We start from the raw sequence: 275,308 nt of genomic DNA on the forward strand, positions 1-275,308 counted from the left end.
GAATGGCTTAAACCCGGGAGGCGGAACTTGCAGTGAGCTGAGATCCGGCCACTGCACTCCAGCCTGGGGGACAGAGCAAGACTCCGTCTCAAAAAAAAAAAATAAAATAAAATAAAATTCCATTTCTCAGTTACATTAGCCATATTTCAGGTGCTCAATTGCCACATGTGGCCAAGGGCTACCATATCGGTCAGTACGGAGATAACGCTTTAGTCCTTCTTCTCCCCGCTTTGTTACACTTTTATGAGAGGGTCTGGCCCTTCAGGAAAGGACCACATGTGTGTTCATTGCCTGGTTTGTTACAACATATAAGTAGAGTATGTTACAACATACAAGTAGAGTATGAGGAGACAAGGTGGCTTAGGGACCATACCCTGTTTCCTTCTGAGGGGGGTAGGGAACAGCAAGAGGGTGGTTCACTCAGGGTACCTTGAAAACTGTGTGGTATGAAGAATCCGCAATGTAGGATAACCCAGAACAACCATAAAAGTACAATGGGGACCTAGGACCATGCAACTTTAAAAAGTAAAAGAATTTTCAAAAGTAAAAAGAAACAAGTGAATCACCATAGAAATCATAAAGAAAATAATCTACAGATGAAGGCTTTTTGTTAAAACAAATACAGATCCTTGAAAAGAAGGCAAGATCTCATTAGATTCTCTAAAATCAGGAATACAAAGATGCCGAATATCTCTGAGTCTGATCAACACTGTATGTGAACTACTGCATCGAGGCAAGAAAAACACATATAAAAGACATAAAGATTAGAAAGAAGGAAATTAAACTGTCATTTTTCACAGATGATATGATGACTTACATGGAAAATGCCAAAATAGGCCGGGTGCAGTGGCTCACACTAGTAATCCCAGCACTTTAGGAGGTCAAGGTGGGTGGATCACTTGAGGTCAGTAGTTTGAGACCAGTCTGGCCAACATGGTGAAACCCCGTCACGACTAAAAATAAAAAAATTAGCTGGGCATGCTAGCACATACCTGTAATCCCAACTACTTGGGAGGCTGAGGCAGCAGAATTGCTTGAATCTGGGAGGGAGGCAGAGGTCGCAGTGAGCCGAGATTGCACCATTGCACAACAGCCTGGGCGAAGAAGCAAGACTCCACCTCAAAAAAAAAAAAAAAAAAAACAAGCCAAAATAATCTACAAATTATTAGAATTGATTAGAAAATATTTAGCAACATGGCTAGGTATAAAATCAACATGCAAAACTCAATTGCATTTCTCTAACCAACAATGAAAAGTTAAATTATATAATTTTTGAAATGAAACTGATGCACCTAGTAATAAGCAACAAAATATGTGCACAACCTGGTCGGGCTCAGTGGCTCACGCCTGTAATCCCAGCACTTTGGGAGGTCGAGGCGGGCAGATCACGAGGTCAGGAGTTTGAGACCAGCCTGACCAATATGGTGAAACCCTATCTCTACTAAAAATACAAAAATTAGCCGAGTGTGGTGGTGTACACCTGTAATCCTAGCTACTTAGGATGCCAAGGCAGGAGAATCGTTTGAACCTGGGAGGCAGAGGTTGCAGTGAGCCGAGATTGTACCACTGTACTCCAGCCTGGGTGACAGAGACTCCATCTCAAAAAAATAAAAAGACTGAGAGAGATGAGAGATGTGCACAACCCAAAATTATAAAATTGTATTTGGAAACATATATTAAAGTTAGCCTGTGGCTCATGGCTGTAATCCCAGCACTCTGGGAGGCCGAGGCTGATGGATCACTTGAGGTCAGGAGTTCGAGACCAACCTGGCCAACACGGCAAAACTCCATCTCTACTAAAAGTACAAAAATTAGCCAGGTGTGCTGGCACCCACCTGTAATCACCCGAGAGGCTGAGGCAGGAGAATCACTTGAACCCAGGAGACAGAGGTTGCAGTGAGCAGGGATTGTGTCACTGCACTCCAGGCTGGGCAAAGAAATGAGATTCTGTCAGAAAAAAAAAAAAAAAAAAGGTTAAATGAATGAGAGATATAACACATTCATGAATAGGAAAATTTAAAGTCATAAAGAAGTTAGTTGCCCTTATTAATAATATGTATTTGAGATAACTCCAATCAATATCCTATCAGGATATTCTAGGAACTTGACAATAAATTAGTAATTTTGTAGAAAAAAGCAAAAGGCAAAAAATTAGCCAAGAAACTTCTGAAAAAAAGAAGACAGTTGACATGGTGAAACCCCGTCTCTACTAAAAATACAAAAATTAGCCGGGCATGGTGGCAGGCGCTTGTAGTCCCACCTATTCGGGAGGCTGAGACAGGAGAATCACTTGAACCCAGGAGGCGGAGCTTGCAGTGAGCCAAGATCGCACCAGTGCACTCCAGCCTGGGCAACACAGCAAGACTCCATCTCAAAAAAAAAAAAAAAAAAAAAAAGACAGCTGAGGGTGTGGGAGTGTGTGTGTGTGTGTGCTTACTTTAAAGTTTATTAAGTAAAGCAATGTGGTATTAATGTAGGGATAGAAAGAGTCTAGATCAGGCCGGGCGCGGTGGCTCAAGCCTGTAATCCCAGTACTTTGGGAGGCCGAGGCGGGCGGATCACGAGGTCAGGAGATCGAGACCATCCTGGCTAACACGGTGAAACCCCGTCTCTACTAAAAAAATACAAAAAGCTAGCCGGGCGAGGTGGCGGGCGCCTGTAGTCCCAGCTACTCGGGAGGCTGAGGCAGGAGAATGGCGTGAACCCGGGAGGCGGAGCTTGCAGTGAGCTGAGATCCGGCCACTGCACTCCAGCCCGGGCGACAGAGCGAGACTCCGTCTCAAAAAAAAAAAAAAAAAAAAAAAAAAGAAAGAGTCTAGATCTAAAAACAAACTAACACATATACCTACAAAAGCTTCATTTTTCAAAATATTATTATTGTTTTAGAAACAGGTTCTCACTCTGTGACCCAGGCCGCAATGTAGTGGTGTGATCATAGCTGTAACCTGTAACTCCTGGGCTCAAGCAATCCTCCTGCCTCAGCCTCCTGAATAGCTAGGATGCAGGCACGCATCACCACACCTGGATAATTTTTTTATCTTTATTTTTGTAGATACAGGGTCTTGCCATGTTGCCTACGCTGGTCTTGAACTCCTGGCCTAAAGTGATCCCTGTACCTTGGCCTCCCCAAGAGCTGGAATTACAGGTGCAAGCCACCACACCAAGCCAAAAACTCAATATATGACAAAATTTGTATTATTGATCAGTGAGGGAAAGATACACCATTAAAAAAATGGTGCTGGAACAATTAGGTATTCAAATGCAAAAGCAAGCAAGAAAGGAAAGAATAAAAGAAGGAAAAAAGGGGGGGAAGGAGGGAGAGAGAGAGGAACAAATTGAGTGCTTCCATTTCTGGTGCTACCATGGACTAAATATCACGGAAACTTCTCCTGATATAGTGCAACTAAAAATACTGGATATAATATTTAACAACCACACACACTCTTTCACCATACGGATCCCCAGTCCACCCCTTCAACTTTCTGGGTCACTCTGTGACCCCACCAGCTACAGGTTTTTCCCAGCAAGATTGAACCCAAACTGGGGCCTTGAACATTTCCAGGCATTGTTAAAGGTATCTAGGTTGCCCAAAATACTGAAAGAAACTGGCCCCAGCCCTGTGCCAAATTTCTTAAACCCCCATTTGAACTCCATACCCTGACCTCTCTTTGTGGACTTACCTAGGTAAGACATCACGTTTTTCTCTCTGTCCATCTTGAAAATATGCTGCAGCACACTATATGTGAGTTCTTCAAATAAATGCTTTGAAGCGATACCCCAGGCATTTAGTGCTTCCTTCTTTGGAATCCCAACCAGCCCCATCTCAAGATGGTTTGGGGTCTCCCTTGTGGGAACTCTCTTGCTTGGGGTCAACTTGGGGTGACTCCAGCTGCAGGTTGGGAGAACAAAACATACACACCCACACCCACACAACTATTTTTTTTTTTTTTTTTTGAGATGGAGTCTCGCTCTGTCGCCCAGGCTGGAGTGCAGTGGCCGGATCTCAGCTCACTGCAAGCTCCGCCTCCTGGGTTCACGCCATTCTCCTGCCTCAGCCTCCGGAGTAGCTGGGACTACAGGCGCCCGCCACCTCGCCCAGCTAGATTTTTGTATTTTTTAGTAGAGACGGGGTTTCACCGTGCTAGCCAGGATGGTCTCGATCTTCTGACCTCGTGATCCGCCCGTCTCGGCCTCCTAAAGTGCTGGGATTACAGGCTTGAGCCACCGCGCCCGGCCTCACACAACTATTTATATTGCCTGACTGGACTGGTAGGAAAGTAAGAAAATTCTTCAGAGTATAGAGATGATAGGAAAATATGAATCCCAAAACACAGGTGATCACTGGAGCCAGTGTTTGCTAAGTAGTCAACCTGTGGTGGTCTGGAACCTGGGTTTAAAAGTCCATAAGAAGTAATAGAATGCCAGGCATGATGGCTCACACCTGTAATCCTAACACTTTGGGGAGCCAAGTGATCCTTAAGGAGGATCACTTAAGCCCAGAGTTTGAGACCATCCAGTGAAACACTATCTCAAAGAAAAAAAAAAAGGTTGGAGGTGGGTGGGGGATAGGGACAGAAAATGAAATCATGGATGGTTGGGATGGAGAACTATACTCCGCCACACACATAGACCAGGAAAAAGAGTAACATCCTCCAGAGAGTGAAAAACAACAAAAAGGAGTCCCTTCCAGAGGGAAACAGTAAGGGTAAAAGCCTATCTTAGTGGTGAGGAAAAGAAATTTTCTCTGATTATTCAAATAATAAGCGTGTACTCATACAAGTTTAGGACCAGGATAGGTATATATACATATAGAAAAAAATATATATAGAGAGAAAAAAATATATAAAAAATATAGAAAATATATAGAAAAAATATATATAGAAAAAATATATATAGAAAATATATATAGAGAGAAAATATATATATATATATTTTAAAAGTCCCAAAACAAAAATTTAATTTGAAGTGGTACCAAGTTGGTTAGTACTCCTGGGAACCTGGCCAAACGAAATGTAATGAGGGAATGCCTCATTCCTAATTCCAGTCTTAAATAATTTCTACAGCTATAGTTCCAAGGAGGATGAGTTTACAGTCACTAAAAACACAGGAAACAAGCCACCATAAACTGTTCAAGCCTGCAAAGATTATAGATACTGGAATTTTCAGTTACAGTATATAAAATGAATAAGCTAAGTATGTTTTTAAAACACATAGGAGGATATAAAATATAAGAAAGGAACAGGAGAGTATAAAAATTGACCAGGTAGATTGGAAAATAACTAATTATAAAATCTAGTAATAAAAAATAATGGGCTGGGCGTAGTGGCTCACACACCTGTAATCCCAGCACTTTGGGACGGCAAGGCAGGTGGATCACCTGAGGTCAGGAGCTTAAGACTAGCCTGGCCAACAGGGTGAAACTCTGTCTCTACTAAAAATACAAAAATTAGCCGGGCATGGTGGCGGGTACCTGTAATCCCAGCTACTCAGGAGGCTGAGGCAGGAGAATCACTTGAACCCAGGAGGCAGAGGTTGCAGTGAGCTGATATTGCACCACTGCACTCCAGCCTAGGTGACAAGCGTCTCTACTTAAAAAAATACAAAAATCTAGCCGGGCGAGGTGGCGGGCACCTGTAGTCCCAGCTACTCCGGAGGCTGAGGCAGGAGAATGGCGTAAACCCGGGAGGCGGAGCTTGCAATGAGCTGAGATCCGGCCACTGCACCCCAGCCAGAGCTACAGAGCGAGACTCCGTCTCAAAAAAAAAAAAAAAGAGTGAGACTCCATCTCAAAAAAAAATTAATTAATTAAAAAAATACTGATTGGTAACATAAGGTTACTGGATGGAATAAACAAGAGATTGGCCATGGTTGAAGAAAAAAAATAGTAAGTTGGAAAATCGATCTTTTTTTTTTAACTAGAAGTATTTATTGCAGAAATTTGGCCAAGGTTCGAATTGGGGGCCCAAATAGAGCTTTTGAAAAATGAACTTAAGGCCGGGCGCGGTGGCTCAAGCCTGTAATCCCAGCACTTTGGGAGGCCGAGACGGGCGGATCACGAGGTCAGAAGATCGAGACCATCCTGGCTAACACGGTGAAACCCCGTCTCTACTAAAAAATACAAAAAAACTAGCCGGGTGAGGTGGCGGGCGCCTGTAGTCCCAGCTACTTGGGAGGCTGAGGCAGGAGAATGGCGTAAACCCAGGAGGCGGAGCTTGCAGTGAGCTGAGATCACCCCACTGCACTTCAGCCTGGGCAACAGAGCGAGACTCCATCTCAAAAAAAAAAATGAACCTAAATGTAACTTTAACGTATATAGAGAAGGAAAATATGAAAGAAAAATTAAGAGACATAAAAGATAAAGTGGGAAGATCTAGCTTTAATCTAAATTGCAATTCTATAAAGAGAGAAGAAAAAGGTCTGGGCACAGTGGCTCACTCCTGTAATCCCAGCACTTTGTGAGGCCAAGGCAGGAGGATTGTTTGAAGCCATGAGTTTGAGGCTGCAGCAAGCTAGGATTGTGCCACTACACTCCAGCCTGGGTGACAGAGGAAGACTCTGTCTCAAAAAAAAAAAAAGAGAGAGAGAGAGAGAAAATGGGGGGTGCGAAGGAAGGAAGGGGGGAGGGAAAAAAGGAAGGAAGGAAAGAAGGAAGGAAGGTAGGCAGGCAGGCAGGCAGCCAGGCGGGCAAGGAAGGAAGCTAATAAAGAAGAGATTGTATTTAAAAGAGTAATACAGGTTAGATACATATCCTCAGATTCAGGAAATCTGAGGAATTTCCACCAGAATAAATAAAAAGAAACTCACATGTAATAAATTCGTGAGTTTATTACGATGAAACTAGAAAAGCAATGACAAAGATAAAATCTTAAAAGGAGCAAAAGAGAAAAGGCAAAGTCCCTGCAAAATAACTGTTAGATTAACGCTAATTTATCAATAACAATGAAAGCCAGAAGATGTAGAAATACTATATTTGTACATGGGTGGTGGCTCACACCTGTAATCCCAGCATTTTGGGAGGCTGAGGCCAGTGGATCACCTGAAGTCAGGAGTTTGAGACCAACCTGGCCAACATGGTGAAACCCTGTCTCTACTAAAAATACAAAAATTAGCTGGGCGTGGTGTCAGGCGCCTGTAATCCCAGCTACTCCGGAGGCTGAGGCAGGAGAATCGCTAGCATCCAGGAGACAGAGGTTGCAGTGAGCCGAAATTGCGGCATTGCACTCTAGCCTGGGCAACAAGAGCAAGACTCCATCTTAAAAAAAAAAAAAAAAAGCCGGGTGCAGCGGCTCACTCCTGTCATCCCATCACTTTGGGAGGCCGAGGCGGGCAGATCACCTCAGTTCGAGACTAGCCTGACCAACATGGAGAAACCCCATCTCTACTAAAAATACAAAAATTAGCTGGGCGTGGTGTCAGGCGCCTGTAATCCGAGCTACTCCGGAGGCTGAGGCAGGAGAATCGCTAGCATCCAGGAGACAGAGGTTGCAGTGAGCCGAAATTGCGGCATTGCACTCTAGCCTGGGCAACAAGAGCAAGACTCCATCTTAAAAAAAAAAAAAAAAGCCGGGTGCAGCGGCTCACTCCTGTCATCCCATCACTTTGGGAGGCCGAGGCGGGCAGATCACCTCAGTTCGAGACTAGCCTGACCAACATGGAGAAACCCCATCTCTACTAAAAATACAAAATTTGCCGATCGTGGCGGCGCATGCCTGTAATCCCAGCTACTCGGGAGGCAGGAGAATCACTTGAACTCGGGAGGCGGAGGTTTCGGTGAACCGAGATCGCGCCATTGCACTCCAGCCTGGGCAACAAGAGCGAAACTCCCATCTCAAAAAAGAAAAAAAAAAAAAACTTGGCCAAGCGCGGTGGCTCACGTCTGTAATCCCAGCACTTTGGGAGGCCGAGGTGGGCGGATCACGAGGTCAGGAAATGGAAACCATCCTGGCTAACACGGTGAAACCCCGTCCCTACTAAAAAAAAAATACCAAAAATTAGCCAGGCGTGGTGACCGGCGCCTGTAATCTTAGCTACTAGGGAGGCTGAGGCAGGAGAATGGCGTGAACCCGGGAGGCAGAGGTTGCAGTGAGCCTAGTCCGCGCCACTGCATTCCAGCCTGGGCGAGAGAGAGACTCTGTCTCAAAAAAAAAAAAAAAAAGTACTCATTAACAGCAAAACTAGGCAATTTTTTTTTTTTTTTTGAGACGGAGTCTCGCTCTGTCGCCCAAGTTGGAGTGCAGTGGCCGGATCTCAGCTCACTGCAAGCTCTGCCTCCCGGGTTTACACCATTCTCCTGCCTCAGCCTCCCAAGTAGCTGGGACTACAGGCGCCCACCACCTCGCCCGGCTAGTTTTTTGTATGTTTTAGTAGAGACGGGGTTTCACCAGGTTAGCCAGGATGGTCTGGATCTCCTGACCTTGTGATCCGCCCTTCTCGGCCTCCCAAAGTGCTGGGATTACAGGCTTGAGCCACTGCGCCCGGCCAAAACCAGGCAATTTCAACATAAATAAGGAAAAATACAGGCCAATCTCCTTTATTTTTTTTATTTTTTATTTTTATTTTATTTATTTGGGCCAATCTCCTTTATGAACATAGTAAAAAGTTATTAAAAAAAAAAAAAAAAGGCCGGGCGTGGTGGCTCAAGCCTGTAATCCCAGCACTTTGGGAGGCTGAGACGGGCGGATCACAAGGTCAAGAGATCGAGACCATCCTGGCTAACATGGTGAAACCCCGTCTCTACTAAAAAAAAAATACAAAAAACTAGCCGGGTGAGGTGGCAGGCGCCTGTAGTCCCAGCTACTTGGGAGGCTGAGGCAGGAGAATGGGGTAAACCCGGAAGGCGGAGCTTGCAGTGAGCTGAGATCCGGCCACTGCACTCCAGCCTGGGCGACAGAGCAAGACTCTGTCTCAACCAAAAAAAAAAAAAAAAAAAAGAGAGCATGCTGTTTAGCAATGCGTAAAAAAGGTAACACTATTACAAAGCTGGGTTTATTCCAGAAATGTAAGGTTGTTTCAATACTGGAAAATCTATTATGGTTTTCTAGAAAAAGAAATATGTTAGAATAGTTACAAAGGAAGAAATAAAACTGTGATTATTCCTGGATGATGTGATTTTCCATGTAGAAAAACCAAGAGAATCTATGGATAACTTATTAGAATTAGATAACTTCATAAAGTTGTTTGATGTAAGATCAATATGAGGCAGGAGAGGTAGTCAAGGAAGTGACCAAGTAGTCAAGGCAGCAACAGTGGTGACTGTACAATCAACACAATAAACCTCAGCATATGCATTGTAACTGAGCTCATTCAAGCAAAGCTATCCTCAGTAGGGCATTTCCCCTGTAGACAGCATGTGCAGTTTGATTTTACCTGTCCTCAAACTGACCCGCTGCTCATTTTATTAGTAAAAAGCACACCCCTGGATATTGAAGATGCTAATGAGACATGTGACATATGAACAAGCATATACAGCTACTGAGCATCCACACCCAGAGGACCACCCAGAATATGAATAATCATGTCAGACTTCCATAAAGGGAGTCTCGCCAGTGCCAGTCTTTGCTGTCTCATCCTTACAAGCAGCCTGTCCTGAATTCTCTCCCTCTCTCGGTATACTGACTGTTCTGCACCTGCCTTTCAAAATATTATTTTTCTTTTGCAATAAATACTCTATGCTGCACTTCTTTTGCCATGTGTCCCTTGTTTAAATTCTTTTAAACTAAGAACTGAGGTTTCACACAGCTATCAACAGATATACACATTTTAAAATATCATTTATAATAGCATAAAAATGAGAGTGCCTGAATATAAATGCAGTAAAACTTCTGTGCAAGATCTTTGTGGATAAAATTATTTAAAGTTTTGTACAGGTATTAAGAAGATTTAAATAGATATGAGTCAACCTTGTCCACGGTTAGGAAGACTCAATCTCATAAAAATGTCAATCCTCCCAAGTAGATCTATAGATTCAATGCAATCCCCAACAGGGTCTGTGTGTGTGTGTGTGTGTGTGTGTGTGTGTGAAATTCAAAGAGCTGATTCTAAAATTTATATACATGAACAAGGATCCCAGAAAAGGAGCAATGGGCTCATACTCCCTAAATTAACTGGATCACCCAGAGCAGGCTCAGTATAATACTAGCTGGCAGACAACACCCTGTGAGTTTGGGGTGCTGTGCTATAGGATGTGGTATATGGCTAAATCCAGAGGTCACTGTGTGGGGCTGTCTTCCCCATAGGCAAGCAGCACAGGTCTGGGAATCAAGAGGTACAAATGAAAGTTTCCCTTCTTACTGGTACCCCTAACGTTCGCTGGAAGGAGTTTTACTTCAAGTCACCACAACCCACCATGACACTCGGTAGGTTGGGACATCCTAGTGCCTGAAGGATGAATATTTCCACCAGTGAACTGGCAGTAAAGTGGAAGATTAAACTGTGCCAATTATTCTTTTTTTTTTCCTTTTTGAGACAGGGTCTTGCTCTGTCACCCAGGTTGGAGTGCAGTGGCGCCATTATGGCTTACTGCAGCCTCGACCTCCCGGTCTCAATGCAATCCTCCCACCTTACTCTCCTGAGTAACTGGGACCACAGGAACACATCACTCTGCTCAGCTAATTTTTGTGTTTTTTCATAGAGATGGGGTTTCACCAAATTGTTCAGGCTGGTCATGAACTCCTGAGCTCAAGCAATCTGCCCACCTCGGCCTCCAAAAGCATTGGGATTACAGGTGTGAGCCATCGTAGCTGGCCCCTGACTATTCTTGGCTCTCAAGTCATCACTAAGCCAACAGGCAGAGGAAGTGGTCATTATACAGGACAGTGATTGGTCCTAGAAGCCAGCAAACAAAGGGCATAATCAGAGTAAGTGCTGGAAGTTAGAGGAAGGGTGGCAAGTTAGGGCATAGGTCACAGAGGGTCAGTCCATCTTGACTAGGCTTGTCAGTCGAACTGAGGCATTACAGAGGCTCTGGGCAACATAAGGATCCTGACAGGCTTTAATGGGAAGAGTTATCACACAGGAACTGCTGAAATATTTTCCAGAAATACCATCCTGCTCCTCTGCCAAGCTCAAGTAAAGGACTGGGATTACACCTTACTTGAGATCCTGTTGGGAGGGAGGAGCAAAAAAGAAGTCATACCAAGCAAACTTTGGCCTGCTGGGACACACTGAGAAGTTGGGCCCTGCCCCATTCCTCTAGGCCAAATCAGTTCTTTCCCCCACCCACCTTCATGAAGAAGCTGACAAGCCAGAAGAGGAAGCGGTACGGCCGAGAGAAATGCCTCATAAGCCCCATGTATACAACACCAGGCTCCACGGCATTCACAGTCATTCCTAAGAAGGTAAGACACAAGGAGAGTGCAAAGTGAAGAGAGAGGAGGATGACCGATAAAAGGGGTTAAGTGGGGCCGGGCGTGGTGGCTCAAGCCTGTAATCCCAGCACTTTGGGAGGCCGAGGTGGGTGGATCACGAGGTCAGGAGATCGAGACCATCCTGGCTAACACGGTGAAACCCCATCTCTACTAAACACACACACACACAATTAGCTGGGCATGGTGGTAGGCGTCTGTAGTCCCAGCTACTCAGGAGGCTGAGGCAGGAGAATGGCATAAACCTGGAAGGCGGAGCTTGCAGTGAGCTGAGATCCGGCCACTGCACTCCAGCCTGGGCGACAGAGTGAGACTCCGTCTCAAAAAAAATAATAAAAATAAAAAATAAAAAAAAGGGGTTAAGTGTAGTTCAGCAGCGTGCAAATGAGGGAAGGGTCCTTCCAAGTCTGTTGGGTAGTGTTGACCAGTGACTTGAGGGTGGTGCAGGGGACACTGGTGCTCCATAGCTTACCTTAATGGTATTCAAGCCAGTAAGGAAGAATAGGTTGGGTGAACTGTAGGAGGAACACAATGGACGATGCTGGTATTGAAAACACCAGCAGGAAAGAAATACTGTGGGAGATGAAAGAATGGGAAAAGGTTGAAATGATGTGAATATAGGATTGAGAGAAATAGAGGTTACACAGATGATAGTTGGAGTGGAATAAAATGCTGCTTTGGGGGCACATTGGGAGTACCTTATGGCCAGGACATGTTGGGAGGAGATGCGAAAGGTTGGGAGGTGGTGCTGGGAGTGGAGTAAGGGGTGTCAGAGGCAGTTACCTGTTCCTGGAAGTCTCTGGGCAAGCTTTCCAGTGAATGAAGTCAATAGCAGTTTGCTGCAGTCATAGTTTTGGTTAAAGGTCGAAGGGCCTCCAGCCTGTCAGGTGCCCCTCATCAATGTACCCATGTGCATGCTGAACGGAAGACACATTCACCACTGGGGCTGACTCTGCCAGTTGTAGGGCCCCTGGGTAGAGATGAGAGGGACCATACTCCTTCAATCCAAGTTCTAGAGTAAACTCCCATGCTCACTCCCCAACCTGCTTCTCCAGAAGATAGGAGAGCAGGGCTCTCTAAGAAGGGGCAGTAGGGCCCCCATCCAGAAATCTGGGCTAGGCATAGGAGAGCTTAATGTTAGCTGGGACCTCATTTTCATTATTAGCTGCCTTCCTAATGATATTTTTCTTCTTTCATATTAGTGTTTAGAGTTTTGCCTTGCTTTTCTTGTACTTGCTAGTTGGAGCTAACTTAACTGATCCTCATTTATATGTTTTATTTCACTGATGGCTAAGAAGGGGAAGGAGAAGCTGGAAACACTGTGAAAGTTGCTTTCATGTATTTATACATTAATTCCTTCATTTATCCATCCCACAAATGTTCATTAGGCACCTGGAATATGGCAGACACCAAGCTAGGTGCTAAGGACATAAGGGTACTAGGTTTGAGGGAAAAGAAATATGTGTGCAGAGATACTTGAGAAAATATTTTTAAAGAAACAAAGCTAGGGAAGGCCATCACTGGAAAACTATTGACAAGTTTAATATTAAAAAACAAAAACAAAAACAAAATTACAGTCTTAAAGTTAAATCTTAAAAAAATGTTTAAAATAGTACATAAGTGTTTTAGTCTGTTCTCACACCACCATTAAGATGCTACCTGACGGTGGCTCAAGCCTGTAATCCCAGCACTTTGGGAGGCCGAGACGGGCAGATCACGAGGTCAGGAGATCGAGACCATCCTGGCTAACACGGTGAAACCCCGTCTCTACTAAAAATACAAAAAAACTAGCCGGGCGAGGTGGCGGGCGCCTGTAGTCCCAGCTACTCGGGAGGCTGAGGCAGGAGAATGGCGTGAACCCGGGAGGCGGAGCTTGCAGTGAGCTGAGATCTGGCCACTGCACTCCAGCCTGGGCGACAGAGCAAAACTCCGTCTCCAAAAAAAAAAAAAAAAAAAAAGATGCTACCTGAGACTGGGTAATTTATAAACGAAAAAGGTTTAATTGACTCACAACTCTGCATGGCTGGGGAGATCTCAGGAAACTTATAATCATGGTGCAAGACAAAGGGGAAGCAAGGCATGTCTTACTTACATGGTCGCAGGTGAGACAGAGAGCAGGCAGGGGAAAACTGCCATTTTTAAAACCATCAGATCTTGTGAGATCTCTCTCAATATCACAAGAACAGCATGGGGGAAACTGCCCCCATGATCCAATCACTTCCCACCAGGTCCCTACCTCCACATGTGGGATTACAGTTCAAGATGAGATTTGGGTGGGGACACAGAGCCAAACCATATCAGTAAGTATACAGAAAAATCTGGATTGGCCGGGTGTGGTGGCTCATGCCTGTAATCCCAGCACTTTGAGAGGCCAAGGCGGGTGGATCACCTGAGGTCAGCCTGCCCAACATGGTGAAACCCCGTCTCTAGCAAAAATACAAAAAATTAGCTGGGCGTGGTGTTGGGCGCCTATAATCCCAGCTCATCGGGAGAGTGAGGCAGGAGAATTGCTTGAACCCTGGAGGTGGAGGTTTCAGTGCGCCGAAATCGTGCCACTGCACTCCAGCCTGGGAAACAAGAGCAAAACTCCCTCTCAAAAAAAAAAGGCTGGATTATATAAAGTATAAAAAATAGTTGTCACATATCAGTTTACAGTATTGCTTTTAAAATGCTAAAACTATTTCGAGGCTTACATTGAAATTAAGAATCACTCAGCAGGAGGCCAGGCTGCTGCATGGGCTGCTTCCAACACCTGCGCCTTGTCTCCCCAGGAAAAAAAAATTGATACAAAATAAAATTTAAAAATTACAAATTACAAATGAAAAACTGAGCAGGTGGTATTGAGCCAAAATTTGCTGGAAAGAAAATTATTCTTAAAGAAGACAATGGACTTTAAATTTGCAGACAGTGACATAGAGACCAAAAGCACTCTGCTCAGTTGAAGAGACTGATCCTCACAGAGCAACATCAGTGCAGTCACAGAGATGTGTTCAAGGGGGCTAATGGAGCCCCATAAATGGGGGTGACTGAGGGAGGTGAAGGTTGTGGAAAGATCCACAGCAGAGGTGATATTTGTGCTGCATCTTGGCAGGTGAACTGAAGTTAGCTGGGCCAACATGATAAGAAAGGATATTCCAGATAGAAGGAACCATATGTGCAAAAACACAGCGAGAGGGTGAAAAAAAAACAGACCATGGTCCAAGAGCTGCAGATTGCCTGGCTGGAGACTAGGAGGTGGGTTAAGGAAGGGCAAAAGGCAAGGCTCTCAGCCAGTGGAGGGTTTTTTTTTTTTTTTTTTGAGACAGAGTTTCACTCTTGTTGCCCAAGCTGGAGTGCAATGGCGCAGTCTCAGCTCACTGAAACCTCCACCTCCTGGGTTCAAGCAATTCTCCTGCCTCAGCCTCCCGAGTAGCTGGGATTACAGGCATGCACCACCATGCTCGGCTAATTTTGTATTTTTACTAGAGATGGGGTTTCTCCATGTTGGTCAGGCTGGTCTCGAACTCCTGACCTCAGGTGATTAGCCCACCTCAGCCTCTCAAAGTGCTGGGATTACAGGCATGAGCCACCACGCCTGGCCTAGCACAGGGCCTTCTAAGTGTAGAGAAGGGGCTTAGAGTTCATCCTACAAAGGAGAGGGGTACCTTCAAAGGATTTTAAGCAAGAAAGTGTCATGATGAAAAGTGATTACTAGATGTGGCAGTGGGGATAATAGATTAGAGAAGAGGAGACAGGAAAGAAGTTTAAGAAACTGTCACTAAGCAAGATGCAGATAGTGTCATGACATGTTACAATTTGTGGAAAGGGACAAAAACAATCATACTTGCAGGTGCATAGAGTTTTGCCTTTGTTCACTTTCCAGTTGGGATTAATTTAGTTGACCACTAAAGGATACGTGAGACCCTGAGTTGCCTCTCAGTGGGGGAACAGGTGGTTGATGTACAAGAAGAGAAAAATAGTTAAAAAAACAACAACAACAACAACAAAAAACCTCTCTATATCCTTTTGTACACTTTCAATTTTGTACTTTGGATATGTATTACCTGACCCCCTGCCCCCAAAAAAATGCTTTTCTTTTAAAGAGGCTATCACATTGCAAGGGGATGAGTAATTTTTTAAAAACAAACAAACAAAAATAATAAAGGGGCTATTATACAATCTAAGAGAAAACATCCAGGAGAATGTGCCTGCCACCCACTCCCCGAACCTTTCCCTGGAGGAGCCAAACTTTCTCAATCAGAAAGGGCCTCTTCAAAGGACTTAGGCCCAAGGCAGTAATGTATCAACTGTATCACCTGTATGGCCTACACCTCTGGCTGACCCTGAGAAAATAAACTGGGTCTTCTTGCTTTCTCTGTTTCTGGTGCCTAGTATCCCCCTCAAGAAGCCTTTGTTGCAAAAACTGACTCTACTGGTCTGGCTGGAACTAGGGGATGGGAGAAGGAGATCTGGGATCTCATATCCCCTTGCTGATTATATTTTGGGCTGAATGATTCTTCTACCAGCCTTCTAATACTGGCTTGTGCCAGCTGGGCCTCCCTGATGTGTGACACAAAAAGTGTGTTGGGTCACCACTCAGCAAGCAGTTGGGTGCCAAGAGGCAAGAAGTGGTCCTGGGAGACAGTCACTAGAATGCCAGGGGTACAGGGAAGAGGGGCAGCACAGAAGGTGCCCATCCTTCCTTACCTTGGAGTAGATTTGTGAGCAGAAAGGGCCCAACATAGTTAGTGACAAAGGTGAGATCCAGGCCCTCCGGGGTAAGTGTCTTGGGGAATCCTGGGAGGAAATGAAAACACTGGCATTGAGTGATAAAGGGAACACCTTGAGGGAGACAAGGTCTGGGAGGGACATATTACCTTCAGCAGAAATGCCACAGGGGCACATACATGCAAAGATGGGGGCAATGAAGTTTAAGGCTATAACTCAATGTTGGCTTTTTAGGGGAGGGTATGGATTAGAGTGCTCTGGTGAGATTGCGTACGTTAGGCTTTGAGCATACCTGTTTTAGGGTTCCTGAGCTAGAAAGGAGGCTGCAGAAACGTGTTTGGAGAAGCAAGCCAAGGCACATACCACTGACTCCAGCATTGTTTACCAGCAGATGTATCTCAGGATTCTCCTGTAGAAGCCACCGGGCAAAGCTCCGAATAGAGGTCGTGGAGCTAAGGTCCACCTCGCCAAGCAGGAGGCCGTTGCTGTTTGAGGCTGCTTGGATCTCAGCTAGGGCTTGCTGTCCACGTTCCCTGCTCTGACAGGTAAGGATCACTTGGGCCCCACACCGAGCTAGGTCCTGGGATACAACCTTCCTGATGCCTGTGGGAGGACAGCTTTGGCTGGGTGGTGACTACAGTGAATAAGGGACACTCTAGGGGAGGAACAAGGGTGTTGATAGTAGGTGCTTCTCCCTGCCTTCCCTGTGAGAGTTGTTGTAGGCTGAGGACCACAGTGAGGATTCAGGGTGGCAGGAGCACTCACCACTGTGGGCCCCAGTCACTATGGCTGTTTTCCCAGTCAGATCTGTGGAGCAGCGCTGGAGGTCCCAGGGATGAGACTTCTGCCAGACCTGCACACATAGTTGAAGCAGGAGGACCAGAATAAGGAAGACAGAGCCAGCACCCCAGACTAGCAACTCAGCCCACAGCAACATAGCAGAAACTTCCTGGGCATGCTGGGGAAATGCTGTAGGAGGAAGTGGGTGCAGGATAAATCTGGGCAGAGTGGAGACCAGCAATGAGGCAGGTGTGGAGCCTGAGATAAAATTTAAGGAGGCACTGACTCTTGAGTTTGTTCAATATACTGTTTGAATTTGAGAGTTCCTCCTTAACTCCAAAAGCGAAATTTGGATTTTCAGTCTAAGATGAAGTGACCAAGCTCCAGGGACCGGGGAAGCAAGAAATCAAGTTCTTCATATCTCGAATCACTCTTTGCTTATGCAGGGCCATCTCCTTCCTCCCCTACTGAAAGGAGACTCGAAGTTCTCTCTACAGAGCCAGACCCACTGGCAGCCCTTATGTGTACTCCTTTGGAGGACGGGGGTTTCTTTACAATGCCTCTGCTATGGGTCAGTTTTGGCCCTAAAGCAGGGTCTCCTAAGGGTGGCGAGAGGATTATTTCCTGAACCCTGGTTCTATCTTCTTCTAGGCCTGCAGGATAACTGCTCCCCTTGGAGTTCAGTGAGAGGGTGGACACCCTTGGAAGAAACTGACAAGAGACATCAGACTAAGGCAACTCAGGTGTTTATTTCTGGCAAGCAGAGGGAGGGGCCTGTTACCACTACCAGAGGCTAAGGGATCAGAGTGAGGCAGCGGGCTTAGAGGAGTGTGACCACACTTTGGGGGTTGAGTTCTTCATTAGCTGTGCTACGGTCACCTGGGGCTTTGGAGCACCTGTCTGGATGGGGTGTTGCTCAACGGGAGGAAAGGTGCTACCTTCTTTGTCCTCTTGTTCAGGCACACCAGAGCTGAACAACACCTGGGTGCTCCGGTTCCACATGCTCACACCAGGGGCCAGCTTCAGGGCTTCTGGCAGCAACAGCGGCTTCCACATCACCTGGGCAGTGGCTTCAAGGACCCGGGGTGTGGTTCGAGGCCACCTGCCAGGATCCTGGCCCTCCCTGTCTGCCAGCTCCAGACCCTGTAGAGGCACACGGGTCCGGCCAGCCCACAGCTGGCCCAGCAGCTCGGCCTCCCCTTCCCAACCGCTGGGCCACCTGGCACTGGGCCACAGCTTGGGGCTAAGGCTGCGGGCCACATCAGGGAGCACGGAGTGTGTGGTGAGGAAGCGGATCCTGGAGTCGGGGAGTGGCAGCTTTGACCTGAAGGATGGCGACGATAGGCCTAAATTTAAAGTGGGGAACTGGAGTGCGGGGCCCGAGTCCAAGGCACTTTGAACGCCTGGCCGGAGAGGGAAGAACGCTGCCGGGGAGACACAGGTGCTGGGGCCGAGGGCTTGGAGTTCGGCCCGGGCCTTGGTCTTCTCGCCCCGCTGGCGTCCGCAGTAGGCTTCCAAGGGGCGTGTTTGAAAGTCTGGGACCAGGACCTCAGCCACAGGGCACACCCAGTGGCACGGGAGCCGCGCAGGGTCCAGGCGCTTCACGGCTGCCTTGCGGCGCATCCTGTGGTCCTGGTCGCTCAGCCGCACAGCTGAGGATCCGTCCCGCTGCTGCTGGGAGGACGCGGAGGGGCGGGTGGCGCCGCTCACAGAGGGGCAGGACTCCGACATGCCCGAGGCGATGCCGGGCACCCCCTCCGACCTGAGTTCCAGCCGATCCCCAGCCGCGTCCAGTTGGGGCATGCAACAGTAGAGGTCCTCCAATGACAAATGGAAGCCCAGGGGCTGTCCGCTCTCGGTTAAGGCCTGGGAGCTGGCCACCAGGTACGGCTCCAGAGAAGGGTCGGCATCCTCCGCAGGCGCCTCCTCCACCGACAGCTGGAAGCTCGCGCTCAAGGACCCGGCCGAGGAGAGGCCTCTACACTGGCCGTCCGCTTCCTCTACAGGACCTCCTGGCCCTGCCTCCTGAAACAGCTCTGACGTAGGAGGAGGGGCCAAGGTGACTTTCAGCTCCGGAGAAGGCTCCCAAGATTCCATCTGCTCCTGGGAGCCTCGACCCATCCACGACCTTCCTAAAGGGATCTGGTCCACGCCCCCAGGGTCCTGGGGAAATGCACTCGGACAGTGAGATGTCGGAAAGGGGAGAGCAGGAGTAGGGGCAGAGGAGACCGGAGAGGTTCCTGAGGAGTGTACTTCGCCTTGGAAGTTCTCCAGGCCCTCCGAGGTGGGCGCGTGCAGCACGGGCACTGAACCCTGAGCCCAGGAGTCTGTCGTGCATGCCGAAGGTTCCTCGTCCTCACCCCACGTGGGGTCCTCAGCCACTGCAGATTCTCCCTCGTCCCGGGCCAGGAAGCGCCACTCCGTGATCTGCAGCATGGCCTCCCGGGCCTGGCTGATGGTGAATGGAATGCACTGCGGAGGCGAGGCGAGAGAGGGTCTCAGGTTGGCAGGGAGGGGCGGGAGAGGGAGGAAATGAGTCTGAAGGACCCGAATCCCGGCCCACCTGCTGAGTCACGTAGACTTTGAAAGCAGAGTCCATGACTCGAGCCAGCAAGTCGGCCAAGATGTCCCCTACCACGTCCTCGCCCTCCTCGAGGGCGGTAAGCGCCATCCACTCGGCCTCACTGAGCCGCCCAGGCACAATATCCACCTGCGGCACTGGCACAGTGGGCGGCCGCACTTTTTCCGCCTTGGACCGGGTCACCCCGCGGTCTCGGACCTGCCTCTCCTGCTTCTGTGAGAACAAAACAGGGCAGTCAGAGCAGGAAACCAAGAAGTGGAACGTAAGAGTAGCTGTAGGTTAGAAGGAAGCTTTCTCCAGTTGTCTAGTGGGAAGGAAAAGGGCCAATTGAGGAAGAGCCCATATGTGACTGATGCTTAGTAGATGTTTGACTTAATAATTTTCATTAACAGCCCACTAACCACAATTGACAGATAAAGAAACTGAAGTGGGGAGGCTGAGGCAGGAGAATCGCTTGAACCCGGGAGATGGAGGTTGCAGCGAGCAGATTGCGCCACTGCACTCCAACCTGGCGACAGTGAGACTGCGTCTCAAAAAAAAAAAAGAAAAGAAAAGAAAAGAAAAAAAGAAAGAAACTGAAGTCTGACAGAAGTTAACCATCCTTGCTTAGGAGCACACAGTTAGGAGCACACAGTGAGCAAACTCAGGCAATGTGAAGGTTTAACTTCATGGCCCTTATACCAGTGCAAAGTGTTCAAAATTCTTCAGTGTTCAAAGTACTTGAGAAAGACAATTCAGTAAACAGTCCTGGAATTATTGGTGCTATTTAGAGTCTTCTCTACATTTTGTTTTCCAGAAAAGGATTTTTTTTTTTTTTTAATTCAAGTAACTGCAAATAGGAAACCAGAGGGGGAGCCCCAGGCTGGGACAAATAATGGCTACCCCTCCCTGACAGATCAGGGGAAGGAGGTGGCCCCTACACCCTTTATGGTGAATTCGGGGCCCCTTGCTCTCTCTGCGGCAGCATCCTAGGGGCAGGACCCCGACTGGAGTAGTCGGTCACCCAGCCTGCCATGCCCCAGCCCCTCTTCCCCACGAAGGGTAACTTGGGGGAGGGGATCATGTGCAGAGCAGGAGGCAATGTGGATGAACATTTAGCGCTGGTAGCAGCAGCAATGAGGGATGTCAAATAATGGAACATTGAACCAAAAACAAAACAACTATCTGGAGGTAGTTTGTGAACAAAGGAAAAATGGAACCAGAACCGTGGGGGGTGGCAGGAGCAAGAGGGTTGGGAGTGGGAAGGGTGAGTTCCTTGTTATTGGTGCCCCATCTGAGGAGGGGGAAATGGCCAAGTGGTAGAAGCAAAGTAGGGTTGGGAGAGCAGCCACAGCCCACCTCAGGTGGCTGCCACAGGGCTCATGGGCCTCACCTGGACAATAGGTGACTGCATCTCCATCACTGCAATACGTACTCAGATCCCAGGCAGAGGGTAAGGGGGCTGGGGCCACTGCAAAGAGGGAGTAGGGGATTCACACCCCTCCTGCTTTCCTGTAGCCAGTGGGGGTTGTCCAATCTAGTGCAGGGACTAGGGAAGGTGGGGAAGGATGAAAGGTGTGAGCCTCACATGGTGACAAAGACAGCTTGGCTGGGGGAATCCTAGGGGCCAGCACCCCCCTCCATTGGCCACACCTGCTGCTGCCAGGACAGTGGAGTGGGGTGTGCCAGAATGGGGGCTTGGGCCCCTTTTAAGGCCAGGGGAGCCCTCCCAGGCCCCTCTATGGGAAGTCAGAGGGAACAGTGGAGGAGCAGAGAGGTGGCCCCCAAACCAAAAGCCCAGAGAGCAATGTCCCCACCACCAAGGGAGTGGGGACGCAGCAGGTGCAGGGTGCGGCTAAGTGGGACATTAGCCTTGTCCAGGAGGGCACATATGTATGAGTGGGTGGGCGGGGGTTGGGGGTGGGAACAGGCCAGGGGAAAAGTCCTCCCCACTCAGCCCATAGGGACCCTGCAGCGGCTAGTGTGTTGTGTAGTGTGGTGGTGAGGGCCAGGTGGAAGATGGGGGGTGGTGGCAGGAGGTGGTGGTGATAGTGGGTGTGGGGAGGGGTTAGAGGGTGTGGCGGGGTGGGAGTGGATCAAAGCTGTCCAGTCCCAGAAGGAAGCTGCTCCTTTGGGGAGGACTCCTGCGAGATGCCCTTCTCTTCCTCCTTCTCCAGTTTTTTGAGTCTACCCCTTGGTTTCCTTCCTGGAGTTGTGGTGGTTTTCAGGTCTTAGCATCACCCTTGATTTTGCTTCCCTTTGGTCGGCCCGAGGTCTCTTAGGTGTTGGCATTTCGCTGGGCTCCTTCTGACTCCCTACCAGTGATGTCCCAGGACTCACCGGAGACTGCTGGCGCGGCCTGCCACGGCCCGCTTCTCAGTGCCGTCCTTTTTCTGCTTGGAGGCCAAGGACTGGCTGGACTTTGAGGTCGACTTGCTCATCTTCCCTTCTCTAAGGAGCAGGTGGAAGAGTGATGGCTGGGATGGGCGAACTCGGCCTCGGGCCTGCGTTCGGTTTTGGCGGGAGCGGTGGTGCTGGGCGCTGAGGCCCGGCCAGGCTGGCCAGGTTCCACTGCGGCCACGGCTGGTCGCGAGCCGCGCCAGCACCAGAAAGAGCCCAGGCTCGGAGTCCCCCTTAGAACAGCGCAGCCCCGCCTCAGGGGAGCTAAAAAGTTCTCTACATTTTTTTTTTTTTTTTTTTTGAGACGGAGTCTCACTCTGTCGCTGGGGCTGGAGTGCAGTGGCCAGATCTCAGCTCACTGCAAGCTCCGCCTCCCAGGTTCACGCCATTCTCCTGCCTCAGCCTCCCGAGTAGCTGGGACTACAGGCGCCCGCCACCTCGCCCGGCTAGTTTTTTTTTTTTGTATTTTTTAATAGAGACGGGGGTTTCACAGTGTTAGCCAGGATGGTCTCGATCTCCTGACCTCGTGATCCGCCCGTCTCGGCCTCCCAAAGTGCTGGGATTACAGGCTTGAGCCACCGCGCCCGGCCACATTTTTTTTTTTTAATCAACTATTCTTATCTCCATTTTATGGTAATTTACCTAGTATCACACAAGTAGGAGGTAGTGAAGTCAGAATGCATTCACATGCAAGTCTGACTCCAGAGCGTCTCAACCAAAGGCATTTGCAACAAATATGAAAAAAGATAAATATCCCAAGTAAATTAAAAGCTCATATTTAACAAATGGCCGGCGCGGTGGTTCATGCCTGTAATCCCAGCACTTTGGGAGGCTGAGGCGGGTGGATCATTTGAGGTCAGGAGTTCGAGACCAGCCTAGCCAACATGGTGAAACCCCGTCTCTACTAATAATACAAAAATTAGCCAGGTATGGTGGGCGCCTGTAATCCCAGCTACTAGGGAGGCTGAGGCATGAGAATTACTTGAACCCAGGAGGCAGAGTTTGCAGTGAGCTGAGATCATCCTGTCGAACTCCAGCCTGGGTGACAGAGTGAGACTCTGTCTCAAATAAATAAATAAATAAATAAATACTAATAAAATAAAAAATAGAAGAAGAAAAATGGCCAGGCACAGTGGTGCACAGCCATAGTACCAGCTGCTTGGGAGGCTGAGGCAGGGAGATTGCTTCAGCCCAGGAGTTCAAGTCCAGCTTGGGCTACATTGCAATAAAAATTTAAACTATAAGAAGAAAAACCATTTGAGATCCCAAAGATAAGCAAAGGACATGACATTTCACAAAAGAGGGACTGTAGATGACTAATAAATATAGTATTGAGATTCTGATTTCTAGTTCATCAAATTAGAAATTATTTTAAAAACAAGAATACTCAACATTGGTAAAGGTTTAGTGTGACACCATGCTGCAACAGTATGCATGAAGACATCAAAAAATGTTTTCACTTCTTCAACTCTGCAATTTCAGTTCTATAAATACAACCAAAAGGCATTTTCTGAAATGAATATAAAAATATATTCTCCAGGCCGGGCGCGGTGGCTCAAGCCTGTAATCCCAGCACTTTGGGAGGCCGAGACGGGCGGATCACGAGGTCAGGAGATCGAGACCATCCTGGCTAACACGGTGAAACCCCGTCTCTACTAAAAAATACAAAAAACTAGCCGGGCGAGGTGGCGGGCGCCTGTAGTCCCAGCTACTCGGGAGGCTGAGGCAGGAGAATAGCATAAACCCGGGAGGCGGAGCTTGCAGTGAGCTGAGATCCGGCCACTGCACTCCAGCCTGGGAGACAGCGAGACTCCATCTCAAAATATATATATATATATATATTTTTTTTGGTTCTTAAACAATATATATATATTCTCCAACAAATTCCCTGTGATATTTTTATAACAGCAGAATATTGAAAATATGTCTTTAAAAAGAGAATAATTGACCATGCTATATATACTGAAATATTATGCAATGATTAAAGGCAATCTTTTCTGTTTGTTTTTGTTTTTGAGACGGAGTCTCGCTCTGTCACCCAGGCTGGAGTGCAGTGGCAAGATCTCAGCTCATTGTAACCTCCACCTCCCAGGTTCAAGCAATTCTCCTGCCTCAGCCTCCTGAGTAGCTGGGATTACAGGCGCCTGCCACAAGGCTCAGCTAATATTTTTTCTATTTTTAGTAGAGATGGGGTTTCACCATGTTGGCCAGGCTTGTCTTGAACTGGCCTCAAGTGATCTGCTCACCTCGCAGGCATGAGCCACCGACCCAGCCATTAAAGGTAATCTTTAGAAAGAATTTGCAATGGCATAAAGCAAATGTTTATGATGTAATATTAAATGAAAGAAGCAGGATACAAAATTACATATCAATTATGATCTCATATATGTAAACCACTATGTGTTCAACAAAAGGAAAACATCAAAATGATAACAGAGAGTACGTTTCCTTCCTATGCTCTTTTCTATTTTGTAAGGTCTCTACAATGAGTTTGTTTCCTTTTGTAATCACTTAAAAAAAAAAAAAACACTAGTCCCCAAAACTCACTTTAGGGACATAAAATGTTTACAAACAATCTCTTGGGAGCTCCCTCAATTCCCCACAACAGTCTCCCTGAACCTGGTTCCTTCCAAAATGCACCTCCAAATGTGATCTTCCCAAACCTTTGCCTATTGCCCTGCTAAAACCTTGTCTCATATCTGTTTCCTAAAATTCATTATCTCCTCAAACCTTTGCCTATTGCCCTGCTAAAACCTTGTCTCATATCTGTTTCCTAAAATTCATTATCTCCCCAAATCTGCTGTTTCCTAAGTCTTGCACTGAACTCAAAATCCCTTGTCTTATTACCCCATCCACCAGTGAGAAGAGCCCTGTGGCAAGCACCAGGAGTGGCCCATAGCCCAGGCCAAGCTTGACTAGAGCAGGGCTGACTGGACTGGGTAAAGAGAGTTGGTTCCTTAGACCTCCCCTCCCAGCTTTGCATCTGACACCCGTGATGGTGACCAGAGGGGACAGAGATATTTCTGCACAAAGGCTCTTCAAATCCATTTTCTTTTTTCTTTTTCTTTTTTGGGAGATAGTCTCTGTCACCCAGGCTAGAGTGCAGCGGCACGATCTCGACTCACTGCAACCTCCGCCTCCCGGGTTCAAGCGATTCTCCTGCCTCAGCCTCCCGAGTAGCTGGGACTACAGGCACCGCGCCACCACACCCAGCTAATCTTTTGTATTTTAGTAGAGACGGGGTCTCGCCATGTTGGCCTGGCTGGTTTTGAACTCCTAACCTTAGGTAATCCGCCCGCCTCAGCCTCCCAAAGTGCTGGGATTACAGGCCTGAGCCACTGCAACCGGCCCCGTTTTCTTTACTTTAAAATTGATTGGTTCTTAAACGATTTGACTTTCAAATGCAGGCTCTGAATTATTTAATATATTTCTTCCTATTGAAATTCTCGAGATAGATTTTTTCTGTTATCTTCTCTCTCTAAATGCTTATCCATTTAAATACGCACCACCATGTAAGAGACTTACTACATTCATTAGCTGTTTCAAAATCCACTTCCCATTCTCAGGCTCTAAACCACCCACCGACCCTTTCCCTCATGGCTTGAGTGTGACAAAGCGTTTGAGTGGGCACCTTGCAGGTGTAGGTTTTCTGCCCGAGTACTGACGTGGCTTCCTTGGTCATCTAGAACTCCCGCGCGGTGGGCGGGAGCAAGTAGGGGCAGTGGGCGGCCCAGAGCCAGCCCACTGTTCCCGACACTGTCCTTAACGGCCGACCCTGGCTCTGGCACATCCCCAGCTGAACTGAAGCTCACCGAGCCTTCGTGCGCCATCGCCAACGCGGTCGCAGCAACTCTGCTGTTTCTGCTGCGTCCGGGCCGCGCAGCGGCCTAACAGTCGCCTCAGCAACCACGCGCTCGGGGTCGCTCGCCCCGCCCACAGTTGCCCCGGCAACCGCGCCGCCCGCGGCACGTTCCGGCCGCACACCCCGCCCAACGGCCGTGCGTACGTGCGTCGTCTCTATGGTGGCGGCGGTTTGGAGGGACCCTGCGAACCAGGAGTCAGGCGAGCCGATCTGGGGGCTGCGGGTGTTACTTCTGACCTAGGCCGGGGGCTTCAGGGATCCGAGCCGAGGTAGAAAGCCTTGGGGTCTTCATCACACTTATTTGGCTCGCAGGCTTGGGGCCATCGGGTGGTCCTGTGTCATCACCATTCCTCCTCTGCGATTCCCCCGTCTCCCCAAAACAGCCCTGGGACTCCCCTGTCTTGCTCCTCGAGACCCTCCCCACGCCGTGTGACCCTCCCCCATCACCGTCGTCAGGGCACCCCATCCTGTGACCCACTATCAGGCATCTTCCGAAATGCTCGATGATAGCCTCCCTCGGACATCTCCGCTGCGTCTGTTTGTAGCGCGCCTGGTGATTCGGAGGCACCTCCCTACGGGATGTACCGCCGGGAGCGCTCCATTCCCCTTCGAGGCTCGGCCGCCCCCCTGTGCAACAACCTCAGTGTGCTGCAACTGTCGGCTCGCAAACTCACGTATTTTGGTGTGGTTCATGGACCAAGCGCCCAGCTTCTCAGCGTTGCTCCTGAGGGTGTGCCCTTGGCCCAGCGCCAGCTCCACGCTAAGGAGGGTGCTGGGGTGAGGCCCCCACTTATGACTCAGGTGAGGCATGGAGTTAGGAGTGATGTTGCTGAACCCAGTCCTACCCCCAGCCTTTTCTCTCCAAACCTTCAGGAGCAGGCATGTCCTAACCTCAGAATCTCCACCTTTCTGCCGGGCGCGGTGGCTCACGCCTGTAATCCCAACACTTTGGGAGGCTGAGACGGGCACTTGAGGCCAGGAGTTGGAGACCAGCCTGGCCAACATGGTGAAACCTCTTCTCTACTAAGAATACAAAAATATTAACCGGGTGTAGTGGTGTGCACCTGTAATCCCAGCTACTTGGGAGGCTGGGGCAGGAGAATCGCTTGAACCCAGGAGACTGAGGTTGCAGTGAGCCGAGATGGTGCCACTGCACTCCAGCCTGGGCGACAGAGCAAGACTCCATTCCCCCCGCCCCGCCCCCCGCCAAAAAAAAAGACTCATCTTCCCTGCTTTGATTTTCTCCCTACACTGATGCACCTCCCTCCAGGTCCACTGGTGTGTCCTCCCCTTTCGAGTGCTGCTGGTACTCACCTCACATCGAGGAATACAGGTAAGAAGAGGACTCTCCTGCTTGCCCCACCAGAGCCTTCTCAGCTCCCCTCCAGGCTTCCAGACTCTTTCCCACTTGCCTCTGAACACTTCCAAACTTTTCACATGCTTGGCCCACTCACTCTTTTTCTATTTCTTATCTTCAATCTTTCCATCTTTTCCAGTTCCCAAGTGTCACCTCCAGTATCTGCCCCTTTACTAGTTGTGTGTTCTTACACTATACTCACTCTCACTGTTGTCCTCTGAAGAAATTAGGATAAAAATAGTACCTACATCCCAGATTTGTTTTGAGGATTAAATGGGCTAAGACTAACATGGATATGTGAAGTACTCAGCAGAGGTCAGTTGGGTTATGCCCCCTGGTTCTTGCCCTCGTCTTCCAGATGTACGAGTCCAATGGCAACACCATGGTCTACTGGCATGCACTGGACTTTGGAGATGCCTCCCCAGGTACCTGCAGGACCAAGTGGGGTAGGGGCAGAGAGTGTTTGCTAGGGCTGCAGGAAGGGATATTTCTGATCATTCTTCCCTTTCATATTCAGTACAGGCTGTGTTTGCCCGGGGAGTTGCTGCCAGTGGCCACTTCATCTCTGTGGGTGAGGGAGCCAAGGGCAGGGCATGGAGGGGTGCTGGAGCATGTGGGCTGTGGCCAGGAGGATAATGAGGGCCTGAGGAAACTGTGGAAAGTTAGAGGGAAGGGTGGAAGTGGAGTGGAATCAGAGACTCCAGTAAACCTTGGAAGGGTTCAGAGGATCAGGGTGGGATAGGATGAGGCTAGTGAATGAAGGGTCATGGCTGTTGGAGCAGTGAGAAGGGGTTTTGTTACTAAGGTTTCTGGGATGGAGTAAGTGTTGAGTATGGTGGCTGGAGACCCAGGTGGGTCAGGAAGTCATCACTGGGGTACTGATTCTGGCTATAGGAACATGGTCAGGCCGGGTGCTGGTGTTTGACATCCCGGTCAAGGGTCCCAACATTGTACTGAGCGAGGAGCTGGCTGGGCACCAGACACCAATCACAGACATTGCCACCGAGCCTGCCCAGGGACAGGTGAGTGGACTTCCCCTACCCAGCTGGGAGCCTTCCCCACCGTGGGAGGGAGGGGACCTGGCTTTGAGTCTTGGCTCTGCCACTAAACAGGTGGATTGGCAAATCTGCATTTTCCTAGTCTTCAGCAACCAGGTTCAGTGATAAAGCCAGAGATACTTTACATTTATGTAGTATTTTATAGTTAACGAAGGCTTTATAATACTGATATGAAATGAGGAGTTGGAACAAATGGTTTCTAAGATACTTTCCAGCTCTGAAATGTGCAGCTTCCTTCTCCAGGGCAAGTCCTACCTATTCAGGCCCAGCTCCAGTGCCATCCATCCTCTCCAGGAAGCCTTCCCCATATTCTAGCTCCCACTGATCTCTCGTAGCTGAAACCTGAATTGGCTCTGCCCTCAAAAAACAACTCTTGTCTCCCCAATTAATTTGCAAACTTCTTAAGAACAGGGTGTTTTCTTATTCATATTCTCCACTGTACCTGGCATAGGGCTAGGCCCATGGGCTGTGTTGGCTGCCTGGTGTTGCGGGGTGCAGGGGCCCAGGGTCTAGTAATGACTGTGACTGGTTCACTACAAGACCTCCAGAAGGTCATGACACTGTGGCCTCAGTTTTATCATCCATCCAGTGAGGCAATTATGCACCCCCTCCTAACGTGTTACTAGAGGATGGGACTCCATGAAGAAATTCAAGGAAAGCAGTTCATGCTTCCTAAGGGAACCCTGGTGGTAGGGGTGGTTTCTGATGGGTCTAGCTAGTGAGACCCATCTTGCCCTTTGCCTGGAGAGGCAAAGATGCACACACTGCCTCCCTTCCCCTCCTGCCCTGTATACAGGACCATAGCAGGGGAGAAAGGGAAGGGCTGATCCTGCTTTTCCCTTCAGGATTGTGTGGCTGACATGGTGACGGCAGATGACTCAGGCTTGCTGTGTGTCTGGCGGTCAGGGCCAGAATTCACATTATTGACCCGCATTCCAGGATTTGGGTAGGTGAGGCAGAAGGGGTAGAGGGCTTCATGAGGTAGCTTCAGGTACGATTTGATCTGGGCAAAACAAAGTTGGGTGTCACCCTTGCAGAGTCCCGTGCCCCTCTGTGAAGTTGTGGCAGGGGATCATAGCAGCAGGCTATGGGAACGGACAAGTGCATCTGTATGAGGCCACCACAGGAAATCTGCATGTCCAGATCAATGCCCATGCCCGGGCCATCTGCGCCCTGGACCTGGCTCCTGAGGTGGGCAAGGTCAGTCTCCTCCTCTGTCCCTACATACCCTTTTTCCCGGCAGTGGAATGTTGAGAGAACACCATAGGCTTGTCTTTGCAACTTAGTGTAGCCCCCTCCCTGGGGCACCTCGACTGGGGATTCCATCTTATACCTGTCCCCTGTCAGGGCATTCTGACTCCCCCCCGTTCCTCTTCCACAGCTACTCTCTGCAGGTGAGGACACCTTTGTGCATATCTGGAAGCTGAGCAGAAGCCCAGAGAGTGGCTACATTGAGGTATGTGTCATGGGATGGGTGGAATGGGGGAGGGGGGCAAGCATGGGGCAGCAGGCCCTGACCATCCCTCTGCTCTCCCAGATGGAACACTGTCATGGTGAGTGTGTTTCTGACACCCAGCTGTGTGGTGCTCGATTTTGTGATTCCTCGGGCAGCTCCTTTGCCGTGACTGGCTATGACCTTGCGGAGATCCGGATATTCAGCAGTGTGTGAGAAGAGCAGCCTTCCTTTGTCCCTGTGGTATTCATAAAGTACCCACTCCACCCAGCGTTAGTCTGATTACTCAGTATCACAGTCATATTTCACAGCTGGTAAACTATGCTCCAGGGATGAAGTGAGGCAGGTCTAGACCAGGCAGAGAGAGGCACCCTGTCCTCAGGAGCCAGGTGAAAGCTGCTGTTAAATAGCTTTAATGGTTGATGTGGGAGTCACAAGGGAGGTATGTTTCCTCCAAGGGTTCTTCAGTGCCATCCTCAAAGCTGGTTAGTGCAGGGAGGTAGGGCAGAGTTGGTTCCAGTTTTCTTCCAGGAAGGGTTTAGGGAGGTCCCAGCCAGCCCCAGGAATGAGTCCCTCAGTACCATGGCAACCACAATTTAAGAGGGGCTTCTGCCCACCCCTGCAGCCTACCCCAGGTCCAGCAGAGGAACAGGAGGCCAGACTGGCCAGCTTGCAATAGACAGCGCCGTATCCAGAGCCCGACTGTGCATGGGTCATTTTCTCTTCTGGGCAGATCCTATGCCAGCACCTTTCTCTCTCACACTGGTGACTGGAGCCAAGTGCGAGGCTGGCCTTTACTGCAGAGGCCTCTGGTCCGTGGGGATCGCTGAGGTGGGAGGGGGGCAACCGAGCGAGCCCTCGGGGAGTGGTCTGGGGGGACAGCATCCAGGGAAAAGGTTCGGGGTCTCCCCCAGGGCAGGGGGTGGGTCCAGGCTGGGGCTGGGGCCACTGAGGCAGGCGAGCAAGGGTTAGGCAGGGCAGGCTGGTCTGTAAACATTGCCAGCCAGGGTGGGGGTGTCTCCAGCCTTGCGCCCTCCCGCTGGGTCAGGATGTCTGTCACCGCTGCGATGTCATCCAGCGGCTCAATAGCTGTGGCACCAGGAAGGGATTGGGGGAGGGGTGGGATAGTCAGAGCTCAGGCCCTAAGCCTACCCAGCCCTATCACCTGTCACTGTAATAGGAAGAAAGCAAAGCCCGGATCTCAGCCGAGATTGCATTATCCTGCAGGAGCAGCCCCTCACCTCGGCCCCCTGGGGCTACAGGCTCTGATAAAACTGAGATGAGGGGCACAAGGTAGATGGGGATGGGAAGGGGACGGGTGGGGAGCAGAGGTGGGTGAAGAAACCAAGAAAGAGGAGAAAACGAAAGCGGTGCCAGGCAAGTGAGGGGTCAGAGGAAGAGACAGGAATCCACATGCAGAAAGGGAAACAGAAAACAAGAAATTAGGAAAGAAATCGATGAAATGGTCCTGGCTCATTGGGGTTTTGTTTTGAACTTTGGTGGAGATGGTTCTAAGAAGAGTTGGAGAAGAGAAAAGAACACACAGGATTGGGTGAGAATTGGGTCCCCAGGGATCTGGTGTAGCCCAGAGTGTGCTTTCTCTGTTTCCATTATCTGGTTTCTCTTTAAGTCCCCAACCCTACTTCCCATTAGCTTCCTGGAGTGCACATTCCTCTCACTTACCCATCTCATGGTACAAGGACCCCTGCTTTGCCAGTGCTTGGGGTGGTTTCCGGGAAGCAGGAGTTTCAATTTTCATGATTTCGTCACAACACTGCTTCCACTGGCCTGGAGGAAGAGCACTGATTAGAAGAGAAGGCCAGGCTGCCCTTTCTCCTGCTACATTCCCTTCCACACAATCTTGAAACAGAGACCTTTAGTAAAAATGACAAAACTCCAGTCCTTCCCAGAGGTTCAACCCAGCCCCCTTCTCTCTTACTCATGTCAAAGAAAAGCTGCCACAGAGCCTCCATCCAGCTCTGCAGGGCTTCCCGACTTTCTGTCTGAAGGGTGTGTGTCACCTCATCATCCCCATACTGGTTACTGATGCTTAGCGTGAAGGGCCGTCCTAGAGCCTGGTCCAGCTCCCCTGCCCGGACTCGAGTCTCCTGCAGGAGAAAGAAGAGGTCTACCTTGGTCACAGAAGTTGGCAGTGACAATCAGGCAGCCTTGATCACCCCTGCCTTAGAAGGATGAGCTTGCAGGGCTTTTGCTGAGCCCTCTCATTTGTCTCCTACTGACCAGAGTAGGAAGAAATGGCAAAAAAGGGCTGGAGATGAGACAGCCAGTCCTGAGTCAGGGGAGGAAGAGCAACTTGAGACAGGGAAAGATGGATTGAGCAAGGCAGGGAAGACACAGAGGCAGGGAAGGATGCTCCAGCCAGAGGTCCCTCAGAACTGCCAAAAAGTAGGCAGGAAAGCCAATAAAAGGGATAAGGAGCAAAGAAGGGCAATTGGACCTGGAGAGAAATGGGAAGTGGTAAAATAGATACAAATTGGAATCTGAGGGAGAAGAGGGAGAGAGGATGAAAAGCCCTGAACTGGCAGGCGGGAAAACCCTCTCTGAGACTTGGCAGGGACTGAGGATGGCAAATGAATGGGACAATCCTCTCCCAGTGATGCTGTGGTGGGGGAGAATACGGGCCCCAGAAGCTGGATGTGGCACTGTCAGGAGCAGGAGGCCTGCTTCTATCTCTTTGAGGTACGTGCCCACCCTACTGGGGCCTGAAGGAGAGGCTTCTGGGCCTGTGCCTTTGGTGGCCTTACCACAAGGGACCCATCACCTTGTTGATGGCAATAGTAAGCAGCGGCTCTTCCCCAGTGTCTGCATCCTCAGGTCGCCGGTAACAGAAGAGGTTTGTGCCTTTCAGAACTCCATGCACTTGTGCCCAGTTCTGCATCTCCCCAGCTTGCTGCACAAATGACTCAACATTTTCTGGGGAAGTCACACCCCCCAGTATCCCTCTTCTCAGCCCCTCTTTTGTCCACCCTGCTGTCCATTCCTCCCCTCATCTGGTCATATCCCATTTCTTCCACCCAAATCTTGATTTTTCATTAGCTCTTCTATTCCTGGTTATCCAGCTCTCCTCTACCTTCTCCCTGCTCCCTTCCACTCCTTAGGGCCCTCTCACCTCACCTGCACCCTGAGGGTACCACTTGCAGTAGGCTGAGTCATGCAGAGAGGCTGAGCTGCCAGACGGCAACACACGCTACCATAAAGGGGTAGCCAGGCAGGGTTCTCCTCTGGAGGAGGAGGAAGTGCAGGGTGAGGTAGGGGAATGAGAAGGGGACCATCCCACAGCCCCTCTTCTCACCATCACATGTGTGTGTCCCCCATGCACATACATACTTACCATGACTGGCAAGGGTGAGGTCATGTGTGCGGAATCCATCTTGCACTGCTGCCAGGGTGAGTGTGGTGTGAGCCAAGAGGTGGTAACGAGGACCACTAAGGGAGATAGGAGAGAGCATCAGCCGAGGGAGGGGCGTGTTGGCCAGCAGGAACTCTAAGAGCTGAGCAGATCTGCCCCATTGTTCAGGCTGACCCACTGAAAACTCGCTTGTCTCCCCAGAGGGTTAGGAATGAACATTTACTGAGCTCCAGCTAAGTGTCAGGACCTAATATGTTTTATCCCACTGTATTCCTATGACAGCCCTGTGAGGTTGGTGGCATTCTTCAACTAGATGAGGCAACTTGAGGCTTAGAGAGGTTAAGAAACTTGCCCATAATTTGTAGCTGGAAAGTGGGGGAGTTTGAATTTGAACCCATATCTGTGTCCAAAATCAGTATTCTGTTGACTACCCAAAGGTTCTCAAACTGTTTCTCAGAGTTTCAGTGGTCCCATGAGGTGTCTCCGGGTGCATGTAGGTACCACCACAGGTCCAGGATACTCTGCTCCAACCAAGAAGCTCTGCTCTATCCACATAAAATGTATTTGCTAGGCTGAGTGCTGTGGCTCATACCTGTAATCCTACCATTTTGGGAGGCCGAGGCAGGAGGATCACTTGAGCCCAGGAGTTCGAGACCCCGTCTCTAAAAATAAAATGTATTTGCTGCTACTAAAAAGTTAAGACCCCAAGGCCTAAGTCTCCCTGCCTTCCTACTGGTCTTCTGGACTGGCTTCAGCCCAGTTCTGGGGCATGGGTTGGAATGCCTCCCAGCTATGTGGCCACTGCTCATTCATGTCTGTCCGCACATCCTGGCAGCAATGCAAAATGGGTTCTGCACACTCAACACAGTTCAAAGGTCACCTGTGGGCCGAATATAGGCAGCTGAGGGTGGTGGCAGTGTGCAAGGCCTTACCCAACAGCTGGGGTGGGAAGCAAGATGGGACTGCTCCCTGAACCCCCAGCACTGTCCAGCGATGCCCGGACACGCCTCCCTGAGGAGCGGCCCAGGGAGCTGCTGAGTTTGGTGGCAAGCCTCTTGGGGGCGCCAGTCAGGGCCCCCTCTTCTTCCACACACGCCCCATACAGCTCTAACCGAAGTTCAAAGTCTGGCCCCGCCTCAGCGCTGGTGGGAGGAAGGAGGGTGATCACAGGAAAGTCCAGGGAGGCAGAGGGTGGGGGATGTGGGTGGGGCAAGTGCAGGACAGCTCCACAGGGAAGGTCAGGTGCCCCCCACCCCCAGCTTCCTCCCCTGGAACTTGCTCATCCAGAACTGGAGCAGAGTGGAGGAAGGGAGCCACAGTTTGAGGTACTCACAAGAGCACATTGCTCTGAAAGGAGATGTCTGTAAGGGTCCTGTCCACCAGGATCATCTCTGTGTCCTGGATGTGTTCCCCCAGCTGCAGTAGCAGGAACACAGCCCAGCGGTGCAAGTCTGGGAACAAAGTGGGCAAAACTCAAAAAACACGTCCCACAAGAGCCTCCTACTTCAGGGTCATTCCCCTGAATCTGTCCCAGGGTGTGTGGAACTCACCACCTTTGTTCTTGAAATATTCTGTGTCCTTCCACATGAGTGGAATCCGGAGGTCTAAGGGGCAGAGGGGTAGGAACAGATGTTGAGATGGGGCAGGAGGCCGTGTGCCTGGGCAAGGGGTGCCAGCAGCTGGGGTAGCTGTGCTTCTTACCGGAGATGCAGACCCGGCCGCGGCAGGGGGAGCGCTCAGCGGGCGGGCCACTGTCAGAAGGCCTGTGGATAAATCACAATGTCCTGGCCTGGCCTCTAGCCACTATTCCCCCTTGCTCTGGTCCCAAGGACTCTAGGATCCCCCTGGTCCCAGGGCCTCAGCCACCAGGTCCCCAGCCAGGCTGACAGGCAGGGCTGAGGGACTATAAGGGAAAGTTGTCCATTGAACCCAGCAGTTTGCCAGGCTTGGGGACACCAGGGACACTCAAGCCACATTAACTCACACATAAGGCACAAGCTCAGGGCTCCTCTCTCCAAGCACCTTCCCTGACCACCTCTCCAGACCCCTGCCAAAAACAGGTGTGGCCTTGAGGGGACAGGTGCCCACAGAGAGACTTCATTTCCAGGGCTCTCCGTTAAACCCCTGCCTTAGAGGCATTTCCAGGCTTTTCTTTTTCTTTCTTTTTTCTTTTTTTTTAACAATAGGAAGGCTGCTTATTCCCCACTATCCCATCACTTCTTTGATATAGGAGGGTACTGGGTCAGAAAATAATTTGGCCATTTGTTCAAAGGAAAATCACCAATAGGGAAGAGTTACGTTCCATTCACTACAGACCCTTTTCCTTCCCTTACCATTCCCCAACTTTGATTTCTCCTTTTTCCTCCTGGCCCTATATGCTGTACCCTACTAGTGCCCCAAGTTCTGCAGCCCCCTCCTCACCCCACTGCAGGGCCCAACACCCCACCTTCCCTCCCTCCCTGTGCATCAGGACTCACCACATGTGTCCCTTTCCTGAAGTGACTGCCAGTTCATCTGTACTTATCAATAATGCCACTAAAGTAATTACTGACTTAGTAGAGCCTTAAGCTAAATGATGTGGCACTAATGGCAATGTGTTTAGCTGCTAGACACTTGGGGTGTACCTCAAATCACCTGTGTGGGCTGTGTGAGGACTTAGGCAGGACAGAGTCTGTCCATGCTGCTTCTCAGGAGAGGCTGTCGCCCCGCCAGCTTGCCCTTCCTCTAGCTTCATGGGATAGCCATAGAGTAGATTTTCTGCCTCTCTGGTAGCTTCATGGGTGAGCTCCTGGCAACCTCCCCTTGTGTCAGCCTTCATGGGTGGAATGAGCACCATGCCTGTGAGGGGCTGGGACTAATTCCCCAAGCAGCCTCAGTGGAGTAAGTAGGCCACTTTCCTAAAAACCAATTCTCCAAATGACCACTTTATCCAAATTGGCATATTCTTAGAATAATTTGCCAAATATTTTCCCCAATATTTTGGTTTTATCATGGCATCACTTAAGTCATTACAGACTTGTCAGATCAACAGTCTAATGTCAGTGTTGCTTACATTTTACATCCAGAAGCTGCGCTCTTTTAGAATGCACAATCTAATTTGTTTGAATGGGTAGGCTTTCCTTAAGTGGTTTCTTATTTCCTTTCCCACTCCCTGCCTCTGATGGTGAACCCCAGATAACAAACTATTGTCGGTATGTGGTAAATTGGCCATTTTGTGAACTAGCATTGAGGAAATTAATTTTCCAAAAGCCAGGTAGCCAGTCTTACTGGATCACAGACAGGGCTTAGCAAATTAGTGCTTTTGCATTACTTGCTACCCTTCAGATCAGCTGCCTTTCACCAGACACACTGACTTTCCTAAGTCCTGCCCTGCCTACTCACAAATGCACCTCTGAGCAACACATAATGGTGGTAAAACACCAAGGTCTCTCCCAGGTCCCTGATAAGACTTCATGGGGAAGTCATCTTTAAGGTGGTCCACATGCCACACATGCACACACTGCACCATCACCACCCAGAAGGCCTCCTGCCTCCATCAAGGCCTCGCCTCCCCCTTGCTCACCGCCGGCCTGTCTTCCCCAGCACCTGCGCCTCCTTGCGCCGCTGCAGCTCGCCCATGTAGCTGAGGATGCGGCTGTTGCACACTAGCAGGCTCTTGGTGGCCTCCAGAGCCTGCTCTCGCTGGGAGCAGGCTGCCAGCAGCTTACAGGCCCCTTCCCTCATCCGGATCTCATGGTCTAGCTTCCTCTGCAACTCCGTGTCCTAGCCAGGGTTGGGGGAAGGGTGAGAAGGAAATGTCAGTCAGAGGACAGGCTAAAGCACTCCCCAGTCCCCAAGTGGGCTGTGGCCAGTAAAACTGACAAGAAACTAATGTTTTAGGCAGTTCAAGAGCAGGCATTGGGTGTCAATCTCAGCTGCCCACGAATATCCAGAGAAGCTTTGTAGCCAGGTGCAGTGGTGTGTGAGGGAGGCTGAGGCGGGAGGATCCCTTGAGCCTAGGAGATCAAAGGCCAGCCTGAGCAACACAGTGAGACTCCACCCCTAAAAAATATATATAACAAATAAGAAAAATAGAGATGCCCTCATGCATTTGATGGTTGGAAGTATAAATTCCTTCAGCCTCTTTTGAGTGTAATTTGGAAAAAAAATCTATGAAAACTATGAATTCATATATCCTTTAATCCAGCTATCCAATATCTAGGAGTTTATCTTACACATATAGTTTCACATATAACTAGGTAAAGCCATACATACAAAAATATTCATTGCAGCATTGTTTTAAACATCAAAATTAAAACCCCCTCAGTAGGACATTGGTTAAATAAGTAACAGCACATCTGTACCCTGTAGTATTGCAGACATTAAAGAGGTATGCATTTGTATGCAGATATGAAACAATCTCCAAAATAAATTATGTGAGGAAAGAATGGTAGTATTACACATACATGTATGATATATATGTGTATGCATACATATATATACATATATATAGATATGCATATTTATGCATAAAATATTAGTGATTGTAGGCCTGGGAGGCAGGAATGGAAAACATTTATGATACTTTTTTTTTTTTGAGATTGGGTCTCTGTCACCCAGGCTGGAGTGCAGTGGCACGATCTCAACTCACTGCAACTTCCACCTTCCAGGTTCAAGTGATTCTTGTGCCTCAGCCTCCTGAATAGCTGAGATTACAGGCATGCACCACCATGCCCAACTAAGTTTTGTATTTTGTTTTGTTTTGTTTTGAGACTGAGTCTCACTCTGTTGCCCAGGCTGGCGTGCAGTGGCATGATCTCGGCTCACTGAAACCTCCGCCTCCCAGGTTCAAGCAATTCTCCTGCCTCAGCCTCCAGAGTAGCTGGGATTACAGGTGTGAGCCACCACACCCAGCTAATTTTTATATTTTTAGTAGAGACGGGGTTTCACCATGTTGGCCAGTCTGGTCTCGAAATCCTGACCTCAGGTGATCTACCCGCCTCAGCCTCCCAAAGTGCTGGGATTATAGGCATGAGACACCACACCTGGCCAAACTTTTGTATTCTTAGTAAAGATGGGGTTTCGCCATGTTGGCCAGCCTAGTCTCGAACTCCTAGCCTCAAGTGATCCTTCCGCCTCGACCTCCCAGAGTGCTGGGATTACAGGCTTGAGTCACCGTGCCCAGCCTAATGATACTTTATATATACGCTTTGTACTACTGGAAATTGTATTTCCTTTAAAAAATATTAGATCTTTGGAGTTTAAAAAAAAAATGACCAGGCCCTACCTAAGATTTGCAGAATAAGAATCTCTAGGAGTGGGGCATATGTACTTTTGGAAAACTCCCCAAGTGATTCTGAGGTACAGCCAGGTTGAGAACCACCAACTCATGGGAATGGATAGAAGGAAAGGCAAATGTGAGTTATCCCTCAGACTCAAGTGATCCTGGGGACATCTAGTTGGCAAGGGATCAGTGGACAAGGAGCATACCACCTACAGTGTTCACTGATGCTGCAAAGAACCCTATACACCCCAAATTAGGAGACCCAACACCTACTGGCCCTCTGAGCTTGGGAGATAAGGTCAGAGGCAAGGAATGGGGATGGGAAGGTAGGTGGTCCAGGAGTGAGAGACTGTGGATAAGAGCCAGCTGAGAGGCACTGGGAGAGACACCAGGATTCTCAGGAACATTCATTTAGAAAGGAGCCCTGGAGGTCCTGCTTCTTAAAAAGCAATGGGCAATTTGCTCAACCTCCCTAAGCCTCAGTTTCCCCATCTGTAAAGCAGGAATGGAAATAGTCCCTAGATCCTAGGGCTGTGAGAATTCTGTGAGGCAGGAACTTAAAGCACTTAGCACAGTGCCCAGAATGCGGCATACATTAATGGCAGGGATGCTTATTTTCATGATGCTATACTTTGACGGTAGCAGCATTTACTCAGTCAACACTGGAGCATTCCTGTGCTCTGCAAGGCTGTACATTTAAAATCCAGCTGGGAGATGAGAGATGACAGCTTTAATGGCTGCTCCATAAGTGCCATCTCATGGCACAATCATGCTCACAAGAAACAGACTCTGTTTGCTTCTGGCTGAGGTGATCAAGGAAAGCTTCAGAGAGGAGTTGGAAGACTAACTCCATCACAGTGTACAGATTGGCTCAGGAGACAAGTCGAGTCGCCCATTTGAAACAGGGGAACTAATGTGACCACCCCAAACCTGTCTTTTTCCTCATACCAGCTCTCCTCCATACCCTGTGCCCTTGTATCTATCCCTAGTGGCTCCAGCCTTCAAGTCTCTCAGACCTGAACACCCTAAATTCCCTCATCTAAAACCCTTGTCCTGCCTGCCTACAGATGCTTCCTTGGCTATTTTCTGGGCCACTGTGCTAGGCCGGACTTTCATCACCTTCCCCCTGTTTTCCTTCTGTAATAAGCCAACCCTTTCCCAAAGCCCCTCCACCAAGAAGCCCTTTCAGACTACATAGGTTCTCCCGGTCTAGTTTTGTCTGCACCAGGGTTCTACGCTGCCTGCCAATCCCCACCCTAGTCTGCACCCAGCTTCAGCCACAAACATCCCAAATGGGTGAGCCCGGCAGGAAGGGGACACAGAGGTGTCCTCAACCCCCATTTTGGCTAGTCTCATCCCAGTCCCAGCACTCACGGATCCTTCCCCAGCCCTGTCCATTGCGAGAGGCGCGCACAGGCGCGCGAGGTCCAGAGAGCTGCACTGGCCTGGGGAGCTGGCGGGGCCCGAGGGCCGCGGGAAATCGGAGGAGCCAGGGCGCCGGCGTAGCTGCACCGCCTCCAGCCGCAGCGCTCAGGGCGCCGGTGACATCAGCTCCCAATTGCCGCGAGAGCAACTGAGGGGTACCAGGGCGTTGGAGGTCCCTCCGGGCACCTGGTTGGGCTTGGCTCAAGGCGGTGCTTCCACCGAGACTCCGTCGCGGCAGGAAGGGCCCTCCGGGAGTGCGCCCCACCGCCCTGGAAAAGCTCCTGGCCTTCACGACGTGCTCCAGCTCCGGGAGGCCCCTCCAGCGTAGCGTTTGCCCTCCAAGTTGACCCCTTGCCTGAGAGTATGGAGGGCGGATAGTGTATACATTGGGAGAGCTGGGGCCCTAGGGAGGTCGCTGGGCCTAGTATGAATGAGCGGGACCACAAGCCCAGACACCTCCTCTATTTCCTTACTGCTCTCCAGCCCCAAATCCACTCTCCCAAGGCCCAAGGCCAGGAGTGCCCTAGGAAACTGGCTCCCACCTTTTCACGCAGAGGAACTGGGAATCCTGGCTCAGGATCTGGACCCTTGTGCTTCTAGGGTTTCCCCACCCCAGGGATAGTTCTTTGTTGCCCCCTCCCCACCCAAACACACCCTCTCCCCAAGTGGGCATCATTTCCCCCAGGCTCTCCTGGGAAAGAGCCCAGAGCTGGGTGTCAGCTGGACCTGGGTCAGATCCCAAGGGGCTAGAGAATGAGTCATGTGCCCCACACACATTAGGCCCCCTGTTGATATCCCTTCCACCCCTCCCACTCTCTTCTGTCTCTGACTTCCTGCTCTGCTTCTCACCACCCTCTGTTTCCTTCAGAATTTCCACCAGGGCTAAGTACAAATCCTGGCTTAGGGACTTGACAAGCCCAGAGAATTTGACCCCTGGAGCCTGAGTTTGTAAAATGGGGAGTATTCCACCTCCTTCGTAGCATTGTTTGAGAATTATATGGGAAAGTCTCATCTCTACCCGGGCCTAGCATATATTTTAAAACAAGCTCCCTTTACTTGCAGCTTGAGTCACTTCCTCCAGAAAGTCTTCTGGGATTTACTCTTCCATGACTATCTCTCTTAACATTCCCTGAAATATCAATGGGTCTCTCTTTTGAGGACCTGCTGAACTTGGTTGAGAAAGAACACAGCACCCTCAGCCACTCTCCTAAAGGAGAGTGACCAAAGTGAAACTAAGCCTCTCCTCTGCCCCAGAACTTGAACAGGCCTCCCACAGAGAAAAATTACATTTTTTGGAGGAGGGCAGGATGCAGAATTTAAACATTTACATACCTAGACCAGCTCTGTCCAATAAAACCTTCTGCGCTGATGGAAATGTTCAGTAGCCATCTAGCACTTGAAATATGGCTACACCTGTAACTGACATGGACACTGCAGAGGACTATGAATGGCAAATAGGTTTTATCTCATGCACTGATGGAGGATAATTAGGTAGAGTCCCAACGAGTTCACTGGACACTTTTCAACAAATTAGGAAAAGTTGACCCTCTCCAGGCAAACAAATTAGATAAAGGTGCTCCCTCCTGATGCAGTTGAAACCAGACCAGGACTCTCACCTCTGGCTGGCATCTGTGTGAAGGACACAACCTGCACAGTTTATGCCAAGATGGTCCTGAGAAAGATTCTGAGGCCAGGTCTGGGCTCATTGATAAAGAGTGCCAAAATTGACCAGTAACATCTACTATGATCCAGGGAGTGGGGGGCAGGGCTTGAGCAGGGCAGCACATACAATATCCTGCCATTCCTTATCTAGACTCTTTGCAGTCCTGCCTCTGACCTCTCAGCAGCAGCCCCTGCCTGGTCCAGGCAGTCACTTCCACAGCTTCCTCCATCATCCCCACCTCCGTAAACAGCCACACCACCCAGTTGCTTAGCCACATACCTGGGAATCATCCTGGAGTTCTCTTTCTTTGCCTTACCCCTCCCATCCAATCCATCAGCAAATCCTGTCAGACCTACCACTACCATTTTAAATCTACTCCCTTTCTCCACCATGAGCATTTTAATTCACACCACCAGGTTTACTACCCTATTACTGAAACAGCCTCCCACCTGGTGGACATTTGTGACCTCTTTTGCCAACCCTCCACGCCCAACCCTACCATCAACTTCCCACCAGCCTATTCTCCATAGCAGCCGTCATTTAAAAACATGACTCATGAGTCATTCCCTTGCTTAAAACCCTTCCATGGCCCAACATCACACTTAAGGTGAAATCCAGGTGCCTTATCATGGTCTTCAAGGCCCTGCATGATCTGGCCCCTGCCCATCAGCTCCACCCCAACTACTATATTCCAGCCACACTGGCTCTCTTTCCCACAAATATATTACCCCCGTCCTCATCTCAGGGCCTTTGCCCTTCCTCCAATCTTCACATATCTCCAAATCCTCCTGGGCTTAGCTCAAAGATCTCCCAACAGAGGCCTCCCCTGACCTCACATCTAACATTGCCTACCTCATCTGATTTTCATTACATCCCCATTTTCATCATAATTTCTTTACGTGATATTATTTATGTGTTTGTATATATATTTCTGTTCTCCCACTACAATGGAACTTTCTTGTCTTGTTCACTGAGGTATCCTATGGTCTAGAAAGGAGCTTGGCACATAGTACATATTCTATACATGTGTTTAAGAATACACAGGGCAAGGCGCAGTGGCTCACACCTGTAATCTCAACATTCTGGGAGGTCGAGGTAGGGAGATCACTTGAGCCAGGACTAGCCTGGGCAATATAGTGAGACCTCATCTCTATAAATAAATTGAAAAAAACAAATACATGAATAAACAGCACCTTGCCATCTCAAGGGCCAGCAGAATCCTTACTCATAGGCCAGAGTCCTTCTCTTCTCTAGTAAAGCTACATCCTTTCTGCAAACCTCGCTCACGTTGAACTCCTCTCCTTCCCATACCTAAAACGAACCCTTGTCCCCAGAACAGACATCTACACTCACCCACAGAGCTTCCTGAAATAAGTGTAAAAACCCTGCTGCAAACATAAGACTACGATGGGCAGAACTGAGCCTGGGTCCACACACTGCACCCAACACAAGGCATAGGGAACCACCTGTCCCTCTCCCCACTTTAAGCAGGCCTGGCTCTCCCCAACATGCTCTAGCAGGAATGTGCAGGGCAGACATTGGGGCTGGGATGCAAGTGAAGAAAGTGTATACTCCAAGGGTCAGGGGATTACCTCCAGGCTGAGTGCCATCTGCCGAATGTAGAGCATATTCAGGTCCTCCAGGATGTGCAATCTGTCCTGCATCTCTGTGCCCCCCGGTGCCCTTTCCTTTGTTAGCCCCTCCAGAGGGGGGACAGACAGGTACCACACTGTCCCACAGTTCCTCCTCCCACTGTTCCCTCAGTCTTTAAAGAGGTGGCCAGCTTTTGGGCAGAGGTCAGAGACTGCCCTTATCCCTCTGCACTCCTGTTAAACCTCTCTGACTGCTGTGACAAATTTTCCTCGCCCACTGCTGCTCCGGGGCCCTGCTGTGAGTCAGGCAGGGAAAAAAAGGAAAGTGAAGTGAGGATGAGTGGGGTCCCAGGAGGAAAGGCCAGCTGCAGAGGGGGCTCTAGGCACAGAGTGTCCAGTCTCGCTTTGGTGGCAGCTGTTCTCCCAGCTGTGGAAGAAAAAGGCCCTTTCATTCCGACTCTGGCTGCTCCCCAGCCCCCGCCCACATCCCTGGCCTGGTGGACAGAGAATCTATGTGTGGAGAGGGCAGTGAGGGGCAGGCACAACTGGAAGGGGGCAGGGAAACGACGCCTCATGCAGGTTCTAGAGCCATGGGACTTGCAGGAAGTTGGAGCTTTCCGAGAGGGGTTCGGGCTTAGTTTGAGAAAGTTAGGAAAAAGAGCCACAGAGGTGAGGACCTCAGGGCAGAGTGAGCCCAGGGAGCCCAGGACAAAGGGGTGAGTTGGTAAAGCAGCCCAGCCCCAGGGCCACCCCTTCCAACTCAGGGCCCCCATCCAGCCCCGTCCACCCTGGACTCACAATTACCTCGCTTTTCCAGAGAAGGGAGGAGAGGGAGGGAGGAAAGCAGGGGTGTGCCTGTTTGCTGCTGTCCCCGCTCCCTTCTGCAGGCCCCTTCCCTTCCAGACAGGAAACCAGCCCCGAATCCCAGCCAGCTGCAGCCTAGCGCCCCCGCCTCCACGCCAGGCCCACGGAGTCACACTCCACTCGGCGGCCGCCGGGCTCTGCGGCTCCGCCCCAGCTCCTCCGAGCTGTCCCCGAAAGCCAGGCTAATCCCAGGGGCGGCCCCAGCTCCCAGGCCCCTCCTCCTGGTCCCAGGCCTCGCCCCTTACTGCCCCACGCTGGCCCCACGCGGGTTCCTCGGTCCCAGTCGCTTGGGGGCAAGGGGACCCGACAAAGGCCCCCTCTCCGCAGGCCCAACAGCTTCTGAATCAGAGAAGGCACGGGACACCGGGACAAGGGTGTGAAAGAGCCTTTGTTCTGGGCAGGCTGGAGGGAAAGGGCAGAAGCCAGGCCTGGAATCCCAGCCGGGAGGGCGAGGGGGCGGGAGGAAGGCCCACCTCACTTAACCCTTTCCAGACCCGGAAGGAAAGGCTTGGAACTGGGCTCTCCTTGGGCGAGTGTGAGTCTGACCTTGGGGACGGAAGAGTCTTCGGGGTAGCTATTCGCCCTGTTAGTCCCCGCTCAACCACACACCTTCAGCCCCGCCCTAGCCTCTAGGGCTTTACAGGTGGGGCTCCAACCGGTTAACGCGTGGACGGTGGACAGGGGGAAACGCTCAGCCTAGGGGCTGGACTCCTCTTAGGCACCAGGAAAGGAGGCGGAAATTTTGCGTGTGGGAAGTAACCCCAAAGAGTTAAAAGCCCTGCAGGGGCATAGAGTAGCCTTTGAATTGGGCTTCGGAGAAGCAAGCCACCCCGGCCTAAAGTCGGGATTGACGACAGGCTGGCCCAGATGGCTGCGACAGGTTGTGGGATGGGGCTGGCGGCAGGAGAACAAGCGGGAGCCCAGGCCAAGAGTCCGAGCGTTTGGGGCCCGACTAGTTGCCCACTGCCCTTGCCCCGGGGATGCCTAGGACATTTTGGGGTCCAGGCACATTTTGGGAGTCGAGCTGGGGCCCTACAAATGGAGACCAGCCTTTTTCCAGGCTCAGGCAAATCATCCTAACCAGGCCGGGGAATGGGCAGCACGGATCCAATGAAAATGCAGACCGTCCACACCTTACTTTTTAGGTCAACAACTCCGTCGGGTTTGTACCCAGACCGTGCGTCACCGTCCCTCGGCGTCCACGCGGGCGAGGGAAGGAGGCCGAGGTGGCTGGGGCTGGCCCCGGGAGCCGCGGAAGGGGAAGGCAGGGACGCGGGTCTCTCACCTCGGGCGGGTCGCTGAAGAGGCTGAGTCGGAAGCGGCCGCGTTTGAACTCCATCTCCAGGGCGGAGCCCCTGGCCACGGTGACCCGGCTCCGGTGGTTTCGGGAGAACATGTTGGCTGCCCTGCGACTTTGCCTGCGCAGTGCGCTCCCCGCGCCGCCCGGCTTAGCCTCCTCTCCGCGGCTTCTGTCTCTCGACGCTCGCCCGCCAGTCCGGCCGGGAATCTCCCGCTGCGGGGCTCCAAACCCCGCCCTCGGAGACGACACCTGGGCCGGGCAGGGCGCGGCAACCTCCTCTTCCACCCCCGCCAAAGGCCCAGCCCGTCCGGCCAGTCCCTGGGCGCCAAGCCGACCTGGCCCGACGGCCCTGGAGCCAGGGGCGCCCTGCACCTCGCGAGCACTGCGGAGGCGCCTTCTCCCTGCCCGCGCGGGTCGCGAGCGCTTACCTGGACTTGGGGCGGGCTGAGAAGCCCTGCCCCGCCAGCCGCCCCCGCCTGGCAAGCCTGGCTTCACCGGCGCTGAAAACCCCGTGGCCCAGGGATCGCCGCACAGCACGTTCCGGCTCTACTCGGGCCCTGGGACCTTGCCCAGTTTCAATCCCGGCAGCCTCTGAAGAGACCATTTCAACATCCCACAGTCACGAATATTCCTTCTTCGTCCCCCTCCCCACTTAGGTTCCTCTGCGAGGCTATCCGCCCAAGCCTAGTGGCCACAACTAATGAGGCGGTGCTTAAACACGTCGTGAAACCCCAGCTCTGTCACTGACTCACCTTGCAGTCATTGACTTGGTCCAGTCATTGGCCTTTCTGAGCTTCAGCTTTCTCATCTGTTCAGTGGGAATACTGTAATTATCACCACTCCTCAACTTGCTATGAGGATTACCTATAAGAATGAGGGTAACATGCCCAGCATAGTGCCTGGCACAAGGCAAGTGCCCCATATTTGCAGCCATAAAGAGCAGCCGGGCGCGGTGCAATCCCAGCACTTTGGGAGGCTTAGGAGGGTGGATCACCGGAGGTCGGGAGTTCGAGACCAGCCTGACCAACATGGAGAAACCCCGTCTCTACTAAAAATACAAAATGTAGCCGGCCGTGGTGGCGCATGCCTGTAATCCCAGCTACTTGAGAGGCTGAGGCAGAAGAATCGCTTCAATCCGGGAAGCAGAGGTTGTGGTGAGCTGAGACTGCGCCACTGCACTCCAGCCTGGGAAACAAGAGTGAAACTACCTCTCAAAAAAAAAAAAAATGACTGGGCGCAGTGGCTCAAGTCTGTAATCCTAGCACTTTGGGAGGCCAAGGGGGACTGATCACTTGAGCTCAGGAGCTGGAGACCAGCCTGGGCAACATGGTGAAACCCTGTCTCAACAAAACACACACACCACACACACACACACACAAATTAGCCTGGCCTGGTGGTGGTGCACACCTGTAGTCCCAGCTACTCGGGAGGCTAAGGTGGGAAGATGGCTTGAGACCAAAAGTTCAAGTCCAGTCTGGGCAACATAGTGGGACCCCATCTCTTAAAAAGCATTACAAATATATATTACTTTTTATTTTTATTTATTTATTTTTTTTGAGACAGAGTCTCGCTCTGTCACCCAGGCTGGAGTGCAATGGCATGATCTCGGCTCACTGCAACCTCTGCCTCCTGGGTTCAATCGATTCTCCTGCCTCAGCCTCCTGAGTAGTTGGGATTACAGGTGTCTGCCACCATGTCCGGCTAATTTTTGTATTTTCAGTAGAGATGGGGTTACACCATGTTGGTAAGGCTGGTCTCCAACTCTTGACCTCAGGTGATACACCTGCCTCGGTCTCCCAAAGTGCTGGGATTTCAGGCATGGCCTATGCCTGGCCAATATTATCTATCTATAGATATAGATATAGATATAGATATAGATATAGATATATCAGCTGCTTTGCTGGATGGCTGGACTTACCCAGCTGGACTTATCACTCACTGCTTCCATAAAAACAGGGTTCCCTTCTTGCCCACTCGGGGGAAAGCCCAGTGGAAGAGAAGAAAATGGTAAAGGATTAGCTTGCTGACCACACATAAAGGGATCTCCTGAAGGTTTCAGAACACAGACAGAACCTGAGAAAGGGTGAGGCTCCTACATAGCAGGCTGGCTGGACCCAGAGACATACCAGGCTTGAGCTGTTAGAGAGTCCAGATTAGAAATTTCTGCTACGGCAAATCATTCAAGATTCTTTTGGAAAAGCTGACTGAAAATTACTAAAGCAAGTGGGGAAATGTATTGGCTCCTGGAACTGAGCCAATACAAACAAATGAGCCAGGGGTCAAGCTTTAGATGTGGCTTGACCCACTCATTGAGTGTCAGGAAGATCCAGTCTCTTCCCAACACTTGGATCTACTTTCCTCCATGTTGGCTTCACTCTCTACAGTGTAACGAAATTGCTGCCCAAAATTCTGGGTCTACATCTTTTCAGGCTTAAATTCATCTGAAAAGAGCATCTGTTTCCTGAGGCTTCTACACATGTCTGGGATTCACTGTGAGACATTTAGGATCATTCATCCATCCCAAACCAATCACTGGAGTCAGAGGGTGGCCAGATATGAACCAATTGCTGTGGCTAAGGAAGTTCTAGGTGCTAGCTGGCCAGGCCTGGGGTCACTTGCCCATTCCTGGAGACTAACCAGAACCCAGTGAACTGGGAGGGAGAAGGTGGGGTAGGGTTGTTTCCCAAAGAATGTTCCAACCACTACCACCAGAAGGTGAGAGAATGGACAATGAACAGGAAAAACAACCAACATCCTCTACACACAAAATTTTATATGGAGAAAAGAGTTCTTCTGGTGAGTAGGAAAGGCAGATGAAAAGATTTATAAAGTCCATGGCATCTGAGATTAACCATAAAAGATGTGTGAGGGGAAAGAAAGGGAAAGATAGTGTTCCTTAATTTCTTCAAATACTCATCATCACTCAACTGAACTGTAAGCCTTCTAGGGAGGGGCAGTCTGTCTTGTCCCCAGTGCCTGGCACATAGCAAGTGATCAATAAACATCAGTTGAAGTAAATAAACAAAGGAGAAGCATGCAGATTTGAGAGTCCTTGACTGAGATGTGCCATCCTGTTGGACTAAGACAGTTCATTTCAAATGTTTGCTTTTAAGCAACAGAATCTTTTTTTTTTTTTCCTGAAATCTTACCTGAAATGTGTGAAATCAAATCAGAGCTGCTATGATGGGAATAGGTGCTGGAGCCTCATGTCTTGTCTACCCACAGGTGCTCAGCCACTCCTGCTCCCCCAGTGAACACAAGCTCTATGGAAAGGTTTGAAAACCCCTGGCCTGGCCAGGTGCAGTGGCTCCTGTCTGTAATCCCAGCACTTTGGGAGGCCGAGGCGGGCGGATCGCAAGGTCAGAAGATCGAGACCATCCTGGCTAACACGGTGAAACCCCGTCTCTACTAAAAATACAAAAAATGAGCCGGGCGTGGTGGTGGGCACCTGTAGTCCCAGCTACTCAAGAGGCTCAGGCAGGAGAGTGGCATGAACCCGGGAGGCGGAGCTTGCAGTGAGCCGAGATTGTGCCACTGCATTCCAGCCTGGGTGACAGAGTGAGACTCCGTCTCAAGAGAAAAAAAAAAGAAAACAAAAAGAAAACCCCTGGCCTGAGACCCAGGAAGGAGGCAGAGGAATGGAGGATCTTCAAAAAGGAGGTTGAGCTCAAATCCTGCCTGAGACTTTGTACTCAATGTGGCTGAAGATTTTGGGGAAGGAGGGACATGATCAGGTTTATCTTATATTATATATATATCACTCTGTTGCCTAGCTGGAGCAAAGTGGTGCCATGATAATGCACTGCAGCCTCGAACTCCTGGGTTCAAGCAATCCTCCTGTCTCAGCCTCCTGAGTAGCTAGGACTAAAGGCATGCACCACCATGCGAAGCTAATTTTTAAAATTTTTTTGTAGAGACAGTATTGTACAGGCTAGTCTTGAACTCCTGGCCTCAAGTGATTCTCCTGCCTCAGCCTCCCAAAATTCTGGGATTACAGGCGTGACCACTGTTCCTAAGCTCACACCAGCGGCTTGTGTTGCTGACTTTCTGGAATTGGGCATGCCAGTTGCTAAACATTGCCTAATTAAAAATTAATTACCGGCTGGGCGCAGTGGCTCACGCCTGTAATCCAGCACTTTGGGAGGCCAAGGCAGGCAGATCACAAAGTCGGAGTTGACACCAGCCTGACGAACATAGTGAAACTCCATCTCTACTAAAAATACAAAAATTAGCTGGGCGCTACTTAGGAGGCTGAGGCAGGAGAATTGCTTGTACCTGGGAGGCGGAGGTTGCAGTAGGCTGAGATTGGGCCACTGCACTCAGCCTGGGCAACAGAGCAAGGCTCCATCTCAAAAAAAAAAAAAAAAATTAAATTAAATTACATAAACATATAGCTAAATAAATTTATTAAAGCAAAAGTGATAAATATTCAAAGCTCATCACTTCCTGAGTATTTTACTGCATTTCACTATGAGGTCTTGAGTAGTTAAAGCCCAGAATTAACTTTAGAGATTGTATTTGGCAACCTTTTCCATAAATCAGTTGGAGGAGTTGTGGACTGGAGTCAGGGAAGCCAACTAACACTGCACTCAACTGAGGGAGGAGAGATTAAGGGTCAAAATTTCCTTTTTTTTTTTTTTTTTTTTTTTTGAGATGGAGTCTTGCTCTGTCGCCCAGGCTGGAGTGTAGTGGCGCGATCTCGGCTCACTGCAAGCTCCGTCTCCTGGGTTCACGCCATTCTCCTGCCTCAGCCTCCCAAGTAGCTGGGACTACAGGTGCCCGCCACCACGCCTGGCTCATTTTTTGTATTTTTAGTAGAGACGGGGTTTCACCGTGTTAGCCAGGATGGTCCGATCTTCTGACCTTGTGATCTGCCCGCTCGGCCTCCCAAAGTGCTGGGATTACAGGCGTGAGCCACCGCGCCCGGCTGGATTTATTATTTATTGTATTTATGTAGGTATGTATGTATGATTTTTATTTTTATTTTTGAGACGGAGTCTAGCTCTGTCGCCCAGGCTAGAGTGCAGTGGCGCAATCTCGGCTCACTGCAACCTCTGCCTCCAGGTTCACACGATTCTCCTGCCTCAGCCTCTTGAGTAGCTGGGATACAGGTGCCCGCCACCACGCCTGGCTCATTTTTTGTATTTTTAGTAGAGACGGGGTTTCACCGTGTTAGCCAGGATGGTCCGATCTTCTGACCTTGTGATCTGCCCGCCTCGGCCTCCCAAAGTGCTGGGATTACAGGCGTGAGCCACCGCGCCCGGCTGGATTTATTTATTTATGTATTTATGTAGGTATGTATGTATGATTTTTATTTTTATTTTTGAGACGGAGTCTAGCTCTGTCGCCCAGGCTAGAGTGCAGTGGCGCAATCTCGGCTCACTGCAACCTCTGCCTCCCAGGTTCACACGATTCTCCTGCCTCAGCCTCTTGAGTAGCTGGGATTACAGGCACATACCACCACGCCCGGCTAATTTTTCTATTTTTAGTAGAGACGGGGTTTCACCATGTTGGTCAGTCTGGTCTTGAACTCCTGACCTTGTAATCCACCCACCTCGGCCTCCCAAAGTGCTAGGATTACAGGCCTGAGCCACCGCACTCGGCCGGATTTATTTTTTAAGTTAAATTTTCATTTGAAAAATATTTGAAAGTACATGTACGTTTTTTTTTTTTTTTTGAGGCGGAGTCTCGCTCTGTCGCCCGAACTAGAGTGCAGTGGCCAGATCTCAGCTCACTGCAAGCTCCGCCTCCTGGGTTTACGCCATTCTCCTGCCTCAGCCTCCCGAGTAGCTGGGACTACAGGCGCCCGCCACCTCGCCCAGCTAGTTTTTTTTGTATTTTTAGTAGAGATGGGGTTTCACCGTGTTAGCCAGGATGGTCTTGATCTCCTGACCTCGTGATCCGCCCATCTCGGCCTCCCAAAGTGCTGGGATTACAGGCTTGAGCCACCGCGCCCGGCCACATGTACGTTTTTTAAACACTATAAATGCCACTGTTTTTTAAATAATGTAAATGATGAAAACAATGAATAAGAGTATGCCTTCCCCACCCTCAATTATTCCACTTCCAGAAGAAAACAGTGAGACAGTTTGGTGCATTCAAGTGCTGAAGCTCACACCAGCGGCTTGTGTTGCTGACTTTTCTGGAATTGGGCATGCCAGTTGCTAAACATTGCCTTAATTAAAAATTAAATTACCGGCTGGGCGCAGTGGCTCACGCCTGTAATCCCAGCACTTTGGGAGGCCAAGGCAGGCAGATCACAAAGTCAGGAGTTTGACACCAGCCTGACGAACATAGTGAAACTCCATCTCTACTAAAAATACAAAAATTAGCTGGGCGCTACTTAGGAGGCTGAGGCAGGAGAATTGCTTGTACCTGGGAGGCGGAGGTTGCAGTAGGCTGAGATTGGGCCACTGCACTCCAGCCTGGGCAACAGAGCAAGGCTCCATCTCAAAAAAAAAAAAAAAAAAAATTAAATTAAATTACATAAACATATAGCTAAATAAATTTTATTAAAGCAAAAGTGATAAATATTCAAAGCTCATCACTTCCTGAGTATTTTACTGCATTTCACTATGAGGTCTTGAGTAGTTTCCATCTGTAGTATCTGTATGGAGGGAATGCTATATATGCCAATGCACATCTCTTTCCAACTCTGTATTCAGTGATGTCTCATTTGAAATTGGCCATGGTGGGAGTACTTACACAACAGAAATAGGTGAACATAACAAATCCAGCTTGTTGTTTGTTTGTTTGTTTTCCCCTGGGGAGCTTTTGTTAAACATTTATCAACATGCCACTGGTTTGGTGCACAGTCTTTCCAACTTTATCCTTTTGTTTATGTCTGTATCTGTATCTCCCCAGCTACGAAACAGGTATGTGGGAAAGGGGCTGTGGGTCACCTAGTGTTCAAATCATCTTATATTTCTGCACAATTCCCCACTATGGACAGTATTGACAGAATGAGCTCTAGCCCCTTTATGGTAGTTGGAGAACATTTATTCTTCTTCCCACTTTTTCACAGCCTAAAGGTAGGCACTTGGCCTAACCCAACTAACTGGAATGTTTCCAGCTGGACTTTGAATATTGAGGGAGTGCAGACAAGACCTAGCCAGAGTTCATGATATACACTCAGTGCACCTGCAGCACTGAGAAGGGCGTAGCAGTGCCAGTAGAAGATTCTCACAGCAAGTTCAAGTGGCCTGACTTCAGTGTGGCCTCGGCATAACCTTAGCCATAGGTTCGTGCTGCCTGGCCTCCTTTGAGTCTTGCTTCTTATCCAGGGAAAGTATGAGACGAGCCCCAAAACCTTTTATCCAGGGAAATAAAAACATTTTATCCAGGGAAATTTGAGTCTCACTTCTTATCCAGGGAAAGTACAAGATTAGCCACCTGGCATGGTGGCTCATGCCTGTAATCCCAGGACTTTAGGAGGCTGAGTGAGGAGGATCACTTGAGCCCAGGAATTTGAGACCAGCCTGGGCAACATAGTGAGACCCTGTCTCTACAAAAAATAAAAAAGATTGGGCACGGTGGCTCACGCCTGTAATCCCAGCACTTTGGTAGGCTGAGGCAGGTGGATCACTTGAGGCCAGGAGTTCAAGACCAGCCTTGCCAACATGGTGAAACCCCATCCCTACTAACAACACAAAACAATTAGCCAGGCGTGGTGGGGGGCACTTGTAATCCCAGCTACTTGGGAGGCTGAGACAGGAGAATTGCTTGAACCCAGGAGGCGGAGGTTGCAGTGAGCTGAGATCGCACCATTACACTCCAGCCTGGGCGACAGAATGAGACTGTGTTTCAAAAAAAATGAAAAAAAGGCTGGGAGTGGGACTCATGCCTGTAATCCCAGCACTTTGAGAGGCCAAGGCGGGCAGATCGTGAGATCAAGATTACCTGGCCAACATGGTGAAACTCCATCTCTACTAAAAATATGACAATTAGCTGGGCGTGGTGGTGCACACCTATAGTCCCAGCTACTCGGGAGGCTGATGCAGGACAATCTCTTGAACCCGGGAGGCACAGGTTGCAGTGAACTGAGATCGCGCCACTGCACTCCAGTGTGGTGACAGAGCGAGACTCCGTCTAAAAAAAAAAAAATTAAATTAAATTAAAACAACAAAACAAAACAACAATGACAAAAAACTACAAATAAAAAAGTGGCCAGACATGATGGCACTAGCCAGTCATCCCAGCTACTTGGGAGGCTGACAAAGGAGGATCACTTGAGCTTGGGAGATTGAGGCTGCAATAAGCCAATAAGCCATGATTGTGCTACTGCACTCCAGCCTGGATGACAGAGCAAGACCTTTCCTTAAAAAAGAAGAAAAAAGGCCGGGTGCGGTGGCTCAAGCCTGTAATCCCAGCACTTTGGGAGGCCAAGACGGGCGGATCACGAGGTCAGGAGATCGAGACCATCCTGGCTAGCACGGTGAAACCCCGTCTCTACTAAAAAATACAAAAAACTAGCTGGGCAAGGTGGCAGGCGCCTGTAGTCCCAGCTACTCAGGAGGCTGAGGCAGGAGAATGGCGTGAACCCAGGAGGCGGAGCTTGCAGTTAGCTGAGATCTGGCCACTGCACTCCAACCTGGGTGACAGACATGTCAAAATGATAAGAAACCAGCTTAAAGGAATACTCACTGGCCAAACCTGTGAGAAATTTGAGCATCAAGCCAGGCGTGGAGGCTCCTGCCTGTAACCCCAGCGCATACGGAGGCCAAGGCAGGAGGACTGCTTTTGCCTAGGAGTTAGAGACCAGCCTGGGCAACATAACCTGAACCCTACAAAAAATTTAAGAAATTAGTTGGGCAGGATGGCACACCCCTGTAATCCCAGCTACTCAGGAGACTGAGGTGGGAGGATCAGTTGAGGCCAGCAATTCGAGGTTGCAGGGAGCTATGATTTGGCCACTACAATAGAGCTAGACTCTGTCTGCCTCTAAAAATTGAGCATCATAATGAGTAATGACAGCAATGGATTACAACTCACTGCTTAAAATTGGAACCCATACTGAAACAAATAAATATGTATGTAAATAAATATAAGAGAAAGCCCTTATAGTAGAATGCTAACTAATACATGTAACTGCAATAATGGAAATAGATCACCATTTGGCAATTATTATAGTAGAGTTGATTCATACAGTAGTCTTCAATGGATACAAAGCCTGGTGGGTGGAGGTTTGATGCGGAATGGGATATTAGGGTAGTTGCAGAGTATTTCCCAGAAAATACTTATTAGTTGGAAAGGCAAAAATGGTGATGTTACAGTGGAGGAAATTGGCAGACAGCATCTTGACCAGGTAATCAAGGCTAATATCATCAGTGGTGGGAAAAGCTGACATCATGGGCCTCCCAATATGACACACTGAGAAGAACACAGTATAATGTTTTTGTGGGCCGGGCACGGTGGCTCACGCCTGTAATCCCAACACTTTGGGAGGCTGAGGCAGGAGAATTGCTTGAGCCCAGAAGTTCAAGACCAGCCTGGGCAACACAGCAAGACCCTGTCTCAAAAAAAAAAAAAGAAATCAATTTTTTGTGTGTGTGGTGTTCTTGCCAAGAATTTATAAGTCTAGGCCAGCCATGGCGGCTCATAGTGTAATCCCAACACTTTGGGAGGCTGAAGTGGGCAGATCACTTGAAGCCAAGAGTTCAAGACCAGCCTGACCAACATGGCAAAACTCCATTTCTACCAAAAAATACAAAAATTAGCTGGGCATGGTGGTGCACACCTGTAGTCCCAGCTACTCAGGAGGCTGAGGCACGAGAATTGCTTGAACCCAGGCAGCAGAGATTGTAGTGAGCCGAGATCATACCACTGCACTCCAGCCTGGGTGACAGAGCAAGACTCTGTCTCAATCAACCAATCGATGGAAAAATCTAGACCTGAGGAAACACCAGACAGACCCAAGTTGATGGCCATCCTATAGAATTAAAGACTTCTACCCTTTAAATTTCTCAAGGTCATGAAAGACAGGATAAGAGTGAGGAAATGTTCAGATTAAAACAGATTAAAGTAATACATGATCCTAAATTTGGATCCTGGATAAAAAGAAAAAGGAGGACCAGGCACAGTGGCTCATACCTATAATCCCAGCACTTTGGGAGGCTGAGGCGGGTAGATCACCTGAGGTTGGGAGTTTGAGACCAACCTGACCAACAGGGAGAAACCCTATCTCTATTAAAAATACAAAATTAGCATATGCCTGTAATCCCAGCTACTCAGGAGGCTGAGGCAGGAGGATCACTTGAACTCATGAGGCGGAGGTTGCAGTGAGCCGAGATTGCACCATTTCACTCCAGCCTGGGCAACAAGAGCGAAACTCCATCTCAAAAAAAAAAAAAAAAAAAAAAAAAGAGGCCAGGTGTGGTGGCTCATCCCTGTAATCTCAGCACTTTGGGAGGCTGAAGCGGGTGGATCACGAGGTGAGGAGTTCAAGATCAGCCTAGCCAACACGGTGAAATTCCATCTGTACTAAAAATACAAAAATTAGCTAGGGATGGTAGCAGGCGCCTGTAATTCCAGTTACTTAGGAGGCCAAGACAGAGAACTGCTTGAACCCAGGAGGTGGAGGTTGCAGTGAGCCGAGACTGTGCCACTGCACTCCAGCCTGGGCGACAGAGTGAGACTCCGTCTCAAAAAAAAAAAAAAAAAAAAAAAAAAAAGGGAGGTATTTCACAGTTTTACAGTTGCTGAAATTTGAATGGTGTCTGGATTAATGTTGTATCAAGTTAATTTCCTGATTGGGACAGTTGCACAAAGCTTATAGAAAACTGTGCTTGTTTGAGGGAAATACACACTGCATGATTTAGGAGTGAAATGACATCATGTCTGCGACTTGCTCTCATATTAATCAGAAAAAGAATAATGATGTAAACTAAAAATAAAATTCTGAGTCCCCCAACCATGTTGGGCCACTCCATGTTAACCTGAAAAACTAGTATGGGCCATGATGGGAAAGGGGGGCGCTGGACATGCCTTGTTAGACCCTCCTCCCTTTTGGAAATACTGTTATAACAGACTCTTTAAGTCTGATAAGAAACATTTACAATGTATTCTCTCTGAAGTCGGCCACCTGGATGCTTCACTTGCATGATAAAATCTTGGTCTCCACAACCCCTTATGTCAACCCAGACATTCCTTTCTATTGATCCCAAGTCTCTAGACAATAATTTAACTCTTTTTTTTCTTTTGAGATGGAGTTTCGCTCTTGCTGCCCAGGCTGGAGTCCAATGACTTGATGTCAGCTCACTGCAACCTCTGCCTCCTGGGTTCAAGCGATTCTCTTGCCTCAGCCTCCCCAGTAGCTGGGATTACAGGCATGTGCCACCATGTCCAGTTAATTTTTGTATTTTTAGTAGAGACGGGGTTTCACCACATTGGCCAGGCTGTTCTTAAACTCCTGGCCTCAGGCGATCCACCCGCCTTGGCCTCCCAAAGTGCTGGGATTAGAGGTGTGAGCCACTGCAGTCAGCCAATAATTTAACTCTTTCAACCAATTGCCAATCAGAAAACTTCTGCATCTATACAATACCTGAAAGCCCCCACCTTCCAGTTGTCCTGCCTTTCCAGACCAAACCAACGTACATCTTACATGTATTGATTGATGTCTTATGTCTCCCTAAAATGTATAAAATCAAATTGTAGTCAGATCACTTTGGGCACATGTTCTCAGGATCTCTTGAGGGGTGTGTCAAGGGCCATTGGTCACTCATATTTGGCTCTGAATAAATCTCTTCAAATATTTTAGAGTTTGACTTTTCATTGACAATGATAATGGGCATAAACACAGATAAATGTTAACAATTTCAGAATCTGCCCCACCCCCCAACCATGTTGGGCATTCCATGTTAACCTGAAACACGTGGAATGTTTAAGGAGATAAGAAAGTTTTGAGGCCGGGCGCAGTGGCTCAAGCCTGTAATCCCAGCACTTTGGGAGGCCGAGACGGGCGGATCACGAGGTCAGGAGATCGAGACCATCCTGGCTAACACGGTGAAACCCCGTCTCTACTAAAAAAATACAAAAAATTAGCCGGGCGAGGTGGCGGGCGCCTGTAGTCCCAGCTACTCAGGAGGCTGAGGTGGGAGAATGGCGTGAACCCGGGAGGCGGAGCTTGCAGTGAGCTGAGATCCGGCCACTGCACTCCAGCCTGGGCGACAGAGCAAGACTCCGTCTCAAAAAAAAAAAAAAAGAAAGTTTTGGCCTGGCACTGTGGCTCACACCTGTAATCCCAGCACTTTGGGAGGCTGAGGCAGGAGGATCGCTTGAGCTCAGGAGTCTGAGACCAGCCTGGACAATATGGCCAAACCTTGTCCCTACAAAAAAAAAAAAAAATAGAAGAATTAGCTGAGCATGGTGGTGTGTACCTGTAGTCCCAACTACTTGGGAGGCTGAGGTGGGAGGATCACTCAAGCCTGGGAGTTTGAGGCTGCAGTAAGCCATGTTTGCACCACTGCATTCCAGCCTGGGAGACAGAGCTAGACCCTGTCTCAAAAACAAAACAAAATAAAATAAAACAAAAACATTATTAGAGAAAGTTATTTGTATTCATCTTGCAATTTTTCTGAAGTTATTTCAAAATAATTGTTTAAAATAAGACTAAGAGTCTTTTAGAAGAAGAGTGCCTCTCAGCCTACAAACATGCTCAAATCTCTCTCACTCTAAACAAAGCAAAACTAAAAACAAACAAAATAATGAAGCCAGTTGTCACTTACTGTTGCCACTTCCTCCCTACTGGGCATCATGATGCACAGGAAACACCACTGGGCCAGGTGTCAGGAAGCCTCTGTTTGAGTCTGAGTTTGGCTCTGCCACTCCCTAACTTTGTGACTTTGGCAAAAACATTTCTTTTTCTAAGCCTCGGTTTCCTCATTTATAAGATGAAAACAATGGTATCTCCCTTATGGAGATGCTGTGGGGGCCAAGGGAGAGAAGGAATATAAAGGCAGATTATAAACTCGAATGTATTCTACAAATACGAATTGCAAGTGATCTCTCACTGTAACTCCTGGTGATAAGAGTATTGCCTTCACACCGTGATAAAAGCCATTCTCTTCTTGGAGCTCAGCCTGCCCTCTGAAGGACTGTACCCAGCTGATCACAGCCTTAGTCCCTTGATACTTTCTGCCTCTCCTGACCTTCTCAACCCTGTCTGGCCCCTCTGCTCGGCTGTGCAGGACAGGTGCTCACTTGTTTCTGTTCCTAGTTCTTTTCCTCTTATCTGTTTACTCTTTCTGGGTGTCTCATATGCTTCCATCACTTGGGGACCTCCAGTATTACGCTGATGACATCCCCACTCATACTTTCATCCTTGGCTTCTTTCAGCTATTCCACCTCCACCCAGGCATTCCCACAGGCACTTCAAATTCACCTTGTGCAAAGCTAAATAATTCCCTTCTTAACTTGCTTCTCTTCCTATGTTCTCTTCCTTACTGAAAATACCATCTTCCCACTAAATACTTGGGCTAGAAACCTATAAATCACTTATTATTATTTGCTTACTGAAGCATCTACTATGTGCCTGTGCCTGCTGACACCCTAGGTATCGTGCGTTCTTGATTTCCTCTATTCCTTGAAAGAGCCCTCATGGGGTGGATCCTACTGTATTCCATCTTTTTTTTTTTTTTTTTTTTTTTGAGACGGAGTCTAGCTCTGTCGCCCAGGCTGGAGTGCAGTAGCGCGATCTCAGCTCACTGCAAGCTCCGCCTCCCGGGTTTACGCCATTCTCCTGCCTCAGCCTCCCGAGTAGCTGGGACTACAGGCGCCCGCCATCTCGCCCGGCTAGTTTTTTGTATTTTTTAGTAGAGACGGGGTTTCACCGTGTAGACCAGGATGGTCTCGATCTCCTGACCTCGTGATCCACCCGTCTCGGCCTCCCAAAGTGCTGGGATTACAGGCTTGAGCCACCGCGCCCGGCCTATTCCATCTTATAGAGTTGGATTCTGAGGTTCAGAGAGCTTAAATAATTTTTTTTTTTTTTTGAGACGGAGTCTGGCTCTGTCGCCCAGGCTGGAGTGTAGTGGCCGGATCTCAGCTCACTGCAAGCTCCGCCTCCCGGGTTTACGCCATTCTCCTGCCTCAGCCTCCCGAGTAGCTGGGACTACAGGCGCCCGTCACCTCGCTCGGCTAGTTTTTTGTATTTTTTTAGTAGAGACGGGGTTTCACTGTGTTAGCCAGGATGGTCTCGATCTCCTGACCTTGTGATCCGCCCGCCTCGGCCTCCCAAAGTGCTGGGATTACAGGCTTGAGCCACCGCGCCCGGCCCTGAGCTTAAATAATTTTAAGCTCAAGGTTGCATAGCTAATAAATGGTGAAACTGGGATTTGATAATAGGCTTGTCTGACTCCAAAATCCCTTTTCATAATCACATACTACATGACTTCATCCTGGATTCCCCCAATATAATTGCTCATTGATTCTTGGTAATTTTATCACTGAAATGTAAGAGACAAGAGGAATGAGTTCTTTCTTTTTTCACTGCTGTTACCTTGCTCAGACACTCATATATATTTAGATATATGTATATAGGTGTTTTTTTCCAATTATAAACGTGATATATATTGGCTGTAAGAAAATACATTACAGATCTAGATAGTGAAAGTTCCTCAACCCCAACTTCTACAGTTAACCGATATTAACAGGTATACATTCCTCATTTTTTTCTATGTATTTGCTAGTATATTATGCTTTTAAAAATCAGATCACATAATCCTGAAATTTCCTTTTCTTTTCTCTTCTCTTTTTTTCCTTCTTTTTTTGAGACAGAGTCTCGCTTTGTCCACCAGGCTGGAGTGCAGTGGCACGATATCGGCTCACTGCAACCTCCATCTCCCGGGTTCAAGCGATTCTCCTGCCTCAGCCTCCAGAGTAGCTGGGACTACAGGCGCGTGCCACCAAGCCAGCTAATTTTTGTGTGTGTGTTTTTAGTAGAGATGTGGTTTCACCATATTAGCCAGAATGGGGAATTCACTTTTCTTATTTCATGTATCAACACATACAAACCTACCTGCTTTTATATCTTTTTAAAAATGAGATAAAATATACACGTTTTATACAAAATTCAAAAGGCGCAAAAGGGTACAATAAAAAAGAGGTAGCCATCCACCCTTGTTCTCCATCTGCTCATCAGCAAATGACTCTTACCAATTTCCTAGGTAGCCTTCTGGCGCGCATCATTTCTTTTCCAAGCTACTTGACATCCCACTGTATGGATATACCAAGTTCATTAGGACACTCAGATTGTTAAAATTCTGTTGTCAATCTCATTAATTACTTATCACTCAACTTTTCTTAGCAGTATGGTGTTCCACATTGTACAGCTGCACCGTAATTCATTTATTTATTCCTCTACTTATGAAAATTGAAGTCTAAATACCTAAGAGCGTTTGCTTTGCTCTGCTCTTAGGGCACTCGTGCTGTTTAAGCATTTCGGCCATTTTGTCATCAGTATAGTTTATGTATTCCTCCACCCAACTGTGAGTTCCTCAAGGACAGGGGCGGTGTTCATATTCATCTTTGCATCCACTTAGACTAGCTTCCCGCACTTGGTCTGGCGTATACATTCACCAAACTCGAGTTCAATAATTGACTCACCTGCGTTGAGCTCTGAAATCTAGTGTGGGGAGGCGGAGCCAGGGGAAAGCCCTGCCCATCTGGGCGGTCCCGACCTCAGAGGGACCGGAACGTTAGTTGGAAGGATTCTTGTTTTTCAGGGACGATTTTGGACGCGAAGCGTGCCCCGCACAAGGATGGTTGCTACGAACGGGAAGTAACTGGTTATTTTGCTGGCTCCAGTTTTTCCGCGGGGCGGAAAAGGCATGTCTGCGTGTGTCCCAACCATTTCTAGTCCCCTTTCCTTGCAGGACTTCATGAGTAAGCTGTGGCGGCGTGGGAGCACCTCTGGGGCTATGGAGGCCCCTGAGCCGGGTAAGCGCGGATAGATCAAGCAATTTAGGCCGTGTTAGAAAAGAATTCCCGTTCTTTCTCCTCGGAGAGTCCAGGGTACTTCGGCCACAGGTGGGAAGGAGAAAGGCGGTGCTGTTGTTATGGTAACAGAGAGTACTGCGGAAAGGGTGGGATCCGTAGGGGCTTAGGTTATTCAGGGCTTCCCCTGCCACCCTCCGGCCGAACACTGTCGACAGGCGTTCCTTCCGCAGGAGAAGCCCTGGAGTTGAGCCTGGCGGGTGCCCATGGCCATGGAGTGCACAAGAAAAAACACAAGAAGCACAAGAAGAAACACAAGAAGAAACATCATCAGGAAGAAGACGCCGGGCCCACGCAGCCGTCCCCTGCCAAGCCCCAGCTCAAACTCAAAATCAAGCTTGGGGGACAAGTCCTGGGGACCAAGAGGTGAGGCCAAGAGGGTCAAAGTTTTATAAGGGGAACTTTAGGAGCAGAGAAAGTAGTTAGAAGCCGACTGGGCTTTCTAGAAGACCGAATGGACACTGTGACTTCAGGGTCCAGGTTTAGGCAGCAAGAGTCTAAGAGGGTGGGCAAAGTTGGGTGGAGCTACTGCGTAGGAGGAGGAGACGCTTGCTCATTTTAAAGAGTAGTGTTGCTTCTCTGCAGTGTTCCTACCTTCACTGTGATCCCAGAGGGGCCTCGCTCACCCTCTCCCCTTATGGTTGTGGATAATGAAGAGGAACCCATGGAAGGAGTCCCCCTTGAGCAGTACCGTGCCTGGCTGGGTGAGAAGGATCTGGAGGTGGGGAAACTGGGTTTCTTACTATACCCGCCTAAGGAAAGAAGGTTGGTTCTGAAATGGGTTAGGATTTTCCATATCCCAGTATTAACTCAGCCAAATTGGGGTGCACCATCTAAACAATTCTATTTTTCTTTCCCCAACTTCCTTCCCAGATGAAGACAGTAATCTCTCTCCCTCTCCACTTCGGGACCTATCAGGAGGGTTAGGGGGTCAAGAGGAAGAGGAGGAACAGAGGTGGCTGGATGCCCTGGAGAAGGGGGAGCTGGATGATAATGGAGACCTGAAGAAGGAGATCAATGAGCGGCTGCTTACTGCTCGACAGGTATGTTGGCTCATTGTTTATTCACTCACCAAAGTATACAGTATTGAGAACTCTCCACGACCCAAGCACTTTGCGTGGCAGTGGGGATATCGATAGTGGAGAAAAGACAGACAAAGTTTCTGTTCTCCTGGAGCTAGTATTCTAGTGTGTGTGTTGGGGGGCTGGGAAGTAAATAAGTAAATAAATAATTTCAAAAAGCTATATGGTTTATGACAGAAAGAATAGGGTGATGAAATAGAAATGGCGTAAACAAACAAGTAGAAAATGACAGAAGAGAGACATTAGGGTAGTTAGAGAAGGCTTCTCTGAAGCGATAACATTTGCAATACCAGAGGAGCTTTTCCAGCAGAGACCAGCAGGCGCACAGACGTTGAGACTGGAACATGTCTAGCAGAGTAAAGGAGAAGAAAAACTGGACAAGCCACTGAAGAGCTGTACGCAGAGAAGTGACATACTTGGTTTACATTTCATTAGATTACTCTGGCATCCTTGTAGAGAATGAATCTCCGTGGAGACGAGATAGAAGTATGGAGACCAACTAGGAAGCTGTTGAAGTAATCAGCCGAGAGGCAGTGGTTGCTTTAACCAAGACCAAAGTGGTGGAGATGGAGAAAATCATATGAAATATGGCTATATTTTGGAAGTAGATACTTTTGGGGAGGGGAATGGAGAGAAAATATATCAAGGCTAAGCCTGGGATTTTGGCTTCAGCAGTTATCCAACTGATACTCTTTACTGAGATAAGATTAGAAACAACAGATCTCTGGGAAAGCTGGTACAGTTTTGGTGCACAGGTCAGGCAGGCAACATTATTGATGCTTCTCCCCTTGAGAGTTAAGGACCTAAAGCTGAATGTCAGGAGATCTGGGATGAGGCAGTATTTATGGAGAGGAACCTATGGAAGGTGTCCTGGAGAGGGTGCTTATTAATTAATATCCCGTCTCCCAAGGCCTGCGCTGCTCAAGATCCTGCCTTCCATGTCCCTTCTTTCCCCTCCCCCGATCTGGCCGACCTCGCCTCTCCATCCTCCTTCATTTTCAGACAGCACCCCGTCTCTGTCTCTCCCTAGCGAGCTCTGCTCCAGAAGGCGCGGAGTCAGCCTTCCCCGATGCTGCCGCTGCCTGTGGCTGAGGGCTGTCCAGCTCCTGCCCTCACAGAGGAGATGCTGCTGAAGCGCGAGGAGCGGGCGCGTAAGCGGCGGCTCCAGGCGGCGCGGCGGGCAGAAGAGCACAAGAACCAGACTATCGAGCGCCTCACCAAGACTGCGGCGACCAGCGGGCGGGGAGGCCGGGGAGCCGCACGGGGCGAGCGGCGGGGAGGGCGGGCTGCGGCTCCGGCTCCCATGGTTCGCTACTGCAGCGGAGCACAGGGTTCCACCCTTTCCTTCCCACCTGGCGTCCCCGCCCCCACGGCGGTGTCTCAGCGGCCATCCCCCTCAGGCCCGCCTCCGCGCTGCTCTGTCCCCGGCTGTCCCCATCCGCGCCGCTACGCTTGCTCTCGCACCGGCCAGGCACTCTGCAGTCTTCAGTGCTACCGCATCAACCTGCAGATGCGGCTGGGGGGGCCCGAGGGCCCTGGATCCCCCCTTTTGGCTACGTAAGGCCCTTACCTAACCTGGACTCTGCGCCCTGTCCCATGCCCGCTCTTGAGTGTCTTCCCCACCCTATTAAATTTCATCTGGTGCTTTGGCTTGTACAGAACTGGGGGAGTGGGATGTTGTGGGCAGACCAGTCTCCGGTATACACATATTTTGCCCCTGTCGGAGCTTGCGTCGATGCCTGGGGCTTGGAAAGCACCGCAAGAAACTGGGCTGGTTTGCGCCCAGAGTCGGACCGACTTTTGGGACCCAGCCTCTTACAGGCGGGATTACCTGGCGGTCTCCGGCATTTGGCGTCATTCCGAAGACATGGCGCAAGCCAATCAGCGGTAATCTTGGTCTTCGGGGCGGCTGTTGGTTGGTTGATATGCCAGAGCCTGTTCTGCTGTCTGTATTGGCTATTGTCGCTGTCAGTCAGGGTTGTGGGTCGAACCTTCCCCTACTCTTTGTCTGTACAAGCTCTTGTTGTCTGGGAGAGCGGCGAAGGCGCTGCTGTGGATTGGTCACAGGGAGAAACCTCTTATCTGTTCCTATTGGCCTGTCCGTTAAGGGACGATGCTGATTGGTAGGGCAGAGCAATCTGAGTCCTAGTTGGTGGAGTTCTCCCCGGATGGAAGCTTAGGCCGCGTAGTGATGGTGGCGGCAGCGAAGATGGGCCGGGCAGGGACCATGGCGGTGGCAGCAGAGGTGGCAGGGGCGGGGCGGCTGGCGGTAGAGGAGGCTGTGGTCCTCAGGGGGCTGTAGGTGGAGGCATGGCTCGGGCCAGCAGCGGGAACGGCAGCGAGGAGGCCTGGGGGGCACTTCGGGCATCGCAACAGCAGGTATCCCAACAGCTCCAAAGCCTATCACGACAGCCATTTGTCTTTCCCCTTTCCTTGTCCCTTCCTTTTGGGGGTGGGGGAGGAACTCACGGAGCCAAAGGTACTGTGAAGTTCCTAAATATGTCCCACTCTTTGTCTAAACTTTGTAACGTAGATGCAGCAGACTTTTCCTGTAGCCTCATAGACCCCATCCCATGTTTGCAGTGGAAGCTTGCGGTGGCTCTCCAGTGACCAGAGGCATAGTGAGGCAGGCCCCAGGGAGGCTCCCTCTGTCTTGCAACAGTTATTTGTGATCTTTTTCTATGTGCCTGTTGTCACAACAGAGTCCGGCAGCGTCTTCTCTTGAGGGAGCAATTTGGAGAAGAGCTGGAACCCAGACTCGCGCCCTGGATGCCATCCTTTATCATCCACAGCTTCCCATCTGGTTGGGAGCACTGCTCTGGGTCTCACACTGCCCCTCCTCTGTCCTAGGGAGCCTGAGGCCCAGGGGTGGAAAGATCCATTTGGGGGTGGGGGTAGTGAACTGCGCAGGATAATGAAAGCAACTTGCTTTGGAAATGACCTTCCCCTGCCCGTTGTCTGAGACTGAGATTATCTCAGACTGTCTTCTGGCTTCTGCCAAAACACTCCCTTAACAGAAAGCACCGGGGGGATGGGGTTAGGGGGGTTGGTGAGGGTGAGGCTTGAGTGTGAAGGAAGTCTCATATATGCAGACCTGAAATCTCCCTCTTTGTATGTCCAAACTTTTGTCTTGTTCTCTAGACTGATTCTTGCTATTCCAAATCCTCTTCCACGTTGACAGCCCTTCAGATATTTCAACACTCCTCTCAGCATCCTCCACTTCCCCCATCTCTCCAAGCTGAACTTGGTTCACAGGGTGGGATTGTGTATGTGCATGCAGGAGGTGGGGGTGGACAGTGCCCTGCGCTGGAATCTCCCTTAGTTCTAAGTGCCTCCTTGCCCCCAGCTTCGAGAGCTGTGCCCGGGAGTGAACAACCAGCCCTACCTCTGTGAGAGTGGTCACTGCTGTGGGGAGACTGGCTGCTGCACCTACTACTATGAGCTCTGGTGTAAGTCTCCAAGAAGGCTGTTTCCAAGTCCCTGTGCCCACCCTCCCTTGGACCTCAGAATTTCGGCCTTCAGGGCCCCTTCTCTGCATGAAAGATGCCTGAGTTGCTCCCTCCTTGCCTCTTGCAGGGTTCTGGCTGCTCTGGACTGTCCTCATCCTCTTTAGCTGCTGTTGCGCCTTCCGCCACCGACGAGCTAAACTCCGGCTGCAACAACAGCAGCGGCAGCGTGAAATCAACTTGTTGGCCTACCATGGGGCATGCCATGGGGCTGGTCCTTTCCCTACTGGTTCACTGCTTGACCTTCGTGAGTGACTTGATGCTCTAGGTCAACTACCAGTGGCCCTCCCCAAACCAGGACCCCAAATCATCTGACATTCCCTTTTCTACACATTTCAAAGTATTTTTCCCTAATATAAAAACTAGCATCCTATACCTGGTTGCCTTCAACCAATTATGCCAATTTTCTCCCCTGCAGGCCTCCTCAGCACCTTCAAGCCCCCAGCCTACGAGGATGTGGTTCACCGCCCAGGCACACCACCCCCTGCTTATACTGTGGCCCCAGGCCTCCCCTTGACTGCTTCCAGAGAACAAACCTGGTGTTCCTCCTCATCCAGCTGCCCTGCCCACTTTGAAGGAACAAATGTGGAAGGTGTTTCCTCCCACCAGAGTGCCCCCCCTCATCAGGAGGGTGAGCCTGGGGCAGGGGTGAGCCCTGCCCCCACACCCCCCTCCTGTCGCTATCGCCGTTTAACTGGCGACTCCGGTATTGAGCTCTGCCCTTGTCCTGCCTCCGGTGGGGGTGAGCCAGTCAAGGAGGTGAGGGCTAGTGCCACCCTGCCAGATCTGGAGGACTATTCCCCTTGTGCACTGCCCCCAGATTCTGTACCGCAGGTCTCTCCCATGGGGCTGTCCTCCAGTGAAGGGGACATCCCATAAGTAGTTTTGAGAGGGTGGGTGGGTTACTTGCCCACCAGAAACAGCCCTAGTCCCACCTCCTTGCATTCCCTTTGGCCCCTTCCTGCCTACCTAGAATCTGCCTGAAAGGGCTGGAGCGCTGAGGAGAGGGGCAGTATTTGGGGGACTGTGCTAGCTTTACCCCCGCAAGACATCAAGACATATACACAGGAGCCTTTGATCTCATTAAAGAGATTTGAACCAGCCACTTGTGGATTTGGGTGGACTAAAGCTCAACTCACTGCATTGCACTTGACCTGACTGGGTTTGAAGGGGACAGGTTATGGCCACTTGACCCCACCTTCCCTGAGGACAGCAGACAATCCTGAGGCCTGGACTGACCTCAGGCCTCTTGGTGAGGCAAATCTGGCAAAAGCAATAGAGTTCAAAATGTTTTTTCCAATTTATTTAGAAAAATAGACTCTGAATTCACATTCACCCCAGGGCTATGTGGGATGACAGTAAGGAGACACCTGAGATGAAATGAGGAAGGTTTGAATTACTGGTATCCAAGGGACTGGGGGCAGAAGCCAGAAGCCTTTGTCCCTCTAGAGCCAGAGTGGCATGAGTGGCCTGGCTCCCCTCCTCTCCCTCCCTTCAGTAGTCTTCAGCCATAGCCAGTAAGACAAGGCTGGTCCAGCCGTGGAAAGGGCGGCAGCCCATGCCTCGCCCATCTCGGTCACTATACTGCTCCCAGAGAAAGCCTGTAGCCTGGTACTGGCGCCATACATTGCCTACCACATTGGCACGGAGCTCACTGTGGAGTTTGGCAGCCCGAGCCTGGTGAGGACCCTCCAGATGCCCATAGTGGTGGAGTGCTCCCAAAGCCAGGTAGTTGACATTGAGCCACACAGCACCCCGCCAGTAGGGGGGATCATGCTCTGAATTGCGCTGGCCATAAAAGGAGCTGGAGGCTGCAAGGGAGCGTAAACCAAAGGGGCTCCAGAGATGGCGGCTGTCAGCTAGAATGTCCAGCAGGGGCCCAAGGCGGGATGAGTTGGGGTCCAGCAGTCGCAGCAGCAAGGGAAAAAGACTGACATAGCCAAGGGCATCTACATACTGCAGTCGAGGTTGGGGCCGGCCCACCACCCGAACGAGCCCCTGAGGGGGCCTGGGCTTCAGCTGTACTGCTTTTGTGTGGTTCCCGAAGTCTGCAAAGACTCCTAGCTCTGGGGCCCAGTGCAGCTCATCCAGGCTCTCTGCTGCCTCCAGTGAGGCAGACAGTGGGCCCAGCTCAGCAGCCACCTCAGCCTCGCCCAGATACTCTGCCAGCTGCGTCAGCACACGGGCACCCAGTGCCACCCAACATCGCAGGTCCAGGTGCCGTTCGGTGACTGAAGGGTGTGAAGCCCGGGGGTAGTCATCCAGCCCAGAGGGTAGGGTCTTGGGGTTCAGTAAGGTTGGTAAGGCAGGGTCCCGTCCCCGCCAGCGGTAAGATAGTGGAACTGGGCCTGCCTGGCTCTGATGGAGCCAGGAGAACCAGGCATGCAAGCGGGGGAAGGCCTTTCGGAGGAAGGCCAAGTCGTCAGGGTCACCAACCTCTAGCATATGGGCTACAGGCAAAAGTAGGGTTGGGGGGTTGGCATGGACTGCTCGTTGCACTAGGAATTCTGGAGGTACCCGGGCTCGGGCCTCATCCCCCAGTATCTGCTCCCTCCCAATCCAGCCATCAGCATTTAGCAGCCCCAGCCAGTGGCCCAGGGCTTCCCGGGTGAGGGAGGGATCCCACCGCTGAACCACCAGCTGGTGAAAGCCCTCATCCCAAAGGAAGCCTCGTGGGAAGAATGACCGGGAAGGCACCGCTGTAAAAAGAGGTAGGGGTGGAAAGAGGGCTGGGTCCACCTTCTGCTCAGACCCTTCCACCCCCATGTCTGGCAATACCAGTCCTTGTCCATAGAAGTAGCCAATTCCACCAAGGAGGCTGCTGAGGGCAGCCTGACCCAAAGCCTGCTCACCAGGGCTCAGGCCCTTCTCCTTCAGCTGGAAGGTCTTCTCAAAGCGCTCTCTAAAGGCTTCAGCATGGCTCTCCAGGGCATGGGTCAATAGACTGCCTGCCAGTCTTGGTAGGACTTGATTTCCTCCTGCCTGGGCACTGCCCGATTCAAACACAAACTCTATGGAAAAGGGAACTTTCAGGGTCACCTGCTGTATCAAGAACTGCCCCTGCCCTTGCCCACTTGGGCCTCTGTCCTCCCACTTCAGAGATCCTGGCAAGCCGAGGTAGCGTTCAGGGGAGGCCCCTGGGGGCCGATGCTGAAACCAGCTATTTAGGCGACTCTTTACCATCTCTGTCAGCAGGGGCAGTCCTGGGTTGGAGGTCCAGAAGACATTGTAGCTTGAAAGGGAGAAGATAAATAGGAAATATTATTCAAGAGAAGGCAGTGGGCACTATAAAGAGAAATACGAAATGTTCAGGAGTCAGGTTGGGAGGCAGGCAGGGGACATGGAGACTAGTGAAAATGGGAATAACCACCCCTTCCATCCCTGAACGTTCTCTTCCCCCAATTACCTGCCATACTTGGGGGCTGTATCCCCTGGACTAGTTGGTGGCAGAAGTGTAAAACGGAAGTCACCAAGTTCACTGGTGTGCCCACTGATGAACTTCAACTGCCCTTTGGACCCAACCTCTGGTATTAGGAATTCATTGCTGTCTGTCACCACATAGAAGAACAGGGAGACCAAAGGGATGGCAGAGGTACCTGAGGCCTAAGTGACCAAGGAGGACAGAAAAGAACAGTGTTAGACTGGCATTCTCTCTTGAGAATCAGCCTTAGTGAGGGAAAGGAACAGTAGGCAGGGGTAATGTAAACAACATACATTTGGCAGTACTGAGGGTCACTGAGGGTAACCAGGTACACCCAAGTGGGATGAGATAAAGAGCCTTGCACTGGGTGGCCTGGAAGATAACAGTATACTTTTGTACTATGTCCTACACTAAGAACTCTACACAGTTTATTTCATTTAATTCTTCTTCTTCTTCTTTTTTTTTTTTTTTTTTTTTTTGAGACACAGTTTCGCTCTTGTTGCCCAGGCTGGAGTGCAGTGGCACGATCTTGGCTCAGTGCAACCTCCACCTCCCAGGTTCAAGCAATTCTCGTGCCTCAGCCTCCCGAGTAGCTTGGATTACAGGCATGCGCCACCATGCCCGGCTAATTTTGTATTTTTAGTAGAGACAGGGTTTCTCCATGTTGGCCAGGCTGGTCTGGAACTCCCGACCTCAGGTGATCTGACAGCCTCAGCCTCCCAGAGTACTGGGATTACAGGCGTGAGCCACCGCGCCCAGCCTCTTTTTCATTTAATTCTTACAGTCCTGTGAGTTAGGTGCCATTATTATCTACATTTTACATTTTACAAGCAAGGAAATCAAGGCTTAGAGATGCTCATAGAGGCAGTTGTTTAAGGCAGGATTTAAGCCAGGCAGCCAGAGCCCACTTCATGCTGCATTTGCTGGCAGCAAGGGAAGGATAGAGGGGGTCTGGGCTGAGAAAAGGGTGTCCTGAGGCCCTGACCTGAGGCTCTACAGTCACTCTCCAGCTCCAGTCCCCTCCGTGCTGACCCCCAGGCCTCTTGACGAACTCAGTGGTGAGCCTTAAGGCCCCATCCTGGATGTGCTGCCGCCCGAAGGAGAGGCCGTCGTGGAACTCCCAGCCATAGGGACCCACACCGTCCCCCTGCTCACACGTGTGCCTGAGCTTAGGAGTCCCCGGGGTGGTGCCCTGCTGCGCCCACATCAGTCCTGGGGGTAGAATGGCCACGTAAGTCAAAGAGCAGGGGACCTGTCCCTCCGGGTCTCTGGGTCATCCCTCTTCATAACTCTCCTGATCCATTCCTCCCCACCCTTGATCTGGCTTCAAGCTGGGGCGCCCAGATTAGGAGTCCGCCTGCCTGCCCGCCCTGGGGCCCGGTTACCGGTGAGGAGTGGCTTCGGGCTGCGGGTCTTCATGCCGAAGTAGACGTGAGGGCGGTAGGTTCCCCAGAAGAGGTCCGGGGCCACGGCGGGGCTGGAGGAGTTGGCAGGCAACACAGGAGGCGCGGAGTGCAGCGTGACCGCCCGCCGCGCACGGTGCCACGCCAGCACCCAGCGACCCGACATGCCCAGGGCCAAAGACAGGACCACGACGGCCAGAGCCACTCCTCCAGCCGTGCTACGCGGCCCGCCGCCCCGGCCGTCCCGTCGCCCGGGGCCTCCCCGAGCCGCCCTCTCGACTGTCCGCACTCCCTCTGCCGGCACTGCGCGGCGCCGCCGCTCGCCCCGAGCCATCCTGGCACTGAGGTCCGCGTCGCGAGAGCTCAGAGAGGCGGCAGTGGAGCCGGGGTCCTGCCTTGCCTCTCCGGCTCCAGCTTCTCGCCCCAGCGACCACCGTCCGTTCAGCTACACCTGCCAGCCCGCGCCTGCGCCTCCGCCTCCGCGTCACCCTCCCTCCGGAAGTCCCGCCCCGCCACGTTAGGTTAAGTCCCAGAGTCCGGAACCACTGCCTGCGGCTTGGCATAGGGTTAGTCTACAGCGTTCGTCCTGGGCGTTGGTCCACCGGGACTGCGCTTATCTGGCAACTCCATGGAGTTCACAGGCTCGGAAAAACCAATCTAGCGTTGGGCTGAGGCATGAGAATCGTTTGAATCCGGGAGGCGGAGGTTACAGTGAGCCGAGATTGTGCCATTGCACTCCAACCTGGGCGACAGAGCGAGACTTCGTCTTGGGAAAAAAAAAGAAAAAGGACTGATGTGGCCAGGCTCGGAGGCTAACATCTGTAATCCCAGCACTTTGGGAGGCCGAAGCAGGTGGATCACCTGACATCAGTTCGAGACCAGCCTGGTCCACTTGGTGAAACCCCATCTCTACTAAAAATACAAAAATTAGCCGGGTGTGGTGGTGGGTGCCTGTAATCCCAGCTACTCGGGAGGCTGAGACAGGAGAATTGCTTGAATCCGGGAGGCGGAGGTTGCAGTGAGCCAAGATCCGGCCATTGCACTCCAGCCTGGGCAACAAGAGTGAAACTCTGTCTCAAAAAAAGAAAGGAAAGAAAGAAAGAAGGAAGAAAAGGAGGAAAGAAAATACTGATGCTTTATGCAACACGACCACTTATATTTCACTGTAATCTGACTTCTGGCCCCACTCTCCACTGGTGGTAGACTTTTTGCTTATTAAACAATCATCTGACCAAACCCAGTGGTCAGTCCTGTTTTTGTCTTTCTTGCTACCATTGCATTTGTCCACATCCTTATTGTAGCACTTATTACATACCTGTTTCATTATTCATCTTTGTATCACAGTACTAATCAATTATAGGCGTAAGGTAGATGCTAAATATTTATCAATTCAACAAATGTTTATTGTATACCCTCTATTGCATTATGCAAGGTGCTGGGGACTCAGAGAAAATGGCCCCAACCTCAAGTTCACAATCTAGAAGCACAATGCCAGCACTCAGTGCATGTTCAACCATCCCCATTTTTTTTAATTTGATTTTTTTTTTTTTTTGAGACGGAGTCCTGCTCTGTCACCCAGGCTGGAGTGCAATGGCGTGATCTCGGTTCACTGCAACCTCTGCCTCCAGGGTTCAAGTGATTCTCCTGCCTCAGCCTCCCGAGTAGCTGGGATTACAGGCACCCACCACCACGCCCAGCTAATTTTTGTATTTTTAGTAGAGATGGAGTTTCACCAGGTTTGCCAGGCTGGTCTCGAACTCCTGACCTCAGGTGATCCAACCACCTCAGCCTCCTAAAGTGCTGGGATTACAGGTGTGAGCCAACACACCTGGACAGACCACCCCGATTTTTACAGATGAGGAGAGTAGTTAAGATTGACCCAAAATAACAGCCAGTTAATTTTGGAGCTGGGGAACTCAAATTCAGGTTGTTCTTTTGACTTTAGAATAAGGCCTCTTAGGCCGGGCACAGTGGCTCATGCCTGTAATCCCAGCACTTTGGGAGGCCAAGGCAGGCAGATCACCTGAGGTCGAGAGTTCAAGACCAGCCTGACCAACATGGAGAAACCCCGTCTCTAGTAAAAATACAGAATTAGCTGGGCATGGTGGTGCATGCCTGTAATCCCAGCTGCTCGTGAGGCTGAGGCAGGAGGATCACTTGAACCCAGGAGGCAGAGGTTTCAGTAAGCCGAGATCGTGCCATTGCACTCTAGCCTGGGTGACAAGAGCGAAACTGTCTCAAAAAAAAAAAAAAGGAATAAATAAGGCCTCTTAGATAACAGCAGTTACTATGCTCCCAGCAATGTTTTAGGCACTTTACAGATATTAATTCATTTAATCTCCTCAACAGTCCAATGAGGAAAGTACTATTATTTTCATTTTACAAATGAAATAGGCACTGAGAGATTAAATAATTTGTCTAAAGTCATACAGCTACATAAGAACAAAGCTAGGATCTCAACCCCACGCAGTCTGGCTCATTACAACAGTATACTGCCTCCTCCTAGTTTTTTTTTTAAAGGAGGAGGGGAAAAACAGTCCTTTGAAGATAGCACCCTTTTAGACAGGGAAAAGGTATAGTAATGCTGCTGTGGGAGGGTCATGGGAAATGTATCCGGCAAAGTACACAGCAGGCCACTGACTACAGATCTTTTGTTACCTAGCTGAGCATTGTGAAGGTGTCTAAAGCAGTGGCTTTCAACCATTTTCCTACAACCCACAATAAGAAATAATTCCATAGTGCAACCCAGTATGTACAGATACACATGCACACACAACTTATATACAGGATTACAGACTTAAAACGAGTTTCCTAAAAGAATACTTCCAACTGCGTGTGGTGGCTCACGTCTGTAATCACAGCACTTTAGGACGCCAAGGCAGGAGAATCGCTTGAGTTCAGGGGTTCTAGACCAGCCCGGACAAGATGAGGAGAGCCCCCCATCTACAAAAAAAATTAAAAATTAGGGTTGGCCAGGTGTGGTGGCTCACGCCTGTAATCCCAGCACCTTGGAAGGCTGAGGCGGGTGGATCACCTGAGGTCAGGAGTTCGAGACCAGACTGGCAAACATGGTGAAACCCTGCCTCTACTAAAAACACAAAAAAATAGATGGACATGGTGGTGCGCCCCTGTAATCCCAGCTACTTGGGAGGCCGAGGCAAGATAATCGCTTGAACCTGGGAGGCAGAGGTTGCAGTGAGCCGAGATGGCACCATTGCACTCCAGCCTGGGGTGACAGAGCAAAACTCCGTCTCAAAAAAAAAAAAAAAAAAAAAATTAGGGCCCAGCACGGTGGCTCACGCTTGTAATCCTAGCACTTTGGGAGACCAAGACCAGTGGATTACTTGAGATCAGGAGTTCCTGACCAGCCTGGCCAACATGGTGAAACTCCGTCTCTACTGAAAATACAAAAATTTGCTGGAAATCGCTTGAACCCAGGAGATGGAGGTTGCAGTGAGCCAAGATTGTGCTCCAGTGCACTCCAGCCTGGGCAACAGAGCAAGACTCCATCTCAAAAAAAAAAAAAAATTAAGCCAAGCATGGTGGCTCACGCCTGTAATCCCAGCTACTTGGGAGGCTGAGGTGGGAGAACAATCCCAGCTGCTTGGGAGGCTGAGGTGGGAGAACTGCTTGAGCCCAGGAGATGGAGGCTGCAGTGAGCTACGATTGTGCCACCGCACTCCAGTCTGGGTGACAAAGCATGACTTAATCTATTTAAGCTTCCTATTCTAAGTGCCATGCAGTCTGATTTTTTTTTTTTTTTGCTCTTGTCAACCAGGCTAGAGTGCAGTGGTGCCATCGGCTCACTGCAACCTCCACTTCCCGGGTTCAAGCAATTCTTCTGCCTCAGCCTCCCAAGTGGCTGGGATTACAGGTGCCAACCACCACGCCTGGCTAATTTTTTGTATTTTTAGTAGAGATGGGGTTTCACCATGTTGGTTAGGCTGGTCTCGAACTCCTGACCTCAGGTGATTTTGCCCACCTCGGCCTCTCAAAGTGATGGGAATACAGGCATGAGCCACTGAACTCAGCCTCAGTCTGAAAATTTTTATTCTATTTTTTTTTTGACAGAGTCTCACTCCATCACCTGAACTGGAGTGCAGTGGCGTGATCTTGGCTCACCGCAGCATCTCTCCTGGGTTCAAGCAATTCTCCTGTCTCAGCCTCCTGAGTAGGTGGGATTACAGGTGCCCGCCACCACACCCAGTTAATTTTTTTTTCTTTTTAGTAGAGACAGGGTTTCATCATATTGGCCAGGCTGGTCTCTAACTCCCAACCTCAGGCGATCTGCCTGCAAAGGCCTCCCAAAGTGCTGGGATTACAGGCATGAGCCACCGCACCCGGCCTACTTTTTTTTTTTTTTTTTTAAGAATGGTTTAGGCTGGGTGCGGTGGCTCATGCCTGTAATACCAGCATTTTGGGAGGCCAAGGTGGGCAGCTGAGGTCGAGAGTTTGAGGCCAGCCTGACCAACATGGAGAAACCCCGTCTCTACTAAAAATATAAAATTAGGCATGGTGGTGCATGCCTGTTATCCCAGCTACTTGCAAGGTTGAGGCAGAATTGCTTGAACTTGGGATGTGGAGGTTGCAGTGAGCCGAGATGGTGCCATTGCACTCCAGCCTGGGCAACAAGAGTGAAACCCTGTCTCCAAAAAAAAAAAAAGAATGGTTTAATTCCCTAAATTGATTGCATGGTCCACACTAATGAGTGTTGAGGAAGTATGAAAAACACTTTAGGAACTTTTTTCTTTTTTTTTTTTTTGAGATGGAGTCTTGCTCTGTCGCCCAGGCTGGAGTGCAGTGGTGCAATATCGGCTCACTGTAACCTCCGCTTCTTGGGTTCAAGTGATTCTCCTGCCTCAGCCTCCTGAGTAGCTGGCATTACAGGCATCCGCCACCATGCCTGGCTAATTTTTGTATTTTTAATAGAGATGAGATTTCACCATGTTGGTCGGGCTGGTCTCGAACTCCTGGCCTCATGATCCACCCACTTCGGTCTCCCAAAGTGCTGGGATTACAGGCGTGAGCCACTGTGCCCAGCTGGCACTGTTTTCTTAAACAGGGAGTAGTGAGAGATAAAACCAATTGCATGCTTTGGAATGATAAAATTAAGTGGCAGCAAAAATGTTTAGGAAATAGACTGGGTAGCAGAAGGCAATAATGATGAATAGAGTGAATGGGAATGGAGAGATCATTTCAGAACTTTTTTTTTTTTTTTTTTTTTGAGACGGTGTCTTGCTCTGTCACCAGGCTAGAGTACAGCGGTGCAACCATAGCTCACTGTAGCCTTGAACTCTTGGGCTCAAAGGATCCTCCTGTCTCAGCCTTCTGAGTAGGTGGGACTACAAGTATGAGCCACCTTGCCCGACTTTCAGGCACGTTTTTAAAAGACAGAATATTCTGAACTGAGTGACCAGATATGCAGAGATGGAAAGAGCAGAACTAGAGAACACTGTGGTTTCCAGCCCAGGTGGCTGAGTAGATGAAGTGCCTGTTTTTAAAAAGGAATGGGTAAGTTAGGGAAGAGAGGCAAGTATATGTGTATGTAAGATTATCAATTCTATTTTAGACAAAAATAGTTGGTGGGATTTGGAGGGAACTGGTAGCAGGTAACCTGATTATGCACAGAAGTTGGGATTAGAACCAAAAAAAACAGTTTAACACCAGAAGGTGTAATTCAAGTTCTGAAGGAGGATGAGATGCCCCAGAAAAAAATAGAGAAGAAAAAGAATGAAGGTAGAACATCTGTGTAGTTCAAAAGAAAAAGGACCCAAGAGGGAGAGAAGTTCCACAAATGGGTGAATTAAGAGTTGCAGGCCGAGCGCAGTGGCTCATGCCTGTAATCCCAGCACTTTGGGAAGCTGAGGGGGGCAGATCACCTGAGGTCAGGAGTTTGAGGCCAGCCTGGCTGACATGGCAAAATCCCATCTCTACTAAAAATACACAAATCAGCCAGGAGTGGTGGCACATGCCTGTAATCTCAGCCACCCAGGAGGCTGAAACAGGAGAATCACTGGAACCCGGGAGACGGAGGCTGCAGTGAGCCAAGGTCACACCACTGCACTCCAGCCTGGGTGACAGTGAGACTGTCTCAAAAACAAACAAAAGAGTTGTAGATGTGGCCAGGCATTGGTGGCACACGCCTGTAATCCCAGGGCTTTGGGAAGCTAAGGCAGGAGGGTCACTTGTGTCCAAGAGCTAGAGACCAGCCCATGGAACAGGACAAAACCTCCCCCAAAAAAAGTGACAGATGGAACTGGGATAGAAAGACGAGAGCTGAAAAAACAACACTCTGTCAGTGTGTGTGTGCCTGTGTGTGTGTTTTGAGACAGAGTCTCACTGTTGTCCAGGCTGGAGTGCAGTGGTGTGACCTCAGCTCACTTCAACCTCCACCTCCTGGATTTGAGCGATTTTCTTGCCTCGTTCGGCCTCCTGAGTAGCTGGGATTACAGACTTGTGCCACCACACCCAGATAATTTTTTTGTATTTTCTAGTAGAGGTGGGGTTTCTCCAAGCAGGTGATCTGCTGGCCTCAGCCTCCTAAGGTGCTGCGATTACAGATGTGAGCCACCGCGCTCAGCCTATCAGTGTTCTTTCACACTGGATTTGGTAAAAGTAAGAGGGCTGGGCACAGTGGCCCATGCCCAACACTTTGGGAGGCCAAGGGGGGAGGATCACTTGAGCCCAGGACTTCAAGACCAGCCTGGGAAACATAGAGAAAATCCTTCTCTACAAAAAACTTAAAAATTAACTAAACCTGGTGGCGCGTGCCTGTAGTCCCAGCTTCCCAGCTACTTGAGAGGCTCGACTAAGCCCAGGTTACAGTGAGCTATGATTATGCCACTGCACTCCAGCCTGAGTGACAGAAACAGACCTGTCTCGAAAAAAAAAAAAAAGTACCTTGAGTGAGTGGTAGGAGAAGCCAGAAGCCAAATTCAAAAGGGTTAAGCAGTAAGTGATGATAGTAAGAAAGTGAAATAAACACAGGTTCCTCCAGACACCTCCCTGATCTAGTCTTGTTCCAGAAACATTGTGGTAGCAGGGTTTTACATTTTATTTTGCGCTCCGTGGCCCTCCAGATAGTAATTTGGATGATTAAGTGAAACTCTTCTTAGGTTAAGTGTCCTAGTCCACGCTAAAACCATCTTGTTGGTCTCTCTGACGCTGTCAGCGACCAGTACCAGGGCCCGGCTTGTCCCCGCTGCCCGCCGCGTCCCTGGCCCGTATGTGGGAAGCGAAGGCAGTGAGCATTTCCACAGCGGTGAGATGAGCGCCGCGCATAATCAGGCGATGCCCGTCTCCTGGGGAAGAAACAAACGAGTCAGATAGGGAGGGACGGCAGGGCTGGGGCTTAGGGGCGCGCGGGCTGTTTGCTGTCCCCTCCTGCCCGTCTCTCCACCAAGCCCACCGAACAGCACGTCCACGCAGGGCTCGGAGCCGTCGTGCCTCACGTCCGCAATCACTGAGCAGTTGAGATTAGTTGAGCGGACCTTCTCGCTGCTCACCGCCTGGAGGAAGGTCCTACGGTGGAAAACCAGAGTGAGCGCCAGGCTGAGGGCTTAAAGCCCTGGCTGAAGGAGGGCGCACCACTTCCCGCTTCTACCCACTTCCCCTTCGTACCTCGTCGATTCCACGTTTTTCTCGAAGGGGCAGAATTGAACCCGAACCTGCTTTACAGGCCACAGACCAAGCCGAGCCAAGGCAGCTGCCATGGTGACCTCCACCCCGGAAGAGCTCGTGCAGGCGGAAGTGTCGCATAGCGTTAGGCCGTGAATGGCTGTGCTTCTGCGGGATAGAGACTTCCGGCCGTCGGCAGGCAAGCAGGCTTGCGAACCGCAGCTCAGGGCTCCCCAGCCCAGGCGGAGGAAGTCAGGAAGGAGAGAGGTGGTTTCGGCACAATGCATGGGGGAGCCCAAAGTAGGCGGTCAGCAAATACAACCTATCATTAATAGTCCTCTCATACGATGGTGAAAGCCATAAATAAATGGCGCCAAAAACCTTTTGGCACGAATATACGCCTGTTTTCTGCAGCTTTTCTCCTTCTGTACCCTGCTGGGCCAGATCTGGGCTAACTCGATCTGAAGTCCTGGCTCCTTCCAAAGAGAACTAACACAAGCCAGGATGATCCACACCAGAAGGTAAACACCATTCAGGTAACTGAAGATTAAACACAGTGAGCTCTGAATAGCCAAAGCTTCAGCGTGAAAGTACTACAGCCTAATATTCGTAAATGACTGAAAATAGTAATAGGAAGGGCAGTACAGGGTAATACAGTCCTTGGGGCTGATCCAGGTGTAGAAATGCCTATTACACCTCTGTGGTTCCCCATGAATTAGCCTGGCTCGGGGGACTTAAGTTGAAGTGCATTCTAGCCTGTTTTCTTTTTCTTTTTCATTTTTTTGAGACAAAGTTTTGCTTTTGTTGCCCAGGCTGGAATGCAATGGCGAGATCTCGGCTCACTGCAATCTCTGCCTCCAGGATTCAAGCGATTCTTCTGCCTCAGCCTCCTGAGTAGCTGGGACTACAGGCGCGTGCCACCACGCCCGGCTAATTTTTTGTATTTTTAGTAGAGGCAGGGTTTCACTGCGTTAGCCAGGATGGTCTTGATCGGACCTAGTGATCGGCCTCCCAAATTGCTGGGATTACAGGCGTGAGCCACCGCGCGCAGCTGAGCACTCAACTCTTTATCCCTGAGATGTCTTCAGTGATGGAGAACTAGGCCTGAACCTCCCAAGGGTGCTGACCTTCAGGTTCCAGGCTGTGGTCTTGCTCTTTATTCTGGATTCCAGATGCTGGAGTGATCTTTTTTTTTTTTTGAGACAGAGTTTCACCCTTGTTGCCCTGGCTGGAGTGCAATGGCACAATCTCAGCTCACCGCAACCTCTGCCTCCCAGGTTCAAGCGATTCTCCTGCCTCAGCCTCCTGAGTAGCTGGGATTACAGGCATGCGCCACCACGCCTGGCTAATTTTGTATTTTCAGTAAAGACAGGGTTTCTCCACGTTGGTCAGGCTGGTCTCGAATTCCCGACCTCAGGTGATCCACCCGCCTCAGCCTCCCAAAGTGCTGGGATTACAGGCATGAGCCACCATGCCCTGCCTAATCTTGGATTCTTTTTTTTTTTTTGAGACAGTCTCTCGCTGTCACCCAGGCTGGAGTGCAGTGGCTCAGTCTCGGCTCACTGCAAGCTCCATCTCCCAGGTTCACATCATTCTCCTGCCTCAGCCTCCTGAGTAGCTGGGACTACAGGCGCCCACCACCGCGCCCGGCTACTTTTTTGTATTTTTAGTGGAGACTGGGTTTCACTGTGTTAGCCAGGATGGTCTTGATCTCCTGACCTCATGATCCGCCTGCCTTGGCCTCCCAAAGTGCTGGGATTACAGGTGTGAGCCATTGTGCCCAGCCCCTAATCTTGGATACTTAAGCCCAGGCTCTTTGTAGCTTATTCTCCAGTATGCTTTCCTCCAAGCTTCCAGTTCTAGGCTTCCTTAATATGTAATTCCAAATGTCTGGATTTTTCCAGCTAGAGATGGGGCGCTCTTAACTTTCTGGCTCCTGGTCCCAGGCTCCTTAGGATTCAGGACTAGTTCGCAGGCAGGAAAAAAATGGCAGGTGCCAACGGGGTCGCTGGTGTTGCCTGAGGGCAAGCCAGGCCTGCTGATTTCCCACTAGGTAGCCCTCCAGGCTAGGTCCCCCTCCCCCTAGTGTGCTTTGCAGCTGAGCTGTCTGGGCTGGAGATGTTCCAGGCTGGAGAGGGGGCTCCAAGCTCTCCAGGCTATTGAGGCAGCTGCTGGGCAATTCCGTGGTCTGGACCTCCTGACAAGCACCTGGTAAGGCAGAAGCAGAAGGTAGGTGGCTGGTGGGGATATACTGAAGCCAGATCAATGGTGAGAACAGGGTTTGGGACACACAAAGCGGTGAGCGAAGGGGAGTGACTCACAGCAACAGGGGGACCTCCTGTGGACTTGAGACTTGCGCAGGGGCTGCTGCAACAGACACAGCAGGGCTCCATCCAGCTGCTGGAAGATGCTGAGCATAAGCAGCGTCTGGCGGAGATCAGGGGACAGGCTCCACTGCTCCTCTTCCAGCAACTCCCTGACCACTCCAAAGTCTTGTCTGAGCTGCAACGCTCCCTGCAGGCTGAAGGCAGAGGTACAGTATGGCTACTTGACCCTCCTGCCTCTCCCACTTATCCCCTTCCTTTTCCCTGTTCCATTCACCCCCTGCCACTTCCGCCTTTACTCCTGACCTGAACCGAATCCCATGGGTAAGAATGTGGTCCAGCCAGGCACCCACGATGGCTGTCAGTGCCTGACCGAGGGCAGGGGCCTGGGCTTGGGGTGGCAACCCTTGCAATCCTTGCAACACAGGCTCCAGTATGGTGCGGACCACTAAACCAGCATACTCACTAGGAGCACTGGGAAGTTCTGGAGTAGAGAAGACAGAATATAAGGCTGTGGAGATCCACTGAACTCCTAAATGGAGTGTTTGGGAGAAGAGGGTAGGATTTCAGGAGGGAAGGGAACAGAAGCTGAGGACAAGGATGGAGACAGTGGAGGGGAACCAGGATTTGGCAGGGCTGAGACACTATTACCCCCTTGGAACCCTGGAAGGAGAAGCTGGGATGAGGAGTTACCAGGACAGAGATGAAGCCGCCAGTACCGACCCCGTGGCATGTAGAGCTTGAAACCTTGCATGGCTTGTTTATGACATTCTTGAGAAAAGAGACGTAGTGACTCTTCAGGCAGGAGCTGTAGGGATAGGGAGAAAGTAAAAGGGGCTTGTCAAATTATGATGATCCTGCATATCTAAGGAGCTCTATGTCCAACTTGACATCCATAAAACCCCAGAATTGTTGCATAGTTGTGTATGCCTGGCCATTTTTTGAGGAGCAATGCCATAGTTGTCATTGGGTTTTCCAAGAGGTCTGGACTCAAATTATGAACAATTGTCCTAGGGTTACCTTGCTCTCCCCAGTTTGGTTCAAAAGATGGAAAATCCTTGAGGTTAATTTTATTATACAGGAGCTTTAAGGAAAAAGACATACCCTGCCCCAACCCCCACAACACACACACAGAGTACATGCCAGAGAGAGGGATTGTATGATCTGCAATGGGCCAGAGGTTGAGGGAAGAAAGGGGAATTACAGTGACCTTTTATTTTTGAGACAGAGTCTTGCTCTGTCGCCCAGACTGAAGTGCAGTGGCATGATCTCGGCTCATTGCAACCTCTGCCTCCCAGGTTCAAGTGATTCTCCTGCCTCAGGCTCCCAAGTAGGTGGGACTACAGGAGTGCACCACTGCACCCAGCTAATTTTTGTATTTTTAGTAGAGACAAGGTTTTGCCATGTTGGTCAGGCTGTTCTTGAACTCCTGATCTCAGGTTATCTGCCTGCCTCTGCCTCCCAAAGTGCTGGGATTACAGATGTTAGCCACTACACCCAGCCTACAATGATCTTTTGGTTATCACCTACAAAAGGAAGACAATAACTGTATGTAGACCAGAAGCAATGACTATTTGAATGTTCTGAGACTCAGGAAGTTTTGGAATGTCCTTACATTGAAGGGCATTGTTATTATATATTATTATTCTTGACAGCCCACTCCAGAGCAATATAGCAAGAAAAGACCTATATGCCGGTTTTGTTTCTTTGGTTTGATAGATTGTTTTTGGAGGGAAAGAACACAGCAATAAAGCTGGTTTCTGCTCTACAGCCCATCTTGAGGGAGAGGAACCCTAATAAATGTGGTTAATGACAGCTGCTCTATAAAGAAATGGTAGATGCCAGGGAGCCTGAAGACAGGATAGACCTGGGTGGGGGGTAGACATGGAGTGGAGCCCATATGGCTCCTGGCACATCTGACAACCTGTCTAAATCCAAAATCTTCCTCTCTTCTCCAGTAAATGCAAACCCCCTTCTCCTTCCTTATTTATGTCAAGGAAATTACCCTTTTGTCAATGGACTTTTGTTAGGAGCCTCTGTACTCAACACTAAGGGAATACAAGGTGCAGAGTATGTGACAGTCTCTCCCCGAACCACTGGGATCTTACAGTCCAAACAGGGAGAAAACTTATAATGCCTCTTTTTTTTTTTTTTTTTTTTTTTTTTTTTTTTTTTTTTTTTTTTTTTGAGACGGAGTCTCGCTCTGTCGCCCAGGCTAGAGTGCTGTGGCCGGATCTCAGCTCACTGCAAGCTCCGCCTCCCGGGCTCATGCCATTCTCCTGCCTCAGCCTCCCGAGTAGCTGGGACTACAGGCGCCCGCCACCTCGCCCGGCTAATTTTTTTTTTTTTATATTTTTTAGTAGAGACGGGGTTTCACCTTGTTAGCCAGGATGGTCTCGATCTCCTGACCTCATGATCCGCCCGTCTCGGCCTCCCAAAGTGCTGGGATTACAGGCTTGAGCCACCGCGCCCGGCATAATGCCTCTTTTTTTATTGAGACGGAGTTTCACTCTTGTTGCCCAAGCTGGAGTGGAGTTGTGCAATCTCAGCTCGCTGCAACCTCTGCCTCCCAGGTTCAACTGATTCTCATGCCTCAGCCTCTGAGCAGCTGGGGTTACAGGCACCCGTCACCATGCCCAGCTAATTTTTGTATTTTTAGTAGAGATGGGGTTTCACTATGTTGGCCAGGCTGGTCACAAACTCATCTCAAATGATCTGCCCATCTCGGCCTCCCAAAATGCTGGGATTACTGCCTTTCTGCTCTTACAATGTCACCCCATCACTCATGAGGTAAAGCCCAAATTCTTGGGCCTGGTGTTCATGCCCTCCACAATTTGATGCCAAATTGCTTACTACTTTACCCACACACCCAACCCCGGTGAACATACCCACAAAAGGAACCTCTGCTCTGGTAAGGCCACCTCTCTGCTACTCCCCCAAGGATCGACAAACTGCCCACTTCCAGTAACCCCAGCCACTCCTCTGAGGCTTCCCAGCCACCATTTCCAGCAGTAGGCCATGTATGGAGCTTTCTGTAAACCACATGCCCACTATAGCCTTCCTTCCTCAGGGCTCTATGACCGTCACTGTGTGCAGTACTCATGATGAGCCAGCTCTAGGGCATGTTGAGTTTAAGTAGATAGCAGTAAATTGAGGTAGAAATGCCCAACAGGCAAATGCAGATGTTTGACTAGAACTCTGGGAGCAGGCTGGGCGCGGTGGCTCATGCCTGTAATCCCAGCACCTTGGGAGGCCAAGGAGGTGGATTGCTTGAGCTCAAGAGTTCAAGAACAGGGCACATGTTTTCAGGATCTCCTGAGGCTGTGTCACAAGACAAACTTTTAATTAAAACAAATATATATATTTTTTGAGTCTCACTCTGTTGCCCAGGCTGGAGTGCAATGGCATGCTCTCGGCTCACTGCAACCTCCACCTCCCAGATTCAAGTGATTCTCCTGCCTCAGCCTCCAAAGTAGCTGGGGTTACAGGCGTGCACCACAATGTCCAGCTAATTTTTGTATTTTTAGAAGAGACAGGGTTTCACCATGTTGGCCAGGCCAGTCTTGATCTCCTAACCTCAGATGATCTGCCTGCCTCGGCTTCCCAAAGTGCTGGGATTACAGGTGTGAGCCACTGCATCTGGCCAAAAAAGTTTCCTGTTTTGTTTTCTTTGAGACAGAGTTTTCGTTCTTATTGCCCAGGCTGGAGTGCAATGGTACTATCTCGGCTCACTGCAACCTCTGCCTCCTGGGTTCAGGCGATTCTCCTGCGTCAACCTCCCGAGTAGCTGGGATTACAGGCCCCCACCACCATACCAGTACTTTTTTGTATTTTTAGTAGAGACGGGGTTTCACCATGTTGGTCAGGCTGGTCTTAAACTCCTGACCTCAGGCGATCCACCCACCTCAGCCTCCCAAAAAAGTTTTTAAAAAAAGTTCAAGACCAGCCTGGGCAAGACGGCAAAACCTTGTCTCTACAAAAAAAAAAAAAAAAAAAAAGTAGCTGGGCATTGGTTGGGCAGGGTGGCTCACACCTATAATCCCAGAACTTTGGGAGGCTGAGGCAGGTGGATCACCTGAGGCCAGGGGTTCGAGACCAGCTTGGCCAACATGGTGAAACCTATCTCTACTAAAAATACAAAAATTAGCCGGGCGTGGTGGTGGGTGCCTGTAATCCCAGCCACTCAGGAGGCTGAGGCAGGAGAATCACTTGAACCCAAGAGGTGAAGATTGCAGTGAGTGGTGATCATGCCACTGCACTCCAGCCTGGGTGACAGAGTGAGACTCCTTCTCAAAAAAAAAAAAAAAAAAAAGTAGCTAGGCATTGTGGCTTGCATCTGTGATCCCAGCTACTCAGGAGGCTGAGGTGGGAGGATTGCTTGAGCCCAGGAGGTGGAGGTTGCAGTGAGCCAAGATCACATAACTGCACTTCAGCCTGGGTGACAGTGAGACCCTGTCTTAGAAAAAAAAAAAAAAAAAGAACTCTGGGACCCAAGACACTGTGGGTAAGCAGGAATACAGAGAGAAAAGCAGAGAGTTAAGGACTGAACCCTAGAGCCATGCCCCTATTCAGGGCAAAGAGGAGAAAACTGAGCAGGGAAACAAAAACCAGACATCTTCGACATAGGAACAGATAAATGTACAAAATGGGGAAGAAAAACTATAATGGCTTTATTCATAAATATAAAAGAAAATGTTAGGAGAAACAGGCAAACATGGATGAAGGTTACTACTGTGAAACAGAAATCAGAGGTGAGCGAGGGCAAACAGTGCTATTTTTTCATTAGTTTTATAAAATAATATTCTGTTTCACTTTTTAAACTACAGACATGCATTATTTTATTTTTTGAGACAGGATCTCTCACTGTATTGCCTAGGCTGGCTGGAATGCAGTGGCTATCACAGCTTACTGCAGCCTCGGCCTCCTGGGCTCAAACGATCCTCTTGCCTCAGCCTCCCAAGTAGCTGGGACTACAGGTGCATGCCACCATGCTCAGCTAAATTTTTAAATTTTTGTAGAGATAGGGGTCTGTGTTGCTTAGGGTGGTCTCGCTATGTTGCCCCTGGTGGTCTCAAACTCCTGGCCTCAAGCAGTCCTCTTGCCTTGGCCTCCCAAAGCATTAATAAAAATACAAATTAAACTTCTAAGAGAGGAGAAATGTGCCAATAACTGGTAAGTAAAGAGAAAGATGCAATCATGTATTCTGAATTTCCTCTTTAAAATATACCTAAGAGTAACCAAATCATTCATGAAGGCAAGTTTTTCTTCATAGGAGTAATCCAACTCATAAATGAAGTAGGAATGATGAGAATTGAAATGTTACCCCTTTACAACCTCTAATGAAATAGTGAATCGAGGCAATGATCCGCTGATGCCATCACAAAACGAGAGTCTGGCATTACTGGGGAGAGGGTAGGGGATACACAGATGAAATTGACCATGAGTTGATAATTGTTAAATGCTTGGTGATAGACATATGGGAGTCCATTATATACCTCTCTCTACATTTGTACATGTTTGAAATTTTCCATAGTAAAATGTTAAAGGGGCCAGGCATGGTGGCGCATGCCTGTAATCCCAGCGCTTTGAGAGACCAAGGTAGGTGGATCACTTGAGCTCAGGGGTCCAAGACCAGATTGGGCAACATGGTGAAACCCTATCTCTACCAAAAAAAATACAAAAGTTAGCCAGGTGTGGTGGCACAAGCCTGTAGTCTCAGCTACTAGGGAGGCTGAGGTGGGAGGAGCGTTTGAGCCCAGAAGGTAGAGGCTGCAGTGAGCTGAGATTGTGCCACTGCACTCCAGCCTGGGTGACAAAGTGAGACCCTGTCTCAGAGAAAAAAAAAAAAGTTAAAGAGAACAAAAAATAAAAAATGAACAGAGCAAAAAAAGATAAACTTAGAGACTCCAAGGAGATTCCAAGTTACTGAGATGCTCTACTCTTCCCACCCCTGATACTTGGCACAGAACACAGGGTCTTAAACTGCCACTGTTAAGGCCCCTGTTCTCACCTGGATCTGTGCAGTCAGCTTCTGGATCTCCAGGCCCAGCTGCTGCTCCACTTCCAGAGCTAAGCTTTCCTCTGAGGCCAGGTTAGACAAAGCTTCTGCCTCATGCAATAGAGGCTTTGGGTGGAAACAGGAAGTGAGGGCTCAGCCTAGCTCAGGCTGCTCCCCTCCCTACTCCCCAGGCACTCACAGGTAAGTCCTTTTGGATCAGGAGCAGGAAGGAAGCTGGGTCCCATGCTGCCAAGTACTGCTGAGCTCTGCCCAGGAACCAAAGCAAGGTGGTCTGCAGGGTACAGAGACCTAGGGCGACAGGTGCAGGATCTGGGGATTTGAGCAGCAGAGTGAGTATCTTAGGGGTCATTGAGTACCTTTGGGAAGAGGTAGATTTCAGAACAAAGAAAAGAGATATCCTCAACTGCTTTGTCTCCCCAGACCCAGCCCCTTGTCTCACCTGCAGGCTGGCAGAAAATCACTCGTAACCTGGGCTCTCGAAGGGCATCCAAGAGAGGAGGAAAGAGCTGCTGCAAAAGTTCAGCAGTGCGAGACGATGTGGGAAGGCTGCTCTGACCCTCAAGAGCTGATCCCAAGGCCTGGCAGAAACCTGAGGATGAGAGAGTATAGTGTGGTGGGAAAGCGGTAACCTGGGACTTATGTCACCCCCAGTGCCCCTTTCTTCTCACCTTGGTCCCAGCTCCAGATAAGCGACTGATGAAGTAAGCTGTGACACAAGGAAGCCAGCTCCCTCTCACACTCCTGAGGCAGGGATGCTAGTGGGAGAAATGACTCTGGAGCCTGAAAACAAGGTCTCACTTTCCACAACCCCTGCCCACTCAATGATGAGGGAAGAAGGCATGCTTCCTCCAAGACCAGGACTGGGGTGGAAAGCAAGACTTCGCCTTGAAAGTTCAGAAGATATAGTCTGAACCCAGGGATGTTCATTCTAAAGGGTCTGCTTTTGCCTTCAGGATGGAAGGTGAGTGAGTTTGCCAGGGGGAAGGAAGAGACCCCAGCCTTCCCAAACGCCCACCCAAGCCCATCACTCACCCTGACCCAGTGCCTGACTCAGCTGTTGCGCTGTTGCCCTGAGGTCCCTCCAAGGTCCCAGATTTAGGTCCAGACTCTGAGCACAGGCTGCCCACAGCAGGGTCCAATATTGGCTCCACAAGGCTCCAGCCCCTCCAAGCCGTAGTTCACAGCTGGCTGAACCCGCCACGCCCCCCACCAGGCCCAGCAGCCCTGGTAGCAGATCCCGCTCCTCATGGCACTGCCTGCAGAGCTGGTCCCTCAATCCCGATCCCCGGAGCCCCTCGTCCAGCCGACTTGCCACCTGGCAACCCCGCTCCCCCGTCAAGAGGCGGAGCACACGGGACGTGGGGAAAGGACGTGCAGCCCCCGGGACGTGGCTCAAGGTTTTTCCCTGTAGCGTGTGATAGGCGGGAAGTGCCAGGAGAAGTTCGGCAAGTTGGGATGACAGGCCTGGGCTGGCGAGCTCCCGGCCGAGAGCGCGAAGCTGCATCTCGATGACAGCCTCCAGGCACTGGGCGGCTAGTCCGATGGGGCGCGCTAGCAGCAGCGGCTCGAGAGTCTCCCCAAGGCCGATTTGCAGGACTGCCCCTTGGGAAGGGTGCAGCTGCAGGTCGCGGCACCACTGGGGCAAGGGGCTAGGGCCGCCGGATGGCGAGCCAGGACTCAGGGTCTTCATGAGGTGCACAGCCGCCTGTAGGTGGCAGGCGCAGTCTCGGGCCTGGAGGAGCTGCTCCCGCTCGCGAAGCAGCCGCAGCAACACGGCCCGGAGACGCTGCAGCGCGGGAGGGATCGGGCCGCCACTTGCGGGCCCTCGCCTCCAGCCCGCAGCGTCAGCCTCATAATCCTCGCTCACACCCGCCGGCGTCGGCCACCACGGCGTCCCTCCAGAAGTTCCGCCCGGCCAACCGTGAACCTCCCCGCGAAGAGCGCCTGTTTGCCTTCTCTCCCACTGCTCCTCCCCAGTGCCCCCGGGTTGCGCCCTCAGCGGGGGCACGATAATAAGTGGAGGCAGGCTACCAGAGCGAGACGCCCGAGCCATGGGGCGGCGAGTCCAGAACGAACCTAGCGATTCCCACTTCCCCGCACGAACCAACGCCCACGGTAGCTCGGACTTCGCCCCATTCCAAGAGCCGTTTTCTCCAGTCCAGGAGTCGCGGGGACCTTCATGGACCCTCTCGTACTCCGTAATGGGAGGCTTCTGCCCCTAACAAAGATGGCCGCCTTCTCTGTCCCACCCCGCCCTTTGGCTGATATCAAATACTAGACTGTCTTTCACTTCCGGGTCACTGTAGACGCGATGGCGCCGATTCCGAAGGCTGTGGAGAGGATCAAGCTAGGTGAGCAGTATGACAAGACCAGAGAGGGTCTAGGAGGGCACAGGCAGCCCCTCTTCGGTCCACCTGTGGTCTGAACGTTTGGAGTAGGATTTTATGCAGAGGGCAGAGGGCAGAGAGTCGAGGGTGGAGTAGGGAGGACTCAAGCCCATCTATCCCAAGCCCGCTGACGAGGCTCCGCCTTCCTTTCCTGTAGACTGCCCTCTGCGGCCCAGTTGCCCACTGGAGGTCGCTGCTGTACCCAAACTTTGCAAGGAATTCGGTCCAGAGGATTACCGCGAAGAGGTAAAAGCGACCCCCAGTTTCCCCCAGTCCCGCTCATTTTGGTCACGCCTTTTTTAAATCAGCTGTGCAGAAACCGGCGACGGGTGAGCGCCAGACGGGGCCCTGGAGGCTTTGGGGAGTTGTAGTCTCCGGCCATGCCCTTGAGGATCGTAGGCAAGTGAGGGGCGGGGGACCAGGAGGATGATCCTGCTGTAACAGATGCTCCAAGTGGATAGAATTGAGCAGGCAAGGGTCTCTGAGGTGAGGATTAGGGAGTGGGTACGAGTTCGTTGGGGAAAGATGTTATGGAGGCCGGGCGCGGTGGCTTGTGCCTGTAATCTCAACACTTTGGGAGACTGAGATGGGAGGATTGCTTGAACCCACGAGTTCGAGACCAGCCTGGGCAACATAGTGAGACCCCCCCCCCCGTCTCTACAAAAATGTTTTTTAAAAATTTAGCCGCGTGGTGGGTGGGGGATATCTGGAGCGCAAGAGGTCGAGGTTGCAGTGAACCGTGATCATGCCACTGCACTCCAGCCTGGGGAACAGTGAGAGTCTGTCTAAAAAAATTTTTAAAAAGCCAGGCCCAGTGGCTCACACCTGTAATCCCAGCACTTTGGGAGGCTTAGGCGGGCGGAACACTTGAGGTCCGTGTTTCCAGACCATCCTGGCCAACATAGTGAAACCCCATCTCTACCAAAAATACAAAAAACTAGCTGGGCGTGGTGGTGTGCACCTGTACTCCCAGCCACTCGGGTGGCTGAGGCAGGAGGATCACTTGAACCTGGGAGGCAGAGGTTACAGTGAGCTGAGATCACACCACTGCACTCCAGCCTGGGCAACAGAGGGAGAGTCCATCTCAAAAAAAAGAAAAAATATTTTTTTATAAATGGAGGGGACGGTGTGAGCAAAGACAGTAAAACAAGGAAAAGTTGAGAGAACTTTACTAAAGTGAGACCAGAGTGGAGAATTTGGTTCGAACAGTAAAAGATGGGGCGGGCAGATGGTTTGAAAGGCTTTGACTTAGCACAGGGATTTGGATGTTCTCAGTAGGCAGCAGGGTTTTTTTGTTTTTTGGTTTTTTTGAGATGGAGTCTCACTCTGTCACCCAGGCTGGAGTGCAGTGGTGTGAACTTGGCTCACTGCAACCTCCACCTCCCTGGTTCAAGCAATTTTTCTGCCTCAGCCTCCTGAGTAGCTGGGACTACAGGCACATGCCACCACTCCCAGCTAATTTTTGTATTTTTAGTAGAGACCGGGTTTCACTATGTTGGCCAGCATAGTCTCGATCTCTTGACCTCGTGATCCACCCGTCTTGGCCTCCCAAAGTGATGGGATTACAGGCGTGAGCCGCCATGCCCGGTAGACAGCAGGGTTTCTGAAGGAGGGACAGGATCAGATTTGGAAGCCTTGATGCACTATACTCCCTAGAATCTCAAACTCAAGCCCAAAAGTTAATTTAATTAACTTTTGTTAATTTATCATGTTTGCAAATTGGTTGCTTTTCTTCTAATTCCAATTTTGGTTAATAACATAAACTTTCATTTAGTTGTTTAATCTAGAAATCTGATAATCATTTTATATCCCTTTCCTTTACCTCACACATGTAGTCAGTCACTAAAATCTAGTTTTTGTTTTGTTTTTTTTTGAGACGGGGTCTCCCTGTATCTCCCAGACTGGAGTGCAGTGGCGCGATCTTGGCTCACTGCAAGCTTCACCTCCCGGGTTCACGCCATTCTCCTGCCTCAGCCTCCCTAGTAGCTGGGACTACAGGCGCCCGCCACCATGCCTGGCTAATTTTTTGTATTTACAGGGTTTCACCATGTTAGCCAGGATGGTCTCGATCTCCTGACCTCGTGATCCACCCTCCTCGGCCTCCCAAAGTGCTGGGATTACAGGCATGAGCCACCACGCCCGGCCTTTTTTTTTTTTTTTTTGAGACGGAGTCTCACTCTGTCGCCCAGACTGGAGTGCAGTGGCGCCATCTCCACTCACTGCAACCTCCGCCTCCTGGATTCAGGCAAATCTGCCTCAGCCTACTGAGTAGCTGAGATGACAGACGCCTCCCACCACGCCCAGCTAATTTTTGTATTTTTAGTAGAGAGGGGTTTCACCATATTGGCCAGGCTGGTCTCAAACTCCTGACATTGTGATCCACCCGTCTCGGCTTCCCAGAGTGCTGGGATTACAGACGTGAGCCACCGTGCCAGCCACTAAAATCTACTTCTGAAATGTCTCTTGACAGAAGCACCTCATTTCCGTTCCTGGTCTCGCTGCCACTCCTTTAGATCAAGACTCCTTATATCTGGCCTGAACTAAACGTTACATCCATAGCCTCATCTTCCCTCAGCAGTATTTCTTTTTCTTTTTCTTTTCTTTTTTCTTTTTTTTTTTTTTGAGACGGAGTTTTGCTCTTGTTGTCCAGGCTGGAGTGCAATGGTGCAATCTTGGCTCACAGCAACCTCCGCCTCCCGGGTTCAAGCAATTCTCCTGCCTCAGCCTTCCGAGTAGCTGGGATTACAGGCATGCGCCACCATGCCTGGATAATTTTGTATTTTTGTAGAGACTGCGTTTCTCCATGTTGGTCATGCTGATCTCAAACTCCAGACCTCAGGTGATCCGCCTGCCTTGACTTCCCAAAGTGCTGGGATTACAGGCGTGAGCCACCATGCCCGGCCACTGCGCCCAGCTGTCTCAACACTATTTCATTTGATTGTTTCATTCCCCAAATCAAGTCCACTGCTATCATTGACAAGATAAAGTCCACACTCACGGTCAGGCGCGGTGGCTCACACCTGTAATCCCAACACTTTGGGAGGTTGATGCGGGCGGATCATGAGGTCAGGAGACGGAGACCATCCTGGCCAACATGGTGAAACACCATCTCTACTAAAATACAAAAAATTAGCCGGGTGTGGTGGTGGGTGCCTGTAGTCCCAGCTACTCAGGAGGCTGAGGCAAGAGAATCGCTTGAACCCAGGAGATGGAGGTTGCAGTGAGTTGAGATTGTGCCATTGCACTCCAGCCTGGCGACAGGGTGAGACTCTGTCTCAAAAAAAGAAAAATTTACACTCACTGTCTCACACATGTTTCTTCACACACAGTTCCTGGCTCTGTCTCTATTGGAATAGCCTCCTGACCAATCTCTTTGTTTACTCAGCACACACAGAATACCACCTATGTACTGGACACTGTTGTAGGTACTGGGAGACAGCAGTAAACCAAACAGACAAAAATCTTTCTATTCAACAAATTAGGAGCATCTAATGAGGGCAGCCAGTAAACAAATAAATAAGCAACATAGTATGTTACATATGAGAAGTACAAAGAAAAAGCAAGAAGGAGGATAGGGAATGCTAGTGGAGTTGGGAAGTTTCTCCTTCTAAAAGGAGTGGTCAGACCAAGTGTGGTGGCTCACGCCTGTAATCCCAGCACTTTGGGAGGCTGAGGCAGGCGGATCACCTGAGGTCAGGAGTTCGAGACCAGTCTGACCAACATGGAGAAACCCCGTCTCTACTAAAAAATACAAAATTAGCTGGGCATGGTGGCGCATGCCTGTAACCCCAGCTACTCCAGAGGCTGAGGCAGGAGAATCACTTGAACCCTGGAGGCGGAGGTTGCAGTGAGCCAAGTTCATGCCATTCACTCCAGCCTGGGCAACAAGGGCAAAACTCCACCTCAAAAAAAAAAAAAAAAAAGGAGTGGTCAGAGAAGGCCTCTCTGAGAAAGTGACATTTACGTAGAGATCTAAAAAGGACGAAGGGGTGAGCTGTTCACTGGGGAAAGAGCATTCCAGGCAAAGTAAAGTGCAAAGCCCTAAGATGGTAGCACAGTTGGTATGTTGTGGGAACTTCCAAGGACACTACTGTGGCTGGAGGAGAGTGACAAGATAGCAGAAGATTCACAGTGATATTGGGGGACTAGATCATATGTGGGGGCCATGTAGTGAATTCAAAGAGTAGCACAGACTGTGGTTTGGGGACTGGTAGTAGAAGGTCAAGGAAATACCTGTTTGTTTTTTTGAGACAGTCTCGCTCTGTTGCCCAGGCTGGAGTGCAGTGACACGATCTCGGCTCACCACAACCTCCACCTCCCAGTTTCAAGCAATTCTCCTACCTCAGCCTCCCAAGTAGGTAGGATTACAGGTGCGTGCCACCACGCCTGGCTGATTTTTGTATTTTTAGCAGAGACGGGTTTCACCATGTTGGTCAGGCTGGTCTCAAACTCCTGACCTCAAGTGATCCACTTGCCTCAGCCTCCCAAAGTGCTGAGATTACAGGCGTGAGCCACTGCACCCAGCTTTTTTTTTTTTTTAATTTATTTTTATTTTTTATTTTTAATGATGACTACACTGGTTTGAGAAAGAAGAGAGAGGAAATACAGTAGATATTTGAGTGGCACATCCTGAGGAGGCTGCCTAACATGGGGCAGAGAGCATACTTTATTGATTTATTTATTATTTATTTATTTATTTATGTTTATGAGACAGAGTCTCGCAGTGTCACCCAGTCTGGTGTGCAGTGGTGTGATCTTGGCTACTGCAACATCTGCCTCCCAGGTTCAAGCAATTCTCATGCCTAAGCCTCCTGAGTAGCTGGGACTACAGGCATGTGCCACCATGCCTGGCTCATTTTTGTATCTTTAGTATAGGTGGGGTTTTGCCGTGTTGGCCAGGCTGGTCTAAAACTCTTGACCTCAAGTGATCCACCCATCTTGGCCTCCCAAAGTGCTGGGATTATAGGCGTGAGCCACCGTGCCCAGCCATATTTATTTATGGAGACAGGGTCTCCCTCTGTTACCCAGGCTTCAGTGCAGTGGCATGATCATAGTTCACTGCAGTCTTGAACTCCTGGGCTCAAACAGTCCTTCGACTTCAGCCTCCCAAGTAGCTGGGACTATAGGCGTGCGCCACCACACCTGGCTCATTATTTATGCTTATGTTGCAGTTAGGAAGGCAAAACAAACCCACCAGGAAATTGAATTTAAGTATAGGACTGATGAAGGTGCCTAGCAGTATAAGTGGAGATGCTGTTAAGCCAGGACTGTCTTCAGAGGGAAGCCTTGGATCTAAAATTGTTTAGAAAATTGAGTATACCTCAATCATCTGAAGTCCTGCCTACAGCTTTTTTCTTTTTTTAGCATGCTGGAGTTTCTAAGTTTGTGGCTTCTAAATCAATAAATCCAAAAGATCATTGACTTCTAAGCTTCTCAGTCAGTCCTGCTCTGTTTAGGCCTGATTAGGCAAATAGGAATGTGATCATTCCTGTCTTTGAAGCTTATACTCCCTGAGGAAATGACTCTCATCAGAACCACAGAATGTGTGGGCCAGGTCTTAAAGAGTCTTGCCTTATTTTGTGAATGAGGGAGAGGTCCAAAGAAGTTAAATGACTTCTCCAGAATCGAACAGCCAGGAAGTGGCAGAGTGAAACTTGGACAAGCTGGGCATGATGGTGCACACCTGAAGTCCCATCTACTCAGGAGGCTCAGGCAGGAGGATCGCTTGAGCCTAGGTGTTTGGGTCTAGCCTGGGCAACACAGCAAGACCCTGTCTCAGAAACAAACAAAAAATAGTTGGTCGGGCATGGTGGCTCACGCCTGCAATCCCAGCACTTTGGGAGGCCGAGGCAGGTGGGTCACTTGAGGTCAGGAGTTCAAGACAACCTGGCCAATGTGGTGAAACCCCATCTCTACTAAAAATACAAATGGCATTGTGGCGCGTGTCTGTAATCCCAGCTACTTGGGAGGGTGAGGCAGGAGAATCGCTTGAACACCGGAGGCAGAGATTGCAGTGAGCTGAGATTGTGCCATTGCACTCCAGCCTGGGTGACAGAGCAAGACTCCGCCTCAAAAGAAAAAATAACCTCAGATGCAGGTGGCTCCACTCCAGCACAATGCCCTTTGCAATTCCATGCTGCTTGGCCAATGAGGAGACCAATAGAAAGCAATCAATAACAAGGTTCTAAATTGTGTAACACAGACCACGCAGGTGTAGATTAGTTGGAGGGGGCAGAGGTAATTGGAGATGAAAGGATCTGGGAAGGTTTGAAGGGAGATAGAATTTGAACTGGACCTTGCAGGTAAGGCACGATGTGGTGAGAAAGAAGCTCAGAGTTAGGAGGGATTGGAGAGCAGCTGGGGGAAGGCCCCAAGGCTGGAGGGAGCCTGGTGGTGGGAGGGAGGACAGCAGTGAAGCAGGGGATGATTAAAAGGAGGGTTAGAAAGGTCAGTCTGGGAGCCTTTTGGAAGGCTCTGAATCCTAGGCCGAGGAACTAGGTTCAACGCTGCCTATGGCCTTGGCAGTGGGGGATTATTGGATGTCCCTGAGTAGGGAAGTAATTTCTTAGAGCTTAGTTTTGTGGAGAAACAGATGAGGTTCAGAGGAGTGGCCAGCCAGGAGCTGCTGTACTTGTTTAGGTGTGAGCTAACCTCAGGGTGGGTTACGTGGGGCTGTTCATACTGCAGATATGACAGGGCGCCTAGCTTAAAGAGCAGGTGGGAGAGTTTCATTCCAGGGGCTTCAGTGTGGCTAACTCAGGTTGAGGAGAGAAGATCCTGGATAGTGGAGAAGGCCAGGCTGAATACCATACTCAACCCTTGGGAAGGCGGGAGAGCAGCCAGGGGAGGTGATTCACTACAAAAGCCAGGGGCAGCAGATTTTGTGGTGCTGAGGAGGGAGAGGTCAGAGCCAGTGAGAGTCTTGGGCTGGATGGCTGGTTGGTGGCTGCCATGGTGGAGAGATCATGCCAGCGAAGCCCTCGCTCTCTCCAGGAACTGCCCCCAACACCAGCCTCCCCTCCCCTCCCCCTCCCAGGACATAGTGGATTTTCTTCGACGGCTTGTGGAGAGTGATCCCCAGGGCCTGCACCGGATCCATGTGGATGGGAGCAGCGGGCGGCTGCAGCTGTGGCACCATGGTGGGGAGTGCAGGGGCTGGGCCCAGGGATCGAGGCTGGTACCCTGGGAGGGCTGACCCTCAGATGCACCCCTGTCTCATGTTCTTTCTTTCCTGTCTCTTTCTCCCTCCTGACAGATTACCTCCTGGGCCACTTGGATGATGAAGGGAAATCAACTCGACAGAGTGACAGGGGCAAGGGGGCTGAGGGACTGGGCACCTACTGTGGTCTCCGCAAGTCCTTTCTGTATCCTCCCCAAGAGTCTGAGCCCTGCCCTCAAAGCCCTTCTGCCTCTGCCACCTTCCGCAGTGTCTCAGACAGCCTGCTTCAGGTGGCCATGCCCCAGAAGCTCCTGGTGACAGAAGAGGTGAGATTCTCAGGAGAGGGCTTTGCCGTCCCTCAGGGTTCTTTCAATCCCCATATTCCCATCCCTATATTCTCCCCAATTGGTACCTTTCAAGATCCTTCTGCACTGCCTGCCCCCTTTCATGTTTGCTTTCCATTTCCCTGTTTCTCCCTTTTTCTGTCACCTGCCCTTCGTCCTTCAGGAAGCCAACCGCCTGGCTGAGGAGCTGGTGGCTGAGGAGGAGCGCATGAAACAGAAAGCAGAGAAGAAGCGACTTAAGAAGAAGGTGGCTAGAGCATAGCTGGAGGGTGCAGGGGAGCCAAAGGGATTTGGGAGAGGGAAAGAGGAAGCTTTGTGGGAACAGGAGAGAGCTCAAGATGGCCTGCAGTGGATTGTCTTGCCAGGAGGACACAAGGGGCCCAGGGACTGGGGGGTCTCTCACAGGCTGTCTGGTGCAGTGGTTCTGGAATCCTACTGTGCTGCCTAGGTAGGAATCTGCCTCCTTACATGAGGCTTCTGGCTGGTGCCTCTCTTGTCTGTTTTTTCACCTGCAAAATGAGGATAATAACGATGCCTGTCTCATAGAGCTGCAAAGATGGAATGAGAAATCTTAGCCCAACAGATGACGTACAGTAAGTGTTCAAAATACATCATTATTACCATTACTATTGCAGCGTCAAAAGGAACGAAAGCGACAGGAGCGTTTGGAGCAGTACTGTGGGGAGCCCAAGGTGAGTATCTATGGCAGGTACTAAGAGCACCAAATGCCAGGAAGGTGAGGGCCAAGAAAGCAGACAGCTCCAGGTGAGCCCAGCTCTGTACCTGTCCACCTTTCTTCCAGGCCAGCGCTACCTCAGATGGGGATGAGAGCCCCCCATCCAGCCCTGGAAACCCAGTTCAGGGACAGTGTGGTGAAGAAGAGGTGAGAACCCCTTTTTTCCCTTCTTGGTCTTTGCTCATTTTCCTCCTCCTCCTCCAGAATGTACTTTATCCCCACCCCCTCCCTAACTTTCCATTTTGTTCACAGGACTCACTGGATCTGTCTAGCACTTTTGTGTCTCTGGCTTTGCGCAAGGTTGGCGATTGGCCCCTCAGTGCCCGCAGAGAGAAGGGACCGAATCAGGAGCCCCAAGGCAGGGGCCTGCCCCTCCAGAAGATGGGTCAAAAGGAAGAGAGCCCTCCAAGAAAGGAGAGGCCCCAGCAGAGTCCAAAAGCACAGGTGAGGCAGCTGAAGAACCTTTTTCAGCTGGAACCATGGAAGGGGCACAAGGATCTGCTGGGGAGGCACAGGATCTAAGGATTGACGCAGGGTCCAGTGGGAGTTCTCTGGCCCTAGGGTCAAGAGACCTGGAGTCAGGCCCCGTCACTGTCACCATGACCCCGGGTGGTTTCCTCTCTAGGAAGATAGGGCTGATACAATCTTGTAGGGCTGTCATGAGGATTACATGAGTTGTGTAATGCTAATTATAGTGTTATCTGTTTAAACAAAGGAGAAGGATTTGGGGAGGCTGAGACCTCAAGGCCTGCTTGACTTTGCACCCTATCCCCAGGCATCTCCGGGACTGCTGGCAGCTGCCTTACAACAGAGCCAGGAATTGGCAAGTGAGATCCTTTCTCTCTCCCTCCTTACCCCACCCTCCCTGGGGTAGCCCCTTCTGAACCTTCTCACCCTCTTTCCTTTCCAGAGTTGGGTACCAGCTTTGCTCAAAATGGTTTCTACCATGAGGCCGTGGTCCTCTTCACCCAGGCCTTGAAGCTCAACCCCCAGGACCACCGGTAGGTGGGGGCTTGGCCAGGGCAGGGCAGTGTTGAGGACTCAGACATTTGACCACCTTCTATCTTTATCAGGTTATTTGGAAATCGTTCCTTTTGCCATGAGCGGCTGGGTCAGCCAGTGTGGGCCCTGGCTGATGCCCAGGTGGCCCTTACCCTACGGCCTGGCTGGCCCCGGGGCCTCTTCCGCCTGGGCAAGGCCTTGATGGGACTACAGGTAATAGGTCTGGGACTGGAAACAGGAGAGATTTGGGTGGGATGGAGTCGGGAGAGGGTCTATGTTGACTTTCTAGATAAGCTTCTAGTACCAGAATGTCACAATGGTTGTGGTACTAGGAGCAGGGGCCAGTTTTGGAAAAGGTACTTTTAAGCTCCTTGACACCTTGACACCTAATCTTTTCTTTCTGATCCCTCTGGGACCAAAGCGCTTCAGAGAGGCAGCTGCTGTGTTTCAGGAGACTCTGAGAGGTGGGTCCCAGCCTGACGCAGCCCGAGAGCTCCGCTCTTGCCTTCTCCAACTCACACTGGTAAGGGGGCCAGGCCCACTGTCATGCTGAGGCAGGTATCAGGGAGAATTGGCTGGGATTGCAATACCAAGCCTCAGGTGGCTGAGGAGGGGGTGGGGAAGGATGGGTGGAATGAGAGGCATGGGCTGTCCTGCTTAGAAGAAGGATCTGGTGCCCTTCTCTCTCCCTTCTCAGCAGGGTCAGCGAGGAGGAATCTGTGTACCACCTCTATCACCTGGGGCCCTCCAGCCACTTCCCCATGCTGAGCGGGGAACCTCAGGCCTACCTTCCCTCAGGTGCCCTCGAAGCACTGCTCCGAGGTCCCCTGGCCTGTGTCCACTCTTGCATTATCCTCTGTGTCACCGAAGCCACCCGAGCCAGCCCCTCTCCCAGACTCAGAGTAGAAGGCCCCATCCTCTCCAGCCCCAGCACTCCTCAAAGGGCTGGGACATCCTGGGACTTGGGCTCCAGCATCTACCTCAGGCCAGATGAGGGGGCACCGGTCCCTGTATACATCCCATGGTGGGGGACATAGTGTGGTGACAGTTCACTGCATATTTTGAGACCTTATTCTCTAGATCCGTAGTTAATGATGCCCCTGGCAGTCATTCCTCTTGCCATGGGGAAGTTTCTGATGAGAGAAAGGAGCCCCACATCCACTGAAACATCCTTTGGTTCTCAAGCAGAAGGCTTCTTCTGGGGGCAGTAAGGAAAAATAAAACCCAACAAGGCTCAAGAAGGGAACTATAGGAAAGTTCAGGTTTTTAGGCTATAGCAGAGACAGTGAGAAAGCATCTGGGCCTTGCTCTTCCTCTTGGTCCTGGGGCCCTCATTCACCAACTAGAGCTTGGTGTGCAGGAACAGGGTCACAATGCTGAGGGGTCTTGAGTCCCACCTTTCAGCTTAATGGATGCTCACCTCTTCCCAGCCCCAGCTCATGCCCTGTTTTTCTAGCCACAGCCCCCAGATTGCTCACAGCTCCTCATGCCATTTCCTGTCCCGATAGCTGTGTATGACTCTGACCTCTCTTGTTCAGTGGTCTGGTGCTCACCTCCTCTCACTGCTAGAATATTCACCAAGGGTTGCATTCGGGAAGTCTCTTACCAGCTCCTGCTTAGAGCTGGTAGGGCCATACATGTCCACACACCCGACTGGTGGCTCTCCTGCTGAATGGGGCCTCAGCAGGTGCCCAGGCTGCTACAACCTTGGCCACTCTATTTCTCTACCCCACCATTGGGCATTGTAATTAGCCTTTCCCCATGTTAATTTATTCAGTTTTTCCAAGGGTCAACTGAATTCACCACTTCCTGTGTAAGAATCATGATCTCCTTTTAATTTCACCACTAAGATCCTGGCAGCTTCCCCTAGCTGGTTCCTCCATAGTCCTACTGGGACTGTCAGCTCATTTAAATGTGGGTCTGCAGGAGGCTTTAGCTGTCCCCCAACCCCCTTGCCTTTCACAGAGGAACCATTCATCAGGATAAATGATTATTGCTGCCCTATGGGTCTTGCTCAATACTGTTCATACCTGGAGAGAGGAGGTATTGAAACATCTCCTTTGTGTGTGACTTTCCCAAATTTTAAAAAAATTGTTTATGGTTTAGGCCCCTTAAATACTGTGTAGCAGGATGAAGTACACCATTACCAGCTGAGTCACCTTGGATGGGTCTGTCAACATCTAAGCCTCAGTTCCCTCGTCTAAAAATGAGGGTAGTCCCTACCTCATAAGGGATATTGTGAGGATAGAAAGCGAAAGTGTGAGAAAATACCTCCCAAGTGCCTGGTATATAGTGGGTGCTAAATAAACCAGTTTTTGTCTGCAACTGTCCTACATAGTCATGCTTCCCACAGTAGGAAGAGAGGAGTATGGGTGAATTGGTGCTGAAATTCACAAAATCTGTAATTCTGGGACTGTGATTCTCAAAGTGTGGTTTCTAAGCTAGCAGCATCAGCATCATCCAGGAACTTACTAAAAATGCAATTTCTCAGGCTGGGCACGGTGGCTCACGCCTGTAATCCCAGCAGGAGAGATTACAGGGAGATTACTTGGGAGGCCAAGACGGGTGGATCACCTGAGGTCAGGAGTTTGAGACCAGCCTGACCAACATGGAGAAATGCCTCCTCTACTAAAAATACAAAATGAACCAGGCGTGGTGTCACGTGCCTGTAATCCCAGCTACTCGGGAGGCTGAGGCAGGAGAATCACTTGAACCCGGGAGGCAGAGGTTGCGGTGAGCCAAGATCGCGCCATTGCACTCCAGCCTGGGTAATGAGCAAAACTCCTCTCAAAAAAAAAGAAAGAAAGAAAGAAATGCAATTTCTCAGGCCCCACCCTAGACCTTCTATGTCAGAAACCATGGGAGCAGAGCCCAGCAATTTGTGTTTCAATAACGCTACCAAGTGATCCTGATACACACTGTTCGAGGGTTTAGCTGAGCAGACCTCGATCCAGAGGCCATTTTGGTGGGACAGGTTTGAGTTTTGTTGTCCAAGGCTTGAGTGTAAGAGGTGGCAGTGCTAGCTGAGTGAGAATTTGGGAAACCTTAACGGGGAGAGAGGTTATGACTCAAAGCCAGTTAACTTGACTGGAGCCTAACTAGAAGGATTTGCCGTGAGAGTTCTTTGCTCACCCCTGGTTGGGGAGCAGGATGGGCATAGGTGGTTGTGTTTGTTCAAGGCGTGATTATATTATGGTGGTTCCATAAGAGGTCTGCTCATCTGGCTTTCCTGTTTTTGAGCAGGGACCTGCATGCTTTTGGGACTTCGGTAGGGCTCCTGGCCTCTCAAACAACGGCCACCCACCACTACTCAATGGTATTTTTGCCTTCCAGCTGAACTGGCTCCTTGTTCTAGCTTCTCAAGTAAATGTTCCCTCCCCAGTACCTTAGCCTGTTCTGGACTTCTAGCTTCTCCAAGAGTCATGTGACTCCTGACACTTTGCCCCACTTTCACCCTCCTAATTAATAGGGGTCTGACCCAGTAGCCTGAGTTGTGAGTTCCCAGGACTGGAAAGTAGGGTGACCAACCATCCTGGTTTTCCTGGAACTGAGGGATGTCCTGGAATGAGGGACTTTCAGTGTCAAAACTTGGAAAATGCTGGGCAGATGGAAAAGAGTTGATCACTCTACTGGAAATGTTCCAGAGAGGCATTATTTAGAAGGTATAAAGGGAGTACTGAGGGGGCAATGCAGTTGCAAAGAGGGTTTTTTGCATATGCATAATGGCTGACGGATTCTTAGCTCTACACCAGTGGCCACTGTCTGTTTCCATGTTGCCATTTTTCTTCCAGTTGCCGACATTTGCTAGGTTGTCATTGACTCATGCAATCCTTAATCCCTGGGGCAATTGCAGATTCCTCTTCTGTGACCACCTCCCAGCCCCACCTCAAGTCTGGCCCTGAGTTCTCTCTGCTGTTACCTTCTGCAGTGGCCAGAGATATACTCCCTTCCTCAGGTCTCTATCAGTCTCTGATCCACCCTGCGCCCACAGCCAGATTGGCCTACCCTAAACAATGGTCTCATGTCTTTCTCTCAAACCTCCAGGGACCATGCTCTAAAGTACAATGCCTAAGTTCCTACCTGTGGCCCTTTCTCCTCCCCTCTCTCTGTAAATCCTTTGCTTCTTTCCTTTAGGATCAGTCACCTTTATAGAGATCAAGAGCATGGGCTCCTGAATCGGACAAGCAAACAACTCAGTCCCTGTGCTACCACTTACAAATTGTGACCTGGCCAAGTTTCCTCAGGGTTCTGTGATTCAGTCTCCTTATCCTTAAAATGGGAAGAAAATTCTCTGTCCCGTTGGGTTATTTTAAGGATTAATACCTGCAAAGCACTTGGAACTGCTTAATAAATGGTAGTTAATTGTCTGAAAATGCCAGGTTCCCTTCTGCCTTCCAGCCTTGTTCACTCCCCAAGGAATATCCTCTCTTGGGCCCTCCACCTGCAACGAAGGCCCTAGCTGACCCCCTTGAACCCATGGCGCTTCCTTGAAAGTGGGGTTGTCACACTTAGGCAGAGGCAGGAGAAAGTCTGAAGAGAGCTGGAGGACTGACAGGAGAGAAGGGAAGCAGGAAAGACACCTGAGCTTGGTCTGTAGATTGGCTGGGACCATTGGGGAGGGGAAGGCTTGCAACTACTGAGCGTTCCCCCTCCTCTCCCCTCATACTGCAGGAGGGTGATTATCACCAGTGGAATAAATGAATGTCAGAAATGTCCACTGGCTGAGTTACGCTGGAATCCCTACCAGGCAAGGCCACTACTCCAAGCTTCACCCCAGGGGGCCAGGCCTTTCCATCCTCTGGCTGCTGGCACCATCATAGTGGGAACATTTCCAGCCCAGGGGCCTGGCAGAGGTCTTCCAGGTAGGGGTGTGGCCTCTCTGGGCACCCATCTCTTTGCCTGTGTCCCAGCGGAGGGTTCTTTTGGCAGGATGGGGAAAGGGTCAGGCACCTGTTAACAAATGACCTATGGGTAGGGAAGCAGTGTCATCACTCTGGGGCCAACCTAGGGATTTGAATCAAGGTCTCCCAGGCACAGAGTAGGTGGGCCAAGACCCCACTGTCTTTCACTTAGGCCCGGTGACTTCCCCTTGGTAGACTGGTAAGCATCATCTCTGAAGGCTGGCTGGATGCTGGGTCCAAAACCTGACCTTAGGGTTCTTACTTTGTAAAAATGGTGTAATTATTACCTACCTTAAGGGTTGCTATAAGGGCTAAAGGAAACATTGCACTGAAAGCCCTGGCACAGTGCCAAGTGCAGACTCTCCATAGCACTTTACAGATTTTACTGTTCTTTGCTCATGACGGGCATCTGAATAGAGGCATGGTGCGGCAGAGTCTCGACTTTATTCTAAAATATTGGGAAAGGTAGCCTGGACAACATAGCGGGACCTCCTCTCTAAAAAAAAGTTTTGAAAATTAGCCTGAGGTGGGGCTGCACGCCTGTAATCCCAGCTAGTCAGGAGGTTGAAGCAGGAGGATCGCTTGAGCCAAGGAGGTCGAGGCTGCAGTGAGTGGTGATTGCTCCACGGCACTCCAGCCTGGGCAACAGAGCGAGGCCCTGTCTCAAACAACAAAACAAACTTACAAAAAAACCCGGGAAAAGGTGAGCGTCTGGACTGTGGGCCGGAAGAGGCCCAAGTGGACCTTCTTCCTCCACCCTGGAACTCGGGCAGGAGGCAGAGCACGAGGTGAGGAGTCCCGGACCCCAGAGCCCAGGGTTGGCCGCAGCTTTGTCTTCAATCGTCCACCTGTATCTCTTCGTCTGACAGTTGGGGCCGGGAGTCAGGGCCGGCGGCTCCGAGGCAGAGGCTGGGATCTGGAGCGCCGTCGGGCAGTGCTAAGCTGCACAGGACCTCGGGGGACAGCGCGCGTAGCGAGGCGACGTCGGCGCGCATCTCCTCCACGTCGCGCTTGAGCTTGGCTCGTCGGTTCTGGAACCAAGTGACCACTTGCGCGTTGGCCAGGCCTAGTCGTGTAGCTAGCCCGTCTCGCTCGGACGGAGCCAGGTACTTCTGGAAGACGAAGCGCCGCTCCAGCTCCAGCACCTGTTGCGCGGTGAACGCCGTGCGTGACTTGCGCCGTTTGCGGCCGGCAGGGCCAGGTCCCAGCGCATCCGCGGCTGCCCGCCCTGCAGGGATAGGGAGGGGGTCAGTTTCCAGCCACCGGGAATCAGGCTGTGGCCTGGAAAGAAAAATTGGGGGTGGCGTTGTGCCGGTGGCGGTGGGGAAAGTAGAGGGAGAGCCAGGAAGGCGGATGGGGACCAGAACTGTGATCCCTTAGCGGGAGTCAGGCCCAGGTGGGTATAGGGGGCGCAAAGCGGGCTGGCCACAAGGGTACGAAAGGCAGCAGGCTGAGGGCGTATTGTAGGGGCAAGGAAGTGAAGGAAGGGAGGGATGATTCAGAGGGGACCGGGTGCAGAGTCAAACCTTCTGGGGTGGAGCCTTTGAGGCTTTTAGGAGCCTCAGGCTGAGCAGGCTATAGGTTGAGGGTGACACCAGAGGCGAGTAAGAGTCAGGGCAGCCGACCCAGCGTGGCGGTGTTAACAGGACTTAGATCATGCCCTTCCATGGATCGGGTCGGGCATTCGGCTTACAGTTCCTTAGTGACACCAGAGCCCGCTCCTCGAGCCCAAAAGAGAAGATAATGAGGTACAGAGAGCGAGGAAAGGCAGAGTGCGGAGTCCCGCGCCCAATGCTGCGCCAAGGACTTTCTGGTCCTTGATTCCCCTCGAGAAGAGAGTGCCTTGAAGCGGAGCTTGGTCACCCGGAGAGACTCGACCCTCTTTCCAGCGCTTTCTGTGCCTCCCTTGCAGTCTCAGTCGTTTACCGCCTGCGGCTCAAGCCTTTTGTCTCTTTCTCTCCTGCCTTTCTCTATCGCGACTGCCCCGCCTACAGGGAACAGAGCAACTGGTAGCTCAGTTGGCGACAGTCTGCCCTTTCCCTGCGGTACTGGCGGCCTTCCGGAGCCGCCGCGGAAACTAGGGACTAACGGAAGAGAGGTGAGAAGTCGCAGGTGCGAGTCCTGGCATGTGGGCTGAGGACAGGGGACGGATTAGGGTGGGTGGCCTGGGGTGGGACAAAGGTTTGAGACCGGGAACCAGGAGGAGAGAGGTGGGGAAAAGGCCAAGTCAGAGTCCGCGACCTTGCCGGCTCTATACCTTCAGAGGGCAGCGGAGCGCGCGCGTCAAGTCCGCGGAAAGTTTTACTAGTCAGCTCCTCCAGCGCGCACAGCGGCGACGTTGGACCCGGACCCGACTCTGGAAGCTGCGGCGCAGAGGGTGCTCGGGGGACCATGCCCGGGGCTAGGATGTCTGCGATGCTTAAGAGTGTCCGGGGTGTTCGGGGCTCGCGTCCCGAGTTCATAGTCGGCCGGGCTGGGGCGGTCCCGCTGCCCGCTGCGCTCGGCTCCGCAGCCGCCTGGACCCCAGCGCTTGGCTCCCGATCCGGGCCCCTAGCCTCGGACCCGCCCCCGGCTCTGGGCCCGAGTCCCGTGTGCCCCTCCTCCTGCGTCCCCACCTCTCCACCCTGGGCCCTGGTGGGTTTGGAGCTCCTAGATGTCCGGGGAGGGTAATTCTACAGGCTGGGGCAGGCGCGGAGAGCAGAAGCCGACCAAACTACCCTTCAGAGCAGGGCCGCGGGGCTGCTCCGCGCTGCGGGGTGCTGCACCGTGCACAGTGAGGCCGGGCCATACCTCCAGACGCTGTATGCCGCCGACTCCCCGCCTAGCAGCCGCTCTGGCTCATAAACTCGTAGACGATAAAATTGCCTTCTCTGGCCCCAGCGGCTGGGATTTGCAAAGTTCTGAGGAAGGCTATCAGGACTGACTGTGCTGGGATATCTGATCCCAGCTAGGACCTCAGTCTCCTAACCTGGCTCCCTCTTCCCCACCCCACCCCTGAGAAACGTTGTTTAAAAGGTCCTGGCGGCTGGAAGTGATTAGTGCTGCGTGGGTCGGGGGCGCAACACTTGGGAGGACCTGGCCTGGCAGAGCGACTGCAACTGGGAAGAGTGGGGATGCCACGAAGAAGCAAGCACAGGTGAATGGATTCGAGGCTGCCCCACCTGACGAAGTCAGAACACCCAGAGAAGCTGCCAGGAGACCCGGCCGCAGGAGAGAAGACCCAGGGAACTCCAAACTGGTGCAACTGCCCAGGAGGGGTCTTTGTCAGTGAGGACTGGCAAAATCAGTCGATTTTGTCTGTCTTTGTCTTCTTCTTCTTAAGCTCCCATAGTTCAGGTATGTATGGTTTCCCCAGCCTGCGGAGGCTCAGAAACTGCCAACGGGAGCAAGGTGCCCTGGCCAGAGAGGGGTCACTCCCCATAGAAGAGAGACTTGAAGGGCAGACTTTGCGGACCCAACTGGATCTTGGGACAGGCATCCTGACAACGCAGGTGCTAACTGTGAGGCCTGGTGTATTCATTCCTATTTAATCTGGGTTTTATCTGCCACACTTATACTGGTTCTGGGCTCATATCTGAGTAAGCACCTGCAGCCCTCCTTTGTAGGAAGAAGGCAGCTCAGAGACAGCGGTGCCTCAGCAGTGGAGACCCAGCAAGGTATGGGTTTTGTTCCCACATTCCACCCCAAACAGTTGGAGGATTCACAGCCCAGAGGCAGGGAAGCCCTGCCACTCCTGAGGAGCTTGCAGCTTTGCTGCCCAGGGAAGTTAGAAACTGATGTGCTTCTAGCTTTTTAAAACAGTGCCACGAAGAACCAGGCCAGTCCCTCCTGGACTGTCCATTATGTCACTTTCCTTGTAGACTGCTGCATCTCCCACCATCTGTACAGTGTTCACCTGTCTATTCCCTGAGGCAACTGCAGCATGTAATTGGGGTTCCCTGAACAGGGCTTAGGAGATCCAAGGCACCTGGGCCAAAGACTCTTTGACAGAGATGGGAAGGCACCTTCATAGGGTCTTCTTGGTAAAGGGCTCACTCCAACAACCCCCCTCCCCCACCCGCAACATTCACACAATGCCCTCCTGGAAAGCTGAGCAACACACTTAAAGCCTGATGGGCCACTGCTGGATCAAAGAGCAGAGCCAGGCCATGGTGGAAAGCTGAGCTGCCTCAGGACCTTGTTAAATGGTTATTAATGGTGAGGGGCAGGGGAGGGCCTGGAGAGATCTTCGGGCTACAGGCCTCAGCTCTGGAAACCATCCCAGTGGTTTCACTTAATGTGCAATAAAGCAGCTCTCTGGAGGCAGCAGAAACTGCCCCACTGCATCCCAGGCATGCCACCAAGCAGACGCTGCAACCTTCACGCATGCATCCTCTATGTGGCTTTTGTGTCTGTCTCTACCTCTGCTCTCAATTACTTGCGTGTGCCTGTGAGGAGTGTGGAGCTCTCCTTATGGGCCTGTGCCTTGCAGCCCCTTCCATCTCTCCCGCCTTGTTCTCCCCTCTGCAGCTGGGCTCAGGTACTGGGATTGGACAGCTCCCAAACATGAGTTTGGGGGAGGAGATGGAAGTGGAGACTAGCAAAGGGAGGAGGCCCAGGACAGCAGAGGCCCCTCTAAGGTCGTCATAGCGGCCAGGGACTAGTCCAGGGGATCGTGGGGCCACAGAAGGGGACTTTTCCCAGTACTGGAACTCGAGCTGGGGCGAAACCGGATCCAGAGAGAGGGGTAGGAGGAGGGTGAGTGATTAATGAGGAAGATTAAAAGATTAAACCTTGTTCTAGGTTGGGGAGGGGACACTCACTCGGCTGTCTTATAGACTACCCCCAACCCCAGCTTAGAAGCGCAGAAACTCCCGGGTGCTCGCCTCTTCCCGCCCGCGGGTGGGACCCTCCCTGTTCACGATCCTTCTCAAGAGATGCACGGAGGCCAGCCTTCACCACTGGCCCCACGGGGCGGATGGTTTTCCTTCCCCGTCATCCTCAGGCAATCTTTTGTGTTTCCCACCTTCTCAGATTCCTTTTATTGTCCCTTCAGACATTTCAGGGCCCTGCACTCCCTCCCCTTGTAGAGATCCCCACATTCCAAATTCGCTCTCTTGGGAAGGCACCCCATTCCCACTTAAGGATGCTTCCTCACACCTCCCCTTTCAGTTTTCCCATTCTCATCCCCCCTGCCCTACCCCCACCTTATCTTGCATCCACCATACCCCATCGGCGGGTTCCTCCACCCGGGGCTGCCCCTGCTCAACCCAGTTCCCCACTGGTGGCACGGAGGCCTGCTTAATAAACGACCTTTAGTCTCAGATTGCCTGGCCCGGACATTCCACTGAATTCTGTGAATGTGTAGGAGGGTTGGAGGACCCTCAGAATAACCCCCTGGGGAGGTGGACAAGGACAATCTCAGAGAAGAGCTTGCCCCCTTCCTCCCCATGCTTAGAAAACGTCCGTGAACCGGAGTGAGAGGGAAGTGGGAGTTCAGGGAGAAAAGTCCAGGCGGAGGAGCGTGAGAAGGGGCGTCCGTCCGTCCAGCGCACTTCTGGGATTGTTTTCTCTTTCAAAAAGAGCTACTGCGGAGTGAACCGATCCTTATATTTTAGTTTTATGACTTGGGGCGCGGCAGGCCTGTGAGTTGTTTTGCGCCCTGGACGTTGTTTTGCGCCCTGGACGTTGTTTTGCAAAGATCTCTGCGCGCCCACCGCCACCCTCCCCGGTGTGCGGGTGGGGAAGCAGCCAGCGGTGGGAAACTCCGACGCCCTCCCCGACACTTTTCTCCACCCAACTCCGCAATAATCACTTCTAGGGAAGTCCTTTTTCCCATCAAGCCTTGGGAACGATTGGCCAGGCTGACAGAGGGACCCGTGCTCCTCTGTGCCAAAGGCTGGAGCAAATCCTGGTGCTGTCGCCTCTGCGTGTGAGTCTTGGAAATGGCGGGGTTGAGGAAGGTGGGCAGAGGCAAGGTTTGGCCCCCAGGGGAGAACAGACGCCTTGTCCCGGAAGCGCAGCACGGCCGAGAGCGTCCGGGGGTGCAGCGCCCTGGGGTGGTCCTGCCGCCGCCTCTCCTTTGACTCCCGAGCGCCGCGCCGCGTCCGGGCACGTTCTCAGTCGCTCGAAGCCAGAGAGGACCCTGGGCGTGATTCTCCCTCCCTAGCACAGACGGAGACCCGAGTGACCCCGGGGTCCGGGTGGGAGTGGGGAATGGACCCATAGGCCGGGGACGAGCGGCGCGGAGCCTGCAGCTGGCCAGCTTCAGCTACCTTGGGAGACGCAGTGCAGCTGCCGCTGCTGACAGACTAGACCAAGGCTCGGCGGGGCCCCACCCCAGATCCGGCCAGAGCGCCTTCCGCGCTGCTTGGCCTCAAGCCGTGAGTCACCAAGGGCCTCAAGTCCCGTGACTTGGTTCTCAGAATCTCCGGCCTCGGGCCCATTAATCTTCAAACCCGGCTTTTTCGAGGCCGAGCTGCTGCCCAGCCCCAACGGCAGGGCCTTCCAGGGAGACCAAGTCGGACTGCTCCCCAGCTCCCGCAGCTGCTCGGCCCCTGCAAAGCCCCCGGGAGCGTTTCTACTCTCCCTTGAGCCCATGCCACTCCCCTGTCACTCCTAGGAAACTCCTTTTTGCGCAGAAACTCCTGGAGAACAGCCCTGGCCGCCACGTACTCGCCCGGACTGCAAACCCCACAGAGCTTCAATTCGGAGGAAGAGGAGTGGGGAGCCCTGAGCTGGGGTGTTCCTGGAGGAGGTCGAGGAGGGGGCTAGTGGGGGAGAGGCATTCCCTGGAAACGTTTGGAAGCTTTGGTAATCTTGGAGACCATGTCAGGAAAGAAGCGTACCCATGCCGTCCGCGGTGTGCCCACCCGGGTCCCCATCAGTGCCCCATGCACTCGAGCTCTTCCTCGGCGTCTGCAGCCTCTTCATCCGCGCGGAGAGGCGGAGGTCTCCCGGATACCCAGTCCGACTGTGGCACCCCAGAGCGTCCAATGCGAGCTCAGGCCTTTCCCACAAGTCTGGAGTTTTCTTACCCAGTTTGAGGCCGCCTTTGCTGTACTCACTCCCTACCCTCCCGCCCCATCCTCTGCCACCCTACCTCCATCTTTGATGGTTAGCGCCTTCAGCCCTCAACAGCTTCGCACAACCAACCCCCTAGAAGCCGTGAAGTCAGACCAGCCAGGGTGGGACCTAGGTTTTAACTCGGGTTCTGGCTACCCATGCTGCGCCTCCATACAGTTTGTCCCAGATTTGGCAGCAGGCAGAAACTCTTTGCTTTGGCCTCTGTTCCTGTCGCAGTTGGGCAAGTTTCTAGCTACCCCACTGAGAGGACCATAGAACAAGGACCCTGGCATGGCATACAGACAAGGAATGTTTGCTCAATTAATGGAGCTGGTGCCTTGCAGCTTCCCTCTTGTTCCTTGAAGTTGCCCTTGCTGTCCTCCACATCAGCTCCCTCTCCTCCTCAGCTACTTATTCCCCATCCTGACTTCTAGTCTCGGTCCCCAAGTACTTGTTGAATTCTGTATGGACAGCCAAGCATCCACTTCTGACAATCCCTGTGGCCCCACCCCATTTGTTTTTTAGACTTCTCCCTCCTTTTTGTCCCCATCCCCCAAGTTATAAAACTATAACACAATTCTTTGGATTTTTCATTAAAATATCTCACTTGTTCAATCCTGCAGCAGCCACTGTCCAACTCCAGCCTTCTCACCACCGCTGAATTAGGACATCTCCTAAGAGGCCCGCACCCGCACTGTATGCTGCAGCATACAAGGACAGCTGAGAGCTTCCCTCCAGGAAGGCTTCCCATCACCAAAAAAAGTGGTGTGGGAGGCCTGGTTTCACACATATAGGGATCCTCTACCCTTCTCCTTTGGCAAGACATTGAGGGCCCATGGCCATAGAGCACAGGTCCTTCTTCACAATGAAACTCAGAGGATTTTTGAAGAAGGCAGGACACAGCATGAGTGTGAGGCAGGAAGAATAAGGAAGAGAGGTGCTTTTTAAAAGTTTTTATTTCAAAAAATAAAGCTGCAGTTCATTTCACATAAATATCTGGGGAGGGAAGGGGAGTGGGATGGGGTGGAGGCTTGGCCCCTACCTCCTCTTCTCTTTCACACTGTATTGTAAAAGCAAAGGGGATGGCTAAGGAGAGAATGAGGAAGTAGTAGTCAGTGGGGAGTATTATTATATTATCCAAAGGGCCCCCTCAGCCTACCCTTCCCCTGGGGACTGTGGGTTGGTTGGGGGGAGTCTGAAGGGGGGTGAAGCCAGGGAGGGTGGCCTGGCTTACCTTGCCGAACCAGCGGGAGAGCCATATCTGCTTCATTGTCATGTGATCAGGGAGAACTTCATTGTCAAAAAGGAGCTGCACCTAGGAGGGAGATGGGGGTATAATTTTAGGAACTTTCTGGCAGGTCAAAAACTACCCTGGTCCACCCTAGACTCTGGCCCTCCTTTTTTAGCCCCTTCTCCCCTCCAAGAAACCAACTGTGAGACTACTCACATGCTGAGGGTTTAGCATCAAGCGGTGACACAGGACCCTCCGGAGATGGCGTACCTCAGCTCTAACAGAACATCGGACATACTTGTTCTGGGAGCAGGGAGGGGAGGGAAGAGGGCAAGGTGTGTGAGGGAAGGGCCATGGGAGGTGAGTCTCCTTAGAGAGGCCCTCCCCTCAGCCCTTCTCACCTGCAGGATGCTTTTATTCTTGTCTTTGCCAGAACTGGGGGGAAATAGACACAGGTTAGGGAACCCTATCTTTCCTCCTCTCCCCTACCCAGAGCCATGATATACTCTCTTCAAGGGGATAGGCACTGACTCACTGCTTGGCCTCTCCCCCAGACCCTCCCTGGCTCTGGGTCATTGGCACTGTCACCTTCTGCAACCTCTGACCTTCTCCTACCTCAGCCGCTCCAGGCATAGGTTCAGCTGCTCATCATAGCGATAGTAGTGGGCTTTAGAGTGGTCAAAGCTGCTGAAGGGGAGGCCAAGGTTGCTCAGTGCTGGCTCTGAGAAAGATAGGGTAGTGAGGTGGCTGGTGGCACACATTCCATACTCCTCTTTCCCCAGAGAGCAAAACTGAGCAAGAAGAATGCTCTGGGGGCTTTACTCTCCCACGGCCAAGGACATACCTTCCCCACTGGGCTGGGTGACCCGGTCCAAACCTCGGGACTGGTAGAATTCCCGAATCCGTTTCTCTTCACCTAGAAGAAGGTGAAATATGAGAATAAAGTATTAGCCCTTCCTCACTCTTTGTCCTTCCCTCATCTTTGGCCTTCTGCCTACATGATTCCTACCAAAGCCCCTGTCACCTCAAGCTGCCACTCAGCAATTAGTCCTCAAGAAGCCCCTCAAAGTCAGGTTGGTCACTCACTGTCTTGCAAGCCAGGCACCAGCTTGTACACGATGTCCTGCATGACCCGGTCCAGTTTGAGGTTGAGCAGTGGCTGTGTCTCGTGGATCTTAATGTTGCACATGGGGCAGTACTTGCTAGTTTGGAGGTACTTCACAATACAACTCTTGCAGACTGCAGGAAAAGAAAAGCAGATTCTCAGGCCCTCTGGAAACTGGATTCATGGGCTGGGTGGGGTGCCTGGATTCGTGGGGCAGGCCGCACAGAAGCTGGCAGTCGGCTTGGTGAAGACTAGGGACTGGAAGAACTAGGCAGTCTCCAAGGCACTCACAAGTATGAAGACACTCTGTGATGGTGGTGGCATCCACGAAGTAGCCGGCGCATAGGCAGCAAACAATGTGTTCATTCAAGTCTTTGATCTTCACTCGAACTTCCTCCTGAAGATACACCCTCCGTCACCAACCATCCACCCTCAGCCCCCAACTCGTGCGCCTTCCCACTCTGGGGGTCGCCTCCTTCATCACACTCCACGGCCAAGCCCCGCGTCCTGCGCCATCAGCCGGGGATGAGCTCCAGGGGGCTGGCACTCCCCCTCCGCCCAGCAGAGGGCTCCGCGCACAGCGGGGGCTTCCCTCACGTGGACTCGCCTGACCCTCCTTTCCCAGGGGAGACTACACAACGTCGGCGACACAATGCGCAGGCGTCCTAAGAGGAGTTTGGCAACCCGATCGCAATCACGCAGGCGCACTGGGTACTCTGTCTCTGCGCAGGCGCACTGGGCGCCCGGCCAGCCACCGCCCGTCCTTTAGCCCGCCCCAGTTCGCACCGCTGGCCGACCACAGCAGTAACCCTGCCGCCCTTGCACCTCGTTCCGTAGCGGGTCCATCTTGTACACTGACTGGAGCTGGTTCCGAAGCCTCATCGCGATCGCAATCTGGCCCCCCTGAGGAGACGCCATCTTAAAGGCTGATCCCAGCCGGCCACTTCCGGTGCCGCCTGCAGGGCGGGACTTGTCTCCCAGCAACGAGGTTCTAGGTCTTTTCGGATTCGCTCACCCTCTGTAAGGCCCCGCCCACGTTCCTTTCTCCCCGTGTGCTCACCTGAGCCCCACCGGCCCCTCCCCTCCTCAATCCGTAATTAAGGAGTGGTGGGGGGGGCATAGGGAAGGGTCCTATCTCTTCAGCCTCCTGTAGAACTCATCATAATAGACCCTAAGCGACCTCAAGACTAACTTTTGGAGCCTGCGAAAGACTGCCCCCTCATACCCGCAAAGGCCCGGCAGTCTTGTGCCTGCTACCCGCTCAGGGTCGTCGGTGTTCTGTGACGATTACCCTGCTGAAGAAGACCCTCCTGGGTCCTCTCCTCGTAATGCCGCCCTGTCGGCGTCCGCGGAGTGGAGCTTCATCCAGATGGCGGGCCTTCTCCCCGCTCCACGGAGGGAGTTTCTCGGGCTTTGCAGAGTCTCGGAGAGGGTGCCGGGGGATGGGGAGGGAGAGACCCCCAGGGACTTGGTAGTGATCTTATCCCCCCATTCTCCCCCTGCTGCCGGGGATGGGGGGGCAGGCCCTGGTTAATGACGATGATTTAATCATCGGCGCCTGCGGAGGCCTGGGACAGACTAATGCAGAGCAGATGCCGAAGGAGGAGGGGAGGACGACTAGGACACTGCCACACACAGACAGGCTTAGGCAGCCAGCGCCTGTAGTAGCATAGGCCCAGCCCCGCACTTGGGGATTACGCGGGATGCTCGAGAGCTCTACACCGCCGGCCCTGGGTACTTAAAAAAGGATAAATTTCCTTGGAGGTATTAACATCAAATGTAACTGGAGATTCGAGAAGGGAGAGATTCCAATGGAGACCTCAAAAAGGCTTTCTGGAGAAAGCGGGACTTTGGGCACAATTTAGACTTGGGGGAGGGGGTGGAAGTGTGCTGAAATAGAAAGGACGTGGAGGGGAATGACCAGAGGACAGGAAGGTCAAGATGTAGATTTGAGAGTGGTAATAGAAAAAGCAGGGCCGTAAAGAGTTGCGATTTTTAGCCTGAGGGCAATTGGGAGCTAGCGGACTTTTTTGAAGGGAGGAGGTTTACCTACTTCCCTGGTCCAAGTCACTATCCTCTGTAGTGGCTTCTTGACTGTTTTCCTTGAGTCCCCCTTTGCGTGTTCTCAACATAACAGCTCAGTGCTATGTTGCTCAGAGCTAGTGATTCTGATAAAACATGAAACACAAAGGACAATTTTTGAGATGTGGATGTGTTAATTATTTTTATGGTGATGTTGGTTTCATGGGTATATACATATGTCAAAACTTATCAAACTGTACACTTCAAATATCTGCAGTTTATATGTCCATTATACCTCAAGAAAGCTATTAAAAATAAAGTTGAAAAATTAGGTTGTTTCTTTTTTACTGTTTAAAACCTGTTGAGAGCTTCCCTTTTCAATCAGAATAAAAGTCAAAGTCTTACAGTGGTGTGCAAGGGCCTGCATATTCTCTTCAGATACACCAGGATATCCTTCCACTGTGTCCCCAACTTGAAATGCTTAGCTATCCAAAATGGCTCCCTCCTTCTTTCAGGTCTTTACTCATGAGGCTTCTGTAATCACTCTAGATGAATAACAACTCACCCACCCTTTCACTTGCTTTTTTGTTGTTGTTGTTGTTGTTAGCATTTATTAGCATTCTTAGCATTTATTATTATTTAATATACATTTCTAATATATATTATAAATATTTTCTAGTTATTTTCAGAAAATATTTTCTAGAAAACATATTTCCTAGTTTTTCATCTGCCTTTTCCACTAGACTATAAGCTTCTCAGTGGCAGGGATTTTTTTCCTCTGTTGTGTTCACAGATACAGCTCCAGTGCCAGCTGCATAGTTGGTGTTCAATAAAAATTTTCTGGATGAATACATGAATGAATCCAAGTGGTGGTGATGACAGCCTCGATTAGGGTTTTAGCAATGGCAATGGAAAGGAAGGGCTGTATCTGAAACATTTCAAAGGAAAGTATAATAGGAGGAAGTAGCCAGGAACCTGGCTTGGTAGGCCTGGGTAAGAGGGTGAATGAAGAGCTTTGGAGGGAAGCATGTCCTCCAGCCTGCTGGACTTAGGTGGCTCTAGGGAAGCAGGGGGAGCTTGTTAGAAGGCTAGAAGAGTGAGTGGTGGGGCTGAAGTGTCAGAACGAACTAGGGATGGAGGTCTCAGAGTTATCTGGCTGGATATGAGAGTTGGGACTTTTGGAATGGGTGAAACTTGAGCAGATGTAGAGATAAAGAAAGCTTAAGGCCTGGCACAGTGGCTCACGCCTGTAATTCCAGCACTTTGGGAGGCTGAGGTGGATGGATACTTGAGCCCAGGAGTTGGAAACCAGTGTGGGCAACATGGTGGGACTCCGTCTCTACAAAAAGTACAAAAATTAGCCTGGCATGGTGGCGCATACCTGTAGTCCCAGCTACTTGGGAGGCTGAGGTGGGAAGATTGCTCGAGCCTGGGAGGTTGAGGCAGCAGTGAATCATGATCGTGCTACTGCACTCCAGCCTGAGCGACAGAGTGAGATCCCGTGTCTTAAAAAAAAAGAAAAAAAAAAAGCTTAAGTCTGAGCTCTGAAGAATACTCACAGTCTTCAGGGGAAGAAGCCAAATCAGTGGAAGAAAAACGTAAGCAGTGACTACGAAAGTCCAAAGATGTGGAATAAGATATTACAGAAACAAAAAGAAGGGACACTTCAAAAAATAATTGATGATCAACAAAGTAAAACATGTCAGGGAAGTCCTGGAGGAGGGATACTGAACACTGGAGCTCTCTGAGAAAGGGTTACTATAATGAAGGCAGCTTGCACTGAGTTAAGAATAAATCATGATGAAATGGAGGCAGTACGCATGAAGTAAAAAGGAAAGGAAAAGCATGATCTCTTTTGAAGACTCAGGCCAAGATTCCGTCCAGATAATAAAGATCTGAGACAGTTGAGGCATGGGAAAGACTAAGTTGATGAGAGCCACGGACACACAGGACATGGTGAGATAGATCCAAAGCAGTGTGTATGAGGGGGCACTCATTCCAGCACCTCTATCTTCAACATAAACCAGCAGGAACAACCCTTTCCCTGTGAATCAGATTCAAGGAGGCAAGAAAGGACATTTCAAGCCAGGTTGGGGTGGTGGCGCACACCTGTAACTCTAGATACTCAGGAGGTCAAGGTGGGAGGATTGTTTGAGCCCAGGAGTTTGAGGCCAGTCAGCCAGCCTGGGCATCATAGTGAGACTCTGTCTCTTAAAAAAAGAGAAAGTCCTAGGACTGTGGTCTGAGTGACATAACTGGATGCCATCTGTTCTTGAAGTGGGGCACTAAAATATTTTTAAAACTCCCCAGAAGACTTGTATGAACTACTAAGTTTGTGACCATTCTTAAACGATTAGTCGGACAGTCTCTGGGTGGCAGTACCATCTGTGCTGAACTCAAAAGGCAGGGGTGTACAGGTCTGCATGATGTTGCCTTTTTTTTCATTTGTTGATTCACTCACTGACTCATTCAAGGATTTATTTAGGTTGGCTGGAGACACACTGGTTACCCTGCCCCCCTGGCCCCAGACTCACCCTTCAGAGCAGAAAAAGGGACTAGCAAACTCCTAACCTGCACACAGCCCCCCCATTCAGAGATTATATTTCTTTGCTGTCTCCCTAGGTTCCCTGTTCCCATCTGGGGGAATCCAGCCCTTGCTATCAAGGAAGATTTTTTTTTTGAGATGGAGTCTTGCTCTGTCACCCCAGACTGCAATGCAGTAGTGATCTCGGCTCACTGAAACCTCTGCCTCCCGGGTTCAAGTGATTCGCCTGCCTCAGCCTCCCCAGTAGGTGGGATTACAGATGCCTGCTACCATGCCCAGCTAATTTTTTTGTATTTTTAGTAGAGACAGCGTTTCACCATGTTGGCCAGGCTGGTCTGTCTTGAACTCCTGACATCAGGTGATCCCGCCCCTCTTGGCCATCCAAAGTGCTGGGATTACAGGCATGAGTCACCGCTCCTGGCCTGAAGATTTGGACTAAACAGGTTCATGCTTCCTTGTAGCCCTCTCTACTGCTGAGAAAAGTGCATGGGTTTCTGTAAAGGGATGGGAGGTGATAATGTTGTTTGTCTTCTTCATTAAGATGAAAATACATCTGCTAAATTGGTAGGAGCCCCCACCCTCTTTCAGAACAGGCTGTGAGCAGGGCTGAACAAATTGGATAGTAGAGGTGGTCAAGATGGGGGAGGTCGACACTTTTTTTTTTTTTTTTTTTTTGAGACGGAGTCTCGCTCTGTCGCCCAGGCTGGAGTGCAGTGGCCGGATCTCAGCTCACTGCAAGCTCTGCCTCCCCGGTTCATGCCATTCTCCTGCCTCAGCCTCCCGAGTAGCTGGGACTACAGGCGCCCACCACCTCGCCCGGCTAGTGTTTTGTATTTTTCAGTAGAGACGGGGTTTCACTGTGTTACCCAGGATGGTCTCAAACTCCTGACCTTGTGATCCACCTGTCTCGGCCTCCCAGAGTGCTGGGATTACAGGCTTGAGCCACCGCGCCCGGCCAACACTTTTTTTTTTTTGAGACAGAGTCTTGCTCTGTCGCCCAGGCTGGAGTGCAGTGGCACGATCTCGCCTCACTGCAAGCTCCACCTCCTGGGTTCATGCCATTCTCCTGCCTCAGCCTCCCAAGTAGCTGGGACTATAGGCACCCACCACCAGGCCCGGCTAATTTTTGTATTTTTAGTAGAGACGGGGTTTCACCGTGTTAACCAGGATGGTCTCAATCTCCTGACCTCGTGATCCACCCCCCCCACCTCAGCCCCCCAAAGTGCTGGGGTTACAGGCGTGAGCCACTGCACCCGCCAAGTTGACACTGTTCCCCCTACTGCCCTCTGTCCCATTTATGGTTCACCTCTTCTAGACATAAGGCTTTGGAGAACACTGGAGGGCTGGTAGGGCTGGTGGACAGAGCTCACTCTTCTTTCTCTTCATCTTCCTGCCCAGATGCCCAAATATCATTCCTGGTTCCCAGGGGAGAAGAGACCCCCTCACCCTGCCCCAGGCACCAGGCTGCCAGCCCATCTGCTGGGGAGAAAGGAGGGGGCAGAGTCTTTCCCAGGGGATCCTGAAGAATCAGTTTGAAGATCAGTGCTCCCAGGGAGATCCAGCTACTAGACTTACAAGGCATTTCGGTTCACACGGGAAACCAGCAGGATGGAGCTGAACAGCGGGGTGGGCTGGGGACGAGGGTAGAGGGCTGGCACAGCAGAGTAAGGTCCTTGCTACCACGTGTCAGAGGTAGGCTGAGCTGCTCGTTGGTGCCCACCCGCCATCGCCACCGCAGGATGGTAGAAGCGCCCCCCTCTCTGAGCCCAGTCTCACCGGCTCAGAGGCGCCAGGGCCCCCCCGGGGGCCGGGGCGGGCCGGGGAAGGTAATGTAATTCCGGCCCAGCTAACCCGATTACGGCGGCCTGCACCGGGCAGGGCGGCGGCGGGGGCGGGTCTAAGGCTCAGGGGCCCGTCCAGCGGGGGTCCCATCCCCGGGAAGGACGCAGAGTTCACACACTCCCAGCTCCTGGATCCACGGCCAGAGGTCACAGGGTCACCAAGCGGCTTGGGTCTTTCCCCACCTCCCTTCTCTGACAGCTCCAGGCCATTTTCTGATTTTGGGTGGGGTGAAATGTTTATGGGAAACAAGGCGGCCAGGATCCAACCAAGGCCTCCGTGAGGTCCCACGTGCCTCTTGTGGCGAGATTTCGCCCTCCCGCCGTTGAGGAGGAAGAGTGTGAGAACAGACTTCCTAGGCACAGAATGGAGGGGCAGAGTCCTGCACTGGGGACTCCCTGCACTTGGGGTCCAAGGTAGAGCGCCAGTCCCAAGAACCCGCCGGCCTGATTTGGCCGGGGTTGAGCCATGGTCCAGTTTACACGGATTTCGGAAAATCGAAATTCTAAGAAACACGGGACATCAATTACCGGTGCGCATGAACAGGGCTGGGGGGGACCTGCAGGAGAGGCCGGAAGGCGCACCACGGTCGCCGGCCCAAAGCGGCCGTTCCCCGCCCTTAGCCCCTGCCGTCCCCTTCCCACACCTGTTCTCTTCCTGGGCCTGCAGCTCACCGGGCGCCGTTCCCCAGCCGCTTCTTACGCAGCCGGGAAACCACAACGAGATTTGGTCTTCGAGGGCACTTAGGTGGGGACCACAACGAATCCGGGAGTTGGCCAGCAGGATCCATCGACAGGCGAAGAGTGGGGGCTGGGGGAGGAGGCACCTGCGGAGGAAGCCGGTGAGGCGGAGGCAACCCAAAGGCGGAGGCCAGCAAGGATGGAGGCGCGGTGAGCATCTCCGCTGACTCAGCGGCCCATGCTCGGACCCCTCCCGTGCTGAGCCTGGTTCCTAACACCCTGGCCCCCTGTCCCCCGCCCCGCACATCTCCACCAGCCAGCCTTCCTCCTGCGCTTGGCGCAAACAGGCGTCCCTTCCCCTTTAACTGCTGGGCCCCGCCCCTGCCCTACCCCCAGCCCCCACTACCCACCCGGGCCGATCCTTCAGTCACTGCCCCAGCCAGAGCTGGCCAACCCTCTCCACCCGGGACTCGGGCAGCGGCCCCGGCAGCCCAGCGTCTATTTGCGCTTGAGAGCCAGCAAGAAAGCTCCAGGGGCCCCAGCCGGCCGTGCTCCCCCGGGATGCAAGTCCCTGCGCGGACGCCCGGCAGCGGCTGGCACGGGCGCGGCTGCTCCGGGTGCACAGGGATGCTGCTGTTCTGGGGACCCCGGCGCCCTGCCTTGGCCAGCCCCGCGGGCCCCTGAGGCCACTGTCCGGAGCGCGCCGCCGCCGGGCTTCTGGAGCTGCCTGAGGCATACTCCCCAACCACCGAACCTCCGGCGGTTCTTCTCGGCCCGGGCCGATGGAGCCGGGGATGCTGGGTCCACACAACCTCCCACACCACGAGCCAATCAGCTTCGGCATCGATCAGATCCTGAGTGGCCCCGAAACCCCTGGAGGCGGCCTAGGTCCGGGTCGCGGGGGCCAGGGTCATGGGGAGAGTGGGGCGTTCTCGGGTGGATACCACGGAGCCTCGGGCTACGGTCCCGCTGGCTCACTGGCCCCGCTGCCCGGCAGCTCCGGAGTGGGCCCGGGCGGCGTGATTCGCGTCCCTGCGCACCGCCCGCTGCCTGTGCCGCCGCCCGCGGCGGGGGCGCCTGCAGTGCCTGGGCCCTCGGGTTTGGGCGGCGCCGGAGGCCTAGCGGGACTCACCTTCCCCTGGATGGACAGCGGCCGCCGCTTTGCCAAGGACCGGCTCACGGGTGAGGTTGTCTGACCCCTCCAGCGTCACGCCCGACTCTGACCCCGTCTCCTCATCTCTTAGCTTTCTGCTCTAACTCAAGGACCCCTTTCACACCTCCCACTAAATCCTCCCAGGGGATCCTCCCCCAACTCGAATCTCTGGGTCCTGCCTCCGAGAGGCGATGGGGAGGGAGCTGCCGTCGGTGCCCGCGCCCTCCTCTGCAGTCCCACTGTCCACGCGCGGGGAGGGTAGGGTGAAGTTACAGGGGACGCCTCCCTAGCATCCCAGGGGAAGGGTCTTTCTTGGCTATAGGGCTCGGCTGATGCTTAGGATCCGGGTAAGGACGGGGCGCGGGATCTCTGCGGCCTGGACAGCGGCGCGCCTTCTTAGTGGCACCTCGGGCCACCCTGCAAACCCTGCCCTGCTCTTTCTTCCTCCCGGTAGCTGCGCTCTCGCCCTTCTCTGGGACGCGCCGCATAGGCCACCCCTACCAAAACCGGACCCCTCCGAAAAGGAAGAAGCCGCGCACGTCCTTCTCCCGCTCACAAGTGCTGGAGCTGGAGCGGCGCTTCCTGCGCCAGAAGTACCTGGCCTCTGCGGAGAGGGCGGCATTGGCCAAGGCCTTGCGCATGACCGACGCACAGGTCAAAACGTGGTTCCAGAACCGACGCACCAAGTGGCGGTGAGGCGCGGCGCGGGCGAGGGCGGACGGTGTCCCCGGGCCGGGCCTGGTGAGAAGCGAGGCGGCAAGCGACCCCGCTGACCTCGCGTCTCCCTTCCCCAGGCGCCAGACGGCGGAGGAGCGCGAGGCCGAGCGGCACCGCGCGGGCCGGCTGCTCCTGCACCTGCAGCAGGACGCCTTGCCACGGCCGCTGCGGCCGCCGCTGCCCCCGGACCCTCTCTGCCTGCACAACTCGTCGCTCTTCGCGCTGCAGAACCTGCAGCCCTGGGCCGAGGACAACAAAGTGGCTTCCGTGTCCGGGCTCGCCTCGGTGGTGTGAGCGACGCCCGTCCGATCGGCGTGGAGCGCCGGGCCCGGAGCGGTGGAGCGCGCGGCTGCCTGAGCACATGGTCTGGCGGCAGCCGGGCGCGTGAGGAGCGGCAGGCCTTGAGGCTGTCGTCGAGGGCTCCCCCACCACCGGCCGACTCCCAAGCCAGCGTTGCGCAGATGCACGGTCCGCTCAGAGGCGGCCCTTCCCGCCATTTTTCACTTCACTGCCGTTAAGCCGCCGCTGGAACCTGAGGCGCCGAGAGGGCGGGACCTGCAGGACAGTAGCCAATGAGGTGCGGGGAGGGGGCCGGGCTGGCCAATGGGAGCTGCTTACTTGAGGGACTCGGAATTCTCCGGCGGGTGGTCGGGAGCTGGGGCTCTGAGGGGCGCTAGCGGCACTGCGCGCGGTGCAGGCTGGGTCCGTACCAAAGGTGTGAAGGAAGGAAGACATCTACCACGGCGAAGTCATGGAGGGGGTGCCGGAGCGCGAGAAGGCTGGCTGATTGTGACCAGAACCAGAGGGTTGTCCACCCGGGGCATCTCATCCCTCAACTGTAAAATAATCGCTAAGGATTCCTTCCTGACTTTGAGCCTCACGTTGTCATGTGTGTTCAGCCTGCTGGCAACATCCTCCGGCAACACGCCTGGGCAGGAGGCGAGTAGGATACTTACACACCCAACGAAAGAGAAAATCTAGAAAGAAAATCTGGCTCTGGTGTCACATAGGGACAGAGAAGGGAGAGGAGGAAACAGTGGACAAAGTTAACGGGCCCAGTGGAGTTAGGGTGAAGAGAATTTTGAAAATAATTTGGAAGTGACAAGCTTAAGAAGAATCAAAGGTAATTCCAAGACTGGAAATGTGCAGCATCAGGAAATCAGTGGTGCTGTGGATGATGAAAGGGAAATTGGGAAGATTGGAGCAAGATTAACTATACAGGCAAAACTAAATGTTATACCTAGAGAAAATAAATCCTGGAGAAGTGCCTTTGAGGGAGATCAACTGACATCCACATAGAGGTGGACCTAGATAGAATGAGAACAGATAGAATCTCTGAGGGAGGGAACTCTGAGGAGAAAAGCCGAGTTCTAAGGACTAAACCTTTCCACCAAATTCGACAACCACGTTTGCAATGTGCAAGATGATGGAGAATACCTAAGTCAACAGTCCAAGGGCAGGCTGGGCACGGTGGCTCATGCCTATAATTCCAGCACTTTGGGCTGACGCGGGGGGATCACGAGGTCAGGAGATCAAGACCATCCTGGCTAACACGGTGAAACCCCCTCTCTACTAAAAATACAAATTAGCCGGGCATGGTGGCATGTGCCTGTCGTCCCAGCTACTCGGGAGGCTGAGGCAGGAGAATCGCTTGAACCTGGGAGGTGGAGGTTGCAGTGAGCCGAGATCACACCACTGCACTCCAGCCTGGGTGACAAAGTGAGACTTCATCTAAAAAAAAAAAAAAAAAAAAAAAAAAATTCGAGGGCAGAAAAGGGGAAGGGAAGGAGAACCTAGGAAGAAAGAAAGGAAAGCATGATGTCTCTGAAGTTGTTAGAAAGACTTCAGCTTGTCGGTGTGTCTGGGCTGCTGGGAAGCTTGTTAATAGAAAGTCTAGTTAGGGGATGGTTGCATTAGCCTTAAGGGTTAAAAAGGAATTGGATTTAAGTTGTATGAAGAAGGGAAGAATTTCTCTGATTCCTCTAGCACCCCCGTCCTTTGTCCCCTGGAGACTGGTGCACTGTGACAGAGGGAAGAGAGGCCAGGCTAGAGACCAACTGTAGCCAGACAACTCATGTCTGTGCTAGTGACAACTATGTTGATCATAGAATGAAGGCCTGATTGGAGATGGGAAGAGGCTGCAAACTATAGTTGGAGGAGCTGGCCCTGGTTCTTTACTGTAGTATCATCGCTGATTTATGGATGTTGTATATGGCACTGCAGGACCAAACTAAAAACTGGCATCATAGAAAAATCTTTTATAGACCACAAGGGAGTACAAGAATGGGTTTGGCAAAGTTGAGAGAATGGGGAGCATGTCAGTCCCTCTCCAATCAATAAGAGAAGGTTAAGGAAAGAGTCCTTCCCTATGTAGACTGTGGTTTACCCCATTCTCTCCATTCCCAGCCTACCATTTCTTGGGACTCACTTTCCAGGGTTTATATTTAACCCTAAACTTTGGGCTTCTAAATCTATCTGGGTGCTTTGGTGCCACCCTGAGGGAGAATCTAATGTGATGAGATGAACCCAGCTCCATTCCATAGGCAGGCAGGTCACTGCAGGACACAGGGATCTCTGAACTCCTGGACTGAGGATGATTCGCTCCCTGCTGAAGAATCTGCCATTCCTTCCCTTAGCTGGTTCAGGAGGTCTCTGCTCTCACTGGGAGGCAAGTTACTCAGGAAGTATGGAGGGGCCAATTCCACCAGCCTAATAGAGAGAGTCGTAATTAGATGATCTGCATCTTCTCTTTCTCTGTCTCTCTCTTTTAGAGACAGGGTCTTGCTCTGTTGCCTGGGCTGGAGTTCAGTGGCATCATCATAACTCACTGTAGCCTTAGACTCCTGAGCTCAAGTAATCCTCCCACCTCAATCTCTGAAGTAGCTGGGACTACAGGTGCACATCACTATACCCAGCTAATCTTTTTAAAATAATTTTTGTAGAGACAGGGTCTCAGTATGTTGCACTGGGTGGTTTCAAACTCTTAGCCTCAAGCACTCCTCCTGCCTAGGTCTCCAAAAGTGCATCTTCTCTTATGTTGCAGACTTTTAAACTTCTCACCAGCCCTTCCACAATTCATTTCTCTTCAGATCATGTTTTTACTAACCACTAAGATCCCTTCTTCTGTCTCTCTAACTCCCCAGCCATAATTTTGGCCCCAGGGAGAGGAATAGGCAGTGTAGGAGGATGTCAGGGAACTCACATCTGTGGTTCAATCTCAGAAACAATGGAAAGGCAGTTGTCTTTGGATATGGTGAAATTGTGGTAGAGCACCCACGGTGGGGGTCTGGCAGGAGCTCTACGACTTCGGTAGCAGCAGTATGAGGAGAGCTGGGCCACATGCTTATGGGTTAGGAGTAGGTAATTTCCGGTCCCGTCTGTGTCTCTGGCCACCTTATTGAAAGGCAAAAATATTGATGGAATAAATAAAAGGGAAGAGGCAGACAGTAGAAAAAAAGAAAAGGGGACTGATAAAGTAAGGGTGGTGCGAGTATTAAAAGTAAAGCATTACCTCTAGGTGTTGTCTGGTCTCTACTATACCTCATGGCATTTTCCACAGCCCCTTGTGCCCCAAATCCTCAAGGGAAAAGTCCTTTCTGGATCTAAAGAATCTTTTGAATGGCCACCTGGATGCTGATTTCAAAGTGGCTTACCAATATTTGTTCTCTTTGCCTTTTGCTCCTTTGATCATCCTCACCCCCACCCTTTCCTCTAACCTTGAGAAAGTATCCTGACACCAGTGCTTTCTGAAGGTCTCTGCGATTCTGCTCAGAGCCAAAGGCTGGTAGGGACAAGGGAAGTTCAATTCGTTGCATGAGTTCTAGGAGCTCTCCCCGAAGTTTATGGGCTTGGCACAATGCTGCCCAATTCAGACCTCGAGCCTGGCACCAAGCCTCATCTGCTCCACCTAGGAGAGGAAAGGGACCAGCTAAACTAAAGTCCTTGAGACCCCTGAAATAACCCAACCCTTAGCCAAAGGTCCTCCTCTTTCTGAGCATAGAGATCTGTCAGCTGGCTGCATAACATTTCCCCTCTTTGGACAATCTGGGATTCTATAAGAGGATGCAGAGCTCACTTTGTATAAAGGCTTCATACACCTGGATCAGAGAACTGTGGTCACCATCCGTGTGTTCCAGGGCCCGACGCAGGGCAGCTTCTTCTGCACTGAGTGGAGGACGGGTAAACCCAGGGGCAGCTGGAGGCAGAAGAGCGGAAGGTAGAATCTGCCATTTGGGAAATGGGAAGGGATAGTAGTACAGGTGGAATGCTGAAAAGGCCGAAGTGTCCCTTTGGGAACTTTATTCAAAAGACATAGATAACTTCTAGGTGTTATGCACTTTATTAAACGTTGAGGATAAACAAATGAAATGCAGTCTCTGCCATCAAGGAGCTTCAAGTCTGGTGGGAGAAACCAACAGGTAAGCAGACTTGATAAGCATGATAGCTGTTTGTGTATGGTACTGTGGAAACAAAGAGGAGGATAACTAATCAAGGCTTTATGGTGAGCATGTGAGTGATGTAACAGAAAAGGATGAGGACCCTTGGGCTAGTATTTGAAATTTGAGTAGGAATTAGCAGAGAGGAGAAGGGGCAGGGAGTATGTTTTAGACTGTGGCAACAGCATGGCACATAAGTTAATAACATAGCATATTTGGGGAACTGCAAGCCATCTGGGATGGGTGGAGGGAATGAAATGACATGTTGCAGAATGGCAGGAGATAAAGCTGAAGAGGTAGGTATAGGTAAGGTCATGAGAGGCTGGAGTACTGAGGAACTATCTTCAAGGTAAAGAGTAGCTGTAGAGGAAGAGTTGTGTTTTTTTTGTTGTTGTTGTTTGTTTGAGACAGGGTCTCACTATCTTGCCCAGGCTAGAGTGAAATGACGTGATCATGGCCCACTGCAGCCTCAACCTCCCAGGCTTCAATGATCCTCCTACCTCAGTCTCTTCAGTAGCTGAGACTACATGCTACCACACCCGACTAATTTTTTGTTTTTATAGAGACAGGGTCTCACTATGTTGCCCAGGTTGGTCTCAAACTCCTGACCTCATATGATCCTTCCATCTCAGCCTCCCAAAGTGCTGAGATTACAGGCACAAGCCACTATGCCTGGCTGAAGAAGAGTTTTTTTGTTTTTTTTTTTTTTTTGAGACGGAGTTTCGCTCTGTTGCCCAGGCTGGAGTGCAGTGGCCGGATCTCAGCTCACTGCAAGCTCCGCCTCCCGGGTTTACGCCATTCTCCTGCCTCAGCCTCCCGAGTAGCTGGGACTACAGGCGCCCGCCACCTCGCCGGCTAGTTTTCTGTATTTTTTAGTAGAGACGGGGTTTCACTGTGTTAGCCAGGATGGTCTCGATCTCCTGACCTTGTGATCCGCCCGTCTCGGCCTCCCAAAGTGCTGGGATTACAGGCTTGAGCCACCGCGCCTGGCCTGAAGAAGAGTTTTAAAGTAAGAGAGTCCATGTGTCTGAAAAAGTTCACACTAGTAGTTAGGAGGTTACTGAGGAAATCCAGCTGAGCAATGAGGAGGACCTACCATTGGCAGATCCTGCCTACCATATTCACTGGAAGTGAATATGGAGAAGGGCAGATGAGTGAAATAACCTGGAGAAAGACTGGTCTAGAGTGATGGTAGCAGAGCAGCAGGATAATAGCATTATCTGAATCTGAGACTCTAGAGAGAGGAAAAGATTTTGTGGTGATAGTGGCAAGGGAGTGGTTTAATAGAGCATTTGAGTTCAGTTCTGAGCTGAGGTACTGTTAACTATTCTGGTAGAAATGTCCATCAGGGGCTGGGTGCTGAGGCTCAGGCCTGTAATCCCAGCAGTTCGGGAGGCTGATGTGGGTGGATCACCTGAGGTCAGTACTTTGAGACCAGCCTGGCCAACATGGTGAAATCCCGTCTCTACTAAAAATACAAGAATCAGCTGGGTGTGGTGGTGCATGCCTGTAGTCCCAGCTACTTGGGAGGCTGAGGCACGAGAATTGCTTGAATCTGGCAGAAAAAGGTTGCAGTGAGCCGAGATCATGCCATTGCACTCCAGCCTGGGTGACAGAGTGAGACTTTGTCTCAAAAAAAAAAAAAAAAAAAAAAGAAACGTCCATCAGGAATTGGGGTATACTCTCTCTCTGTTTCTCCCTCTCTCCCTGTCTCCCCCTCTCCTCATTCCTCTCTCTGTCTCTCTCTCTGTCTCTCAGATTCAGAAGAATGGTATTGGGTGAGAGATACAAGGCACAAGGTTTGGAAATGTTAAGGCTAAAGGTAGCACTTCAAACCATGGTTGTGGATAAACTTGCTCAGAGAGTTCAGGGAATAGAAGACAAAAGAGGCAAGAATAGAACCCTGAGGACCAATTTACAATGGATAACAAGAGGACAAAGAGCTCAAGGAAAAGATAAAGGGGATGGCTAGAGATGTAGGATGAAAACCATGAGGAGCAGCATTACAGAGGCCTAGGGAGGAGGCAGTTTCAAGGTGAAGTGGTCAGCAATCTCAAGTATAAAAGAAGGTCATGAATAAGGGCTCAAAAGTATCCACTGGATTAGGTACCTGGGAGGTCACTGGTGAGTTGAAAGCTGTTGCACTGGCATGGTAGACCTGAAGCTGGAGTGCAGTAGGTGAGCAATACACCAGTTAGAATAGGATAGAAATCATGCTGCATAGCTGAAGGGGAGGATAGGGTTGAGGAAGAGGGGTGTGTGAGTTTTAGCAATAACAGATTAGGAGAGATTTAAGCATGCTGGGGGCAAGAACTAGCAGAGAAAAAAGGCTAAAGAGACAAGAGGGAGATAGGTGACTAAGCCTGGTTCTTTAGGCATTGTGAGGGGTGGCAACTGGAGCAGAGAGGAAAGGGCTAGCCTCAGGAGCACCAAAACCCAAGGGGAAGGGCTGAAGTGGCTGCAAGAGCTACAGATTTACAGCAGGGATTTATACCCGTGAGCATGGCAGCCAGGGTGAGCATCTCGTCCACACAGTCAAACTCGCATGAGGCCAGCAGGGCTTTGGCCAGCTCAGGGGCCAGAGGGAATTCTGATAGTATGACGCCTAGATCTGACAGGTCCCCATCATCATCCAGGGCTGCCAGATAGTCTAAATCTTCCAGGGCTTGCATCAATGCTTCTGGAGCTGGTGAGGAAACAGGGCTTACAGGATGTGAAATTTCAGAACTGGGTGGTCAGATGGCAATACTTGGGCAGGAGAGGTACTCACCAGGCTGGTCCAGGAAGTGACACTCCCCTGGCTCTGCAATCTGTCTCCTTTTTAGTAGTAACACCAGGGAGCACAGATTCTCCTCACACACCCTAGGTTGGGGCAATGGTGGAGCTTCTAGTTCTAAGAAGGACTTAGGATACAGGCAGAGGCAGGATCCTGAGAAGAAAAAGACCTAGGAAAGACCACTGTAGATTTCTCAGGGCTTGCATGTTGGTGACTCTTGGGTTTTTTATTTCAGTGAGGGCAAAGGCTCTTACCTGGTGGGAACCCTCTTGCTCGCAGTCGTCTTGCCTCTGCCTGACACTTGCTGATTGGCCTCAACACTTGGAATTCTGCTCGGATCCTAGGATTGTAAACCTGTTGCCCGTGCCCCAACCAAGGCCAAGACAGATCAGAGTGGGCCATTTCTGTCTTTACTACCCCACCGCCATCTCTCTCTCACTCACACTTCGGAGCTCCAGTCCTGAGTCGATGACATGTTGGATGGAAGGGAGGGAGAAGGAGAAGTCAGCCAGCCAGTGAGTGACCACAACCTTTCGGGCATCCATGTCCTCATATACAGCCTGAACGGCTTGTCCACAGTCTGGGTGAAGGGGCAGTACTCGTGGTGGAAGCCTTTGGAGAGGCAGGGACTCTACCTCCCTGGACAAGGATTCACAGCAGAGGGAAATTTCCTGAGGAGAAGGGTGGGACATTAGGGCAGTTCTCACCTTTTTGGGGTCACAGATCCCTTTGAAAGACTGTTGACCTGTAATCCCAGCACTTTGGGAGGCCGAGACGGGCGGATCACGAGGTCAGGAGATCGAGACCATCCTGGCGAACACTGTGAAACCCCGTCTCTACTAAAAAAAAATACAAAAAACTAGCCGGGCGAGGTGGCGGGCGTCTGTAGTCCCAGCTACTCGGGAGGCTGAGGCAGGAGAATGGCGTGAACCTGGGAGGCGGAGCTTGCAGTGAGCTGAGATCCGGCCACTGCACTCCAGCCCCGGCGACAGAGCAAGACTCCGTCTCAAAAAAAAAAAAAAAAAAAAAAAAGAAAGACTGTTGAAAGTTATGGCCCTTCACTCTGAGAAAATGCAAATATTCATAAAGTTGAAGGTTTTATAATTTCAGGGGTTCACTGAATCACAAATCTCTGCATTAAAGGGAATAAAAAAGTGAGTGGTAAACCTCTTTACTCTGAAATCCTCAAGTTTTTCTCTGGGACCCCAGGGGAGAGTAAATACTGCAACTCTACTGTTCCTAACAGGCATTGCTCCCATTTGCATTCCCCAGGACTAGAAGATGATGGGTACCTCCTTTTGCAGGGTTTTTTTTTTTTTTACCTCCTCACTGGGCAGGTACACTAGCACATCTCCTGGAGCCTCCTTCCGACACAACTCAAGCACTGCTTGGCAGGCAGCTTCCACTCGATCAGGGGGGATGGTGTCCCGATAGATGGGGGAAGGTCTCTCACCAGCCTCTCTGGGTATATGCACAATAGGAGGATTGCCCCAGAAAGCTCGGAGCTTAGGTTCAAGGGCTGGGTCAGTAACCACAACCACTCTGAGGTCCCCCGGAAGGTTTTCCAGCCTGGCATCTTGCAGTAGCCCCTGGAGTGAATCTGATGCCACCGACCGCTCCTGAGCCTCATCTAGCACCAGCACGCCCCAGACTCCAGTGCCCCGGGTCGAGGCCACCTCCTGCAGAAGCAGCCTGTCCCAGCAGAACCTGTTGACATTGGTAGTGGGCAGAGGAATCAGTGTGGACACTGACCAGCCACACAAGCTCAGGGGAACTTCTCCCCAAGGGACATAGATTTTGGTATTGAAGGTCAGAAAAATTTGCTGTGACTTCCTGAGTCTGTGGACCCATAACTGTGACCCCACAACCCCACTGAGAACACTTTGTTCACAAGGTATACTCCAACTGGGAAGTGACATTTTTCTGATGAGAGTTAGGCTGAATGTCTGTGGCCCCTGGCTGGGATTCAAGGGCTTAATTTAGCGATTGTACCACACACAATTTAGAGTGAGTGGCAGTCAGGCACGGTGGCTCATGCCTTACACTTTGGGAGACCGAGGTGGGCGGATCACTTGAGCCCAGGAGTTTGAGACCAGCCTGGACAACATGGCAAAAAATATAAAAATTAGCCAGGCGTGGTGGTATGCGCCTGTCATCCCAGTTACTTGGGAGGCTGAGGTGGGAGGATCACTTGAGCCCGGGAGGTTGAGGCTGCAGTGAGTTATGATTGTACCACTGCACTCCAGCCTGGGTGACAGAGTGAGACCCTGTCTCCAAAATAAATAAAATAAAATAAAAAAGAGTGAGTTGGGCTGAGGGAGGGTATGGTGAGATGCCAGAGGAATGGGTTTGTTTCTACGGAGTGAGGGGAATTAGATTTGGGTAAGGCCTGCAGAGGCCCCCACCTGAGCAGGGTGTTGGGCCCTGTGCAGTCCTCCTGAGGGATGCTGTATCCAACCTCATGACCCAGGGTCAGGTCCATCTCATCAGCAACCCTCAGAGCCAGGCTCCGGGCTGCAAGAGGGTAGGGCTGCGTGACAGTAACCTGTCCTTTCTGGAACCCTCTGGCCAGCACAAACTCTGCACACCACTGAGGGATCTGGGATAGAAGTAGGGAAGGACAACCAGTGAGGAAGATGTAGGACTTCAGTCAGAAGTGCTCAGCGAACTATGGCCACTTTAATCTTTCTATATTTGGGGAGTCCCCTGGTCTTTCACCAGCCTCCTGGGCCAGCCTAACCCATCCCATCTCTCTTTGTTCACCTTCCTCATGACCCCACGAAGCCCAGTACCCCCAGTGCCCAGGGAAAGGCCAATTCCCTAGCTCCTCCCTTTGTCCACTCCCAGAATCAGCCTGCCCCCACAACCCCCACCACACCTGGGTGCTCTTGCCAGAACCAGGCTCCCCAGACACCAGCACCACTCCAGTGGGGTTACTCTCCAACTGCTCCAAGAAGGCAAAGCGAGCAGCCCAGATGGGCAAGGCGTGGCGCTGCTCCAGCAGCTCATAGTAGCGGGAAGAGAAGGGAAGCCCATCAAAGGGGTTCACAGCCAGTTCAGATTCCCCAGGACTTGGGCCATACTCTTCTGCCAGCCTGAGAGGCTGAGAGGCCATGGTGGCTCTCTGGCAGGACCTGCAGAAGGCAGAGCAGCCAGTAAGGTCATATTTGGTGACTGACACCATCTTCCCACCTCAGCCCTGATCCTTAACCTCTACCTTCGGTTGATCATGCTCTGGGGCCCACCCTTCCCAGCATTTCCTGCGAGGAAACAGTGCTAGGTATTTTGATAAGGGGCTACTGAGAGTTAGTCGACAGTCCCTATAGTCAGGTAGTAGAAACCTCCCTGATACTAGTACCCTGTCGGCAGGTAGTAGGAATCTTACTTAGGCAGGGATCCTCAAGGGCAGTAGAAATTATGTGAGACCTAGTAACCTGTGGGAAAGTCCTGAAGGGAAAAGGATAAAGAATATAGGGGGTGGGGAGAGGAACAGCAGTCCAAGTGATCCTGGATTCAAACCTGCTTGCAGCTCTAGGACGTGTCAGGACGGCAGCCAGCTCCAGACCCACGTAGTCACCACCAACCCTGACCGTGTGAAGTACAAAGGTAAATTCCGGCTCTACCTCAGGGCTAGGCTCAAACTTCAAATCCTGAAGCCTGCTTTTGGGGTGGGGCTATTTGCCCCACCTTATTTAACCTAGTCAGGAACCTATGGAAAACAGGCTTCAGCCACCACACTGAGCATGTGTGAACTCTACAGATGATGTGTAGTGTGCTTATGAAAGGCATGCTGGGACTTGTAGTTTTGCAGCAGCTTCGTCCAAAACCTGGGCTGATCACCCAAGCTGGGTCTTCAGTTCAGTTACACTTCCTTAATTTATCACTCATCGCTTGGCATGAGGAGTTGATTTTAGACAGTTGCAGTCTGACTACCCCCTTCAAATGTACAAGAAGACTCTCACCCCCATCCCCTCAAGCCAAGGAATAAGGAACCCACTCACAGGGCTTTTGAGACCCAGAGAGACAACATACACCTTGAATGAAAACCATGAATTTAATGTGATATTGGGGGAGCCTCATTCTTCCCTTTTTACCACCCACCCATCCAGCCTGTTGTGAGTTGGGTGAGGGCTGCCCCCAGTCTCCGTCCTGCGGCTCTGGGTGCTATCCTGTTCCTTTGAGCTCAGTCAGCCTCCTGGGCTTGCCTCTCTGTGAATCTCCTGTGGGACATAGGGAGAGACATTATTCAGGCTTTGCCATAGTAGCTCCATAATTCCATTCTCCAATTTGCCCCAACCTATTCATTGCCCTCTAACCCCCTCACCTTCTTGCGTATTCATATAGTGCTTGCTTGCGCTCCTGCAGGCTCTCCTGCCGGGCCCAGGAAGACTTGGCAAATGTTAGGGCTGTTGGCTGAGGGGTCACCGGGCCAGAGCTGGGGAACTGAGGTGATCACAATGTCAGAGGGCTTGCGGAGTCATCATCATTAAACACGCATCGAATGCCAACTTTGCAAGAGAGGCACTATGCTAGGGTCTCAGGATCAAAAAAGAAAGGTCAGGGATAAGGGAGTATGTAGCCTGCCCCCAACTCACTGCAAGACTTGGATCTGACCATTTCCTGGGTCTCACCTTGGGGGCAGAGGCTGTGGGTAGGGACTGAGTTCCCTTGGTGATGTCTTCAGGCATGAAAGCTACGGCTCCCTCAAGCAGATTAGTGATAGTCAAGTCTACACAGCCAGTCTTGGCTGAGGAGAAAAGAGAAGGGAGTCCACTCCTTGCTCACTTTCTTCCTTCACAACCCACATTTCCTCCCTGTGCCCAATCTCCCGGCGTGGAGCCACCCTTTCCCATACCCAGGTCTCTCTGGATGACACCCAATGGCACATGGGGCAAAACTTCCTTAACTCTCTGAGCCAGAGTTGCCAGTTGCACATCAGGAGAAGGACCAGGGGAGGGAGGGAAAGAAGACTGGGCTGTGGAAAAAGAAAAAAAAAGAAATTCTGGTAAGTAGAGAACTAGGAGAGGCTAACTAGCACAGGAATAGGGGAGGAATCACAGTAGGGTGAAAAACAAAAAACTCCAAAGCTGTAATGTAGAGAGACCACATACCTGACTGGGGGCGCAATCTGGGGTGTCTTTGTCGCTTCATGTGTTCTGCTTTGTCAGCTGGAGTGAGCCGTGTCCCTGTCTGGCCCAATTCCTTGGCCACCAGCTAGGGAGAATTGGAAGACTGGAAGTGTCAAGATCTCAAGCTTTCCTCTCTCTCCTCCGAAGCAGGGACCCCACCTCCACCCTGCCTGTGCACCCGACCACCTGTTGTACACGGAGTGCGAACTCCTCATTCACTTCCCCTAGCTGGCGATGAACAGGACGAAGCCACCTGCAAAAAAACAATCCAGGGCTATGTTGTGGGCACCCAGGGTAGAGGCTGTCACCATTCCCCGCTTTGGTACCTCTTTGCATGGTGAGGGTGGGAAAATAGTAAATACTGTAAATACTTTGTGTTACTTCTGTGGTAGAACTCTGATATAAAGATCTACAAATGGACAGGGCAGAGGCCACTAATTCCTTGACCTTGAGGTGAGCCTCTCCCCGGCGACCAAAATGTGAGGGCAGTTAATAATACCTTACTTGATACACCGTGAAAGGGACGAAAAGTGACCACAGCAGTTCTGAGACCCAGGAGGCGTCTGACACCGTCTGAGGGGAGGGCATGAAGTGAGGCCTAAGCCAGGGCCAGGGATGGGAAACTTCCCCTCCAAGCCCCAGAGATTCCTTGTTCAACACACACTCACCACAGAGACCAGGGGTCTCTGAACTTGCAGGGTAAGAGGCTGTACCACATCTTGGATAGAAAATGGCCAGGAACTAGAAGAGGAAGGAGAAAGTAGGATGGGAATCCAGCCAGGCTAGTCAGCAGATCATAGGTGCCTTAAAACAGGCAACTGTCAAACTCTACAAGCACATAATTGAAGAAAGAAGGCATTCAGGAGAAAGAACTAAAAGTGGACAGAAAGGAAATTAACTAGAGATGTTGGGGGCTAAGAAGGTTGTAAAAACTCAAGGGCCCACAAGCTTGACCACCTACCCAGTTGGCACCCGATACCTGTGCTAAACCCACCTGAAGCGCAGGAGCCCCTCCCGGCCATTGGTGGCCTCTTCCTCAGGGAATAGCAGCAGAGGAGTGGGGGGAAGCCTCGTGGAAGCACAGAATCTCTTGAGTGACTCCACCAACTCCCCCCGCCCATCCATCTCCATGAAGCCCCGAGACCAGCACACAAAGCTGGGGGGACTATTAAGTAGAGGCTGGGAACCAGGAGAAGAGAAAGCAAGAAGAAAAAAATTGAGGAAAATGAAAAAAACTGACATGTGGGGTAGAGGATCGGGGTTAGGGGTAAGGCTCAGTATCCTCCATGGGGAACGCGAGTGGGGACAGGGGGGCCTTCAGCTGGGACCCAGGGAACCGCCCCGTGGCGCTCTCGGCCTCGTTCTCACTCACGGTGCTACAGGTGGTGAGCAAATTGACTATGTTGTGGTCGAAAGGTGTCACGTGGTTGGAAATGAGGACCCTGACACTGTGATCCCGGAGTCCGGAGTCCTCCTGCCGGGCCACGAGCCCCAGCACCGCACACATGGTCCGCACTACGAACCTGGGGACACAGGCGGTGGTGACTGTGTGGCCTCGGGCCAGGCCCTGCTTTGACACTCCCCGAACGCCCGCGTCGGAACCTGCGAAGGACGCTGTCCGGCAGCGCGCAGCTGACCAGGAAGACGTGAATCCCGAGAAAGAGGCGCAGGACGAGGAGGCAGAACCCGACCGGCGCGTAGAGCAACAGCGCGAGCAGCAGGAAGCAGTCACCCGGGAGCCTGGGGGCGAGAGGCGAAGTGGTCGGGCGCCGAAGGCCGAGAGGACGCAGGGATAGGTCTTTTCCCGCCGGGTCTCTTACCGGTGCGAGTCAAAGAGCCGCTCCGGCCCCGGCCCTGAGGGAAGCTCCATAACTGCTGCTTCAGGAGAGCTTGGTCGTCGCCGCCGCCATCTTCGCGCCCGGCCGCAGGGGCTCCTGGGAAGGCGGAGTCTTTGGGCATCCGCCCGGGGTGACAGGACCCGAAGGCTTGAGGCGCGCCGGAAGGGCTAGCGGTCCCAGCATACCCTGCGGCCCCTTGGGCCGTCTCACAACTCGCGTCCCACGGAGACCACAATTCCCGGCATTCGCGGGACGGGGAGGAGTCGGCCTCCCGGAATCCTGGTTCCGACGTGCACTTCTGGAGGACTTCAGGTACCGGCGTGCCCCGCGTCCTACTGTCCGCCTGCTCGCGTCCTGGGTGCCGCCTCTGAGTAGGGCGGGCGAGGAGGCAGCCAAGGCGGAGCTCATGGCTGCGCCGAGGGCGGGGCGGGTTGCAGGCTGGAGCCTTCGGGCATGGCGGGCTTTGGGGGGCATTCGCTGGGGGAGGAGACCCCGGTTGACCCCTGACCTCCGGGCCCTGCTGACGTCAGGAACTTCTGACCCCCGGGCCCGAGTGACTTATGGGACCCCCAGTCTCTGGGCCCGGTTGTATGTTGGGGTCACTGAACCCCGAGCATGTCTGACGTCTGGGACCCCGGGTCCCCGGGCACAACTGACTGCGGTGACCCCAGATACCAGGACCCGGGAGGCCTCAGAGAACTCTGGAACCCGTTCGCGCGCTTGGCTGGCTGTGGCACTGGGCGCTGGGGGGGCAGTGCTGTTGTTGTTGTGGGGCGGGGGTCGGGGTCCTCCGGCCGTCCTCGCCGCCGTCCCTGGCCCGCCGCCCGCTTCTCCCCGGAGTCAGTACAACTTCATCGCAGATGTGGTGGAGAAGACAGCACCTGCCGTGGTCTATATCGAGATCCTGGACCGGTAATGGTGGGGGTAGACCGGGAGGCACTGAAGCCACGGGCCGGAGGGCGGGCGGGTAGGAGGGGTCAGAGCCTCCTCTTATCCGTGCTTTCCCTCCATTCCAGGCACCCTTTCTTGGGCCGTGAAGTCCCTATCTCGAACGGCTCAGGATTCGTGGTGGCTGCCGATGGGCTCATTGTCACCAACGCCCATGTGGTGGCTGATCGGCGCAGAGTCCGTGTGAGACTGCTTAGCGGTGACACGTATGAGGCCGTGGTCACAGCTGTGGATCCCGTGGCAGACATCGCAACTCTGAGGATTCAGACTAAGGTGGGGGCTGGGGTAGGCCAGGTCTGGTTGGAGCTGCTTGTTTGCTCGCATCTCCAGATGACAGGTCTCTTATACCCATTCTCCCTTAGGAGCCTCTCCCCACGCTACCTCTGGGACGCTCAGCTGATGTCCGGCAAGGGGAGTTTGTTGTTGCCATGGGAAGTCCCTTTGCACTGCAGAACACGATCACATCCGGCATTGTTAGCTCTGCTCAGCGTCCAGCCAGAGACCTGGGACTCCCCCAAACCAATGTGGAATACATTCAGACGGATGCAGCTATTGATGTGCGTCCTGATAGGAGAGAAATGACACGTGATGGGGGAGTGGGGAGAGGCTGTGTGGTACAAGCACCAACTGATACATGGTAGATGAGCCTATATACAGAGCTTAGGCTGCAAAAATGTGGCCACTCATTCATGGGCTGAGAAAGAACAGAATTTGGAGAAAGTACCTACATCCTGGTATGCCCCCAGACTTAGAATCCTCACATCTCTTTCATGTTTTCTCCTTGTCCTGCAGTTTGGGAACTCTGGAGGTCCCCTGGTTAACCTGGTGAGTGAGACATCCTTCCTTCCAAGAATCCCAGCCCCAGGTCAGTGTGGGAAGGGTAGGTTTTCCCTAATTCAAGGATGTTTGGTCAAGTTTCTGAGCAGTTCTTTGTTGGCTATCTCTCAACATCCAACCGGATCTCCCCAACACTTGCTGCAACTTTTGTTCGAGTGCCCCCATCCCCTACTATTTGTTTGGGCTAGGGAACTGGGGGATGTATCCCTGCAGGATGGAGAGGTGATTGGAGTGAACACCATGAAGGTCACAGCTGGAATCTCCTTTGCCATCCCTTCTGATCGCCTTCGAGAGTTTCTGCATCGTGGGGAAAAGAAGAGTGAGCCTGGCTTATGGGGAAATAGGTTTCTTTAAAGTGGTGGAAATAGGGGAGGGGCATTCATTGGGACTTCCTAGAGGGTGGTCTATTGGGAGAAGACGGCAGGGAAGGAAGGATGTAGCTGGGTGGGGCTTATTTGTCCCTCTGTCACAGATTCCTCCTCTGGAATCAGTGGGTCTCAGCGGCGCTACATTGGGGTGATGATGCTGACCCTGAGTCCCAGGTATGAGCTTTAGGGATAGTGACATGTAATGTGACCAGTGTAATCAGAGGTGGGCACCTCTATTGAGCTTTGTTCTCATTTCTGTCTTTATCTAAAATGAACTGTGTCACACTTGAAATAATCCTAAGAGCTGTCTCCCTTCATTATCTTGACTTTCTTATCCCACTCCACTTTGTATACCTGTCACCAGACTGATTTCATCCTGTTACTGCTTTGATTTCAAGCCTTCAATCCATTAACTTGGCATTTAAGGGCCATTTTCCATCTGTCTGTAAATCAACTTTCTAGACCTGGCTGTAATACTTTCCTATATGAATACGCAGCCAACCTGATTTCCTACTCCCATGCTTTTTATTTATGCTGTTCTTGTTTTATATGGTTAATATCGGACCCATCCTTTTAGGCTCAGCTTAAGTTTTTTCCCCTTAAAGCTTCTTTTAGTATTCTAGAATGACATTAGTGCTATTGATTTAACACTGTTTGTCATTTGGTGCCCTCATGTGGTGTACATCTTTTATGTACATGTTGCACTTTATTGCTAGAAGACAGAAAGTGAGTTGCTGTTGTATTTTGTAGTACCTAGCGCATGTCCTGTCCATATATTTGCCAATGTGTTGATGAGAGACTTGAGGTGGAACTCAGGATGGGGAGAATGCCTGGGTTTGGCTAATAGGGTGATCTGTGTACTTTCAGCATCCTTGCTGAACTACAGCTTCGAGAACCAAGCTTTCCCGATGTTCAGCATGGTGTACTCATCCATAAAGTCATCCTGGGCTCCCCTGCACACCGGTGAGGGAGAGGCTGCAGTGTGATATGGGGATGGGCGAGGTGTGCATGTGTCCTTGAACTAGGCTTTGTACTCCTTCTTTTCTGTCTATTTTTCTCTGTAGGGCTGGTCTGCGGCCTGGTGATGTGATTTTGGCCATTGGGGGGCAGATGGTACAAAATGCTGAAGATGTTTATGAAGCTGTTCGAACCCAATCCCAGCTGGCAGTGCAGATCCGGCGGGGACGAGAAACACTGACCTTATATGTGACCCCTGAGGTCACAGAATGAATAGATCACCAAGAGTATGAGGCTCCTGCTCTGATTTCCTCCTTGCCTTCCTGGCTGAGGCTCTGAGGGCGCCGGGACAGAGGGTTAAATGAACCAGTGGGGGCAGGTCCCTCCAACCACCAGCACTGATTCCGGGGCTCTAAAGAATCACAGAAACACTTTTTATATAAAATAAAATTATACCTAGCAACATATTATAGTCAAAAATGAGGTGGGAGGGCTGGATCTTTTCCCCCACCAAAAGGCTAGAGGTAAAGCTGTATCCCCCTAAGGTTAGGGGAGATACTGGAGCTGACCATCCTGACCTCCTATTAAAGAAAATGAGCTGCTGCCATCTTTTGTTGTGGGCAGTTAGTCAAGTGCTGCTCTTTGTGGTGTGGTGGGCTCTGCTCTGTTCTGCTCGGTGCTGGGCCTGGGAGCAAAGATTCCCATGCTTGGCTACAGGTACTGATATCTGGCCTCTGAAGGAGGGTGAGAACTTCTGCTTGACAGTTCCACATCCATAGTGCATGGTCTGATGAGTGCGGTTGCTGACATGGGTTTCTTGGTAAGCTCCTGAGGTAATGGCAGCCTCAGACCCCTGCCATTAGGGGCCAGTGGTGGTTTGCAGAGGGCGATGGCACTTAGATAATCTGGTTGCTGGTCTGGCCAGGGTAGCGTTCAAACCTCCTGTTGGCCTCTTCACTGAAGGCATCACCTGCAGAGTGGACAGGCAATTTGGGAGGCGCCCTGCACAGAGGGAGGGAGACAGACCCACTGTGGAGAAGGATGGGTACAAGTGGAGGGACTGAGAGCTCCAGAGGAGGGTGGGAAGATGCAGAAACAAGTTACGGAAAAGAGAATGAACGTCTTTCCCTCCCATCCCCTAATCTTCCTGGGTTGCTCTTCCCATCAAATACCAATGTGGCAGTTGTGCACCCAGATTCGATGTCCATCATATTTGCAGTTACATTTCATTGCATTGTTGGTAAAGTCACTCTCTGCTACTTCAAAATTTGGGTTGATGACAACCTGTGAGTGAGAAAAAGCCCACTTAACCCAGCAACAATCCTCAAACTCAAAGGTGTCTTTAACACTCCCCCCAGTCACCCATCTGGAAGCCCCAGACTCCAGGTACCTGGAGAATGTAGTTTCCTGGCTTCACATCCGTGATATCAATCCACTGACAGTCAATGTCATGCCGGTAGAGATCCCAGCAGCCCACGGTGATGCCTTGCTCTCCAAAGTTGGCACACTCATATCTCTTGGAGACATCTGGAGGGATTGGCATATGTCAGTGTAAGGAGAGGCTGTGCGATGGATACCATGTGGTCCACTTCAGGCCCCAACTCACCCTCCAGACACTCAGTGTCTTCGAGACAGAAACTAGCTTTGTGGCCCTCAGCCACCTTGGTGCCATTTGGGGTGAGGATATCATAGTGAGTGAAGATGTCCATGCTGTGGTAATGCCTGTGGGGAGAAGGGAACTTCTGTTTCCTTCTCTGCCCCCAGAAGGTTTGCCCCATCCCCGTGGCCTTGCCTTTCTACTTGACTCCCTACCCTCTCACCCATGGCACTCGTGCCACACCCAGGAGTGGCGCCCAGCCTTGGGCCTGAAGTCAGCTCGTCCCAGGTTGTGGATCTGGGAGGAGAATCGGAGTAGACGCCGGTGACCATAGGGCCAGTTGGCTGAGCGGGCTGAGCTGGCCAGGCAGTTTTCTTCCGCAGCACAGTACAACATATGCAGGGGCCGGTCTTCGATATAGGCGGTTTCCTGCACCAATGCTGAGTGCAGCAGCAGATCTGATGCAGCTGCACCGATAAAGGAAGAGGGTGTTAGAAGTCACTGCTGACTTCACAGAGAGCAGTGCTTCCATCCCTCCCTAGTGTGTGAGACTGTTTTTTTTGGTTGTGGTGGTGGTGGTGGTTCGTTTTTTTTTAAGACAGAGTCTCACTCTGTCGTCCAGGATGGAGTGCAGTGGCGTGATCTTGGCTCACTGCAACCTCTGCCGCCCGGTTTCAAGTGATTCTCCTGCCTCAGCCTCCCAAGTAGCTGGGATTACAGGCGCCTGCCACCGCACCTGGCTAATTTTTGTAGTTTTAGTAGAGACAGGGTTTCACCATCTTGGCCAGGCTGGTCTTGAACTCCTGACCTCGTGATCCATCAGCCTTGGCTTCCTAAAGTGCTGGGATTACAGGTGTAAGCCACCACGCCTGCCTGGTGAAACTGGTTCTTTTATGGGGAATGAGTGCCCCTCCAGATTACAGCCCCCGTTCCTTGCAAAGGGGGCCCAGACCCTCCCTTCCCTGGCATGCATCACTCCCTCCTTCACTCACTCTCAGAACAGATGACTCCAGCAGTGAAGCGGGTCCCTGTCCTCTTGCAGGTAATGTGGGTGCCATGATGGGCACACTGATCCAGGGTCAGCTCAGTCCCTGTGCAGCGCACTCCACTCATCACCACCTCTGTTATATTCCCAGAGTCCCAGTACCAGGTCTCCTGGGGATATATGCAGATGTTTCTGTAAGGCCCAGGATCCAGCATCTTGGGCCAAGGGACTCATTCCTCAGCCCTCTGCCCAAAACACAGGCTTTGAGACAACAGCCTCGGCTCCCCTCTCCTTCCCACTCACCTGCAGGCCGTGGTTGGCGTAGCCCAGACCCAGTTGCCTACAGGCCACCATGGCCTCCAGGGTCCCCCAGTCATCCCCACAGATGAGGCCCCAGCGAAGGGTCCCAGGTCCCCCTATTTGCACCTCGACTCGCCCCTCATGTTGGCTGCGGCCCCCACTGAGTCGGATCTGTAGTGACACAGAATGGAAGTGCTGGAGGAAGCTTTGAGGTGAGGTAGTGAGAGTCTGTAACATAGATGTAGCTGAAGCATGACTCAGAGGCACATAATGGGCTAGCAAGTGATGGGTCAGGTGGGAGCTGCAGGATGGCAGGGGCCAGTCCATGGGCTGGGGGCCATTGGACTATAGATTGGAGGCTAGGCCTGGATAGGATGAAAGAGACCTCAACCAAGGTGGAGAGGATGACTGACCCTGGTTTCCGCCCCAGTGTAAGGTAGGTTGCACCGGACCCCGGCATCCTGGCTATGCGAACAATCCTCAGCTGTGATGTTCTTGTGGGGACACTTCCAGAGGGAGAGCTCCTGTCCAGAGCAGCGAACTTCACTCAGGTGGATAGCACCCATGCCTAGGACCAGATGGCAAAGATCAGGAAGTTGTAACTAAGCATACATTGTCTGCTCAGGGGACACCTCACCTTCCGAAGGAATGTGCCCCCCAGGAGCATGTACCTCCTTCCCTCTCCCTCCCACCTCCATGCCGCCTCACCCTGCCCCATGCGAGCACCACTCAGAGCTTCTCGAGCACTCCCGAAGCCCAGCTCCCGACACACCACGCTGGCTGCATGCAGGTCCCACTTGCGGTCACAGACTGTGCCCCATGTGCTGGCCTTCAGGACTTCTACCCGGCCCTCTCCAGGGTGGGCGCCGCCCTTTAGACGGACACGGGCCTACAGAACAGAGAAGTGCCCAACAGAGGCAAATGGCAACATCTGCACGGAGAGGGCACCTAGGAGATGAGTGAGACTTTGGTGGGAGGGAGTGGGTGGTATCAGGTCTGTGGCCCACCCCCTGGAAGGCTCCTCTCTGTCCTCAAAGGTCAGGGCTGTGCTTAATCAGGGGTTGCCAGGCTAGGGGTTCTCCACCTGGGGTGGGAAAGGTCATAGTCACTGTCTCACACACCTCCCCCTGAGGCTTCGACTGTTGTTGCTTCTTCTGGCCACTGGACGCTGCGTAGAGAGGGCCTGGCACACAGCTCACCACCGCAGGGCCCCCCCCAGGGCACCTGGCGGTGTCATTGGCACGATAGAACTCCAGGGAACAGAGGGAGAGGTGGGCCTCCGTGCCCACGCACGCCACCCCATGCAGACCAAAGGAGTGTTGCTGCCGCTGGGCCAGCAGCCTGGGGGGACAGGAGTGAGGTGCAGTAGGGTAAAACAATGCTCCTGCCTCTTGGCCCCACAACCATCCTCCCACTTCAAGCCTCCACCATGCCCCCCACCCTTTTGTGACCATTTATCTCCTGTTCTTCCCCCTTCTGTTTCCCTCTGGAGATACATGGGGATTGCTGCGTTTCCAGGCTGAAGGAGCCTCAACTACCTAGACAGGAGGACCCCTGGGGACCTCCTGCAGTAGAACAACCCTAAGGGAAGGATGGCTAGTCTCGACTTGCCTGGAAGAAACTGTTCCAAGTGGTTTCAGGCTGCTGGCCCTAAAGGAGGCTGAGGCTGAGGCCTCAGGGAAGGGGAAACCAGGACTTTCCAGCTGGAAGAAATGGCCAGAAGGGAGTGGCTGACACAGGAAGCCTGAAAAGCCAGGGCGAGCAAGTCCTTCTGTGATGCTGAGACTGGAATAACTGAGTAAGTCAGGATGCAAAGGACTAAGGAAGTCTCCCATCTACATGGCTCCGCAGAGGCCAGAGACTCTGCAGGGCAGATTAGGAGGGGCAGGTGCAGCAAGAACAGACCAGCAGGTAGACGCAGGAAGAACTGGGACTGGCATATGCAAGAATGAAGATGTATAAATGCAGGACAGGTCAAAGTCTGAGGGAATAAAGGACCAGAGAACGGAAGTGGATGTGAACAACAAAATGGCAGAGACATCCCAGGACCTGTGCTGTGTAAGTCTTTAAAAAGGCAGTCCATGCTTCTGCAATTTCAACATAACAGTGTCCCAAAGCCACCTGAATAGGATAATGGGGCTGAACTATAGATGCTAAAGCTTGGAAATGCTGCCGAGATGTTTGAGAGAATGGGGGAACTTGTTTATCGATACCAATAGAATGAGAGGCTGCAGTGAGGCATGTGCCTGAGTGAAGTACACTCTGCCCAAAACAGTTGGGTCAAGCCTGCAAAAAAGGGAAGAAGATGAGGTCTGGTGTCAGTGGAATGGGTCTGTGAGGCTGATGTGGTCATGCATTATTGCAGTAATGTGCCCTATCGCCTGATGTCAGAGGAAGGATGGAATATGATGACTTGAAGCCATTGGCTAGGAAGAGACAGGAGGAGGAAAAGTTTATACACAAAACAGACAAAAGAAGCCTGGAGACTTGACAGAACACCTTTGGAAGCTCAGGATAAATGGATCCTGAAGATCTAGAGATCAGGCACTCTCCCAGAGTCCTGTTTGGCTGAAAGTAAAAAATAGCCCATCACAGGAAAAAGACATCTATCTTCTAAACATCCTCATCCCCGTTGTCTACAATGAACAAACTAAAAATGGCAGTGTGTACTTTAATGTGGGGGGTCAGGGAAGGCTAGAGTGTGGCCATGTTGGGCAAAGGTGACCCTAAGCTAGAAGGGCACTACAAGAACATCCCCAAATTTCTGAGATCCTTTGAAACCACCAGAGAAGCTGGGGAATGAGGGCTATGAGGGGACCACTGGGTGAGACTAGAACTTGTTGAGAACAGGAGAGGAGAAAGGGATGAATTATCAATACTTCAGTCCCTGTTGAAGTTATCAGGGAGACTTTTAATGTACAAACTGCCTTTTGAAGACAAGTTAGATGTAATCACAGGGGTTGGAAGCTTCCCACTTCGAGTTCTAAAGGAGCCCAGGAGGAAGATTAGGGAAATGGGAGCCTAATTGTGGAAAATGAGCCAGAGAGGCAGGGGCTGTCAATCTGTCCGCATTCCTGGTAAAGGTTCCAAAGGGGACGCTGAGTTTCACTCCATCTTGAGTAAGCTGGTAGCACTTATTTTCAACAACTAATCAAATAAAGCATTTGATTTGGGAACACTGATCCTTTAGGCAAATGTAACCTCTTACAGGAGAGGCAAGTATGGCGTCTGAAAGAGAAAAGCACCAGGTTGTCTCCTGGAACTCACCAGGGGAAGATAAGTAAGCATGTAGAACGAGGTAGTCAGTGAGTGAAAAAACCAACAAATCCTGGGACGAGCGTCATTCCTGAGACCAAGGTAAGGACAAGTCTTGCGTAACACTTTGGTTAAAGCCCTGGAAGGTGATTTCTAAGAGCTGCTGCTGCTCCTCTTCTTGGTCAGCTCTTTCAGCCACACAGGCCTCCTGGACCCCCTCCCTCCCTGGCCACAGCCGGGTAACTCCGTGCTCCCTCTCCTTTCCACCCAACCTGAATTTTATTTACCTCTTAGTTGGCCCCCTGCCCACTCGGGGTTTGGGTTTGACTTTAAGCTTGGTGATTGGTCTGCAAAAAGGAGAAGGAAGTTGGTAGAGGTAGTGGTTACGTATGTGGCACAGGAAAGGTAGAGGGTTATTTTTCTGTTTCTGGGAAAGACCCTTTGTGGGCAGCATGGGGACAGGAAAAGTGAAGGACGGCCAGATTTTCCGCATCCACCGTCTGCCGAATACCACTAAACTGCATTTCAGAACTCATACTGCTCTCTGGATTCAGCAACAGTAATGGGAAATCTAGCGATGTCAATCCAGGTGGCAGAGTTGGGAGGAGGAGGAAGGAAGAAGAAAGGTGGAGAGGGGAGAGAATGGGAATGTGGGTGAACTAAGTGAAGTGATGAAGGGGGCAGGAAGGAGGAGGAATGAAGGTGGCTGAGGTTGGAGTCCAAGCTATTTGGGGGACATGTAAAGATGGCAGGCTTCTCAGCCGCTCCTACATTACTTCCTTCTTGTGTTCCCTAAGATCAAAGCTTGCCCAACCCCATGCCTGCTCCCTTCACCTCCCCACAGGAAAAGCCATTTTCCTCACATCCCTAATCCATCAGTTTGGGTTCTGGGATGGATATGGATAGGCTGCCATCCATCCATCCACCTCCTGGGGCCACAGGGTGAGCAGGAGGTCCCAGGGCTCTTGCCCCATTACCTTCCAAGGGACTTGGGGCATCGGGTTGAGACCTTGGCCGCTCGCTTCCTCAACTTTCTGTGAGGATAAGACAGTAGTAGTCAGGGTCAGTGCAGAACCAAGTGGAAAAGGCTGGTGCAACTAGGACCAGGGGCAAGATTTCTCTTCTAGCAGTCAGAAGGCTTCCTGGTGGCACGACATTGTGACAGCAGACAAGACACTCCTGAGACCCGAGTTTGCTTGCTTTCTTTTTTTTTTTTTGTATTTTTAGTAGAGATGGGGTTTCACTATCTTGGCCAGGCTAGTCTCAAACTCCTGACCTTGCGATCCACCCATCTTGGCCTCCGGAAGTGCTGGGATTACAGGCGTGAGTCACTGTGCCTGGCCGAGACCCGAGGTTTCATGGTTGCTTGGCCTCATCAGCACATGACCAGGTGGGTGAGCAGAAATGAAGGCCGTGGACTCAGGACAGTGTCCCCATGCCACCACCCTCAGAAATTAGCTAGGGCAGATGGCAAGTAAGGACTCCTGGGTCCAGATGTTAGTGCTAAACCTCAGTGGAGGCCTAAGGGGAGCATTGTTAGGATTGGTAGACTGACCAGGCTAGGAGGGAGAACTAGCCTGAGTCAGGCCTGGGGAGGCTACTGTGTCTTTTTTTCCTGGATGCTCTCTTTGAGAAAGAATTCTGGCATTGTCCAGGCCTGAGGCTCCTGGACCAGGACCAAGAACCAAGGCTGAATATCCAAGGGCGTTAACTTGGTTTGACTGGGGAACACAGGCCAGGCTCCTCACAATGACACCACCCTTCCTGCTGAAGTTCCAATCCCATATGCTGTGGTCATTCACAAACTGAGTTCATCTCCCTAACTTCCAGGGAAATAAATCATTTTTCCTTTTTTTTTTGTTTTTGAGACAGGGTCACTCTGTCACCCACGTTGCAGTGCCATGGTGCAACCATGGCTTACTGCAGCCTTGACCTCCTGGGCTCAAGTGATTCTCCCACCTTAGCCTTCTGAATAGCTGGGACCACAGGCGTGCACCATCATGACTGGCTAATATTTTTGATTATTTTTTTTTTCTTGTAGAAGCAGGGTCTCACTATGTTGTCCAGGCTGGTCTCATCTCAAACTTCTGAGCCCAAGCTATCCTCCTGCCTCGGCCTCCCAAATTGCTTGGATAACAGGCATGAGCCACTGAGCCCAGCCTTAGTTGTCCTTTCTTTGAACATGTTCCTGCTCTGCTGTTTCTCTTGAGGGGTCATATTTCAACACAGTGCAGCTGGCCTTCCATATCCATAGGCTCTGCATCTGTGGATTCAACTTGCATCTGTACTGAACACGTACCAACTTTTCTTCTTGTCATTATTCCCTAAGCAATAAAATATAACAACTACTTATGTAGCATTTACATTATGTTAGCTATTATAAGTAATCTAGAGATGATTTAAAGCATACAGAGGATGTGCATAGGTTATATGTAAATACTATAGCATTTTATATCAGGGACTTGAGCATCTTTGAATTGTGGTATCCTTGGGAGGTTCTGGAACCAATCCCCCATGGGTACGGAGGGATGACTGTTTAATGTGTGAAGACACCTTGGGATTTAAATATATGTATATATTTTAAACCAGTCAGAAGCTGTTTGATATTTCCTGCCTCAGCTTCTTCGTGAGGATGTACTTAATTGGTCTCTTTGTCAAAGTGTCCAAAATGTTGGACATTCTTGGCAAAGAATATACAACTTTCAGGTCCCTTTACTGAGACATTACTAGTAGTTAGACTCTTTCATCTTATAAATATGGTGTGAAATTTTTTCTTCAAATATATTTTTCTTAAACATGTCTAAAATGTCCAAAATGAAATACACTTGGCCTCTTCACCAATCAACCTGGAGAGATCACCTTGATCTCCAGAGTAGTACTCAAACATTTTGGTATTGTCTAGAAATTTAGAAGTACCTCTTCTCTAAATTATTTAAGGACATTATATCATAAGGTCTTTGTATTATTTATATATATACACACATATATATGTAATCTTATTTCATATTTATATAAAAGAGTTTAGACCCTTTTATAAATATTTTATATATAAAATTATATATAAGTTATGTTAAGGACTTTGTCTTATTGAGGACCAGTGCTGTTATTTGTCTTGATTTAAATTTCTTCATTCACAGATGTGTTTGTTTCCACCTACCATTTGTTCATTCCTTCAACCATCAAACATAAAAACCTATGTATAGGCCAGGGGCAGCGACTTATGCCTGTAATCCCAGCACTTTGGGAGGCTGAGACAGGAGGACTGCTTGAGCCCAGAAGTTTGAGACCAGTCTGGGCAACATAGTGAGACCTCGTCTCTACAAAAAATTTAAAAATTAGCCAGGTGTGGTGGCTCGAGCCTTTAGTTCCAGCTACTCAGGAGGCTGAGATGGGAGGATTGCTTGAGCCCAGGAAGTCGAGGTTGCAGTGAGCCATGATGGTGCCATTGCACTCCGGCCTGGTCAACACAGAGAGACTATATCTCAAAAACAAAGAATCAAGCAAACAGAAAAAAACCCAAAGCAAAAACCTGTCTATATTTGCATATCCTCTTCTCATTCCTTTCAACTATCTTTCTTCTCTAAGTCTACTGTCCCTAAATGTTTCTAAATTCCATCTCTTACAATTTCTGTGTCCTGCATACAATTTATTTTTCTCAACTGAATCCTTTTAAACATTCAAATCACTCCTACACACACAGACACATATACACACACACACACACACACCCTCTACTCATCTCTCCTCCCCTTCACAGTAACATCTTTCAGGAGCTGTCCATACTTACCATCTTTATATCTTCTCTTCGTATCTTTTTTTTTTTTTAAGACAAAGTCTCGATCTGTCACTTAGGCTGGAGTGCAGTGGTGCAATCTCGGCTTACTGCAACCTCCGCCTCCTGGGCTCAGAAATTCTCCTGCCTTAGGCCTCCCAGGTACCTGGGATTACAGGCATGCACCACCACATCCAGCTAATTTTTGTATTTTTAGTAGAGATGGAGTTTCACCATGTTGGCCAGGGTGGTCTCAAACTCCTGACCTTAGGTGATTCACCTGCCTCGGCCTCCCAAAGTGCTGGGATTACAGGTGTGAGCCACCACGCCCAGCCTCCTCTCACTCATTCTTTAACCCACTTCCTCTGGTTTTCCCTACCTATCACTCTGCAAACTTCTATTTTGTTAAATCCAGCAGACATTTTTCAGTCTTTATCTTACTGACCTCTTTGCAATATCTGACTGTCCTCTCTTTCCTTGGCTGCTATGACACTACAATATCCTGGTTTTATTTCTAATTCTGCTTATTATTATTATTAAAATATTTTTAATTTCCGGAGTGGCGCCCCAGGGAGCAGGGCTGACTCCTAGGCAGTGTGCCCAGAGCCGCCTATTCCTAATTCTGGTTGCTCTTTCTTGGTCTTCTCTGCAGGCTCCTCCCCTATCTGGTCATTAAAATTTGTGGAGCTCTTATCTTAGGCATTCTGTTCTCACTTCATATAGGGCCCTCTATATGGTCTAATTCACACCATAATCTAATACACACAATATAAAGTGTATTCATAATCTTATCTATTTCATTGTCTTCTTGATGTTTCTAGGTAGAGATCTGAAAGTAATCTAAAATGTAATGTAGGTCGCCCCCCAAAAAAAGAAGAAAGATAATTATCTCAGCAAAATCCACTCCAGAAACCTAGGGGTAATCCTGACTTCTCCCTTTCTTGGATCCCAAAGTCAATCAATAACCAAGTCCTGTCAATTTTACTTCCTAAATCTCTCCAATCCATATATCTTGTTCCTCTCCCAACCATTCTCAGAAATAGAGTCAAAGGCCGGGCGTGGTGGCTCACAGCTGTAATCCCAGCACTTTGGGAGGCCAGGACAGGCAGATCACTTGAGGTCAGGAGTTCAAGACCAGCCTGGGAAACATGGAGAAACCCCATCTTTACTAAAAATACAAAACAAAAACAAAAACAAAAACAAAAAACAAATTAGCCGGGCACGGTGGTGCGTGCCTGTAACCCCAGCTACTTGAGAGGCTGAGACAGGAGAACTGCTTGAACCCGGGAGGCGGAGGTTGCAGTGAGCCAAGATTGCACCACTACCCTCCAGCCTGGGTGACAAAGCAAGGCTCTGTCTGAAAAGAAAAGAAAAAGAAATAGATTCAAAATGATCTTTTGGAGTCACAAACCTGATCATGCCATCTCACAGCCCTCCCCATTAAAACACTTCAATGGGCCGGGCACGGTGACTCACGCCTGTAATCCTAGCACTTTGGGAGGCCGAGGCGGGCGGATCACGAGGTCAGGAGATCAAGACCATCCTGGCTAACACAGTGAAACCCCGTCTCTATTAAAAATACAAAAAACTAGCCGGGAGTGGCCGCGGGCGCCTGTAGTCGCAGCTACTCGGGAGGCTGAGGCAGAAGAATGGCGTGAATCTGGGAGGTGGAGCTTGCAGTGAGCCGAGATCAAGCCACTGCACTCCAGCCTGGGTGACAGAGAGACTCTGTCTCAAAAAACAAAGAAAGAAACAAACAAAAAACACTTCAATGGCCGGGAGCGGTGGCTCAAGCCTGTAATTCCAGCACTTTGGGAGGCCAAGGTAGGCTAATCAACTGAGGTGAGGAGTTCAAGGCTGGCCTGGCCAACATGGTGAAACCTCGTCTCTACTAAAAATACAAAAATTAGCTGGGTGTGGTGGTGGGCACCTGTAGTCCTAGCCACTCGGGAGGCTGATGCAGAAGAATCACTTGAACCTGGGGAGGCGGAGGTTGCAGTGAGCAGAGACTGTGCCACTGTACTCCAGCCTGGGAAACAGAGCCAGACTCCCTCTCAAAACAAAAAAACAAAAAAACCCCAAACATCAATGGCTTCCCAATCCTTTTATTATAAGGACCTGAATCCTTATGATGGCCTATAAGGTCTTCTATGATGTGCAGCCTAATAAACTCTCTTGTCATTTATTCACCTTTGTATTCTCAGCACCTTGCACAGTACTTGGCAAATAGGAGTTCAATAAACATCTGTCAAGCTGAAATGAACTAGAAGAGTGACTTCTTAAATAGCACTGAAGCTCTTAGAGCCTCAATTTCATTACCCGTAAAAGAGCAGTAAATAGTTCAATTATCTGTACATTCTTTTCTTATTCTAAAGTTCTACAACTTTTACATGTTCTAGGGTAGAACTACCAAAACAAATTGAAAAAAGTTTAATACATCAGGTTTTGATTTTCTCATTCCCTAAATCTTACTTCCTCTAAAAGCTAGCAGATCCATCTTTTTTCCCCCTAGGGAGGGGAGAGTTGTTCACAACTATCTTGCCTATCTTTCATAATTGTATCACCTGCGAGAATGTTCCCTCTGCTGGGCCTGACCTGTGAAGGATCTAGATCATAGCCCCATCACAGAATCTCCCAGGGCTCCCCCAATCTCTTTCCCCAAGAAAAATGGCCTCTGCGCTTTAGTGTCTCTCTTTCCTCAGCCTTTATATCCCAGACTTAGTATGAGATTCCAATATGTCCAACAAATATTCCTGATCTCTAAAAATTATTTCAGCTTTGCATACCTGGGGACAATTCCTGCGTCTCAAACTTTCCAAAGACGGCCCATCTCTAAAGCTAGTTCATATTAACCTGAAGCCCAGAGATGGCTGCTGGTACCATCCTTCTCTCAGGCAGTGTCGGAATCATTTTAGGTGTCTCTTCTCCCATTCTCTATGTTCTATCAGTCATCCTACATCTATTCATTTTCCTCCATCTTTGTTGTTACCCTCCTGATAAGCTTCAATTTTAGAACAAACTCCTGACTGGTTTTACTGCATTGAGACCCTCCTCTCCTCATCCACTACTATCAGGCAAACTTTCAAAAACACTGGCTTTATTCTTGTCCCATACAAATACTTTTATTTGTAATTCTTCCATAAGGCAAAGGCCAAGCTCTCCAATTTGGCACCTAAAGCATTCCATTTTCTGGCCTCCCTTTATCTAGATCTTACACTATTTCTCAGTATAAACCTACTCTTGCTAACTTACTGTCTTCCAAATATAAGCCATTCATTATCATCTCTGTTGGGGATAACAGTGACTTCCCTGTTGCTAAATCCAGCATTTGTTTCTCAGTCCTCATGTTTTTAGGTCTGGGCAGCACTGACTCAGCTGGTCTCTCTCTCCTCTTTGAAGCACTTTACTTGGCTCCCAGGCCACTACACTCCCCTGGTTTTCTTCCTACCTCACCTCACTGTTTGCATTTCATCTTATCTTCTGACTTTTAAATATTTAGTGTCCCCAAGGTTCAGTCTCTGGGCCTCTTTCTCTGGCTTTTAAATTTACATTCACTTCCTTGGTATGTTGTCCAGTTTCAGGACTTTATATGTTTTACTCAACTGAACTCCAGAGTCCTATATTAAATTGCCTAACTTAGCCTCACCACTTCAATGTCTTAAAGAATCTTAAATTTAACAGGTCTAAAACCAAGTTCCTACCCTCCACCCCCAAGCCCATCTCCCAAAAAAACATGCTCCATCCACTATTTTGCTTGTCAGGTGAGGCTAATTCCATACTTAGCTGAGGTCAAAAACCTGGAGAGCCTTAACTCCTCTCTCTCACATCACACCTATCTATAAAACTTGATCATTTTTCACCACTTTCACTGGTCATCATCACCTTTCACTTTCTTTACGTGGGTTTCAGAAGATGATAACCCCATAACTAGCCACCTGACTTCTTGCTTCTACTGCATCCCTTACAGTCTATTCCTAATAAAGCAGTGAAAGTAGTACTAAAAAAAAATGGAAGCCCAATGTCATAACCCTGCTCCAAACCCTCCAGTGGTTCCTTATCTCCCACAGAACAAAAGCCAGCCTCTCCCAGATGGCCCACAGGATCTGGCTCCCCATTCTTTTCTGATCACCACCTACACTGCATGTCCTACCATTTTCCTCTTTTTCACTCAGCTCCAGCCAGTGGCCTCCAGGAAGACAAGAATGCCTTATCTCATCACCCACTACACACACACACATGCACACACACATCCCAGAATATTTTCATTTTTGATCCCTCTTCCTGGAAATGTTTATCTAGAGGTCTGCATAGCTTGTGCCCTCACCTCCTTTAAATCTTTTCTCAAGTGATGCCTTCTCCAAGAGGCCTTCCTTGACCACTTATTTATTTACTTACTTTATTTATTTTATTTTTATTTGAGACAGAGTTTCGCTGTTGTTGCCCAGGTGGTGTGCAATGGCGCGATCTCAGCTCACTGCAACCTCCGCCTCCTGGGTTAAAGCGATTCTCCTGCCTCAGCCTCCCGAGTAGCTGGGATTACAGTCATGCGCCACCACACCCGGCTAATTTTGTATTTTTAGTAGAGACGGGGTTTCTCCATTTTGGTCAGGCTGGTTTCGAACTCCGACCTCAGGTGATCCACCTGCCTCAGCCTCCCAAAGTGCTGGGATTACAGGTGTGAGCCAAAGCGCCCGGCCTTAGTTAATTTATTTTTTGAGACAGTGTCTTGCTCTGCTACCCAGGCTGCAGTGTAGTGGCATAATCACGGCTCACTGCAGCCTTGACTTCCTGGGCTCAAGCAATCTTCCCGCCTCAGCCTCTCAAGTAGCTAGAACCACAGGTACGCACCACCATGTTCAGCTAATTTTATTTTTAAAAAATTATCTGTAGAGACAGGGTCTCACTATGTTGCCCAGGCTGGTCTCGAATTCCTGGGCTCAAATAATCCTTCCACCTTGGCCTCCCAAAGTGCTGGGATTACAGGCATGAGCCACAGCTAGCGTCTACAACAGTACCTGGCACACAGTAAGATCTCAGTAAATAAATATTGGGTGAATGGATCTCTACACCTTTGTTCATGCTATCCTCTTCACTGGAAATGTCTATTTAAATTCTATGCATCTTTCAGAACATGGGTTTAAATTAGGGAAGGTAAGCAGCACAGAGAAGGAAATGCAGCCCCAAGATGGATGAAAGTAAAGAGGCACAGCACATGTTTGTTTTAAAGTGGTTTGAGTGTCCAAGCCAGAAAAAGTACTGAAAATCCTCAGTACTGAAAGACATTTCAGATGAGCCTCAGAGCCAAGTCAAAGAAAGTGTGAGCAGGTATAGAAAAGACTGGAGACTGGATAATATCCTGACTTTCAAAAGAAAAAAAAAGGAGAAAAAGGATTCCTCAATTCCTCAATCTACACATAAGTAATATTCTAGAAAAAATTATTAAATAGAAGTTTGTGAGCATTTAGGAAAAAATAAGGTGATTCTTAGAGACCTAAAAGGATTTCAGTAAAAATAGGCTCAAACTACTATGATTTTCTTTTTTGACAGGGTTACTAAATTGGAAGGCTGGAGAATGACTGCGAACATAGCATTTCTGGATTTTTTATCAAAGACTAACAAAATCTCCCATGATTTCATTACAGATAAGAAATATATAGATCGATCAGGTGAAATGTGGGTTATGTCATTGAAGTGTTCTGTTTCTTCCCAGTTGGTGGAAGGAACATATTTTACAGCTGATGATTAGAAGCTTGATGAAAATCTGCAGGAACATTTGCAAGAAGAGTTAGACTTTGGTTTAAAACATTTTCACAACAACTTTTAGCCATTTGGATGAAGCCAGAAGGCAAAGCTGCCATGTCTGTTCAGCAGAGGAGGCTGAGAGGGATAACAGATGGAAAGTCACATCAGGACTCAGGATAATCTCATGGGATCATCATGGCTTTTTTATGGCTTCTAAATTATGTATCAAAACAAATGTAATAGGGTAAACGTCACCTATACCTGGGTTGGAAAAGGCTGCTCTATCAGTAGGAAGCATAGGGAAGACCTGAACTGGTTTTAGGTGATGACAAGTTCAGTATAAGCAGTGGGAAGCTGCCGCAGTAGGAAGACAGTGTAATTCGAGCATGCTTCAGTCGGGGTTGAGGATTTCTACAGTGGCTGGCCGCATCAGACCCCATCTGAAGTAGTGTGCCCGCGGAAAGCTATCCGGACATCAAGAGGCCTTTCAGCAATACTGATCTAGGGAACCACTGAAGAAAGGGAGGATTTTTGACTTGCAAAGTAGATTACAGAGAGAGCGTGTAAAGATTTCCAAATAAATATCTGGCTGTCAATGGCAGTTTCTCAAAAAGATCAAAGTAGATGCTCCAGGGAAGGGAGACGCTAAGCACAGACAGTTCCCAGGGTGATGCGTTTCCCTGGAAGCCGGACTGGATCCCAGGGCTCCAATGCAGGTGGAGGGATTGGGCCTCGCCAAAAGAGATTCTGGGAAACTCCAGGACTTCCAAGAGTCCCGAGGGCTCGAGCGCTCACACACGCGCCCGGGGACGGCCCAGGCAGAGAGGGGGCGCCGTGTCTCCTGGCGCCCTTCGGCCACCTTGCGCCGCCGTCCCTGGGTCCCCAGACCCTGGGCGCCCAGCCCGCGCGGGACACACCCAGGCGCCGCCTCCCAGGGGCTGCCGCGTCCTTGCTGAACTCGGAACTCGCTGGCCGGCGGCGCCAGCGTTGGAATCGCCCCAGGGCCTGGGAGTGGCCTCGCGAGGCCGGCGCGCGCCCGGGGCCGAGGAATCCGCCTACCCACCCAGGAGTTGACCACGAGAGAGCGGGACCCTCACTGGTCCCCATTTCAGGTACTCCCTTGGGGCACCTTTCGTGGTCCCACAAGATTTCCCAACTCTCCAGCTTTGCACCGGCCTCCATATTTTCCCGCACGTCTCGACCCCCGGGTCCTCTGTGCCCCGGACCTGCTCAGATGTCTCCCAAGGCTATTCATCAGGGAGCACCCCAATCCCGGCCCGCTCCGCCCGGTGCCCGCGGCCCCTCACCTGTAGAAGGCCGCGTTGACCCTCTTTTCGCTGGGGAAGCCCAGCATCCCGCAGACCACGTGGCTGTTGTGGGCGCTCCAGCCTTTGTCGCACACTTGTGACCAGCCGTCAGGAAGCCTGACTTCCACTAGCCCCTCCGTCACGGGCAGGGGTCGTCTGCCCCACCCAACAGCGGGTCGAATTCGCACCTCCTCCACTTGCAGGTGATGCTCTACCTGGGGGCGGGGCCACAAGCAGGGAAAGAATCCCAGTGGCACCTTTCGTGTGCCCTGCCACTCTTAAGGAACCCTGCTTGGTGCGCCTGCTGTAAACCCAGTGGCCAGATGGGCCGGAGGCGGCACTGAGAGAGCGGCCACAATGGCCGCAGTCCGCGGTGTGGACTCTCTTGCAGCCAGCAGCGCAGGGGATATGCTTGCTCCCAGAGAGGATTCAGGGCACTAGGAAGGAGCACCTCCCTGTGCCTGGAGCAGGAGGGCGCACTTCAGAGAGGAAATGGCTTTGAAGGAGGAGAAAGTCAGAAGGAAGATGTCTCAGGAAAGCAGGAACCTTTGAGGAGAAGGAGAGCACCAGGTGTCCCAGGGGTGACTAGGGATGAAGCTGGAGAGGCTCATGCCAGGTGTAGCCCCTTGAATGCGAATGCTAAAAATCCTGTTGGATTTTACAGCATCTGGGAGCTCTATCATTTGCTTTTCCAAGGCTCCCACCAATCCAAATGATCCCCCAGTGGTAACTACTTTCTAATGTCTCCCCTAACCACCCCACAGTCTTCTTGGCTATCCTGGGTGGTATGTGTGTGTATGTCTAGGAACTGCAGACCTCAATGACATTGGAGTCTGAGAAGCCAGGGAGGCGCTGGTCCTTGCAGATGACCCCAGCATCCTCATCGTGCGTACAGTCACTGTTCCCCCAGCCCCGGGAGGCACACTCAGTCACACTCTGCTCGGTCCCACTGCAGCTCAGGTTGTCCAGCCAGATGCGGCCTGTGGAAGGGGAGATGAAGGGACAGAGAAGCTTGGGGAGGGAGGATGGGGGAGTAATGGGGATGCTGGAAAGAGTGAGTGCTGATGCCTCCCACTTGGCCATGATGATCCCATCTTTCTGGTATGATAAGGGGTGGAGAAGGGACAGGGGACCCTGGCAGGGAATAGGAAGGGGGCATAAGATTGAGGGAAATTTGGTGTGATCTGGGGATACTCAAGAACCTGATAGGGTGAATAAAAAACCAAGAATCAACCCTGATGTTCTGATTAGTCTCTACCCATTCAATGATAGCTACAATTAATCAGGTACCTACTGTGTGCCAGGTGTTCTGCCATGGTGTGCACATATGTGATCGTTCTTAGAGCTGCCAGAACACCGTTTTATATAAAGAAACTAGAGTTTAGAGAAGCTAAGTAACTTGCTTAAGACCACACAGCCAATACATGAGGGCTTAGGAGTTTGACCTATCTGTGAGGCTTGGACATCCAAGATCCTTTCATCACATCCTTGCATTCTCTTGTGTGCCTGCCCTGTCTGTGCTGTCCTTGTTCTTCTCTCTGTCTGAAACCTGATTTTTTTTTTTTTTTGAGACAGAGTCTTGCTCTGTCGCAGGGGCTGGAGTGCAGTGGCCGGATCTCAGTTCACTGCAAGCTCCACCTTCCGGGTTTACACCATTCTCCTGCCTCAGCCTCACGAGTAGCTGGGACTACACGTGCCTGCCATCTTGCCTGGCTAGTTTTTTGTATTTTTTAGTAGAGACGGGGTTTCACCGTGTTAGCCAGGATGGTCTCGATCTCCTGACCTCGTGATCCGCCCATCTCGGCCTCCCAAAGTGCTGGGATTACAGGCTTGAGCCACGAAAATGCTGGGATTACAGGCTTGAGCCACTGCGCCCGGCCCTGATTTTGTTTTTTAAACGAAGTCTTGTCCTGTCGCCTAGGCTGAAGTGCAGTGGCATGATCTCGGCTCACTGCAACCTCCCTCTCCCAGGTTCAAGCAATTCTCCTGCCTTAGCCTCCCAAGTAGCTGGGACTATAAGCGCATGTTACCATGCCTGGCTAATTTTTATATTTTTAGTACAGACAGGGTTTCACCATGTTGGCCAGGCTGGTCTCGAAGTCCTGACCTCAGGTGATCCACCCGCCTGAGCCTCCCAAAGTGCTGGGATTACAGGCGTGAGCCACCGCGCCTGGCCTGAACCCTGTGGAGTATCACTGACTTCCTCTCAGAATTAGGCACAGCCTCAAAGGTCATCTGTCCTAGCCAATGTTCAAGGTCATCAAAGTCCTTGTGACTCTTCATGACTTTCCCCCACCACATCTGATTCAGTCCTTTGGTGCCAACTAGAAAAATCCCTCAGCCACACGACTGTCCTTCCCATATTTGAAAACAACCATTATGTCATTGCTATGCAAGGCTTTTACTTTCCATATCAATTCCCTGATTCTTCAGCAATTCCTCCTTGAAACTTGGCTTCTGAATCTTTCACATCTAGGCAGCTCTCCTGTTAAAGTATTTCCATTTTCTACTGTCCCTCTTAAAACACAGCATCTACAAATGACACTTAATTCCACAGGTGGTCTAGCCAGTGGGAACTGGGGGATCAGCTGCAGGTTGCACCTGCTTCTGTCCATCAATCCCATTGTGGGTTCATACCATGGGCACAGCCCTAGGCCTCACCTAGGGAACTGCTCTTAAGCCTCCACCACCCACACTCATACTTGTCCTAGATTTTATACTTGTTCCTTAGACAGTACCACCTTGTTAATTTTAGCTCTGGCCTATAGCCTGATTTTGTTAACTGCAGTGTCTGTGACCCCTTATGACTTTGGAACATCCAGATATCATTTACCTGCTCTTAGCGTCCCATGAAACCAACTGTACTTTATTTGTACAGGGCTCACCTGTATCTGGGCTGTTTTGCGGATGGCTTTGTAGGATCATACTTTTGCAGCAGAAAAGAACTTAGACATCATCTAGTCATTTTGCACACAGGGCAATCAAGGCTCAGAGAAAGCACCAACTAGCCTAAGGTCACACAGCTCTGAGAAGTAACTATGTTGCTTAGTTTGTCACCCATGGGTTTACTCAATGCTGGCTGTTCTTGGTGTCATGCGTCCCTATGGCTGTGCCATCCTGGTGTTCCCTTTCCCTGCACTTCGGCCACACTTAGGTAATACCTAGGATATGCCTGGATCATTGCTCACCGGTTCCAGGGCCATATTTGGCACTGTGGGTCCAGCCTGTGGCCTCTGTGAAGCCCAGCTCTCGGCAGAGGACATGGGCAGCTTGCAGCGTGAAGTCATCATCGCAGATGGTGCCCCATTCACCAGCTCGCTGTATCTCCACGCGGCCCTCGTAGGGCTTCCTGGGGAAGCCAGCCAGCCGGAACCGCAGCCCCTGGCTCCCGACCCTCTTCTCAGGGTCCGTGGAAGGGGACGGAGACCCCAAGCACGAGCTGCACAGCAGGCACAGCAGGCACAGCAGCAGCCCCCAGGGGCTCCACTGCCAGACACTGACAGGTCGCATGGTAGGGAAGGCCTGGGTGCCCCAGAGAGAAAGTACATGTGAGAGAAACTGAGATTGAGTGGGGCCCAGAGTCAGAAAGAGAGGGAGAAGTCACGAAAGAAAAACGACACTGAGTAAGACAGAGACTGTGAGAGACAGCAGGAGAGAAAGAGCCCCAGGGACCAAGAGAGACAGGGAGAGAAGCACATTAAATAAGGGCAGAGGCACAGGTCATAGAGGCACAGCCTGAGAGACCCAGAGATAAGAGACAGCTATGAGAGATCAAGAGTCAGAGAAGGGTCAAGAAAAAGAGACAGAGACTGAGCAAAAGACACGCAAAGAGGAAGACCAGACAGACAGGATGTGAGAGGAAGGGAGACTGTGGGAACGAGAGAAAAACAGAAAGACACAGAGGAGAGAGACAACAGATAGAAGGTGATAGGAAAAGAACCAAGCACTCAGTATAGGGAAACGAAGCAAGCCGTGGGTGAGGAGGAGAGAGATTGACAAGAGCCAAGGGGCGGACGTGGGAGGGATCCAGATGACCCCATTTACCCAGAGGGAGGACAGACAGCTGTACTGATTGTGCAGAGAGGCACGTAAGGGGCCCTAGGCGTCCCTGGGATCACAGATCCCCTGAATGGGAGCCCAGAGTCCTAACCCAGCAGATTCCCAGGCAGGGAAGGCTGGCACCAAAGCCCACCTGGAGAGCCTGCTGCATGCCCTCCCCAGTACACAGGCTCTCAGATGCCCTGCAGGGTCAAGAGGCCCAGGAGGGCCAGGCCTTAAGGCTGGGTGGGGGATGGGGTAGGGTTGTCCAAGCCTCCTGCCAACACCACCATCGCTGTCACCGGGCAACGGGAGGCCAGGCGCTATGGCTCCTCAGCCAAGGCCTTCTCTGCCTAGGGCTGAGAACAGTCCCTCTACAGCAAGCCCCCGTCAACATGCTTCCCCCAACCCAAACAATTAATCCAACAAGGCAACTTTGTTCTGTGGACATTTTGGCTTGGGGACCCAGGGGTAGGGCCTCCCAGAGGAGCCCCCTCCCTTAGGGCGCGCCTGGTGGCCCTGTTCGGAACACCCGGAGCCCCCGCCTCCGGTATGTGCCTCCTCTCTGTACTCTGTCTCACATGCCCTTAGACAAGAATCAAATTCTCAGTTTGGTGGCTTCCCCTCGACTCCATCCCTCCCACACCACCCGTTTTCTCTGGTCCCTCCACATCCTCTCCATCCCCTACTCTCTCCCTCTGCGGTTAGCGTGACTCCCCCTACCTTGGCCGAGCAGGACCCTAAGGGCTGGGAGAAGAGTGCTGATCCTGGAGATCAGTCCTAGGACTTCCAAAAAAAAAAAAAAAAAAGATCGGCCAGGGGAGACTGGACCCCCTCTCTCCCCCTTCTCAGTTCTTCCCTCCCACATCCCCCTGAGCCCTCCCACATTCCGCCTTCTCCCTCCATTCCTCCCGGCCAGTTCCCTCCTCTCCTCCTCTGGGTCCTCCCTCCCCGTGGAGCTGGCCACTGCCGCGCCTCCTCCCCCTCCCCGGCCCTCCCGGCCTGCTCAATGAAGCTTTCTCTTCCCGCGGCATGGAGGCCAGGCCTCTGCGGTCAGGGAGCTGACATGCAAGCGGCCGCCGGGCGGCGGGGCGGCCCCGGTGGTGGCGGGAAGCGGTTTAATCCCAGCCCTCCCTCCGAGTCCCGGGTCAGCGGAGTGTAAACAGCCCGGCTCGGGCGGGGCTGGGGGCGGGCCCGCCCAGGGGAACTGAAGCTCTGGAGGCCCGTGTGGGTCTCTCCGGTGCCTCCGGGTGCTTTCGGGGTGAGGTCATGGCTTTTCACTCTGATGTCACGTTGGACATATGACGTCACGCGCAGCCACCACGCCCCAGAGTCCTCGCGCCAAAACCGAGGACTTTCGGTGGAGCTACCGGCGCGCCCCTGCGACGGCGGGTAGGGGCCTGGGTAGCGCCAAGCTAATCCGGGAGCCTCCACCCTTCCTTCTCGCTCTTCTACCTCAACCCACCGCCATCCCCCAGCGGCTGCCGGCGGGGGCCGGGGAGTGGCGGAAACACCTCCAGGGAACCCGGCCCCGCCTCCCGCCCCGCCTCCCGCCGCAGGGCCAGGAAGCGCGGAAGGAACCGCCGGGGGCCATGGACGGCGCAGTGATGGAAGGGCCGCTGTTTTTGCAGAGTCAGCGCTTTGGGACCAAGGTAGTCTGGGGCACGGATGCCGAACCTTATCCGGGCTAGTAGTGGGTGAGAGAGCCCAGAAACAGGGAGAGGTGGGCAGCAGGCTGGAGCGCAGCGCGGGCAGTTGGAGAGCCTGTGACTGTCCCGCGAAGTTGCTTTGTACGCTCCCGGGAAGCGTCTCTAGTCTCGGGGTTCTGGTCCTGGGGAGACGGAGTGGCATCCTCCTTGGGAAACTTCGCCCCCCCGTTTGGAAGCCCCAGATCCCAAATCGACCTGCGCCGCTCCCTCCTTCCCCTTCGGGACCCGGGTAGCCCGCGCACGCCACTCACTCTCCAGCCCTCTCACTCTCTCCCTAGAGGTGGAGGAAGACCTGGGCCGTGCTCTACCCGGCCAGTCCTCACGGCGTAGCGCGGCTCGAGTTCTTTGACCATAAAGGGTCGAGCTCTGGGGGTGGCCGAGGGAGCTCGCGCCGCCTGGACTGCAAGGTGATCCGTCTGGCTGAGTGTGTGAGTGTGGCCCCTGTTACCGTGGAGACCCCGCCTGAGCCCGGCGCCACTGCCTTCCGCCTGGACACTGCTCAGCGCTCGCACTTGCTGGCGGCCGACGCGCCGTCCAGTGCAGCCTGGGTGCAGACGCTGTGCCGAAACGCCTTTCCGGTGAGGAGCTGCGGCGACGCGGGGTGGGGGCAGTTACAGAGGCAGAGAAATGGGGCTGGCTCAGACCGACACCCACTCCCCGTTGAGAAAATTACAGGTTTCTCGATGCTCTCTCTCTACTACAGAAAGGCAGCTGGACTCTGGCGCCTTCCGATAACCCACCTAAGCTTTCTGCCCTGGAGATGCTGGAGAACTCCTTGTACAGCCCCACCTGGGAAGGTAGACGCCTAAGCCCGGGCAGGGATGGAGTGAGGAGGAGGGCCTTTGGAAAGTGGGTGGATACCCAGGGGCCCATGGGGAAGTAGGAAGGCCCTGAGATCTGGCTTCCAAGTGAGTGCTTGGACATTACGCTCATGAGGCTTCTGGGTCCCCACTGCTGTCCCCGCCCCTCTCCCAGCAGCTGTCTAATCGTATATGCCTTCCAGGATCCCAATTCTGGGTAACGGTGCAGAGGACTGAGGCCGCCGAGCGCTGTGGCCTGCATGGCTCCTACATGCTGAGGGTGGAGACTGAGAGGCTGGCTCTCCTGACCATGGGGGCCCAGAGTCAGATACTGGAGCCACTCCTGTCCTGGCCCTACACTCTGTTGCGTCGCTATGGCCGGGACAAGGTGCAGGGGCTGTCCGGGAGGGCTTCCTGGGTTGGGCAGCTGTGGGAGGAGTGGGGCAGGACAGAAGGTGGGAAGCTCTGACCTTTGGATCCCCCTTTCTTGCCTACCCAGTGACCCCAGGTGGTCTCTTCTTTGTAGATACCCTAACTAGTGCAGGCTTGTGACTCACTTCCTCTGATGGCTCCTGGTAATGTGTTTCCCTCTCTACCCTCCTCAGGTCATGTTCTCTTTCGAGGCCGGCCGCCGCTGCCCCTCAGGCCCTGGAACCTTCACCTTCCAGACGGCACAGGGAAATGACATCTTCCAGGCAGTTGAGACTGCCATCCACCGGCAGAAGGCCCAGGGAAAGGCCGGACAGGGGCACGATGTTCTCAGAGCTGACTCCCATGAAGGGGAGGTGGCAGAGGGGAAGTTGCCTTCCCCACCTGGCCCCCAAGAGCTCCTTGACAGCCCCCCAGCCCTGTACGCTGAGCCCTTAGACTCCTTGCGAATTGCTCCATGCCCTTCCCAGGACTCCCTATACTCAGACCCCTTGGACAGCACCCCTGCTCGGGCAGGAGAGGGAGTGCAACGGAAGAAACCTCTCTATTGGGACTTGTATGAACATGCGCAGCAGCAGTTGCTGAAGGCCAAGCTGACGGACCCCAAAGAGGACCCCATCTATGATGAACCTGAAGGCTTGGCCCCAGTCCCTCCCCAGGGCCTTTATGATCTGCCTCGGGAGCCCAAGGATGCATGGTGGTGCCAAGCCCGGGTGAAGGAAGAGGGCTATGAGTTCCCTTACAACCCTGCCACTGATGACTATGCTGTGCCACCCCCTCGGAGCACAAAGCCCATCCCTGCTCCCAAGCCTGAACCTGGTACTGCAACTGGCAGTGGCAGCAAAAGCTACAACTCAGCCCTGTACAGCCAGGTCCATAAAAGCAGGGCCTCAGGGAGCTGGGACTGTGAGCTCTCTAGAGTAGGGACTGACAAGACTGGGGTCAAGTCAGAGGGCTCTACCTGAGAAGGAGGGCAAGGCTGAGGTGGCTAAGGAGGACCATGGGGAGGTGGCACTAGGGATCTAAGAAAATGGTTAGAACCAGCAGAAGCCAGAAGGTGGGAGGGGCCGTGCTGTGTGAGACCAGGGGACCAGAGGGATAGGGGAGTCAAAGGAAGGACAATCCCAGGAAGTCCTAAAAAGTGGGGCAGATGGCAAGGCTGAGGGATGGGCTCTGTATCCTCCTAAAGCCATCCCTTCTCCACTTCCCCAAAGGAAGGGACAGCTGCGGGACCAGGTCTGTGGAAAGTGGTGCATGGTCAGAGTGGGTGCAGTTTGAGGGGCCCATGTGGAGGCCTCAGGGAGATGTTGGACTGTGCCTGGATTCTTATTCCTGCATTGTTCTTTGCCAGAGACCTATTTAAAAATTTTAAAATTCTCATTAAAGTCAGCTTGGGTTTCAGTTTATGTGTGTGAACAGAAAAAGAGGGGACACAGTGGTTGGGTTGGGTGTGGTGGGGATCAAGAGGAGAACAAGGAATGTGTTGAGAGTCACGGAGAGGAAAGGCATCCAGGAAGGGAACAGGAGTGTGGCGGTTCAGTGCCTGGGGAGTCAAGTCAGGCTGCCCTGGGCTAGACATGAGCTCTGTGGCCCGGGGTGAGTTGTATAACATCTGCAACCCTCAGTTTCCCCTGTGCCCCTCTGTAAAATGGTAAAGCTATAATGGGCCCTACCTCACAGGGCTTTTTGTGTGAAATTAGATACATTATAAGTATTTAGTGTAATCTGAAGCACAGAGTGTTTTTTTTTTAAAAAGTATTTTTTGGCTGGGCGCGGTGGCTCAAGCCTGTAATCCCAGCACTTTGGGAGGCCGAGACGGGCGGATCACGAGGTCAGGAGATCGAGACCATCCTGGCTAACACGGTGAAACCCCGTCTCTACTAAAAAATACAAAAAACTAGCCGGGCGAGGTGGCGGACGCCTGTAGTCCCAGCTACTCGGGAGGCTGAGGCAGGAGAATGGCATGAACCCGGGAGGCGGAGCTTGCAGTGAGCTGAGATCCGGCCACTGTACTCCAGCCTGGGCGACAGAGCGAGACTCCGTCTCAAAAAAAAAAAAAAAAAAAAGTATTTTTTATGTAGAGATGGGGGGTCTCACTGTGTTGCTCAGGTTGGTCTCGAACTCCTGGCCTCAAGTGATCATCCCATCTCAGTCTCTCAAAGTGTTGGGATAACAGGTGTGAGCCACTGCTCCCAGCCCAGAGTAAACATTTTATAAATGGTAGCTATTATTCTGTGGATGGAGGGAGCAACAGGAAGGTTGGTACGTGTGGGGAGAGAGTAACAGGAAAGGAGTAGGTCTTTTTTACGCCATCCTGTCCCCTGTTCTGGGCTGTATGGCAGCCATCCCACCCCGCAACACACACACTTTGCATGTAGGTACCAAGCACTTGTCTTTTTGGAGGCTCACGCCTGGTGGTGTAGCGGGAAGGGCACAGGCTCTGAAATGAGGCTTGGATTTCAATCCTACTTGTTTTTTATGAGCTTTGAAAACCTCATCCTTGTTCCTGAGGTCCTGTTTACCAAAGGTGATATGACCTCATCCACCTGCTTACACAGAGCTACAAGAAGAAATTCTGGGTTAGGAATGCTTCTAACAATGGTGGAAGCTTACGGGGTGTTTAATCTTCACCTGTGTAAACAGTATCAAATGATTCAAAATGAGAGTCCTTGGTGGAGAAGGGACAGGCTCAGGTGTCGCTTGCCGACTTGAGGAGTGGGACAGCACTGAAACAGAGGAGGGGAAGGCTGCTATTTCCCAGTCAGCCCTCACTCACAGAGGCTCAGGTGGATAGAAAGCAGGTCTGACCACACACAGATAGCCATTATGTGAACCTGAGCATGGATGTGGTTAAGCTGGGCAGCTGGGCTCTGGTGCTGGTGACTTAGGGCCCTGAGGGATCCTCCTCCCACTCTGAAGGCAGAAAGAAGGCATCTGAGGAAGATTTGCTGACTGCTGGCATCTTGGAGGCTCTGCCTGGGACAGGAGTTATAGGCAGGGGGGCCACAGTGGCTCGAGCTCGGTTGGTCTGCAACTGCCCAGTCTGCAAAGAGAGCAACCAGAGCCTTCTCTGAAGATCAGAGTTTCTGAGCACCTATCCCATTCTCTGTTGGGCTTCCTGTCCTAACTCTTTCGTAAGTCCCATCCCCGGAGTGACAGCCTCAAGGCCCAGGACAGTGATCTGGAGTCCCTTGATTCCAGCCTCCACAGTGCCTGTCTCCTTGCCCAGTGTCCTACCTCTGGCAGCTTGCCCAGCAGCTAACTTGTGGTAGCCCCTGCTCCTACCTCTAGTTTGAAAATGTCCTTCTGTAATTTTAGCTAAGACAAAATGATTTTTTTTTTTTTTTTAAAGACAGGAACTTGCTCTGTTACCCAAGCTGAAGTGCAGTGGCACAGTCTTGGCTCACTGCAGCCACAACCTCCTGGGCTCAAGCAATCCCCCGACCTTAGCCTCCCAGGTAGCTGGGACTACAGTGAGCACCACCACTCCCGGCTAATTTTTTGTATTTTTGTAGAGGCGAGGTTTTGCCATGTTGCCCAGGCTGGTCTCAAAGTCCTGAGCTCAAGCGATCCACCTGCCTTGGCCTTCCAAAGTGCTGGAGTTATAGGCATGAGCCACCATGCCTGGCCCAAAATGAGAATTTTTCTAAAGGCTGTGTTACTAAGAAACTGAGAAAAAGTTAATAAGGGCAGAAGGAAGCCCAAATATTATATAGAACATGGGTCTCATAAAAATATTTCTCCATCCTCAATCATTCGTCCCTCTTCAACCCCAGCTGTCTTCAATCCCAGTCATGGGAGTCCTCTTGAGTTACTAACCTTGGTCAGCCTCCTTTCCTCATCTATAAATGAGCAAACACGTACCTTGCAGGGATGCTGTGAGGATTAAATGAGAAAAATATATGAGCAAGCACTTATCATAAAACCGGGCAAATGACTGGTGCTCTATAAATATTAATTTCCCATCCCTTGGGCATTTCTTTTTCCACCTTTCCGTCAGCCTTTTCTTTCAGGAGGACTGTGGTTGTAGTTCCTGTGTAGCCAGTTTGCTTAATGGGACAATAGTCTGTTAAATGACTAATGAGTTATCATAAACACTACAATTAAAATACCTAAACATTATCATATGTAAATGCCCTAGCAAACAGGCCTCCCTACCCAGTAAGGGTTCTAATTTTCCCTTCCACCAGGGGTGGGATCCAGGAGGAGGGCTACTCCCTTGGATGGGGGTGGTGGTGGGATGGGGGAGGAGGGCTTTCTAGGACTCTGGGCGTGAAGGGGAGGGAGGGGAAATAAGGAAGAGGAGAGAAGGAGGGGAGTGGTACCTTTCTCGGGGCTCGGCTCTCCCAGTGTGGGTGGAGCCGCCCCTGAGGCTTGGCATAGATGTTGCTCAGGTGTGAGTACAGGTGGCTCTGAACCTGCAACGGGTTGTAGGTGGGCTCCAGCTCCAGGCTATCCAGCATGCGCTGAGGAAAAGAGAGGAGGGGCCTTACCCAGGGAACTTGAGGTCACAGAACACAAGATGTCAGGCAGTGATCCAGGAGTGTGAGGGGCTGGAGGAAATGTGAAACCCCAGGGCTGCCATGAAGGCTGTGAAATAGATGCTGTCCCACTGAGTGTTCTGGCCTGAGGTCCAGTGCTTGTGATGTAAGGGCCAGGCATGGGTAGGAGAAGTAGGAAAAACCCTAAGTGGTTAGGAACACTGAACACTGGCCCCAAGACGCATGTCCAGGGGTTCTGAGGGGCCGGCGCACATGAATGCTACAAGGGATCCACTGTGAGCACGGAGGGAGAGTGTGTCAGCGGGCTACGCAGCAGGGCGGGGTGCTCACAGCCTGCAAGGCGAGTACATGGAGTTCTCAGCCTGGAGGTGAGCTGAGCTGAATGGAAAGGGAGGAGGGGATACAGGAGTACAACATTCCTGTGCAGTCAGGTTTTCCGGCCACAACATCCTGTGCCAGGAACCACTGGCCCCAAAGTGAGACGCTGAGCGGGCCATGACCATTTGTGCCCACCTCTCTCTGTGTCTCTGTGGCCGCCAAGTCAAGAGTACAATCCCAGGCCTTGTCCTTGCTGCGTTTAAGCCAGCGAGCCAGCAGCAATGTGGTTCCAGTTCTCCCTACCCAGAGCCATCCCTCCCACCCTTAGCCTGGGGAGACTAGCAGAGCAAATGTAGAGAATCCAGATCCCAGGAGGAGGAGGAGGAAAAAATGGCCTTCGCATCTGCATCCATCTCATCTCATTTTGAAGCCCTTCCTATTTTGGACACCTACATTGGCTGCCTTTTCCTCTTTTTCTCAACAAACATAAATGAGCGCAACACAGGTATACACATATGCACACATGCAATGCAGAAAGTTAGACCCCTAAGAACACACCAGCACACAGATATGCACAGGCACATCTACACCCACTGCCACCAATTTGGAGACCCAAGCACAGACACACTCAAAAAATAAACACACAAAGACACGAAAACCCATACAAAGAATGATTTTTTGGGTCTCCTTTTACACCCTTCTCCCTTCTTTTTTCTTCTGCCTTCCACTGTGTCTTCTCCTTTCCTTTCCCTCCCAATGTTCTGCTCTCCCTTGTCTAACATCACAATCTCCTCTCTGGGGAGGAGGTGGGGGCAGGAGAACCAGTCTGTGCAAAGACAAAACTGACAAAACAAGTATCCAGTGCATCCCCAGGAGCTGGAGCTGCCGATGCTATGGCTTCCTCCCCTGCCTTCCTGTGCCCTGGCGTGCCATCAGGCTTCTACTCTGTGATGCTCCCTTTTCTCCTTCACAGCCACCCATTCCTCAGATTTCAGGTCCGTGTGCATGTCGTGTGTCCTCTAGGATGACTCTAATTCCCAGTCATCACTGATGCCAATATCCCTTTTCTCTCCCAGTTTTTTCTTCTCAAGTCTCATTTCCCTCAACCCAGCCTCCATTCTATTTCACTCCTTACCCTGCTGCCATCATCTAAGTGTTTACTTCCTTCTTCTGGCATCATTGCCTATTCTTGCTTTCTCTTCTTACTGTCTTACCACATTCCTTCCTCAGCTCCCTATCCATTCCCTCCTGGGCTCACTCCTCTCCCTCCTCCTTTTCTCAAACTCCATTCGCTTCTAGATCTGTCCCATGAGATCTGGGCTCCACTTGCCTCCATATTCTTAAGACTGTCATCACGTGGGTCCTCAGGTAGCAGGGGGAAGGTGCTGGGAAGCATCAGTTCTCGTGTGGCCACCGCCTTCACCAGCAGTGTGAGGGAGCGTGATGGCATGATCACATAGAAGGTGCTGGCAGGAATTCTCTGGCTGTGTCCTGGGCCCAGTGGTTCCCCCTTGGCTAACAGCAGCCATTCTCTTTTCTGAAACAAGGACATACAGAAATACTGGTTCATCTTTAGTCTATGGCATGATTTGAGGATCAGTCCCAATTGAAGTTTCCCTGACTTCCAGGGGTGCTGAGGGGGCAGAGCCATTTAACTTTGGCCCTGGTAGGGAGGGACTTCCTGCTTGAATCATCAGTATCACAAGGTACTACTCTTCCTCCCTGGTCTGGGATATGCCAGAGAGAGTACATAAAAGGCTCAACAATGGAGAGAAAAGTTAAGAAATGCCATGTAACTTGAAGTAGATGTTCATCCCAGAGGGGCCTACCATATTCAACAGTACATGTGGACTTTTAAGAATTATAATTCTTAAAAATAGAGTCTTGAAGCCCATGGTACGTGACTATACTCCTAGCTACTCAGGAGGGTGAGGTGGGAGGATCCCTTGAGCCTAGCAGATCAAGGCTGCAGTGAGCCATGATTGTACCACTGCACTCCAGCCTGGGTGACAGAGTGAGACCCTGTCTGTCTCAAAAGGAAAAAGAAAAAAGCAGTGTCTTGAAACCAAGACTTGTATGAAGTGTTGTCTGTTGTAGAAATTCAGTTCTTCTTTGGAGGGTAATAAAGTCTGGTTTGCTAACAACTGGGATTAGAACGGGCTGACTGGGTAATATCCCTGGAATGTCCAGAGAGTGTACAAGGTAGTAAGGCCAGATGTGGTGGCTCACATCTGTAATCCCAGCATTTTGGGAGGCCAAGGCAAGAAGACTGCTTGAGCCCAGGAGTTCAAGACCAGTCTGTGCAACATACCAAGACTCTACAAAAAATTAAATAAATAAAGATAGATAGATGATTGATAGATAGACAGACAGATAGAGAGAAGGCAGTGAAAGCAGCCTGCAAAGTGGGAGGAGAAAGAGAGAGCAGGGCCGGGAGCAGTGGCACACACCTGTAATCCAGCACTTTGGGAGGCCAAGGCGGGTGGATCACCTGAGGTCAGGAGTTCTTGATCAGCCTGACTAACATGGTGAAACTCCGTCTCTACTAAATACAAAAAAATTAACTGGGCCTGGTGGCACATGCCTGTAATCCGAGCTACTTGGGAGGCTGAGATAGGAGAATCGCTTGTACCTGGGAGGCAGAGGTTGCAGTGAGCCAAGATTGTACCATTGCACTTTAGCCTGGGCAATAAGAGCGAAACTCTGTCTCAAAAAATAAAAAAAAAACATAAAGAAAGAAAGAGCAGAGGGAGAGGTGGGTGGGTGCAGGGCCCTTGAGATCATCTTAGCCGATCACAGGACAAGAAGAGTCAGGACGCTGGGGGCAGTGCCGCTGTGGATGATGGGTATTACGGAACAGAGGGTGGCACCTTGCCATGTGCCATGGAGATGGCAGAGGTTAGGGCATGAGTAAGAATTAGAGACAACCAGACTTCTGAGAAGATTTCGTAGGTGTATCCTTTTAAATGAGCCATGAAAATGAGGCAATTTTTTGTGGTAGCTTTTCAACAAAAACCACAAAACTCCAGGAAATATGGAGTTAGAACTATTATAGTCATCTCAAACTGTGTCCTCTTACTGGGGGTGATCGTCAGTTACATCTGGTACAAACCATAACAACCTCCTTGCTACATAAGATGGAAGAAAACACATGAGTTCTGGCTACTCTTATATGAAAAGTTGAGACAAATAAAAAAACAGGAAAGGCAAAAAGTGGGAAACGATTTTCAGAGAAAGGAATATCAGTGTCTTGGGGAAGACAAATAGAAAGAGACACAGTGAGACAGAAAATACTTGCTGTAGCATTAGAGTTAGACCCCAGCGGGGAGGTGCTGGGGTGGTCCTAGGGGAGGCTCTGCACTTTAAAGCAGTGTCATCATTCTGTGCAGTGTGGAGCTCTGAGGAGGTCTGGTAGGCACAGCAAGTGGTAGGAAACCTCCAAGAAAAACAGGTATGTACCATTCCTGTGGTTGCTGACCTCTTTATGGGGTAGGACTTGACTGATAATTCGGGAGGCATGATGTATCCTCAGAAGGTTTTGGGGGTGGGGCAGATGATTTGGGCATGGGAAAATTAGTCATAATCATAATTACAAACTTTAATGGACTGCTTATCAGGCACCAGGTACTGTGCCAAGAGCTTTATGCATGCCTTCAGAAGTTCATGCTTGCTTAGCGTTTTGCTTCTATCTAGAGATGTGCTGTCTTCCTGAAGAACAAATTCAAATGTGCAGGAAAGTCAGCTTGATGCTTAGAATCCATCACACTGGAAATAAATGGTACAGAAATCATGGTGTGTGTGTATGTCGGTGGGCGGAGGGGAACTGCCACTGCTCTGAGGCCATGGCCTGTTTAAGCCTGGAAGGGATAGTAACCAGAAAGTTTCAGGGGACTCCATTTCAGTTAGCTTAAGTAACTTCTGATGGGGCTCAGGGGCTCAGGATTTGGATTATTAGTATTGTTTTAAATCTTCTATTTTTACATTGATTCCTGCATTTGCTTGTGAATTTTTTGTCTGTTAAGAATTTATTGGCCAGTCACGGTGCCTCACGCCTGTAATCCCAGCACTTTGGAAGGATGAGGTGGGCGGATCACCTGAGGTCTGGAGTTCGAGACCAGTCTGACCAACATGGAGAAACCCCATCTCTACTAAAAATACAAAATTAGCCGGGCATGGTGGCGCATGCCTATAATCCCAGCTACTCCAGAGGCTGAGGCAGGAGAATGGCTTGAACATGGGAGGCAGAGATTGCTGTTGGCTGAGATGGTGCCATTGCACTCCAGCCTGGGCAACAAGAGCAAAACTCCATCTAAAAAACAAACAAACAAAAAAGAATTTATTGACTGCCTATTATGTTCCAAGCACTAGGTGTGGGTACACAGAACCATGCCAGAACAATGACATCATGAGAAAAGAAAACTATAGATCAGTAGCTCTTATTAATAGAGATACAAAAATCCTAACTACATATTAGCAAATCAAATTTAGCAACATATAAAATGAATTATATACTACAACAAAGTGGGATTTATCCCTAAGGCTGGTTTAATACCCTCAAATCAACCGATGTAATATACTATATCAACAGAATAAAGAACAAAAACTATATAATCATCTCAATAGATGCAGAAAAAACATTTGGCGGCCAGGCATGGTGGCTCACACCTGTAATCCCAGCATTTTGAGAGGCCGAGGTGGGTGGATCATGAGGTCAGGAGTTCAAGACCAGCCTGGCCAATATGGTGAAACCCCATCTTTACTAAAAAAATACAAAAATTAGCTGGGCATGGTGGCACGTGCCTGTAGTCCCAGCTACTCAGGAAGCTGAGTCAGGAGAATCGCTTGAACCCAGGAGGTGGAGGTTACAGTGAGCCTAGATCATACCACTATACTCCAGCCTGGGCAACAGAGTGAGATGCCATCTCAACACACACACACACACACACACACACACACATAATTTGGCAAAATCCAACACCCTTACATAATAAAAATGCTCAGTAAACTAGGAGTAGAATGGAACTTCCTCAACCTGATAAAAACCTCTATAAAAAAATCCACAGCTAACCTCATACGTAGTGGTGAAAGAGTGGATTCTCTGCCTCTATCATCAGAAACAAGGCAGAGATGTCTGCTCTTGCTACTTCTATTCAGTATTGGGAGGTGTGTTGAAGACCAGAAGGCCGTTTCCCACATTTTCTGTACTGTGTTAAGCTCCTTGGATTTTGGGTATGATCCTAGGGGGAGAGGCACCCATAAAGATATTGAGTGTGTCAACATCCTGGCCCTTGGGAACCAATGTTTTCTAAATTTGATTTAGAAAAAATATAGTAATGTGACATTTCTCATATCAGAGAGCTATGGTGCAAAAGGTCTAGATAGATGTGGCAACAAGTACATGGGTGTGGAAAGGCAAGAAAGATGAATGGAGACAGGCTGTGGTGGAGGCAAGAAAGGCTTCGTAGTGAAATTATTTAAGCAGCATCTAGAAAAAAATGAGTAGATACTTGTCAGGTGGACAGAGGCAAGAGGAAGGGAACAGCATGAAAAAAGGCGTGGAGGTGTGAAACAGATCAGCATATTTGGAGAACATTCAGTCATTTATTAGTGTGGCTGGGGTGGAGGATGCGAGCGGCGTAGGTGAAAGATGAAGCAAGAGAAACAGACAAAGCTGGGTCACAGGAAGCCCACTGACTCATGCTAGGCTGCTGTTCTAGCACCTGTCCATCCCCTGACCCGCCCAGATGCTACACTCTAACTTCATTCTGTTCTCGAATGGCTCCTGACCTGCCATCACCCCACTCTCAGCTTGGATTCTTGGTTTTGAGTCTTTGCCTATTTAACCAAGGACTTTCCGTTTCCCCACCTAGTTATAGCCCAGCTGGCTCATTGCCTGTGTACTTAGACTCCTGCTGAACACATCATGGCTTGAATCCTGTAACTTCTGTGGCCAATTAGGGCAGACATGGACTGTAAAGCTCTGGAATGTGTCTCCAGAGACTCTGACATTTTAAGTAGGAAACTGAAAGACCTAGGTGGTATTTTCATTTCTTTTTCTAGCTCACACAGATATGACTTTGTAATTGAAATGAGGATGTGGAAAGTGAGTCACTAGCTACATAACTGGGACTATACAGCAAGATTTGGTAATAGAAATGATATTTTCCTGGCAATGGATAGATTGATCTCATAAAGACTTGGAAAAAATTAATTTTATTTATATATTTATTTCCTACCACATTCCACAAAACAGCTACGCCAGTTTAGAAAAATGGAACAGCATAAAAAGATAAAATAAATAATTATGGGGACTGGGCAAAAAAAAAATAAAATAGGACAATAATACAGCCAGGATTAGATAAGCTCACAGAAATACAAGACACCCACTTTTGGTAGAAGGGAGCCCCATAGCTTTTCCTGATATAAAATGTGGGTGAAGCTGTCTGTGGCTTATTGAGTAGTGAATATATTTCAGAGCACTCCTGCAATCAATATGCTGATAAATTTCATGTAGCTGTAGAGTGGTGTAGAGTTTGGGGCCTGAAGCCAGCCTTTCAATCCCGACTCTACCATTTACTCTCTGGGCCTCAGTTTCCTCATCTGTAAAACAGGGATAATAATTCTTACTTCATAGAATGGTTATGGGGATAAAATAAGTTAGTAGCTGTGAAGTGTTTAGAACTGTGTCAGGTACATGGTAAGCACCATGAAGTGTTAACTTTTCAAAATTAAAAATACATTTAATTATGAATGTTTATTTAACTTGGTTAAATTAAAAATACTTGAATAATTCTTAGATATAGATCTATAAAAGCTCCAAAGAATGCTGCCAAAACACATAGCTCTCTTGTGGTCTGTATTAATCTAAAAGTGACATTTATGGGAGTGGTGGACAATACATATTTTTCAGAAAAGACTGGGAAAAGTCTTGCCTATCTGATGAAGTGATCATTTTCTGAGGAAAAGCAAGGAAATACCTGAATACAGCAAAATAATCTATGAGGAAGACAGAAAAAATTTTCAAGTGAAAAATCAGGGAATGAAATAACAAGGCTGTGATTGACAAAGGCTTAGAGTATGTGTAAAATGTAATTTGAAAAGTTACACAACATTTATAGTCGATGAGGACTGGTGGGTTGGCAGTAATCATTATGACTTAATTATGGCAATGTGAACTCTGTTCAGAAGAACTGCTCAAAAAAAAAAAAAAAAAAAAGCACAAGTGAAGAGGCAGTGGTTGAATAAACTGAGCTATACCCACACTTGTAAGGAAATCCACGAGCCTGAAAATGAAAACATGGTGAAGCCAGCCAACTGGCTAAGGGGAACTTAGAAGATGTGCTGTATGTCTGAACAGATAGCAAAGGGGGAATAAATGAGCATTTAATAAACATCTATTTCTGCATCTAAGTGGGTTGGAGTGGCCAGAGGCAGACTGGTTCTCCTGCCTAGAACAATCAGAAAAGCTGGATAATTTGTTGGAAGGCAGTAAGGAGTTGCTGAGGCAATGAGATCTAGAGGTAGCTAAGTCTCTAGAGAAGGAAGAGTCCACAGAGATGAGGGAATTATTGCAGCTGCTTATATCCTGGGAGTATATGTTGATTCTGGGACAGAGGGCATGGTGGTAGTGTTGGCTGGAGGAGCTGAGAATCCAAGACTTCCACCTGTGGAGGCAAGTATAGGAGAACAGAGAAACTAGCAGATTTTTTGGTGGAGACCTGGTGGTGGGAAGGGATGGGAATCAAGTCAATTTTCCCCCAAACACATTTGCCAAATATTAGGGCTGCATGGAGCAAAAGGCAAAAACACTTAAGGAGAAAGATTCCAAAAAGTAGAATGTTTGAGCAGACTTGGGAGCCAGTGATTAGAGGTGGGACCTTCCAAAGGGAGGGGATACACATAATACACCAGGCTTTCAGTGGAAAACTCTGGAGGGCCAGGAACAAACCCTGGATAGATTGAGCATTAGCAGGACTGCAGCCCAGCCTTGACTCAGCACAGTTTCTAGTGAAACAGGATGCTCAGCCACCACTCTATTTGCCTAGTGTGGGAAGGGTGAGCCCTCTCTAGAGAAAGCTAACACCAGCTGGAGTCTCTACAATTTATTTATATATGTTATTGCCAGGTGTGACAAAAGACATGTGACACATGTCTGAAAACCAAGAGAAAAAAGAGACAATAGAAACAAATACATAAGTGATCCAGGTATTGGGGTTAGGTGGCAAGAACCTTAAAATTACCATGATTAGTATATTTAAGAAATTAGCTCATGCCTGTAATCCCAGCACTTTGGGAGGCCAAAGTGGGCGGATCACGAGGTCAGGAGATCGAGACCATCCTGGCTGACATGGTGAAACCCCATCTCTACTAAAAGTACAAAAAATTAGCCAGGCGTGGTGGCAGGCGCCTATAGTCCCAGCTACTCAGGAGGCTGAGGCAGGAGAATGGAGTGAACCTAGGAGGTGGAGCTTGCAGTGAGCCGAGATCACGCCACTGCACTCCAGCTTGGGCAACAGTGCAACACTCTGTCTAAGAAAAAAAAGAAAAGAAAAAAAAAAAAAGAAATTAGATGAAAATATGGAGAATTTCTTCAGAGAATTAGAATCTACAAAAATAGAAACAAACGGAAACTGTAGAACTGCTAACTAACCACTGTGTGGAAATCATGTGCTAGACATGTGCTGGGTGCTTTACACACACAATATTTAATCATCTTAAAAACCACATGAGGTATATTTTATTGTCTATATTTTATATGTGATGGGACAAGAGTTACCAATGTGTGTGTCATGCACCTTCTCCCTTACTCTACTTTTTTTTCTTTTTCTTTTTGAGATGGAGTCTCACTCTATCATCCAGGCTGCCAGGCTGGAGTGCAACGGCGTGATCTCGGCTCACTGCAACCTCCGCCTCCTCGGTTCAAGTGATTCTTATGCTTCAGCCTCCCAAGTAGCTGGGATTACAGGCATGCACCACACCACCAGCTAATTTTTATATTTTTAGTAGAGATGAGGTTTCACCATGTTGGCCAGGCTGGTCTTGAACTCCCAACCTCAGTTGATCTGCCTGCCTCTGCCTCCCAAAGTGCTGGGATTAGAGGCGTGAGTCACCATGCCCGGCCCTCCCTCACTCTACTTCTTTTTTTTTTGAGACAGAGTCTCGCTCTGTCGCCCAGGCTGGAGTGCAGTGGCCGGATCTCAGCTCACTGCAAGCTCCGCCTCCTGGGTTCCTGCCATTCTCCTGCCTCAGCCTCCCGAGTAGCTGGGACTACAGGCGCCCGCCATCTCGCCCGGCTAGTTTTTTTTTTTTGTATTTTTTAGTAGAGACGGGGTTTCACCGTGTTAGCCAGGATGGTCTCGATCTCCTGACCTTGTGATCTGCCTGTCTCGGCCTCCCAAAGTGCTGGGATTACAGGCTTGAGCCACCGCGCCCGGCCCCCTCACTCTACTTCTATTGATTAAAGAAGAAGCTTTCTCAGCTTTAGTTCTTAGTATTTTAAATAGGTAGAAGGAGACAGGACCTGAGAGAGAGGAGGACTACATTATGTCAGAGAGGCTAAGTCAATTTATAATATACGGCTGAGAGAGGGAGGAAGAGGATTGAGAGAGAACAGGGACTGAGGAGGTAGAGATATTTTGTGTACGTATGTGTGTGTGTGTATACCTGTGTGTGTATACCTGTGTGTGTGAAAGCTTCTAGGAACAGCTTCAGGTTAGAGATAATTGGGTGGGGGAAGAAAATTTGAGAAATGTCATTGTGGGTTATGAACTAGATCCTCTTTGCTGTCCTTTGAATACACAAATCACTTTAAAATTTACTTTTGGACGTCTGATAGTGCTTCCATATATGCCATTTGTTCAGAGACTAAGCCACATAGGGGCCATTACATTTGTTAGGGTTACAAATAGATAAATACCCCAATGCTTAGTGAGGGCAAGCAAGTTGCCTAAGTTCACACAGTTGGAAAATGAAAAAAGCTGTCAGGAACCTAAGGCCATCTGATTCCACAGTCCAGGATTTTCCTGGACAATACAAATTATATTTTACTACAACATATTAGAAAACTGCCTTGCCTTGACTCCTCCAAAAAGAGAAGTAAGAAAGGGGGAATTTCTACTCTGGGCCTAAATTTGACCAAAGCCTAGGAATTGGTTAGTAAAGTGGGGAAGTGGTAGAAAAGGCACTATGTCAATCTGGAGTTTGGGTAGTCAAATTATATCTTTGACTTTAATCTCAAACATAGGATCATATATTTAAAAACCTACTTGAAATATGCTTTTCTCCAAAAAGAAACAGCATACAAATGTCTAATGACAAGTGGAAGAAACTGGAGAGCTCTCATTCAAGAAGTACCACTTGAGCTTGGTCTTTCAGGATAGGGTAGGATTTGAACACACAGAAATGAGAGAAAGGTCAACATGAACAAAGGCTCAAAGGTGGAAAAATTTAAGGTTTTTATATTAATTTGATTGGAGTGTATGGTTAACGAAGGGGAATAATGGGAGATAAAGTGGGACCTTGAATATTAGGCTAAGGAATATGGACTTTATGGATGAACAATAGTAAGCCACAAAGTATTTTTAAGCTGAGTAGTGGCAGAATCAGTGCTGAATCAGACTAATCAAAAGATTAATCTGTTGGCATTATGTGAAGTGGACTAGGAATGGGAAGCACTAAAAGCATTGAGACAAGTTGAGAGATTATTGCAGTATTAAAGGAAACTTTAAAAGGGCTTGAACTAGGATAGTGATAACAGATGCTACAGGGATAGAATAGGCAAGGTGTAATACGTGACTGAATATTGATAACATAGAAAAACATGTGATAGGGGAATGCTTCAAGGAAATTAAGCTGGTGCCAATGTGCAGGGAAAACCAGAAGAGAGAGAGATCGGAGGCAGGGAAGCCAGTTAGGAGTTTACTGAAGAAGTCCTGGTGAGACAAGCAGTGGGAACAGGAAGTAAAGGAGAGTTACAACTCATGTTATGAGTGGAAAATTGATGTGACTTAGTGATGAAGTAGGTGTAAAGGGTGAGATGGCTGAAAGTGACTGAGGTTTCAAGCCTGGGTGACTAGACAATGGCGGTGCTGCTATTAACAGAAAGGCAGAAGTTAGAATGAGAACTTGGCTGGAGGGGAACATCACAATGAAAAACAGAAGGCAAGAGAGTTAAATAGGGAGATGACTTGAAGTCAGATTTTAAAAGAACATATGAAAAAGGTGTATGAAAGAATAAAAAACCAAAGATGGAGTTAAAGAAGCATGGCAAACTTGTAAAAATAGACTTAGGAGGTTAAAACCCTAAATAAATCTTTTTTTTTTTTAAATTGTAACCAAATGTGTGATTTATTTTGGGAAGAAAATAATTAAAACTGAGGCTTTTTTCCAAAAAAGGGGAGAAATAACAATAGCAGATAATACCCTGAAAACCCTAAATAAATCTTGTCACACTTAAAAATATTCATGTTGAATTAATGAGCTGAAGTTTGTGAAAAGTTTGTACTCCATAACATACTGCCATTCAGGATTTTTGCTGCTTGGAGAAAATGTCATGTGAAAAGCAAGAAGGAAGAGGCATTTAAACACTGTTTTGCAGCCAGGCGCGGTGTCTCACGCCTGTAATCCCAGCACTTTGGGAGGCTGAGGCGGGTGGATCAACTGAGGTTGGGAGTTCGTGACCAGCCTGACCAACATGGAGAAACCCCGTCTCTACTAAAAATACAAAATTAGCTGGGCGTAGTGGTGCATGCCTGTAATCCCAGCTACTCGGGAGGCTGAGGCAGGAGAATTGCTTCAACCCAGGAGGTGAAGGTTGTGGTGAGTCGAGATCGCACCATTGCACTCCAGCCTCGGCAACAAGAGTGAAACTCCGTCTCAAAAAAACAAACAAACAAAAAAAACTGTTTTGCTTCTCTTTTTTCCAGAATAGGAGAGTGGTCTTTAATCTAGAGGAGGTGGACCAAACAGAGTAAAAAGAACAGCAGTACAAGATGGGTAAGCAGCTGTTATGAGTACTGTGCCATTTTAAGTGAGTTCAGCTCCGCTGAAGTACAGAAGCATAGGGTGTAAGCGAAGGGAGAATTAGCTTCAGTGTTATAGTCTGTATTTATCTGGCTACATCCAGAGTAGGGAGTTTAGCAAATAAGTTAAAAACATGGGCTTTGTAGTCAACAGAACTATGTTCAAATTCTTTTTTTCTTTTTTTTCCCCCCTCAGACAGGGTCTCCCTCTGTCACCCAGAGTGCAGTGGTGCAATCATGGGTCACTGCAGCCTTGAACTCCTACGCTCAGGCGAGCCTTCCACCTCAGACTCCCGAGTAGCTGGGACTACAGGCATAAGTCACTGCTCCTGGCTAATTTCTTAATTTTTATTTTTATTTTTTTATTTTTTTTATTTTTTTATTTTTTTTTTGAGGCGGAGTCTCGCTTTGTCGCCCGGACTGGAGTGCAGTGGCCGGATCTCAGCTCACTGCAAGCTCCGCCTCCCGGGTTTACGCCATTCTCCTGCCTCAGCCTCCCAAGTAGCTGGGACTACAGGCGCCTGCCACCTCGCCCGGCTAGTTTTTTTTTTTTTTGTATTTTTTAGTAGAGACGGGGTTTCACCGTGTTAGCCAGGATGGTCTCGATCTCCTGACCTCGTGATCCGCCCGTCTCGGCCTCCCAAAGTGCTGGGATTACAGGCTTGAGCCACCGCGCCCGGCCAATTTCTTAATTTTTAATAGAGACAGGGTCTCATTCTGTTTCTCAGGCTAGTCTTGAATTCCTGGGCACAAGTTATCCTTCTGCCTTGGCCTCCTAAAGTGTTGGGATTACATGTATGAGCTTGGTCCTCAAATTCTGACAACACTATTTTGGCAGCTGTGTGACCTTTGGTAACTCACTTGGTCTTTTTAGGCCTCAGCCTCCTCCATCTGCAAAAGTTGGGATAACGATCCCTACTTCACAGAGTATTGTGAGGATTAAATGAGGTAAAGAATGCAAAACACCTGGTTAAGTGACTACCCCTTAGTAAATGCTCCAAAATATGGGTATCTACTAGTGACAAGTCAACTACATCCCTGTCCTTTTCCATGACAGAAGACTAATAAAGAGGTCTCAGCCAGGCACGGTGGCTCACGCCTGTAATCCCAGCACTTTGGGAGGCCAAGGCAGGCAGATCCTGAAGTCAGGAGATCAAGACCATCCTGGCTAACACGGTGAAACCCTGTCTATACTAAAAATACAAAAAATTAGCCGGGTGTGGTGGCAGGCGCCCACCACAGGAGTCCCAGCTACTCAGGAGGCTGAGGCAGGAGAATGGCGTGAACTGGGGAGGCGGAGCTTGCAGTGAGCCAAGATCATGCCACTGCACTCCAGCCTGGGCAACAGAGCGAGACTCCGTCCCCTCAAAAAAAAAACAAAAAGAAGAGGTCTCTTCATCCCTACAACAGTGCTTGGCACACAGTGGTCAGTAAATATTTGATAAATAGATAGACAGATAAATACAGATCCTCAGACCCTGAGTTTAGTGGCAGGGAGACTCTAATCTTGTGTAGGTAAGCCAGGATGGAAGGGAATACTTTTTCCCATCCTTATTATTACTTTTTTTTTTTTTTTTTAGATAGAGTCTCACACTGTTGCCCAGGCTGGAGTGCAGTGGCACAATCTCGGCTCACTGCAACCTCTGCCTCCCAGGTTCAAGCGATTCTCCTGCCTCAGCCTCCCAAGTAGCAAGGATTACAGGTGCCTGCCACCATGCCCAGCTACTTTTTTATTTTATTTTTAGTAGAGACGGGGTTTTGTTATGTTGGCCAGGCTGGTCTCGAATGCCTGACTTTGTGATCCACCCACCTCGGCCTCCCAAAGTGCTGGGATTATAGGCGTGAGCCACCATGCCCGGCCTATTGTAACTATTTTTTGAGACAGGGTCTTGCTCTGTCACCCAGGCTGGAGTGCAGTGGTGCGATATTGGCTCACTGCAACTTCCGCCTCCTGGGTTCAAGTGATTCTTATGTCTCAGCCTCCCGAGTAGCTGGGATTACAGGGGCGTGCCACTATGCCTGGCTAATTTTTGTATTTTTAGTAGCGATGGGATTTCACCATGTTGGCCAGGCTGGTCTTGAACTCCTGGCTTCAAGTGATCCATCTGCCTTGGACTCCCAAAATGCTGAGATTACAGGCATGAGTCACTACACCAGGTTATAGTTCCTATAACTTTCCCCCTACTTAGGACATTTGAGTTGTTTCCAATTTTTCACCATTGTAAATAACACTGAGATGAACATGCTGGTACATATATCTTTGCTCCCTTTCCTGACTGTTTTCTTGGGCTACATTCCCAGCAAAAGGAAAGGGTATCATTTTCCAGAAAATTTACACCCTACATCCATCTCTAGCATACATCTAGCAATACATCTCTAGCAGTGTATTAAAATGTCAATTTTTGTTTAAAATATCAAATACTGTAAGAATGTATTGAAGCCACCTGGGAGAAATTCTTCCCAAGTGATGTATCATCTCAGATTCTGAGGAACTGGGTGGAGTAAATAGTAAACTGAGCTGTTGGGCACTAACAGGTACAACGGCTCAGTTGTCTCTGCTCTGCAAAGACAGGAGATGGGTGTTCTTCAGACAGGAAACAGGAACTCAGTGGGTGGACCTAAAAGGGAGTGTGGGCTTTGAAACAGGAAAAAAAGAAGTCTGCTTCTGATAGTGAAAGAGATGCATTGCTGTGCTGTCCTCATCATCCTACTAGGTCAAACCTTCATTCTATATCTGTCTTTCCATTCTATTTGCAGTTGTTTTAATTTTGCTAAGTGTTGTGTTAGTTTCATGTGACTGCTTTTATTTTTTCCATTTCAGGGCATGACATCCATCTAGTTCAAGTCAGAAACCCGGCAGTTATTTGATACTTCCTGTTTCTCACTCCCTATATCCAATCTCTCAACCAAGTTCTGACAATCCTGTCTCTGAAATATTTCTACACTTGGTCATAGCCAAAAGGCCAAGAAACAATTCTAAAATATTTCTCTAATTGGTTTGCTTATCCTATCTTGACTTGCAATGTTCTAGTCCGAACCACCACTGTCTCTTGCCTAGTCTACTGCAATACCCTCCTATCTCATTTTCATGTTTCCATTTTTGCTTCTGCAAGTTCATTTCCAAATTTCTGCCCAAGTAATATTTTAAAAACTTAAATAGTTATTTCTCATGATTTGTTTCCCTAAGTCCAAATCCTTAATTTGGCCTACAAAGCTTTGCATGATTTGACCCCTGCTCACCTCTCCAACCCTACCTTTTGTCACTCTCTCCCTTCCTCCCTGTTTCAGCCACAATGGCTTTTCTGTTCTTGATTTTTCTCTCAGCTCTTTCCAGCCTTAGGGTCTTTGCACATGCCTTTCCCTACACCTGGAATGCTCTTCCTGCCACCCTTCACCTGGTTAATTCTCACTTATCTTGTATGTCTTAGTTTAAATGTCACTTTTATAGACAGGCTTTCTTATAGCAGCCTCTTCTTTTGCTTTATAAACTTCTCATAATTAAGAATATATACATTTCTTTTTTTTTTTTTTGAGACGGAGTCTTGCTCTGTCGCCTGGGCTGGAGTGCAGTGGCTGGATCTCAGCTCACTGCAAGCTCCGCCTCCCGGGTTCATGCCATTCTCCTGCCTCAGCCTCCCGAGTAGCTGGGACTACAGGCACCCGCCACCTCGCCTGGCTAGTTTTTTTTTTTTTTCTTTTTGTATTTTTAGTAGAGACGGGGTTTCACCGTGTTAGCCAGCATGGTCTCGATCTCCTGACCTCGTGATCCGCCCGTCTCGGCCTCCCAAAGTGCTGGGATTACAGGCTTGAGCCACCGCGCCCGGCCAAGAATATATACATTTGTTTCTTCCATTGGAGAGTGGGTTTCTTGAGGTCATAGGTAATGTCTTTTAGGTCACTACAGAATACATATCTAGGGCTTGACACAATGTCTGGCACAGACTAAGTGCTTTTCATTTAAATGAACCATAATGTCTATCACAGTGTTAGGAAGGAAGTAGGTTTTAAAATACAGGTACTGTATTTTAAAATTCCCTGTTGCCATTTAAATGTTAAGCTTACAAATAGGGGATTTTCAAGTTTAGTGTTGTATAACATGAAACCAACAAAAGGCAAGTCATATTTACTCCAAATTTCAGAGTATATCCAGTTTTTTCTGTCTTCTTGAGGGTTGAGGCAGATTTAGGATTGGGCAGAGTTAGTTAGGTGCTTTTCTGTGGTTGGTACTTTAAAAATGATTCTTCTTTTTCACCTGAGGACATGGGTACTCACCAGCAGGCTGTGACACAAAGCATGGAAATGTTGCTGATTTGTCTCCAGCTCATCCCAGTCCAGCTGCCAACAGCTTGTAGGTCTGAGGATGAACGGGAGTCCGTATGTCAATGACTCACAGAGCCCGCTAGATTTTAAAGCCCTAGGAAGAGATAATTACAGTGAAAGACTCCTTAGTGATATCTGGAACCTCTACCTAGATCCACTTCAATTCAGCTTAACTCTAAGATGCTACTGTGAAAGCTTTTAAATTAGTGTCTGTGAATTATCCATCTTTGTATGACCAGCATTTAGCATAGTATCTAGCACACAGAAGATCATCAAAGTTCAGGAACCTTTGCATGGGCACAGTGGTAGGAACTGGGAAGAGTTGAAGTGGACTCTGCCATCATTGCTAATTCATTGTGTGTGTGTGTGTGCCTTTTTTTTTTTTTTTGTTCAAGATAAGGGCTTGCTCTGTTACCCAGGCTGGAGTGCAGTAGTCCGATTATAACTCACTGCAGCCTTGAACTCTTGGGCTCAAGCGATCCTCCTGCCTCAGCTTCCCAGAGTGGCTGGGATTACAGGCATGAGCCACCATGCCTGGCCTGCTAATTCTCTTCTACAATTGGTTCTCCTGGAAGAAGGAATTCTAGTAGTTAGAGAAATGGGAGGGGGCAGGGGTAGATCCTATGTACCACTTACTCCTTGAAGGTTGGATCTCTGTCCTGATGCTTAAACAAAGTAGTTATTCAGTAAACATTTACTGAATGGATAAACAGCTTTCTAATGAGTCAAAAGAAAAACAATCCTCATGCAGACCTCAGCGTGTTCTACTGTAGCGCCTCTCCCACCATCTGCACATTTAGCCTCCACATGCTGAGTAGCCTGTCTTTGCTTCCTCATGCCGTAGCTGTAACTACTACTTTGGAACTGACTCTTGCCTGCCTGATACTTAAGAGATACCATCTGTCTCTGGACCTCCTAGTCACAGAACCACTAAGAATAGCATTTGCATGGATTGGGGAGGTTCCCTTGGACCATACTTGATCACTTGGAGCTCGTAATGAGAGGTCGATGACTGGGAAGCCATCTGATAGAGTGTGATGAAGTCTCCTTTGGGGTCATCCATTCTCAAGGAGCCGTCAGCTGTGCCAGGGAGTAGGGATGGGCTGAGCAGTCGCTCTTGGAGATCACATTTCAGACACACTACAATAAAAGCAGCATTGGAGGAAGGACTGTGAGTAATAAGTTACCTTAGGCTATGCCATTAAGAGACAACATCTGCTATCCATTCCATCTCTACCAGGCAAGCAAGGGATAGGAGGAGGCAGGAGAGTGGAAAGAGGAAAGTCTGACTGGTTTGGGAAGGGAAAGCAGGTCTGGAACCTATAGTATCTCTATCGCTCTACCCAAGAGTTAACTTATTTTCAAGGGTCTGACATGATTTTTACTTGTTTTACTTCTGAGCTGGCTGAGGAGTTGTCTCATAGTGAGACGTCTGGCTTGTGATCCAGTCTGAGGAACATGCATCCTCTGTGGAGGAGGTAGCTAATGCCAAAATATGCAGAGGCCCTTTGGCAATCACAGAAGGAAATCTTGCTTCTGCTGCTTCCTTGTGGCTAAGCTTTGGCAACAGTGCAGGTCAGATGAAGGAAGAGCAGGAAAGCAGAAGTCAGGCAGTCAGATGACTGCTACTGTTTCTCTGTGGGCTCATTCAGGGACATTCCGGGTGGGGGGAAAAGAATAAGTTCCTGAAATAGCTTATTTTTTAATTCCCCCAAGGAAACATGAATTTAGGACTTTCTGGGCCTTGGAGCATCACAGTGGCATCAGACAATTCTGAGGAGTGCTTAGGCTAGGTAGGAGTTACTCATCTCGGTATTATACTCTTCTGTATTAAGCTTCTGCTCCAGTAGGGAACTGCATATGCCATAGTGTATGATGATCTGTTGCACAAGCTTGAATCCTTGATATTACAAAGTTCTTCAATAAAACGTATACCTGGTTCGAATACTGATAACAAACTTGTGAATATACGAATGTTAAGTATTTCTGAGAAGGCTGGTAGTTGATGTTAGTGACTTGTGAAATGACTGTACTAACTGCAACATGAGGTAAAAAAACAACATAGAAAAAAATAGAATGGCAGAACAGATGTCAGATCCAGCTGGCCCTCCTGGGCCCCGTGAATAAGACCTAGACATTAGGTCTTATCACATTAGACATTGTTAATAAGACACTAATTCTGGGTGAGATGGCCCTCAGCCTGACATGTCCCAGAGCACAGGAAGTCAGTAGGAGGGACTTTGCCTAGGACTCCAGCTTCCTCTCATTTCCTCTGTGCCTGACTTCTCCATTTCCAGTCCTGAGGCTTTAGGACTGGATAGCTGTGTTCATCTGGCTGAGGTTTTCAATTCTGGTTGCAGTAAGGATCATCTAGGGCAGCAATCCTCAATTATTTTGCCATTAGTGACTGGTTTCATAAAAGACTGGTTTTTCCACGGGGTGGTGGGGGATGGTACTGTTCCACCTCAGATCAGCAGGCATTAGATTCTCATAAGGAGTGCACAACCTAGGTCCCTTGCATGTGTAGTTCACAATAAGGTTTGGGCTCCTATGAGCATCTAATGATGCAGCTGATCTGACAGGACACGTAGCTCAGATGGTAATGCTCATTCACCTGCTGCTCACCTCCTGCTGATCTAGTTCCTAACAGGACACAGGGGTTGGGGACCCCTGATCTAGTAAACTTGAAAAAGATACTGATGTCTGGGCCCTACCCCAGACCAATTGAATCAGGGTCTCTGGGGGTGAAGCCCAGACACTGGTATTTTTTTTTTATACTTTAAGTTCTAGGGTACATGTACAAAACGTGCAGATTTGTTACATATGTATATATGTGTCATGTTGGTTTTCTGCACCCATCAACTCATCATTTACATTAGGTATTTCTCCTAATGCTATCCCTCCCCCAACCCCCCGCCCAATGGCAGGCCCCAGTGTATGATGTTTCCCGCCCTGAGACACTGGTATTTTTTATAAGTTCCCCATGTGATTCTTATTGCAGCCTGGATTAAGAACTACCCAAACTGTGGTCAGCAGAGTGTCCCAAAGCTGGGAAAGCTATTTTAGCAGGGTTTGCATCTAGAAGCAGGTGTGCTTCTCCCACCCAGAGCCCAGATGCAGATGTGGCAGACACGATACCTAAGAACAAGAAAAGAAACTCATGTGTAGCTCACCGTGTGCTCTGTTAGAGGAAGGCCTTTCTAAGGGAGGCACCTAGAGATGGGGTGAAGGGCCCTAGGCAGTCAAAGAAGCAGGTGGCATCAGATAGAGAACCTTGTAAGGAGTCAGAGTGAACATCTGAGACACACAACCCAAAGAGTCTAGAGGAGGAAAACTCGGGGTTTTTGTTTTCTTTCAGTTTTTGTAGTGAGCCATAGTCCAGAAATCTACGTGTGGCAATACATAAAATTTTAAAAATAGTGACAGCATAATCTTTTTTTTTTTTTTTGAGACGGAGTCTCACTCTGTTGCCCAGGCTGGAGTGCAGTGGCCGGATGTCAGCTCACTGCAAGCTCCGCCTCCTGGGTTTACGCCATTCTCCTGCCTCAGCCTCCCGAGTAGCTGGGACTACAGGCGCCCGCCACCTTGCCCGGCTAGTTTTTTGTATTTTTTAGTAGAGATGGGGTTTCACCGTGTTAGCCAGGATGGTCTCGATCTCCTGACCTCGTGATCCGCCCGTCTCGGCCTCCCAAAGTGCTGGGATTACAGGCTTGAGCCACCGTGCCTGGTCCGCATAATCTTTATTGTGGTTAAAATCTCACATCCACCCTAGAAGAGGCCTAATTTCCCCAGACCTCATTCCAGCTGTGCCTGAACATCTAGATTCCAGTGAAGACCTCCCCAGCAGAAAAGCTGACTGCAGTCTGGATCCAAGTTCCACTCTGCATCCCGCAGACCTACAAATTTCTGAAAAAATGATTATAGATGGAGATAAATATTCTGGCTCTGACCCTGGTGCTGAAAGCTTTGGAAAGAGAGAGGGGAAGCCAGAGAAATTCTGATTAGCACTATCACAAATGCCATGTGATAGTGGAAGAAAGGCTGGTTACAGGAGTTCTTGGCCTCTGAGGGTCCCAGCCCTCCTAATGAAAGAAGTGAATCTCTAGCCCCTTTGTTCAGAATTGCTTAGCACGAGGCAGGTTAATATAGTAGATAAAAGCCCAGGTTCTGGAGGAAGACAAATCTGGATTTATTGACATTGTCTGGGCTGAGAGTGTCAAGTGCACAAAATATAGATTTCTGATCCTAAGGGTTAAGAGTGGGCCCTGTTGCCTGACTTCAAATCTTAGCTCTGCTACTAATTTTCTGTGCAGCCCTGGGAAAGTGTGTTTAATTTCTCTAAGTCTCAGTTTTCTCATATGTAAAATGGGGGTAATATTGTATTTAATTGATTCTAAGACACATTTTTTTTCATCTCTATCTGTGTCTTACAATTGCCATTGGCCAGGTAGGCACTCTAAGTCCTTACTTACTACTCTAATCTAAAAGAGCTCTCTCAATGCAGGTAAAATACTACTTCTAAGTGACAAGAAAGAGCTGTGTAATGTTTAATGGGCAATGTCTTCTTTCTTTTTTTTAAGAAAACTTTATCATTAGGAAAATTTTTTTAGAGACAGGGTCTCACTCTGTTGCCCAGGCTGAAGTGCAGTGGCTCCATCACGGCTCACTGAAACCTTGAACTCCTAGGTGCAAGTGATCCTCCTGGCTCAGCCTCCTGAGTAGCTGAGACTATAGGTGCATACCACCGTGTCTGGCTAATTTTTTATTTTTATTTTTTGTAGAGACAGATCTATGTTGCACAGGCTGTCATTAATTCCTGGCTTCAACGGATCCTCCCACTTTTGCCTCCCAGAATGCTGGCATTACAGGAGTGAGCCACTGCACCTAGCCTGTTTTCTTTCTTACTGGTACATAAAATAGTGGTGTATCTTACAATTGATAGCATCTTAGATTCAATGACATATGGTAACAGTACCTGCCTCATTGTGTTACGTGAAGATAAAACGGGATAATGCAAGAAATGAAGTTAATTTAGTGCTTGGCACAGAGGATGGGCTTAATAATGTTAGCTATACACTAGCTTCTGTATAAAGGTGCTAGCTGCCTTAAATAGGGAAAACAGATAAGTGAATTCCAGAGGATAGGACAGGGAGAAATTGGTACTATCAGCCTTGGACAAAAGGGGTGGAAAGGAGGTTCTGGGAAGAATATTTCACACAAAGAAAAGACAGATTAAAATCAAGTTAAGTTGGCAAAGGCATCCTGGGCACTAGGTTGAAACGGGGGAGAGAGGAAAAGACTTGATGGCCATTCTTAGACAGAAAGGGTCTTGGGAAGCCTTAATCCTGTGTAGTAACACTTCCAAAAAGCCCTTCTTTGTCCTAAAGAAACAATGGTCATAAAGAGTTCTATTATAGCTGAAGAAAAGGAACATATATAAAAACTCAAATAGACTGCCAATGGCCAAGAAACAGCTCTCAAAGGAGGCAGTAACCCTAGTGGATCGTGTCAAAGCTTAGGAGAAGGGCTTTGGTAAACATCATATTCAATCCATTCTTCAACCCTCAATGATCTCTGTAGCCATTACCAGTATTCTGTTCAATGAGAAAGATAGGTACAACTCCCAGCCCTAAAGAAGATATATTTTGGTCATTTCTCTTTGGAGCTGGTCCCTGAGGACTCAGCTTTCCCAACCTCAGTGTGGCTGATTAGACTGATAGATGGGCCCATCCATCTGCAGGCCCAGCCGCCCCAGGTCCTGCCTGAGCCAGCCTTCCGAGATGGGAGAATGGAAATGGCCTTATTCCTGCCATCTAGTGGACCTGGAATGAAGTATAATTGCCAGGCAGAACAGTATCTATTATCCAGGATCTTTCTGGCATGCCCAGAACACTGGATTGATTTCTTGGTTGCAGTAATTGCCTGAACTGCTTTGTGAACATGGTCTTGAGCACTGGTTGTCCTCCCTGGGGCGTATCTCTGTAGGTTCTTTAGTTTTCCCCCATTAGCAAATGCCTCCCCAGTGAGATCTTTATTTAACCTTGGTTCTCTTCCTCTTGCCACAGGCCACATTGATATTGCTGAGGTAGCAGCATGCTCCAAATTATAATGTCAATTATATTTACCACGTTAAACATAAGAATATTGAGAAATGTGATCCACTGTGTTCTTACGTAGTCTAGCCAATTCTCTGTCATTGAGGTGTCTCAGACTTTGCCCCTAAACTAACTGGCCTTTGCTGGTTGGGCTTAATTAAGTTCAGCTTTCTAACTGTGATTGCTTCTTAGAACTTCTCTTCTTATTCCTCATGCTTATACTGGACAGCCTCATCCAATCCTTTTCCAGTCCCTAAACCTCAACAATGCTTTATTCCACTGACTCACCAATCTAGAGTCCTGATCCCAGATAAGAATAATCATAGCCTAAATATCTTTTGGGGGTTATGTACTTGGATTATCTCTGGGTCTGGAAATGTTGCTGAAACACTGTGAAGAAAGAAGAAGATGGATTTGTTCTTGGTCTGTTTCACTGTTATGTAGCCAGGCTTTGAAGAAAATCTCCATGCTGACAATATCATTGTCTATAGTCTGAAGGTCAATGTCAGTTCCCAGAATAGAACTCTCTGCAAAAGAAAGGGAAATAAAGTGTTCACTTAGATTGTAAATTTTGAGTAATATAAAATTTTAAATACATCCATCTTTTCTTTTTTGAGACAGGGTCTCATTATGTCACCCAGGCTAGAGGACAGTGGCTGTTCACACGCGCAGTCATTGCTCACTGCAGCCTCCAAATGCCTGAACTCTAGCAATCCTCCTGCCTCAGCCTCCTGAGTAGCTGGGACTACAAGCACTCACCACCAGGACTGACTAATTTTTTTAAAAACTATTTTTTAGAGATGAGGTCTCACTATGTTGCTCAGGCTGGTCTCTAACTCTTGGCCTCAAAGCAATCTTCTTGTCTCAGCCTCCCAAGTAGCTGGGATTAGCTGGGATTATAGACACTTGTCACTGGCCCAGCTTTTCCATATCCATTTTTTGATCCATTGACTGTACCTCTAGACATCTAGCCTAGAGACATTCTTGTGTAGTACACAAAGAGACATACGCAAAGATGTTTGGTATAGCATTGCTGTAATAACAACCAAAACCCCAAACAGGAAGCAACTCAAATCCCCTCAATAGGGAAATATTTAAATTATACACACTGAAACTATGTAGTATTATGCATTTGCTAACAAAGCTAAATGTACTGACATGAAAAACTAGGAGATAGTAAGTAAATAAAGGAAGTTGTAGAACAGATATAACACGATCCCATTTATGTAAAAATAAAACTATCTACATATAAATATATATACACATAAATGCATTTTACAAAGCTCTGGAAGGCTATCATCAAACTGTTAACAGTGGACAGGAAGTAGAAATAGGGCAGGGTTCTGAGATACTTTCCTTTTTTACTATTCATACTTCTGTACTGTTTTAATTTTATTGGCATCGTGCATTTCTTGTGTTAAAAAAAAATTCTAGGTCAGTCATGGCGGCTCACACCTGTAATCCCAGCACTTTGGGAGGCCGAGGCAGCAGATCACTTGAACTCAGGAGTTCGAGACCAGCCTGGCCAACATGCTGAAATCCCATCTCCACTAAAAATACAAAAATTAGCCAGGTGTGGTGGCGGGCGCCTGTAATCCCAGCTATGTGGAAGGCTGAGGCACGAGAATTGCTTGAACCTGGGAGGCAAAGGCTACAGTGAACCAAGATCGGGCCACTGCATTCCAGCCTGGGTGACTCTATCTCAAAAGAAAAAATAATAATAATAAATAAAATAAATAAAAAATAAAACAAGGGAGAAAGAAATTCACTGTGAAAGCAAACAAACAACCCCAAAATATTCTAGAATATAAAAACAACCAAAAATTATACAGCAATGCAAATTAAATATTTAGTTTAACAAAGGGGACTTCAGCTTCATGTTGTTGTTTTACAGTGAAAATGTGTTCTGTTACTACTTGTTATAAAAAATGAATTTAAAAAAACTAAAAGAAAAAAAGATGAATTTTTGGGCATCCCCTTATAGTAGAGAACCAAGCCTGGAGCATCAGTCATTGGCATACTGTATCTCACCCGTGTGGTTAATAGCAAAGAGGATGGGGAGGGTCTAGTGGAGTGTGATTTAATTCCAAATCTGAATGAATGGAGCTGGGTAGGAGGAGTAATGAGGCTTTGCTGGTGTACTTCCAGCTTCAGGCAACACTAGCTAAGGAACTAGGGTCTGGGTCTGCAGGTAAAGGTCATCAGTGAAAGCCAAATATGAGGTGGTAAATCCCTCCTTGCTTCGTCAGGAGGGATCTCTGAAATACTTTTACAAAGGGCCTAAGAAAAGCCAGTTGCTCCAATGAATTAGCTTCTGTGTATGACTCACAGACCCCAGGGAGAAGGCTGGATTATTTCTAGAACGACATTCCTGAGGACAAGTTTGCAGAGGTGGCAGACTTTCCACAGGGAACAAAGGGGCTTCAGTCCAACATACTTGTTCCAACACAGGGGAACTGTGGTGAAAAATGACTTCATGTCATATTTAACAACTTATCCTGCAGCTGAAAAGGGGCACGAAATGCATTTCTCTATGACCAGAATGATGAAAACTCTGCCATCTTCCATGAATAATTACGAAGATTCATTAGTTAACTAGTCAGTTATTTCATTTATTCCATCAGCTATAACTGACACTCTGTGCCCTTAAGGAGTTTATAAAGCAACATGAATCTTGACCATTTTTCCCCAAATTCTCATCTGCCTCATTATGTTTTAGGGTACTACCGTGATATATATAAAGTCATTGTCAAAAAAACACTCCTTGTAAGTAAAGAGAAATGTCTTTTAAAAAAATAATGTGAATTTTATTTTGTCACAGGCAAAACAAGAAGTAATTTAATTTTTCTAAGCCTGAAGCCTGTGCTTTGCTTTGAGTAACAAGTATGAAAATGACTGAGCAGCTTCTCCTCAGTGAGGCAAAACAGTTCTTAAAGCATAAAGTGGCAGCTACTAAAGCAATGCAATTGACGCCAGGCATGGTGGCTCACGCCTGTAGTCCCAGCTACTTAGAGGTCTGAGGCAGGAGGATAGCTTGAGCCCAAAAGTTCAAGACCCACCTGGGCAACATAGTGAGACACTGTCTCAGTTGCAAAACAAAAACAAAAACAAAACAAAAACAAAACCAAAAACAAAACCACAATTGAGCAAAGGAGCTAAGAAAGTAGAGAAGATAAAATTGCTTAGAGTTGAAATGACAGAATTTTGGGGAAAAGAAGTGTTTCTTTTCTTCCCCCCAGGGAAAGGGTTGATGATTAGACACTCCTACCACAGACAATGTGAGGGAACAATGCAGAGCCATCTCCCATCAAGAATCTGGAAGTAAGGAAAATAAAGGTTTCCTCAGAGAGTTAAACTATAAAATCAACCAGAATGGTGAGGCCAATGAAAAAGTTACCCTAAGAAGGGAGAATGGCTTATTGTCCAGGGCAAGATTTGACTGTAGCCGTATTGATTTATTGATGTTATGGGCGTGTGTGTGTGTGTGTGTGTGTATTTTTTTTTTTTTTGAGATAGGGTCTCACTCTGTCACCCATGTTGGAGTGTAGTGGTGTGATCTCAGCTCTCTGCAACCTCCACCTCTTGGGCTCAAGTGATTCTCCTGCCTCAGCATCCCAAGTAGCTGGGAATACAGGTGCGAGCCACCACATCAGGCTAATTTTTGTATTTTTTGTAGAGATGGGGTTTTACCGTGTCGCTCAGGGTGGTCTCAAACTCCTGAGCTCAAGAAATCCATCTGCCTCAACCTCCCAAAATGCTAGGATTGCAGGTGTGAGCCACCCTGCCCAGCCTATATTGGCATATCTAAAGAATGAATGCATCTATTGGAAGAGGAGAGGGTTGGCCAAAAATGCAGAGAACGGGAACAACAGGGATGCATGCTGGGAGTACCCACCTGAGTGCAGCTCACAGAAGGCCTGCAGACTCAGTGATGTGTCCCAGTGGCAGAGATGTGTTTTTCAAGTCTCTGCTCTTTTTTGTGATTATGGTTATGCTTCTCCCTCTAAAACATTCTGGCTTATCCTTTAGTCTTGAGCTTAGGAAGGTGTGTGTCTTTAAAAGAGTGCTGGCAAAATTAACTTTCTGATCCTGCAGAGCTAAACAACCAGGCTTGAAGCACAGCCTCTCTACGAAGGAAAATGTCATGTGGTTAGGTCCTCCTGGCAGCCAGCCAGGCAGCAGTCTTCCCTGATGTCACCCATTAATGTTCTGACATTCCTTTCTAAGTCCTTAACCTACATGTTCTTGGAAGAGCCATGGAGCAGAACTGCTTTCTTGAAAAAGTTCTCATATAATCTCCATAGAGGTGCTGTGTCTCAGGTTTGAGTTTTCAGTTCTGCAGTTTCAGAAGGGATTGAACACTCTCTTGGGGACAGACTTACATATCCAAACTGGAGACTTAATGTGTAAACCAGAACATTTTAGAGGCTAAACTTCTTTTCCATTTTCTTTGTCACTGGTCTAGGCATTCATTTCCTTGTGCTTGGATTATGGCAGTAGCTTCTTAACTGTCCTAGCAAACTCCATTTCTTTCCTTCCATTACTTATTATTACTACTACCAGTCACTTTTTCTGAAACATGGTTTCATCAGATCCCTCCTTTGCTCAAGAGCACATACTGCCTTCTTGTTGTCACTCACTCATCCTGTATCACTTGGTACTACTCATGATTCTACAAGTACCTTACTCTTTCCTTCCTCTGTGATGGCTCAGACTATTTCCTCCTCATCACTACCTGTTGAGATATTGGCATCCTTGAAGACCAAGTTCAAATGTCACCTCCTTCATGAAGTCTGCCATTATTGTATTCCCTCCATTATTATAGCCCCACAGCTTTTGGTTTACATTTGTAATATAGCTCATATTACATTTTACCTTGGTACTATTGTTATTTGGGAATACGTTTGATCTCTCCCATCTAAATGTGAATTAAAAGGTAGAAATTGTTTCTTTTCACTTTTATCCTCCCTATCAGTGCCTTGCATAGAGCTGAAGTTTAGCAAATGCCTGAGTTGAACAGTGGCTCCCTCCTCCTCAGCTCTCATTACTTTTTCCTGTAACTCTTGAGCTTCGTCTAAGTTAGTTTCCTTGCCACATGACTTCCTTCCTTCCTTAGTGCTTTCATTACTGTCAGCCCATGGCCTGCACCTCTTCCAGAACTCAACTCTTTGTCCAAGAAGTTATGCTTAACTATATCCTCCCTTATCTAGCTTTAATTGCCATCCCTGGGTATCTGTGGGCTTCATTTGGGCAATATTAATCACACTGCTGATTTTTTTTTTTTAAAGGATTTTCTTCTCTTTTCCTGAGTTTATGAAAGGCTTGATAGAAAGATCAGGGTTTGACGTGAGGCTTAAAAGTTGTTAGCAGCCAGGCACAGTGCCTCATGCCTGTAATCCCAGCACTTTGGGAGGCCAAGGCAGCCAGATCACCTGAGGTTGGGAGTTCAAGACCAGCCTGATCAACATGGAGAAACTCCATCTCTACAAAAAATACAAAAAATTAGCCGGGTGTGGTGGTGCATGCCTGTAATCCCAGCTACTTGGGAGGCTGAGGCAGAATCGCTTGAACCTGGGAGGTGGAGGTTGTGGTAAGCTGAGATCGCGCCATTGCACTCTAACCTGGGCAACAAGAGTGAAACTCTGTCTCAAAAAAAAAAGGTGCTAGCTATGTGATTTTGGGTGAAGTGGAATAGTACAACCTATTTCTTAATAAAGCACTAAAAAACAAGATGATTATCTATAAATGGCATCCAGTAGGTCCAACAAATATAATTTTCTTCCTTTTCTCTCATCCACAAAATGATGAACTCTTATATGATAATAATATGTTTTCCTTTTTTTTTTTCTTTTTTGAGACGGAGTCTCGCTCTGTCCCCCAGGCTGGAGAGCAGTGGTGCAATCTTGGCTCACTGCAAGCTCCGCCTCCCAGGTTCACACCATTCTCCTGCCTCAGCCTTGGGAGTAGCTGGGATTACAGGTGCCCGCCACCACACCTGGCTAATTTTTTTGTATTTTTAGTAGAGACAGAGTTTCACCGTGTTAGCCAGGATGGTCTCGATCTCCTGACCTCGTGATCCACCCATCTTGGCCTCCCAAAGTGCTGGGATTACAGGCGTGAGCCACTGCACCCGGCCATATGTTTTCCTTTTTCAATGCTTTTTTCCCCCTTGGTCACTGCTTTCTACTCCTAACTACCATACATAGAACACCAACAACTAGTACGTATTGTGTTCCTCACAAATACAACTAACTGTGCTAAATCTGGGGATCGGGGAGGACACTTCTCAGATGTTGAAAAATAGCTCCCTCACTGGCAGGGGAGCAGGGCATCCGTGCACTAGATGAACAGGTCACACCAATGTCATGAAATGGAAAGGTTACAGGAGTGAAACGGTGGCCCTTCGTGTTAGGATAGTTAAAGCAGTGAGGAAGGCCTGGTTCACTGCAGCCCAAGCTGTAGCCAGCATTCACATTGTTTTTGGACTTATCCTGCCCTCCTGTGGCCACAATGGGAAAAAACTAAGAAAGCCAAATGATTGAAGATTAGGTAATACCTGAAGTAGACCCTCTCAGAAGACAGCTTAAAATAGGCTTATAAAATTAAAGTGTGTTTAAAATAGGAGACTTTAACACACATACATGCATATACAATGTCTGTATTTCTCTCTTCACATAAAATGTCAAAAGTAGAGGCCCAGGAAAAGGTGCTTTTGCCCAGTCCTCCACATCTTCCCCTGTGCCACAGCGCCCTGACCTCTAGGCCTGACCTGTTCCTTTCCGAATGACATTCATGAGGCCTGTACTTGGATGTCATGGATGGGCTTCAGACATTCTGAGAACTCCTTGAAATTATATATAATTCATCTGTACATGCATAGATGTATTTTGGTGGGGTGGGGGAAGGGGGAAAGCCCCTAGCTTTTGTCAGATTCTCAAAATAGCTCTATGACCCCCAAAAGGTCAAGAACCACTACAGAGACTATAGAGTCACAGTATCTTAGCCTGCCTGGGTCGATTTACAATTAGCTGTCTACTCTCTGAATACAGGATAGTTATAGGATGTTAACAACCAGGGTAAATAATCACAGCAGATAAAGCTTAGTCAGGAACAACAGTGCAGCATCATCCAACCATTGTCTTTAAATCAACACAACATGAGAATAATCTAGCAGCTCACAACGGTGAGGCAGTTGAGCTTGTCTTTCTAAGCTCATTTACCCTATTTGTGGAAGTGATGCTTGGACCCTAGGAAAAAGGAGAAGCCCCTTGAAAAGAGGTGGCAGGGGTGGTGGTAGTGGTTATCAACATGCGAACTCAGTGCAGAGAGGTGAGTGCAGGAATGGACCTAGCGATGACTACCTTCCTGGAGCCCCAGTATGTAAGAGGATCAAAACATCACCATAACTGTAATGAGATAGAGAAAATTTATATCCCAGAACTCTTTGCAGAGAGAGAACTGTTGTCATTCATTCATTCATTCGCCTAGTCATTCATTTATTTAGTTTGTCATTCAAGCACTTATTAGTTTACTGTCTTTTATGAGCCAGGCACTTATTGATGTCATCAAGAAAAGAGACAAATTGCCTACTTTCGTGACTTACATTCTAGTGAGAGAATAGATAATAAGCAAATAAAATAGAATACAATTTCAGACAATGATAGATACTATGAATAAAAATAAAGGGGTGTGTGTGTGTGTGTGTGTGTGTGTATGTGTGTGTGCGTGCATGCTTGCATGCATGTGAATTTTTAGCTTGGCTGGCCAGGGAAGTATTCTCTAAGAAGGTGACAGTTGGGCAGAAACTTGAATGAAGTGAAGTGAGTCATAAAAACATTTGTGCAAAGATTGTTTCTTACAGAGAGATGAGCCAGTTCAAAGGTCTTGAGATGGAAATGAGTTTTTTCTTTTGGGGGATTAGCCAGAAGACTAAAGCAGAATAAAGAAGGAAGTGAGGATGAGCTAATAAGCTGCTGGGGTGAAGGACAGGACCCCCAAAGTGGCACACTCATGTATCAACAGGGTTCACTACACTTGCTTTGAAGAAGGGTGGGTTCCATTATTTGGTATTGCTCAGGAAGTGTGCAAGAATGGGGCAAAGTAAAGCAAGTTCCTTTTTCTTTCTCTTTTTCTTTGCAGCTCTTAGCTTCTAAACAATTGCTGAATTAGCATTTTAAAAATATTTGTTTGAAGGTGTGCCCAAGCTATCAGCTTGTGTGAGGTGCCCCATGTCCCAGCCCAGCCTTACCGCTTATGCTTTCCTGTTGTGTGGTGCTGGCAGGCAGTGGGGAAAGAGGGAAGAGGAATCTGGGAGTTCCATGAGCAGAGCTCAAGCAGAGATCCTTCAGCTTGTAGTGGACATGCCTCTATCCCAGCTCTGGTCAGCTACCCAGGGAATTCTGTTGTTAGCAGTTGTCCATTCACCTGCCCTCATCAAGCTAATATAGTCTAAGGCAGGCTGAAAAAAATAATTGACTGTTAACTAAAGAACAAATGGTTCACAATGGATGATTTATATTAGGGATGTCCAATCTTTTGGCTTCCCTGGGCCACACTGGAAGAAGAAGATTTGTCTTGGGCCACACATAAAATGCACTAACACTGAAGATAGCTGAGGAGCTAAAAAAACAAATCTTGTAATGTTTTAAGAAAGTTTACGAATTTGTGTTGGGTTGCATTCAAACCCATCCTGGGCTGCATACGGCCTGCGGGGAGCAGGTTGGACAAACTTGATTTACATCATTTCTGACTAGGGAATAGTGGGTTCTGTTTGGGCTGCTATCACAAAATATCATAAACCCGTTTTTTTTTTTTTTTTTTTTTTAACCAAAGCCACTATTTCTCACTGTTTTGGAGGCTGGGAAGTCCAAGATCAAGGTGCTGGCAGATTCAATGTCTGGGGAGGACCTGTTTTTGGTTGATAAACGGCCCCTTCTCACTGTGTCCTCATATGGTGGAGGCGGCAAACAAGCTCCTTAGGGAACATTTTATAAAAGCACTAATCCTATTCAGGAGGATTCTGCCCTCCCTCATGACCTAATCCAGCATTCAAAGGCCCCACCTCCTAATACTATCTCATTGGTGATTAAAGGTTTCAAAGATTAATTGTAGGGGGGGTGGGATACAACATTCAGACCATAGCAGACTCCCTTAGCTCTAAGATAGGTCTCAAATACTATAGTTTCAAATGTAGTATTTCAGCCTTTAGTAAACAGATGAATTGGGTAAGAAAAAGTTTAGAGAGTGTTTTGGCTGGAAGAGTAGCCTTTTTAGAATCTCTTTTTCTTAGGCTTGTGTGTTTCTAAGAGGGCAGAAGTGGGGACTGCCCTGTGAGAGAAGCTGCACTGCACCCCTCACCTCTGGAGCCACGTAAGTGTTCCTGGATTGCCAATCCCACTTTGAATTGAGTGACTTGCTCTGCCCTGGACAGCCCAGAGAGAAGATATTGCAGGTACGGGAGAGAAGGGCCCTGGTTAAGGCAGGGTATACCTGCCTCTGGCACCAGTTGTAGCACCTTATCTACCTCTGTACCCACTGCACTAGCACAGTGTTTAGCATACAACAGGGGCTCAGTAAATGTTATCTTGAACAGAAGAAACTAGCCAGCCTGGTGCTTACTTTCTCTGTGACCTTAGGCCAGTCACTTCATCTCTTTAAGCTCAATTTCTCCATCTGTAAAATGGGAATGATAGTAATACCTAGGCTAAGGGTTTACTTGAATATGAAATAATGACACTTGACTCCTGAAAGCAATTTGTGGACTTTAAAGCACCATGCAACTATAAGGGATGATTAGAGTATAAAGCTGCCTCCCAGCTGTCTATGTAGTAGATATGAACATTTTATTCACTAAAAGCCAGTGCCATTTCTTTTGCTGAAAATTTTCTCTTCAACAAATATCTAAGTTGCAGGAAAATATATTTTATCTATGGGTCTCAATGGCTCTATTTTCATTTTATTGGAAAAATGCAGCTTATATGCAAAAGAGATGGATCACTATTGATTGAAATATTCCAAAGTCTAAAGTATTTTTTGACATGAGAAACACTAGACTTAGAAGGTATTTTAAAAGTCTTCTTTTTCTACAGAGACTAATACATATATTCTATAAACCAAAAAGCATTTAATGTAAATTGCAATGCAAAATTGAAAAGCTGGGAAGAAATGTTGTCATAGGCACTGTGGTGGGGGAGGGAGCAGGGGAAGGGGTTATTTAGAAGTTTGAATCAAGAAGAAAGCAGAGCTAGGAAGGCATTACATCTTTTGACATGACCCAAGAATCACACCAAGCAGTTGTGACTCCTTAATACCTAAGGGAACTGAAAGAAAGAGCTGCCTTGAGGTGAAAATAAAAGTAAGTGGAGCCATGAAAGAAAGGACTTACGTGGGGGAGCTAAGTAGAGTAAGGAAAAGCTAAAGAAGACACTCAAATCAAAGAAAGTCATAAGACATACTCTTTCATTTTTTTTGAGACGGAGTCTCACTCTGTCCTCTAGGCTGGAGTGCAGTGGTGCAACCTCGGCTCACTGCAACCTACATCTCACAGGTTCAAGTGCTTTTCCTGCCTCAGCCTCCTGAGTAGCTGGGATTACAGGTGCCTGCCACCACGCCTGCCTAATTTGTGTGTGTGTGTGTGTGTGTGTGTGTTTATTTTTATTTTTTTTTAGTAGAGATGGGGTTTCACCATGTTGGCCAGGCTGGTCTTGAACTCCTGACCTAAGTGATCCGCCCACCTCAGCCTCCCAAAGTGCTGGGATCACAGGCATGAGTCACCGCACCCGGCCCTAAGACATAATCTTAAAAAAATTGTAGATAGACTGTATAACAGCTGTGCAAGAGACTCTGTGTGTATATATATGCATTTTTGTAGATCGGCGGGTGTATCTTCAGGGTATTACATTCCTAGCAGTGGGGCTGGTGACTTCTAGGGATAGAAGTAAAACACATATGTAATTCTGTGTTTAAAAATAAACACATGCCACTTCTATTGGTGTTATACTTTTTAACTTTTGCCAATCTAAATAATGGGTAGGAAATACTATTTTGGTATAGTATTAATTATCATTTCTCTAATTATGGGTGAGGTTGAACACATTTTCATGTTTAAGGACCATTTAAAAATCTGTTTCTGAATTATGTGTTAATGACTTTGGTCCATTTTTCTCTAGTGTTTTTGGTCTTTTATTCCTCAGTTTTAAAGTGTTCTTTATATATTAGTGATATTAGCCTTTTTTTTTTTCCATGGCATAAATTGCAAATACTTTCTCCTGGTTTTTCAGTTGTCTTTTGACATTGTTTATGGTACTTTCTGCCATGCCAAAGATTTTTATTTTCATATAGTTAAATAAATAAATCTTTTCTTTATTGTACTTGGATTCTGAATCACAGTTAGATGACCTTTATCTATGCTGAGATTATAAAGAAATTCACCAATGTTTTCTTTTAATACTTTTAATGTTATTATTTACATTTGGATTCCTGGTCCATTTGGAATCTTTTCCAGATGGCTAACCAGTTGTCCCTGCATTACTTTTTGAGCAAGTTCATCTCTGCCTTAGTGATTTGAGATGTTTCCTTTATCCTATGCTAAATTAATATCTATATTTGTGCCTCTTTCTGGACCTTGAATATGTATATAGTTGTGGCCCAATCAATTCTTGCACTGTACCAACTAATGCTCTAGTGCTGGGTATATGATGGGGCTGGTTTCAGACAAGAGAAGTGGCCAGATTGTCCCCAGATTGGGTAATGGCAACATAAGTCATTTGCCAAGTAAAGCAGTGGTGTCAAGCATGTTAGGGGATCGGGAATGAGGAGAGAAGAGGTGAGATTTAATCAGAACTTCTTTTAAGCAAACATCTCCTAAAGAGAGAGAGTGAGAGATATGATAGAGAACTTGAGCTTATTGAGCTGAAGAGAAGGCAGAAAAGGAGGTAAAAAGAAAGAGCCAAAATGAAGAAGAGTAAATAAGGGAATTCCAGTCTGGTTAGGTTCCAGTACCCAACAAACTGATTTTCTTGTAAAAAACAGCTATAAACTCTGAACAGTATTTATTTTATTTTATTTATTTATTTTTTTTGAGCCAGAGACTCATTTTGTCACTCCGGCTGGAGTACAGTGGTGCAATCTTGACTCACTGCAACTTCCACCTTCCAGACTCAAGTGATTTTCATGCTTCAGCCTCCTGAATAGCTGGGACTACAGGTGTGCACCACTGCATCTGGCTAAGCTTTGTATTTTTAGTAGAGACAGGATTTCACAATGTTTGCCAGGCTGGTCCTGAACTCCTGGCCTCAAGTGATCTGCCTGCCTCAGCCTCCCAAAGAGCTGGGATTACAGGTGTGAGCCCCTGCGCTTGGCCTGAACAATATTTAAAAATCAACTACCTGAAGGCTCTGCAGAGTGAACAAAAGTAGACAGACTTTGGAGAGGAGTTGAAACTTGGAGTAACCAAGTAAACCAGCAAGGAATGAGTTCCCCATTTTTTGCACTTTCTAAGAGTGACTGCAGTCACAATAGTGTGGAGGCAGCTAAAAATTGGAAAGGAAAGCCTTTGTCTTTCACTAGCATTGCCAGGGTAAGGAGTCTGGGGCAACCAGGACCTCCAGAGAGTGAGGAAGAAATCCATGAAATGAGAGAGCCAGAGCCGGAGTGCCCTAAATTATGTGTTTAAACTTGGCCTAGGTAAATAGCTGATTGGACCTTGCACTGTACACATATGGGGTGAACTGAAAGCAGCTTATAGTTTAGGCTTAAAGATTGAGACTAAGATCTGAAGTCCCTGCTCACTGCAGGCACAACAGGTTGTAGTTTGAGTTTAACTGAGTTGATTGTCTGAAAAATAAACACTTTTCAGAGCAATATAATAGAATCCAGAGTCTTTATAACGCAATGTTCACAAAATACAACCCAAATGTTTTGGCATACTGAGACAGAAAACTATGACTCAGTCTCAAAGGAAAATATAAGTCAACAGATGCAAACCCCAAGATGACAGAGATGTTGGATTTATCAGGCAAGTATTTTAAAATAGCATAATTAGAATTTGCTCAAGGAAGAATGGAAAATATGTTAATAATAAATGAAAAGATAGGACAATACTAACCAACCAAGCAAAAAGTCACAGTCTTGGGCTGTGCAGAACAATTTAAAAAGATTTAACATTTGGGTAATTGAAGTCCTAGAAAGAGAGAGAGAAAGAATGAGGCAGACAAAAAACAAAAAAAAAAAAGGCAGAAAATTTCCTAAGTTGGGTTAAAGATATAAATTTACAGGCTGGGCACAGTGACTCATGCCTGTAATCCTGGCATTTTCAGAGGCCAAGGCGGGAGGATTGCCTGAGCCCGGGAGTTTGAGATCAGCCTGGGCAACATGGTGAAACGTCATCTCTACCAAAAAAATTACAAAAATTAGCTGGGTGTGGTAGCACGAGCCTGTGGTCCCAGCTACTTGGGGGACTGAAGTGGGAGGATCACCTGAGCCCAGGAGGTAGAGGCTGCAGTGAACTGTGATCACACTACTGCACTCCAGCCTGAGTGACACAGTGAGACCCTATCTCAAAATAAAAAAGATAATCAATTTTCAGATTCACGAGGCTCAGGGAACCCCAAATAGGTTGAATTAGAAGAAATTCACACCTAAACACATCATTGTCAAGCTGCTGAATAATAAACATAAGAGAAATTTCTTGAAATTGCTAGAAAAAATTATCTTTTACATACAGAGAAAAATGAGTTAGGGACTGCAACTTTTGATCAGAAACCATGAAAGGCCAGAAGACAGTGGAACAACATCAAGCAGTCCTCCCACCTCAGCCTTCCAAGTAGCTGGAACTACAGGTGTGCACCACCACACCTGGCTAATTTTTTGATTTTTTGTAGATGAAGTCTCACTATGTTGCCCAGGCTGGTCTTCCACTCCTGAGCTCAAGCAATCCTCCCTGGTTGGCCTCCCAAAGTGCTGGGATTACAGGTATGAGCCACCATGCCTGGCCCTCTTAAGTTCTTTAAAATATGTTCTTTAAGTTCTTTAAAACATGTTTGCTTAAAGGTAAAAACTTTTTTTTTTTTTTTTTGAGACAGGGTCTTACTCTGTCACTCAGGCTGGAGTGCAGTGGCGTGATCATGGCTCACTGCAACCTTGACCTTCCAGGCTCAGGTGATCCTCCCGTCTCAGCCTCCCGAGTAGCTGTGATTACAGGTGCACACTACCATGCCAGGTTAATTTTTGTATTTTTTGTAGCGATGGGGTTTCACCATGTTGCCCAGGCTGGTCTTGAACTCCTGAGCTCAAGAGATCTGCCTGTCTTGGCCTCTCAAGGTGCTGGGATTATAGGCTAAAGCAAAGATTTCAACACTTTCTTGTGGAGTTTATGTAGATGTAATACACGTGACAATTTAACATGAAAGATAGTGTATGTGAATGGGAGCAGTAAATGGACTTAACAGCAAGTTTTCTATATTTTACATGAAATGGTACTATATATATTAATTCTGAGTAGGCTGTAAAATAGTTTTTAAAATACATTTTAATTCCCACAAGGTCTTTATATTTTATGTGACTATTGTAATCCTGAGGTTTCTATATTTTATATTAAATGGTATTATATTGACTCTAAGTAGACTGTAAAAAGTTAGGTATATATAATGTAATCCATAGGGAAACCACAAAAATTGCAAAGATGAATGGCTAAATGACAATAGACAAATTAACATGAAATTGAAAAATATTTAAATAATCTAAAAGAAAGCAGGAAAGCAGGGAAGAAAAATGAAAAACAGGACAAACAGAAAATGAAATGGTAGACCTGAGTCCAACTGTAAGAATATGTATGGTAAATGTTAATGGACTCTACATTCTAAATAAAAGCCAGAGATGATGAGAATAGACATAAAGCAAGACCCAGCTATATGCTGTCTACAAGAGAGAGACTTTAAGTATAAAGACATAAATGAGTTGAAAGTAAATGGATGGGAAAAGATAAACCATAAAAACAGTAAGACGGCAGGGTGCGGTGGCTCACGCCTGTAATCCCAGCACTTTGGGAGGCCAAGGCAGGCGGATCATGAGGTCAAGAGATCGAGACCATCCTGGCTAACATGGTGAAACCCTGTCTCTACTAATAATACAAAAAATTAGCTGGGCGTGGTGGTGGGCGCCTGTAGTCCCAGATACTCAGACGGCTGAGGCAGGAGAATGGTATGAACCTGGGAGGTGGAGCTTGCAGTGAGCCGAGATCACATCACTGCACTCCAGCCTGGGCAACAGAGTGAGACTCTGTCTCAAAACAACAACAACAACAAAACAGTAAGACCCAAGATAAATAAAAACATATATCCACACAAAGATTTGTGTACAAACATTCATAGCAGCTTTCTTCACAACAGTCAAAAACTGGAAGCAATAGAAATATCCATTAATATGTAAATGTTTAAACAAAATATGACACATTCATGCAATATACCACTCCTCAGCAATAAAAAGAAAACTCACTACTGATATTAACATGGACGAATCACAAAATCTGAATTAAAAAATATAAATACTAAAGGTGTGTGTACTTCAGGATTCCACTTACACAAAATAGAGACTAATCTATAGACAAAAAGCAGATAAGTGGTCTTACCTGGGGCTGGAGGGATGGATGGAATGTAAAGCGGCAAGAAAAATCTTTTTTGAGGATGAGGGAAATGTTCTGTATCTTGATTGTGATGATGATTTGTGGGCATATACATTGGTCAAAATTCACTGAATTGTATACTTTGAATGGATGCACCTTCGGTATATAAATTAATCCCCAATAAAGGAAGGAAAGGAAACATTTTTTAAACTCCAATTTTTAAATAATTTTATATTTTCTACTGAACTCAAAAAATTATTTAACTCAAGTTTTAAAGAGAACAATTTGCTATTTTTCTGAGACCATGACTTCTGTTAATGAAATAAACAAATATCTCTCTGTATTAAATATCTTTAGGTAATAAATACAACAGTGGTTCTAATTTAGTCTAACACCAGAGGGAAATGACTTTAATGCAGTTATCAAAGGCAGACACAATGAAGATACCGAAAGGGAGAAAATCAATATCTGTTCTGACAATTGCACTGAAGCATAGAAGAGGCTCCCTACTTGCCTCCAGCCCTTTTTTTTTCTGGCATTCTTTAGGAAGCAATAAATTTTTATCTTCTATGTTTGGGTTGTTAACATTTGGTGTTTCCTGAGAACACATATGGAGAAAATACCGTTCCAAAAGAGCTTGACATTGATCCCTGGCAAAGTCTAGGAGGAAATACTAAACAGATGGTTTGCGAGCACTTAGAAAGGGAACCTGATATCCTTGTGTATGACTAAGAGATATAGACTAGCTGACAGCATCATTAGGTTGATTTGTAACTGGCTGAATGACTTACATACCCAGTGAGTGCAGACTGCTGTCAACCTGCACAGATGCCCTCTGGATGCCAAAGTTATCGATCTCAGTGGCTATTGTAGTTTTGGCATATTTATTACCTAGTCATTCTTCATAAAGCTATTGTAAAATTTTTATTGTATGCAAATACATGCAATAAAAATGTAAGCTATGAAGCACAACAACAAAAGCGAACACTCATGAATCCTTTATTTAACTTCAGATGTAGAACATCATTAATACTCCTGAGATATCTACATGCTTTTCCATAATCTTCTCCAGAAGAAATCTTGCCACACTGACTTTTATTTTTATCATCTTTTTTTTAAAAAGTAGTTTTGTGGCTGGATGCAGTGGCTCACACCTGTAATCCCAGCACTTTGGGAGGCCAAGGTGGACAGATCACTTGAGGTCAGGAGTTCAAGACCAGCCTGGCCAACATGGTGCAACCCTGTCTCTACTCAAAATACAAAAATTAGCCAGGCGTGGTGGCATGTGCCTGTAATCCCAGCTACTCGGGAGGCTGAGGCAGGAGAATGACTAGAGCCTGGGAGGCGGAGGTTGTGGTGAGCTGAGATTGCATCACTGCACTCCAGCCTGGGCGATAGAGCGAGACTCCATGTCAAAAAACAAATAAATAAATAAAAGTACTTTTGTTACTTTAAATAACACTTTATAATTTTAGTTTTGAGCTTTATAAATAAGTGTCATACAGTATACACTGTATCTGTTTTTTTCCTCAATATTGAAAAGATTCATTCACATTGTTATGTATAGCTGTGGCCCATTTGTTTTCAAAAATGCATGCTATTCCACCAAACATTCCTTGTAATATTTATTCTGTATATCAACTTTTTTTTTTTTTTTTTTTTTGAGACAGAGTCTTGCTCTGTCATCCAGGCTGGAGTGCAGTGGTGTGATCTTGATTTATTGCAGCCTTGACCGCCTGGGCTCAAGTGATCCTCCTGCCTCAGATTCCTGAGTAGCGGGGACTACAAGTGCATGCCACCATGCCTGGCTAATTTTGTTTATTTTTTGTAGAGATGAGGTCTCACTATGTTGTTGAGGCTGATCTTGAACTCTTGGGCTCACGTGATCCTCCTGCCTTGGCCTCCCAAAATGCTAGGATTATAGGCATGAGCCACCACACCCAGCCATTTTCATGTATATTTTGATGAACCGAAATTCTTCATTTTAATGTAATTATACTTACCAATCTTTTGTTATAAGGGCCGGGCGCTGTGGCTCATGTCTGTAATCCTAGCCCTTTGGTAGGCCGAGGCGGGCATATCACCTGAGGTCAGGAGTTTGAGATCAACCTGGTCAACATGGTGAAACCCTGTCTCTATTAAAAATACAAAAAATTAGCTGGGCATGGTGATCCACACCTGTAATCCCAGTTACTTGGGAGGCTGAGGCAGGAGAATTGCTTGAACCCAGGAGGCGGAGGTTGCAGTGAGCTGAGATCATGCGACTGCAGTCCAGCTTGGGTGACAGAGACTCCGTCAAAAATCTTTTATTTTGTGATTAGCAAACTTCATGTCTCATTTAGGAAACGCTTCTTCCTCTTCCCCAATCTCTGTCATGAAAATTTTCTCCTATACCTTTTTTTTTAAAGTTTTACATTTTACTTTTCACATTGAAGTCTTTAATCCATCTAAAAACATTATTATAAATGGTGTGAGGTAGGAATATTTTTTCCTATATGGAATATTGATAGTTTCAATATGACTTAATGGCTAAATCCATCCTTTTCACACTGCTCTGCCACGTCAGCCAAGCCACATATCAAGTTTTCATGTGGCTGTTTCCGGACTTCTCTAATCTATTCCAGTTTGGACAATTTGTCTGTTCCTATGTAAATACGACATTATCTTAATTAGAATAGCTTTATAAACCATCTAAACATCTGGTAAGGCAAACCCCTAGCCTTAATATGTATCTTTACTTCTAATATATAGAATATATATATTCTAGAATATATATTCTTTCTATATATATAATATATAATACACACAGACACACATACATGAATCAGCTTGTCAAGTTCATCTAAAAACTCTGACAGGATTTTTTTTTTTTTAAGAGACGGAGTCTTGCTCTCACCCAGGCTGGAGTGCACTGATGCGATCATAGCTCACTATAACTTTAAATTCCTGAGCTCAGGAGATCCTTCCTCCTCAGCCTGCCTAAAGATTTTTTGTAGAGAGAGGGTTTTGTTATATTGCTCAGGCTCAAACTTCTGACCTCAAGCTATCCTCCCACCTCAGCCTCTCAAAGTGCTAGGATTACAAGTATGAGCCACCACACCTGGCCCTGAACTGTTGATCTCTATTGCTCTTTTCAACTGAAGCAGTATAGAGAAGAGTTAAGCATGGGGGCATTGGAGCCACACTGCTTGGATGTGAATCCTTTTCTGTCTCAACTGAAAAACGCTGGGAAAGTTATGATAGACAAGAAAATATGCCTTAGTTTTTTCATCTAGATAAACAAGGATTAAATAAGATAATATGTAGAAACTATTTGGAACAGAAAGTATTTGAACAGTAAGTATTCAATAAAATGTTGCTGTAATTATGATCTAAAAACAAATGTTAGAATATTAAGAGACTGTGGCTTTAGTTCACATATCTTTTCCTCAAGGCTCAGAATTTATTTAAAAACAAAATAAGTTAGCAGCATTATTCCCATGATTTATGGCTCTTCTATGGGGTTAACCTTGGTTGCTAGAATTGGCAGGTTCTCCTCTATCCTAAAATATATGATCAAGATCCAGCATTAGGGATCTGCTCTAGGGTTGTAGGGTTGGCTTATATGTAAAGAGGACATTTAAGGACAAAGAAAGCATCTGGCTTTCCCTATGAGAGGTATATCTCTTCTTATCTCTATTTCTTGAACCAACAGTTCCTAGTTCTCCTTCAAGAGGAAAAGAGGAAAGAGGAACAAAATAGAGACTGAACAGCAAAGAAAGGCTATGAGAACTATGGAAAAAGTTTTATAATATTATGTTACACGAAAACAAAACATTATATACATGAATTATAACTACATAACATAAACATGAGTGAACAACTGAGCAGCAATGTGCAAAAATAAAAGTGCAATGAGATGGTGAAATGAGTAATTTTAAATTAAAAATTAGTCATATTCTTAATAAAATATGAATTGAAATAGAGCTTGAAATTTTCTCAGTAAAAGGCATATATAAGAAGGACTTCTACTACTATTAATATCAGTAGATGACATTTATTTGTTTGTGCCAGGCACTGTTATAAGTGCTTTCTTTCCATGTAAGTTGTATTTAATCATCACAAAAACCCCATAAGGTAGCTATTATTTTACAAATGAGCTTTATAAAATAAGCTATTTTATAAAGCTCTATTTTATAAATGAGAAATTTGTGGAATAAATAGTTAAATTAACTTGTTCAAGATTACATAGTTCTAGAGTAAAATGTAAAAACCCAAAAGGATAGTTAAATAAATGATGATTAATTCATACATTGGAATATTTCATAGCTATGAAAAGGAAGGTATTGGATCTCTATGTGCCAATATGGAAAAATCCTAGATAAATAGCTAAATGTAAAAAAAGCAGAGCAGTTGGTATGGTATAGTCTCATTTTTTGTCAAAGTAAAAAATATCAATAACAATGTTACATGTATATCAGTATATGTGCATGTGTAATGAGGGCAATTCAGTAGAATGTGTCCTACAGTGTTGATGGTAGTTATCTCTGGAGGCTTGAATTTTGGTCATTTTGAACTGTTTCTATTATGCCTCTATAATGTTTACATTTGTATAATGCATAATAAAAAATATTAAAATAGCCAGGCAAAAGCTATTACAAACAGCACTGGACAGGATCTTTCAGCAAAATTTTAAAATAAAGAATAAAATGAAAAAGACCAGGAACAAATTAAAGGAAGTCCCATTTATACAGTTAGAAGAAAATATATAATAGGTTATATGGTTAAAATTTACAGAAAACCTTACCTAATGTGGATGCAATTTAAAGTTAACCTTTCCATATTAGATCCTGTTAAGGAACTTTCTAAAATGTGAGTCTACTTTCTTAATTTCTAAATTCATTATTTTTTGATGATCCTGGATCTTGCAGGGTCTCTAAGTAATTTTTGTGATAATTAGTTCTCACTGTGCAGAACTATACTAAAGTAGGCAGAATTTAGATTGATCAAAGGACATACTCTCATAGTTATTTTATAAATGAATCAGCAATATCAACATTTGCTTTTGACTTAGTTCTCTCTGAAAAGTGGAGTATAGATAATTTGTATTTAGTGGATGATCATTGCTATTGGAGTAAAAGAATTATAACTAGGTTAAGAAGTGTTTGAATCAATTCATGATATTCACAAGTTATTGAGGGAAGCTATGGTTGTTTGGGACATATCCCTAACTATTTTAGCTGATGTCACAGAGGTTGTACCCCAACCACTCACAAATCATTTGTTGTTTTTTTTTTTTAATCATTCATGTGTTTTGTCAAGAAATATTTATTGAGAATCTACTGTGTGCCAGGTGGAGTGATAAGCATTAGTGATAGAAAGATATATAAGACACAGTCTTAGTTCCAGGTAACTGAGAGTTCACTTGAGACCTGGCCATTAAAAACAAATCTCAGAAATATAACAAACCATCCATATACAAAAATTTTCAAAAACATTAATAAAGTATAGCTAACTTTTATGGAACACTTACATGATCTCATTTAATTCCCACAACTACTACATGGGGTAGGAATAACTGAGGCTTAGTGAGGCTAAATACCTTGTCCAAAGTTGCACACCTAGAAAGTCATAGAAACTGCAGTTTAGACTTGGGCAACCTAATTTTGGAGCACCCATCCTTCTGAGAATGAGAGAAGCTGCTGTTGCTAATGTCTTGATAACAACACCAAGATGAATTAAAACACTAAGGGAATAAAATAATTAATTATGAGGAAAGCACAGGCAAACTAGGAAGATTTTGAGCAATGAGTCATATACACTTAACCCACAAAGAGAAATTACAAGCTATTTATGGGAGGATGCATTATTCAGAAGCAAATGGGAAATTACTGGAAGAGTCATCGGCACTGACACAGGTAGAAAGCTGTTTTCCTGCATTTAAAAGCTCTTCTATACAATGCTAGCCACTAACTATTCTAAAGAAAGGCATCAGGCAGCCTTAGTGTACTCTAAGCTCTATGCCATTAGAGACATAACAAGTTCTTTCTGGTGACAGTCACAGAAGGCAGAAAAGAATATAGTCCATGCCTGATCTGTCATTGGCCAAAGAGAGAGAAAAAGAGCTTCTCTCTCACAGATTCATTTTGAGAACCCAATGAGAAGGGCTCTGACTGGTGGCCTAGGGAACTATGATTGCCTCAACCTGCGTCATGACCCATTCTGTGACCAGGAAGGTGGAGGTGTTACCGGAGAAAGGGGATATGGAGGATGCCAGGCTGACCAAGAATAGCCTCCATGGGTATCAAAGTCATTGATTCACTCAACAAATATGTACTGATAATGCAGGATATACACCAGGACACAGAAATGAGTAAGACAAGTTCTAATGCCAAGATGCTTACAGTTTAATGTAGAGGGAAAAGATATCAAGTAGTTTACAATTTAGGCGAGAAGACACAATTATTGCACAAATAAAGCAATGGTGAACGATTCTACATGCTATATAATTAAGTGGTAAATTGCATGGTAGAGAACACAAGTGATGTGGTTGTTCTAAGAAGTGATGTAGTTGTTCTAAGAAGAGGAAAATCAATACAGTAGTAATGAACTTGAATTTGGATTTAAGGAATGAGTAGGGTTTGTCTGGAAGAGAACAGAGGAAGGAATTCAGAGGGAAGAAGAGGGAATTCAGAGGAAAAGACTGCTATGAGTACAGGGATGGAGATAGAAAGGTCAGTGAAGAGACAGGAGTGGACACAGTGAGAGCTCATGAATCACACGGCTAAGGCTGGTTGCCTTCCCTCCCCTGCCAGAACAATGTCAGTGGCTGCATGATGGTGGAAGAATCTACATGTGTCAGAATCTGACAGGAACCACACCCTTAGTTACCAACCCTCCCTCCTACCTAATTAGAGGGAGATGAGATAGGAGGGGGAGGAAGAGTGAAGTCATCCGCATGGGACCAGAAAGAGATCGACGGTATCAGAACAGTGGCCACTTCCATGTGTGCACAACCATGGAAAAGGCCAGTACAGCCCAAAAGGACTGAAGGAAGGTGAACTGTAACTTTAGTGTTGGATGAATTAAAACTGGTCCAAAAACCTTTGAACTCCATAATTTAGAGATCTCTACTTGACTTCGTGACTAAAATATTTTCATACATTTCCACTGCCTTAGAATGAAATACAATGTTTTAGCATGGCAGAGATGGTCATTTTCATCTAATCCTTGCCTACCTTTAACCCTCACTCCCACCTCTGCCTGACAGGCTCTGGTGTAGGGAATCATGGGCATTTCTCATGGGCACATCTTGCTTTTCATATCTCTGGGTCTCTTTTTTGAGTGGCCCTTTTCCTCTTTCTCTGCTTAGCCAATTCCTACTTGTCTTCCAAGACAGTGGTCCCCAGACTTTTTGACATGATAGGCTGGTTTCATGGAAGACAATTTTTCCACAGATGGGTGGGTGGAATGGTTTTGGGATGAAACTGTTCCACCTCTGATCATCAGGGATTAATCAGATTATCATATAAGAAGCACACAATCTAGATCCCTCACGTGCACAGTTCACAATAGGATTTGCTCTCCTATAAGAATCTAATGTCACAGCTGATCTGACAGGAGGTGGAGCTCAGGCAGTAATGCTCACTTGCCACCACCCTTCCCTCCCCTCCTGTTGTGTGACCCAGTTCCTAACGGGCCACAGATGGTACCAGTTCATGGCCTGGGTGTTGGAGACCCCTGCTCTAAGACACAGTTTGAATATTTCTTCTTCCAGGAAGTGTAGGATTGTGGGTAACTTAGATTTACTTATTTGTGCTTATTTGCAGTTTTAATTTGTAATAAACATGAATATTTTTTAGTACATAAATATCAAGGAAAATGTCATTAAGGTAAACAGAGTGACTGGAACAAGGGGAAAGACCACTATGTAGGACCACTCCACACTTTCTCTCCAAAGAAATCCTAGAAGGTAATTCAAAAATAAAAGTCTGGCCAGGTGTGGTGGCTCACGCCTGTAATCCCAGCACTTTGGGAGGCCAAGGTGGGTGGATCGATCACCTGAGGTCAGTTCGAGACCAGCCTGGCCAACATGGTGAAAGAAAGTCAAAACTAGACTTTTTTTTCCCCCATGGGGTTAGCAAAGATAAAAAAAACAAACAAGGATAATTCCTAGCAGGAAAGTCTTATTTACTATTGGTGGAAGTGTGAATTGGTATGATCTTTTTGGAGAGTTTTTTTGGCAATAACTGTCAAAAATGCATATATTGTTTTACCTCCTAGTAACTTTATTTCTAGAAATTCATTCCACAGAAAACATCCTCACAAATGCACAGTTATACACATAAACAGGAAAGGCTACATAATTTGTGGGCTCAGAGCAAAATGAAAATGCAGAGCCCTTTGTTCAAAAAGCAGGAAAAAAGTGCCATCAACAATACTAAAATATAAAACTTTTTCCTTTTCCTTTTTCTGATGATCTCTTTCTTAAGACATCATGGTGTGTGTGTATGTGTGTGTGCGTGTTGTTTTTTAATTGTGGTAAGAACACCATGCATGAAATCTACCCTTTTAACACATTTTTACATGTACAGTAGTACAGTATTGTTAATTCTAGGTATAATGTTGTATAGCAGATATCTAGAACTTATTCATCCTTTTCATCATGACATGGTTTTTAAAAGTTTGCTGCCGGGTATGGTGGCTCACGCCTGCAATCCCAGCACTTTGGGAGGCCGAGGCGGGCGGATCATGAGGTCAGGAGATCGAGACCATCCTGCCTAACACAGTGAAACCTTACTAAAAACACACAAAAAATTAGCCGGGCCTGATGGCAGGCGCCTGTAATCCCAGCTACTCGGGAGGCTGAGGCAGGAGAATGGTGTAAACTCAGGAGGCAGAGCTTGCAGTGAGCCGAGATAATGCCACTGCACTCCAGCCTGGGTGACAGAGTGAGACTCCACTTAAAAAAAAAAAAAAAAAACAAATTTGCTATTAATGTCACACTTCCTCAGCTGGCACCAGATACTTTCCAAGCAAGTGCAGACCCTCACAAGTGTCTGGGCAACTCAACACAAAAGGAAAGTGTGCTGGACCTTGACCCAGGTGTCCAGGCCTCTGCCCAGCAGGGGGAGCAGAGGCCAGCAGTGGTCACTGGATGGCTGGTAAGTTGGCAACTGAGTGAGGTGTCCACTATGGAGTGGTGGGAAGGAAGCAGGAGGCAGGGCATGTGTGAGCCAAGGCTCAGAGCTCCTGGTGTATGCTCCATGGTTCCATCAAACTGCACAAATTCAAACATAAAATTATTAAGAATTTTAAGACAGAAGCCACAGGACATTAAATCTCAAGCATGGGGGTCTTTCTGTACTTAGGAGCCTATGTGCCTCCCCTGGTCATTAGCCCATGAAGCCAGCCCTGCATATGAGTCTGTTCATACAGCACTATTTATAATAGCAAAATGTAATAAACCAATTGTTTACATTAGTGATTAAACAAATAAATTATGGTAAAATGACACAATAAAAAACCAGGTAGCCATTAAAAAAATGAGTCTGATCTATAAACACTGACACAGCTGTCCAACACACATGAACAAAGAAGGTTTCAGTAAATTGTATATGTGCATGTATGTATCTATAAAATATTAAGGGTGTTAATTAAAATATTGTGTGTGTGTGTGTGTGTGTGTGTGTGTGTATATAAAAGAATGTTAGAAGGGCTAGCCCAATCCCCTCAAAGTGATTAGGGGAGAAAGGAATTTTTACTTTTTATACCCATAAAATTTTAGTTTTCATTATTAGGATATATTGTTTCTGAAATAAAATGATTATTAAAAAATTCAACTCCAACATCTAGAAACATCTGTCTGAACCTCAATGAAATCTACTGGCTTCATTTACCATTTAACAACACAAAAAGACCATGGAAAATAATCTTTCTGACTTGTAAAAGACTGCTCATTAAAATTCTTACCATTCTTTTCACTTTGTTAAAAAAATTCTTACCATCATTGCTGGGATCCTCAACAGGAGACACTGAGTCCACATGCTCTAGGATTCCCTTTGTGACCTCAACGACCTGAAGCCTCCTGACTCTGGCTAGGTCTGTATCTTTCAACCCTTCCTCCAATTGTTTGACCACCTCTTTTCCAGGCTGAGAAGTCAGAATAGTAATCTGAAAATAAATCCAAGAATCAATGTGTCTATTCTCCCTGATGTACTGAGTGAGGAACATAACAGTTCCTACCTAGAGGATAAATACAGCATAAGTCTGTGGTGGTGGCTATTGTGTTTAATGCAAAAAGGATTTGGTTGTAACTTAAAATCAAATTTTATCTGACAGATTCTTGTGGGACAGGTTATCACAAGACCTTTCCAATCAGGCTGAGCTGACCCCAGAAAGTGACTGGTGAAACCATATTTGTGTTTTAGCCTTTTAAGACTGCTTGAGCCACTAGGTGCCTCTCATGGCTCAAAACACTTAGATTTTACAAGGTGATGAAATAAGATTCTTAAATTTTACTCACTAAATGTATACCAAATATTAGAGAGCCTATATGCTCCTTTCTCTTAGTGATGCTTCCATCTCACATTCTCAGACTGATTTATCTCCTTGCTGGATCCACTCAAGCTATTTCTTTTGCTCTTTTGACTCTAAAATGTACTTATCCTTGACCAATATATCTCACTTGAAGGAATATTCAGGTGTCTGTATACAATTTGAATGTTTTATTCTATCTGAATGAACACAGTATATATATACAGTCCCACTCTGTTGCCCAGGTTGGAGTGCAATGGCGCCATCTTGGCTCACTGCAACCTCCGCCTTCCGGGGTCAAGTGATTCTCCTGCCTCAGCCTCCAGGGTAGCTGAGATTACAGGCATGTGCCACCACACCCGGGTAATTTTTTATTTATTTTTAGTAGAGACAGGGTTTCACCATGTTGGTCAGGCTGGTCTCAAACTCCTGACCTCGTGATCCGCCCGCCTTGGCCTCCCAAAGTACTGGGATTATAGGCGTGAGCCACCATGACTGGCCACTCTATATTATTATTAGCAGTTTCCTCTTGAACTTTTAAACTCTGAAAGGTAATCATTAAATGTATGCAATTCTCATTTGTAGTTAGACGTTTTTGATCCATGAAGAGGGATGTAGATTAAAGCACTGTTACTATTATTTTAAAAGACTTTATTTTTTTGAGAAGTTTTAGGTACACAGCAAAACTAAAAGGAAGGTACAGAGATAGCCCATATACCCCTTGTCCCACATATACATGGCTTCCCTCATTATCAGTATCTTCCACCAAAGTCGTTGCAATTGCTGAACCTATACTGACACATCGTAATTACCCAAAGTCCACAGATTACATTAGGGTTGACTCTTGGTGTAGTACATTCTATGAGTCTAGACAAATGCATAATGACATGTACCCATCAGTATAATAAATATCATATTGAGCCTTTTCACCACCCTAAGAATCCTCTCTGCTCTGTCTATTCATCCCTTCTTCTCCTCAACCCCTGGCAACATTGATCTTTTTACTATTGCCATAGTTTTGCCTTTTCCAGAATGTCATATAGTTGGGGATATATATGCAGCCTTTTCAGACTGGCTTCTTTCACTTAGTAATATGCATTTAAGGTCCCTTCATATCTTTTTGTGGCTTGATAGCTCATTTATTTTTAGTGCTGAATAATATTCCATTGTCTGGATGAATCATAATTTATCCATTCATCTACTGAAGGATATCTTGGTTGCTTCCAAGTTTTGGCAATTACGCATAAAGCTGCCATAAATACCCATATGCGGGTTTTTGTGTGGACAGGTTTTCAACTCCTTTGGGTAAATGCCAAGAAGCATGATTTCTGGATTATATGGTAAATATATGTTTAGTTTTGTAAGAAACCATCAAACTGTCTTTCAAAGTGGCTGTGCCATTCTACATTCCTATCAGCAATGAATGAGAGTTCCTGTTGCTCCACATCCTCACCAGCATTTGGTGTTGTCAGTGTTCTGGAATTTAGCCATTTTAATAGGTATGTGGTGGTATTTCATTGTTGTTTTAATTTGCATTTCCCTGATGACACATGATGTGGAGCATCTTTTCATGTTTGTTTACCATTTGTGTACTTTCTTTGGTGAGGTGTCTGATAAGGTCTTTGGTCCATTTTTAAAAATTTTATTTTGTTTTTAATTGACACATAATAATTGTATACATTTACGGGTACAGTGTGATGTTTTGACACATGTATACATTGTATAATGATCAAATCAGGATAATTAGTATATCTATCACTTCAAACACTTCTCATTCATTTGTGATGAGAACATTCAAAATCCTCTCTGCTAACTATTTTGAAATACACATTATTGTTAACTATAGTCATGCTATTGTACAACAGAACACCAGAACTTATTCCTCCTATCTAATTGTAACTTTGCACCATTGGCCAACCTCTCCTCATCCACCCTTTCCACCCTTTCTCCCTACTCTCCTCAGCCTCTGATAACCGCTATTCAACTCTCTACTTCTATGAGATCAATGTTTTTAGATTCCACAAATGAGTGAGATTATGCAGTACTTGTCCTTCTGTGCCTGGCTTATTTGACTTAATATAATGTTCTCTAGACTCATCCATGTTGTCACAAACAACAGGCTTTTATTCTTTTTTATGAAGGAATGGTATTCCATTGTGTATAAATACTACATTTTAAAAATCCATTTATCTATTGACAGACACTCAGGTTGATTCCATATCTTGGCTATTGTGCACAGTGCTGCAATAAAACTAGGAGTGAAGATATCTCTCCAACACACTGATTTCATTTCCTTTGGATATATACCCAGTAGTAGGATTGTTGGATTATATGGTAGTTCTGTTTTTAATTTTTTGAGGAATCTTCATATTGTTCTCCATAGTGGCTGTACTAATTTGCATTCTTACCAACAATGTAAGGAGGGTCCCCCTTCTCCACCTCCTCACCAATATTTGTTATTTTTAAAATCTTTTTCATAGTAGCCATTATAACTGGGGTGAAGTAATATTTTATTGTGGGTTTGATTTGCATTTCTCTGATTAGTGATGTTGAGCATTTTTTCACCTACCTGTGGCCATTTGTATGTCTTCTTTTGAGAAGTGTTTATTCAGCTCTTTCAAATTATTAATTTTTTCCCTATTGAGTTGTTTGAGTTCCTTATATATTCTGGATATGAATCCCTTGTCAGATGCATAGTTTACAAATATTTTCTTCCATTCTGTAGGCTCTCACTTCACTCTATTTTTTTTTTTTTTTTTGAGACAGGGTCTCACTCTGTTGCCCAGGTTGGAGTGCAGTGGTGCGATCATGGCTCACTGCAGCCTTGACCTCCTAGGCTCAATTGATCCTCCTGCCTCAGCCTCCCATGTAGCTGAGACCACAGATGCATGCCACCATGTCCGGCTAATTTTTGTATTTTTTTTTGTAGAGATGGGGGTCTCACCATGTTGACCAGGCTGGTCTGGAACACCTAGACTCAAGTGATCCTGCTGCCTTGACCTTTCAAAGTGCTGGAATTACAGGTGTGAGCCACTGCACCTGGCCCACTTCATTTTTTTGATTGTTTCCTTTGGTGTGTAAAAGCTTTTTGGTTTGATAAAATTCCATTTGTCTATCTTTGCTTTTGTTGCCTGTGCTTTTGAGGTCTTATTAAAAAAAAAAAAATACTTGCCCAGACCAATGTCATGAATTGTTTCCCTTATTTTAAGTCAGGGTCTTGCTCTGTTGCCCAGGCTGGAATGCAGTGGTATGATCATAGCTCTCTGTAATCTTGAACTCCTGGGCTCAAGGGATCCTCTTGCCTTAGCCTCCTGGGTAGTTGGAACTACAGGCATACACCACCACTCTAAGCTAGTTTTTCCAAAAAGTTTTTTTTTTGTAGTGGCAGGGTCTCACTATGTTGTCCAGGCTAGTCTTGAACTCCTGACCTCAAGTGATCCTCTTATTTCAGCTCCCAAAGTCTTGGGATTACAGGCGTGATCTACTGCACCTGGTACTTGTTCCAGATTTTTAGAGGAAAAGCTTTCACCTTTTCCTCATTCAGTATGAGTTAGCTGTGGGTTTGTCATATATGGTCTTCATTGTGTTGAGGTACACTCTTTCTGTACCTATTTTGTTGAGAGTTTTTATCATGAAGTGATGTTGAATTTTATTGAATGCTTTTTCTGCATCCATGAAGATGATCATATGGTTTATGTCTTTCATTCTGTTAATGTGATGTGTCATGTTTATCGATTTGCATATGGTGAACCATCCTTGCATCCCTGGGACAAATCCCTCTTGATTATGCTAAATGATCTTTTTGATGTGCTATTGGATTTGGTTTGCAAATATTTTAAGGGTTTTTGCATCTATGTTCATCAGAGATATTGGCCTATTCTTTTTTTTTTTTTTTTTTTTTGTGAGATGGAGTCTCGCTCTGTTGCCCAGGCTGGAGTGCAGTGGCCGGATCTCAGCTCACCGCAAGCTCCGCCTCCCAGGTTTACGCCATTCTCCTGCCTCAGCCTCCCTCCTAGCTGGGACTACAGGCACCCGCCACCTCACCCGGCTAGTTTTTGTATTTTTTTTTTTTAGTAGAGATGGGGTTTCACCGTGTTAGCCAGGATGGTCTCGATCTCCTGACCTTGTGATCCGCCCGTCTCGGCCTCCCAAAGTGCTGGGATTACAAGCTTCAGCCACCGCGCCTGGCCGGCCTATAGTTTTCTTTATTTTTTATTTTTTTATTTTTTTATTTTTTATTTTTTTTTTTTTTTGAGACGGAGTCTCGCTCTGTCGCCCAGGCTGGAGTGCTGTGGCCGGATCTCGGCTCACTGCAAGCTCCGCCTCCCGGGTTCACGCCATTCTCCTGCCTCAGCCTCCCGAGCAGCTGGGACTACAGGCGCCCACCACCTCGCCCGGCTAGTTTTTTGTATTTTTTAGTAGAGACGGGGTTTTCACCGTGTTAGCCAGGATGGTCTCGATCTCCTGACCTCGTGATCCACCCGACTCGGCCTCCCAAAGCGCTGGGATTACAGGCTTGAGCCACCGCGCCCGGCCTAGTTTTCTTTTTTATTGTGCCCTTGTCTGGTTTTGGTATCAGGGTAATGCAGGCCTTGTAGAATGAGTCTGGAAGAGTTCTCTCCACTTCAAGTTTGTAGAGTAGTTGAGAAAAAATGTTCTTCTTTAAATGTTTGGTAGAATTCAGCAGTGAATCTATGAGGTCTGGGGCTTTTCTTCAATGGAAAACTTTTTATTACTGATTCAATCTCATTACTCGCTGTTGGTCTGTTTAGGCTTTCTATTTTTTCATGATTCAGTCTTAGCAGATTGTATATATACAGGAATTTATCCATTTCTTTTAAGTTTTCCAATTTGTTGGCATATAGCTCTTCATAATAGTTTATAATAATCCTTTGTATTTTGTGATATCAGTTGTAATGTCTCCTTTTTAATCTCTGATTTATTTGAAATCATCGCTCTTGTTTTCTTAGTCTAGCTAAAACTTTGTGATTTTATCCTTTCAAAAAAGCAGTTCTTTTTAGTTCAAGACCAGCCTGACCAACATGGAGAAACCCCATCTCTACTAAAAATACAAAATTAGCCAGATGTGGTGGCACATGCCTGTAATCCCAGCTATTAGGGAGGCTGAGGCAGGAGAATTGCTTGAACCCGGGAGGTGAAGGGTGCGGTGAGCCGAGATGGCGCCATTGCACTCCAGCCTGGGCAACAAGAGCGAAACTTCATCTCAAAACAAACAAACAGAACAAAAAAAAAACAGACAAAAAACTAGTTCTTTTTTAATTGAACTTTTATATGTGTGTGTGTGTGTGTGTGTGTTTGTTTTTGTTTTTGTTTTTTAAAGAGACAAGGTCTTGCTCTGTCACCCCAGTGGTATAATCATAGCTCACTGCAGCCTCAAACTCCTGGGCTCAAGCAATCTTCCCACCTCGGCCTCCCAGGTAGCTAGTACTAGAGGTGTAGGTGTGTGCACCATACCTGGGTAATTTAAAAGTTTTTTTTGTAGAGATGGGATCTCACTATGTTGCCCAGGCCTGTCTCCAACTCCTGGCCTCAAGCGATCCTCCTGCCTTAGCCTCCCAAAGCGTTGTACTATTTTTTTTAGCCTCTATTTCTTTTATTTTTATTCTGATCATTACTATTTTTCTCCTTCTATTAATTTTGGGTTTAGTTTATTCTTGCTCTTCTAGTTCCTTGAGGTGCAATGTTAGGTTGTTTATTTGAGATCTTTCTTCTTTTTTGATGTAGGCATTTATTGCTATAAACTTCCCTCTTTTGCTGTGTCTCATAGGTTTTGGTATATTGTGTATCCATTTTCATTTGACTCAAGAAGATTTTAAACTTCATTTTTAATTTCTCCATTGACCCATTGATTGTTCAGGAGCATGTGGTTTAATAGTGTTCTCTGAGCTTCCTGGATCTGTGGTTTGGTATCCGACTTTAAGAAATTCTCAGTCATTATTGTTCAAATGTTTCTTCTGTTTCTTTCTTTGTTTTCCTTCTGGTATTCCTGTTACATGTAAGTCATACCTTTTGTAGTTGCCCCACAGTTCCTGAATATTCTGTTCTGTTTTTTTTTTTTTCCAGTCTTTTTTCTCTTTGCTTTTTCAGATTTGAAAGTTTCTATTGATACATCCTCAAGCTCAAAGATTCTTTCTTCAGCCATAAGTCTACGAATAAGTTCATCAAAGACATTCTTCACATCTATTACAATGTTTTTGATCTCTAGCACCTTTTTTGATTCTTTCTTAGGATTTCCATCTGTTTACATTGCCCATATGTTCTTTCATTCTGTCTACTTTATCCATTAGAGCCTTAGCATATTAATCATAGTTGCTTTAAATTCTGCGGTCTGAGAATTCCAGTGTCTCTGCCATGTCTAGTTCTGATGCTTGCTCTGTCTCTTTAAACTGTGTTTTTTGTCTTTTAGTATGCTTTTTATAGTTGTACATGATGTTCCAGTCTAAAGGAGCTGCTATAAGCAGGCCTTTAGTAATGTGTGGTAAGGGATAGAGGGAGGGGAAGTATGATTAGGTCTCAGTCTTTTAGTGAACCTATGCCTCTGGACTGTGAACTTTACAAGTGTCCCTCAGTTTTTTCTCTCCCTACTTAGGTGGGACAGGATGGGTAGAGTGGGCTGAAGGTGAGTATTTCCTTTCTGCTACATTGAAGGACACAGCTGGGTGTAGTTTGGTATTTCCCTTCTTCCAGGTCATTTAGACTCTGATAAAATCCCAGGAGGTTAGGGGTTAGGTTCTGTTTAACTAGTTTCTCCTGAGTAACTACCTGTTAGGGTAGTTTCTTTATACCTGTTAAGAACAGAGTGCTCTGGTATATTTCAAAATGGTTCATTTTTCCCTCTCCCTGTCAGAGGCATGAGGGAATTTTCTCCTGATGTTCACTATGAGAACTTGGTTGAGCTCCTGGAGGTAAAACTCACAAAAGCGTGGAGTGGTAGGATCATAGTTCAGTGCAACTTTGAACTCCTGGGCTCAAGCCATCTTCCTGCCCCAGCCTCTCAAGTAGCTAGGACTATAGGTGCACACCACCAAGTCTGGCTAATCTTTATTTTTTGTGGAGATGGAGTCTTGCTAAGTTGTCCAGGCTGCTCTTGAACTTCTGGCCTCAAGGTGATCTTCCTGCCTTGGCCTCTCAAAGTGCTGGGATTACAGGTGTGAGCCACAATGCTCATCCTCTCCTAGAATTTGAGACTTGTCCACACCTAGCCTGTAGCAATGTCAATGAGTTTCCTATTCTAGCACTGGCTCCTGTGGAGGTTTCTATTCCAGTATGTTGTGATTCTCTATATTTGTCTGGTTGTCTCTCCCATTTTGGAGGCAAGTTTGCCCTGTGACCTCACTTCTCAGGGATCTAAAAAAATATTGTGGATTTTTTAGTTTGTTAAGCTTTTTACTAGTTGTTAGAATGGAGTGGCAACTTCCAAGCTCCTTACATGAAGAATTGGAAACCAGCAATCCCACACGATTATTTTTTGTCCTGTCTATTTGATCCCTGAGGTTACAAGAGATCAAAACTGTCTTAACTCGCACTTGCTCATGTGCCCAATGGAGTATCCAGCCACGCCCTTATTTATATTTTTAAGATTGGCTCAGTCTGGCACTCTTGCATTTGCACACTGGCTAATCCCGAGAAAATTTACTCAACTTGATGCCAAGATTTGATTAAAAACAACTGTAAATTCCTAAAAGTACCAAGGTAAACATAAATACAGCTACCAATGTAGGCAGTTTAACATTTGCTTTACAATTTCCGAAAACCCAGAGGCAGATGGCATATTCAGATTTTATTTTGATTTCAGTTTTTCCTTATAATTCACTTCAGTCTATGTTTTTAGAGCTCTTCTCTATAACTATCTCTACATTAAGAACTGTACAGGTTATAGGAAGAAGAGAAACATGTCCTCTGCCTGTAGTGAGCTGAAAATCTAGCTTTGAATATTACATCCAGAGTGAATCAAAGAGAGAACAACGTAAGGATGATAAACAATGACCTATATGGACTGAAATCAGAACACAGCTTGGAGTCAGTCCTAAAGGCCAGCATCACTTACCTCCAGGGAGGTATAGGTCAGAGCTGCCCTTGTGGTCACATGTGTGCTGTATTGTTTGAATTGCTGGAGCCCATCTTCTACTGCCAGCCGCAGAGAAGCGCCTTGTGATCTGAAACAGCCTTCTCTCTGTAACATGCGGAGCTCTGAAATGCAGGTCTGCAACCTAGGAAAGTTCCCTTTCACTTGCTGCAGAGAAAAATGAATCAGACACAAGTCTTTAGGGACCAGGTTTCAGATTAATTGGCAGTCTAAATTTATTATAAATAACTAAATTTATTATAAATAATTCCTCAGCAGTTCCTTCCCTTCCTGAAAATTTGTTTATTTGACCAACATCTACTGAATGCCTACTGTGTTCTAGGTACTGCACCAAAATCTTCCCTACACCAGAGGAAGGAAAATTTGCAGCCATAAAGGTTTTGATTATGTAGAGTTACCAGAAACATGAAAGGAAGTGTTTTAACTCATTCACTCACACAAAGGGAAATCCAGTTGTGTGACTGCTTAGTTTTACTTTGGGGTGACCTGCAAACTGCAGGCCAGACAGTGTTTACCATAGACTTTATCTTTATTTCTTAGTCAGTCTAGGCACCAAAAGCTTCTCTATTTAAAAATGATGTTTTCCCAGAAGTGAGAATTTTGATATGGTTGATCACTTCAGAATTCATACGTCCTATCTGATACACTCTTTAGGATAACTTCAGTAAAGAAGAGATACTTGGGTTAGTCTGCAGTCAGCTTAAGGAGCCAACATGTTAACCTAGACAAGCAACCTTTTGGTTCTCCTCATCTACCTTTATAAGAACTTGCTCTTACGAGTCAACTAATTTAATCTGATACTAGATCAATGTTACTTCTCCTAAGGATATATGCATTTTGATAAATGTGGACTGAAGATTTGTGACATCATTTGAAGGGATTCCATGCATCAATGGTAGGTGGAGGGTGAGGAAGAATTACATTTTGGGACGCGGACAGCTTCCTGACCAAAGAGCAGAACTGAGTAATATCTGCAATGCACATAAAATCCATGAGCATGAGCTGTAAACCTGCCAGAATACAAAGATGGCTTAAGTCACCCCCTTCCTGGGCTTAGCTCCACAGTTGCTTACATTCTTCTCTCCCCAAGTCTTTGGGGGTGAAAACACAAGAAATTGGATATAATTCTTTTTTTTTTTTTTTTTTTTTGAGGCGGAGTCTCGCTCTGTCTCCCGGACTGGAGTGCAGTGGCCGGATCTCAGCTCACTGCAAGCTCCGCCTCCCGGGTTTACGCCATTCTCCTGCCTCAGCCTCCCGAGTAGCTGGGACTACAGGCGCCCGCCACCTCGCCCAGCTAGTTTTTGTATTTTTAGTAGAGACGGGGTTTCACCGTGTTAGCCAGGATGGTCTCGATCTCCTGACCTCGTGATCCACCCGTCTCGGCCTCCCAAAGTGCTGGGATTACAGGCTTGAGCCACCGCGCCCGGCCGAAATTGGATATAATTCTTGCACAAAGAAAACTTGTAATGTAGATAGGAAAATAAGAAAACTGAGAAAGAAATGAGAAGAAATCACACCACAGGTGTAGCCTAGTAGGCTTTAAGCACTTCTTCTCATGTACCCCATAAAAGAATCTGAAAAACAATGTACCCCCTTATACATTTTTAAGTGAACATCTATATTTTAAAATTCCAACTTTATAAGTGGTTGCTAAGGATGTAACTTCCAGCATATTTTAAATATCAACATTTAAAAATAAAAATATAATATAACTCTTCAAAACAGATTCCAATTGAATCTAAATGCCATGGTGATTTGATACTTACCATTATTCAATGTTAAAAGTACATGAACAAGCTCTTTTTTTCCCCCAAGAGATAGAAATTTAGATTGTTCCTTTTTCTCCTTGAACCCATATTTCCATTTCACTTTCCCTGAGAGTTTTATCATAATGTAAAAGAAATTTTATGCTTGGCAACCTTTTATTGATTATCCCATCATACTTCTCTGCATCAAAAATAGCTATATTTTGCAAGAATTCTAAATTTCCTATGAGCATAAGCTCTAAGGGGCACTCTAGATTGAGTTATTATTAGAATTATCATTCATATACAGTTTATTAAAACAACATGTATATACCAATTTCAAGAAATAATTATTGGCATTAAACATAGCTTTAATTGGAAATGTTCCTCTTGATAATTGGAAATGTTCCTCTTAATGGCATAGACAGGCTGGGCTCTTCTTTCAATTAGCTCAGGTTTGTGTGAATAAATAAAATAATTACTGCTCAAATGATACAACATTCAGTATCAATTTTTATTCCTATTTTATTTATTTGGTGGCCAAAATGTGTTGAGCTTATTGCATCACTGTAAACAGAGAAAAATCTTGTTTTCTCTTGACCAGATACCCAAAAGGCTATAAAAGAAATGTAACTTAACTCCAATTTGAGAATATGTACTAAAAATTTTAAGCCTCACCTTGGTATTTTTAAAAGACTAAATGTGATACCCTATAAGGCATTTCCATGTCATAAATTCATTCTATTACATTTTATATATAAAAATGCTGCACATTGTTCTAATTATGTGTCTGCAGTTGTACTGCAACTATAGGACAGTTACAGAATGATTCACAACGGCTGGAATCTAAGCCTTACTTCTCAGTGATCAGGACAGTCCAGCCTGGTGATGCCATATAGGGTGTCATTATTAGATGACACCTAGAACCAGCCACAACTTCAGACTGAGCTTGTCTGTGTCTACAATTGTGATGACATATTACTACGGATTTAACAATAAAAATTCCAAACTAACGCAGGAACAGAAAACCAAATACTGCATGTTCTGACTTATAAGTGGGAGTTAAATGATGAGAACACATGGACACATAAAAAGGGACAACACACACTGGGGCCTGTCAGAGGGTGGAGTGTGGGAGGAGGGAGAGGACCAGGAAAAATAACTAATGGGTAGTAGGCTTAATACCTGGGTGATGAGATAATCTGTACAACAAACTCCCATGACACAAGTTAACCTGTGTACCTGCACATGCACCCTTGAACTTAAAATAAAAGTTAAAAAAATTCATACCATTTGTTTTACGAGTATCTGGGGAAAAATAAGCAATTATTCCATTTTATGTCCTTCTCATGTTTTAAAATAAGCAATGTCCTATATTTCTATTACCTAAGGTTCTGAAGTAAAAACATTATAATAAATATACATATCCTTGAAAACTCTTAGCAGTTCTAGTATTTAATACTCCCACTTCTTTGGCAATGTCGAATCTGCAAACTGACTGCTCAGTCTGGGCACATGTCAACCATGGAGAATGTGCAGGTCCCGTGAATTTCAAATGGTTCTCTGGAGTAAAGCAAGATATTGACCCATATTTTAAAGCTAACAGCAAACATTTAACCACAGGAACCAAGGACTCAAATTCAAAGCTACCGTCTTATTCTGATTAGCCTCTATGATGATATGGCTGGGGGAAATCTAGTAGCAAGTGAAGGTCAGGAGAAGATGTGGTACACGGAAGGCAAGTGGGTAAGCGATATCAAGTGAGAGATGGGTGAAGGAATTCCATGATCACGGATGTAATCAGCAGCCAGAGTAACGGACCTGTCTGCCCCACTCTGCAGAGGCCTCATATGGAGCTCCCACCCCACATGCAGACAGTTAACTCCAGGCCAAGAGTGCTCAGCTTGCAGGGCCATGCTGTCCCACCAGACACTATTTGTACCTGTCAAGTGCCACCAATTTAAACTGAAACTGCAAGTCAGTGAATCCTCTCTGTGTGAAGAAAAAGAAACAGAACAGAAGAATGTTTTTAGCAGGTGAAAACCTAATGCTCTTCAGACTGTAGCAGGGCCTTTGAACACCTTCAGTCACAACAGTAGCTTCTGAGGTGTGGGTGTTGTGGGTCAGAAACAATCCTCGATCCTCAGGCCTCCCTTGCACACCTGTTTCCAGGCACTTCTGTCAAAGTCAGCAACAGTAAGTGTGAAGGGGATTTTATAGTTTATCTTTAACTGTAATTAACAGTTGGATTGCTGTCATGTTGCAAAATGACAAGTACACTTGACAGATTAGTGTCTTTTCAAACATCAATTCTTTTTTTTTTTTTTTTTTTTTGAGACGGAGTCTCGCTCTATCGCCCAGGCTGTAGTGCAGTGGCCGGATCTCAGCTCACTGCAAGCTCCACCTCCCAGGTTTACGCCATTCTCCTGCCTCAGCCTCCCGAGTAGCTAGGACTACAGGCGCCCACCACCTCGCCCGGCTAGTTTTTTGTATTTTTTAGTAGAGACGGGGTTTACACAGTGTTAGCCAGGATGGTCTCGATCTCCTGACCTCGTGATCCACCCGTCTCGGCCTCCCAAAGTGCTGGGATTACAGGCTTGAGCCACCGCGCCCGGCCTCAAAAATCAATTCTTAGAAACTTCTATATCCTGAAAGTTCACAGGTGCAAATATGCCAAACCCCAAAGAAGTCTTCAAAATGTTTCTGAAAGACAAGGTCCCTGGTTAAGAGCTCAGTGGAAATCTAGCTGTCATTGTTCAGTCTTACAGCTCTTGTCTGAGTAGATTTTCTTGTCTTTGGGGAAAAACATCATTTCCTCTGCCATCCTTGTGACAATGTCTTCATCTATAGCAGAACCATGGGTCCTCATCTCTGTCTTCATGCATATTTTCACATGCCTGTACTTCACTGGCAGAAAAAATGTAAAGTAATTGATTAAGGTTCTGTTGATCGGTCCATTGCACCACAGACCACTGTGCTTGCTATTGAAGACTATCAGACAGCACAGGTTCCAGGTCCTTCAGCTAAATGTCTTCTCTCTTTCCTCCTACCCACCAAAAGTCAAGAGCTATCTCAGTTATGAGGTCCCTGCCTGTGTTTCTGGGAAAGATGAAGATGGCTTTTTGGTAAAAACCTTTTGGTAGTGATCTAGAAACAGACTGATTGTGTTGATAACCCTGGGGGTGGAATTTATCCATCTTGTCAAATATGAAAACAGCTGGAACATGCACTCATATTACCATGAATCCACTTCTGAAATTGGTCCTAGACCAACCATAAAAGATGAAATAGGATGGGCAGGCTCAAAGGACGCTCTGAGGGAGCAGAGACACTATGCTGCTCTTCATGCTCTAAAAGACTTAAGATCAGAGCTCCCTGGGGAAGAACTCTAGGAAACTGCACACTCACTTCCATTCAGTGGGTAACAGTTTTTTTCAAAACTTTATCTATACAAAGTTGAAATTGGCAGAGAGATAGATGCTAAAATGCAAGGAAGTTTTTTTCTAACTCAAATGACATGTTAAATGTGACTTTTTAAAGGTATAAGAAACATAAGATACATAAATATTTATCATTCACTGTTAACTAATCCATAGTGTTCATCTCACTGTGAACTGAAATCTCAAGTTAATATTACCAGACATACTGAGGAATAAGGAACTAGATTAAGACTTGCACAGTGCCCAAGACCAGTGCCTTGTACTGATGGAATGAATGAAGGAGTTGACCTAGGTGACATTTCATGAAAAGCATTTGTTCTGACACATTCTTGGAACAAACAAAAAGACACCCAAGCGACAAGCTCTCAACCTCATAATGTAAAAAGGTGATCAGGAAACTCCCCCAGATACATCCTTATTTATTTTACTGTATTTCTAGAGATTTATGGAAAAATGTGAAAAGTAAGAAAATTATTCCTGATTTTGGCAGTCTTCTCTATCTTATAGTTTGTGTAGCAAATACTCACTTTTACTTCTTTGTTAAGTTTCTGTTTCTTATTTCAGTCCCCACCTAATAGTGGGAATATTAACCTTGACAAGGATGACATTCATTTAAATGAGAATGAACCCTCCTAGATAATGTAATATAAATTAAATGTGTAAAGAATATCTGAAAAGGAGAAACAGTGTCAATGTTCAGTTCTTTGAGGTTGTCTTTGAAGAAAGCAATGCCAAGGACTCGAAAGATGAGAGGATCAAAGAGAATAAAAGGAGTTTAGGAGAAAAAAATTCCTCTAATCTACATTGCAACATGCAGAGGCAAGGCTGAGGCTGCATCATAAGTGGAGAGCATTAAATGACTCCATGCCCAAACAACCTGCTGAAGAGTGCTCCACCTAACACCAAGTGCTCTGCTGGGAATGTTGAGTGCATTCATTCATTGCAGAATGTGACTACCATGTAAACTGGGAGTTGAGAAATTTGGGTTCAAGTGTGCCTTAACTCAATGGAGCCTGGGGCTATTGCAATGCAAAGAAAAGAGAAGCAGAGGCCAGAGTTAGTGCAGTTTGCCCAGACCAGTCCAAATGGCCTGTGAACAAGATAATACTGGGTTCTCCTGCCTGGTACAGTTTTCTTTTGCTCATGAGGGAAGTACAGAGTTGGTACAAATAGGTGGACAGTTACTCTTCAGGCCTTTTGAGTTAAGATGTTCAGCTACAATTTGGCTGACAAAATTCTTGCTTATACCAGCTCAGCCATGTAAGGAAAGAACTAGTGGTTTCTAGGGATTTCTGTTGCTTCTGAAGCCAGTCAGTGCCTTGAGAATCACTTCCGTGGCAACATGCTGTCCAATCAGCTTCTCCTTCAAAGTCAGCCTTGAGGGTTCTAGAAGCCAGCTCCAGAATAGAGAAACACACCCTAAAAATGCAAAAGAAAGGCCGGGCCCAGTGGCTCACGCCTGTAATCCCAGCACTTTGGGAAGCCGAGGTGGGCGGATCACGAGGTCAGCAGATCGAGACCATCCTGGCTAACATGCTGAAAACCCGTCTCTACTAAAAATACAAAAAAAAAAAAAAAATCAGCCAGGCGTAGTGGTGGGCACCTGTAGTCCCAGCTATTCCAGAGGCTGCGGCAGGAGAACGGCGTGAACCCGGGAGGTGGAGGTTGCAGTGAGCAGAGATGGCGCCACTGCCCTCCAGCCTGGGTGACAGAGCAAGGCTCCGTCAAAAAGAAAAAAAAAAAAAAGGCACCAGAAAAGCAGCACTTTCCCAGCTGGCAAAGTGAGAGGCACAGATTAACAAGTGATCCAGCAGAGCCTCTGTGCAATATGGCAGCCACTAGCCACCTGTGGGTATTATCTGAGATGTGGCTACTCCAATTGAAGGTTTGTTGTCCATGTAAAATACACACAGGCTTTGAAGAGTAGCAAAAAAGATAATATTGGCCGTGCGCAGTGGCTCATGCCTGTAATCCCAGCACTTTGGGAGGCCGAGGCGGGCGGATCATGAGGTCGGGAGATCGAGACCACATCCTGGCTAACATGGTGAAACCCCATCTCTACTAAAAATAACAACAGCAACAATAATTAGCCAGGTATGGTGGCAGGCGCCTGTAGTCCCAGCTACTCCAGAGGCTGAACCAGGAGAATGGTCTGAACCTGGGAGGTGGAGCTTGCAGTGAGCCGAGACCACGCCACTGCACTCCAGCCTGGGAGATAGAGCGAGACTCCGTCTCAAAAAAAAAAAAAGATAATATTGGCTGGGGGTGGTGGCTGGTAATCCTGGCACTTTGGGAGGCAGAGGTGGGTGGATCATTTGAGGTCAGGAGTTCGAGACCAGCCTGGCCAACATGGTGAACCCCACCTCTACTAAAAAAAAAAAAAGAAATACAAAAATTAGCCAGGTGTGGTTGTGCACACCTGTAATCCCAGGTACTCGGGAGACTGAGGCATGAGAATCACTTAGATCTGGGAGGCGGAGGATGCAGTGAGCTGAGATCATGCCACTGCACTCCAGCCTGGGCCACAGAGTGGGACTCCATCTCAAAATAATAATTAAAAAAGATAATATTGGGGGCACGCCCAACATGGCCAAATAGGAACAGCTTCAGCCTCCAGTTCCCAGCGTGAGCGACACAGAAGACGGGTGATTTCTGCATTTTCAACTGAGGTACCGGGTTCATCTCACTGGTGAGTGCCAGACAATCAGTGCTGGTCAGCTGCTGCAGCCCGACCAGTGAGAGCTGAAGCAGGGTGAGGCATCGCCTCACCTGGGAAGCGCAAGGGGGAAGGGAATCCCTTTTCCTTGCCAAGGGAAACTGAGACACACAACACCTGGAAAATTGGGTAACTCCCACCCTAATACTGCGCTTTACCAAGGGTCTTAGCAAATGGCACACCAGGAGATTATATCCCACACCTGGCCTGGAGGGTCCCACGCCCACAGAGCCTCCCTCATTGCTAGCACAGCAGTCTGAGATCTAACTGCAAGGCGGCAGCGAGGCTGGGGGAGGGGCACCCGCCATTGCTGAGGCTTAAGTAGGTAAACAAAGCCTCCGGGAAGCTCGAACTGGGTGGAGCCCACCACAGCTCAAGAAGGCCTGCCTGCCTCTGTAGACTCCTCCTCTGGGGACAGGGCATAGCTAAACAAAAAGCAGCAGAAACCTCCGCAGAAGTAAATGCCCCTGTCTGATAGCTTTGAAGAGAGCAGTGGATCTCCCAGCACGGAGGTTGAGATCTGAGAATGGACAGACTGCCACGGGGTTTGAGATCTGAGACCAGACAGACTGCCTGTTCAAGTGGGTCCCTGACCCCTGAGTAGCCTAACTGGGAGACATCCCCCACTAGGTGCAGACGTACACCTCACACCTCACATGGTGGGGTACACCCCTGAGACGAAGCTTCCAGAGCAAGAATCAGACAGCAACACTCACTGTTCAGCAATATTCTATCTTCTGCAGCCTCTGCTGCTGATACCCAGGCAAACAGGGTCTGGAGTGGACCTCAAGCAAACTCCAACAGACCTACAGCTAAGGGTCCTGACTGTTAGAAGGAAAACTAACAAACAGAAAGGACACCCACACCAAAACCCCATCAGTACATCACCATCATCAAAGCCCAAAGGCAGATAAAACCACAAAGATGGGGAAAAAGCAGGGCAGAAAAGCTGGAAATGCAAAAAATAAGAGCGCATCTCCCCCTCCAAAGGAACGCAGCTCATCACCAGCAACGGAACAAAGCTGGACAGAGAATGACTTTGATGAGTTGAGAGAAGAAGGCTTCAGTCGATCAAACTTCTTAGAGCTAAAGGAGGAACTACGTAACCAGCGCAAAGAAACTAAAAACCTTGAAAAAAGAATGGATGAATGGATAACTAGAATAATCAATGCAGAGAAGACCTTAAAAGAATGGATAAAGATGAAAACCATAACACGAGAACTACATGACAAATGCACAAGCTTCAGTAACCAACTTGATCAACTGGAAGAAAGTATCAGCGATTGAAGATCAAATGAATGAAATGAAGTGAGAAGAGAAGCATGGAGAAAAAAGAGTAAAAAGAAATGATCAAAGCCTCCAAGAAGTATGGGATTATGCGAAAAGACCAAATCTACGTCTGATTGGTGTGCCTGAAAGTGATGGGGAAAATGGAACCAAGTTGGAAAACACTCTGCAGGATATCATCCAGGAGAACTTCCCCAACCTGGTAAGGCAGGCCAACATTCAAATTCAGGAAATACAGAGAATGCCACAATGATACTTCTCGAGAAGAGCAACTCCAAGACACATAATTGTCAGATTCACCAAAGTTGAAATGAAGGAAAAAATGTTAAGGGCAGCCAGAAAGAAAGGTCGGGTTACACACAAAGGGAAACCCATCAGACTAACAGCAGATCTCTCGGCAGAAACTCTCCATGCCAGAAGAGAGTGGGGGCCAATATTCAACATTTTTAAAGAAAAGAATTTTCAACCCAGAACTTCATATCCAGCCAAACTAAGTTTCACAAGTGAAGGAGAAATAAAATCCTTTACAGACAAGCAAATGCTTAGAGATTTTGTCACCACCAGGCCTGTCCTACGAGAGATCCTGAAGGAAGCACTAAATATGGAAAGGAACAACAGGTATCAGCCATTGCAAAAACATGTCAAAATGTAAAGTCCATCGATGCTAGGAAGAAACTGCATCAACTAGCGAGCAAAATAACCAGCTAATACCATAATGACAGGATCAAGTTCACACATAACAATATTAACTTTAAATGTAAATGGACTAAATGGCCCAATTAAAAGACACAGACTGGCAAACTGGATAAAGAGTCAAGACCCATCAGTCTGCTGTATTCAGGAGACCCATCTCACATGCAGAGACACACATAGGCTCAAAATAAAGGGATGGAGGAAGATCTACCAAGCAAATGGAAAACAAAACAAAACAAAAAGCAGGGGTTGTAATCCTAGTCTCTGATAAAACAGACTTTAAACCATCAAAGATCAAAAGAGACAAAGAAGGCCATTACATAATGGTAAAAGGATCAATTCATCAGGAAGAGCTAACTATCTTAAATATATATGCACCCAATACAGGAGCACCCAGATTCATACAGCAAGTCCTTAGAGACTTACAAAGAGACTTAGCCTCCCATACAATAATAATGGGAGACTTTAACACCCCACTGTCAACATTAGACACATCAATGCGACAGAAAGTTAACAAGGATATCCAGGAATTGAACTCAACTCTGCACCAAGCGGACTTAATAGACATCTACAGAACTCTCCACCCAAAATCAACAGAATATACATTCTTCTCAGCACCACATCACACTTATTCCGAAATTGACCACACAGTTGGAAGTAAAGCACTCCTCAGCAAATGTACAAGAACAGAAATTATAACAAACTGTCTCTCAGACCACAGTGCAATCAAACTAGAACTCAGGACTAAGAAACTCAATCAAAACCACTCAACTACATGGAAACTGAACAACCTGCTCCTGAACGATACTGGGTACATAACGAAATGAAGGCAGAAATAAAGATGTTTTTGAAACCAATAAGAACAAAGATACAACATACCAGAATCTCTGGGACACATTTAAAGCAGTGTGTAGAGGGAAATTTATAGCACTAAATGCCACAAGAGAAAGCAGGAAAGATCTAAAATTGACACCCTAACATCACAATTAAAAGAATTAGAGAAGCAAGAGTAAACACATTCAAAAGCTAGCAGAAGGCAAGAAATAACTAACATCAGAGCAGAACTGAAGGAGATAGAGACACAAAAAACTCTTCAAAAAAATCAATGAATCCAGGAGCTGGTTTTTTGAAAAGATCAACAAAATTGATAGACTGATAGCAAGACAAAGAAGAAAAGAGAGAAGAATCAAATAGACGCAATAAAAAATGATAAAGGGGATATCGCCACTGACCCCACAGAAATACAAACTACCATCACAGAATACTATAAACACCTCTATGCAAATAAACTAGAAAACCTAAAAGAAATGGATAATTTCCTGGACACTTACACTCTCCCAAGACTAAACCAAAAAGAAGTTGAATCCCTGAATAGACCAATAGCAGGCTCCGAAATTGAGGCAATAATTAATAGCCTACCAACCAAAAAAAGTCCAGGACCAGATGGATTCACAGCTGAATTCTACCAGAGGTACAAGGAGGAGTTGGTACCATTCCTTCTGAAACTATTCCAATCAACAGAAAAAGAGGGAATCCTCCCTAACTCATTTTACAAGGCCAACATCATCCTGATACCAAAGCCTGACAGAGATATAACAAAAAAAGAGAATTTTAGACCAATATCCTTGATGAACATCGATGTAAAAATCCTCAATAAAATACTGGCAAACCGAATCCAGCAGCACATCAAAAAGCTTATCCACCAGGATCAAGTGGGCTTCATCCCTGGGATGCAAGGCTGGTTCAACATAAGCAAATCAATAAACATAATCCAGCATATAAACAGAACCAAAGACAAAAACCACATGATTATCTCAATAGATGCAGAAAAGGCCTTTGACAAAATTCAACAGCCCTTCATGCTAAAAACTCTCAATAAATTTGGTATTGATGGAACATATCTCAAAATAATAAGAGCTATTGATGACAAACCCACAGCCAATATCATACTGAATGGGCAAAAACTGGAAGCATTCCCTTTGAAAACTGGCACAAGACAGGGATGCCCTCTCTCACCACTCCTATTCAACATAGTGTTGGAAGTTCTGGCTAGGGCAATCAGGCAAGAGAAAGAAATAAAGGGTTCAGTTAGGAAAAGAAGAAGTCAAATTGTCCCTGTTTGCAGAGGACATGATTGTATATTTAGAAAACCCCATTGTCTCAGCCCAAAATCTCCTTAAGCTGATAAGCAACTTCAGCAAAGTCTCAGGACACAAAATCAGTGTGCAAAAATCACAAGCATTCTTATGCACCAATAACAGACAAACAGAGAGCCAAATCACGAATGAATTCCCATTCACAATTACTACAAAGAGAATAGAATAACTAGGAATCCAACTTACAAGGGATGTGAAGGACCTCTTCAAGGAGAACTACAAACCACTGCTCAATGAAATAAAAGAGGACACAAACAAATGGAAGAACATTCCATGTTCATGGATAGGAAGAATCAATATCTTGAAAATGGCCATACTGCCCAAGGTAATTTATAGATTCAATGCCATCCCCATTAAGCTGCCAATGACTTTCTTCACAGAATTGGAAAAAACTGCTTTAGAGTTCATACGGAACTAAAAAAGAGCCCGCATTGCCAAGACAATCCTAAGCCAAAAAAACAAAGCTGGAGGCATCATGCTACCTGACTTCAAACTATACTACAAGGCTACAGTAACCAAAACAGCATGGTACTGGTATCAAAACAGAGATATAGACCAATGGAACAGAACAGAGCCCTCAGAAATAATACCACACATCTACAGCCATCTGATCTTTGACAAGCCTGACAAAAACAAGAAATGGGGAAAGGATTCCCTATTTAATAAATGGTGCTGGGGAAATTGGCTAGCCATAAGTAGAAAGCTGAAACTGGGTCCTTTCCTTACTCCTTATATGAGAATTAATTCAAGATGGATTAGAGACTTAAATGTTAGACCTAAAACCATAAAAACCCTAGAAGAAAACCTAGGTAATACCATTCAGGACATAGGCATGGGCAAGGACTTCATGTCTAAAACAACAAAAGTAATGGCAACAAAAGCCAAAATTGACAAATGGGATCTAATTAAACTAAAGAGTTTCTGCACAGCAAAAGAAACTACCATCAGAGTGAACAGGCAACCTACAGAATGGGAGAAAATTTTTGCAATCTACTCATCTGACAAAGGGCTAATATCCAGAACCTATAAATAACTCAAACAAATTTACAAGAAAAAAAAAAAACAACCCCATCAAAAAGTGGGCAAAGGATATGAACAGACACTTCTCAAAAGAAGACATTCATACAGCCAACAGACACATGAAAAAATGCTCATCATCACTCGCCATCAGAGAAATGCAAATCAAAACCACAATGAGATACCACTTCACACCAGTTAGAATGGCAATCATTAAAAAATCAGGAAACAACAGGTGCTGGAGAGGATGTGGAGAAATAGGAACACTTTTACACTGTTAGTGGGACTATAAACTAGCTCAACCATCGTGGAAAACAGTGTGGCGATTCCTCAAGGATCTAGAACTAGAAACACCATTCGATCCAGCCATCCCATTACTGGGGATATACCCAAAGGATTATAAGTCATGTTGCTATAAAGACACATGCACATGTATGTTTATTGTGGCACTATTCACAATAGCAAAGACTTGGAATCAACCCAAATGTCCATCAGTGACAGACTGGATTAAGAAAATGTGGCACATACACACCATGGAATACTATGCAGCCATAAAAAAGGATGAGTTCGTGTCCTTTGTAGGGACATGGATGTAGCTGGAAACCATCATTCTCAGCAAACTATCGCAAGAACAGAAAACCAAATACCTCATGTTCTCACTCATAGGTGGGAATTGAACAATGATTCACTGCAGCCTCAAACTCCCAGGCTCAAGCAATTCTCCTTTCTCAGCCTCTGGAGTAGCTGGGACTACAGGCATGAACCACCGCACCTGGCTAATTTTTAAATTTTTAGTAGAGACAAGGTCTTGCTATGTTGCCTAGGCTGGTCTCGAACTCATGGGCTCAACTGAGCCTCCCACCTTGCCTCCTGAAGTGTTGGGATTATAGGCATGAGCCACCACACCTGGCCTATAATTTAAAAAATTAGATAATGGAATCAGCAGGTATAGTATTATCTCATTTATTTAAAATTTAAGTCTTTTCTCTGTCTATCATCTATCTATAGGGTTGTCTTGAAATAGGTTGACACTCATATCATTGTTGGAGGGATTGGTCACAAAGGCATAGGCTGGTGCTAGATTAGCATAAGTCAGTATTAAAGTAAAGGTGAAGAGGATTTCAGAGGCTGTAAAGCTGTGGCACATTCTAGTTGGTTATCAGAAAGTCAAGTTAGAGAAATAAGGGATAAAAAATTGATAATATTGGGTAAACTCCAGGAATCAGTAGACATATATTATTGACCTAGAGCACTTGAGTATGGCTAATACTTGTTGAACATCATGTAAATGCCTTGGCTTGACAAAATCTTCAAGAATTCTATTTTTGGGCTTTCATACGTGAACTTTTTTGGGTTATCCTATAGATACTATGGCCCTAGGCAGTTAGGATAACTTAGATTGATGTTTCATTGGAGGTCAGGTCAAGAAACCAGAAAGCAGTTTAGGGAGGGGATTAAAAATATTTAAAAAGAAAATCAGAATTCCCTTTATAAAAAATAAAATCTTACAAAGACTCCTTATATAAAAATTGGCATTTTATCAGCATAAATGTATTAATATTTATTTATGTATTTTGAATACATACATTCGTAGGATTTGAAATTCAAAAGGATATGTAATTTTATCATTTTTCTTCCCTAAATAGAATTGACGGCAATACTTTTCTGTATCTTGCTTTTGTTGATTATTGTATTTGAGCAATCATTTCACATCATTATAGAGTATTCCATTAATGGATGAACCATGATTTTATGTAACCAATCCCCTATTAACAGACATTCAGTTTGTTTCCAATCTTTTGTTACAGCAAACAGTGCTAAAATAAATAATCTTGTACTTATTTTGCACATGTGCAAATACATATGTAGGATAAGGTCCTGGAAGTGAATTTGCTACGTTAAAAGACATGTAAATTGTGATACTATCACCAAATTGCCCCCTATAGAAATTATGTCAATTTATACACTAACAAATGGCATATAAGCATGCTTATTTCTTCAAATTCTCGTGACAATGTGTCATAGAAAATTTTTGCCAATCATATAGGTGAAAAGTGACATCTCTGCATATTTGAATTTCCTCTTACTATGAATGAGGTTGATGTATTTTCATGTCTCAATGTCATTTATTTTCTTTTTCTTTTTCTTTTTCTTTTTTTTTTTTGAGACGGAGTCTTGCTCTGCCGCCCCGGTTGGAGGTGCAGTGGTGTGATCTCGGCTCACTGAAAGCTCCACTTCCTGGGTTCATGCCATTCTCCTGCCTCAGCCTCCCGAGTAGCTGGGACTACAGGCACCCGCCACCACGCCTGGCTAATTTTTTGTATTTTTTTAGTAGAGATGGGGTTTCACCTTGTTAGCCAGGATGGTCTCGATCTCCTGACCTCGTGATCTGCCCACCTTGGCCTCCCAAAGTGCTAGGATTACAGGCGTGAGCCACCGTGCCTGGCCCATCCATCCTCATTTTCTATTGAGTTACTGAATGTTTTTTTCTTACTGAGTTGTAGTTTTCTACGTATGTAGAAAATTAACCCTATGTGATATGAGAAGCAAATATTTTTCCTCATATTGTTATTTATCTTTAGAATTTGCATGTGTATTCTTTGCCAAGCATACATTGTTTTTATATATTATTAATCTTTTATTTTTAGATTTTTTTGGTTTTATATTATGCTTAGAAAAGCCATTCCTATTCTCTTTTTTTTTTTTGAGACAGAGTCTCGCTCTGTCGCCCAGGCTGGAGTGCAGTGGCCGGATTCAGCTCACTGCAAGCTCCGCCTCCCAGGTTTACGCCATTCTCCTGCCTCAGCCTCCGGAGTCGCTGGGACCACAGGTGCCCGCCACCTCGCCCGGCTAGTTTTTTGTATTTTTTAGTAGAGATGGGGTTTCACCATGTTAGCCAGGATGGTCTCGATCTCCTGACCTCGTGATCCGCCCGTCTCAGCCTCCCAAAGTGCTGGGATTACAGGCTTGAGCCACCGTGCCCGGCCCATTCCTATTCTTATATTATTTTCTCCCCATGGTCTGTTTATTAATTATTAATTTACTGCTTCTCAACTCCAAATTCATCTTTCAATACATGCTCTGTGATAAATTCCTTTAAGCATTTCTGTTTTACAGTGAGCACAATGTTAAGTTTCCTTAGTAAAGGGCACTGGAGGGACATGAAGCGGCTCTTCTGTTGTTACATGCAGCACACTGTGGGTCAGCTGTGGGGTGTAGGGATATCTAATGGTCACCCATCCATGCATTCAGAATTCATAGTCTTTCAGTGACTTCATAGCCCTGCCTGGCCTAGTAATCACCTTTCTGCAGCCCTTTCAACACGGACACCATATGATTCAGGCCTCTTGCCTGTACTAATGCCTAATTCCCTTTGCTCACTTGTCCCTCCCCATCAGAAGTTTGTCTGCTGTGGCCATCTCAATGCTACTGCTCTTCCAACATGGAGAATACATATTCTGGGCATCCTGCCTGCATTCTCTCTGCATGACTGTATACCCAGCCATCACTGTAGCTCACCTATCACTGGAGAGTAGCTTCCTGCTTTCCCAGTAACTGTAGACCAACTTTAGCCTTGACAAACCAGTGAACTTCTCTGCCATCCAGTGGGTTACAAATACACATTCTGCAATTTGGTGTGAACCCCAGCCTCGGGAAGGGAGTCCTCTTTTCAAGTTTGACTTTCCTTAGGATCTCTCCCTTAGCCCTAGGGTACCATATAAATTCACTTATATCTAATAGGTAATCTATTATCATAGTTTAATATGTTAAGCTATATTTCAGTTTTTTTTTTTTTTTTTTTTTTGAGATAGGATCTTGCTCTGTCACCCAGGCTAGAATGCAGTAGTGAGGAAATCATAGCTCACGACACTGGGCTCAAGGGATCCCCTCGCCTCAGCCACCTGAGTAGCTAGGATTACAGGTGCAGGCCACCATGTCTGGCTAATCTTTTATTTTTAAATATTTTGTAGAGATGAGGTCTCACTATGTTGCTCAGGCTGGTTGTGAACACCTGGCCTCAAGCAATCCTCCCACCTTGGCCTCCCAAAGTGCTAGGATTACATGCATGAACCAACATGCCCAGCCTGTATTCAAGCTTTTTACACAAACTTTCCTTGTTTAAATCACTGTGTTTTGTTTCCTGATTATACTCAGACTAATACAATCTGTTCTAGTACTTGTATAGTTTATTTTTATACTTTGCTCCATCAGGAATCTATGCTGGTATATGCTGTGAATATGGATCTAGCTTTATTTTTCCCATATGGCTATCCAGTTGATCCAAACATTTATTAATAGTCTTTTTCCCAACTCATTTTAAATGCTATCTTTATATATTATATATATAATATCTATATATTAAGTTCCTACATGTATTTTTTTAATGAACTTTAAATTGTATTCCATTACAATCTGTCTTTTCAATCCCCAGTATCACATTGTGTTTAATATCTGATAGGAATAGTCCCTGGATATTCTTTCTTTTAAAATTTGAACTTTAGCAGCAGCATGTCTAGTTCTCCTGTTGGAAATTTTATAATTTTTGGGAATTGCATTACATTTGTACATTAGGGATAATTGACATCTGAGTCTTCCCAAGAACTAATAATTTTTTATTTGTTCAAGTCTTTTTTTGTGTGTGTTTCTCAATAGTATTAAACAATTTTTTAATTGGCAAAAGGAAAACTATATATATTTATGATGTATAACATTATTTTTAATGTAAATATAACAATAGTATTTTAAGTCATACAAATCTTGCATATTTATTGTTAATTTCTTCATAAGTATTTGATCATTTTGGTTATTGTGATGAAAAATTTTCTTCCATTATAACTTTTAACTTGTTGCTCTTAGACATATAAAGAGTACAAATATCTGCTGATTTTGTTGTGGATTATTTTATCATTTCAAATAATTTCCTAGTTGATTTTCTTGGGTTTTCTGGATACATAATCAAATAATCTGCAAATAACAATTTAATCTCATCTTTTCTCATTTCATACCCTAATTTCTTTTTCTTGTATCAATACATCAATGAAAATCTCTAGAATACTTCTATTTTTATTTTTATTGTTTTAGTGGTAAAAGATAGATTTTATTAGCTCAAGGTCCACTGAAGAGCTTTGAGGAAGTTCTAAAGAAAAATCTGGCCATCTTTTCTGTAAAATAAATAGAATAGCAGGAATCTCTAGGTATCCCTTAAACATAAACTATGATGATTCCATTCATATTACCTGGGCTGTAAGTAAATGAATTCTTAACAAATAAAAATAACATTTTAGAAACTAGTTAATACCACTAGCCCTAATTTGGTTTTCACTTGCTTGTATTTGTCTAAGAAATTTCTCCATGAAGTACATATTAAAATCTAACAATTATTTCTCATTTACACTTAAGTCAAAGTACTCACTCTTACCCTGGAAGCAAAACTTACTTCTGAAAATAATCTACAGAAATAATATGTAAACACATAGAGCTTTGAGATAGACTAAGAACAACCTCCTATGTTCTATGGATCAAAATGCAAAGGTCTCCATTATATATGTAAATAAACTCTTTCATTAATTTGGGATATATTGATATTACATGACCACGTGCATACCTATGGCACATACATACACTACAGAACAAATCTTGACAATGTTTCTACTGCCAATATACTTTCCAATCCCAACTGCTGGAAAGGAAATAAAAACAAAACAAAAACTACTTTTCCTTTCTATAAATAGTTTTTAAGTGGAAAAACAAAGCCAACCATCCTCATCGAGATATGGACTAAGCTCCAAAAAGTTCAGAGTCAAGAATCTGTTCAGTTGTTCCCCAATGTAACAAAGCACATAAGCTTTCTCTATTCAGGAAGCTTCTCTGATCATCTCCAGTGTTTTGTCTTAAAAACTGCTTTACAAGATACGAGGTAGCCATGTTGGTTAAATTCTTTCTGCTGCCCACCTTACACCTGATGTAACCATATAGGTTGGCATCTGGTAGCACTATACCCATAATAACCACTGCTAACCAGTTTACCCTGAAGGAGAACAGGGCACTAAAGGCAAATATCACCCAAAGCACTGCACAGGCTATAAGTCCCAATCAAAAGATTCTTGATTCAGCTTCTGACACAGTTTTATTCTCTTGAGAGGATGCCTTTCTAGATTCAAACACCCAATGGCTCTTTCCATCTTCATCTATGTGACTCCACCAACATGGACCAACCATTAGTCTACGTGTGACATTCTTTGCTGCCCAAAAGTCACATGACAACAAGATAATTGTCATCATACAGGCAATAAAGCTGCTGCTGAGTAACTCACAGAGAAGACAGATAATGAATATAGACTGACTTGAAAGAATAAGTGGAAAAATGATACCACTGAATATCTGATTTTTGGATTTTTTTGGTCTATCAGTTGTCTCCTCTTCTGTATCAAATAGTGAAACATCTGCGGTGTCATCGTTACTATCCTACTGCTTCAAGGCCCAGAATACTTCTAAATAATGGTGATGATACTGAACTTCCTTATCTTGCATGGGAATGTCTTTAGTGTTTTTCCATTAAGAACAATACTAACTCTTAGGCCGGGCGCGGTGGCTCAAGCCTGTAATCCTAGCACTTTGGGAGGCCGAGACGGGCGGATCACGAGGTCAGGAAATCGAGACCATCCTGACTAACACGGTGAAACCCCGTCTCTACTAAAAACTACAAAAAACTAGCCGGCGAGGTGGCGGCGCCTGTAGTCCCAGCTACTCGGGAGGCTGAGGCAGGAGAATGGCGTGAACCCGGGAGGCGGAGCTTGCAGTGAGCTGAGATCCGGCCACAGCACTCCAGCCTGGGTGACAGCGCGAGACTCCGTCTCAAAAAAAAAAAAAAAAAGAACAATACTAACTCTTGAATTGAAAAAGTATTATGCTACAGAATAGCTATCTGTTTCTGTTTTATTAGAGTTTTTATAAAACAAAATTGGATGTTGAAGTTTATCAAATGCTTTTTCAGAAGTTACAGGGATGAACATGATCATGTTTCTTCTCCTTAGATATGTTAACATAGTAAATTATATTAATAGATTTCCTAATATTAAATCATATTTGAATTTTTGGTATATAATTCTTTTAATGTGGCACTGGATTATATTGCCAATACAGGTTGAACATCCCTAATCTAAAATTCTGAATTTGAAATGTTCCAAAATCCAAAACTTTTTGAGGGCCAACATGAGGCCATAAGTGGAAAATTCCACATCTGACCTCATGTGATGGGTTACAGTCAAAACTCTGTTTCGTGCACAAAATTATTTTTAAAATATTGTATAGGCTGGGAATGGTGCTCACGCCTGTAATCCCAGCACTTTGGGAGGCCGAGGCGGGTGGATCATGAGGTCAGGAGTTTGAGACCAGCCTGACCAAGATGGTGAAACCCTGTCTCTACTAGAAAATACAAAAATTAGCTGGGTGCGGTGGCGGGCACCTGTAATCCCAGCAACTTGGGAGACTGAGGCAGGAGAATCGCTTGAACCCAGGAGGCGGAGGTTGCAGTGAGCCGAGAACGCGCCATTGCATTCTAGCCTGGGCGACAGAGCAAGACTCTGTCTCAAAAAACAACAACAAAAAAATGTATAAAACTACTTTCAGATGGTGTATATAAGGTATACATGAAACCAATGAATTTCATGTTTGGACTTGGGTCCCATCCCTAAGTCATTGTGTACATGCAAATATTCCAAAATTCAAAAAAATCCAAAGTCTGAAACACTTCTGGTCTCAAGTATTTTGGATAAGAGATTCACAAACTTTTTTTTTTTTTTTTTTTAAGACAAGTCCTCGCTCTGTTGCCTAGGCTAGAGTGCAGTGGCACAATCATGACTTACTGCAACTTCAACCTCTGGGGCTCAGGTGATCCTCCTGCCTTATACTCCTGAGTAACTGAGGCTACAAGTATGCACCACCACGTCTTTTAAAAAACTTTTTTGTAGAGATGAGGTCTCACTATGTCGCCCAGGCTTGTCTTGAACTCCTGGGCTTATGTGATCCTCCTTCCTTGGTCTCCCAAAGTGCTGGAATTATAGGCATGAGCCACCTCACCAGGCTAGTATATAGGTATTCAAAACTGATATATTTTTAATAGCCTCCCCTTCCAACAAGCCTTCTATGCTAAATATCTTCAATACACCTTTAAAAAATTGTATTTTATTTTAGGTTCTGGGATACATGTGCAGAATGTGCAGGTTTATTACATAGGTAAATGTGTGCCATGGTGGTTTGCTGTACTTATCAACCTGTCACCTAGGTATTAAGTCCCACATGCATTAGCTATTAGTCCTGATGTTCTCCCTCCTCCCGCCCCCCCAACAGGCCCCAGTGTGTGTTGTTCCCCTCCCTGCGTCCATCTGTTCTCATTGTTCAGCTCCCACTTATGAGTGAGAACATGCAGTCTTTGGTTTTCTATTCCCGTGTTAGTTTGCTGAGCATGACGGCTTCCAGCTTCCTCCATGTCCCGGCAAATGACATGATCTCATTCCTTTTTGTGGCTGCATAGTATTCCATGGTGTGTATGTACCACATTTTTAAAAATCCAGTCTATCACTGATGGGCACTTGGGTTGGTTCCAAGTTTTTGCTATCATGAACAGTGCTGCCATAAACACATGAATGAATGTATCTTTATAATGGAATGATTTATATTCCTTTTGGTATATACCTAGTAATGGGATTGCTGGGTCAAATGGTATTTCTCAGTGTGCCTTCTTGATCACTCTGTACTCTACTCTTTTTTGCCCTAGCATTAAAGTGCCATTCTTAGTTTCATTTAATGCATTTTGCTTCAAATTCAACCTTGTCTACAATTGATCATAATTCTCTTTGTTTAGTTTGTGCTTTGCCTAGTATACGTTTGCCCACCCTTTTATTTTCAACCTTTCTGAATCACTTTGTTGTAGCTGTGCCTCTTGAAAACGACAGATTTGCTTTGTGATCAAGTCTGTCTGTAAGTTCTAAAAAGCATCTGATATGACAGATATGTTTGTTTTTAGTTATATTATTTTATGGTATACTCTTTATTTTTACAGCTTTTAGAAAATCACTTTACCGTATATTTTATTTTCATTTTTTCTGTATGTTTGTCTTGTCATGATTAGGAAGGCCTGTATTTCTGCTTTAGTGACTATCTTTATAACTCTGTGTAATTCCCTTAAGTTAATCTTAAGCAGTATCTATTAATTCACCACTATGGAAACAACAAAATTAGTGTATTTCCTTTTATTACTCTTACTCTCCCTTTATTGCAGCACTATAGTTTATTATATTATCTTTCTTGGGGTTTACCTTTATGCTGTTTAATATATTATATCTCTATTATTTGTCACCTTGAAGTGATTCCATTTGAATGCCAGCTATTAAGAATGAGAAAATAAGTATTATAGCTAAATTAGAATACTCTGAGTCCTAATATCTCATTGTAGATAACATGATTTAAATAAGTTTTTTATTATGAAAAAGTAAAAGAATTGGGAAGATCTTCACAATAAGGGCATTCTTCTGAAACCCTGTTTTGAGGGGAAATGAATCATTCTGGTTGGAATTATTTATATTAAGGGTGCAATGGATATAAAAGGAATTTTAATATTAATTATGAATCTCCTGTCATGACTCCTTATAAAACATTCAGAATTATTTGATTATACTCAAAAATTAAATATGAGAGGATATATTGAGGTATTCATTCTGAGTAAGATTTCCCACATGCTATCTTTCTCCATTTATATTTTAAGCTGCTTCTGCAGATAGAAAATGTCAGATATTTATACAGGTCAGTGACAATGGATTTAAGGTCATGTTTTTCCGTAAGTAAAGACTGGATTGTTCTACACATAAGGTAATAGCACTGTTTCAGCAATTTTCTTGAGCTTTTAACTAGGGTTGAACTTACTGTTCAGTTGGAAAGAAATTTTGGCTTTCAAATTTTCCTGAGAAACCAGTGAGGAGTCTGATCCTGGTTAAAAACCTATGTGTGATTTTTTTCAAGCCTGACCATAGGCAATTGCAAATAATTTACTTGGCAGGCCTCATGGGGGAAAAGCTGCCTTTGCCACACCAGACTTGGTACACAGCCAATGCACTGCATTCTCTGAAGAGAGTTGCAGTCAAGAATTCAGAACCCCTGGCTGGTCATGTTCTTGGAATATTTGTATTCCTAGCTCTGGTACTTTCATTTCTAGCTCTCTTCATCTGAGGCCTTGGGCCAAGTCCTCCTTAGGCCCTCTGTCAAGACCTCCTTGTGGGGGAAGGGAGAAGGAAGCCTTAAAGACACTTTTCCCTACTCTGAGTCAGTACTCTGTACTTTTCCACTCCCAGCCTTCCCTCCTTGCCCTCCCATCAACCCCATGGTGCATAAAATTGCCAGAGCCTTTTGTTTGGGACTCCTTCAACAGTGAAACTATCCCCATGTCTGCACTTATCCTCAACCAGTGCACAGTTTCATGGAGGAAATGGAAAAGGGGGAGTGGGCACTTTCTCCAGTTTAGATTCTTGCTTATACTATTACTGGAAATAAAGGCTTACCCTTTCATTTGTGTCTTGATGTCGTTAATCAGCTACTATGACAGCTCAGCTCTTTCCCAGCTTAGTTGAGCTTCTGACAAGTCAATGGTTTCTAGTGTAAAGCTATCTGCCTTTTCTAGTGATGTGATTAAAAGATGAAGGGATTCAACTAGGTCCAAATGTACCGAGGAGTGCCAGAGGGATATAACATAGCCACCTGAGGAGTAAAAAAAATCATTTTACCCTTGTTTGGGACATGGGCTCATTTCCTAAGAAATCTTTTATACTGGTTATCTTCCATTTGCCCTTCCAGATCATTCTCTACTTTTCTCTACCCTATTTTGTGCCCTAGGAAGGTGATCCATAGGGACTGATTCAATGAGGTCATTCACACTCTTGCTTCCAGCTGGCTTTGGCCAATGGCAGGCACCAGCAGGAGATCTGCATGTGGGAGGAAAGTGAGGTCAGGGTATTTCATCTCCTGGCTTCCTCCTCACGAGATTGCCACAGGATGGCTGCGTCCTTCTTCTGAAGGCAACATGATTCTTTGCTTGACCAAACTTTAGTCAGGCTTCTGAACCTTTTCTTAGGCCCATCTGTGCACTTCCTTATAAAATTTAGTTTTAGCAAAGAACCCTGCTAAGTCAGTTTGGCGAGAATCCCCTACTCATAATGTCTGATCATTCTCAGTATCTGACTGGGTTCCTCATCCTGCACTATCCCCCAGGTGATGTCTGATCACCCTGGCCTGTTTTCAGCAAGAATCCTGTAAGTCAGTTTAGCCAGAATTCCCATTATCCCTGATGTTTCCTCTTAGTAATTATCTATCCACTGATCCCCATACGCTCCTTGGCTATATATTCCCACTTGCTTGTACCATATTCAGAATTGAGCCCAATCTCTCTTTCCCATTGCAACATTCCATTGTCATGGTCCTTATACTCATCAATGGATTTCCAAGGGATCAATGCTATGGTCCCTTTATTTAGGATCATAACAACATACCTATTGTGTTCGTCCTCAATAAGGTATTTCTTACCATAATTTAACAAGTGTCATGAATAACTTTTTCTTTAATAAAGGCCAAAGATCCTGTCAGGCAGCCCTCTTCAGACAGTTCCCTCCTCTTCAGTCCTAGAGGTGGTATGCCTATTGCACAATCTAAACTCTCCCCACACCTATGTAAATATTCCCTTCTATATTTCTTTGAAAATTATTTGGTTTGAATGTGCCATCTATCTGTTTCTTCCTAGCAATTTGACTGACTTAACAGCTCCTTATATAAATACTCAATTACAAAGGAAAATAAAATCTAAAATACTTTTTAAAGTTATAAGCTAAAAGATAACAATAGATTTTAAAAACCACATCAAATACATACATCAATAAGCAAACATATATTAGGATAAAAGTGAAAGTCATGGAAAAAACATTTAGCATGATGCCATGTATGCAGTAAGCATTCCATAATATCTGCTTAATGTTATTAACATATTAGCAAATAGAGCGATTTCTCTGAGTGTCTGAAAATGACCAACAAATGTCTTGTATATTTGTAATAAGAGGGTTGGTGGTTACTATAGAGGCAATTTCGTAAGGGTAAAAATACCAATGGGAATTACCTGAGGATTGAGCTCCCTCTCAGAAATCCAGGCTCTTACCACGTGACTTAAGGTGTTGGTATATCACCAGAAGGGAACCATGCTGGTTTTAAATATGTTTACAAATTCTTTGACATACTTCTCCTCAAAGGCTAGTACAAAATTCTTTGGATTTTCTAAATAGACCTTCACATCATCTACAAATAGGGACAATTTTATTTCTTCCTGTCCAAGCTGCATGCCTTTTATTCCCTTTTCTTACCTCATTGTGCTGCCTAGGACTTCTAGTACTATGCTGAGGAGTACTAAGAGCAGACATCTTTGTCTTGTCTCAATCTTAGCAGGAAAGCATTCAGTCTTTCACTATTAAATATGGCATTAGCTGTAGGTTTTATCATGAGTGGATGCTGAACTTTGTCAAATGCTTATTCTACTTCAATTGATATAATCACATGGTTTTCTTCTTTAGCTTTTTAATATGGTGTACTACTTTGGTTGATTTTCAAATATTGAATCAATTTTGCATCCCTGAAATAAGTTCTACTTGGTTATGGTGTATAATTCTTTTTAATTGCTGAATTCAATTTTTTAATATTTTGTTAAGTTTTATGTGATCTATGTTCATGAGGGATATTGGTCTTCAGTTTTCTTTTTTTGTACTGTCTTAGTCTATTTTTGGGATAAAAAATAGCCTCATAAAATGAGTTGGGAAGTATTTCCTTCTTTTATATTTTCTGGAAGAGATTATGTAGAATTGATGTTATTTTTCTTTAAATGTTTAGTAGAATTCTTCAATAAAACCATCTGGGTCTGAAGATTTCTTTTTCAGAAATTTAAAAATCATGAATTCAATTTCTTCAATGGTTATAGGGCCATTCAAGCTATCTGTTTCATATTGGGCAATTGTGATAGTTTGTGCTTTTCAAGGAACTGGTCCATTTCATCTAAGTTGTTAGATTTATGTATGTAAAGGTATTTGTAGTATTCTCTTATTATCCTTTGGAATAACAAGGGCCTATAATGACACTCCCCTGTTTCATTCCTGATATTGGTAATTTATATTTTCTTTTTCTATTTTCCTTGTCATTCTTGCCAGAGGTTTGTTAATGTTATTGATCTTTTCAAAGAATCAACTACTTTTCATTAATTTTCTCTATTTTATGTTTTCAATTTCACTTATTTTTGCTCTTCACTATTTCCTTCTTTTTGCTTGTTTTGAGTTCATTTTGCTTTTCCTTTTCTAGTTTCTTGAGGTGGGAGTTTATATTACTGATTTGACTTTTTTCTTTTCTAATGTAAGCATTTTAGTGCCATAAATGTCCTTCTCAGCACTGCTTTAGCTGCATCCCACAAATTTTGATATTTGTATTTTCATTTACCTTTAGTTCAATGTTGTTGTCTTTTAAAATTTCCCTTGACATATTGCTTTTTGACCAATGGATTATTTAGAAGTGTGTTGTTTAGTTTCCAAGTGTTTGGGGGAATTTTTCTGTTATGTTTCTGTTATAGATTTTTATCTTGATTCATTGTGTCAGAGAATATACTATGTATTATTTCAATTTTTAAAATTTAAGTTTCTTTCCTTCATGGCCCATGGTATGGTCTAGTTTGGCAAATGTTCCATAGGTACTTGAAAAGAATGTGCATTCTGCTTGTTGTTGGGTGGAGTATTATATAGATGTCAATTAGATCCTGTTGGCTGATGTTTTTCTGTATCCTTATCGATGTTCTACAATTGTTGAAAGAGGGACACTGAATCTAACTATAATTGTGGATTCACCTATTTCTTCTTTTAGATCAATCAATTTTTGCTCCACATATTTTATAGTTTCTGCTGTTTAGTGCACACACATTTAGGATTTCTGTATCTTCTTGGTGGATTGACCTTTTCATCATTGTCTAATGTCCCTCTCTGTACCTGGTATTCTTCGATCTGAAATCTGTTTCATCTGATATATTAATAAAGCCACTCCTGCTTTGTTTTGGTTAATGTTTGCATGATATATTCCTTTCCATTCTTTTACTTTCAGCCTACATTTATTGTGTTTGAAGTTAGTTTCTTTTAGACAGGATATAGTTGGGTCATTTAAAAAATTAACTCTGCCAAGCTCTTTTAATTGACGTTTTTAGGCCACTCACATTTAATGTAACTATTGATATGTTGGCCTGCCAATTTATTTGTTGTTTCCTGCTTGTTCCCTCTGTTTTTAGTTTTTTTGTTTTCTTTTATATACCTTCCAATGGGCTATTGGAATATTTTTTAAATACTCTATTTTGATTTATCTATGGTGTTTCTGAGTGTATTTCTTTGTATAGGTTTTTTAGTGGTGGCCCTAATTATCATATTGTACACAGAAACTTAACAGGAGTCAACTGGTGTCAACATTTTACCAGTTCAAATGAAGTGTAGAAACCTTAGCTCCCTTTATATCACTTTCCCCTCCTTTGTTTATAATATAATTGTCTTAGGTATTTCCTCTACATATATCTCAAACTCCTGGGCTCAAGTGATCCTCCTGCCTCAGCTTCCCAAAGTGCTAAGATTATAGGTGTGAGTCACCATGCTCAGCCTCAAGATTTCATCTTTAACAATAGTTTTTATATGATGTGCCATAATGTAGTTTTCTTTATGTTTCTTGTGCATGGCATTCAATGATTGCTTAAATTTGTGGGTTTGGAGTTTTTTATCAAAATTAGAAACATTCTAGCCATTTTTTAAAGGTATTTTTTCTGTCCCCTGTTCCTCTCCTTTGGAGACTTTAATTACACATATATTAGATGGCTTGAAGTTGTCCCAGAGCTCAATTATGCTCTATTCATTTAAAAAAATGATTATTTTCTTTGTGTTTCATTTTGAATAGTTTCTATTCCTATGTCTTCATGTTCACTGATCTTTTCTTTCGTAATGCCTAATCTGGCAATAATCCCATCTAGTGTATTTTCCATGCCAGAAATTGTAGTTTTCCTCTCTAAAAGTTTGATTTGGAACTTTTAAAATATCTTCTATATCTCCACTTAGCTTTTTGAACACATGGAACCCAATTACAACAATTGTCTTAATGTCCTCATTTGCTAATTCTAACATTTATGTTACTTCTGGGTCAGCTTTGATTAATAATTTCTTCATAAGTCATAAAATCCTGCTTCTCTGCATGCCTATTTAAGTTTTAATTGAATGCCAGACAGTAAGAATTTTACCTTAATGGGTGCTAGATAGTTTTGTATTTCTATAAATATTCTTGAGCTTTGTTCTGGGATAGTTGTTACTTGGAAACAGTTTGACACTTAGGATCTTGTGTTTATATTAGGTAGTCTTGAGCAGTACTAAGTCTTGGGCTATTTTATGCCCTACTACTAAGGCAAGATCTTTTTGAGTCCTCTACCCAATGTATCATGAATTATGAGGATTTCCAGCTTGGCTGATAAGAACAGGTACTATTTCAGTTGTGAGTATCAGGCACCATTGTCTCTAGTCTTTTAGGGTGGCTCCTTCTTTGGCCTTGGGTAGTTTCCTCATGCGCATGTACTGATCAGTACTCTGCTGAATACTCAAGGGGGACCCTCTTTGGGTCTTTATAGAGTTCTGTATGTAGCTCTCTCCTTTCCTCTATGTAGCTCTTTCTCCTCTAGCTATTAATAACTTGGTCTCCCTGAAGTCCCAGATCCATATCCTTGACTCAAGGAAACCACTGGCACCCACCCCTAGGTTCTCCCTCTCTGCATTGTGGTTTGGAAACTTTCTCAAGGCAGTAAGCTGGGACAATTCTTTTCTTTTTTTTTGAGACGGAGTCTTGCTCTGTTGTCCAGGCTGGAGTGCAGTGGCACAATCTCGGCTCACTACAACCTCCGCCTCCTGGGTTCAAGCGATTCTCCCGCCTCAGCCTCCCAAGTAGCTGGGATTACAGGCAGCCGCCATCATGTCTGGCTAATTTTTGTATTTTTGTAGAGGCAGGGTTTTACCATGTTGGCCAGACTGGTCTTGAACTCCTGACCTCAGATGATCTGCAAGCTGGGACAATTCTAAGTCCCACCTCATTTACTTCCTGTCTCCTGGGGGCTTTGTTCTTTGCTGCGTGATGTCCACTGTTTTGAAAAGTGTTTTTCATAGGTTTTATCCAGTTTTTTTTTTATTGTTTTAGGCAGGAGGGTAAATCTGCTTGCAGTTATTCTATACAGGGTGGAACAGTGACTTGCTTCCAATGAACAGAATGTGCAGGAAGTGGCATGTTACTTTTGAGACTAAGACAGAAAAGATATTTTGGCTTCTTCATTGGTCTCCCTCTCTTTTGGATCAGTTGTTCTGGGAGAAGCCCACTGCCACAAATTAAGGACATTCACGCAGTCCTTTGGAGAGATCCGAGTAGTCAGGAAATAAAAATTTCTGCCAACAGCTAAGTGAATATGCCATCTTACAACTGGATCCTCCAGCTTCAATCAAGCTTTCAGATGACTGACATCTTGGTTACAACCTCATGAGGGACCCCAAGCCTGATCTACGTAAGCCATTTATGAATTCCTAACTCATAGTAACTATGAGATAATGTTTATTAATTTAGATCACTACATTTTGGGATAATTTGTTACACAGCAATAAATAATGAATAGAGATACCAAATTATGCTCAAACCGTAGAAAGGATCAGTTGAATTACTTAAATAATTTTATCCTTTTCCCATCCCCAACCCAGCCTAAGCAACAATGCACAGACAAAATCCCCACACTTAGCACTTGGAGCATTTATACTCAAAACTTTCCCTGTGTGACTTTTGTCAAGAAATAAACCGTGAGTTGTTGTAAGCCTAAGGTTGTGTCAAAGCAACCAGGGTATGTTCTAACTCAGGAAGCATAGGGTAATATATATTATTTTCATTCTTTATAGTATCAACAGAGATGTTATCATTCCACTTCCAATGAGGGAAACTAAGGCATTAATCAAAAAATAAATAGATTCCAGTCATATATTATTTACATAATTCAGCAATGGATTTACGAAATTTCCTCTTTTGGAAATCTTAAATAAGACTTACATCTGTTTGATAACATATATTAGCAGCAAGGCTACCTCAAGGAAGGAGATGCATAGAACCTCTGGAAGTCTTTCTCATCGCTATGATTCTGAATTTTATACAAGGGAGAAAGGGAAGATTGAAATTTTGAGGAGGAGCATAGATAATTGTTTATGTATAAAGGAGCTTTGTAAAAACACTGCCCCTGGCCCAGTGATTGCCTTCCATAACCCTAAGGGGCAGTTTCACCTGAGTCTATGTGGAATGTAGAAAAAATATTTTCATGTTTTTGCATAGTTAGGGCTTTCTGAGCAAAGAAAACTGGTACCTGGGTTAAAGGGCAAGTCTTGGAATTTAAAAGATGACTGAATAGCCAGAGACCTCAGAAGAGATTTAGAGGCTTCCCTCTTAGTGTGTTTACATTTCAAAGGGCATAAAAGGAGTCAGTTGTTTACATTTCAAATGTGTGTCAATGCCAAGGTTTCTCTCCCTCTCTCTGGAGTGGAAAGGGACAGCTTGTAGCCTATTTATACTCCCAGATTAGTAATTTTGGGGTTTCTCTTCAACAGTGCATACCCCTATATATGCAGGATGTCCTCTGGCTCTCATGGTGTCACTCAGGGGCTACAGTGTGTGGAGAAGTAGTGGGGTTATTGTTGTAAGTATTAATAACTGTGATCTCTATTCCAGAAACCTTACCACTGTATTTCCTTTCAGGATAAAATGCATAATTATAGATATACATACCACAAAAGGGAGGATGCACTCATGCTGATCTTGTACCATGTACAAACTGAACAGGGACATGCGGCTGGGGCCCATCAAGCTGCAGGCTAGAGAGAAGAAGTTCTGCAGAGCCTCACAGAGGTTGGCGCAGATGTCACCCCAGGACGGTAGAGCAATGTGCACAACGAGAAGCCGTGGAGGTTGCTGGTCAATCTGAGTGTGAGCGGAGGGCCCTTTACCAGTAGTTCGCCCAGGATGCATGGCAGCAAAACCAGAGGCAGAACTGTAGCCACCAGCTGGATATTGTTTACACCTATAGGGAAGGAAAGAGAAACCACTGGTTTTCAAACTGAATTGTGTGTGCTCTGTTGAAATATAAAACGCAGGTTGAGGGAAACAATCCAGAAAGGAGTCAGATTGGGTACTAAAGCTTGTCCAGGCCATCCTTTTTTTTTTTTTTGAGACAGAGTCTCCCGCTGTCACCAGGCTAGAGTGCAGTGGTATGATCTCGGCTCACTGCAACCTCCACCTCCCAAGTTCAAGCAATTCTGCTTCAGCTTCCTGAGTAGCTGGGATTACAAGCACGTGCCACCACGCCCAGCTAATTTTTGTATTTTTAGAGATGGGGTTTCACCATGTTGGCCAGGATGATCTTGATCTCTTGACCTCATGATCCACCCGCCTCGGTCTCCCAAAGTGCTGGGATTACAGGCGTGAGCCACCACACCCAGCCCAAGTCATCCTATTTTAACAGCTCCCAAGAGATCTAGATGTCTGCCTATAATGTAAGCCTGAGAATTTCAATGCTGAGTGGAATTAATCAAAAGTTACACCAAAAAACTCAAGCTTCTGTCTCAAAGTAAGCTATCTGCCCTCATAAACTTTGTTTCTTTATTAGCATTTATTGCACTCTATTATAATTTGTTTCTATGACTCCCTCTCCCACTATATTGTAACCTTTCCAAGGGTAGAGAACCTGTCTTGTTGATTTTATTCATCAATGCCTAGTATATGTGTGTTTAGTACCTAACGAATAATTCTTTTTTTTTTTTTGAGACGGAGTCTTGCTCTGTCGCCCAGGCTGGAGTGCAGTGGCCAGATCTCAGCTCACTGCAAGCTCCGCCTCCCGGGTTCACGCCATTCTCCTGCCTCAGCCTCCCGAGTAGCTGGGACTACAGGCGCCCGCCACCTCGCCAGGCTAGTTTTTTGTATTTTTAGTAGAGATGGGGTTTCACCGTGTTAGCCAGGATGGTCTCGATCTCCTGACCTCGTGATCCGCCCGTCTCGGCCTCCCAAAGTGCTGGGATTACAGGCTTGAGCCACTGCGCCCGGCCCACGAATAATTCTTAAAAATGAAAACATGACTACATTTCTCCTTGGTTAAATTCTTTGGTTGTCTGAATCTCTTATAAGGTAAAATTTAAACTCTCTTTAAGATCTGTCATTACTTGATTGTTAGCCTCATTAAAAACTGTTTTTCACCTCAAGGTTTTCATGAAATAATACCAAATATATTCACTTTAGTGCATTTGCTCATGCTGCTTCTCTGCCTCCAATACTCCTGCCTTCTTTCTTTACTGGCTACTTATACTTATCCCCAGGACTCAGATTAGGAAGTGAGAACAAATGAGAATGAAGAACCAATATAAGGAATGAGAAAGGGACATCATTACAAATGCTCAAACATGAAAAGGGTTATAAGAGGACATAATGAATAGCTTTATCCTAATAAGTTTGATAAAATGGACAAATTCCTAGAAAAATGTATCTAACCAATACCAAAGAAATTTTAGAAACCTAAATACTCTATAACCATTAAGGAAATATAATCAGTAATCAAATATCTTCCCACAAAGTAAGTCAGAGGACCAGATGATTTCACTGATGAGCTCCATCAAACTTGCAAAGATCAAGAATTTCAATTTTTTTTTTTTTTTTAAGAGATGGGGTCTTGCCATGTTGCCCAAGCTGGTCTCAAACCCCTGGGCTCAAGTGATCCACCTACCTCAGCCTCCTGAAGTGCTGGGATTATAGGTGTGAGCCACTGTGCCCAGCCAAGAATTTCAATCTTAAACAAATTATTTTAAGAACAGAAGAAGGAGGCCGGGCGCGGTGGCTCAAGCCTGTAATCCCAGCACTTTGGGAGGCCGAGACGGGCGGATCACGAGGTCAGGAGATCAAGACCATCCTGGCTAACACGGTGAAACCCCGTCTGTACTAAAAAATACAAAAAACTAGCCGGGCAAGGTGGCGGGCGCCTGTAGTCCCAGCTACTCGGGAGGCTGAGGCAGGAGAATGGCGTAAACCCGGGAGGCGGGGCTTGCAGTGCGCTGAGATCCGGCCACTGCACTCCAGCCTGGGCGACAGAGCGAGACTCCGTCTCAAAAAAAAAAAAAAAAAAAAAGAACAGAAGGAACATTCCTCAATTAATTTTTTTTTTTTTTAAGATGGAGTTTCGCTCTTGTTGCCCAGGCTGGAGTGCAATGGCATGATCTCGGCTCACTGCAACCTCCACCTCCTGGGTTCAAGCAATTCTCCTGCCTCAGCCTCCTGGATAGCTGGGATTACAGGCATGTGGAACCATGCCTGGCTAATTTTGTATTTTTAGTAGAGACAGGGTTTCTCCATGTTGGTCATGCTGGTCTCGCACTCCTGAATTCAGGTGATCTGCCCGCCATGGCCTCCCAAAGTGCTGGGATTACATAGGCATGAGCCACGGCACCCGGCCTCCTCAATTAATTTTATAAGGTTAGCACAACCTTTGAAAGTGAAACCAGATAAAGGTGTAATAAGAAAAAAAATTATAGGATAATCTCACCCATAAACTTGTAAAAATGCTAAATAAAATATAGAGAGATTGAAACTAATAATATATAAAAAGAATAACAGCAGGACCAAGTTGAGTTTATCCCAAGAACATAAGGTTGACATAACATTAGAATATCAATCACATAATTCATCACATTAAATAAGTAAATGAGAAAAATGATATGATCATCCCAATAGGTGCAAAAAAAAGCCTCTGTTTAAAACCCAACATTTGTGCATGATAAAGACTGAGTAAGAATAGATGATAGGAATAATCTGATAAAATGTATTTATAAAAATGGAGAGCAAACATCATTCTTCATGGTGATATGTTGAAAGCTTTCCATGCAAGAGAAGGAGCATGCTATCATCACTTCTATTCAGCATTACAGTGAAGGCAGTAATGAGGTAAGACAAATAAATAAAAGGCATTGCAATGGAAGAAAGAAAACTGTCATTGTGTGCCAACGACTGTGTACATAGAAAATCTAAAATAATCTACAGCTTTATAATTTTTCCCAAAAGATCTCCTTGTCTGTTGTCAAATTTTAGTCTTAGGGATCTGTTAATTTTTAAATATTAATTTACATGTCAAAGAACTACCGATGACAAACTTTCTCTCCCTTTCTCATCTTTTTAAATTTCATTTTTAGTTTGTTGCTAATGTATAAAAATATAATTAATTAAAACAATTTTTTATAGAGATGGGGTCTTGCTATGTTGCCCAGGTTGGTCTTGAACTTCTGAGCTCAACCAATCCAACCGGCTCTGCCACCCAAAGCGCTGGGATTACAGGCATGAACCACTGTGCCCAGCTATAATTAATTTTTGTATATTGATTTTATATTTAACAACCTTGCTGCACTCTTACTAATTATAATACTTTATCTGTAGAACTTTTTGGATTTTTTTGTTCTTAATCATATAATCTTTAAATAATCATATATACCAGGATACATGAAAAAAAGTCAGATCATAGCAGCCAAAGACTATTAGTAACAATCTTATTCACAATTGCCCAAAACTGAAAAAAACACAAATGTCGATCTACATTAAAATGGATAAATCATAGTATATTTCCACACACAGCAATGAAGATGAATGAACTACAGTTGCATGTGGCAACGTGGATGATTCTAAGAAACATAATATTGAGTAAAAGCAGCAAGACACAAAGAATACATACACATGTAGCAAGATTTCATCTACATAGATTTTAAAAATAAGCAAAAGTAGCTATATTGTTTAGAGAAGCATACATAGTGATAAAACTATAAAGAAAAGCAAAGAAATTATTATCACAAAAATGACAGTAGTGCTTTTCCCTAGGAAGCAATGAAGGCATTATGATGAGAAGAGACAAAAGAAGGGGGTCGTAGGGTGTTGGTAATGTTCAAATTTTTTTTTTTTTTGACACAGGGTCTTACTCCATCGCCTAGGCTGGAGTGCAGCAGTGGCCCAGTCTCAGCTCACTGCAACCTCCACCTCCCAGGCTCAAGTGATCCTCCCACCTCAGTGTCCTAAGTACCTGGCACTACAGGCATGCACCACAATGCCTCGCTAATTTTTGTGTGTTTTTTTTTTTTGGTAGAGACAGGGTTTTGCCATGTTGCCCAGGCTGGTCTCAAACTCCTGGGCTCAAGCGATAACTCCCACCTTGGCCTCCCAAAGTACTGGGATTACGGGATGAGCCACCACTTCCAGCCTAATGTTCTATTTCTTGATCTTTATTGTGGATATTGGGTGTTCACTTTATACTATTAAACTATACATTCATGTTTTATGACATTTTCTGTATATATGTTATATTTAATAATAAAAATATTTTTAAAAGAACATTAGGACAATCAAAAGAAAACATAAAAGAAACATGATAAAAAAGATAGCTAAAAAATATGTCCCCACCTCTGAGAACTAAAATCATTCTATATAATTGTTTTTAGCTAAAGAATGTAGGGAAAATTAAAGCTTCTTTGATTTCCCCTGTGACCAAGAGAAAGATAATTACGATAATTTTCAGAAACACTTTGGAATTTAGAATCTTTAAAAATGATCTAAGAATACATAGATAGATGTATTTCCCCAGATGAATCTGTGAAGTTATTCACTTCAAACTTCCCTTTTTGAATGCTGGAAGTCAGCATTTGTTCATTCACCATTTTTAAAAATTGAGTTCCAATTATGTGCTGGATACAGCTAGAAAAATAAATGAATGAATATGCTAATCTGTTGAAAGTTATCTTGAACCAGAAATCCAAATCAATTACTAATGTATTTACCAAGAAAGCACATATTTTTAAACTGTACTTTAAGTACATGGGGCCAATTTCTACACAGAATGCTGAACTTGAAGCTGACACAGAGAAATTCACACAAATAGGCAGTTAGAGGCCTTATTTAATGTATAATTAAATTTAATTATCCATCTCCATCTCTCACTTCTGAAAATGCCATTTTAAAGTAGAGGCAGTTGCCGGGCGCGGTGGCTCAAGCCTGTAATCCCAGCACTTTGGGAGGCCGAGACGGGCGGATCACGAGGTCAGGAGATCGAGACCATCCTGGCTAACACGGTGAAACCCCGTCTCTACTAAAAAAAAAAAATACAAAAAATTAGCCGGGCGAGATGGCGGGCGCCTGTAGTCCCAGCTACTCGGGAGGCTGAGGCGAGAGAATGGCGTAAACCCGGGAGGCGGAGCTTGCAGTGAGCTGAGATCCGGCCACTGCACTCCAGCCTGGGCGACAGAGCGAGACTCCGTCTCAACAAAAAAAAAAAAAAAAAAAAATAAAGTAGAGGCAGTCCTCATTTTGCATGGTTCCAGTATATAGATTTCAGTTACTACAGTTTAGTTAATTAACACCAGTTCTCTAACAACATAGTTCAACTTTCAGTTACCATGGAATATTAACTGTAATTACATAAAGTAGTATCTAGCTCTTCAGTTCACAAATTATTATAGTTATCAGTATCGATAGTATAGTATACTGATATCGTGTACTGATATAATATAGTGATCAGTGCATCATGATCAGTAATTAATTATATGACTTCTTTCAAAGTCTTTTGGTGACTGGTCACTGCAGATCCGTTATTCGGTTAAAGCGCAGACAGCAAAGGGCATAGTTGTGTCGCCTCCTTGTCTCCTAATGATAAGCCCATGTGATGTTTTACAAAAATGAAAATTGAAGGAGGAAACCAGCCAATAACAAGTGCAGCAAAGAAATAAAAAATGATAATGCTGAGAGTGAAATCTGAATCTAACATAAGTGGAGTTAAAGGAGAAACAGCTGACTATAAGAGTGTTGACACTGCCTCCATTTGATAGACTCTAGAGAAGCAGCCAGAGGAATTTCCAGAAGGCAAACTTAATAACATACTTGAGGAAAGTCATTATGATGAAAAGGATGAAAACGTCCTATAGAAAGGGTCACTGGCAAAAAGCTTCATTATTAAAGAAACTTTCAGAGATATTTTACAAAATTGAAGGTACAAAGGATAAAATGTAGGAAACCAACCCAAACTTAGAAAGAAGTATGACAGTTTGCCAAGACACACAAAAAATGTTTGCTCTCACAAGTTTTACTATGAGAAGCAAATAAGTACTGTTCAAACTACTCTTGATAAGTCTTTTTTTTCAACAAAACACTTTAGCTCTCAACGTTTCTAATGTTTTAAGTTAGTGTATGAAAGTTTTACTGTTTTACATTTCCCTATACATTTAGTAAGAAAGTTTTAGTGTTTTGACAATTTTTCAAGGTTATAGAACAACTGTAATTTTTCCCATTGGTGTTTAAGATCTCTTTGAATGGTTTCAGCTTGCAGTCATTTTTCAATCCCACACTAATGTGCAATTGGAAGACTGTATTTTAAATGAGGTAAGAGGCAACTGTCTTCCTTACATCCTCAAACATCATCAATTCATGCATCTGATGTGTCTGGGCATAGTGCTAAACAGGATCTGACCTTATTTTGACCCCACACGCTCCACTTTTCAAGAACACTCGCTTAATGATTTCTCCCTGCAAACTGGTTAAAACTGGAACTGGGCCTTGAACCACCCAAAACCACCAAGTTACACCCAAACTAAAAACCCTCCAAGGACTCCCAATTACACCACTGGAAACAAAATCCAAATTCTTTACCCTGGCCCTAAAGTTCTGCTTGTGCCTTCTGCCCCAATCTCCATCCTCACGCCAGGCCCTCCCCTGCCCGCAACTGGGGAGATCCACCTCTCATAGATCGGCCTCTCGCTGTGTCTCCCTCGGTGTATGTTCTGTTCCGTGCTGAGCTTTCTAGGTTAGGGCCCCTTTACACGCCCTCGTTCACTTTGTCACGTGATAAATGATTCAATGGTTCTCCCTCTGGCAGGGCCCCATTAAAGATTTCGTGGGGCCCTTCCTCCATTAAAAAAAGATTAAAATAAGTTAATGGATTTTGTAGGCCCTAAAAATCTCATTTTCCCCTCCTGATGTGAGAAAAAAATCAAAACACTTTATTTGACTTTACGGGTTCACTTTAAAGGAAATGAAAACATTCTCGTGGCCGGGCGTGGCGGCTCAGGCCTGTAATCCCAGCACTTTGGGAGGCCTAGGCGGGCGGATCACGAGGTTAGGAGTTCGAGACTAGCCTGGCCAAAATAGTGAACCCACGTCTCTACTAAAAATATTAAAAACTAGCAGGGCGTGGTGGCGGGAGCCTGTAATTCCAGCTACTCAGGAGGCTGAGGCAGGAGAATCGCTTGAACACGAGAGGCGGAGGTTGCAGTGAGCCGAGATCACGCCATTGCACTCCAGCCTGGGCGACAAGAGTGAAACTCCGTCTCGAAAACAAAGCAAAACCAGAAGAAAAAAAAAAATATCGTGGCCCCCTGAAGCCTCGTGGTCCCTCGGCATGGGGCCTACCGTGCCTGAGGGATCAGCAGCCTGGCCCTCGGGCCTGGGGGTCCCGCGGAGGAAGCTCCCGGCCCAGACTCCGCGCAGGCCTGGCCGCCCAGAACAGTATGCGGAGGGATGACCCGACAGCGATTTCGGAGCCTCTCTCTGGGCGTCAGTCCTGCCCCAGCACTCGTCACTGCCCGCGCAGCCAACACCTGCCTGAGGACTGGCCCGGGCTCGGCCCACGCCCAGCCTGCGAAGTGGTGCCCGCTGCTCTTGGCTGCCCTCAGCTGCGCTCCCTCCCCGAGGCGTGGAGAAGCGGCCCTGTCTTCTGAAGACTGAGGCGTCCTCACCTGGCTCTCAGCGTGCGCCTGCGCGTTCGGAGGCGCCCCACTCAGGCCGGCGGGGCTGGGTGGGAGTCTCACTGCGGTCAAGGCGGGGCCCGGCCGCCTCAGGGTGCGCTTCAGGTGACGCTTCAGGAAAACGGTCTCCAAGTCCCTAGACGCCCTGAGAACAGTCCTTCTTTGTCCCTTAGGTAGAATTTTGTCTATTTGTTGGAAATACTGTGCTAAACCTGACATTTTTTCTTTTTCTACAACTTCCCTCCCTGAAACATCCCAGTAGCGCCCCCACCGACCGTGTTCTTGGTTTTAACTTTTCTCTTCCACATCATTTCCTTCAGCCAGTCGCTATTTTGTTCACTAAACATCTGTGGTGGGCACATTACGTGCCGTGCGCTGTGCTAGGACTGGAGTACAGTGGATGTACAGACGATGGTCCCTGCCCTCATAGAAGTTATAGGCTACCTTCAGAAAGTTCTTTTAAGTCTTTTCAAACTCCTGTATTCCAAGAGAGTCTGTCCCTCTCTTCATATTCATTTTCGCTTATTTGAGGTTGATTCCCATAGTCCCTTTGACGAACTCCAGGTGGGGTAGAAGCGTCCTGGTCCTTAACAGTTGGTTGGTCTGGGTCTTCAACTCTGGTTAAAAAGGAATTCTCGGCCGGGCGCGGTGGCTCAAGCCTGTAATCCCAGCACTTTGGGAGGCCGAGACGGGTGGACCACGAGGTCAGGAGATCGAGACCATCCTGGCTAACACGGTGAAACCCCGTCTCTACTAAAAAATACAAAAAAATTAGCCGGGCGAGATGGCGGGCGCCTGTAGTCCCAGCTACTCGGGAGGCTGAGGCAGGAGAATGGCGTAAACCCAGGAGGCGGAGCTTGCAGTGAGCCGAGATCGCGCCACTGCACTCCAGCCTGGGTGACAGAGCGAGACTCCGTCTCAAAAAAAAAAAAAAAAAAAAAGGAATTCTCTGAATTAGTCCACAGGAGAGGGAAAGATAATGCTAGTTCCAAGCTAGAAATGTACAAGCAGTTTTCCTTGTTTTCTTTATTATTATTATTTTCTCAATTCATTGCCTAGATGCAGGTTGGAGGTGGGGTGGGACAGTATTTCAATGAGTGGCACAGGATAGGTTACATGTTTCAACAGGAAAAGAGTCGCCTGCTTGTATTCTAGCCCCACTAAACCATTTTGCTCCTATCAACTGTTCCTCAGGGTAAGAACAGAACTATTTAACCTGTGTCCTTTTTTAAACACTATAATCTGATATACAAGAGAGTTCCTGTGTTCCTGTTGAAAGGGTAGCTTCTCAATCGCTCTTTCCCCCCATATAGTCCAAATTAGCCTTCCTGTCTCTAATCTCCAGATTATCCTTTCCACTGATGTTAGAATTGTCCTTGTAAAAATATTTTGATCATATTCTTTGTCTTAAAAACGGCTTATGTTTCCTTTTTGGTTAAAGGGTCCATTATAACTGACCCCACCTACCTTACTAGGCTCAACCCCAACATTAACTGTCTTACTCCCCTTTGTGTTGCTATGCCAGAATACCACAGAACAAGTAATTTATAAATAAAGGAAATGTATTCTTAAATTCTGGAGGGTAGGAATTCCAAGGTTGAGAATCCCACATCTAGTGAGGGCATTCTTTCTGTGTCATCCCATGGCAGAAAGCAGAAGGGCAAGGGAGTACAAAAGAGCAAGACAGCAACAGGGAGCTGAACTCACTTTTACAACAAACCCACCCTTTCAGTAACTCACTTCCAAGATAATGACATTAATCCATTTATGGGGGTAGAGCCCTTATGACCTAATCACCTCTTATTAGGCCCCACCTCTGAACACTGTTCCATTGGGTATTAAGTTTCCAGCAAATGAACTTTGTGGGACACATTCAAACTTGAGCACTAGCCTCACTCCAAACCATACCACCTATTGCTCCTATCTACTATTAATTTCTTTCTGTACCCTCTATAGCATTTATTAAAAATACACAAAGAAATGTACCAGAAATGGAGACTATGACATAAGAATTGTTTTCTGAGGGTAACAAACTATAATGGTCATGAGAAAGCACCTTGCAGACTTTAAACTACAAGGAGTGTAACTGACCAAGGGCATCAGCTGCTGCCTTAGAAATCTACTGCCACATTTCCATGGAGGCCCTCTTCCCAGCCACTGACTGAATGTGGTCAAGATACTGAGGCAGACCCATTCCTGGGAAACAATGCAGTCCTCACACAGCACTCCTCTAATGGGCAACATTGGCTTGATGATTCCCCAACAGTCTTGCTGAACTATACTCCAATCTGGAGTATAGTATGTGGAAGAGGGGTAGCAAAGATGAAGCAGTAGAGTTAGGCAAAGGGCCAGAACATATATGATCTGTGGACTATATTAAAGATTTTGGATCTTATCTCATAGCAAAAATGGAGTGGGCTAGAATGGGGAATAAACTGAAGTGTTTAAGCAGAAGAGTGACACGATCTGATTTGTGTACTGGCGAGAACGTTCTCCCTGCCTTTCCTGACTTAAAAGGAATGGATTGGGGGCTAAAATTGGGGTGGTGGCAGTGGGGCACAGGGATAAGACTAGGAAGTAGCCCAGGCAAGAGAAGATAGTTGCTTGAATTAGGGTGTTGGTAGAGGGGACGCAGAGATGTGGGAGGAAATATTTAGGAGTTAAAAATTAACAGGCCTTTGTGATTGATTCGATTGATTAGGAGGAATCCAAAATGACAGGGCCTAGAACACAGTAGGCATTCAATGAATACTTGTTGAATAAACGAATGCAAAGTCTCTGGCTTAGACAGCTGGAAAGACAGTAGTACTATGTATAGAGATGGGGAACATTCGTTTTAGCATCCACACAATTACCAGGATGCTATGAGGTTGGGGATGACAGTTCAGTTTTGGGCATGTTGAAATCAAGGTGCCTGTGGTTACACTGTGTGGAAATGTCCACTAGGCTCTTGGATGTGTGTGTCAGAAGCTGAAGAGAAAGACATTGCCTGGAAATGTAGATTCATAAAATCATTATTAACTAAATTAGTATGAATGAGACTACATAGAACAGTGAGTTTTTTTTTCAAAGTGGGGATCTCAACTCATTAATGAGTAGTAAAATCAATGTAGTGGGCTGCAACCAGCATTTAAAAAAATGGAGTAGAATAAAATGCAACATGATAGGAAAAAAAAAAATGAGAATTTAGCTCCTGAAGTAAAGGTAAATATAATGTAAGTATGACTTTGCTAAAAATTTAACTCACTAATATGTACATTAAGTACGTGAATGCATGTACTTAAGTGTGATTAGGTTGCAATGTAAAATGAAGCTCTTATTGTATGTTTTTTCATATGCAAAAAAATTGGAAAAAGATTTTTGAAAAAAATCAAAAGACAGAATAACCAATAAATGATGTTCAGAGAAAGGACTAAGGCCTAGGCTAGACTGATGAGAAGCAGCTTAGGAAAGGCATATAGTGGTGCTAGAGGAAGAAACTCAGATGGGGTGCAGGGGGGTGGACAGGGGCTTCCATTGTGTTGAGGTTGGTTTTAGAAAGATTTCAGAGAGAAGATTTGAAGTGCTGATCCCAAATGCCTGATTTTCCCTCTAGGCTAAGCAACTTGAAATCAGGGACCAGGTCTTTTTTATTTATTTATTTATTTAGGCAGGCTGGAGTGCAATGGTGTGATCGTAGCTCCCTGCAGCCTTGAACTCCTGGGTTCCAGTGATCCTCCTGCCTCAGTCTCCTGAGTAGCTGGGCCTACAGGTGTGTGCCACCAGGCCTTGCTATTATTATTATTTTGCAGAGACAGGGTCTCACTATGTTGACCTGGTTGGTCTCGAACTCGTCTTCAAGTGATGCTCCTGCCTCAGCCTCCCAAAGTGCTAGGATTACAGGTCTGAACCACCATGCCCAGCCAAGGGACCATGTCTTAATCTTCTTATCTCTAGTACTTAGTAAAATGCCAGGCACATAGTAGGCCCTTAATAACTGTTGAAAGAATAAACTAGAACTAGTACTTGCACTTTAGAAAGATTATCCTGATGGCACTCTGGAAGGGGAGGGATTGGAGGTAAGGTTTTTGTTTTTTAAATGAATGATCACACAGTCCAGGTAAATGATGATGATGTACTGAACTATGATGATAATGGAAAGAAAAGGATGGATTTAAGTTATTTTTTAGTCAGATTTATAAGGACATAGTGACTTCTTACATATGGGCGTGGTAGCTAGTCTCCAAGAAAGGAGGCTGAAATCCTTGTTCCCACTGAAATCCCTGTATACCACCTGATGAAGTCCCCTTCCACAGTGCATCAGGGCTGGCCTGTGTGACAAGTAAAATATGGCAGAGTGATTGTGTGTTACTTCTGAGGCTAGGTCACAAATATATCATTTGCTCTTTTACCTTGTTCTTTTTGATCACTTGCTCGGAGGAAGTCACCCCATTTTGTGAAGACATTAAAGCAGCCCCATGGAGAAATGCATGTGGAGAACAACCTTCACTTACTGCCAACAGCCACTACCAATTTGGCAGGCATGGAAGTCAGCCATCTTGGAAGTGGATCCTCCAGCCCCAGGCAAGCCTTCAGTGGACTGCTGCCCCATTTGATATCTGGACTGTAATCCTGTGAGAGACTGGGAGCCAGACCACCTAGCTAAACTACTCCTAAATTTCTGACGCAGAGAAACAGTGAGAGATAATAAAAGTTTATTCCAAATGTCTGATTTTCCCTCTAGGTTAAGCAATTCGAATTCAGGGACCATGTCTTTTGTTTGTGTTTGTTTTAAGCCACCAAATTCTGAGGTTAATTTGTTCATTTGTTTTGCAGCCTAGATAACTAATACAATGGGGGTGAAAAAGGAGAAAGCAAAGATTACCTGCTAAATGCAGACTAAGTGCCTGAAGAAGGAGCTAGGGTTGGGATGGAGGAGATAGTGAGTTATGCTCAGGACCTATGCTTGCCTTGTTTGTAGGATATCCAAGTGGATATGCCCAAAGGCAGTCTTTGTTCCTCGCCCTCAAAGTCCTACCAACCCTAGAAGACTCAGTTCAAATGTCACCTCTTCTAACCTGGCCCTTCTGCACGTTATTATAGCAAACATGCATTGCTTCGTATTGCAATTATCTATTTGCAGTTATTTTTCTACATTTGGAAGCCCCACTACAGTGTGAACTCCCTAGGGCAAGGGCCGTGATTTTTAGTATTTTCTGCACAATCGTGTGTGTGTGTGTGTGTGTGTGTGTGTGTGCGCGCGCGCGCGCGCGTTACTCTGTGCCTGCCCAGCACATAAGCAGCTGTCCTTAAATGCTTGCAAAGTATTAATTTTGAGAAACTTGGTGCGTGTATCCACGTCCTCTTATTAGTAAGTTTTCCTTATTAGTACAGCTATGGGCATTTGAGTTTTTGGAGTGGCCGGAGCCGACTCGCTACTCGATGTCCCTGAGTGGCAGCCCCAGCCGACTGCCGAGGCAGAACTCCCACCTTCACCTGGGTCTAGCTCCGCCTCTGTCTGGGTTAGGCCTGTCCTCCCCTCAGCCCCGCCTCCACTCAATCCCGATTGACTGGAGGAAGAAGGCGGCCCGACCATTGGCCCCTTTTTGAGGGGGCGGAGCCGGGCTGTGTTTCATCCCTCAGCCCCAGGCCCAGCCGGACCGTGCCGAGGGGACCCGAGTGGGGCCGAGGCCGGTAGCCCTGCGGCCCTGAGCAGAGGCAGTAGCTTGCCCCGCACCCGCGGCCAGGCGGAGCCAAAGATGCCGGCCTCTGATGCGCGGCCCCGCCCGGGTCCCGGGCCGCCTACAGCGTTGCCCTTCCCTCTGCTGCTACTGGCGGTGCTGAGCGGCCCGGTATCCGGCCGCGTCCCCCGCTCGGTGCCCAGAACCTCGCTTCCCATCTCTGGTAAGGCGCGGGCGCCCACGCCCTCAGCCCTTCGCGCCCACACCCACACCCACCTGCTCCCCAGACCGCGCGGCGGGACCCGGGCCTCTCAGCCTGGTGTATGGCGTTCCACGCCGCCCACGCCCCGCCGGGACACGGGCGAGACCTTCGCACTTCACCGCATCCCCTCTGCATCCCCGCCGAGCTCCGCAGCTCCGCATCCCCAGCCCGGGCCTCGCGCCTCGGCTCCCACGACACGCCCAGGCTGCCCCAGCGGGCCCTATTCCCAGAACCGCGGTAGCGTCCAGTCCTCACTGTACAGACACTGAGGCCCAGAGCTCGGGTGGGGGCTGCCAGAGGTCGTTCATTTCGAAGTTCCGTCTCCCTTAGTCCCCTGTTTCCCCGCACACACACCTGGGTCCATCATTCCAGCTTGACGCCAACTCTGCTTTCAGACCCATCAGTCTTTCATTCTACTCCAGCTTTCCATTCCAGTCCCCAGCTCAGCATTTTCATCTTCTCCAATTCATTTCTCTATTAGTTCTACACATCATCCGAGCCTCTTGTCCCTTCTCACAGCCCTAATCTTCCTAACCCTCCTCCTGCTCCCCTAACATCTCTGACACCAGCTCCCATTCTCCCATTATTGGATCCACGTGAACTCTCCTAACTTCCTCAAGGTTCCTTGCTGCCTCTGCCCATTCCCTACATTGAATATTGGTAAACCATTCAATGTGTTGATGTAAAGTTCTGCTTAAATGGTTTTTCAAGTCTTCAGAAGGAAAAATTGAAAAGATGTGGAAGAAGCTAGGAGACGTCACAAGGTTAAAAGTGATCATTGGGGCAATTCACATTTTAGACTGCTAAGGTGGGTATGAGCGTGGCCATGGATCTTGTTTTCTCAGTGGGGCAGCGCCTTGGGCAGACAGAACCAGTGAAGCCAAGAGTACCACCTGTTGGCAACAACTCTGGACTGGTTAATAGTAGTTTAGAGTTTAAACTCAGACGAGTGCCATATAGGAATGCTGTGATTCCAGAAGGCGAAGTTGTGGCCAGAGCCTGGGGTTTCAGTTTGCACCGAGCAGTAGCCACAAAGTAAGTTGAGATCGCCGGGCTGAGTTGACGTGCAGGCATCCAGAGATGTCTAGATGGCAAGCAAGGTGAAGCGGAGTTGAGGATATGAGGAGAAGTTAGGTGATCCAGGGGTTATACTGAGCATGACAGAGTGGGCAGGATATAGCACAGAGGTAAGTATGGGTGTGGGAGGATGGAGTGGGTGGGACTCACATCAGCACATCTAGGAATGAATGGGTTGGTGTCCATTCTACCCTCTTGAGGGTACTGAGCAGAGGAAGCAGGTAGAGCAGAGCTGTATTGGTGCAGGGGTAGGGTCCCTAGAACCAAAGGTTGAGCTAGGAAGGTAAATTCATGCCAACTTATTCCAATCTTTAAATAGATAATAATTTTGAATGCTGATATGAGGTTTAGATTTTTTTTTTGAAATGGAGTCTTGCTGTGTCACCCAGGCTGGAGTGCAGTGGCGTGATCTTGGCTTACTGCAACCTCTGCCTCTGGTGTTCAAGCAATTCTCCTGCCTCAGTCTCCCAAGTAGCTGGGATTACAGGTGCCTGCCACCATACCCAGCTAATTTTTTGTATTTTTAGTAAAGATGGGATTTCACCATGTTGGCTAGGGTGGTCTTGAACGCCTGACCTCAAGTGATCCACCCACCTCAGCCTCCCAAAGTGTTGGGATAACAGGCATGAGCAACCGCGTCCGGCTAGTGCTCTGTTTTTATAGAAAAAGCATACTTACCCACTGGATTGTGTGCTAAATATTCTGGCCTCATCTATCTCTGGTTCACTTGTCAAGGCTCCGTTTCTCCCCCATGGCTGCTAAATAAATGGTACTTGGAAGAAAACAAAAATTGGCCCCTTTGGTTTTGCTCTTGTGGACTTGACCCTTAGGAAACAATGGCTAACATCACTCTCTCCTGTCTTCCTGCCAGAGGCTGACTCCTATCTCACCCGGTTCGCTGTCCCTCAGACATACAATTACTCTGTTCTCCTTGTGGATCCTGCTTCCCACACACTTTACGTTGGTGCCCGGGACACCATCTTCGCTTTATCTCTGCCCTTCCCAGGGGAGAGACCCCGCAGGGTGAGAGACAAGAGAGGGAAGGACCCCTGACCCCGTAGCATGTGATTAAATCTATGATTTTATGAGTGTGTGTGTGGGGGGGGATTTCATAATAACTAAAGATGTAACAGCAGGGGTGGTAGGCGGGGGTGAGTTGGGAGACATCATCCACTTTGTTTTCTTAGCTAAGTGTATGGGAGATCAGGGTGACTGGGGAAGATGTGAAGGAGGTTCATGATGATGGGGAGGAGACCACAGTGACCAGGTTTCAGGTGACAATGGGCAGAGGGATCATTAAAATTACAATAGGGAAACAGCTTTCAATTTTTTTGACCATTATTAAGAACTATACAGTTTGAGCATCCCTAATCTAAAAATCCGAAATTCAAAATACTCCAAAATCTGAAACTTTTTGTGTGCCAACATGGCACTCAAAGGAAATGCTCATTGGAGCATTTCGGATTTTGGATTTTCAAATTAGGGATGCTCAACCAGTATGTATTCTGCGAGTATCCCCGAATCTGAAAAAATGTGAAATGTAAAACACTTCTGATCACAAGCATTTCAGATAAGGGATACTCGGTGTGTACTGTGTATTGTGGCCCAGTACACAATTATGTACTGAAAGAAACCTTTCTTGAAACAATACCTACTCTCTTATATTTTGATATATTCTATTTCATTAAAAATGATGTTGGTCATGATTTCAGAATTGATTTTATTACTCATTAATGGGTGGGGACCTCCATTTGAAAAACAGTGCTCTAGAGGGACTTTTGAAGTTCCCAAACTGATGGAGATTTAATCTCCTCTAACATTGTGGGAGTTTGATGTCAGGGGAATCTGGGTGAAATGATCACTCCTCCTTTCTCAGATTGACTGGATGGTTCCTGAGGCTCACAGACAGAACTGTAGGAAGAAAGGCAAGAAAGAGGTAGGTGTAAATCTGAGTCTTGTCTTGAGTGTCAGTTGAGACCTTGGCCCAGCCCTGACTCTCAGTCCCCTGTAATGCTTCCATCCCAATGGGCCCAGGCAGAGACTCTTAACACCATGCCATCACCCATCATCTCCAATCCCAAAGCTGCATCTGACTGTTCTGACATTACCTTGCCCGTCCTTGTACCTGCTGCTTCTGATTCTTTCTAACCATCTCTGACCCCCAGGACGAATGTCACAATTTTGTCCAGATTCTCGCCATTGCCAATGCCTCTCACCTCCTCACTTGTGGCACCTTCGCTTTTGATCCGAAGTGCGGGGTTATTGTGAGTGACAGGGGTGGGAGGAGAGGGAGAGGGTGCCTGCACCAGTGTGAGTTACTTGGGGTGGTGGTGGGAGGATGGGAAGGGTTTTCTATGAGCTACCATGATGGGGGCATGGTCAAGGCAACCATTGTGCATGATAAGCATTGGGTGTAGGGGTTATCCTCATGGGATGATGGTATGTATAAACCACTGAGGGAGGGAAAGGGAGGTTGTCTGGAGAGGGTAAGATATACAAAGTGTAAAGAGAGATGTAGTGGGATAGTTAAAGAAGTTAGGGATGCTGGTTGGGCTGGGGAAACAACAAATCCAGCGAGAGACTTCAGAAACCAGAAACTCATGTTTCCCTTGCCCTGTGCATGCTTTGTCCAGGCGGCCTGGGTTCGTTTCTTAACTAGTGCAGCCCATTGCCTGTTTCTTCCTTTCATAGCATGTGACTTCCTTTCATAGCATCTTACCACCTTCTCTTACTTCCACTGCCAACCTCATTATGTATGGGCTGTGACTCTCCTCTCATGGCTTCTGATGTCACTTCCACTAATGTAATATCTGCTGGCCCCATATTCTGGATCTTGCCTTCAGGGCGGGCACTCTGTCAATCACGTTTTCTTATAGATCTTGTTAATTGCTGCTGAAGGTCTGGAAATCATCACCCTCAAACACAGGCAGGCTTGGGACATGTGTATCCCTAATCACATCTAGGCTAGTCATAATCTCTGGGACTGATGACTGTTTCTGAACTCTCAGCTTTTCCCATCAGTTATACAGTAGTCAGCACTGGTCTTTTGGCAACTCACATTTGTGACAAGCCCCTGGGGTGAGTCAGAAGCCTCACATATCCTTTATATCCAGTAGCTTCCCTTTCTGCTCTGTAGAGCCATAGGAGGGAGTATAACAGCTCCCTTTTTTGACCTAATCCTTAACTGTAGATCTTGTCTTGACTCTTCTGCAGTCCTCAGTAATCCTTGCCACCTAGATCGAGTCAGTGTGTATCTCTAAACCCCTCTTTGTTGCATACCACCCTCATATCTCTGACTTAGGATGCTAATCATAATCATATGCATGACTGCTCCAGTTAGTCCCCCTGGGCTGCCTTGGGGTGGGATGGACTTATGTTGAGTCCTTTTCATAATGCAAGTGATACAGGCTCCCTACCAGCATCTGGATAGCTCCCTCATTCTAGAAAGGTTCCCAGTTCAGGGTGGTGTTGAAAATCTCTGTATTCCCTCAGGTAACATTGAGGTCTGATTTCCCTACAGTTTTCCTTAAGTTTATAAGGTAGCAGTGGTACTGCCATTGCCATATTTGTCCTTTTCCATTCTGCCAGGCTCGGGGATCCCATGGGTATGAATGCCAGAGCCATGGCTTATACACAGTGTGATTGTTCCAAGTTAGTCTCCTAGGGCCTTTAATTCTTCCTTGTTTCTCTGAGGTGGGACTCTAGTGGTTGTTATATAAGGTATCTAGACAGAAAATGTTCTTTCTGGACATACCTATCAGGATTGGTGTGACTTGGATGCCTATCTCTTCTTGAGGAACATCAGCAATGAAGAGTGAAGCCAGGGGTCTATGTCCTGAAGTCCCACAAATTCAGCTCTTTCCCTGAATCCTCCTGTCTAGCAGGCTTATAAAATGAGGGCCCATCCTTTGGTCAAGGCTTGTCTGAAGGAGAATATAGAGACTAGCCCCAAAAGGTCAGCTCTGGTAACCCTTTGATATACATCCTGTCTGCTCTGTAGACGTTTTGAAAGTTCTCTTCTGCCTTAACCTGTCTTATCCTGCTACCCAGCAGCCCCAGTCTGCTTGACCAAGTTCTTCCTTTATCCTCACGGCTGAACCTCTCAGGATGACTGATGACTTTGAGACTATATAAACAATTATCTGAGAGCTTTGTTGCGGACTCAGCAACTTGCTCAAAGTTGATTGTGGAGAAATGAAGGTTCTTACAAAAAGGAAGTACAAGCATTGGATCTAAGGGCTCCCACAGTGTGGAATGCTGTCCTTCAGTGATAGCTCATTGAACATTGGAGGAAAATATCGTAGTTTGTTTTGTTGAGGGACCTCCAGCAGTTAACAGAGAAAAATGTTAGACTTCTAACAACAACAACAGCAAACAACAACAACAAGAACCATTCAATTGAGTGTCTGCTTTGATGAAGACTTGGTATTAGGTACTTAACATTAAGGATTAAATTTAATTCTTATCACCACATCATGATATTTAGGTATTATTTCCATTTTACAAGTAAGGAAACTGAAGTTCAGAGAAATTAAGTATTGTGTCTAAGATTGTATAGCTAGCAGAGGCAGAATCAAAATTTAAACCTGTGTTTGTCTCTGGCTCTGTTCCACTATCCTGTCCCTTAGTCTAACCTGCAGCCCAGAAGACCTTATCTGTCTTCAATTTCTTGTGGCATTTGATGTGTTTCATGTACTAGGAACCATCTTTCTTTTCTTTCCTTTTTTTCTTAGCCACCTGGGAAAGGTCCTTTCTATGCCTTGAACTCCTCTTGGCCAAGACCAAAGGACCAGTTCCAACCCATAGCTCAGAGAGAGCCTTCCTGTCCAGCTCCGGCCTTCAGCTTCAGGGACTTTGCTTTACCACAGCTGGTTTTGAGAGACTATGCTGCTGACTGACACAACGACAATACAATGAAGAATCTCAACATTCAGATAGAGAATGTAGTGGAGTGGTCATGTCTCTTTCAGACCCGAGTTAAGTGTCATTTAGACCATGCAATAGTCATAACCTATCTAGTTAATAGGAGGCTCACTTCCTCAAAGGTTGGAAACCTGGATGACATGATGATGCCATTGGGGAAAACTAAAAGAGAATTAGTTTCGACATGTTGAGTTTTAAGGGGCAGCTAGGAAATCTCTGTGAGGAAGTCCAGCAGTCAAATAAAAATATGGGCTAGAGTTTGGAAGATACCAGATTTGGAGAGTTTGGGGAATGATTTGCACAGAATATCTGGCTGGAAAGAATGAATGAGATCTTTGAAGCATATGTGAAAGCGACTATGGATAGATTCTTAGGATACACATTAGGAGCTAGAAAGAAGAAGAAGGAAATAGAGAAATAACAGATAGGAGGGATTCCAGAAGGGTAGAGTTTCAGGAGAGT

At 47.3% G+C, this 275,308-nt stretch overlaps 19 protein-coding genes and 2 pseudogenes across 75 annotated transcripts in view; 8 read left to right on the plus strand and 13 right to left on the minus strand.

Moving 5' to 3' along the window:
* Nucleotides 1-17,579: 17,579 nt before the first annotated feature.
* On the minus strand, nt 17,580-25,741 carry CUNH2orf81 (chromosome unknown C2orf81 homolog). 4 transcript variants are annotated; one of them, XM_033175166.1, is made up of 3 exons: nt 25,623-25,741; nt 19,414-19,644; nt 17,580-19,322 (listed from the first exon to the last, which is right to left on the minus strand). In XM_033175166.1, exons 1-3 carry the CDS (start codon nt 25,638-25,640, stop codon nt 17,652-17,654), a joined length of 1,920 nt encoding a protein of 639 aa, XP_033031057.1. In that variant the 5' UTR covers nt 25,641-25,741; the 3' UTR covers nt 17,580-17,651. The 4 variants fall into 4 exon arrangements, with proteins under 4 accessions (XP_033031057.1, XP_033031055.1, XP_033031058.1 ...); XM_033175164.1 differs by lacking the exon at nt 25,623-25,741 and adding an exon at nt 25,442-25,613; XM_033175167.1 differs by lacking the exon at nt 25,623-25,741 and adding an exon at nt 21,751-21,985.
* Nucleotides 25,742-25,791: 50 nt separating this feature from the next.
* On the plus strand, nt 25,792-29,811 carry WDR54 (WD repeat domain 54). 5 transcript variants are annotated; one of them, XM_033175179.1, is made up of 10 exons: nt 25,792-25,941; nt 26,218-26,473; nt 26,943-27,005; nt 27,388-27,454; nt 27,547-27,600; nt 27,924-28,051; nt 28,933-29,033; nt 29,125-29,278; nt 29,469-29,543; nt 29,625-29,811. In XM_033175179.1, exons 2-10 carry the CDS (start codon nt 26,252-26,254, stop codon nt 29,754-29,756), a joined length of 996 nt encoding a protein of 331 aa, XP_033031070.1. In that variant the 5' UTR covers nt 25,792-25,941; nt 26,218-26,251; the 3' UTR covers nt 29,757-29,811. The 5 variants fall into 5 exon arrangements, with proteins under 5 accessions (XP_033031070.1, XP_033031069.1, XP_033031068.1 ...); XM_033175178.1 differs by having other exon boundaries at nt 25,793-25,941; nt 26,129-26,473; nt 29,125-29,287; XM_033175177.1 differs by having other exon boundaries at nt 25,793-25,941; nt 26,251-26,473; nt 29,125-29,287.
* A 107-nt stretch (nt 29,812-29,918) lies between these two features.
* RTKN (rhotekin) lies at nt 29,919-45,776 on the minus strand. Of its 7 annotated transcripts, none has more exons than XM_033175170.1 (13): nt 43,658-44,981; nt 42,854-43,280; nt 36,473-36,672; nt 34,612-34,673; nt 34,461-34,514; nt 34,244-34,361; nt 33,843-34,052; nt 32,893-32,987; nt 32,676-32,782; nt 32,323-32,451; nt 31,480-31,648; nt 31,224-31,328; nt 29,919-30,629 (listed from the first exon to the last, which is right to left on the minus strand). In XM_033175170.1, exons 2-13 carry the CDS (start codon nt 42,923-42,925, stop codon nt 30,298-30,300), a joined length of 1,653 nt encoding a protein of 550 aa, XP_033031061.1. In that variant the 5' UTR covers nt 42,926-43,280; nt 43,658-44,981; the 3' UTR covers nt 29,919-30,297. The 7 variants fall into 7 exon arrangements, with proteins under 7 accessions (XP_033031061.1, XP_033031064.1, XP_033031059.1 ...); XM_033175171.1 differs by lacking the exon at nt 43,658-44,981 and adding an exon at nt 45,003-45,115 and having other exon boundaries at nt 29,938-30,629; XM_033175173.1 differs by lacking the exon at nt 42,854-43,280 and having other exon boundaries at nt 43,658-44,980.
* Nucleotides 45,777-60,804: 15,028 nt separating this feature from the next.
* INO80B (INO80 complex subunit B) lies at nt 60,805-63,745 on the plus strand. The gene is made up of 5 exons (XM_033175183.1): nt 60,805-60,950; nt 61,181-61,373; nt 61,593-61,711; nt 61,881-62,050; nt 63,120-63,745. The coding sequence occupies exons 1-5, from the start codon at nt 60,842-60,844 to the stop codon at nt 63,648-63,650; spliced, it is 1,122 nt and encodes a 373-aa protein (XP_033031074.1). The 5' UTR covers nt 60,805-60,841; the 3' UTR covers nt 63,651-63,745.
* WBP1 (WW domain binding protein 1) lies at nt 63,653-66,700 on the plus strand. 13 transcript variants are annotated; one of them, XR_004428199.1, is made up of 6 exons: nt 63,983-64,468; nt 64,623-64,892; nt 65,271-65,355; nt 65,436-65,538; nt 65,666-65,842; nt 66,014-66,237. XR_004428199.1 is itself a non-coding variant. In XM_033175186.1 (6 exons), the coding sequence occupies exons 2-6, from the start codon at nt 64,771-64,773 to the stop codon at nt 66,472-66,474; spliced, it is 957 nt and encodes a 318-aa protein (XP_033031077.1). In that variant the 5' UTR covers nt 63,983-64,468; nt 64,623-64,770; the 3' UTR covers nt 66,475-66,700. The 13 variants fall into 13 exon arrangements, 6 of the variants coding, with proteins under 6 accessions (XP_033031075.1, XP_033031077.1, XP_033031076.1 ...); XR_004428201.1 differs by having other exon boundaries at nt 64,792-64,892; XR_004428198.1 differs by having other exon boundaries at nt 64,792-64,892; nt 65,231-65,355; nt 66,014-66,227.
* A 175-nt stretch (nt 66,701-66,875) lies between these two features.
* On the minus strand, nt 66,876-71,497 carry MOGS (mannosyl-oligosaccharide glucosidase). The gene is made up of 4 exons (XM_033175182.1): nt 70,402-71,497; nt 70,002-70,228; nt 69,002-69,198; nt 66,876-68,827 (listed from the first exon to the last, which is right to left on the minus strand). The coding sequence occupies exons 1-4, from the start codon at nt 70,751-70,753 to the stop codon at nt 67,090-67,092; spliced, it is 2,514 nt and encodes an 837-aa protein (XP_033031073.1). The 5' UTR covers nt 70,754-71,497; the 3' UTR covers nt 66,876-67,089.
* Nucleotides 71,498-77,449: 5,952 nt separating this feature from the next.
* Nucleotides 77,450-79,262, minus strand: MRPL53 (mitochondrial ribosomal protein L53). Its single transcript, XM_033175212.1, has 3 exons — nt 78,040-79,262; nt 77,828-77,940; nt 77,450-77,720 (listed from the first exon to the last, which is right to left on the minus strand). Exons 1-3 carry the CDS (start codon nt 78,321-78,323, stop codon nt 77,587-77,589), a joined length of 531 nt encoding a protein of 176 aa, XP_033031103.1. The 5' UTR covers nt 78,324-79,262; the 3' UTR covers nt 77,450-77,586.
* CCDC142 (coiled-coil domain containing 142) lies at nt 79,192-88,591 on the minus strand. 7 transcript variants are annotated; one of them, XM_033175192.1, is made up of 9 exons: nt 87,412-88,591; nt 87,048-87,134; nt 86,819-86,968; nt 86,558-86,667; nt 86,371-86,484; nt 81,054-81,168; nt 80,667-80,844; nt 80,358-80,557; nt 79,192-80,244 (listed from the first exon to the last, which is right to left on the minus strand). In XM_033175192.1, exons 1-9 carry the CDS (start codon nt 88,430-88,432, stop codon nt 79,988-79,990), a joined length of 2,232 nt encoding a protein of 743 aa, XP_033031083.1. In that variant the 5' UTR covers nt 88,433-88,591; the 3' UTR covers nt 79,192-79,987. The 7 variants fall into 7 exon arrangements, 6 of the variants coding, with proteins under 6 accessions (XP_033031083.1, XP_033031082.1, XP_033031084.1 ...); XM_033175191.1 differs by having other exon boundaries at nt 86,558-86,688; XM_033175193.1 differs by having other exon boundaries at nt 79,688-80,244; nt 81,084-81,168; nt 86,558-86,688.
* Nucleotides 88,549-102,380, plus strand: TTC31 (tetratricopeptide repeat domain 31). 12 transcript variants are annotated; one of them, XM_033175204.1, is made up of 13 exons: nt 88,549-88,730; nt 88,924-89,012; nt 95,803-95,905; nt 96,022-96,251; nt 96,433-96,516; nt 96,905-96,961; nt 97,072-97,152; nt 97,258-97,449; nt 97,721-97,832; nt 97,916-98,006; nt 98,079-98,220; nt 98,429-98,530; nt 102,142-102,380. In XM_033175204.1, exons 1-13 carry the CDS (start codon nt 88,691-88,693, stop codon nt 102,157-102,159), a joined length of 1,341 nt encoding a protein of 446 aa, XP_033031095.1. In that variant the 5' UTR covers nt 88,549-88,690; the 3' UTR covers nt 102,160-102,380. The 12 variants fall into 12 exon arrangements, with proteins under 12 accessions (XP_033031095.1, XP_033031089.1, XP_033031090.1 ...); XM_033175198.1 differs by lacking the exon at nt 102,142-102,380 and adding an exon at nt 98,705-100,332; XM_033175199.1 differs by lacking the exon at nt 102,142-102,380 and adding an exon at nt 98,708-100,332.
* Nucleotides 102,381-103,333: 953 nt separating this feature from the next.
* Nucleotides 103,334-105,540, minus strand: LBX2 (ladybird homeobox 2). Its single transcript, XM_033175213.1, has 2 exons — nt 105,166-105,540; nt 103,334-104,136 (listed from the first exon to the last, which is right to left on the minus strand). Exons 1-2 carry the CDS (start codon nt 105,368-105,370, stop codon nt 103,745-103,747), a joined length of 597 nt encoding a protein of 198 aa, XP_033031104.1. The 5' UTR covers nt 105,371-105,540; the 3' UTR covers nt 103,334-103,744.
* Nucleotides 105,541-110,890: 5,350 nt separating this feature from the next.
* PCGF1 (polycomb group ring finger 1) lies at nt 110,891-113,265 on the minus strand. The gene is made up of 9 exons (XM_033175210.1): nt 113,114-113,265; nt 112,580-112,685; nt 112,270-112,422; nt 112,028-112,099; nt 111,799-111,904; nt 111,585-111,618; nt 111,400-111,486; nt 111,187-111,267; nt 110,891-111,038 (listed from the first exon to the last, which is right to left on the minus strand). The coding sequence occupies exons 1-9, from the start codon at nt 113,204-113,206 to the stop codon at nt 110,991-110,993; spliced, it is 780 nt and encodes a 259-aa protein (XP_033031101.1). The 5' UTR covers nt 113,207-113,265; the 3' UTR covers nt 110,891-110,990.
* A 6,534-nt stretch (nt 113,266-119,799) lies between these two features.
* On the plus strand, nt 119,800-122,113 carry TLX2 (T cell leukemia homeobox 2). Its single transcript, XM_033175234.1, has 3 exons — nt 119,800-120,556; nt 120,982-121,219; nt 121,322-122,113. Exons 1-3 carry the CDS (start codon nt 120,157-120,159, stop codon nt 121,536-121,538), a joined length of 855 nt encoding a protein of 284 aa, XP_033031125.1. The 5' UTR covers nt 119,800-120,156; the 3' UTR covers nt 121,539-122,113.
* A 1,369-nt stretch (nt 122,114-123,482) lies between these two features.
* On the minus strand, nt 123,483-132,351 carry DQX1 (DEAQ-box RNA dependent ATPase 1). Of its 4 annotated transcripts, XM_033175215.1 has the most exons (13): nt 131,674-132,351; nt 131,335-131,590; nt 130,862-131,055; nt 129,779-130,163; nt 128,900-129,127; nt 128,711-128,810; nt 128,451-128,609; nt 128,175-128,366; nt 127,791-127,904; nt 125,320-125,439; nt 124,961-125,151; nt 124,447-124,637; nt 123,483-123,953 (listed from the first exon to the last, which is right to left on the minus strand). In XM_033175215.1, the coding sequence occupies exons 1-13, from the start codon at nt 131,685-131,687 to the stop codon at nt 123,797-123,799; spliced, it is 2,301 nt and encodes a 766-aa protein (XP_033031106.1). In that variant the 5' UTR covers nt 131,688-132,351; the 3' UTR covers nt 123,483-123,796. The 4 variants fall into 4 exon arrangements, with proteins under 4 accessions (XP_033031106.1, XP_033031108.1, XP_033031105.1 ...); XM_033175217.1 differs by lacking the exon at nt 127,791-127,904 and having other exon boundaries at nt 131,976-132,351; XM_033175214.1 differs by having other exon boundaries at nt 131,335-132,351.
* A 138-nt stretch (nt 132,352-132,489) lies between these two features.
* Nucleotides 132,490-135,586, minus strand: AUP1 (AUP1 lipid droplet regulating VLDL assembly factor). 4 transcript variants are annotated; one of them, XM_033175232.1, is made up of 12 exons: nt 135,406-135,579; nt 135,188-135,325; nt 134,958-135,108; nt 134,580-134,764; nt 134,254-134,326; nt 134,085-134,158; nt 133,772-133,838; nt 133,568-133,670; nt 133,312-133,431; nt 133,088-133,203; nt 132,781-132,899; nt 132,490-132,676 (listed from the first exon to the last, which is right to left on the minus strand). In XM_033175232.1, exons 1-12 carry the CDS (start codon nt 135,453-135,455, stop codon nt 132,640-132,642), a joined length of 1,233 nt encoding a protein of 410 aa, XP_033031123.1. In that variant the 5' UTR covers nt 135,456-135,579; the 3' UTR covers nt 132,490-132,639. The 4 variants fall into 4 exon arrangements, with proteins under 4 accessions (XP_033031123.1, XP_033031121.1, XP_033031122.1 ...); XM_033175231.1 differs by having other exon boundaries at nt 132,492-132,676; nt 133,052-133,203; XM_033175230.1 differs by having other exon boundaries at nt 134,958-135,325; nt 135,406-135,586.
* HTRA2 (HtrA serine peptidase 2) lies at nt 135,236-139,142 on the plus strand. 4 transcript variants are annotated; one of them, XM_033175227.1, is made up of 8 exons: nt 135,236-136,335; nt 136,440-136,644; nt 136,734-136,928; nt 137,164-137,196; nt 137,422-137,527; nt 137,681-137,750; nt 138,444-138,539; nt 138,641-139,142. In XM_033175227.1, the coding sequence occupies exons 1-8, from the start codon at nt 135,830-135,832 to the stop codon at nt 138,804-138,806; spliced, it is 1,377 nt and encodes a 458-aa protein (XP_033031118.1). In that variant the 5' UTR covers nt 135,236-135,829; the 3' UTR covers nt 138,807-139,142. The 4 variants fall into 4 exon arrangements, with proteins under 4 accessions (XP_033031118.1, XP_033031119.1, XP_033031116.1 ...); XM_033175228.1 differs by lacking the exon at nt 138,444-138,539; XM_033175225.1 differs by having other exon boundaries at nt 135,668-136,335; nt 137,164-137,527; nt 138,641-139,140.
* On the minus strand, nt 138,945-160,355 carry LOXL3 (lysyl oxidase like 3). 3 transcript variants are annotated; one of them, XM_033175218.1, is made up of 15 exons: nt 160,253-160,319; nt 159,684-159,888; nt 158,680-159,013; nt 156,308-156,471; nt 155,492-155,706; nt 142,537-142,756; nt 142,124-142,304; nt 141,829-141,983; nt 141,419-141,586; nt 141,123-141,285; nt 140,354-140,597; nt 140,140-140,255; nt 139,924-140,060; nt 139,706-139,817; nt 138,954-139,503 (listed from the first exon to the last, which is right to left on the minus strand). In XM_033175218.1, exons 2-15 carry the CDS (start codon nt 159,699-159,701, stop codon nt 139,430-139,432), a joined length of 2,301 nt encoding a protein of 766 aa, XP_033031109.1. In that variant the 5' UTR covers nt 159,702-159,888; nt 160,253-160,319; the 3' UTR covers nt 138,954-139,429. The 3 variants fall into 3 exon arrangements, with proteins under 3 accessions (XP_033031110.1, XP_033031112.1, XP_033031109.1); XM_033175219.1 differs by lacking the exon at nt 159,684-159,888 and having other exon boundaries at nt 138,945-139,503; nt 160,253-160,355; XM_033175221.1 differs by lacking the exons at nt 142,537-142,756; nt 156,308-156,471; nt 158,680-159,013; nt 159,684-159,888; nt 160,253-160,319 and having other exon boundaries at nt 138,945-139,503.
* Nucleotides 160,356-160,542: 187 nt separating this feature from the next.
* On the plus strand, nt 160,543-163,869 carry DOK1 (docking protein 1). 3 transcript variants are annotated; one of them, XM_033175223.1, is made up of 6 exons: nt 160,543-160,921; nt 161,089-161,181; nt 161,519-161,816; nt 161,942-162,035; nt 162,242-162,426; nt 162,644-163,869. In XM_033175223.1, exons 4-6 carry the CDS (start codon nt 161,999-162,001, stop codon nt 163,430-163,432), a joined length of 1,011 nt encoding a protein of 336 aa, XP_033031114.1. In that variant the 5' UTR covers nt 160,543-160,921; nt 161,089-161,181; nt 161,519-161,816; nt 161,942-161,998; the 3' UTR covers nt 163,433-163,869. The 3 variants fall into 3 exon arrangements, with proteins under 3 accessions (XP_033031114.1, XP_033031115.1, XP_033031113.1); XM_033175222.1 differs by having other exon boundaries at nt 160,706-161,181; nt 161,517-161,816; XM_033175224.1 differs by lacking the exon at nt 162,242-162,426 and having other exon boundaries at nt 160,592-161,181; nt 161,517-161,816.
* Nucleotides 163,870-165,134: 1,265 nt separating this feature from the next.
* On the minus strand, nt 165,135-255,189 carry M1AP (meiosis 1 associated protein). The gene is made up of 10 exons (XM_033175235.1): nt 254,904-255,189; nt 223,925-224,110; nt 215,325-215,493; nt 190,076-190,249; nt 184,605-184,767; nt 183,580-183,721; nt 168,618-168,824; nt 166,793-166,933; nt 166,332-166,343; nt 165,135-165,510 (listed from the first exon to the last, which is right to left on the minus strand). Exons 1-10 carry the CDS (start codon nt 255,141-255,143, stop codon nt 165,352-165,354), a joined length of 1,593 nt encoding a protein of 530 aa, XP_033031126.1. The 5' UTR covers nt 255,144-255,189; the 3' UTR covers nt 165,135-165,351.
* On the minus strand, nt 228,440-237,681 carry LOC117063057 (annotated as a pseudogene).
* LOC117063058 lies at nt 242,796-243,548 on the minus strand (annotated as a pseudogene).
* Nucleotides 255,190-268,519: 13,330 nt separating the features above from the next.
* Nucleotides 268,520-275,308, plus strand: part of SEMA4F (ssemaphorin 4F) — a 28,980-nt gene continuing 22,191 nt past the window's right edge. Inside the window, exons 1-4 of one of the 2 annotated variants that reach the window (XM_033175236.1) lie at nt 268,520-268,807; nt 270,795-270,946; nt 271,800-271,859; nt 272,089-272,187. In XM_033175236.1, coding sequence (XP_033031127.1) covers nt 268,663-268,807; nt 270,795-270,946; nt 271,800-271,859; nt 272,089-272,187 — 456 coding nt within the window. In that variant the 5' untranslated portion in view covers nt 268,520-268,662. The remainder of the gene's footprint in view (nt 268,808-270,794; nt 270,947-271,799; nt 271,860-272,088; nt 272,188-275,308) is intronic. The other variant, XM_033175238.1, reaches the window with a different exon arrangement.

This window comes from Trachypithecus francoisi, unplaced genomic scaffold, assembly GCF_009764315.1.
Source record: "Trachypithecus francoisi isolate TF-2019V2 unplaced genomic scaffold, Tfra_2.0 Lachesis_group17, whole genome shotgun sequence".
Classification (NCBI taxonomy): Eukaryota; Metazoa; Chordata; class Mammalia; order Primates; family Cercopithecidae; genus Trachypithecus; species Trachypithecus francoisi.

What these genes read in the sequence shown, in the direction of transcription:
- WBP1 (XM_033175184.1), top strand. Translation starts at nt 63,686, where the DNA reads ATGCCCGCTCTTGAGTGTCTTCCCCACCCTATTAAATTTCATCTGGTG. An exon ending in CTACTACTATGAGCTCTGGT is followed by an intron (nt 65,539 to 65,665) that starts GTAAGTCTCCAA and finishes TGCCTCTTGCAG; the next exon opens with GGTTCTGGCTGCTCTGGACT. An exon ending in TGGTTCACTGCTTGACCTTC is followed by an intron (nt 65,843 to 66,013) that starts GTGAGTGACTTG and finishes TCTCCCCTGCAG; the next exon opens with GCCTCCTCAGCACCTTCAAG.
- HTRA2 (XM_033175225.1), top strand. Translation starts at nt 135,830, where the DNA reads ATGGCTGCGCCGAGGGCGGGGCGGGTTGCAGGCTGGAGCCTTCGGGCA. An exon ending in CTCTGAGGATTCAGACTAAG is followed by an intron (nt 136,645 to 136,733) that starts GTGGGGGCTGGG and finishes ATTCTCCCTTAG; the next exon opens with GAGCCTCTCCCCACGCTACC. An exon ending in AGACGGATGCAGCTATTGAT is followed by an intron (nt 136,929 to 137,163) that starts GTGCGTCCTGAT and finishes CTTGTCCTGCAG; the next exon opens with TTTGGGAACTCTGGAGGTCC.
- TTC31 (XM_033175198.1), top strand. Translation starts at nt 88,691, where the DNA reads ATGGCGCCGATTCCGAAGGCTGTGGAGAGGATCAAGCTAG. An exon ending in AGCTCCTGGTGACAGAAGAG is followed by an intron (nt 96,252 to 96,432) that starts GTGAGATTCTCA and finishes TTCGTCCTTCAG; the next exon opens with GAAGCCAACCGCCTGGCTGA. An exon ending in AGCAGAGTCCAAAAGCACAG is followed by an intron (nt 97,450 to 97,720) that starts GTGAGGCAGCTG and finishes GTTTAAACAAAG; the next exon opens with GAGAAGGATTTGGGGAGGCT.
- LBX2 (XM_033175213.1), bottom strand. Translation starts at nt 105,370, where the DNA reads ATGAACTCGGGACGCGAGCCCCGAACACCCCGGACACTCTTAAGCATC. An exon ending in CGCTCCGCTGCCCTCTGAAG is followed by an intron (nt 104,137 to 105,165) that starts GTATAGAGCCGG and finishes CTATCCCTGCAG; the next exon opens with GGCGGGCAGCCGCGGATGCG.
- DQX1 (XM_033175214.1), bottom strand. Translation starts at nt 131,640, where the DNA reads ATGGTGTCAGTCACCAAATATGACCTTACTGGCTGCTCTGCCTTCTGC. An exon ending in GTTCTGGCAAGAGCACCCAG is followed by an intron (nt 131,056 to 131,334) that starts GTGTGGTGGGGG and finishes CTTCTATCCCAG; the next exon opens with ATCCCTCAGTGGTGTGCAGA. An exon ending in TGTACCTGCCCAGTGAGGAG is followed by an intron (nt 129,128 to 129,778) that starts GTAAAAAAAAAA and finishes CCTTCTCCTCAG; the next exon opens with GAAATTTCCCTCTGCTGTGA.
- CCDC142 (XM_033175191.1), bottom strand. Translation starts at nt 88,432, where the DNA reads ATGGCTCGGGCGTCTCGCTCTGGTAGCCTGCCTCCACTTATTATCGTG. An exon ending in TGATCCAAAAGGACTTACCT is followed by an intron (nt 86,485 to 86,557) that starts GTGAGTGCCTGG and finishes TTCCACCCAAAG; the next exon opens with CCTCTATTGCATGAGGCAGA. An exon ending in AGCTGACTGCACAGATCCAG is followed by an intron (nt 81,169 to 86,370) that starts GTGAGAACAGGG and finishes CTATCCCTACAG; the next exon opens with CTCCTGCCTGAAGAGTCACT.
- RTKN (XM_033175168.1), bottom strand. Translation starts at nt 45,113, where the DNA reads ATGTTCTCCCGAAACCACCGGAGCCGGGTCACCGTGGCCAGGGGCTCC. An exon ending in TTACTATTGCCATCAACAAG is followed by an intron (nt 31,649 to 32,322) that starts GTGATGGGTCCC and finishes TTTCTCCTGCAG; the next exon opens with GAGACTCGAGTCCGGGCAGG. An exon ending in GCAGCTTTTCTTTGACATGA is followed by an intron (nt 31,329 to 31,479) that starts GTAAGAGAGAAG and finishes CTCTTCCTCCAG; the next exon opens with GCCAGTGGAAGCAGTGTTGT.
- WDR54 (XM_033175178.1), top strand. Translation starts at nt 26,252, where the DNA reads ATGTACCGCCGGGAGCGCTCCATTCCCCTTCGAGGCTCGGCCGCCCCC. An exon ending in CCGAGCCTGCCCAGGGACAG is followed by an intron (nt 28,052 to 28,932) that starts GTGAGTGGACTT and finishes TTTTCCCTTCAG; the next exon opens with GATTGTGTGGCTGACATGGT. An exon ending in ACCCGCATTCCAGGATTTGG is followed by an intron (nt 29,034 to 29,124) that starts GTAGGTGAGGCA and finishes TCACCCTTGCAG; the next exon opens with AGTCCCGTGCCCCTCTGTGA.
- INO80B (XM_033175183.1), top strand. Translation starts at nt 60,842, where the DNA reads ATGTCTGCGTGTGTCCCAACCATTTCTAGTCCCCTTTCCTTGCAGGAC. An exon ending in CAAGTCCTGGGGACCAAGAG is followed by an intron (nt 61,374 to 61,592) that starts GTGAGGCCAAGA and finishes GCTTCTCTGCAG; the next exon opens with TGTTCCTACCTTCACTGTGA. An exon ending in GGCTGCTTACTGCTCGACAG is followed by an intron (nt 62,051 to 63,119) that starts GTATGTTGGCTC and finishes GTCTCTCCCTAG; the next exon opens with CGAGCTCTGCTCCAGAAGGC.
- MRPL53 (XM_033175212.1), bottom strand. Translation starts at nt 78,323, where the DNA reads ATGCATTGTGCCGAAACCACCTCTCTCCTTCCTGACTTCCTCCGCCTG. An exon ending in AAAAACGTGGAATCGACGAG is followed by an intron (nt 77,941 to 78,039) that starts GTACGAAGGGGA and finishes TTTCCACCGTAG; the next exon opens with GACCTTCCTCCAGGCGGTGA. An exon ending in CTGCGTGGACGTGCTGTTCG is followed by an intron (nt 77,721 to 77,827) that starts GTGGGCTTGGTG and finishes TTTCTTCCCCAG; the next exon opens with GAGACGGGCATCGCCTGATT.
- MOGS (XM_033175182.1), bottom strand. Translation starts at nt 70,753, where the DNA reads ATGGCTCGGGGCGAGCGGCGGCGCCGCGCAGTGCCGGCAGAGGGAGTG. An exon ending in CCCGAAGCCACTCCTCACCG is followed by an intron (nt 70,229 to 70,401) that starts GTAACCGGGCCC and finishes TTCTACCCCCAG; the next exon opens with GACTGATGTGGGCGCAGCAG. An exon ending in ACAGCCCCCAAGTATGGCAG is followed by an intron (nt 68,828 to 69,001) that starts GTAATTGGGGGA and finishes CTCCCTTTCAAG; the next exon opens with CTACAATGTCTTCTGGACCT.
- TLX2 (XM_033175234.1), top strand. Translation starts at nt 120,157, where the DNA reads ATGGAGCCGGGGATGCTGGGTCCACACAACCTCCCACACCACGAGCCA. An exon ending in TGCCAAGGACCGGCTCACGG is followed by an intron (nt 120,557 to 120,981) that starts GTGAGGTTGTCT and finishes TCCTCCCGGTAG; the next exon opens with CTGCGCTCTCGCCCTTCTCT. An exon ending in AACCGACGCACCAAGTGGCG is followed by an intron (nt 121,220 to 121,321) that starts GTGAGGCGCGGC and finishes TCCCTTCCCCAG; the next exon opens with GCGCCAGACGGCGGAGGAGC.
- M1AP (XM_033175235.1), bottom strand. Translation starts at nt 255,143, where the DNA reads ATGCATCCTGGGCGAACTACTGGTAAAGGGCCCTCCGCTCACACTCAG. An exon ending in TGACCTATACCTCCCTGGAG is followed by an intron (nt 215,494 to 223,924) that starts GTAAGTGATGCT and finishes ATTTATTTTCAG; the next exon opens with ATTACTATTCTGACTTCTCA. An exon ending in CAGACCCAGAGATAATCCAA is followed by an intron (nt 184,768 to 190,075) that starts GTACATAACCCC and finishes CTTTTATTGTAG; the next exon opens with TGTGTCTGAAATGTGATCTC.
- CUNH2orf81 (XM_033175164.1), bottom strand. Translation starts at nt 25,492, where the DNA reads ATGACCAAGGAAGCCACGTCAGTACTCGGGCAGAAAACCTACACCTGC. An exon ending in AGAAAACCTACACCTGCAAG is followed by an intron (nt 19,645 to 25,441) that starts GTGCCCACTCAA and finishes TTGTTCTCACAG; the next exon opens with AAGCAGGAGAGGCAGGTCCG. An exon ending in AAGTCTACGTGACTCAGCAG is followed by an intron (nt 19,323 to 19,413) that starts GTGGGCCGGGAT and finishes TCGCCTCCGCAG; the next exon opens with TGCATTCCATTCACCATCAG.
- PCGF1 (XM_033175210.1), bottom strand. Translation starts at nt 113,206, where the DNA reads ATGGCGTCTCCTCAGGGGGGCCAGATTGCGATCGCGATGAGGCTTCGG. An exon ending in CACAGAGTGTCTTCATACTT is followed by an intron (nt 112,423 to 112,579) that starts GTGAGTGCCTTG and finishes CTTTTCCTGCAG; the next exon opens with TCTGCAAGAGTTGTATTGTG. An exon ending in GGTGCCTGGCTTGCAAGACA is followed by an intron (nt 112,100 to 112,269) that starts GTGAGTGACCAA and finishes ACCTTCTTCTAG; the next exon opens with GTGAAGAGAAACGGATTCGG.
- DOK1 (XM_033175222.1), top strand. Translation starts at nt 160,831, where the DNA reads ATGACGTCACGCGCAGCCACCACGCCCCAGAGTCCTCGCGCCAAAACC. An exon ending in GTCAGCGCTTTGGGACCAAG is followed by an intron (nt 161,182 to 161,516) that starts GTAGTCTGGGGC and finishes CTCTCTCCCTAG; the next exon opens with AGGTGGAGGAAGACCTGGGC. An exon ending in GTACAGCCCCACCTGGGAAG is followed by an intron (nt 162,036 to 162,241) that starts GTAGACGCCTAA and finishes TATGCCTTCCAG; the next exon opens with GATCCCAATTCTGGGTAACG.
- AUP1 (XM_033175230.1), bottom strand. Translation starts at nt 135,544, where the DNA reads ATGCCCAAAGACTCCGCCTTCCCAGGAGCCCCTGCGGCCGGGCGCGAA. An exon ending in GAGGGGCTCCTGCGCTTCAG is followed by an intron (nt 134,327 to 134,579) that starts GTGGGTTTAGCA and finishes TTCCTCTTCTAG; the next exon opens with TTCCTGGCCATTTTCTATCC. An exon ending in TCGCACTCCGTGTACAACAG is followed by an intron (nt 133,671 to 133,771) that starts GTGGTCGGGTGC and finishes AATTCTCCCTAG; the next exon opens with CTGGTGGCCAAGGAATTGGG.
- LOXL3 (XM_033175218.1), bottom strand. An exon ending in CAGACTCCAATGTCATTGAG is followed by an intron (nt 155,707 to 156,307) that starts GTCTGCAGTTCC and finishes CCCCGCCCCCAG; the next exon opens with GTAGAGCATCACCTGCAAGT. An exon ending in ACGCCAACCACGGCCTGCAG is followed by an intron (nt 141,286 to 141,418) that starts GTGAGTGGGAAG and finishes ATATATCCCCAG; the next exon opens with GAGACCTGGTACTGGGACTC.